Source organism: Telopea speciosissima, chromosome 7, assembly GCF_018873765.1.
Source record: "Telopea speciosissima isolate NSW1024214 ecotype Mountain lineage chromosome 7, Tspe_v1, whole genome shotgun sequence".
Classification (NCBI taxonomy): Eukaryota; Viridiplantae; Streptophyta; class Magnoliopsida; order Proteales; family Proteaceae; genus Telopea; species Telopea speciosissima.
This window is the reverse complement of record NC_057922.1, coordinates 31,664,450-31,952,807: the sequence shown is the minus strand read 5'-3', so window position 1 is coordinate 31,952,807 and position 288,358 is coordinate 31,664,450. Positions and strand designations below refer to the sequence as shown.

Here is a 288,358-nt window from a genome sequence, read left to right as displayed (position 1 = left end):
CACGTGGCTCTTCCTTGTTTTTTTTAATAAAAAAAAAAAAAGTTGAAAAGGCCATTCGTGTCGTGGTTCGTGGGTGGTTAAGAACGTTACGAGGAGCTATTTTTTCCTGGGCCTTACAGTCTCGGAAGCATTTTAGAAATCCGCGCTGGGAGTTCAGACGCACGCGTGCATTTATTTTTCCGTACTGAAAGTTAAAAGAGTGTGCGTGGGGTGGGGGTTGTGTTACTGTTGTCCCTTGGGGTCCCAATCGCCAAAGTTTTGTTTTGGGAGAAAAGAATGGTTTTAGTAGTGCATGTGCATCGCATCGATGCATAGGCAGGGGTGGTGGTTCATGATGATTGATGAGTATGCTTTTGTATTATTATACTTTTGCTTGTAAGACATTGTAATCATCTTTGATGAGAGTAGAGTGGGAGTGTGAATAAATATCGTGGCTGTTTGATTTTGACAATTTTGCGTTACTTGAAAGGAACTCTTACTTTGGGCATTCAGTTTCATCTTCCTTCCAAGACATTCCAACTTTTAAGTCTCTTGTTTACCAAAAAATAACGTCAAGCCTTCTCGAATGCAAATAAAGCTGGTGATCCTGATGATCATCACTCCACTTCTTATATTTGAATTTTTTTTTTTTTTTAAATAGTCTTATCGACTAAGGTTTTAAGAAGCAACCTACTGTATCCAAGAGCAACATTGAAGCAGAATATCAAAGTCTTTCTTTCGTCGGTGCTGATTTGGGTTGGATGCAATCTCTTTACGAGATTTTGATCTTTTTATTCGATCTCCACCTACTTTGTTCTATGTAATTTGTTTGCCACTTATCTTGTTGCGAATCCGGTTTGCCACACTCGTACCTGTTACATAGAAATTGAATATCAATTTATTCGTGAACAAATTATTCGTGGTCAACTTCTTGTTCGTTTTGTTTCAAGTTAAGACTAGCTCGCAAAAATTTTAACCAAGGCCTAGTCCGCCCTTCAGTCTCAGTTAATTTCTTCAATCCATATTGAATGTTGCTTCCTCCCCCCCCCCCCCCCACTCAGCTTTGGAGGGGGGGGGGGGGTTGATAAAGGTTATATATAGTATAGGAATGTAGAGGTCCATTTTGTTTATTCTTTTCCATGTATCTTACTTCATCCGATCTTTGTCCTGAAAACCCTTAAATGGTATTAAAACACAGATTTCAAGCCGATTCAAACGAATCCAGACTGATTTCCATCTGATCTGAATCGAAATCGGCACAGACTGTTCTGGATCCCAATCCCATATTTTTAAACGAAAAAATTACATAGATCTACTAGATAAGAAAAAATATTACAAAACAAGTAGGTTTGACTTACTTTCTTATAAACCTACTTGTTTTGTAATACTTTTTCTTACCTAGTAGATAGATATAGGAAATTGTTCAGTTTTTAAACACAGATGTGGAGAGTCGTTGCTTTAACTATCCATTATAGCTTAGCCCCTTCATATCATATCAGATTATCTCATAGCAGAGCTTAGCTTCTTCATATCATATCAGAATTATCAGAGAGAGAGAGAGAGAGAGAGAGAGAGAGAGAGAGAGAGAGAGAGAGAGCATTGCTAGATTGTATGACTGTGGTAGCACTGGGTCCCCAACACCACCTTTAATATATAAAACCATGTTCCTATAGAACCAAAGCTGAGATAGTGAGAGGGAGAGTCATTATTATCATCTAATTAAAACTTCTTAAACTTCTTCCACGGGTGGGAGACAATCATTATTCAAAATTACTCCTGGGTGCTTCATGACAAAGCTTCATTTAGTTTTAATAAGAGATTAAGAGTACTAACATTTGACCTTTCTATTGGAAGTACTAAGTATGATTACCTTAACAAATACAAGTCAAAAGTGTATAATTAATTAGTCTAAAGAATATGATCATCATGTACGATTCTCATAGTGAATTTGTGGCTCCCAACTTCCGAGTCCCGACTAAGTACGATTTCATGAATAGATTTAAGGAAAAGTTTTTTGTCGTGTAGGGGAAAGAGAGAATCTCTTCATCCATAGTGATGTGATGTTATGAGTGGACTTGTCACGCCCCCATCCCAACAAGGGATAAAATACATTATAAGGGGTGACTAGGACAACGCTTGTCATCCTACTAAGCTGCCAGGATCACTGACACAGTGTCCCAACGCACAGTCATAACTAATATTAAAATAATATAATATCAGAGTGCGGAAAGGGAGATATTACATTCCAAATGATCAGTAGTTTTGCGGAAGCGTATAAAATCAATAGTTACAAGATGAACAAAGCCTAGATGATAAATACTGTAGTTAATCCATTTTTCATTACCATCTAATAATGATTAACAAGGGTATAACAGTAAATATTTTTACATGGGCCTACGCCCTAAAATAAACAAAAGGGGAACAAGTCCCTAGAATTCTCACGGCCCGTAAGCGCAATCGTCACAAGGACACCCGTTGCCATGTTCCTCTAACACAGCTTCCGGCTCCTCCGTACCTGCATCATAATCTAAAAATTGTGTACACGAGGGGGTTAGCTCTCCACTGAGCCAGTGAGGGGATGGGGATGCACAAACACACAATTCACATAGTCCAATGATGCATGCATATGTTAAGTAATTTTTTCACCTAACATCACAACTAAGTCAATGGCATATGCTACTGTGACAACTCGGGAGACACTGTGGGTCACTTAACTTATCGCCACAATGAAACCTCAATTGTCACCTGGGACCTACGCCGATCGAAGCCTCCAAGACCACTCAGTGGCGGACCCCTCATAACCAATACTACCATGATCGGCCTCTCCCACCTCCACGAATCCGTTGTCGATTACCTAACACCTAAACCCCTGTTGGTAAGGGTCGTAGCATAAGGGTGTAACATCCTAGCCACAGCTACATGCAAGTCCTATCGTCCCGAGAGGTAATCCGGGCGCATCAACTTTTCATCTGGTTTAGTGCCCGGTTACCAGCACGGCACGGCGCATACAGTTCAACATGACATTCAACATAATTTCTTCATAAATGTATATAGTGTTCGGGGTTCCGGCACCGATACCCACCGGCACCGAGACCCATCAAGGTACAACATTACCAATCAACACCATAACATTCATATATAAAAATATGCAATATGCGCAAGCATGCTTAATAATTTATAATGATGACATAATATACAATGCAATAATAATATCAAGCCCAAACAACCAAACCCACTCACAATGTATATGCCAAGCACCAAGATTATAAGTTGTCGCCTCGATCAAGCAATAAGCCACAAGATGAATATATTAACCTAAACAAAGAGTGAAATAAGGTTAAACGAGCGAAGGGAAAGGATCCCCAAAAGGTCTCCCATAATCACTTAGTATAAGGTTTCAGAAACAAAGTGGTTGCAGGAGTGGTTTCATGCCCAAATTCTGCAACCACATGTAAATCCTAGGAAACCGGGGGTTCGGGACAGTTTTAGTCAAGGTCGGATGCAGATGTGGTTTCAGAAAACTGAAACCGAGTGTAAATCCGAGCTTCACAGGGGCTCAGGACAATTTTAGTCAAGGTCGGATGCAGATGTGGTTTCAGAAAACTGAAACCGAGTGTAAATCCGAGCTTCACAGGGGCTCAGGACAATTATAGTCAAGGTCGGATGCAGATGTGGTTTCAGAAAACTAAAACCGAGTGTAAATCCGAGCTTCACAGGGGCTCGGGACAATTTTAGTCAAGGTCGGATGCGGATGTGGTTTCGAAAACGAAACCGAGTGTAAATCCGAAGCTTCACAGGGGCCTTCTCGGGAAGGTAATTTGGGGTGGTTTCTTGCAGTGCCAAACCACATATAAATCCTAGCTAACCAGGGGCTTAGGAAGGTCTCTGCCAAGGGTGGTTGCAGGTGTGGTTTCTCAGGTCTGAAACCACATGTAAAACCACATACCTGCAGAATCGAAAATTGAAAGGTTTCTTGCTAGGGATTCATTTTCCAAGGGGTTTAAAGGTAGGGAGGCTTCAAGAAAGCTTCCTCATAGGTCCACTAGGGTTCTAAGACTTCATTAGGTCCATGTAATCCCATGGATTTAAGAGGGAAAACAAAGAGAACCTAAATTAGGACATAATAGGGTAGAAACCTTAAATTTCTTAAATGGAAAGAGATTACTTAGGCTTAGGGCTTGTAATGGAGTGAAATAACTCCACTATAGTGTAGGTTTAGAGGTTCCATCGATTCCTTGGGTTCCAAGAGAACCCTAGGTCGAATTTCTCCCATTTTCCAAACCTCAAAACTCAAAATAGATGAAGAGATGTTGGTTTCAATGGCTTACCTTCCCCAATGTAGAAAAGCTCCACGTAGAGGGCTTCACAAGGTGAGGTTCCAAGCCTTCAACCAAGCTTTTCCATTCCTCCTTCTCCTTTTCTCCTTCCTTCTTTCTTCTTTCCTTCTTTCTTCTTTCTTCTTTCTCCTTTCTCTCCTCTTTCTCTCCTCCACGATTTAGGTTGGATGGGAGAAGAAATGAAAATGAATGCTTCTCCCCCCCCCTTTTGTCTTATTTATAGAAAATGGGCTTGGGTCCTTTAAGTTAAATGGGTCAAAAATTAAATGGATGGATCCAAGATAAATGGGTCATTAGGCCAAATGGATAGTTTAAGTTAAATGGGTCAAGAGGGCTTAATGGGTTGACCCATGGTCTTATTTAGGGTAAAGGAATGGGTTAACCCATCTTTGGGTCAAATAGAGTTAAATGGGCCTGCCCACAACCTTAATTAGGGAAAAGCCCATTCTTAGATGGGTTCATAAGAGATGGGTATAAGTCCCCAATGTACTTCCTAAAGGTACGTGGGACCTGAACTTAAATTATTCCCTTCTCTCATGAAATAGCTCGAGCGGTTCAAGCCCGGACCCGCACTTCGAGGTTACCAAGGGAAGAATAATTAATAAGACTTGAGACTAGAACTTACTTTTCCATTGCCATAGTGTGTCAATGGTAAGCCCGTATCATGGTCAATAATTTGTAACTGGGTTTGACCACCAGTGAGAACAGCTCACCAGCACGTGGCAGTGATAACCACACGTCACGGGGAAGAAATAATAATTAATTATGATCCGGGGTGCGGGTATAACATCCTCCCCACCTTACAAGAAATTTCGTCCCCGAAATTTGAGGCAGCTAGGGTCTCAAGTGAGAAGGGCTGTTGGATAACAACATCCCAAGTCACCCACATCTTGAACTAAGTCAAAGGTCGGGTCAAGATGAGGCAGTGCCTACGTGGCACAGCAAGTCAGGTTCCACAATTCTCTTTTCCTTACAGGGTCACATTACCACAGGGGTGTGGTTCACAATAACCCTAGAAAAACAGGGTTCCAACTACTAAGTTAAGTCTCAAGGAACAGAGTTCCCTAAATCTTCCAGATCAGGTGATACCATTCTAGCCTTCACTACTCTGGTCAGTCTTGGGTTACAGGATTTAACCTGTCCATGTCCCAACATAGGGTTCACATTCTAAAGGCTTTCACATCTGGTTGTCTCATTACCTAACCCAACTTTAGAATGATTTGGAATATTGATGGAATCTCCTATTGTTGACTCCCAAGACGGAGGGAACGCATTTGGTGATCCATTACCCCATTCATATCTGTCGTTGGAGAAGGTCTTGTTACATCCTTCAGTTTCAGCTTTCACAACCTTTAAACCTACTACACAGTTATCCCACAGGGAAGAGTCCACATCAGTCCTCTTTCGAGAACCAACAACCATTACTAGCTTTTGTCCAAGTCAACTCTTCAAGCAGTCTTCATAATTTAACCTATCCGGTCATTAAATTCATTCTTCATTACCCTAAGGTTTGGTCAACCAAGGTCAGGGCTCCAGCTAGTTTCACAGTAAGGTCGAGGTAAGTCATACTTGTAGTACCAGAGAATCACTCTAGTCACACAAGTCCAAGGTTCTAAGGTATATCTATATATATTTATCACACCAATATGTAGGCATAGATTCAATAATTACATTCAAATCCCTATGGACATATCTGTCATCTAGGTCAATCCACCAGAACTAGAAGTTCTCAGGTACGGTTCACTAAGTCTTTTTTTTATTTTTTATTTTTTTTTTATTTTTTTTTTTATTTTTTTGGAAAGTCAAATCACGGTGTAGGACTTTCTCTATGAGTCTAAACAAGGTTTGGATGGACCAAGTAAAGTTCAAATAGAGTCGTCACTAGCTTGAGGTGTTATGAATGACTTCCAAATACACGTGACCTTCATGGCTTACTCAAATAAACCAGTCTATTACTTTCCTTTCCTACGCACCCCATTGAGGGTCTCTACCTGTATAGGTTTAGGTTTCCCTATCCATAAGGTCTGGGTCTTTAAATTCACCGGGTCTAAGGTCTTTATCCTCAAAGGTAACTCTTCTCCTTTTATGTAAGAGAGGAGTCACAACGGTTACCAATGCCTGCTAGTTCTTATTAGCTGGCCTGGTCGGGTAAAAGTCCTAACCTCTTTCAATTCAAGGTACTGACTAGACTTAGGTGGTTCCCACAAATGGGTCACACAACGGGGTGTCCGATCTAGGGTATAGGCACATAATCATCACATATAAGTGTAGTCAAAGGTCTCCAAAACAAGCTAAAAATCCTAAAAGAAATCGGGTGGACTCACGAGCGGTGTCAGTACTCTGGATCCGTTCGTGGCTCCTCTGCGAAAATAGGGAGAGCAGACTAACAGGCGGATGTGGAATGCGAATCCGTTCGTTTGTCCAATCTCAAAAGTCTCAATGGCCGAGAGGGTTTAAGTCAAACGGATTTATGGACGAATGCATGAGTGTGGATCCGTTCGTTGATCCGCACAGATTTATAATGATAATTTCAAGTTTTATGCGGAGCGGATTCACGATAAGTGGATTCGCTCGTTCGTTCATTTGCAGAAATTTAACATAACAGAGCCGCGAGTTTTAAAACTCACTTTTGGCTCCAAAGAAAGGAACATAACCGCAGGGAGAAAAAGCTCTATAGGGACTTCCGTTCAAGCTTCCCTCGGGTGGTTTTCTTGTAATCTTAAGCCTCAAGGTTTAACTCTCACTTGTTCAAGATATGGCTTTCTTCCCATTTCTACTTTCTCTTTTCTTAGATTTGGGATGAATCATCTCAAGTTGTGATCATGTCTTGATTTTGCTTGTAATCCCATAGCCATGTACACCAAATCCATACCAAAATTGATTGGCCAAAACTAGGGTTTTTGGGTGTAATCAAGTCCTATTTGATCGATGGCACTAAGTTGTTGGATCCTTGTTTGATTATTGCACCTTTTATAAATTTCAAGTCTTTGCAAGTATTTTAGAGATTGTTGCTAGGTTTATCATATATAGTTGAATTTTACTTGGATTATGTTCAAGTTTTGGTTGTAGTAAAGTCCTCAATTCACAGTATTTTGGGAAAACTCTCCAAGTTCAAATCTAATTCTTTTACATGCCATAAATTCTCATAGAAAATTATCACATTGTCTTATCTTCAAGCATATTCTCTTGTACACATGATTGTTGATAAAATCCTTAAAATCTTTTCTCTTTTCCTCAAATAAATAATTCTTGTCTCTTGTTGAGGTATTTTCATCCAGCAATTTGCTTGGTTGGCATTGGTTAGAATGTAAAGTAGCCAAAAGTACATGTTGTTCACATTGATCTCATTATTCACATCCACACATTAGGAATGTCACATGAATTTTACATGTGCATTGATCTTATTCATTTCTCTTCACTCCAAACATCTTCCTATGGTTATCATGTCTCATTTCCCTTATATGCTCTTGTCACAATACCATTTTCACATCTTGTATACATTTCACTTCTATACTTTTATTTGTCAAGCATAAAGTTTAAGTTACCGGGGTAAGATATGCCACAAGAGGGGCGAGGGAAACATCAAATAGAGGTAATAAAAGCCTAACATAGGTTGGTTCATCAAGACAGGACAAGAAAATCCTTTCTGGCTTGGGCGGTTTTAGGTGTGGTTTCAGTAAGTTGCAACCACAGGTAAATCCGAGCTTCACAAAACCAATTTTGTTCTCAGAAATTTGTGGATTCTCAATGGGTTTCACAAAATTGAATCCGCGGGTGAAACCACATGGCCCAAAAATTAAAATTTTAAAACCCGCAACTTAGGGGTTTATTTCCCTCCTTCGAAACACAATCCTAATACATTTGAAGAACCAAAAGCCGTGATCGTTCTTGCTCTCTCTTCCCTCGGTGGATTTTAGTGCTCCCAATTACTCCTCAACAACATCCAATCGCATTCGGGTAAGATCTCTCTCTCTCCCATTGATTTCTCTCAAGGAGAAATCCCAAAATCGATTTCAGGTTTATAAAACTTGGGGTTTTTGTTTCCTTTTGCTTGGTAGGTTACTCACAACCTAATCTTAACCATTTTCTCATCATAAGCAACCTATACAAGGGCTTGCATACAATCTTGGCATCTAACTCAAGGATTTAGGTTGGATTTTGGAAAAACCAAAACCTACTCGAATTTTTCTCTTCTCTTTTGCCATGTATGAATCGGTCTTACTAGATAGGGCTTAGTTTACATCCTTTGAGTGGTCACAAGCCAACTTTACTTGTTTCTCAAGATTCAAACTTCCAATCACAAAATCTGAAATTTCTTTTTGAAGCCCAAGGCATACTCCATGATCGAACAAGTCTACTTCTTGGTTGAACTTACTACTTTGTATAAAATATCATGTCCTAGGCATAATATGACCATGAATCTTCATTATTTATCATGTCCTTCACATAATGGCCATGCCTTTCCTTTTTTTTTTCCAACTTCTTAGATCACAATTGGATAAAATCAAAATTTTTTTTAGCCTAAGAATCCTGCTGAAATTTAATTTGCTTTGGAAGGAAAATCAAGGGCTAGGTTTTGAACTTCACAACCTTACATTGATCATCTACTTAGGCCTTAGCATTCAAGGTACAAATTTGCTATCAATCTTGGCTTTTAGCTGCAGGTTAAAATAATCAATGGCTCCAAGCACATGGCGTGCATGCGTGGAACAAGTTGCGCCAACTGTCCTAGATCCACTATGGTTTCAAAAGATAGAGGACCAAGAGCTTTACCAAGACTACTGCCGCTTCAAAAATATAGTGGAAGGGCGGGATGTAATGTTGGATGATCTCAAAGCTTACATGGTGGGGCAGAGATTCGAGGCATTGGGGTGGACCAACATTCTCAACCTTCCTGAACCATACTACCTGAAACTCATTCGCCATTTCTATGCAAATCTGGATACCGAGAACCTGGGCACACAAAACTATCGGGTTGTTTCATGTGTCAAGGGGGTTCCTATAGCCTTCGTTGCAGCACAGTTAGCCGGCGTTATCAATGTGTCCATTGGAGGAGCAAGGACCTATTGTTCACTTAGAAGGAATCCCTTTACCTTAATCAAGTGGGAGGTATTGACATTCTGACGACCATAAGGCAGCTGAACCTACGAGTGGTGGATGGCTTCGATGAGGTCACGAAGCAACTCTCCAACCAGACTTGGCGCCTAGAGGTATCGAGAGAGGGGTAGGTGACATCGACACCTTTCTTGGTCGCGGTGGTGGCGGTGATGCAAATGACTAGCCCAGCTTTCTCTCAACAAATTGAAGTTATCCCGGATCAGTTCTTCTAGTTCTTATCTTAGGATGACCAATTTGGAACTTTTTAAAAATGGTAGGCTTGTATATTTAATCTGAGATGAACAGAATCAAATGTTTTGAGTTGGAACAGATGAGATCTTGCATTTTGAGTTGGGAAAGACACAATTATGCCGAAGCAGAGAATCTGGAACAATCATGGTGTTAGATTAGTATCTTTTGATTGAGCAGGATAGAATCATATGTCTTTGTTGGAATAGATGAAATCATGAATGTTGAAATGGGAAGGATATGATCGCCTCCCAAGAAGATTTGGAACGATTGAATATTTGTACTTAATCTTATATGTATCTCTATGTATTTGCTTACTTCTTTCTTGTTTAAATCATTATTGATAATTATGCTTGGTTATAATTGGTTCATCATTGTTTATGAATTTTAACATATAGTTACTCATTTATGACCTACTTAAGGCTCAACCAAGCAATTTCAAAGTTGTAGCTTAACAGCCTATGGTTCAAGTCCTAAGTGCCATGTTGCCTATTATCTTCTAAGTTTTTGTTTCACCACAACCAGTCTTCTCCTATGTCTGCACACAATCATTTATGTTCTTGAAGATTTTTAGTTTAGAACCTAATTGTGGAGAGTAAATCAAGAGTCCGCGAGACTGTGGTTGATGCAGAGCATCATTGCTCTGATACCACTCTGTCACGCCCCCATCCCAACAAGGGATAAAATACATTATAAGGGGTGACTAGGACAACGCTTGTCATCCTACTAAGCTGCCAAGATCACTGACACAGTGTCCCAACGCACAGTCATAACTAATATTAAAATAATATAATATCAGAGTGCGGAAAGGGAGATATTACATTCCAAATGATCAGTAGTTTTGCGGAAGCGTATAAAATCAATAGTTACAAGATGATCAAAGCCTAGATGATAAATACTTGTAGTTAATCCATTTTTCATTACCATCTAATAATGATTAACAAGGGTATAACAAGAATGTTTTTACATGGGCCTACGCCTAAAATAAACAAAAGGGGAACAAGTCCCTAGAATTCTCACGGCCGTAGGCGCAATCGTCACAAGGACACCGTTGCCATGTTCCTCTAACACGCCTTCGGCTCCTCCGTACCGCATCATAATCTAAAAATTGTGTACACGAGGGGTTAGCTCTCCACCGAGCCAGTGAGGGGATGGGGATATACAAACACACAATTCACATAGTCTAATGATGCATGCATATGTTAAGTAATTTTTCCACCTAACATCACAACTAAGTCAATGGCATATGCTACTGTGACAACTCGGGAGACACTGTGGGTCACTTAACTTATCGCCACAATGAAACCTCAATTGTCACCTGGGACCTACGCCGATCGAAGCCTCCAAGACCACTCAGTGGCAGACCCCTCATAACCAATACTACCATGACTGGCCTCTCCCACCTCCACAGAATCCGGTGTACTGATTACCCAACACCTAAACCCCTGTTGGTAAGGGTCGTAGCATAAGGGTGTAACATCCTAGCCACAGCTACATGCAAGTCCTATCGTCCCGAGAGGTAATCCGGCGCATCAACTTTTCATCCGGTTTAGTGCCCGGTTACAAGACGGCACGGCGCATAATTCAACATGACATTCAACATAATTTCTTCATAAATGTATATAGTGTTCGGTTCCAACCGATACCCACCGCACCGAGACCCATCAAGGTACAACATTACCAATCAACACCATAACATTCATATATAAAAATATGCAATATGCGCAAGCATGCTTAATAATTTATAATGATGACATAATATACAATGCAATAATAATATCAAGCCCAAACAACCAAACCCACTCACAATGTATATGCCAAGCACCAAGATTATAAGTTGTCGCCTCGATCAAGCAATAAGCCACAAGATGAATATATTAACCTAAACAAAGAGTGAAATAAGGTTAAACGAGCGAAGGGAAAGGATCCCCAAAAGGTCTCCCATAATCACTTAGTATAAGGTTTCAGAAACAAAGTGGTTGCAGGAGTGGTTTCATGCCCAAATTCTGCAACCACATGTAAATCCTAGGAAACCGGGGGTTCGGGACAGCTTTAGTCAAGGTCGGATGCAGATGTGGTTTCAGAAAACTGAAATCGAGTGTAAATCCGAGCTTCACAGGGGCTCAGGACAATTTTAGTCAAGGTCGGATGCAGATGTGGTTTCAGAAAATCGAAACCGAGTGTAAATCCGAGCTTCACAGGGGCTCAGGACAATTTTAGTCAAGGTCGGATGCAGATGTGGTTTCAGAAAACTGAAACCGAGTGTAAATCCGAGCTTCACAGGGGCTCAGGACAATTTTAGTCAAGGTCGGATGCAGATGTGGTTTCAGAAAACTGAAACCGAGTGTAAATCCGAGCTTCACAGGGGCCTTCTCGGGAAGGTAATTTCAGGGTGGTTTCTTGCAGGTCTGAAACCACATATAAATCCTAGCTAACCAGGGGCTTAGGAAGGTCTCTGCCAAGGGTGGTTGCAGGTGTGGTTTCTCAGGTCTGAAACCACATGTAAAACCACATACCTGCAGAAACGAAAATTGAAGGGTTTCTTACTAGGGATTCATTTTTCAAGGGGTTTAAAGGTAGGGAGGCTTCAAGAAAGCTTCCTCCTAGGTCCATTAGGGTTCTAAGACTTCATTAGGTCCATGTAATCCCATGGATTTAAGAGGAAAAACAAAGAGAACCTAAATTAGGACATAATAGGGTAGAAACCTTAAATTTCTTAAATGGAAAGAGATTACTTAGGCTTAGGGCTTGTAATGGAGTGAAATAACTCCACTATAGTGTAGGTTTAGAGGTTCCATCGATTTCTTGGGTTCCAAGAGAACCCTAGGTCGAATTTCTCCCATTTCCCAAACCTCAAAACTCAAAATAGATGAAGAGATGTTGGTTTCAATGGCTTACCTTCCCCAATGTAGAAAAGCTCCACGTAGAGGGCTTCACAAGGTGAGGTTCCAAGCCTTCAACCAAGCTTTTCCATTCCTCCTTCTCCTTTTCTCCTTCCTTCTTTCTTCTTTCCTTCTTTCTTCTTTTTTCTTTCTCCTTTCTCTCCTCTTTCTCTCCTCCACGATTTAGGTTGGATGGGAGAAGAAATGAAAATGAATGCTTCTCCCCCCCCCTTTTGTCTTATTTATAGAAAATGGGCTTGGGTCCTTTAAGTTAAATGGGTCAAAAATTAAATGGGTGGATCCAAGATAAATGGGTCATTAGGCCAAATGGATAGTTTAAGTTAAATGGGTCAAGAGGGCTTAATGGGTTGACCCATGGTCTTATTTAGGGTAAAGGAATGGGTTAACCCATCTTTGGGTCAAATAGAGTTAAATGGGCCTGCCCACAACCTTAATTAGGGAAAAGCCCATTCTTAGATGGGTTCATAAGAGATGGGTATAAGTCCCCAATGTACTTCCTAAAGGTACATGGGACCCGAACTTAAATTATTCCCTTCTCTCATGAAATAGCTCGAGCGGTTCAAGCCCGGACCCGCACTTTGAGGTTACCAAGGGAAGAATAATTAATAAGACTTGAGGCTAGAACTTACTTTTCCATTGCCATGGTGTGTCAATGATAAGCCCGTATCATGGTCAATAATTTGTAACTGGGTTTGACCACCAATGAGAACAGCTCACCAGCACGTGGCAGTGATAACCACACGTCACGGGGAAGAAATAATAATTAATTATGATCCGGGATGCGGGTATAACAGGACTACTAGAACATTAAGTTTTATCATTAATTCTTTCAACGGGTGATTGTACTCTGGACGAGTCATATGATTTTGAGATGGACCACTAAATTGGAGTATATGAGAAACTTAGAGAGTATTCGAACACTCTAGTCAAGGAGGGAAGGGAGGGTGCATTTATGACATAAATGTGAAATAGGATAGTCGATCCCTTGTCCTGTGACCTCCTGGGGGCATGCACTCTATTGGCAAGCCACCGATCAATTGAGCAAGCAATTGCTCACAATCAAATCAATCCCAATTAATATAACGTAAAATTGTGTAATTGTAAAATGAAGGGTCCAAAGGGGTTAGGTTCAAGGATTTAAAGACATGGATTGAGGGCCACCAATGCTGATCGGATCCTGATCCTGATCCATCTGATCCTATTCCATCAAAATTGACTCTTTGTGCTATCGATGAGAAGTAGGGATCAGCCAATAAAAATTGCCAAAATTGTGAAAAGTTTGTATGAATCTATAAAATCATAATTGATTTGTGATGTCTAAATAAATATTCTCTTTTTATTTTCCCAACTTTTCTCCCTTTTTCTACAAAATAAAAATAATAAATAAATATTTTGGAGGTGTTTTTAAATAAATGTAGTTTATGATTAGCATACATGACTATATATTAAGTTTTTTTTTTTTTTTTTTTTTTTTTTAATGAAACCAAATAAACATACTATTAAACATTAGGGGGTACAGTACTTAGAGTATAAGCATTCTTTGCCAAGTTTTTGGCAATGGCCATACATAGGCTATTAGTAGTAAACCTAAACTGTACATGTTGAGCTCTATCCGAAATAGTGAGGAAACTGTGAAACAAGGTCCAAGGCCATTGGCATTTGGTGGGAGATGGAAGGGATTGGGTGAGCCATTCATTATCACACCAAACTTCTTTAATCTCCAACCCAATGCAGGCAGCATGGTCCAACCGCATACAGAGAGCAAAACAATAGTTAACCAAGTCATCAGTAAATCGTATTTTTCCTGCATCAAAAAACCTAAACGTGCCAGACACCAAAATGAGATAGAAACACCCAGAAAATAACTCACATGGAAAATAACTCATTGCTTTCAGAAAACAAATAGTGTGGCCAACTCTCTTGCAAAGAAAAGTGCAGCTATGCAATTGTCTTTTAATTGTTCTAGGCTTCCTCCCATTGGTCACCATAATTATATTTAGGATCTCCAGGAGAGATCTAGATTTTGGTTTGTAACTTGCTTTTTTCAGATTGGTTTATTTAAATTTGTAAAAAAATAAATCTTGTAATTTTGGTCTTAAGAATTTGATTATAGCAATACCGAAGTGGATCCTTCAGGATATTTAAGATTGTCTTGTTCTGTGTTGATGCCATTGCCAAAGGTGGAGTTCATGGATCTGTAATTATTTTTATTTTATTGTTTTTTTGAAAATTTATTATGTATTTTTTAAATTTAATAATATATTTTTACTCAAAAAAAAATTTAATAATATATTTTTTTTTACTGTATTTAAAAGGGAGTGTGGCTCCTACACCTGCACAAGAGCTAATCAATGTTTGCCATTTGGTTCAATTCATGAGAGGCAGAATCGTGATTTTACTAAGAGGGGAAGAGAGAGACAGACACGAATCCGGATCAACTACCCACATGGTGACGGGTAGGGACAGATCTGACCCCTCCATGGGGCATGGATCCCATATCCTAGAGACAGGTCCCACACCCCCATGGAGGGTTCAAATCAGTCCCCACCAGTCCCCATGTGGGTAGTAGATCTGAACTCACCAAGTGGGTGCTAGTGCAGGAGCTACACTCCCAAACAGAGAAAAAAAAGTGATTCACCCAAGTCACAATTATTATGTGGATTATGTTGAGGGCAAATCGAGTTGAGAAAACTAGGTTTTCAGCAATGGGCCAAAGGATTCGATTAGAACAGCTATAAATAAGAAAGCGAACTGTCGGTGGTACCTTATTTTGTTATTTTTTTCGTTTTTTCTATTTTGGGGGTGGGGGATGGTGGAGCGTGGAGGTGACGGTGGCGGTGGCGGAGCTAAAGTATTTGAACCGGTGAAATGAGAGCGACGTGAAGGCATCACCTTCCATTGCTAAAGACGATGAATTAAGCTTTTGAGTGGCGATATGAGAACAAAATTAACGTTAAAAATTGGAACGTCAATCGCATTCTTTTGATTGGGTTTTATGTGTAGTGTGAGTGTGTGTTGAGGGACAAATAACCCAATCAATCAAAAGAGATTGCGACTCACCCATGACCCACCCGAGTCAATTTCGAGTCTCCGACACAACAGAGAAGCCAAACGTACCCCTATCGTATTCACACTCACTCTCGGAAACACCGACCGACGTTCTGTTCTGTGGTCCGGCCTGGACGGTGTTGAACCGCACAGATTTTATCCACAAAATGTTATTCCTTAGAATATTCTCGCTTTCCCTGGACTGGACCATTTATCCGACACAGCCTAATCTACTCGTTGTCTCGTTCAATGTGAGTGGTTACAACTTTAGAACCCCAACAGTACAGTGGGTCCCTATGTAGAACCGGACTATTTCAACACCGCATCTGATTCTTGAGGATATTTTTGGTCGACTGTTCTTTTTGTTATCAATGTCGCTATATTACCCGGTCTAAATCCTTATTAGGATAAGTATAAATTTATATTGTATCCAATAAATATCTAATTTGATTATCTTCTGGGAAATCATTGGGTGTTTCCTATCGGCGTAGGTTACATCCTGTTGCAGTGAGATCCGAACTGTTGGTCTCTTGGCTGACCTGTCTTACATAAGAGAACAACACAAGACAAAGGAGTGCCGGCCTAAACCGGTTAAAATGCTCCGATGTCTAAGTTAGATCTCTGCAACAGATTAAAACTCAAATCCAAAGAATAAGAAGTGAGAGACCCCTCTACCTGGGATAGACGTTGTTATTTATAGGATTGAGATGGTAGATCGATATGTGATTTTCGGGATCGGAGATGATAGGGAACGTTCCATATAATAGTAGGTGTCGCTTCTGAGGAGTGACACTTGTCGATCTGAGAGTCACATGGATGGTGTGACCTTAACTAGACTTGTACTCTGTTCAGGTTAGCTCTCTATATGAATTTATTTTTTTGTTGCACAAGTCTTCGGGTTCGTTCGACGTGTTTGCTGATCATGTATGACATGACATCGTATGTTGGCTGGGGATTTTTATTCGCTGCTGTACTGACATGCTCCATTTTGCTGCTATACATACTTATATGCTTGACACCTGTTGGAGTTTTTCAACATAATGATGTTGCGAATAGTCCCACATCGGAAACGTAAAAGTGAATATTTGGGTATATTTAATAAAGCTCTATCTATTGTTTAAGTTAATAAACAAGGTGGATGCTACGGTGTGTGTGCGAGGACTTTCGTCCGAACGTGCACGCGTGGCGTGGGCTGTAGAGGCATTAGTGGGGCACACACTTAGCACTTTGTTCGCTTCGAGCAAGACATGATCTGGACCATTCCTTTTGATTTAGTGGTCCGATTTGAATCTGGATAAGATCAATGTATACAGTTGATCAACAGTTATGATTGTTTTTTTTTTTTTTTTACGGTTTAGATCGTACAGTTACAATCTAAAGGACCAGATTCAAATTTGATCTACAATTATGACTGTTATGTGTTTGGATGGTTTAGATCGTACAGTTACGATCTAACGGACCAGATTCAAAGATGGAAGAATCCATCTGTTGGGAACAAGTGCCAAGTGGCTTATTAATATCCAGAGGTATTTCAAATTTTAAAATATATCCAAAACGTTCTCTTCTTCTCCTCATTCTCAAAAGTGGTCTTGTAGGGAATCTGTTTTGCTGCAGGAACAGATTTCTCTGCTTCTGGCTTTTGTGCTTCTCGAAAGGCTTTCTGGAATTGTTCTTGGCTTCGTTCATGCAAAATGTAGCGATAATCAACATAGTTTGAGGCTTCACTGTATCCTGGGAGACAATTCGTCTGCAACCTATTTTCATTTGGAAGTAGGGACGAATTTCATCTTAAGGACAGCGATTCTGTAACGCGCCTTGAAGTTTCAAGCCAATTCCTATTCTAATAACACGTGTACTGACATAATCCAACAGCCATAAAACAGCTAAGTAAAATTTTGCTTTTTCTTGTTTTCATTTTTGCTTTTAACGCTTTTTTATTTTGCTTTTTCATTTTTTGATTTTCACATTTCCCTCTCATTCTCTCTCCCCCTTTCACGAAACCTTCCTTCGTTTCTCTCTGGTCTCCGACCACTCTGAAGAATCTCCGTCGGTGGAGCATCTTTGAAACACAATTCTAGCTTTTCTGCTTGGATAAGTTGAGAGAATAAAAGGCAAGAACTTGTAATGCTCTGCTCTGCCATTCTTCCTTTTATGGTGAGGCTGTGCCGCTCTTCTAGGGTGGGTTTTTAGAAATAGAAAAAACCAAGAACAGCAAAGAAAAACTCAAAACAGAAAGGGATCGAACAGTGGAAGAGTGAAGAATGAAGACAAAATTTAACAGCCTAACCATGAGGGTCATGGGAAGCTCCCTATCATCAATCTCCATCTGACCCTCTCTCTGTCTCTCTCTCTCTCTCTCCATCTCCTTAACATCTATCTTCTTTCTCTCTATTTCATGTCTCGATCCAATACTGAAGAACACCTTATCAATCCTTATGGCTCTCCCTCTCTCTCTCTCTCTCTCCATCTCCTTAACATCTATCTTCTTTCTCTCTATTTCATGTCTCGATCCAATATTCAAGAACACCTTATCAATCCTTATAGCTCTCTCTCTTTCTCCATCTCCTTAACATCTGTCTTCTTTCTCTCTATTTCATGTCTCGATCCAATACTCAAGAACACCTTATCAATCCTTATGGCTCTCTCTCTCTCTCTCTCTCTCTCTCTCTCTCTCTCTCTCTCTCTCTCTGGGGCTAAGAGGGTTTATTGTGATTACTTTTGTTGTTTTTGGAGTGTTTTGTGATCTTGATGGTCTTATGGAATGATAGATGGTGATGAAATCTTTCAAGAGAGCCCACAAGATAGATGGAATGACTCATGGTGTTTATTTAATGGAATCAATGTCTTTTTGGATATCTATGCACTAAAAGCATTCAAGGCCTCAATCCAACCAAATTCCATCTCTCCCTGGTCATGCCTCGGCTCCTGAAACTTCTCCTTCGATCCTTGCTCTCTCCCTTGCCGCACCCACTTCAATTGCGGCATCTCTTGCAGTCCCAATCTGTTGGAGCAGATTTGTTCAAACCAAAATCCACTATTGGAGCAGATCTGATCTCAATCGCAAACCAGATTTGTCGTTCTCAAGAGATAGACGAAAGCTGCCTTGAAGACGGAAGAGGTCAGACCAGAGATTCTTCAGACTGTCGCGCTCACGGCGAAGACTTTAGCTCTTCACATTACAGGTGCTCCATCACCGGCGGAGATTCTTCAGTGGCCGGAGACCACAGAGAAACGAAGGCGGTTTCATGAAAGGGGAGAAAAAATGAGAGGGAAAGGTCTCATGAAAGGGGAGAGAGAAGAGAGAGAAAGGTAAAAATAAAAAAGTGAAAATAAAAAATAAAAGAACTGAAAATTAAAAAGCAAAAGCGAAAACAAGAAAAAGCAAATTTTTATTTAGCTGCTTTATGGCCGTTGGGTTATGTCAGTACATGTGTCAAGCATCTAAGTATGTACAGCAGCAAAATGGAGCATGTCAGTACAGCAACAGATAAAAATCCTATTGGTTGGTGGATGTGTGAGTTGTCCGAGTGAACTAGGTCGACTCCTAGTGTCACGCCCCCATCCCAGACAATGAATATTATACATTATAAGGGGTGACTAGGACGACGCGTGTCATCCTACTAAGCTGCCAAGATCACTGACACAGTGTCCCAACGCACAGTCATAACCAATATTAAAACAATATAATATCAGAGTGCGGAAAGGGGAATATTACATTCCAAAAGATCAGTAGTTTTACGGAAGCGTATAAAATCAAATAGTTACAAGATGTTCAAAGGCTAAATGATAAATACTATAATTAATACATTTTTCATGATCATCTAATAACTATCAACAAGGGTATAACAGTAAATGTTTATACATGGGTTTTAAGCCCTAAAATAACAAAAGGGAAACAAGTCCCAAGTATCCTTACGCCGTAGGCGCAATCGTCACAAGGACATCCGTCGCCATGTTCCTCAAACACAGCTTCCGGCTCCTCCGTACCTGCATCATAATCTAAAAAAAATGTGTACACGAGGGGGTCAGCTCCACTGAGCCAGTGAGGGGATGGGGATGCACAAATACGCAATTCACATAGTCCAATGATGCATGCACGTGTTAATTCCATTTTTATTCCATCTATCACACAACTAAGTCAGAGGTAAATGCTACTGTGACAATTCGGGAAACACTGTGGGTCACTTCCATGCATCACCACAATGAGGCCTCAACTGCCACCCGGGAGCCTACGCCGGGTAATGCCACCAAAATATTCCAATGGCAGACCCCAATATAACCATCACTACCATGACTGACTCTCTCTCACACCACAGAATCCGGGCTCTGGTTATCCAACACCTAAACCCCTATTGGCAAGGGTCGTAGCATAAGGGTGCAAAGTCCTAGCCGCAGATATACTACATGCAAGCCCTATCGTCCCGAGAGGTAATCTGGGCACATCAACTTTTCATCTGGTTTAGTGTCCGGTTATCAGCACGGCACGGCACATACAGTTCAATATGAATTCAATCAACATATTATGTATATAGTCTGGGGTTCCAGCACCGACATTCACCGACACCGTAACCCAATAAGAAAAGGAAAACAACAACAACATCAATGTATCAAATCTAATAATAAGTATGCAAAATGCACAAGCATGCTTTATAAGATATACTACTAGCATGATATATGTATATTTAATGATAGCAAGTCCAAACAAGACCAAACCCACTCACATATAAGTTATGTTCCGATGTTATGAGTTGTCGCCGCAATTAAGTAACACGTCCCAAGACGAAAACTTTAAACCTAAATAAAGAGTGAGAATAGGGTTAATTAAGTAAAGGGACGGATCTCCAAAAAGTCTCTCATAATCACTTTAAGTACAAGGTTTCAGAAGTAGAGTGGTTGCAGGAGTGGTCTCATGCCCAATTTCTGAAACCACAGGTAAATCCTAGAAAACCAGGGGCTCAGGAATGTCTCTGCCAAGTGCGGTTGCACAAGTGGTTTCTCGTAGGTCTTGAAACCATATGTAAAACCACATACCTGCAGAATCAAAATTTGAAAGGTTTCTCACCAGGGGTTCCTTTCCCAAGGGGTTTAAAGGTAGGGAGGCTTCAAGAAAGCTTCCTCCTAGGTCCAATAGGGTTCTAAGACCTCATTAGGTCCATGTAATCCCAAGGATTTAAGAGGGAAAAGCAAGGAGAACCTAATTTAGGACATAATAAGGTAGAAACCCTAAATCTCTCAAATAGAATAAGATTGCTAGTCTTAGAGCTTGTAATGGAGTGAAATAACTCCACCTTAGCCTAGGCTTAGAGGTTTCATCGATTTCTTGGGTTCCAAGATAACCTTAGGTCAAGTCTCTCCCATTTTTCCAAACCTTAAAACCCAAAAATAGAAAAAGTGAAGTGGGATTTAATGGCTTACCTACCCCAAGAAAGAAGAGCTCCACGTTGAGGCTCCAAGAAGTGAGATCTTCAAGCCTCCAAGACCACTTCTCCACCCTTCTTCCTCCTTTTTCTCCTTCCTTCTTTTCCTCTCCTTTCTTCTTTCTTTCTCTTCTTTCCCTTCTTCCCACGCTTTTGGTTGGAGGAGAAGTAATGAGAATGAATGCTTCTCCCCCCCTTTTGTGTTATTTATAGAAAATGGGCCTTGGGACCTTTAAGTTAAATGGGTCGACCCATTGGTTTTCATTAGAAAAGAACCCAATAAGGATGGGTCCAATTGGTTGGGCAAGAAATAGAATAAAACCCATTTTTTGATCCCACAAGTCAAATGGGTCAAATAGGTTGAATGGATCGATCCAAGTTAAATGGGTAAAGAGGGCTTAATGGGTTGACCCATTAGTTCTATTTGGGTAAGAGAAAGGAATACCCAACCTTGGGTCAAATAGAGTTAAATAGACTCTTAGGTTAAATTGCCACTTAAGCCCAATGGACCTCTTAAGCTAATGGGTCTGCCCACTAGTTATAATTAGGAAAGAACCTAATTAAAAGATGAGCTCACATGATATGGGTATAATTGCTCTTCACATGTTTCCCCAAGGCAAGTGGGACCCATAAATAAAATTTTTCCAACTCAATTAAAATAGCCCGGGAGGTCCAAACCTTAACCCGCACTTCGAGGGCATCGAGGAAAAGGATAAATAAATAAAATTAAGGGCTAGAACTTACTATTTTCTTGTCATGGTTTGTCCCCCATGACCCCGAATAGTTTCCTCCATAGGCAAACCCATACTGTGGTCAGTAATTTTGTAGCTAGGTTTGACCACCAGTGAGAACAGCTCACCAGCATACGTGGCAGTGATAACTACACGTCGTAGGGAAGAAATAATAATTAATTATGATCCGGGGTGTGGGTATAACACCTAGCCTTGGACTCCCGGTCGACTTGGTAATCGGTATTAGAATGATTCGTTCGCATGTAAACCTGATATTCGATCTAAGTGCCTGGTATGGCGTGACTTGGTTCGACCATGGCTTATATGGTTCAGTCCGGGTCGGATAGTTGACTTGACCATTCATCCGACCTGCAAGGTATCGTTTGGAGATTGGTTGGACACAACATGGTTCATCACATCCCAAACAGGAAACACTCCCCCTATATTTATGTGGGGATTGAGTTTCCTACGAGGCTGCTTAGCATACATTAGCGCTTCCCTGTGTTTATCTCTCTCCTACCATAATAGGAGGCAGATATATCATTTCATAGGAGTGAGGAGAGAGATAGATATAGAGAGACACTAGCGTACACTATGTAGCTTCACAACGATTTTTTTTTCATTTATATGAGAGAATATTTCTTGTCCAGGGGCATTTAAGTTGTTTGATAGAGAGAGCCATACACATCTATTGCCAGTCAGGCTTGGCCTGGATTCTTAGGCCGCTCCAGCCCATGTCACAGACACCCATTCCAGTGATATCCACCCTTGTAGGAGTCAACATATAAGATTGGCAGAAGAAACAAAAATTGAAGTTTGATTTATATGGTTTTGGGATAAACCCATTCGAAGAATGTAAACATATTTGCATGATGAAGGCAAGAGGTCAGATTCATGGTCAATTTAAACCCAAGATCAACCCTAAAATTTCTTGAAACATGATTAAACTTGCAACTGACTTGTTCAACAATTTAAGTTAAATTCTGGAGAACATCGAGTGAGCTGGGCCTTAGTTATAAACCCATCATCAATTTCCCAACAAACACACCCAGCTGGAGTTGCACCCCTACAGAGCATTCTGCCAAAAAAAATTTGGGGGAGTGGGGGATTAAAGGTTTTCCACACTGCCGATGTAGGGGGAATCTCCCACACTATACCAATTAGCATGCGAGAATCAGTTTTGCCAATAAGGGCCCACTAGGTCAGGACAAGAGAGAATGTTAGTTATGTGACAAGGTGTGGGAAAGAATCCCCACACTGTCGGCATGGGTTTTTTTTTTTTGGCTTTTTATATTGCCATTTTAACTTACTCTTGTTTTTTTTTTTTTTCTTTGGAGGGGGGCGGGGACGAAATTATGTTGCTACACTTGTAATAGGGATGTTCCTGCTACAGGGTTGGCAGCCAAGGAAATGGGATCTTAAAGAATATTTTAGAAAATACTAAAACCTAGGAGGGTATTTATGAACCCAAAGAGGAAGTGAATATTTTAATCTTACATTTTTTTTCCTATTCTTTCCTCTCATTATTTTTTTTAAATCACTAAAAAAAAATCCCAACAATCTCTTCTCAAATTAAGCATCAATTTGGTTAACATCTATCACAATCCATTTTCAACTTTGAAATCAAAAGTGGTTAAACAAACAAAGAGTGCCAACTCAGCTTATTAATTAAAGCTACATATATAGGATACTTTGATGATGACATACCTTGCTAAGCTTAAAATGTAAATAGAAACCCCAGAACACCCCCTCCCCTTTCCTTTCCTCTACCCTAAACAAGAATACTATACTTTAGAAATTAAGAGCAACCCAGGTACACACCACCACATCATCATTAATTAATTATCCGGATCGACCAGGACACGAATATGTGACTTTGCATTCATCACCAACTGAAACCGTGTAGGAGTGCTTAGGTGCCTGAAGGAATAGAGGCAAATGAAACAATACCTCACACACACACACATTATCCACTTCCTTCAACCACCTGCAACAATCCACTTCTACTTCCATGTGGTGGTGGTGGTGCTCGTGCTGGTGGTGATGCTGGTGTGAGTGCTCCACTTGCCCATGTCGACCTCCATGTCCATGTCCATGCTCACGCTCATGCTCATGCTCATGCTCGAGCTCCGGTTGATGTGGAATATGATAACGGAATGGAAGTAAGGAACAAGCATGACTGACCAGTGCAAACTGGGACATGCACAGTGGCTTCGACATTATTTTGGGTATCACTACTATAAATACTGTAATGAACATCAACATTAATACTCCACTACTACTTTTCATCCTCTCCAACCTAGCTTCTTAATCTCTCTCTCTCTCTCTCTTCACTCTCTAATGAGAAATGAGGAACTAGGCTTTTGGGGTTGTTCTCCTATATATATATACTCCTGCGTTTGTAGTTTCCTTTGGTTTTCTTGTTGTGAAAGGTGATGAAGAGAAGCCTTAAATTCCGCTTTGGATTTAAAGGGCGTGAGTTGCTCATTCAATTAGTGTGAGGTGGTTATCAGCTTTGGTAGGTGATAAACTAAGTTGCCACTCATGTATTTCACCACCATTCTTGGCTTGGTTGATATGACCTACTGACCAACCACCTACTTTAAAAACTTGTTTATAGAGATGTAAACGGATAGTCGAAAAATCAAATTCAATTCGGATCTATATCCATATCCGGTTAGAGGGTATCTGTATCCAAATTCAAATTATTTGATAAAAAAAAATCTATCATATTCGATTAGATATCAAAAAATGTTAAAGAATTAAAAAAACTAATGATCTTGGGGGTTCTTGAAGATTCGACAGGTTCTAGAAATGAGAAAAAGAGCTAAGAAAACTTGAGACATGGTTCGTCCCAAAATGAGATTGAGGACCCTAAGGATCTTCCCAAAGTGAGGAAGGTTAAAAATCCTAAAAGCAAGACCACCCCCCCCCCCCCCCCAAGGATCCCTTCCAAAGAGAGATTGATGATCCATTACACACTTTCCTAACAACTAAAATTTTAAGCAATGGCAAGACCTTAGTAATCCCATTCCCAAATAAGGAACCATTTTTATTAATAGTAGATTGGTCAAGGAGAGTGGAGTTAGGGTAGTATTTAGCCTTAATTACTCTTCGACCATAAGTCTTGAGGATGAGTCAATAATTTCCAAACTGATTTAACCAAAAGAGCTTTATTATGAACATTACAATTTCTAAACCCTAATACACCCAAAATTTTAGGTAGAGTACACAAAAAATTCCAAGAGACTAAAAAGAACATCCTTTGTAATCATCATGCGAGCCTTTTCAGAATTTTGAATTGATAGAATCTAACCGGCCGGTTATGCATAGTAACCGGGAAATAAAAACATGACATCCAATAGGTAAGGAGTGAGTTAAGCACAAACTTAAACAAATCATATCTACCAGAATGGGGTAGAAGGGGAAGACTTACTTGTGTGTGTGTGTGTCTATATCCAAATGATGTTATAGTGCACTTGAGAGAGTGATTATGTCTCGTATGTAGAGGCCATGACAAGCAAACGGAGAAGTGAGTTGATTCAGATTGAAACTTGGTAGAGGCGAATTCCCGCCCCCACTCCCCCCCACCCCCCCAACCTTTTTTTTTTTTTTTTTTTTGCATAGAAAGGAGGATGAGGAGGTGGTCCCACATATGTGATTAAAAATGAAAGAATTTAATAAAAATTGTAAAAAGAATAAAAAAAAAAAAGGAGAGAATATGAATTGACGTTGAGGTACTTTTGGAAGTTCAGTTTTGTTTTCATATAAGGCTGCATGAATAATAAATAACTTTGGGAATTAAATAAATCTTTTCAAAATTAAAACTTGTATATGTAAAACAAATTTTAAACTTACTCATCTTGAAATTCATTTTCTTGGCTAGCGGGTGACAATTTCTCCTTTAATTAAAGGATCATCCATATGGGGTAACATACTACGCATAGGAGGGAGAAATACCAGTGTGGGTTCCACTGTTTATTATGTGAAGAGGGTATAAAGGAATTTGAAAAAGACCACCATTTAAAAGTGGATGTGTAATTTGATAACTGAAACTCATTTTTGTAAATTTCTCTACTTTATTTGATGTTAGTATTGAGAAGTTCTTGCGAATCAAGCACGTAGGTCCCAACGTCCAAACAAATATACCCTGATGGATTTTCATCCTCTCTAGTGTGGTGCACTGCACTGCCTAGTGCACCACACGTCCACACTTAAGAATCCAACTATAAAAACATGGGCAGTGGCATCTTTAAATCTTCTCAAGTATTGGGTGGACGGTTGAATTCTTAACTGGGGGCAATGCACTGCACTTGAGAGGATAAATTTCCTAACTTGATACCTAAGTATCACCTGATGGTTCTCCTTACACTCTTCCGATCATGGTTTGAGGAATCAGTATTGGATCGATCAATTCGTATTAGCATCAGTGGAGACCAATGCTGATTCTTGGCTGATCCTTTATTGGTAGATCGGTATCTATAAGGGTCCTAATTTTTATTTTTATTTTTGGAAGAAAACAGGGGTAAACCTGACCGGTCCGTATCGGTATCGGCATCCCGAGTACTAAAATCCTGCCTCCGATCCTTCCCGATGTCATCACTTCCAAGTTCCAAGCCGTATACCTTAATCGATTCCAAAAATCTCGATTGCGGAAACCCTCACTCCGAGAATCAGAATTAATACGACTTCAGGAATTTCGGCTTCTGCTCAAGTGAATTAATGTTCGGTTCTTCACAGCTTCCGCTGTTGCTCGAACTCTGTTTCGTCAGTTGAGGGCGAGAAACCTCGCTCGACAAGAATCTTCATAGAAGGTATATTACCATTCACTTATCTTCGTTCATTTTTGGTAATCAAATTCCACCGAAAAAACTTTTCTTGATTGTTAGTTCCAATTTTTCTTCAAGCTGAATATAATGAGAAACATATCCTTTGAGGTTAAGCGTGCCATGTTTCATTTCATTTTTCAATTGTTAATTTCCTGATTCTGATGGAAGTTGGTACCCTTTCCCTAAATTTAAACTCTCAAAATACCAGACGGAATGCGCTCTTGAAGATGGAAGCTGTATCTCAAGATCTTGCTTTGTTTAATTATGTCAGGAATTGCAATTTGCGTAATCTGTTAGTCATGCTATGAACGAAAATGTTGGTGATTCTTTAAAATATGTTGAGACTTTACCCTAACACTGCCCAGATGGTTTTGTACTTTGTACATTCGTTTCCACTTGAGGACAACTTTTTGTTCTAATTGTTAACTATGCTTACCTGTTAAAGTCTGTGATTGTTGATACCAGACTCCTGAACAAATCCTAAATCCTAGGACTGTCTGTACCTGCTAAACTACAGTACATTGCACTTAGTTGCTTGCCTGTATAAGTGTATTAGTCATTTCTCTATATTGAACCTTTGAAGAGTTCTGAATTATGATGAAAGCCCAAAAATCCGGGGGGGGGGGGGGGGTGTTACATTCCATCTAGCTCCGGAGTCATCAACCTCAATTTTCTTCCAATATTATTAGTTTACAGCTTGAAGATTGTTTTTTTAAGCTTTGTGTGTTGATTTTATGGGATTTTGAAAGCGTTGGAGACTTCTTATGCTCAACACCTTCTGTTATCTCGATGAGAACCACGTTTGGTTGGATGGTATGCTAACTAGGCTTTTTATCCTTAATGGTATTTCTGAAATATGGATTTGGTTTTGGACAATCAATTGTATTTACTAACTTCTTATCTATGAGGTTATCCATGCTACAGCTCTTTGGAAAGTTTAGTTTGCCCTTAAGTGAGAGAGAGAGTTTGTTATAAAGCCCATATTTATTACCATGTCATTGAAGAAAAAGAAGCAAATGCTTCAACTACTTGGAGCCCACTTGATAACCTCACGAGAAACAGTTTCTGGTGTTTTCCATTCTGAGAAACGGAAAAACACCAAAAACCGCTTGATAATGAAGTGTTTTTGGAAACATAAATCAAAATTTATACTCCCTGGAAGACTTTTGACAGAACATGTTGGATCCAACATGTTCTGTTGTTTCTCAGCACAAGTTGTAAAAGTGTGCCCGATAAAAACACCACTCTTCACGTTACACACCTCTCACCTCACACTCGACGGTTTGGGAGGAACATGTGCAACGCCTCTTCTTCAACCTGCAACTCTACCTTGGAGGTAAGCTCTAACCCTTATGGAAACCCTCTCTTTCTCTCACTCTACCTCTTCTTCTCTCTATCTCTCGCTCGCTCTCTCCACGAATGAGATCTGGTTAAGGGAAACCCTAAGAACCATGGGTTATGTGTGCATCCATTGGAGTGAACTGAAACCCATAGTTCTTAGGGTTTCCCTGAACCAGATTGATGTTTCTCCATCGTTCCCCTCTATTTGGGAACTCGATTAGCGATGGTAGATCCATATATTCAAAACCCGTGGCTGTCTCTCATTATTTCTCTTTGTCGCTCTCTCTCGCTCACTCACTTTTTGTTGCCCATTCCTTGTTTCGTCCTGAAGAAGACGATAATGGCAGTAGCAGAATAAGATAAGGCCTGAGGAACAGCGTCGAATCCCCTCGAGAAAACATGGAAATGGGACCAAATTCATAGAGGGCGAAAAGAAAAAAGAATCTCAACTCTGCAGAATTGATAAAGAAGGGAGATGGTTATTGGGTACCTCTTTGGCAACATCTGCAGAATTGATAACAACCATCTTCGAGGCTCCGGTCTTAATCGAGTAAATCGATCCATAAATCTCAGCCCACTTAGCGAACGTCTGGTGTGGCTTTTTCTCCTTCAGCTGCAGCAAATTCCCGATCAAAGGTACCCCTGGAACCTCTGCATGCAAGGATTCCCCAAAAACATCTACTCAGACAATCTCCAAACAAGAATAGAGATGAAAGAAAGAAAGAAGAAAAAAATAAAATTAACCCAGTACCAGGCGGAGATGGCTTTAAGGGAGAAGGGCAGTTCTTATGAAAGAGAAATCTTCCGATGTAGAACAAGACATAATCAAAATTCATTCTCTCTCTCTCTCTCTCTCTCTCGTTTTGCTGAAGAGATAACAAGGTACATTTCAGAACCTTTTTTTGTTTCCATTTCTGATCTTTAATGACCCCTCTTTCCTTGTTTTCTAGTTCAAATTCATAGATTTTTAGTGCTCTGTTTGCTGCTGTTGTTGTTTTCTAGTTCAAATTCATAGATATAATGAACTTGTTCTTATTGTTTAAATCCCTCTTTGTTGATTGATGATGATGTTGTGTGTGTATGTTTGTTTGTTTTTATTACATTCAATTGATGATGTGTTGTCAATGTGAATTTGTACTTTGTTTAATGAAATTATTTTGTCCTACAAAAAAGAAAAAGAAAAATTATTGAAGGACACACTGACATATGACAGAGAGAGAGAGATTGGATTCTATGTAAACTGACTTGTGAGGTTGTGAAATGTGGTGCAATGGCTTTTGGAGGAAAGCAATGGACATCACCCTTAAGGGTTGATATGGACAACATTTTCATATAGTTTAAGAACCAACAAACAACTTGATAGACAGCAGAGGCAAGGGGACTTCTCCAAGGGGTCCAAGAATCAATTACTAGAAGATTAGACATATTCTGGTCTATAGGTAAACTGGTTCCAAAAAAGGTTGAACCATAAACAATGAACAAAAGCCCCACAATTGCTGAGAGAACATGAAGTGAGAGGCCCCTCCATTATTCCTTTTATCCTCCATCTCTTCCACTCGATCTCTCCTCCTTCCCTCTTTCTCTGTTTTGTTTTCTACGACCAGACAGAGCAACCGAGCCTTGTCTGAGTGTTGTTTTTCACTCCTAAATGTCCCACAAGTGCTGTCTAAGATGAACCTTTGAGGTTTCAGTCCCACCACTGGACCCGACATTCGAAGGTAATATCTCCCCAGTCCTTCAAGTGCTGATGTCTTTCCTGATTCATTTGATTTTTTGGTTATAAACCCTATCCCTGGACCTGTGGCTGAGGTGTATAGGCAGCTGCCGATTGTCTGATTGGGGCTAGGTTGTCTGTTGATTATTGGGGAAGAATCTAAGGGCTGAAACACCTATTTTACCTGCTGCTAGTATCCCTACATATCCTGAAATCAAACCTGAAATCAATATCTCTCAATCAGCCATCAGCCCTGAAAAAAATGTATAATATTAGCTAATCCTTATACTTATGATTGTACATTAAAAATTAATATTCAATATGGAGACAAATCCTTATACTTCTCTCTCTCTCTCTTGAAAACATTAACTATTTGGTTCTTATGCAAACACAGATGCAGGATGAGATGAAGGAAAAGCCTCCAACAAAGGCGCAAATGGCAGAGGAGAAGTTGAGAATGATGAGGAGAAGCTGAGCTTTCCTAATGGACTCTGTTGAGATCAAATTGGAATTTATATTTTTATATGAGACTATTATTATTATTACTGTTATAATTAAGCTTTTTTACTTATGGTTTAGTATGAACTGGTTAGCTATTACAGCTATACTGAATGTAAATATTTTGGAGTCTGTAGAGCCCAGGAAGGGAATTAGAAACGAAGAAGGGTCATTAGTGGTCTGTTTTAGATGATCACTTTGCTCTTTTTTCATTTCGTTAGTATTTTTAGCTTCTTGTCCTCTACTACTCCTAGCTAGTAGATTCTATTATGGTTCTTTCAAATCTGGTTTTCATTTTTAAGGAGATAGAATTATTAAGTAAGAGTAAGTGATAAACGACTAGTTAAAAAAATGGATCAAATTTGCATAAATTTTTAGGTGATGGTATTCCAATTTGAACTTTGAGGTTGGCATCAGAAAGGAACCAGAATCTAGCTGCTACTGAAATTTTCTTAACAAACAATAGCTAAGTTATTGGTGACTGATGCTTAGGTTAAAAACAAATTGATTTGCAAGGATTTAGGGCTTGGACGTGTGATCAGTCGTTATTGTTAATCCAACTTGGGCAGTCAAACCTGTTCTACTTGTGCTTTGAGGGGGATCAGCAAGTCAACTGGGATGGGGGTGATTGAGGATGAATGCAGCATTTGAACTCCAATTTGTTGCTTCATGTAGTAAATAAGCACCAGTAATATGAGCTTATATACGGGTGTCAATGGACCGGGCTTGGCCTTAACCCTAGGCCAACCCTGGCAGCCTTAACCTAAACCCAAGTCCAGCCTGACCCTGCCACGGCCAAGCATAATTTCAACCTAGCTCGATCCTGGCAGGGTTTTCCCAAGCCTGGCCCAGCCCTGGTTGGCCCTCAATAGTGAACAGCCCACTTAACAAAGGTCCAGTCCACTTAACAAAGCCTATATTTTACCAAAAAAAAAAACAAAGCCTATATTTATTAAGTGCATTAGCCTCAAAATGTACTAGTGGATTATTAAGTGCATATAGGGTCTGGCTCGCCCTACCAGGGCCAAGGCCTCAAATCAGCCGGCCCAGCCCTATTCGGGCTTAGGGTGGGTTAGGGCCAGGTTGGGATGATTGGGTTTTTTTGACTAATTCAAAGATATTTTGTTTGATCGAATTTCTCTTCACCTGCCAAAAAAAAAGACCATTTTTATTGCAGTTGGATGGGACTCTTTGAACACTCTATGGGGAAGTTTTAGATTAGAACCCCATTTGAGCATATTTGGTATTTTGATTTGTTGTAGACTTTTATTGGACCAAAAAACTTGTAATTACGATGTTTATTTTAACCTTTAAAAATACTAAAATTTTCTAATTATTGGTAATAGTACATGTTCCAGAAAACAGATTTTATCAAGCACCTGTGGTGTTCCAATTGTCTTCTGGAAACGTTTCTAGTACAGGTTTACCAAGCAGGTCAAAAACAGTTTCTCAGCACAGAAACGGAAAAAACTGTTTTGATGTTTCTCAGCACAGTTTCAGCACAGAAACAACAGTAAGGTTATCAAGCAGGCACTTGATCTCTTCCATATTTATTTCAATTTGGATAGGCCAATTGTTATTCCATTATCGGTCCACCTATGGAGATGGAATGATAATTGTGTATATTCTAAACATAAAAGAGAAAAGGAGAAGAGGAGAAGAGGAAAATGGTTCCCAATGAGAAATCACTGTAGAAGAGGAAGAAGAAACTTCTGGAGATGGAGAAGGTGAAACTCACTGGAATGGACGAAGAAACTTCCAGTTTCAGGTTCATAATGGGGTTTCAGGTTTCATGGAGCAAGTTTCAGCTTTTTCTGGAGATTTCTCCGGAAGATTAAAGGGTGGAGGGAGGGATGGAGTTGCTGACATGTTGATGTTTTATTGATGGACAGGGAATTGGTGAAAACAGCCCCACCATATATATTTTGTGCTCTATTTGACATCCATTGTATATTCTCACTTTATATCTTATATTGGGACTGTGTAAGTGGAACCTAGTTTTTTCTCTTTATTTGTCATGGAGTTTGTGTTGTTAAATAATTTAACTGATTTGATTGACTACCAGGGTATTATGGTTGAGAAATGAGAGACCTTGCAGAAAACTTTCCTGTTTGCCCTTTAAAATTGTTAGAATAAATAGGGGCAATACATAAAGGAACAATCCTTGGTGTAAGAATCGACTGCAAAATACTGAGATTAAAATGTAAATTGTAAACGGCTGCTCATGGGGGGGGATTGGAATTGCTGGTTGTAAATGGTGGATCTGCAGGATAATAAGATTAGAAATCATAGATCTAGTCTGCTCTAATCAGCTCTAATCAACTAAAAGAAATGAAGAAGAGTGCCTTGATTTTGAGATGCTGCTAAGGGATTTTCTGAGTAGGTCTCAGGATTGAAGGCAAATCTTTTTTAATATTATTGTTGGAATGTTATGGAAGATGGTTAAACCTTGCAAGTTACTCACATCATCGACCACTTATTTCTCAGAGAAAGAACAATACACATGCTGATGAAGTGGTCAAAAACCTGGATAGGCAGTCCTTAATTCCTTTTATTCCTTTCATCTTATAAAATGATTAAATTCCTTCTGAGAATCAAAATATTCAAATTGCTGATGGCAAAAATTTATTAAAAAATTCAACCAGAGAATAGAAAAAAGTAGTTGCTAAATCCATTTCAACATGTTCTGCTATTTACTGATACTATTTATTGGTTCTTTCTTACTTGTAATGCTCATGCTATTTAATGTCATGCAATTTGCTTTCCTACTTAGACCCGACTTTAATACGTAGTTGCACTTAATTACTGTATATCTTCCAAGGTACTGCTCTGCACTCTTAACATTGCTGAAATTACTATGTCTCAAGCGTTCAGCATAACTGGTGCAGTACACTAACCATCAACATGTGAAAAATTTTGACCACAAATTTTTGGACAGATTTAGATTTGAATGAATTTTAATTGAGTTGTTGGCTGTTGTGAGAGCACAAACCAGGTTCAACTAGTGATCTTCTCTTTCTCCCATATTGGGTTTCCTCTCCTAATCCTTCATCTTCAGGTCTGTTTCTCTCTATTACTTTCTGGTATACTAAATCTTCTTATTCTTATACAACTCCTCCATTGGTCTCTTCTCCCGTCCCTACTACCTTCTTATTATTTCTGTTTCTTTTATTGGTGTTACTCTGTTCTGGTGTGAGATCTCGGTAATATCTCGATTTTTTGAAAAATCGAGACGAGATGCTAGGCAAAATGAGAAGATTGCATTGTCTCGCCAAGATCTCCGGTCGAGATCGATTCATTGTCAAAATAATTGTTAATCGCTTGTAAAGTCATCTAAACAAGCTAGTCACAACCCTTCTCAATCAACTTTTATTAAAGGTAAACACTTGTTGGACAATGTGTTTTTTGTGCCATAAACTTTTAGTCTTTTCATTTTCTTCGCTGGGTGGTAGTTTGCATCATTAATGCCTCATTCAATGTATTGATTAATGGTGAGCAGTGCCAAACATTTCTTGGTAAGAGTGGTTTGAGACAGGGATGTCCTCTTTTGCAATACTTATTTCTCTTGGTTCTCTAATATTTTTCAGACAGGTTGGACTTGGCAGCAAAGGAATGGAAGATTAAAACACATCAATGTTGCAACTCTCCCCTTATCACTCACTTATGTTTCGTTGATGATGTATTCATTTTTTCTAGTGCAGACATTGATACTGTCACCAACCTCATGAAGATATTGTTAAGTTTTCACACTGGCAGGGGTCCATTTTAATCCGGCCAAGTCTAAGGTATTCTTCTCTAATACAGATTAACAGTTTAAGGATTCTATTTGTAACATTCTCAACATTGAGAAGGGCTGTCTTCCTATCAAGTATCTAGGGTTGCCTCTAAACTCTTGCAAATTGAGTAGCATGGATTGTAATCCATTAGTTACTAAGATCTCCAACAAAACTGGGCTCTTGGAAATGTAAGAACCTATCCTTTGCAGGGTGCGGAGCTGATAAAATTGGTCTTATATGGGATCATCCTTTTTTGATTTAGTGTCTTTCTGATTCCAAAAGAGGTTCAACGCAACATTGAAAGAAAGGTATCTAAATTCTTATGGTGTGGAGACTTGGATAAAGGAGTATATAAGGTGGCATGACATTTTGTTTGCAAACCAAGGAAAAATCTGTACTTGTCTGGAGTTTGGAAGGCTTTTGAATGCTTGAAAATTCGGGCTCCAGAACATGGTACCAAAGCAGGGAACAAGCCTAGTGACTCAAGTGATCAAGCTTTAATTCAGCTCATCGATCTATCACATCTGGGCTGAAAGAAATCATAGAATTATTTTGAGGTAATTAAAGCAATTCGATCAAGCATCTCAAATTTGAACTATTATGAATGATGTTAGAATTAAATTTCAGCACGACACAAAAATACTACAGATAGCTCATTGTGTGTGCCTTCCCTTACTGAGCACAATTCTTCTTTGATCTACGTCGTGTCCCTGTGTTGAGAGGTTTCACACACCTTTTCCATTGTTCAAAGCAATGTGACTAAATAACCGCATAGAGAGATACGAGACTATGGTTTGGTTGGATGTTTACTTTCGAGAATTAAGATTTCAGGACATTTGTACTTGTTGGATGTTGAATTTCTCAGCTTTCCAGTTTGATGGCTGGATGTAACGAAATTAACCTCAATCAGGCCAAGATAATTAGCGGATTTGAATTTATCTGCTTTCCTTTGTGATCAATCTTTAGCGAATGGGACTTGGAAAGTAGCCGGGTTTTGAAGTATATTTGGGTTTTTATTTTTTGGGATATGTTCATTCTTCACAAAATTCTTTCTTAATTGAGTTGCAGGGTAGATATGATGGCAAAAGACAGGATTTTGATTGAGACAACAGAAACATTAAATGCAACTATATGATTGATACGTGGCCACAAATCCAACAAAGACAGGATTCAGTTTTAACAACCATGATATCTCGAGATTAGAATCTCAAACTCACAAGAAATACACCTAGGCCTCTCTAGAAAAGCATTTTATCCACTTTCCTCCATTCCTCGAAATTATGCTTACATCATTTTTGGTCTTATAAATAGTAAGGGAGGGATACAAGGTAGACATTCCGAATACTGTATTCCATTCTCATGCTTTTTTGCTCTTTCGGTTCCCCCATCATATCTAACTGTTGTTGTTCGAAATAATGACGTAAGCATCAGAGAGTCTCCCAACGGATCCAGCACCGGTTCACTTTGATCTCTCTTTTGTCATCTCTTTGTGTGTAGGTGACCTCATCCGGTGACAACACAGTTTTTCCCCGCAACAGGTATTAACCGGTTAACCAGTTCTGTCTGATTTCTATTCTAAAACATGTTAACCAATTTGTTCTATACTAAAATATTACACTCCAATCAATTTCTAAGACTATAATCAACCAATTAATATTGATCCCAATTTTTAATCAGTCCATTCCTGTCCAATTCTCAATTCCAATTCCAAATTGACACACCTATAAGTAGGGTGGTTTTGTTCAGTTTGGTGTGGTTTGGATACAATGGTTCAAAGCATTGCTTCTTTGTTTTTTGAGTAAATTCCTTTTATCTACTTGGCCTTGGCCTTAATTTTGAAGGGCATTACATGATCAGCTTTCAACCCTCCCCAAAGTAGATTTTTTTTTAATTTCCCACGATCTGTTCATCAACTGTGATGTGATCTTATGATTAGAGTTTTGGGCATGTGAGATTTTTGTTTTATTTTTACATATATGTAATTTTTTATTTTTTTTTGGGGAGATAACAATAATGAAACTATAATATTGAAAGAAAGAATAGGAGATCCTGCCTGAAAAGAAAGCAGGGTTTATAAGGAAATGGGGTGGAGCTAACCACAAGACTTTAGACCTAAAAACAGAGAGCAACTAACTGTGATTTCCTATTAAGAGAATGAGAAACAAATAGAAATCTAACATGAACAAAAGAATGACTAAGAAATAAAAAATAGAGAAAAAGCACTTTTTTTTTAGGTAAGTGTGCTTTCCTTTCAAGAGAATGAGAAACAAATAGAAACCTAACATGAACAAAAGAATGACTAAGAAATAAAATGCGAGGAAAAGGGAGAGTTTAAGGAACCAACTAAAGATTTAGAGATCTAGAGTCATAAAATACAATCAACTACTCTAACTTTAAACTACGCCCAAGTAATAAAGTTTCTTGTTGACTACCTATTGTAACTCTTACAAAAATGTTTGCTTAACTTCAATCCAAAAGTTAGATGTTATGATTTAATATATGGGATTGAAATCTTGTCTGGCTACGTAGCATACGTTAGCGTCTCCATGTGTCTCACGGTTTTAGTAATCGGTATTGGAATCGGTCTCTGCCAATATCAATTTGAATCACCCTAAATTGGTCCAAATCAAACCGATTTACCTCCTATTTTTCTTTTAAAAAATCAGATTTTTTTTTCCTTTTTCACCCTTAGTCCATACCAATCCATTGATTCGAGATTACCCGAGATGCAATATCACGATTTGTTGATTCCGATATGAATTGCTCAATTTGGGCAATCTGATGCCGATTCCTCAAACCATGTTGTCTCTATCTCTTCTCCCAAAATTAGGGAGAAGGAAGGGGGGGGTTGGCATGTCATTTCATAAGAGAAAGGAACGGGAGACACATGGAGGTACTAGAGTACACTAGGCATATATTTTTTCTTCCACGTAGCCTGGCAGCAATATTTTCCCCATATATATTCTCTCTTTGAGGGCGAGGCGGGTCTTGGTGCAACGACAAAGTTGTTCCATTGTGACCAAGTGGTCACAGGTTCAAATTTAGAAAAGGTTGTGTATGTTATGACCCTCCCCAAGGCTTAGACTCCGCAATGACGGGAGCCTCGTGCACTGGATACGCTCTTTTAATATTCTCTTCACCATATATGCACGTGGTCCTCTCCAATTACAGAAATATCCTTGTACGAGTGCAACCTGGCATTTTTCTTCACGTTTCACACTCTCCATTGGTCCACTTGTCACCTGACGTGGATGAATAATCTCGTACAATGGTTGTTACGTTGTGACTGAGATTTGGACAATTGTGTATAAATATCGGCATTTTGGTGTAATCTCTCGTGTCTCTCTGTCTCTGTTCTCTTCCCTGTTTGTCGTACCAGAAATAATTAATAAAAAACAAAACCTACGATTTCTTCCCGTCAGGCTAGTTTTCAAGTTCATTTATTCTTCAGTAATTTTTCGTTTTAATCTCTTCCAATTGTTCTTCTTCTGCTAAATCGAAGGAAGCAAAGTGATGTTTCTCATTAATATCTTGGCCATAGCTCGGATTACGGGGAGAGATTTCGTTCTACAAAAGGATGACATCACCTTTGGATCGTTTCAGTGGTTCCTTTACGCAGGAATTTCATGCTTTTTTGTGCTATTCGCTGGGATCATGTCTGGTCTCACACTTGGTTTGATGTCCCTTGGTCTCGTTGATCTTGAAATCCTTCAGAGGAGCGGAACCTCTGCGGAGAAGAAACAAGCTGGTAAGTGGTACCTTTCTTTTTTTTTTTCCATGATCTGTTTCGTTCGCTTTCCTTTTTTTCTTTTCTGGCTCTGATAGAGGGAAATGCAATACTATTAGCAGATAGTTTGACTCCGTTAGGTGTCCTGTTAGTCTGTGGTTATGGTTTGGTTATGCTTTGCAATTAGGCTCAGAAAAGAGAAGATTAGATGATGGATTGGTTCTTTTTGTTTGGAAAGTCTAGAAATTGGTAAATAGGTGTTCGCAATTGAGTTAATAGTCGTCGCGGTATGTGATAACATTTATTTTTTTGTCATTGGTAGAGCTGCTCTGTGCATTACAAAGTTGGATTATCGTTTTTGGTCTTTCAGGATCTGTAGCTTAGAGATCGTTGACTAAGGGTTTTTTTTTTTTTTTTCCTTTTTAAATCCTGCGGTTTCCCCCCTTTCTGTGTTTGTTCTTTTTCATTTTATTCCTCCTCCTGAAACGTTAGTGTCTGAATCTACGCAATGCTGATTTTGACTGCCTATTTGAGTTTGGAATCTGGACTTTGTTGCAGCGTACGGTCTTTTTGTAGATCGATATTTTCCTTCTTTTTCTTGGTCTGGCACCATTTCTTTCATTAATGGCTCTACACCAAATTGTTCGAATTGAAATTATCTGGTGTCTCTTACATTTGTCTTTCTAGTAAATTTGAAGGCATGCTAAGGTCTAAGGAAGAACTCAAAAATATGCAATCCATAAATTTCATTATGACATAAGTGTGTTAGGAAAAAGGAAAGATATTTAAACTTGTTTGTTCGAGCAGGAGGTCACCAGTATATCATTGATAAAGTTTACTTTCCACTTGATTATGAAGAAATAATCTTGAATCTATAAATATAAATAATGTTTCTGAAATGCTTGTATGTAAATAATCTGGAAGTTTCTACCGAAAAAAATAAATCTGGAAGTGGTAAATGGTGGTGTTGACATGCAGTGCAGAAAAAACCATTCGTACTGATTGGTCCACGCAAAAATTCTCATGGATGTTAAGTAACTGAAGAAATTGGATATATTGATGGATCTGTGAACATGTGATCTTTTTTGGATTCCTGGTTTTTTTGGTCTTGATGAGATGATCTAAAAAGGATGTACCCAGTACACGAGGCTCCTGCCACTGTGGGGTCTGGGGAGGGTCATAACGTACGTTGCACCAAGGCCCTCCCTCCCTTGATGAGATGATCTATATTATGTAATTTCTTAAAAAGATGTTTCCACTATATAATGTACAAGATGCTGAGTCATTTCAGTCTGTTGTACTTGCAGAGCACTTCTTTGATTGATTCCTGAGTCAAGTAGATCTATCCCAGACCTCAACATTGATTATGTTATATTCATTTAGTTGTACTACTGGAGAAAGTGTCAGGCTGTGCTGTATCATATTCTGGATTTTGTTATTTTTTCGTATCCTACTACTATAATTGTGATACTGGATAACCCAGAAATTTTTGTGTTAGGATTGAAAAACTGAAGTTCCATTCTCTCGCATACTATGAACAGTGCAACATGTAGGGGATCAGCTGCTTTCAAGCTGATTGCAAGTCCCAGAAGAAATAAAAGAGAACAAGAACGAACAATGGCTGCAATGGGAAGCTTCATTTCTGGTTCAATAATAACAGCAGAGAATATTATCCTCTATGCAAAATACTCTTTTAATGGCATAAGAAACTTCTACCTATAACTGAAGTTTTAATTTTTTTTTTATTGAGGATAACAGTGATGGCGGTATACAAATGTATACAAAATAAGTAAAACACGTATATAAGTATTATATTCCATCCACAATACGCTGAATTTTTTTGACTGAATGTATAAATTTTAATATGTAAGAAGCGTCCATCTGTTGTTATGAACATGTATCTCTTCCATTTTCACCCTCCAAAAAAAATTGTGATACGAAGAGCTATTGTAGTGAATTCTGATACGAGGGCACTGCTTGATATTTTGAGTTTTAGCTCAAAAGTCTCAAATGTAAAAATGGGTCTTGAAAATGTCTGTGTTATAGTGTGTGTATGTATCGGTTGGAGGTCCATGGGAATCAATATGTAGATAAAAGGAACCCTAGTCTATCATTATGTCACCATCAACATCAACTAGGGCTTTATGTAGGTATTATGCAGCATAAGGTGCTGCAACCCTTGAATCCTTAGATCTTCAAACCAGAATTTGGTGTTGGAGTGGATTATTTATGGCGCTTTGACCGCGTAAGATATTTAGTACCTAAGAAACCAGAATACAAGAAGAAGAGAGAAGAGGAAGAAGATGGTGAAGTCGAGATATGGAGGAAGAAGAGGATGTGTGACAGATAGATTAGATCTGTCACCAGCTCCTGTATTTATATTAATGAGACCAAATCATAACAGCAATAGGAAACCTTATTACAATAGGAAAGTCTAATCTAATTACACTAGGAAACTGAAACCTACTTAGATAAGAGAACCATCCCTCAGTGTAGAGGTCCATGGACCCCCATAGACATCCAACCGATACATACACACACTCTAACAGTCTGAAAAGTTTTGGAGTTTGTTCTGTCTTATTATGGTTGTTGCTGTTATGTTTTTGCCAATATATTTACAGTATCAGGAGACACTTTGTCTTAAAAGCATTGACTTGTATCCTGCTCAACATTTGATACTCCAAGCCATATTTTCCATTTAGGAAGTTCCTTATTGTGAAGTTAGTCCATTACTTTTTCTGATAGACATATTTTATGAAGTTATAAAATTGGCTGTTGTTATGTTTGTGGCTCATTTTTTATTTTGCATGTTCATTTTTCAGCTGCTATCCTTCCAGTTGTTCAAAAGCAACACCAGCTCCTCGTAACTTTGCTTCTATGCAATGCTTGCGCCATGGAGGTAACTGAGCACCTGGAATTTCCCCTTCTAATGATTTGTTAATGATTTAGTTTTGATTTTATATATTAGAAAATATGTTCTTATCATTAAGGTCTAGCATGCTACTTCACTTTCTGATTTTTTGGAAATGTGGTGCATGCAATCATGTGCCATTTCACTCATATTTTACTGATTAAAATAGTTAGCCCACTATTTCAGGTTGTAAGGACTACCTGTGTAAAGGAGGGAAAAATCTTGCATTGTCTACATCTGCAGGGATAAAATGAGAAAAACGTGAAATGTGCATCGTAAGGTGCTACTAACCCCCTCCAAAAAAAAAAAAAAAAAACTGGACAGAGACAGAACTTGTAAGGGAGATAAGCACAGCTCTTTAAGAATAATAATACGTTAAAAAGTGTTGTTGAATGTATAAACGTTAAACCTAAAACTGCAAGTTACATTCTGTGTCATTGTCTGAACCTTATGGCAATTATTTGTAATCTGTAATTACAAATACACCTTCCTCCTTTCTGGTAATCCAATCTTACTGCATATCCAGGAAATGGTTATTCTGTTTAAGATGGGAGCTTGTTTTAAAAGGCTCTTTAACGACCTTGGAGAAGTTCCTGTGGAGCATACCTGTTTTATTCCTCGTAATTATATTTCATAATGAACTGAACTTATTTTTTCCATCATGATTCAGCATTTTAACATATAGTGGTTTATGTTGTTACTACCTGCAGGCCCTTCCTATATATTTGGATAAGATATTCCATCCATTTGTTGCTATTGTGCTATCAGTAACTTTTGTTCTAGCTTTTGGGGAGGTATGCCACATTTCCTTGCTCTCTGTGCTCCAACAATAATGTAGAAGAAGTTCAAGTAAGAAAAATTAAAAAGTTTTCCTTAATTGGAAATGAAATATTCTTTTCTTGCACTGTTTTTCAGGTTATTCCACAAGCAATATGCACAAGATATGGACTCGCTGTAGGTGCAAATTTTGTATGGCTTGTGCGTATTCTGATGATAGTGTGCTATCCTATTTCTTATCCTATTGGGAAGGTAATCTCCAATCTAGTTATTTGAGTTTTTTTGCAGTCGTTGGGTTTCACTAGCTATAACAAGGGTCAGGTATCATAGGTGAAGAAGAAATTTATCTTCTAGAACCTCCATTTTCAGCCCCATCTATGGTAAATTCAGATTCGGAAATAATGTGGAACATGAAGGATTTGGGTTTATTTTGATTTGCCAGTTTGAAAGAAGTCGTGAAATTGGGTCAGAAAAGCGGACAACAGCAAAAAATTGGAGAATAGATATTAAAATGCTTACATTGCAAAAATGAATGACCAAAGAGTAGGTCCTGTTTAAATTTTTTTTTAAAATTGAGGTTTTGTAATTATTCTGAATTTTTCAGGCTAAATTATTCGTGAAATCCAAATTAATCCCAAATCCTTCAGACTAATTAAAATTCAAACTGAATTATTCTCCTCGTGTCTGGACTTTGTCTGGGCTATTCACGAATTTACTAGCTATGTTCCCCTTCTTCATTTGCGGGTGCTTAATAGATGTTGCATGATGCATCTGTTACCTGCTGTTTGGTTTTTATGCCTGACGTCTACACACCTCTGTCTCAACTGTAACTCTGATGCTTTACTTGATACCTCCACATCGCTTAAGTTAGAAATGTTGTCTTTGGGATATGGATATCTACCAGCTGCTAATCTATGTATACTGTAACTCATAATTTGGTTATCTGTTCTCAGGTTTTGGATTGCGTACTGGGACATAATGAAGCACTGTTTAGGAGGGCTCAATTGAAAGCCCTTGTTTCTATTCACAGCCAGGAGGTAGGCTTATTTAGAATTACAAGTGCTGGACATGTGTTAAAACTATCTCATGGTAATATCATACAGATGTGTCGAGGAATGCTAGCGATACTGAAGTATGCGTCAAGCTTCTTGGTTCTCTTTGTACCATACCTGTATTCTCTTTAATTATTTCTTCCTTTCACCTATTATAGGCTGGCAAAGGAGGTGAGCTGACTCATGATGAGACAACTATTATCAGTGGAGCTCTAGATTTAACTGAAAAGGTATATATTGCATTGAGACAGGGGGTGTCGGTGGCTTCATTTCAGGATTTTCATGTTTGCATGCAAAAGTTTGTATAAACCTACCATATTTGCAAATAGTGTATCTTAAATTCACAATAGACATTATGCTTGTATATGATTAATTTGTACTTTCAAGTTAGAAATTAATTATAGCAATTTATCCCTTCTCTTCTTGTGCCTGTTTTGGTATGCTAATAACATTTCCAATGCTTACTTTATGTGCATACTTATCAATGTATTTAAGCATATGTTAGATATGCTTACTTCAGTTATAGTTGCTTGAATCTCTATTCTAGTCACCTTCATGTAAAGATTTGCAACTAGGTATACTTACATTTATGGTACAGTGTCTTAAGGTAGGCTGGAATTTGTCATATCCATGCCTCAGGCTGAGGGGGAGTATTGTGTGGGTATTTCATTCATTAATGTTTTGGGATCTGTGTCTGTATTTGTGGCTCTTTTATTTCATTTACAGGATTGCAGTTGTCAGGTTTACTCATCTTATAAACAATCAAACAGTGTGAGGAGAGCTTAATTGTTCTCATTATACTTCTCTTTCTTCTTTTCTTCCCTCCCCATCTTATCTCTCTTTTAAACAGTGTGGCCTTCATTTTCATAATTTGTCAATCTAGTACTGCATGAATGAACCGACACAAACAAGTTGAGGGCTACAAAATCAAGTAGAAGTTGAAATTGGGCTGGTTTGTGCACCTTATGTGAGAACCAGTTATCAGCCTGCACTCTTAACCGGTTATCTATGCCAAAGCTTATTACTATTACTATCGATGGTTGTTATTTCAATGGATTAGTAAGTTTGAGTTGGTTTTGACCTATTGTTCCCCTCAAAATGCTTAGGTCTGCAACTTTGACACGTTATCTTTTTTGAAACTCATCTGTCAATTTTCTGAACAGACTGCTGAGGAGGCTATGACGCCAATTGAATCAACATTTTCTTTGGATGTCAATTCAAAATTAGACTGGTGAGTTTTCCTCGAGATTTTTTCACTATTTTTATTGTTAATTTATCTTGGCTGCAATAGAAGCAAAGGAAATTCCCCTCTACTGTTATTGAATTGTAAAACATATTCTTTCCATTAAATACATTTGTTGTTGCTGAAGTCTCAGTCACCAGTAAGAGTTTCCTCTTGAGGTCAATTCAGTCAGTGCCACAGAAGTTGGTGGGATTTTTTTGGCATTGGGGATATGTTGGGAAGATAAATTCCTCAGAGATCTTAACTGTGTATTCTTTGTCTCTGTTTCACATGGAAATCTTACAAAATTTTAAATAAAGTGGACATACACATTACACACCTTAAAGGTTAGACAACTCGAGCATTATATTCATGTAATTATCATTATCATGTAATTCACTTTATGCCTTTGTGGCTTTTGGAGTTGGGATGTAGTATGGAACTCAATCTCATGGATGACTAGATTATGGTATTCTAGGGTCACATGAAGTGTCCAGAAGCAGGGGATTAAAAGGAAAGATGCAGTAATGGGGTTCTTTAGTTCTTTTTTAGATGTTTTATATTTTTGTTGGTTTCAGGGAAGCAATTGGAAAAATTCTAGCTCGAGGCCATAGTAGGGTTCCTGTCTATTCTGGAAATCCGAGAAACATTATTGGACTCCTACTGGTGGGTTTAAGGATCTAAACCTTATCTCCAGACTCATAACTATTTGTACAGAAAATTAGCTGAGTTTAGATTTGATCTCTCTCTCTCTCTCTCTAACTTTTTGGTGTCAGGTGAAAAGTCTTCTGACAGTACGGGCTGAAACGGAGACCCCAGTCAGTGCTGTTTCCATTAGAAGGATTCCACGGTATGCTTAGTGAATAATTTACCTTTTCTTTTCTGAACTTTTACTTTGAAGTATAGAATGTTCATAGGTGCAATGTTCCCAGGGTTCCTGCAGATATGCCTCTTTATGATATCCTGAACGAGTTTCAAAAAGGAAGCAGTCACATGGCAGCTGTTGTGAAGGCTAAAGGGAAAAGTAAAAATCCCCCACCTGTTGGTGATGGAGAACAACGTGAAGAAAACAAATCCATTGGCGGGGAGTCCAAATTAACTACTCCTTTGCTCAATAAGCAGGATGAAAAATCAGAAAGCATAGTTGTTGACATCGAAAAGGCTCCTCTAAGGTCAGTGAAGATAAACAGGCAGCAAAAAGATGCATCAACCAACGGATTGCCCCGCCTGTCAGAGGATATTGAAGATGGAGAAGTCATTGGAATCATCACCCTGGAGGATGTATTTGAAGAACTTCTTCAAGTAATTCACATAGATCTCCCATTCCCCAACTACATGTCTTTCGTATGTAGATGCATGCTCATTGATCTGGAACATCTGGTGGATTTGTCACCTCTCAGCCAGTATCTAGGCCAAATGTTTGCTCACCAAATATTTCTGACCTTCTTCTCAAGTCCACATTTGATCAGATAGTAATCTGTAGGAAAAGGTCCATGGCTTATCTCTCAGTGTCATATAAGAGGTGTCACATCAATGAGATGCTCTCAGTTGATGATCATTTAGAAGGGCATATTATGTTAGAAGGGGGTAGTTCCAGTCTGGTGACCAGGCCCATATGCAGTCTTCTCATTCTTTTTTCTTTTCCTCCTTTGTTTAAGGGGGGGAGGGGGATCCCAATAATTGAATTCATTAATTTCCTTCTTTGATGCAGGAGGAGATTGTAGATGAAACTGATGAATATGTTGATGTACATAAAAGGTAACATACAATAGATCATTCCAGGAATTATTTACTTGCATGAAAGTTATGATCACATTAGTACAGAAACTAGACTCATGCATAATATTTGTTGTCTAGGATACGTGTGGCTGCAGCAGCTGCTGCTTCATCAGTGGCACGGGCCCCATCGACTCGGAGATTAACTGGTCACAAGGGAGCAGTATGTAACACTTATCTATTTTGTTGCTCGTCTGTTGATTATTATCAGCCTAGTAGCATAAATGAAGAGGGAAAATGTTTGATGTCTTCCGTTTTTCGTAAAGTAATGAACAAGAAAAAGGAGCAGTGGTGGTGGAAAAGCAACAAGCTTCATCACTCACCACTTACAGACAGTCTAGGATTATACCGATATACTAATGCTAATAAATATAAGAGGAACAGCAAAGCACTATCATTTATTTGGTCACCAAGAAAGTGTCATTTCTCAAACTATAAAAGTTTTCTTGTGATACCTATTCTTTTCCGGCTTAATTAATGGAGGATTTATTTTGGGTTTATAGGATATTACTAATTTTTAAAATCATAAAAATGTCATTATTGTCAAGTTACAATTTTCATATAACCCATATTTATGGGATAAAGCTACTCTTTGAGTTTTTTATTTTTGCTTCTTTGCATGTGTTGTATTGACTCAATTGCAACTGAAATGGAGCTTTACTGATCATAGTGATCTCGGAATCTTATTCCTTCCTTTGTTCTTAACTGGAGAAATTCTTCTGCAAACTCTTCATGTGGGGAGATATTGGGAGAGAAAGATAAGAGAGATTTGTTTGTCTTCCTTTTCAAAGTAGGCTTTATGCATTCATGCATTCACTTATTTCCTTTTTCCTACTGTCTGGTGTATGGAATTCCAAGTAAAAGGGTGCTTTAGTGAATACACCTAATCTAGTTGCTTTAGATTTCAAGGAGACAATGGTTTATTTTTTACTTTCTTTAGATGTGTAAATAGAATAGGCTGAAGTGTCCTAATGACAGTTTCTGTTGTCAAAACTTTCAAAAGCTCTAAGGGATAAGAGCTCTCAAATAAAACCAAATTCCTTCCCCCCAAATAAAATATATGAGGAAACAAACTGTTTTAAATGCTTTCCCTGAAACTATGACGAGAAAAAAGTGGGGAAATGTGTGCCTATGTCCATCTTGAAACTAGCCATAGGATGTCAGCATTCACTAAGTACCACATTGAAAGCTCACCCTGTCCCTATTCTACTGAATGAGCATTATTTAGTATGCAGACCCACTCATTTGTTGACATGATAATAGTATTACTTAGGTTGAGATTTGGGGAAATGAATCTGAATTGCAAAACCACTTTCGGGGTCTTTATTTTATTTTTCTGGGATCAAAATAGTATTTCTGATGCAAGCAAAGCATTCTTATCTGTCAACATCTGCTGTCCATGGAGTACAATTGCAGTGGGTGAGACAGAATAGCCGTATATAACAATTTCCAAGCAGATATAACCACCATCCTAATCCTAAAATTGATATATTGTTAGTTCACCATAAAAATGGACTTCTCTGTGAGATTGAAACATTAACTGTTTCTGTAGCTTGTAGGTGACTCCCTCATCACATTTGCCACCTAAATCGTAAATGGGAGAACATACATGAAGTTTATTTTGTTGTGTTTCTTGGTGTATTAACACATGAGATCAGTCTGCTCAGGAAAACCTTTCCAGAAATGCCATTTTATTTTTCTTTTAACAAAATGAAAATTATGTGTGAGTGTTGCTTTTATTGGTCTATAAATGAGTACTTTGTTAGCATCATGACTTTGTAGTAGTCACTGAAAGCTCATTTATTCTTTTTCAGGGAGGCCAAGCTAAGCAAGGACAAACACCAAAGAAATCAACAGAGGATGATCCAAACTCAACAAAATTACAAGGGAGTCTTGGGGAGCCTCTTGTTGTGAGCAAACGATGATTATGTAACACAGTTAGAGTTAGCGTCTGCTTGGGTAAGGACATCTCAAAGAGGTGAAATCAGTTGTCTTCTCCATACTGAGAGAGCTACTGTAATTTATTGTAAAACGATGGACAAAATTCTTATGCACATAATTTTTGTTAATTTTATCTTCTTGGTTTTCTCAATGTTTGGAACCTTGAGATCTGGAAATGAGAGTTATTTATTTGGTTTGGTTTTAGGGATCACATCAATTTGGACATCCTGATCTTTATGCTTCTTCTGGTTGGATGTTTACTTGTGAAGAACCAATAGTATGATAGAAAATAGTAACCTTTTAGAAAGAGGTTATAAAGTGTAGGAAAATATTTCTATGAAAAAGGATAACAAATCTAATTGAGAAAATGTTGAATATTTTAATTAATATATTTTATAAGTTTCTAAGTTAGTTGCATAATAATTATTTGACATTGGTTTAAAAGTTTCCATTTTCTTGTACCTAAATGCTTCATAGAAAGAAATTGTTATTCCTTTCCTCCACTTGGAAAGGTTCATTCCAAGTCACAAGAGCAATATTTTTTTCTTTTTTTCTTTTCTTGATGATAGATTTTATCTTATGGTAATGCAATGCAAGAGGTATATTTTTAATAACACCATCACTGAACTCAAATGATTTCTTGCAATTTAACAAGAGCCTCTTGCAGCATTACAAAACAATCCCCAAAAAAAAAATCAAAACAAGAGGCACAGGGTGGGGGAGGAGAGGGAAGGTCTGACTATTTAGGGCTGTTTTGGTATAATTTCTATTTCAGTTTTATGGGTGATCGTTTGATTTTTGCACCCTATTTCAGTGAAATAGAAGTGGGTGAGTCATGAGCCTTAGCGCAATGGGATACTCTTTTATTTTATTGAAATAGAAATCAAATTTCGATATTCTGAAATAGGTGAGAAGTTACTTCAATGTCAAAATTGAAATTGCATTCACTCTCTTTTTAATGAGCACATGGCTAATTTAATGGGCAAAGCAATAATTTCATGTTAAAAACATAACAATGCCTGTTTTCTTCTTCTTCTCCTTCTCCTGGTGAGACCATCACCCTGCCACTCTTTCCCAAATTAAAAAAAAAAAAAGGAGAATTTATTCTTAAAAATTGAACTACAAAATAGGCTTATTATTCTTGAAATATTTCAGATTGATGCATCCAAAAATTTCTATTTCTTGAACAAAAATCTATATGTTGACTATTTCATGAAAATGGATCTGAAATTGAAATCAAAATCATACCAAATTAACCCTTAGTGTCACAGTAAGCTTGTTCTACGGAAGTTCCAAAAAGCAGGACCAAAAGCCAAACAGCCTCAGGACCAGGTTGGAACTGTTTATAATTAAACTTGGCTAAACTCACTAATCCTTTTGACATGTTCCCAACAACAAAAAATCTCTCTCTCACTCTCTCTCTCTCTCTCTCTCTCTCTCTGAAATCAAAATCATACCAAATTAACCCCTAGTGACACAGTAAGCTTGTTCTATTGAAGTTCCAGAAAGCAGGACCAAAAGCCAAACAATCTCAAGACTAGGTTGGAACTGTTTATAATTAAGCTCAGCTAAACTCACTAATCCTTTTGACTTGTTCCCAACAACAGAAAATCTTTCTCTCTCTTTCTATCATATCCCCAAGCCATGATTAATGAGAAATTTTAAATTCCTACCTTAGTAGGAATATAAATGAGTCTTACACTTATGATTAAATAACCATAGAAAAATATATTTACTATGTATTTTCTTGTTTATTTGAGGTGTATTATTATTATTTTATTCAGAATCATATTTTTGCAACTAAGATTTATCAACTCCTGAATTTGAAAGTTCTGTCTATTTTAATTCTTTGATTATTGAATAAATGAATTATTTTATTTTATAATTTCCTTTAATTCTCATATTATATTCATGCTTTAACAAAAGTTTTGTTGTTAGTTATTCAAATATATTTGACTCTTTTCAAATATCATTATGACATGTGGTAATGTTAAATTAGATTGAAAATAAATCCGTGAACTAACCTAGCAAAAAATGCATGAACTATTAACTCAACCAACCAATTTAAAAGGACAAATGATCCTAATCTCGATTAGCTATATTTCAATTTTCATAAACTGTCATCACGACTAATTTTCTGTTTTTGTATTTTTTTTTACCATGTAAAGTTGTCGGTTAACATGATGGACAGAGATCAATCAATTCAAGGTAAACAATTGAAGGATCTAAGACGTCGATCAACTGGCTTTGTCTCTGTTCGTGTGGCTGAAACTTCTTACCTCACTTTTGCTCTCTTTACTCCCTTTCCCGTGTCGGGCCCTAACGAGCCCCCTTAATTTCTATCTGTCAGTAGAACACCATTGTGCGTTAGTGATCTACGACCAACCTTTTCTTGTTGCTGATCGTAGACTAGTCTCTCCTGGTGGTCGAGCTGACTTACCACTGGCACCCCTGTTGAGTTTTGGTTTTCTTGCTGGGGTGCGTGTTAGCCCTTAAAAGGTTTAGAGTGCAAAGCAACCTGACATGTTGTTGCCCTGATTCATGGCGTCAATTACTTGCACCTTAGATCTCGTGACTCAACCTGTAGATGGCTATACCCCCACCTTAAGGCTAATAATGGCTTGCTCGACATTGCGGAAGCCTTTCGGCCGGTATTGAATTTGCTATGCCAGTTGGAATAGAAGGAGTACTAAAGCAAAGATTGCATTCACTCAATTACCTAATTCAAATGAGTTCCCTCGCTTGTTGCAACTCCAACCAGGGGATAGAGACTACTTCATGCGCTCTTCCTAGTCTGTCAATCTTTCTTGGGCATGGAGGCTGGTCGTTTTTTTTTTTCTTTTTTAAATAGAATATCACATTGATTCTTTTAAGAACAAACTCTACTTGGGCTCAAGCTCAAAGAAAGAGTGGATTCCATGTGAATGCCTGGAGGACCTTGGACATGATCCGGTCTCATGGAATAGATTTGCCACAAATCGAATTTAAAACTCAAAGTTCTCCTCATGTGGTTCTCTTCTTGATATTTGAGCAGTGGATCTTAGGTCCACTTATTCAAAATAAATAACCTTGTCTAGCACTCTAGCCTATCACAGGCAGAACGAAGGCCCACCTAAAGCACGTGACCTAGATTGGCCTGCTTAGAAGCACCATTCACATTCCTTATTAATTGTTTGCTACAAAAAAGAAATTAAAAAAAAAAAACCAAAAAAGCAATCTTACCTAGAAGAAATGTGGAGCCCAGCTAGTCAACTAAACCCTTGTTGTGGTTTGTTCATTCACCGTATTCGATCAAATGGGATGGTACAATTAAATGTTTTTTTTTTTAGAGTAAAAGCATTTTTTTTGTTTAAAGCTTATTAAGGATTGTAGATATTTATTTAAATTCAAAATACATTAATTTGATAATCTCAATAAATTAAATGCTTTTTTTTATTTTTATAAACAATTAAATGATAGATTACACACTATTGACTTCTTGATTTCAGATAGCAAACCCACAAACCACGTTAAGACTTTTAAGAAATTGATGGATCACAAGCGTCTCAAACCTTTCCATTTCTGATATGTTGCTTATGTAGACATCAACCTTTGGTATATCACAGACACACAATGCACAACTATTATAGTACAGACCTCTCAATTTTGGAGACAAATCAACTATTGGAGATTCTTATTGCACAAACAACCAACGATATTCCATACAAGAATCTCAAATGATGATCACGTTCAACACACATACAATATGAATGTGCACAGTTACGAAATCACATTGCACATCAAACAAGAGATGATTGTTTGATTAGTTCTTGCAATCAAGTATGCGTTATATCAAACTTATCTAACGCAAGGAAAGCTTGCAGGGGGAATTCTTCAGAGGCTTTCTTCAACAAACTAGTGAAGGTGCAATTCTCCATTGCTACTCAATTAAAGAGACTAAACATATCATACAGAGTGAGTTGAGATGAGAATGATAGGCTTGGGTGGAGATGAAAGGGAAGCCTTATAGAGTGGGGAATCTAGTTCAGTTGTTGCTGAGAGACGCTAAGATTGGGAGGAGGAGGAGGATGCACTTGGGAAGTTGCAGCATTATAAAATGCAGTGGACCATATATGGACATATGACAGAGACATCATCACCTCTTCTTTGATTACAAGAAGAGGCTTTCAGCAGTGATTGTTCGATTTGGGATCTCTAGTTCAATCCAACATCAAATGTTCTTCCATATTAAATTTCATGCCTTGAATTTTCTAGTTCTTTTTAGATTAGTTATTGAGTACCATTGCATTGTTCAATATTAACATCTATATTCTCTTTGGTTTTACTCGGAATTTCTAGAATGACTCTAATAACATTGCGAAGTAACAAACTACTTTGGATGTTGAGATTGATTCATCTTTTGTTATGAGTTAGCTATCAAGCTCTCTACTCAGTCTTCTTGAGCCTTTTCCTTTAAAAGCAAATCAAAATTCTTATTCAATCTATGTATTTTTCATAACTATTCGACCAATGAATTGTTCAATGAAATGTTGAAATGCATTCTAAAACCATAATAGAGGATTCTGATCCTGATACACAAATAATATTCTCATTCTCAGTTAAAATATATTCTATAATGCATTCTTAGAATGAGAATGCATACCAAACATAGCCTAACGTTAACGTTCACTCCTTCTAGTACCGAATCATAATGCTCCCACAATTTACGCGCTTATTTTATTGGGGAGAAGCCTTTCCAAATCTCACCGTCTTATAATAAAGGCATTTGCTTGGTCTATGACTCCTCGTACGTAGAAAGTTCCATTACGGCGGTCTCTTTCTTCGAGGCGAAGACTACAAAAACAATTGCGCTCAAGGGTTAATACCTCGCCAAAACCTCTCTGCCTCTCACACTTGTTCCAACACATTCTTCTTCTTCTTTCCGAGTAACCAGAGCGAAAGCTTGCTTGCTAAGGTTTGTTGGTTTTCTGTTATCTTCTTTCAGGGTTTCTTTTTTTTCTCCAATTATCTACAAGAACTAGAGTATCATTTTAATTTTGAGATTCGACGTTTGGTATACCTTTTTTTTCATTTCTGCCTACCGATAATTTTTCTTTTTTTTTCTCAAAATTTTCTCGCCGCCTTCTTAGTGGATTGATAGGTTAAAACTCAGCGAATTTTGGTTATAACTTGAGCTGATTGATTCTTTTTTTTGGGGGGAGGGGGGAGGGTGTATGAGTTGGTTTAGTTTCGATATTCCAGGTCAGGAGATTTCTATGATGGAATATTATAGTGATTATTCTCTACAACGTTTGGAAATTTAAGGGTTTTGGCAGTCGCAAACCTCCTGCTAATTCCTTTTTTTTTATTATTCCTTTGCCGAATTATGGAACCATTAATCGTGCAAAACTTTGTGCAGAATTAATTGCTTTCTTCAATGGGTTTCAATTTAGTCTTTCGATCTCTACAAGAGGTCTTTCCGCAGGTATCGGTTGATCTAGAACATAATATGTTTTATTGCCTACTTTTGTTCGTCTCTCAGCTCTGTTCCGTGAAATTGTGCGATACTTATTGAATTTTTTAGTCATTACTCTTTTTTTTTATTATTATTTAGGGTTAATATTTTGATGTTTGATATTAAATGCATGAACCAATTATGAGCTTGATTAAATACATGAACAAATTATGACCCTGGTGTGCCATAGAACTCTATACTATATCTTCCATTGCTCCGTTAAAATTGTCCAGACTTCATTTCAGTTGCTTCATTACATGCAACCAGAAAATTAATTTATCTATCTGTTTGGGTGCATGTGTGTGTGTTTGTGTGTGTGTGTGTGTGCTGATTCCAAGTGTGACAACCTGAACCCGGATAGGGTAAAAGGCACTGCCCTCGCGGACACTGATCAAGTTATCACTTATATTTCATACATTAACAACAGCTCCCATACATATAACATATGCAGCGGAAGACTTTTAAAAGAGTTGAGTTTATACTACTGGATTAAAACAAACATAATATTGGTGACTTACATCATAAAACTGTGTATTCAAAAGTTATTACAATTCCATCACTACTTAAATCATCCTATAGTCCCTATATACACAAAAAGTATAAAGAACAGTCCTCTTCGGCTACTCAGCCCTATCCCTAAGGTTCAAGCACCCTGGGCACTCACAAACCCCAATGTCTGGAGCTGTACCCCAATGTTTGGAGCTGTACATAACTACCATCCAGCCTCATCATCTATAAAATCAACATGTAAATGGGGTGAGATAAAAGCCTAGTGAGGTGAATGATGCTAAGTACATAATCATACTTATAGAGTTACAATATATCTTAACAGTTATAAACATCATTTCTGGAAGCAAAGCTAAGTATGGTCATCTTAGTGTCCTGCCACTATACACAATAATCTGAGGTTCTGTCGGCCACCCACAATTGTCTATTCTACTCCTTAATCTGGTCACTGAAGCACTGGGGAGGAACGATGTGAATGTGATCGATGATTCCCCTAGATACACCATTTACTCCCTTGTTCTAGTCACCATAGCATTGGGGAGGACCATGCAGTAGTAAATCACCCATATAAATATATGTCTCAGTCTCTTGTTAGGGGTCTACTCCTTGTTCAAGTCACCGAAGCATTGGGAGGACTATAACTAGTCGTATTACATATTACGTATTTACACCTTCCCTCATCCAATACCTATTCCCTTACTGGAAAAGGATGGCAGTCACAAAGGGTTCTACTTTCTTTATTACTTTAATTTATTTTCATTTAGACGTACCACATCACATTCATTTCATTTATAAATGTTCATAATTTGCATTCATTTATTCTTTTCTGATTTCATTCGTGGCATCACAACCTATAATATAACATTTTCAATCAGCATGTCTTATAATATAAATCATTTCATTTAATAAATACATAACAGTATACATTTCTTTATATAATACATTCATTCATAAGCTACTGTACAATTATCACGTACCAAAAAACTTGTTCCGTTCACTTACTCTTTATATCATGCTTCATCCAATGTTCAACCTATAGCATTACAGGACATGTTTCCGAATACACATCATGTAATGCATAACCATGTTTTCTTCACATAACTTGCATAGTTCTCACGGCTCACGACATTTGCCGTCTAGGCCAACCCAAGCGTTGAAGAGGGTCCAAAATCAAGGCGACACCAACTAGACGCCCGAGTCGACCAAGGCGTCTGGACTCCTAGGCGATGCCTGTACAACTATGATAACTTGTACAAGTATACTAATCAGTCATACAATTATACAGCATTGCTTAGATGTTCCCCTCACATAGCTCATAAATTATATTTCTTACAATCAATAACCTGTGACAATACAATATATGATTCCTCACGTTTGCAATCACTTGGGTAATACTTCTACACTTGATGAACTTCTTGTGTATATCTAAGCACTCCTTTGAGAAATTGTAGAAGCCCTTCAATTTCCTGTTCCAATTTTCATGTAGATCAAAACATGAAGAAGAAGAGGCCAAAACATTGTTCACGTGAACAGTATCATGGCCCTTATTTTGGCTTGGTGAGAATATTACTAGAAGATCATGGGGGCAAAATAGTCTTTTATTTATTAGTAATTCAAGTCTTTAAGTGGGAGGTATAATTGTCTCTTTGGGGCTAAGTATCTAAAGGCTACTTGCTAGAATCGATGAAGCCATATTGAGAGGTGGGGACCACCAAAAAAGAGAATCGGCAGCAATATTTTATCACATAAAAAGTGGGGTCCACAAGAGAAGGAGCCGGCTAGAAGTATTAGAAGATCCCTTAAAGATTTAAAGACCTTATTTAGTTGCTATTTATGAGTCAATCCTAGTTACTATTTTCTTAGTTTCTATTATTATGTTAAGTTTCTATTTCTTTGTTACTTGAGGTGCAAGTATGGCCCTCTATATACTGTAAAGGCTTTTAGAAGCCTCCCCACTATTTGAATAGTTGAAAGAAAAATCGATTTGAAGCAAAAGATTCTCTTGTCCAATTGCTGTGACATGAAGGGATGTTAGGAGCCTGGCTGTAAGAGCCATATCCCATTATCCCCCTTCTTCTCCCCCTTCTTCTCTTCTATTGCAATCGATCCTTTGTGTTGCTGATTCCTCTGTGATCAATACAAGTGCTGCGAAGAATCCTTTGAAGACTGCTGCTGCTGCTGTCCCTGCAAGGTGTATTATTGCTGCAACTCCTGAACTCCATAACTTCACAACCCACCACCAGGACCTGCTGGGTTTTGGAGCACAGAATCACACCACCTACTACTCCACTTGATCCCAGTTGACGCAGGTGCACTGCCTTGGATCGATCCAAACCCATTTGGGTATCCATGTGAAGATGCACTGGGTTCATGTGTTTCTTAGGTTCAGTAGGATATTTAATTTCTTAGGGTTTTTTATTAGTTGGGATTTTATCTTGTAGTTTTTTATTTTAAATAGACTACTTAGTGGTAGAGTCCTTTCCATACTTTTGTTTTAATAGGCTAATTAATAGTAAGCAATTAGGAGTTTATTTTCTGGGTTTTATAAATAGAGATGTAACCCAATGATTGAAGCAGATTTGAATGAATGAAAAATTTTGGTTTTGTTACCAGTTTGGTACTATTACTAATCAGGTTGTGTGACCATCTCTTATCCCCTCCCCTGATATCTCATCTTTCTCTCATCTTCACTTCCCAGTAACCATTCTCTATTCTTCTCCTTCTCCTCCTCTCCTTTTATTTCTGTTTGCAGCGAAGGATGGCCTCCCTGTGCGACCTAACCCTAGGAAACTTTCCCCCTTTGTCACCTTTTGAAGTGTGGTTTCACCCTCACCCAGATCTGAACTTTTAACCTACCGCCAGAACCTTCTATTTTTATTCCCCTATCATAACTCCACTTCCTTCCATCAGAATCACATCAAATTTCCGGCAGAGCTTCCTCTCAACAAGGCTTCCACTTGATCCAGACTTGAGCCCAAACTGATGGCTGGTTTGACCTGCAGGGCTTAACCTTCTAATTTTGTGTTGCTTCCATATCTCCCAACTCCACCACCAGAATTGAGTGAGATTTTCAGCAGAGTTTCTTCCCCATACAAGCACCATTCGATCCAAGTTTGGTTACCTTCTCACGGCTGGTTTGGTTTGAAACCCTAACTTTCTAATTCTGTCCTTTGTTACTATTTTACTTTGTGGGTTTATTTGGGGCTAGGTTAACCCTAATCTACTCTTACATTAAATTTTCTTTCAGTCCACCTTTTATTCAAGAGTCCAACCTACAAATTATTTCCTAACAGCAGTGATTTCCTTTGAAATTAGTTCTACTTCCATTACAAACCGCTATAAGAAATCAATTACTAGAATTACATGGTAGCTTCAACACTTACCTGTACTAACCTCTCCAATACTTCTCCTACTACTACAATTCCTCCTATGGTTAAGTAGAATTCCAGCAGCAGCTGCTGCCCATACCAAGTCAAGCGTGTGCGTCTCCTTAGCCTCAGAAAATCAGTAGCACCCTTACAATCAAGCTAGAAATTCCTCTTTAATTCAAGATTTCTCTGACCCAATAGTCCAATTCTCTTCAATTGTTCTTCAGTTCATGACTTCAGTAACATAACATCTGGATCCCCTTGTAAACAATGAGTAATTCTATCAATTACCATGAAAATGAAATTCAATTAAGTAAAAGAGCATGAAATGTAGCTCACATATCTACCTCTATCTACCTAGTTTCTCTTTTTTTTTTCCCTTCAATTTATTCTTTAACTTCTTTTTCCTATGGCTTAGAAATCCAGCCCACCAAAACCAACAAGTCCTTTTCTTCTCCTTCCTTCTCGAATTACCTTTCCTAATCCTCATCTACTTCACCTTCTTCTCCTCTTGATTCGGCATCACCCTGCAGCAGCAACAATTCAAGCTTACTACACTCTCCAAAAGTCCCAAACGTGTGACTAGCCGGCCCTGTCCCACTATGAAAATTCAGCTCATAGTCTAACTTAGGCAGTACAAAAATCTAACTAATGTAAGACTAGAATACTAGTCCCAAATAACCCACAAAAAATTAAAATAGTAACAAATGACAGAATTAGAAAGTTAGGATTTCAAACCAGCCATGAGAAAGTAAACAAACTTGGATCGATTGATGCTTGTATGGAGTAGAAGCACTGCTGAAAGTCTCACTTGATTCTGATGGTTGAATTGGAAAATATGGCAGCAACACAAAATAGAAACTAAATTTTGCATGCCAAATCAGACACCAGTTGGGGCTCTAGTTTGGATCGAGAGTAGGGCCAATTGAGGGAAGGTTTTGCTGCAATTATGGTGAGTTTTTTATGGATGGAAGTGAAGTTATGAAGGTGGAATGAAAATAGAAGGTTTGTGAATATGGAGGATTCCAGCCAGTAGAATGGGGTAGAAGTGTGGATCGAATGGAGAGGATGAAGGAGTGGTGTTGTGCGTCAAAACCCAGCAGAGTTCGATGGAGGAATGTGGAGATATGCAGCCTTGAAGTTGGCAGCAAAACCCAGGACAGAACTGAATCCGCAGGGTATGTGCAGCCTCTGTTCTATTGGATCAGCAGCAACAGCAACAGTAATCTGGAGTGTTGGAGTGATGACAGCAGCCTTCGGATGGTCTTCACACTGGTTGCAACAATCTCAAAGATCACAGCACACAAGGTGATATGGAGATTCGGCTCTCTCAGCCCTAGGGGGTTTGGCTCTCACCAACCAGGACTCTCAGCCCTTCATCCACACAATAGGACAATATAACTTTGCACAAAAGGCATATCTTCACTCATCATAATTGCTGGTTGGGGGGTCTCTAACGGCATTACATATTTATGGGCAGCTATGCTTGCCTTACAAGTAAGAGAAAATTAGAAACTTGCAAGAAAAGGAAACAAACTAAAAATACGAACTTAAGGAAAATAGAAACTTCTAAATAAAAAGCTAAGCCTACTTTCTAAATCTGATATTAGAAACTAAAGATCTAAGGTTGCTTAATATACAACCACAAAATTTCTAAGATAATAATTCTAAAAATAGAAACTAAACTAAACTATTAATTCCCCACGCATAGACAAAATTGACTCTTCTAAACAAGTCTTCACACGATCTGGTATTGGGCCCCACAGGATCTTCTAATAATATTCCAATTAATTTATTATAAACACATACATGTAATGTATATATACGGTAAAGGTTGCTACATTGTGACCAAGTGGTCATGGGTTCGAGTCTTGAAACAGCCTCTTTGTGAAAGCAAGGGTAAGGCTGCGTACATTATGACCCTCCCAAAAACCCAGAGGCTGGAGCCTCGTGCACAGGGTACGCCCTTTTTTTATAAACACATACAAAATAATAATATAAAATAAAATATTCCATCATGTATAAATAATAATAAAATAACCCTATGTATATAACTTATAATAAGCATTGTCACACACAATAAATAGCATTCAAATATTCCAAATGACATTTAAATATTATAAAACAATTCAAAAGGCTAAAATATTAACAGAAGGCGGAAGCTGTCGTTACCTGGGCAGTTTGAATGGACAGAAAGAAGCTCCTTGAAGTTGAACAGTGGGCTTGAGTTCCTTGTTGTTTTTGTTAATTCGTTCGCCGATGGGGCTAGAGAAAATCCCAGTTTCGAATCGCACTAAGCCCAAGTAGAGTTAACGAGAGTCGCCTTGGTCCATGAAGGAAACACTCAAACTACTAAAATATTAATAAATATTCCAAATCAATCATAAAATATCAAAATAGAAATGTGGGGTATTACACCAGGGACACTGTTGTTTAATGGACAATCCATGTTGTGAAGTGAATGAACTCTTTTTATTTCCCATTCCTGTTTTTTGGTTGGGGAGAGGGAGATCACTCCTCCCCCCCTCCCCCCCCCGCCAAAAAAAAAAAAAAAAAAAAACTTCTCTTTTGTTTTTTTGTTTTTTACCTCTAGTGCAGGTTGAAGGTCTGATCTATCTCAAGGAGATAAAGGAAGGTAGATAAAGGGCCTGATATCGTGTTTTAACATTGTAGCTATCCTATTATTTTTGGCAGTTTTTAGGCTTTTCTTGTATGTACTTTTTAGGTTTTTTGTAAACCTTTTACTTTGTTTTTTTTCTTTCTTTAATATATTTTTTTTATTTTTTATCAATGTCTATTGATAAAAAAAAAACTCTTCTTTTCTCAGGTTGATATACGACTGCTAAAGGCTGTTGCTATTGAACACTCCAAGGATGTTGATGCTGCAGTGGAGTGTATTCTTTTTGAGGTTCTTCCTTCTCTCCCCTGCTCATCTGAGTCACATCATATTCCCTCTGATAGTCAGGATGTTAAACATTTGATTGTTGGAGAAGGTAATGGTTTTTCAAAAATCTTAATAGCTTGAATTGAAGTATTGAAGTAGTAATGGTTGTTTTATTTATTTATTAATTTGATGGTCCTCAGCCTGTGTGTTGTTATTGTGTCGATTCCTTTTACTTTCTGTTGATGAGTACTTGTGTATTGGATAAATAGTTGAAACAGAGGAGCCAGAGCTTCGAAGGGTAGTTGAAGGAGCAAGTGCAGGTTCAACCTCAAATTCAGGATATGTTGTTGGTGAAGATGGTAATTATATGACCGATACAACTGATGCTCCTTATGATGGTTCAAAATGTCTGAGTGCAGAGCCTATTGGTTCTTCAATTTTAAGTCTTCATGGTGGAAGTGATGATGACTTGCAAACAAACACACATGGACTTAGGAGCGCATTGTTGGATCAGCCTTCAGATCACTTATTTTTTAATACTGAAACTGAAGAATTGATCTCTTCGGAAAAAAATCAAAACGTCAGTGTCATAGGGGGGTCAGATCAGGGTTCACTTGTGGGATATGGATCTTTAATACAGGAAGATTGTTTCACTGACTGCTGTAATGATGTTTCGTCTTTTAACATCAAAGATTTGAATGAGTTGGTAGGTTGTGATAGTTCGACAATTTGTGGAGAGAACCATCAAGACCAATCATGCTTAGCTGCTGATTCATTGGAAGTGGAAAACATGCTGGCTACAAGTCAACTTATTCCATCATCTCAAGACGAAACATCATATTCTACAGACTGTGGGTCTTTGTCAGCAAAGGTTGGTGATACTATTTGTGACTTTGAGAAGCCAGATCCAAGAAGTCCATCAGGGAATGTTTCTGCAGAAGATATCTTTGACACTGAAGTAGGTCATGTTGAAAATGTGTCTTCATCAATAGCTATAGTGTCACATTCTAGTCAAATTTGTACCATTGATCTTCTCGAAGAGAGTATGGTAGAAGCCAAAAATAACAAGGTAATACTGAATTCAAAAACTCTTTGATTCTTACAACTTTCGTTTTATGTTTCTTTCTTTACCTTTCTAATGATCAAAGATTTGTTTTTTGTAAGTTTTCATTGTAGAATTATGATTGGAATCTCATGAGTTTATTCTCAGTTAAATAATAATTGAAATGTCATGAGGTGCATTTAGAGTTATGTTTGGTGTATGCAACTTGATTTTTTATTTTTATTTTTGGGGAGTGGTGTGGGGTTCATAGTCAAGTTGCTCTGTGTAGATTGGATCTAATTTTGCTTCATTTTATTTCTGGGTTTTTTAAGAGGGTGGGCCTTGGTGCAATGGTAAGATTGCTCCATTGTAAGTATATTACATCTTTGCATTGGTTTTTTTTTGACTTCACTAGGTGTTCAATTTATATAATCCCCCTTGAAGGTCTGCTTAATGGCAAACATATAATTTATTATGCCAATTTTAGCTACTTTATGCATGGCAGGAAGAACAGTTTGTAATATTCATTTAAAAAAATGGTGCAGAAAACTTTGTTCTTGGCAATGCAGTCCGTTATCAACAAGATGAAAGAATTGGAATTTCAAGAAGAAGCTGCAGAACAAGCCAAAAGGGAAGCTGCCATGTGTGGTCCGGATATTCTTACCAAGGTGGAAGACCTTAGACAGATACTGCAACATGCAAAGCAAACGAATGATATGGTAGTGATCTATTCTCGTAATTTTTCTTGATTCAATGGCAAAAAGAGTTTTACTCATGGGAAGAAAAACTTAATTCTTTCTGGTTTTTTGCAGCATTCAGGAGAAGTTTATGGAGAGAAGGCTATTCTAGCGACTGAAGTGAGGGAGCTTCAATCCCGTATCCAGAATTTGTCTGAAGACAGAGATAAATCTTTGACAATTCTTAAAGAGGTGCTTTCCAGTGACATTTAGTTCATTGATATTTTGGTTTAACTTTTGCTTGACATTACTAAACTTTGATTTGAAATTCTCACATTTACATTCGGAGTCCATCTTGCTTGAGGAGTTAAAATTGAAATAAGGGGTTCAAAGAATCTGTTTTGAAGTTTTCTTTCCCTTTTTATTTTCTCTTAAACTCAGTTTTGAAGGTTTATTTTTCTCTCCCCTGAAGTCAGCTTTGAAGTCTTGTTTGACTGATGTATTTTTTTAAGTTCTGTGGTCATGGGTTGAGTCTGGGAACTGCCTCTCTGTGAAATCAGGGGTAAGATTATGCACCTCCCTAGACTCCGCAGTGGCTGGAGCCTCGTGCACTGGGTACTCCCTTTTCAGCAGTCATCAATTTAGCGCATTTTTCATGCAATAGGTTCATGTACAATTTTACATTCTAAAATCTGGCATTTAATTCTGGTTGCTTATCTGAAGTTGTTGATAAACAAAAGTCCTTATGAAGACATTAGCAACACTGCTAGTTCTTTTCCTTACTTGGTATGACGCTTCTTTGGCAGATGAGGCAAACTCTTGAAATTAGACTAGCTGCAGCAGAAGAGGAGATAAAAATGGCCAAGCAAGAGAAGCTAGAAAAGGAAAAGTTAGCAAGAGTGGATCTTGCAGAGCAAGAGCTAGCTATGGAGAGGGTGGTTGAAGAATCCAAAAGACTACAGCAACAAGCAGAGGAGAACTCCAAGGTAAACAGTTACTCCAAATGGGACTGTATTTCATTTCCTCTTGAGAATACAAAATAATGAACATATTCTTTAATTTAATCTTCTTGTTCTGTCTTGCTGCAGTTACGGGACTTTCTCATGGACCGTGGTCATGTTGTTGATATATTACAGTTAAGTCCTCAAATCTGTAATTCTTTTTGAAAGCCTTGCTCTCTTTTTTTGGGGGGTGGTAGGGGGAGCTCACCATGGCTGGTTGGGTGTAGGTGCGAAGCCTGACCGGCAGTCATTGATCCATGGGTGGATTCTTAAACACCAATTAATAGGTCCCTTCTATGGTAGACTGCTGTTCAAACCTACAACCAAGTGATGTATCTGACCGTCTGATCAATTCATTTCTGTTAGCTAGAAGACAAAATACTCTAGCTCCCTAGTAAAGGACAATCTGTCGGATTTTCAGTGATCCTTTTTAGCAGGGCCCTACTTGGCTTGTCCAAATTTCATTGATACATCACTGTTGATGTCCATTACTCTATTTGGTCCCCCCATTCATCTGTTTCCTCTTGTGTATGGCATGTCATTGATCCCATTTGCTACTCCTGTCCGTGCATCTGTGTTCCTGTGGTGAAGGGCCTTTAGGGAAGAAGGGAATACTGGGGAGAATTAGAGGAGCAGGGAGAGAGAGAACAATCACACAAGGAGGGGAGAAGGATCACACAATACCAAAGCCACACTCATAAACAAGAAGAAATTACCAACTACCAACTAAGCTATCTCACGAAAGGAAATTTCCAAAGAAAAAACCTACGTAATCTACCCATTCAAATAAAATAAGTTAAAAAGTTGCATCCTAAGTAAACTAAACTACCAACCCTTTCCAGACCAGAAAACTGGTTGAGGACTGGTTCTTGGCTTAGACTTCCAAAGTGGGTCATACAGGTAATGTAGTCCTAGATTTGAATAGTCAAACTAGGAGCCAAATAACCAGGATTTGATCTGAACAGTAATTCGAGTAGGTCAAAATAGGTGTTTTTGGTTAAATTAGGGTTAGGGTTTAATGGATTCTAGGGTTTGATGGTAGGGTTAGGGTAAGTTGATGTAGGGGAGTCTTCCAGTGAAGGTTCTGTTAAACTTTAACAAGCCTAGGGTGGGTAATCAGAATCGGCACCAGGTTTTGGGGTTAGGGTTAGGGTTTTTTGAAAAGAGAAAACTGATGATTTCTAGGGTTTGAGTGGGATGCTTGGGCTGCAACTTGGATCGAGTTCTCCAATGGGGCAGTGGAGTATTCGATCCATAGATGGGCTTGTTTTGATGACTAATGGTCTGTGTAGTAATTGGGTTATGGGAAGAAGTTTAGGTATGGATGGAATGCTAGGGTTTGGTGGTTTAGAGGATCAGAAGAAGAATGGATGGGGTTTGGGTTGATTCAAACTTACTAGTTGTTGAAGCGGTACTTGGGCAGCAGCTTGTTTGAATGAAAGTTCCTTGAAAAAACAGAACTTGAACCAGAACTTGAATTTAACAGCAATGGAGAACAAAGAGAGCTTGAACGAACCACCCGGGCTTCACACCGCAAGGTGTTAATTGGATCAAACTCCAATCCCACCAGCCCTGATCAAACTCGAGACAAAAATCTTCAATGGAGAAAAAGAGCAGAAAAAAGTTTTCATTAAATAGACTCCTACACTAGAAAGGAATGGCCTAACCCAATCCTTAACCTATTAAGTAACCCAAATTGAAATACTGAAGGAAATAGACTCAAAATATGGCTGGACTTATAGAGTCCTAATCCAGCCCAACTTACATGACAATTAAATAAGTTGTCACATGATCACTTAAGTGACACATGACCACTAATTATATAACAAAAAAAAAAAACTAAGGAATTAAAACAGCCAATAATGTATGCAACCCTATTACCCATACTTTAGGTCCATAAAAGTGACCTACTACATTGAAAACCCATGGGATCAAAGGCCCAACATGTATATAACCCAACCCTAGACTTAATCCCAAGAAAAGATGGCTCAGTTTAGTGATAAATCTGCATCAACCGGTCCAGCCAGGCCAAGGCAACTGCACCATCCTGTTTTCCTCTCTTGACATCCCTTTATCATTTAATCCACAAATGCACCACCATGGTACTATATAGTCTCTTAGCAAACCATTTATTTGTTTCAGACCAATCTCCTTGAGTGTTACCTTGGGATGACCAGCACCAAGTACTAATTACTCTCTGGTCTATGTCACAATTCTTGGACATTTGACCAGTGTGCAACCTTAAACATTATCAAGCCCTTCACCAAGTACTTTGTTAAGTAACTGATGTTCAATAAAATCTTTGCTAGGTGCCATTTAAAACTTTTGACATGCCATTTATCATGTAGAACACAGTCAACACACACAGCATGGACCTTGAGACGTATATAACATGTGAAGTGTAACGTTGTGCGGAGCCTCTAGCATGTATAATGTGTGAAGATCGCTTTCTTCCACTTGTCTTCTTGATTCTGTTGTATTATTTATGGGTAGTAGTTACCCATGTAACAATGGAAGGTGATGCTTCCAAAAATCACAAGACAAATCTCAACCATCCATTTTACATTTTCTTTTGATCTAAACCATCCGTTCCCACCCAGGGTAGGGAGAGTGCACAGTAATGCCTAGAAAAGACTATTATCAGTTTGTCATATTCTAAGAAACTGCTCCCAGTATATGATCAATGGTGGGTGCAGTCGGAAGCATTTGTTGTTAGTCCCCCTCCCTCTTGTTACAGATTTATGAATGAATATTTTAGAATATTTTAACTACCATGAAAATTGTAGAAATGAAATTGCTGCTGAAAATTGAGGTTTTATTTTTGGTGTCAGAGGAGAAATTGCTGTTATCTGCCAGGATGTGAAATTGCTCAAAGAACAGTTTGACGAACATGTCCCTATCAGCAAGTCCTTATCCTCAAGTCAGACAAGTTGTATTTTGGCTTCTTCAAGCTCATCCATTAAGAACCTGGGATTTGATCAGGTTCCTGAAAATGTCAAGACATCTGAGGCCATGGACACTACATGGTCAGCACCCTCAGTTGTAGACCAGGTGCAGAAGAGCAGCTCTGAAGAGAAGACAAGCGCAGCACCCTCAGTTGTTTCAGGTGATGCCAAGATCCCCCCTTTGGACGATGAATGGGAATTATTTGATGTTGAGGTCGAATTAAGCTGAATCACTAATTCTGATAAAGCGAGTCGGAGTTTTGTTCAAGTCAATAGGATAAAGTAGTGTCTTGATGCAGTGTGCTCGGCTTTTCTGAATATTGATATTTGAGGTTCATGAATATAAATCTAGTTATAGGTTTTGGGTTGTTTTAAGTGACAGGACCAGGAGAAGTCTATTGGAGACGATTGATGTTTGAGTTTCATGAATATAAATCTAGTTATAGGTTTTGGGTTGTTTTAAGTGCCAGGACCAGGAGAAGTCTATTGGAGACGAATTCTTTGGTTTTTATTAGTAATCAGGCACGTGAAACCTGATCTGTACTAAAAAGATAAAATAGTGGAATTGTTAATATACATACAGGTATAAAACATTTTCTTTTACTGCTTTTATTACGAATTTTGTTGCTTGTATCTACCCGCAAGATAAAAAAATGTAACCCTTGGTCAAAATTGAATTGTCCATGAATCTACCTTGCCGTCAACTCTCTGGCCAAGTCATTTACTGTGATGGACACTCAACGGCATGGTTCTTGGAAGGCCTTAGGGTCCCATAACCTTCTCAGGTAGAGATGATAGATATGCCTGGTATCATTACTTGAGTCCTCGTTGTTAAGACTCAAAGGCAAGGTAAACAGAATTCCGATAGTCCAATTCTTTTTCATGGGTTTATAAGACTTCTTACCTGATGGATCGAATTGTTAGGTGTGCCAGTCTTCCAGGATTTAGTTTGTGGTTAATGCTAAGTAGGGGTGCAAGTTTGGCCTGAGCCCGCCCTGAGGTCGGGTCAGGCTTAGGAATTTCCATCCCTCTCAGGGCTGGGTCGAGGTTGAGGCCTCGGCCTGAACCCGGCCCGTGCCAACCTTACTCTGTCTTCTTCTTCCCAGCTTGGACAGCCCATCCATCTCCCTTTCCCAGCCTGCCCAACCCATTCATCTCCATTTCCCAGGTTTGCTAGCCCATGCATCTCCCTTCCTCTCCCCCCCCCCAGCCCATGGTCAGGGCCAATCAGGTTCAGCCCGGCATGACCCTGAGAGTGGATCAGGGTTTGAGTTTTTTATCCTTTAGTCAGGGCCATGTCGGGCCTCTGGGCCCAGATAAGGGGACTCAGAGTTGGGCTGGGGTTTTAAAAGGCACGTCCCAACCCGACTCTGTTGCAGACCTAATGCTAAGAGGAGACAACTTCCACAAGAACAGTTCCCTTGTTCATCATGTTGGCCCCTAAGCTCGATAGTCCCATGAACATCTGCTTCCAACTCTAGCCTGTCCATATCTCTATCTCTGATTCTACCACTGATTCCATGCTCGATGGCCCTGTCCTTTTCCTTCCTTTGTATAACAATCAAAGCTTCCATTAGTAAGGATTTGATGATCTACTATGGACATCCTTTGTATTTTGTTTGCATAATTGCTAGGGGAATGAGAGTTAATGGTTGCAACATTTGGTTAAAAGATATTTAAATCCCTAAGCCATCTTTTAATATTGCTCAAAATATGAAATGGAACTGCAGGCCTTGATTCTCATGGCGAATGGACATGATATAAACAAGTGGCAATCTGTTTCAGTGTGCGCATCACATAGCACATATCTATCATTAATTGGGAAGAACTGTGATGGAACAAAATTGTTTGGAATCATGTCAAATATTATTCTCCATTCGAAGATCTTGAATTTACGACGCAAACAAAGTCTCCACAAATTTTAGCTTATTTCCACCATTTGCCCCACCATTTATTAGGATTTTTTCTTGGTTTTTCAATGATTCCTGCTTTAATCCATACGTTCTTTATTACTCTTCAAACTTGTAAAACTTTTTAATATCTTTATAATAAGACATTGTTACATTTGGATGGTTTAAAAGTTTCCCCTTGAATGGTTGATACTGCAGCCATGTCCACTAATCTTGGGGCTATGCCCTAACTACCAAATGGAAGGAATGAAGGGTTTGATAGATAGACTTTTGGATGCAAGCATGAGGAACTCTGCTCTCTGCTTTTGTAACAATGTGATTTTGTTGTAAAACCCCATGATGTGGCCTGTGGGTGAAGCAATAGAAACTACAGTACAAAAGGTCATTGATATGCTTACTGAATCTGGTCGCAAGTCTTTCCCATGGTGTGGGAGAAGTGCATAGGAGTTTTGTTCCCAATGTTGTGAAAGCTTGTAGCACAACGGCGAGTAGGAATTGTTGGAACTCAGTTAGAACTCATCAAGTTACATTAGGCTACTCACATCTAATGCAAAATCCTTGTTTTCGCGTGGAATCCAAGCAATCTCTTCTTTCACGTGAAAATATGAGTATACGACCCTTGGTAGTGTTGTTGTGCCATAGAATTTAGTCTCACTTTTGCTGTGCCTACGCCATGAAATGTGCATATAAGCGGCAGTCAACCTTTATATGAAATGACGGGTTCTGGGTCTGAAAATGGGCCGTAGAAACAAAACCAGGTGGGCTGGAATTTGGTTGCACCATATTCTGATACACTCATGACGCGTTTTAAGCCATGCAACGAACCTTGTCCAATATCTTGGCATGTGGGACCCACCGTGGACTGTGGCACTTCAAGTGTGTCACTTGCGATAAAGTTAAGCTTATCTACCATCGAGGGTGCTACACTGCACAGCTGAAAACTAAGGCACCATCAGTGTTTCAGGTAGTACAGAACCTGAGTGTTTGTGAGGATTGCCACAAGGTGACAGAGACTATCAACAAACTTACAAGCAGGAGATCATTGTCAGGGACTAAGTTCGGTTCCAAAGATTCATCGACAAAACCTGTTCCTGCAGGAATTACTAGCGATTGTGAACCACCACCACCCACCCAACCCCCCCCCCCCCCCCCTCTCTTTTGAATTACAGTTGAATGCTATTGCAAATGTAGATTCAGATAGATCTATATGAACCAGGATCCCATTGGTTTTTCCCCATCCCCCAGATTCGATCCATTGCAAGTAATTTGAATCCTCGACAGAATTATCCTCAAGCTATGAAAAATTACTTGATTTGAATCTTCAACATTTCAAAGGAAGGACAAAAGCAGATAGAATGTTGTGGAACATCTGAAGAACTTGGTTTAAGCACATATCAAGGGCGGACCTCGATTGTGGAAATTATGATAGACTTGTAATGAATAATGGGAAGTGGAAGTGAGAAAAATTCCGATAGTTCATGTTAGGCTAATAGGCTGTGATAAAATATAGATGTTTTCATACCTGATATATCCAATTAAGTTAGATGTTCTCATAAAAGGAGAGGAGGGTTTAATAGTTGTAATTCTAAATCCAATTCTTTGCATCAAATATAGTGGTTTTACCGTCGTATGACTGCATTTGTGAATCAAATAGCAGGTTGGATTAATTGGCATTCTCTGAGTTTCTTCTTAGAGAACTCTGAAGCTGATTTACTAGCTGACAATAGTATTGGCTTGAATTTGTTTTGGGGTTGATCTTCTTCTTCTTCTTCTTCTTCCCATACTGCTGTGTAACCAAAACAGAGTCAAGCTTCTCTCATACTTCAGTAACTGTAGCATTAGTCAGGCTAAAGTGTTCATTTCAATTAAATGTGATTTGCAGGTTTTATCTTGATGACAGCTTATTAGCCACCCTCCCCCCTGACCTGAAAATATTCCCTTTTTTTTTAAAAAAAAATTCACTCAGAGATGTTCCTTTGGAACTATGACCAGTTACCAAAACAGCCAATTTCCATCCCCATCATATTTCTGAACAAAAGTTCTCCATAAAGATCCTAGTGAGAAAGCTAACAAGCTTACTAACTATGATGATGTGGCCAAAATCTATCTATCAGCTTATCAGTCACCCAAACCCATCTCATAAATGTTCTTTTTCAACAGTGGAGAGGTTACTCCAAAAGTTGGACAGTTTTAATGGCCATGGACAGTTTAAACTGAACCAATCTTTTGTGGCTTTTGAACAAGACTTTTCCATCAAGATTCCTGGGGGGAAAGCAAAAAATGGAGTTAGAATCTAGAGTTTGGCACAAGATTGTTTATAATGTTTTCTGGCCCCTTAGATGTATTCCTTTAGGTATCACCTTAGAGTAAGGCCCACTTACAGAGATAGATCTACTGATTTACCTCCTTGTTTGATTCTTAAAACACTTGATGCAGATAGTGTAACCTGTGCCAACGTAACAATGATATAATTCACACCAGTCATCTTCGATGACAAAGAGCGCTTTTCGTTATTAGTTGTTACCTTACCTTGTTTAGTGAAATTGGTAGTGTTTAAGAAAAGGAGAAGAAGAAGAGGAAGAGGAGATGAGCTCTGAATACTCTTATAAAATGCATCACCCATTGATGTGTACATGGATTCACATACTTTCTCAAAAGTAACAAATACACTTGATGGAATGAACTATATAATTTCTACAGATACTTCAGAAAGAAAAACCAATTAAAACAATAAACAGAGAGTAAAGTCTTGAATCATGAACTCAATGTTGTGACAGAAGCGCCATCTAATTGAGCTTGGTAATAATCTAGCTTCTTGTCTACAACTGCTCACCAAGAGCTCTCTTGCTTGCCATCTTCTGCTGCTTTCTTTACACACAAGCGCGAAGCTTTATAAAGAGATTGAAATCTCATCTTCCCAGGCGTATAAGTGCGAATTCCGTTCCCTACAGATGATAATTTTATTCCCTTGGGTTTACCAGGCAAAAGATGCCCACAAGGTGAGATTTTTGGCAGTCCAAGAACCTTTACAAAACATACTTTTTCCAACCTTGGAATTGCATGGAGGTGTGAAGGGAGATGAACAATGAAATCTCCATACTCATCTGTCTTTCCCCTAGCCCAGATTGATTTCCTCATTTTCCTTCCAATTTTGCATGTAATGGCCACCCTTGCTCCTGCAAAAGTTTTATTAAATCCTTTTGTTATGATCCAGCTTACTAGTTGTAGTTCAATTCAATTGTATAGTCTTCATTTGGGTTTCATTTAATTAGTTTCATATATGTTTTGTTAGCTAGAATAATATCATTCCATAACAAAAACTACATATATATGATGTTTACAATGATAGAACAAAAAACATACCTGAGATGGGCCATGATCTAGTTTCAGTTTTTCCATCTAAACAAGCATCACATAGAAGTGAACCAGCCACTAGTACAGATGAGAGTCTCTCCTCCCCATATCCAGCCATATCTACCAAGCTGTTACGAGTGTACCTTTCCAATAATGGATGCTCTCGTGCAGCAGTTGAAGGTTCCATGGCTATGCTGATGATCAGAAAAACTACAAGATTCATAGTAATACTAATACAACCACCAAGCCTGTTCATTCTGTCTCTATCTCTCTCTCTCTCCCTCTCTCCCTCCTCTCTTTCTATCTCTTTCTGTTTCAAAGCCTGAAGGGAAAAGTTGAGCTTGACAATGGAAAACTGGAAATCCAGGGAGGATGATTTATAAGAAAACAATTTATTTATCTCTCTTTGAATTACAGTTAGCATTTATCAAGAAAAAAAAAATGAATTACAGTTAGCCGTTTACCAAAATAGATTACAATTAGACCTTAAATTTCAAAGTTGCCTAAGCTTTGTGCAGGTAAAATTACCAAAAGGCCAATATATAATGAATTTGTTTTTGCCAATTTATCAAAAATAAAGAAAAAGGATTAAGGTTTCATTCACGGTGATGTGATATTATGATTGAACTCTACTTCATCATTAACTCTCACCCCATTTATATGAAGTCAAAAATACCCTTCTCCCATCCAATCTGAGAGTCAGATCCCATGGTTGAAGATATTCTCTCTCCACCATTGATGAAAAGAAACTTGGTCCAAAAAAAGGAAAGTGGTTTCCCAAGCTGGCTAGTATGGGGAGGAATCTGCTGCAACACCAATGGCTGCCATGATAAGGGTATCATTCACATGGAACCTGTATACTTAGAGCAAGAGAGACTTAATAATAAAAAGAAGGGAAGCAGTTTTTTGTACGGGAGTGTGGCCTACGCTAGCGCACATTCTCATGTGTCTATCTCTCTCTTCCTTAAAATAAAGAGATAAAGGTATCTTTTCACATGGGAAGAAGAAAGATAGATTCATGGGAGTGCTGGCATAGGCCACACCCAAGACAAAGAATTTTTTCCCTATAAAGAAATTAAAGATAGGAGCGATATTTTAAAAGGGGCTTTGACTTCCCATTTACAAGGGCAGTGACGTAAATTTCTATGTGGTGTATCATGTATGCGTCCACAGTTGAAACAAGCCCCAAAGTGGGAGGTTAGCTACTTTTTAACTTGCATCCTTAACCGAGGTGGAGGGGAAGACTGTAGAGTCTTGAGGTTGGCCGCCTACTACTACTAATTTTGTCTTCCCAAACAATCTTCTCTCCTTCTCTCCCTCTCTCCCTCTCAACATTTTCAAGCCTTCCCTCAACTATATCTTCCTATACCATTAAAAGCAACCTTTGTACACACGTCTCAACAATAAATCCATCAATGGAATTGAATGGGCATCCATAGCCACCATTATTATTGGTAGACTTACACTAGCTACTATCATATATCACCATTTGGATGGGTAGGTGATTTGGAAGATCACCTAAAGCTAAAAATCTATATAGAACTAGAAAAAAGCTTCCTTCTTTTTGTTTTTTTATAATCTATTTCTCATTCAACGATTACTGCTGTTGTTTCGATTCCTTTTATAATATTCCACTCAAAGTCAAAACTTTTGCCCTTTTCTTCTATACTATTACAAACTCAGACCTCTCTCTCTCTCTCTCTCTCTCTCTGTTAAGATGTTGTGCTCTGTTTCACCTAATAAGCCGGCAGATCAGTAGTAGTCGCGCCACCGCAGGAGCATAAGTGTGCACTTCCAAATGATATAAAGCCGGGCTCGCCGCTTCCGTATATGCCTTGAGCACCGCTGCCATGACCTAAGTCTTGGGTTACTCTGGGAGAGTGAATGTTGTGACATGTTGAAGAAGTAGAGAAAGAGGGTATGATCAGCTTTAGGGAACTTAATTTCGTAAGAGTTGTTATCAGTTTGTAAGTGGAAGATATGTTGCAAAATTGCACCGGAGAGATTCCTGGAGTACTTGGGCCGTCTTTTATATTGAGGCATAGAAGCTATGTGGGAGACAAGATGTGGTGGATGATAATTGATGGCACAGTACTGGGGTTGGGACTGCTTTGTTCCTCCTGGCCTTCACTGTAGTATGACAAGACTCACCTACTGGCTTTGTCTCTTTCTGTGCCCACCCCTACTGATAAGGACCTGTCATCGACCTACTCATACTGTGCACACCACCATCAGTGGTGTCACATTCATGCAATTACCCAATTGTGCATAGACCATTAAGAATTCTTAGTGTAAACACCAGTGTCCACGACAGAGTATAAAGTACTGTGAGCAATCTTGTTTAAAAAAACGTGAACCCAAAACGATGCAGAAAAAGATGGAAATTGCAAATCAACAATTACATAATCCAACACAAGGATTTACGTGGTTCTATTGAAAATTGTCTAAGTTTACGGTGAGATGAGATCTATTTTTAATGGAGAATAGGGTTACAGCTATTCGTGCTCTCACGTCTCTCTCAAATTGGTTACAAAGAAAAAAAACCTTGTTACAAATTTATAGTGGAACCTTATACAAGAAATTTACCAAAATACCCATGGAGTTGCCAGTAAAAAAAACTTCTAGGGAGCTACCACCTTGAACCCCCGCATGGAGCTGCCAGTAATATAAATTAACACGCAAGGTGAGCCGATTACACTAGGCCTCAAGGCCTTTGGCCTCTTAATTAACTTCCCTTTGGAATCAGCCAACTTATGCAAGCGAAACGTAAACCGAACTAGGTATAACCTGATTCGGGCGCCCACTCGTAGGAGGGCAGCCGCACAAAGCACAACCTACATGGGGAGGTCAGCCACTTTAAGTGGCCTATCCTCCTGTGTCCTACTCCTACTAGGATACTACGAGGGGGAAGGGGGATCTATAAATATATACGTATCATCAGCCCCCCCACCTCCACCCCAAACCCTAAGTTGATGTATTTCTCTCTCTCTCTCTCTCTCTCACTCTCATTGCTTTCCAAGTTATTATTGTGTTCTCTGTGTGATTCCATCAATTCCCAAGGATTTGTGGTGGGGAGAAACCTAACATGATTGTATGCGAAGATGTTATTCAAGTGGTACTCGTAACCATTACCTATACAATAGTAACACCCTAATGATATGATTTGTTTAACATGATAGAACACGAGACATCAAACCCCTCCTGTTATTGGTGAAGCTTGATCTCAGTCTAGAAAGTGTTGTGGTGATTCTTCGGTGGGTCATTTCTCCTTCAAAACGTGCCAGAATGACCAAAAAGTGCATACTTCAATGCCCTGTTGGCGCTGACTCTTATAGAGCTCATCGAGAGCTTCAATTTGATATGTGTTTCGACCTATTTCGGCTCAATTCCGACTGGGTGGATTACAAGGGGCAGTTTTGTACTTTCTGGATTAGGGTTTTCCTATAAAATGTTGTTAATTCTTTTAGAGATATGTGAGAGGGTTTTGTACTTTGCTTCACAGATTAGTGGATCCGTATTATCGCTCGGCCATGGACGTAGCCCTCTTTCTTGGGGGGTGAACCACGCAAATCTTGTCTTGTGTGTGTGTTTCTCTTTCTCTTTGCATTTTTTTCTGCAAATCACCATTCTGGGCGTTGTTTTCTTAACACCCCCAACATCTTTCTCATCTTATGTTCAACCAAGACTCGGTTGTACCCGTATTGTGTCCTGTGATGAACACTTTCAGATGTTTGTTACCGTCTGTTTTGTGGACTTCGTTATGGGTACTTCCGTTTGATTCAGTAACTTTGATGCCATTTGTTGAAGCCAACCACTTCACTGTCAATAGATAAATAGTAGATTGTTAGAAGATCAGTGAGGTCATAAAACATGAAACAGTAGCTGTGAGTTGTGATATTAGCGAAGAGAAGAAATTATGATAGGTGTGTATATAACGCTTTAAAGGAGTGATTTACAAGGGCTGCATTTCCTTCTTCCATTTCTAAGTTTTTTTTGTTTTACTTTAGAATCAAATCCAAACAGATAAGTGAACCAATTCATACTAGTAGAATTGTTGAAAGATTTTAGGATTTCAAAAGAGTACTTGTGCCAACACAGGAGCATAGAGATGCGCACCCTCATAATGTAGAGCTTCCCTCTTTGTTGTCTCACCATTTTCTTCCACTTTGAAAAAACATTTCCCATACTTCAAATTGGGCCTCTCCACCTCCTCCCCTCCTCCTCCTACTACTAACTAAACTTGATCAAACGAGGCCAAATTTATCGATATCCAAGATGAGGAATCTACTGTTCAATAAGACCCAGTTACAGGCATTGTAATCTAAAACAGAGGGATCTACTGTACGCTGAGAATGCGGCTTATCGCATGCACTATGTCCCTCTAAAATCCAAGAGGAAAGGCATGTCTACCAGCCACTGATCAATGGCCCATGACAAACCAGCTCCAAGTCACTAGCAATCACTTTAATCTTGGTATAGTTTGCAACTGTAGTCACAGAGTCACCACCTCATCGTTCCTTTCCTCTAGGATTCTCATCACTTCTTTAGAAATCACAATAGCCTCTCATGACCTCTAACGTGATCTCTGTGAGACACGCTAATACAGCTAATGCAGGATGATTTTAGATGGGCCATATGAGTTTTATCTCCAGTGACAAGCATATATAGTCTATGCCATCAAGGTGGGATAACCACAGAAGAGACTGAGGCAGACAGATCATTTCATACAACCATCAGAATGTTTTGTTCTGCCCTTACTGAATGATTCATGAACTAACAAAACATAAAAATCCAAACCTGTGGATCTTCTTTGCTTCTGCAAGTTGTGTTAGTACAAAGGGGAGGAAAGCAACCTCATGCATGGAAATCTCTTGCTTTTATGATTCTCTTGGAAGTGATTAGCTCTCCTTGTATTGTGTGTGTTCCACACTTCCAGTTGGTCACATCGTATAATAGATCATCCTCACACGTGTAATTTCATGTGGATATGGGAGGGAAGAGAGAGTGACTGACTAATGAACAGCATTAACATTTCTAACAATCCTACCCACCCACAAAAGGAAGCTTAGAACCCTATCCAGATAATAATGATTATCATCTTGGTGATAGGTCCATCTTTTAAATTAAGGGAGCTCGAAATGGGAGCATACATGATAGATCTGAAATTGGGAAATCGTAAGGTTGCTTGACATGTTAATAGTTTGCTTTGCTAGCTACCAAGTTTTTCATGTATATCATACCAAAAGAGCACCTCACTTTTTGGGGATACAACCATTACATTGTTAGATCTGGAAGCTTTAAGTACAGACTAGAACAGCAATACAACACATAGCGCTGCAAATTAACTAGTACAATATACTACCTATATCAGCTTGAAGATAAACCCAACCACCTACCCATAAGGAACGTTTGGGGCATTGGATGGCACAGATATAGACCAGAGATATGTTTATACCTGAGAGGTATGAGCAAATTACCAGAGACTATCACAATGAACTTCATCAAACCTTTTTTGTCTTAGAAACAAAGGGTCTGCCACCTTGGAACTCAAAACATCTTAACAAAAACAACAATAAAGACCGAACGCAAGGTATTACATACATAAAGGCTACAAATAGGTAAATACATCGATGTCATTCTGCATTTCTCATTTGCTATCTAGTATCTAACTCATTGTACACCGGACTTGGCTGTAAAGTCTCATTCAAACCCCAGCACTTTATTAATGTCTTGCTGCATTCATAGAATCAGAGTACGAAGATCCGTTTAACACTTAAAAAAAGCATTCTCGCAAGCACACAAACAAATGCAGAGAGAACACAGCCTACCTCGATGGACAATGGGGCAGTTGTAGGTGCATATCGGTTGACAACATGGCCTTCTTTATCCACTAGGAATTTGGTGAAGTTCCATTTGATCCTTGACCCAAATGTTCCTCCAGGTTTACTAGCCTTCAGGAATTTGTAGACTGGTGTTGTTTCTGGACCATTCACACAAACCTAACAGAACAGAAAGCTGAGCATTAATATTCAATTTCCATGTAAAATTCTAATTAGGTTGAACTTTTATCATATGATAATAAACGTGTCTTCTGAATCAGCCTGGACAGTCATATGCATTGTGTATCTAAATCTTGTATGGTGGGCTGAATTTAGATAAATGCAAAACCTCATGTATCTTCAACTACATATGCAAAGAATTAACCTAGGCAAAATCAAATGAAATGCAGGCACATGATTTCCCTCCTTGGCAAAGCAATGAGACTACAAGAAAGCCTCTATAGTGCAAAAACACTTAACCTGTTTCTTCCTTGCCATGGTACCTCTAACAAGAATTATGGTCATTTTGCTTGACAATCCTTTATACCACGCAGAGATGAGTCACGTATCCTGTCATGGAAGGGATTAAGAAGCCAAAAACAGTATTGTTATGATCCCAGGCTTCCAATCTGGTGATTATCCTCTAACCTACACAGCCTTGCCCAGATAACCAAAATGAAGACTATGAATACCGTAGCAAATGTGTCCAATCAAGGAATATTTCTATCATATACAATATTAGTTGAGATCATGAAATCGCAACTGAGAAAACATCATATTGAGCTTCTTCCATTTCCCTCAAGTGGTGAAAAATACCAATGATGCATAAAAGCTACAATCCTTATGGTTGTAGCCTGACATGAAGGGGAGCATTTATCCTGTTGGCTTCAATTTGCAAACAAAGGAGGATGGCCTGGAGAGCAGATGGAAAGATGGAATAATACTGGAATTTTAAGATACACTATTTCTTGTTTCAGACTGAATATCTTTACTGCTACCTATATCTCAAATCAGCACACTAAATTAGCAACTTCTAGGTTCTTACCATGCCATGTTGTTACCTTGATCATGGACATAAAAATTCAAGCCTGGACATCAATAAAGAAGGTATTGCACCAAAATGGTTCAAACACTTCAATTTGGTTTGATAGGTGGCACCAACAGTCTTTTTAATAGGTCAGTCAAAGACTCCAACAAGACTTGGGTTTGTTGACTGGATATGAGATTAGTACTCAACTCAACTAAGCCTACCAGTTTAGTGCTATATCCATAAACATTTTCAGCATTATACCCTACCAGTTTGTTTTTGACAGACTGCATCGGAATATGCTCATTGAGTGTTTCTCTTATCTCAAACAAACAGGCCCATGTACCACTATATTTAACCTGCTCCCTTATGATCAAGGTTAGGAGTGTTTCCCTGATGGACTCTAAATCTGGTGGTGAGTGGTGACCAAGCCCCCAGTATTAAAACTAAGTCCCACATAATTTTATATAAAATATTGCTCCAAAATAATAGGCTCAGGGTCAGAAATTAGCCACAAAAGCATGAAGGAGAAAAGCCCTTCCATTTCAGCTACGAGTTGGTTGGATGTGCTACATTTCTGGTCTACTAATTTTGCCCCTTACGATTACCAAAAAAAAAAAATTTTGCCCCTTACCATCCATTATAATTTTGCAAGAGTGATGTGGACCCATTTCCTTTCTCTCTAAAGTTGTTTGGGCTTTTCTGCACCGATGCTAGCTCCTTACTGTGGTTATGACATCTTGTACCCTTGGGAAGAGAGGAAAGCTTCTCTGAAGATGCATCTTACCAGTGGGTATGTAGAACATTCGGGAGGAGCAGAAGAACAGAGTGTCTAGTGGGGGTTAGGTAGGATGAACCCAAGGTTCAGACAAAACACCTCTCTTACAAGATCCCAAGCAAACTCAAATCAAAAGGTCAACAAAAGTCAACCTTCTCAGATGAAGGTCAAACTGTAGAAATCACTCACAAATAAATAGAAGAGATAATCTTTAAGAGAGCAGTGATCTAAAGGTTAGACTAAAACTAACTGAAGAATAGTCAAATCTGAAAATGAAAATCCAGGAAATAGGAGATTTCTAATTAATCAAAATCTCAGAGTCAGATCAACCAATAAGGCTGGTAGAGTGTCACTCTTAGTAGGATAAAGCAATCCCCAAAATACGATTCAAAACTAAGGGTCAGATTTAAAGTAATCAAAGGAACTTCAAACAGAACATAAACAGGAGATTTTTAATAGCAGCACATCAGAGAGTCAGATCCTCTCCAAACCCTGATCGAAGGAATCTATTGGGAAGACCTTGAATGCCCCAAACCTTTCCTCAAATCTGATGGGTAGATCCAACTCAGGTGGATTATGAAATCAGGAAGAAAATTGGAACTAAAACAGGGTAGCCGCAAGTTAAGAAATCAAGGATTCTCTGATGAAATTCAATACCAACAGAGAACTTAAGAATACCAGTGAAATAGTAAGGACTGAATTACTTGAATCACGGAACGATCAAGCACAGAAGTAGCAATCGATGAGAGATTCAAACAGTACCTTTATCTGCAGTAAGAACAGAGTATAAGAAAATTAAGATTAATAGCTATGGTTTCCCACCAAGAGGATCTCAGTCTCACTGTCCGAGGCCTCTCACCATGACTGAATCGCACTGAACTCATAAGAAATCTTCAACTTTATCATCAAATCGTATTTGAGCCTTGGCTCTTACAAGATTTATATAGAAAACTAAATCAGAATCCTAATCTGACCAGGAAAATTCAAATCCTATTGCTAATAACAGAACATATTTTAAAAGGAAACATAGAAAGAAAAGGAATCCTTCTCACGCAAGGTGAGGGAAGTCTTATTTAATTAAACAACTTGAATTAAATAAAGACTATCTAACTAAGCCCACAAATTGGCTGGACTCAGCCCCTATCGAGCTGGGCCTGGCTCTTCTTCTTCTTGCGGGAGTATGTGATATACTCCTTCCCTGCATCAGTGTCCAGGGATTGTTTTAGACATTTGAAGTAGGAGGTTACTGAGTGCTCATCATGCACAGAGCAGCAATGTGAGCCTCTCCAGTAGACAACTTTAGACTTCAGAGTGCTAATTTCTACTACATGTAGATACAGAGGGAAGAGGTTATTAGATCAGCCCCTAATACTCTTGATGTAGAGACATGTAGTGCAGCAGTGGGATACACATACACCCCAACCCCAAAAAGAAGAATTCGATGGGAGCTCACTAATAGAAGGCTTTCATGGAAGTTTCAGGATCACACAGGTGATGATGTTTGATATTAACTGACCCTATAAGTGTCATGGACTAGGTAACTGATGAATTTGAAGCCTCAATGCTTGGATTGAAGCAATCTCCTTCCCTCGAGAAGTCTCATCTGAACATATAAAATGGTTATATTGCAGTTATCAAAGATGTCATCAGGATGGGACTTCCCATGGAGATATTTTCACCTAATTGGGGATACTAGACCTCTTATACCATCTAGGAATATCTCATTCCTCAGTAGAGTTAAAGCAAGGAATCTCAGGCTGATGAACTTGCTAGAATATTATAAATACATAGAGGGCTACTTTGTTTGATACAGTATGCCTTTTTTTTTCTGGAGTGACTGCATTTGTTTTTTCCCCCTTTGCTGTTTTGTACCCTTTAATAAGGTTTAAACTTTATCACTATGCTTTCTTTTTTTATCTTTTTATTTTTTTGAGTGATTGTGTCATGTCATGCAGTTTTTAACAACATTTTCCATACCACAACCTTCTTAAATGGTTCACTGCCAAGAGAATAGTTCAGAAGCAAGATATAATACATCAAAGAGAATTATCAAACTCTCTAACAGTGGATTTTGTCATAGATGCACAGACACATTAGACAATCGATTTCTGGAATGTAACTGCACTAAATTCATCTGTAATGTTGTGTGGTCTCCAAGGTATGAAGAAATATAAGCAGCAAAGAGAAGCTTAATTGGATTTTCTGCTTTTATGGATCTGCTTTTGTTCAATCAAGATAGGTTTCTTCAGTACAATCACAAAGCCATTGAGAAGTTTGGACCGCATATGTCTGAAGAAAAGTTATGCCCAGCTGAGGATGTTATCAACCAGAAAGCAAGGGATACCAGATTTCACAAGGGGTTCAAAGCCTAAAGTCATGATCTCAATATAATTTCACCACTTTTAATTTCCAGACAGTTGCTTTACTCTATTCCTCTTTGTGACAAATTTATGAGCAATAAAACCAAAATGAAGAGACTAACACTGTTTGGTCAGAGTTTAATTCAATAAAAATTAGAACATCATCAATGGTTGAATCCATAACCTACCTTTTGGAAAACTGGATACTCAGCCTTGTATCTTGTACAAGCAAAAGTCTCTGCTTCGAGGCCTGTGCCAGGCTCTTGATACAAGAATTGATTGCATGGAAATGCCAATATCTCCAAACCTGAAATTCAACCGGTAAACTCCTTCAACTAGATACAGAAAATAATAACTTGGAAAACATGAAAACTAATTGTTCATTTCTGGACCTGATTTAAATAACTCACTACCTATAAAGATACCTGAAACATTAAAAAGAAATCCACATCTCAACCTAAGGAAAAAATTAGTTTTGCTACTCATGAGATTGTATTAAATCGACTTTATATAAATTGGATTTTCAAGTAATCAAAATATTTTTTATGCCCCTGCAGAGATTGTTTCAATTAAAGGAAATTGTCATGACCTCATGGGAAGATTTTCATTGGCACATCACAACTAGAGTTCTTATTTGAAAAAAGAGTGAGTAAATACGATTCGTTCAAGAGTCCCTTCATTTCCTGAAATTGGAAAAAAAAAATTCTGGGAACAGAGAAAGATGAAGAAGTTAAACAACAACAATCTGACCTTTGTCCTTGTATTTAGTGTAGAGTTCTGTCAACTCTGTATAATTGCTGTCTGTAAGACCACTGTTCCACAGAAGCAAAGATAAGGCAATTGAGGAGGTGTTTTATACAAGTTTGAACTCAAAATTGATAAGGGCATTCCCATATAAAATATAAAGAAAGAGCAAAAGAATACCATTTGGAAGCAACATTAACAACAAGGAGAACCTTCCCTTTGTACATATTAAGATCAACATCCTTACCTCTGCTATCCTGTGCCCATAGAAAACAGGGGGAAAAAGGAAATTTATAAAAAAAAATCCAACCCACAGGGATAAGCAGGAAGAATGAAAGAAAGACAGAGACGCATTGAGAATGGGGTTCTGACTTTACCTGGACTGTGAATTCATGGATGCAATGTTCCTGAATCGATTGAGAAGAACCCATCAGACTCTGTTCTTTATACGTTTTTCTTCTGCCTTTCCTTTTCCCTCTCTCAACTGGGTCTTTGGATTTTTTTTTATTTCTAACAACTTATTTCAGGTAGATTTTCTATGATTCTATCTGAATCCTATATGAAATATCTATCAGAAAATGAGAAATTGAGGAAGACAATCAACCTGTGAATCATGAGTCTTGAGGGGTTGGAACGATATCGTTCTCAATTCAGTGTTCCTCCAGATCATCCATGACAGAACGCGTACGTAAGGGACACGCGTCTCCTGACAGGGTTTAAGTGTTTAACAAATCGGAATCGGATCGGTTGCATCGCCGATTCGAATTGGAATAGGCAGTGACCGATCCAGTTGAATCCTGTCGATTTCCATGGATTCTGATCACTTTCTGGCTGACTCCAATCGATTCTATCCGATTCAATTCCCGATTCCGTGTTTGGAAACGTTGGTCTCCTTCCCTAATTTTAACTAGGCGATCTAGGTTCCGGTTTACTAAATATCCACCCAATATTTATCTTAACGCAACTAACCAAATTGACTTTGGGTATTACAAAAAGAGTCAAAACAGTACTCATCCCTCTTCGTTTTCCTCAGCCGCTTCATTTCCCTCTTTCGTTTTTACCCTAACAAACCGTTGCAACCCTCATCGGTTGTCTTCAGTGACAACGAGTTATCTCTCCAACAGATTAACGGCATTGATCCCTCTCTCTGGTAACTTATTTGAGTTCATTCACAAAACTGTTTCACATCATAGCTTACGACATGAATAGATAAACAATGGTTGAAATTGAAACTTGGAAGCAGAGTCGTCCAAGGCTTCTTGGAATTTCAAAATTCTAATATTTTTGAAAAAAGAAAGAAAGGGAAACTTCCAAATTTATTCCAACAATTTTGTACGTTCGGCCCTACACAGTCCCCTGTTCTTCCCTCCCCTTCCAATTCAAGCGCCCAGTTTGCAGAGAAATGAATGAGGTAGGGAAACGAAGGAAGAAAAACTCGGATGGAATATAGTCTATGGTGCAATACTGAAAGATGAACAATGGCTTCACTTGGAAAGTTTTGGGTAGAAAGTCCCACTTTTCCTTTGTCTTTCACTTTCTGTTTCACCACGAAATCTTCAAATAAGCACATCTACAGGCGGGCCGGACTTGAAGTGTTTACAGAAGTAGAAAATGTATCAGGGGAAGACTGACCGTTTATGGATTTCTGCTAGTTGAGGCACCCAGCATTGATTCTGAGAGCGTAACTTCATAGCTTTTTGCTGTTTCTCTCTTTCCTTACTTGGATTTCTTGTCGAAAATGTATCAGGGGAAGACTGACCGTTTATGGATTTCTGCTAGTTGAGGCACCCACCATTGATTCTGAGAGCGTAACTTCATAGCTTTTTGCTGTTTCTCTCTTTCCTTACTTGGGTTTCTTGTACTTCAGCACCAAATCGAAGTATGCTCCAAAGCCCACACTCTTTCCTTACTTGGGTTTCGTTTTGCAAAGGTAAAATGAAAGAGGGAAACGAAGAGTATGATGAAGACGAAGAAGGGGGTGGGGGGTAAAAATGTCTACAAAGGTTGGAAGGGAGGGAGGAGTACTGTTTTGACTGATTTTGTAAAACCCAAAGTCCATTTGGTTAGTTGAGTTAAGATAAAGATTGACTGGATACTTTTGTAAACCAGAATCTAAATCTAGCTAATCTGGTAATTTTCCCTTTTTTTTCTTTCTTTTATTTTTTTTTTTTTTTTTTTTTTGGGGGGGGTTGGGGGGTGGGGCGGGGAAGGAGCTTTTATATATATAAAGAATCAGAGAACAAAATAAGATTACATTCTTTGGTATTTCCTTCCTCTGGAGTCTTCCCCAACAAGGTGGGAAAGAGTTGAAGGAAGACAATTTGCACTAAGATGGACTTCCTGGTCCGAACGTATGAAACTCACTAGGATATCCACACAAGAATTAACTTCTATAACAACGTGAGCAAAAGTGCAGCAGGTAAACTCTTCAGTAAGAGACTGAATGTCATCCAATAATCCCAAATAGTGCCAAGGAGGTTTGAAGGACCCCTTAATCAAATGGATGGCGCAAAAGGAATCCAACCGAATGTGAACACGGGGAAGCTTGAGTGAACTAGCCTTATAAAGACCGCACCGGACAACCCCCAGCTCCAGGCGTAGGATGTTGGCGTCGCTAGACCCTTCAGCCATAGCAAAAATAACTATTCCCATCGAATCACGAGCCATGGCACCATACCCTCCACGATCATCATTCACCGAACCATCACAATTGATGGCAATGCAGCCAGAAGGGGGGCGAAGCCAATAGTGGAGAGATGGACACCTGATCGTGAACTCCACCTTGATGTCCCACCGAAAAAAGAAATCTCTAGTAACACTATTATCAGGGATTCTAGCCGTGATTCCCGAAAACCAAGCTCTAGTATCCCAAAGAATCTGATGCAGTATTTTTTCAGAAGCCATCTCCTTATGATAAAAAAACCCTTCTGTTCCTTTCACTCCAAATGCGATAGACCATGGCATTGAAGCTGAATCTACGAACACTATTAAGAACAGAATCCTCAGTGAAGTGTCTATAGGCCCAGTTCACCTCATCGTGCCAAGAAGGGAGGGAGCTACAAGAGAAACCATTCAAGAGAAGAATCCTCTACCAAATGTTTTTGGAAAACTGACACTGGAAGAAGAGATTATTTAAAGTCTCATTTTCAATCTTGCCCAAGGGACAGGTGATCTCTTTAGTTAAACCCCAGGCCAGAAGTCTACTCTTGGTGGTGAGTTGCCCCAAAATAGCGAGCCAAACAATAAAAGAGAAGCGAGGTTGGGAGGATAGGAACCAAATCAGCTTACTCCACGGAACCGAGCTTCTTCGAGATCTAATTTTATCCCACGTAGTCTTGAGAGAAAAAAGACCATTCGGGTTCCCAGTCCAAACAACCAAATCAGAGGTTAACCTTCCATGAATTCTAGTATTAGAAATCTCCAACCATCTGCTACGAAGAATCGGATCAGACACATCTTCATCCCACCGCTCCCCATCAACAATTAAAGATCCAACGGAATCATAAATGTTCCGGCTCAAAGCCTCTGAAATAAGCATACCAGGTTTACAGATGGGGCCATTGGGAAGCCAGAGATCGAACTAGAGATTGGAGTCACGGCCAAACTGGATTAGGTACCTTATGTTGGGCATGGTAACCGATATGAGCTGAAGGATGGCCTTGAAGGACTGCGAGCAATGTACAAGAGAAGGAACCGACCATATACTATGTCTTTTCAGCCACCGATGTCTAACAAATTGAACCCAAGCAATGTCGTTGTTTGCAGCAATGTTCCAAACTTGGCGCATATGCTTTTAACTATTGGTAACAGAATACGTCAGCTATATGGTGCTTACACCCAACCAACATAGGAAGGGTCATGGTTCGTAATATCGGTATGGGGATCGGATTGTTTTCTTGGATTGGATCTGTTGGATCAGATCGGAATCGCCCAGAATCGAGCCAGACTTTTTCTTTCTTTTTATAAAACTTTTTTTTTTACCTTTATACCCATGTCCATATAGGTGTATTGGATCGGTCTCGGCTGATACCGATCCGATCCGGCCAGAGTTGGCCAATCTGATCCAAGATTAGGAACCATGGGAAGGGCGAAACGACCCCTGAAATGAAAAATCCTGTGTCTAGCGCAGGGCCATGCAGCCTGGTAGCGATCCCCTTGCTTTAACTATATTTCTTTTCTAATTCCCTCATTAAATTTAGGGAAAAAGAACGTTGTTTAGCCGTATGGCTTTGGACACAAGAGCGTGTGAAATTATTGCCCCACCCATATTGTTGCCCCTACACCATTGACCCCCACTGGTGCAGGAGCCACGCTGCTTGGCAGTGATCCCCTTCCTTAATTATACTTCTTATCTGATTCCCTTAGGGAAAAAAAACATTGTCTGGCCGTATGGCTCCGTAGGAGCACATAAAATTATCGCTCCATCCCCAGTGAAATTTTTTTTTTTAAAAAAAAAAAAGCCACCATGTTAATGCCCCTACATGTGCTCTCATTGACCCTTCGCCCTAGTCCAAGGTTTATGCAACCAAGCAGCAACTTCTTGCCCTTAAATTTAACTTTCACGTCCCCCTTCTTCCCTTACTTTTTTAAAATACCTAGATTATCCCTCAATGCCTCAATGGCATATTTTCGCTATTTTTTCACTTCACTTATAAATTGATCTTCTAGGTACGTATTGCATATGTATTTATACTATATTATCCTCACCAAAAAAACTTACCTCTTTAATATATATATATATATATATATTAACATTCGCATGGACATCCTCAATTATATAATACACATTCTCTTAAAATTTTCACCTAATTAGTGTACTAATTAATGTATCAAATTATTCTAATATATTTACACTTTTTTGGTAAATTAAGTATGTAGATAGAAAACGTGCCATAAAATTGATCAATTTGCATCATAGACGTTACATGTGATACTTTATTAAATTGATAATGGTCATTTAGAGGTTGGAATTATTTTTTTTCAAAAACATGGGAGAAAAGACAGATATTGGTTATAGGCATTTTAGGAGAATCAGAAAATAAGTGTTCATAGGGGAATTTGGATAAATATTGGTTAATTTTAAGGGATTAAAAAAATCCCTATCTATTTTTTTCTATGTTTTTTCCCCTATGTTTTTCAAGGTTTTTTTTTGGAGAGATAAACAAGTTATCACATGGAACTTATCATACAAAAATATCTCAATCTCCTTTTTTTCAAAAAAAAAAAAAACCAAAAATATCTCAAGATTTTCAGCATAATTATGAGGATGGCAATGGTGACATAGGTTGCCATTCATCAGCATGTTAGTTACTCTTACCAGTGAAATATTTTGAAAGGAAAATGGAGATGCAGAAAAACATGCTTTTAATCTTCTAACTAGACAACCAAATTGTCTTACCACTTAAAAAGCTATTTTATTCTCCAAAAGTGAAACAACAAAAACTTTATTTAATCATATATATATATATATATATGGGAGAGGGTTTCTACCAAAAAAAATGGGAGAGGGTTCTTGAAAGGACACGTGGTCCCTGAATCATCAATAGTGATGGGATTTCTACCGTTCTTGGGGATTGGGTACGGGTGGTAATTTATGCCTCTTTGTGTCTGGATGCAAGGGTCACACTGCTTTTCAAGATTCTTTTTCACACATTCACATAGTTTGTTTCCTTCCTTCTATTTGGTCATCTAAGCGAGAAGATGTCGTAGAGAAAAGGATGTCGTAATCATTTTCATCTTTTGGTTTTGATGAGAGAGTTTTATTTGTGTGTGGAAGGTTTCTTCTAATGGCAGTACGAAATCTCCTGAACACTACTCGGTGTGTGTGTTGAGGGTTTCCTATAAGGGCAGTGTAAAGAATCCCATGCACACAATTCCAATGAGAAATTGAAAAATGGTACCATAGATAATGGGTCTACATGATCAAAATAGGACTGGGAATATCTGTGTCTGTGTATCTTACTACCTTTTTTTTTTTTGTGAATAAAATATATTACCAAACCCCAGGAGGGGGCCGGAAAAAGGAGATAATATACAAGGGAAGAGAGGGGGGGAGAAACAAACCAACCTACGCAGAGGTGGAAGAAAAAAGAGAGGGCAAGTCAAGGCCCCAAAAGAGAGCAATATGCCTATTCCTAGGGATGTCCCCGACAGCACGAACATGAGCACGGCTGAGCTTGGAAGAGACTTCAAAGGAGATGGCTTTCCAAATCAGATCAAAAGATCGAGAGTTGGAAGTCCATCTCCTAATATTACGCTCCATCCAAATGTGATGAATAGCAGCTCCAAAAACCAACTTTCCAATGGTGTCACAAATTGAGGACCCTGAGAAGGATTTAGCCACCCAAAGCCATTCTCTATCGAAGTGAAGGGGTCTCCTGTTGCGGTGCCAGATGGTGGAGAGGGCTTCTTTCCAAATAATAGAGGTAAAGGGGCAGTCAAAGAAGAGATGGGGAATGTCCTCAAGACCATTTCAGCAAAGGGAGCAGGCAGGGGAAGCAGGGATGTGATGGTGAATGAGGAAGGCTTGGGTTGGAAGGCACAGGCGAAGGGATCTCTAGGTAGTGATACTGTGGCGGGGTATGTGGCATTTGAACCAAACTAGGTTGTGCCAGGGTACAGTGGGGGTGGTGGATCTGACAAAGTTCCAGGCTGAGCTGGTACTCAAGAGGCCATTGGGGGAGGGCAACCAAAGGATTCTATCGTCATGGGGGGGGGGGGTGGGGGGAGGGGGGAGAGCAAGCCAAATTCGAGAGACAATGGAGGGATTGAGAGAAGGGGGGAGACCCAGGAGCTAGAAGAGATGAGACAGGAAAGGGGGGCATTTTTTGGGAGACCTGAAGAGTAGATCGTCCTAGGACCTAGAACACAAAAAAGGATACCAAGGGTGTGCCAAGGGTCGAGCCAGAGGGATGTGGAAGATCCTCGAGCAATGGAGGAAGAGATACCACGGAGGCCAAGGGAGCGAAGGGCAATAATCTTTCTCCAGATCCAGGAGGCATCAAAAGGGGTGGGGACAGTCCAGCTAGAGTCGGACTTGAGGAGGTAAGAGTAGACCTAGTATGTGTGAAGGGTATAAGGAATATGTACAAGTGCAGCGTAGCAATCTTAAATTTTTTGAGGAAAAGATTTTTTGAGATATTAATGATATGACCATGTTGGCCTCATCCAACGCACATCTCGTAGTTAGTTATCCCATAACAAAAGGGATAAAGAGAGAAAATAAAATGATTCTCGTATTTTGGAAAGATGAATGTAACAACACATTCCTATAGTCAAGGTCGAGTCCATTAGGTAATCTATCTTACTGTTATTTTCCATCAGACCTTTTACATGCTTAGAATCTTCCAAACTTACATCCCAACGAAATATAGGTAGAGTTAATCCGATTGGAAAGTAAGGAAAATAAATTGAAATCAGTTTTAAAGAAAGAAAGAAAAGGATCATGTACCTCTATTTGTCAATTCAAACCCATATCATCAATTGGTGCAAAATTGGACATAGGCATCAAAAGAAACCCTCCCACCCTAAAAAAATAACAAAGGCAAGAGATTGGTGCCTGGTAATGTAGCCCTGCACTCGTGCGGAGACAATGAGAGCATGGCAAGGACATCAATATAGATGGGTTTTTTACTATTTAATAGAGGTAAGATGGTGATTCACCAACCCTATATCTAAAAACAGGATCCACACAACCAATTAGCGTTCTTTTTCTCAAATAATAAATGCACTTTTTTAATCATGATTGTACAACTATCTTGAACTCTTATTAAATACAGTAATCATACTTTTCAAATAAAATCTTTATTTCAACCTTAAAAACAAAGAATTTGGTTGATAAATATAATGAAATTTAATAAGCACATTTGAGATATTTTAAATTTAGTGGCTCAATCATGTTAGGTAGTAATCACAACAGAAAAAAGGACACCACTGGTACTGCAGAGGATTTTAATTCGTGCCCTTACGCTCTTCTCTCTCCTCATTTAATAAAATATTCCCTCCCCCCCCCCCCCCCTTCCCCCACTTCAAAATATATGAATCTACACCCACTAAAAACTCTTGGGCAGTGTATCGATCCTTTCCCAGTGCAAAAATTGCCATTTTAATTTTGATTTGATCACTTACCTTCACTCCATTGCAACTACAAAGAGTCGAGTAAACAACTGAACCACATCGATCTTTTAGTCAAATCTTTGCCCACTACATCTGCTTCAACTGCACACAAATAATCCTCGCATGTAAATACGCTTGAGGCAATAACCTTGAATTTGAAGCAAATGCACTAAAGCTCTGTATAGAGACGGCCCCCATTGATATGATACCAGTTGAGAGGGCCATCTTCTCCCTCTTTACCGGTGCAAAAAGAAGTAACCATCCGAATCTCGCCGAGACAAGGTGAGGGAGAGGACAACGAGTGCAAACCGATAAATACAGGTGTGATTCCTATCATAATTGATTGTACTTCTATGGGCACAGCATTCCAGCAAAGATGGCTAGCTGCAAGAAAGTGAACAAGCAACCAAAGACAAGCAGAGTCCACAATCTACAGTAACCACCTTGATGAGTAACCATGGCTTAATTTGTCAAGAGCAGATACGAAGGGACAACACTCTTCATACTCTTTGCAGAAAATAGTTTCAAAGCCGACTGTACCTTGTGAAGAATATCAGAACAGATATAAATAGAAACAAGAATTCTCCAAAACTCCCTACTAAAAGAAATTATGTATAAGAAATCCTTACAAAAGATGCAGAACATCAATATGCAAAAATTGGCTTATAAACTGAAAAATAAAAACAAAAAATGTAGATGAGGTTCCTACGAAGGGCCTAAAAAACTAATTACATTTAAATATCAGAGGATTGAGACAATGAGTCAATGACAGCCTAAAGTTAATGTACAAACTCTCCACAATGACTGACTTTTTTTCTTCTGCTTTTGCAGAAACCAGGGTAAAATACATATGTACAATGAGGTAGGTTGAACATGCCATCCATCAGTATTGTATCCTCTCCGCAAGAACTCTAAGCAGAAAGGAAACAAGATCTCCCATAAAGAATTGCCTCAAATGTTTTAACAAAGCCGCAGTGTCCAGATCAAAAATGGATCACACCTACAATTACAAGACATTGTCAGAAAATTTATTAAAAGATACCCAATATCAAATAAATGGAATCATGACATTGACATACCACTACTTCTAGTTCCCTGGGGATGACCATCTTGGTCTCCAGATGTTTTGAGCTGCAAAACCAGGAATGATTATAAGCCTTAAACATGAAGTAAGCTTCTGCCAATGTGATGAAAACGCTGGCACGATAATTATCTCAGTACATAATCCAAACACATTGATATGACACTTGGGAGCAAAAATTTTAGATCATGGAATTCTATTTAGAATCGGATATGCTTTGCGAATTACAAAAAAAAAAATAGAGGATTTTCCCTTCACTTATTTGTGTGTGTTTTTCTTTTTATCTTTTTCTTTTTTTCATTTTTTTTTTTTTGGGTTGGGGAGGAGGGGGAATGAGACAAATTTAAATGGACAAATCACCTAAATCAATTCCAGTACATGTACCTTCCGGAGGTCTAACAGAAGGTGTAGAATGTCTATAGTTCAGTGCTCTGGGAGGGAAAGCCCACCCACTGTTTGGGATCCTTGCAGGTTCACGTGGTGGCCCATAGTAGGAAGAGACAGTTGTATATGACCCCTCAGCTTTATCAAAATAAGCAGAGCCTAGGTAAAGGAAAGGAAGGAAATCATTAACAGTGGGCCATAAGGGCATAAATATAATATGAAATGAAAACAGACCCCCTGTAATCTTCAAAAGAGTGAATCTGTTACCGGAGTGACCAGGCGCAGAAAGTCTGCCTCCATCACCAATCTCATGTGAGGCTAATTTCACTGTATCTCGACCAGCAAAGAAGTCTCCATTTATATCTTGAATAACCTGAAATTTCTTGGTGAATGAAGAGCAAGACGACTCCCTCCAAGAGTGTGAATTCTGACTTCCCTGAACATAGGAAAACTGATTTGACGACATGGGCTGTGGGGGCAGTAGACGGTAAGCCTTGTTATCCATTGGTGCACCATTTGTCTGTGGAACAATATTCGCAGGATGAACAGTTGATGGATGAGAGCCAGGAAGATCATGGGAACCAGAAGAGGAGCTAGGTTTGTGCATCGAGATGGGAAGATCACTATATCTGGGAGTAAAGTAAGGCACCGACTCCAACGTCATCCCGTTGCTGCCACTTTGCTGAGCAACAGATTGTTGGAAGTGGTTTTGAATGTTCTGGTCATGTACATCATAGCAAGAAGCAAAAATTAGATCAAGATTATTATGATACTTCCATACCATCTCTGACCAAAAGAGAAGGAACACAATAAACTTAAAATTGCTATTTATGAACAAAAAATCAGCATAAGAGTCTGCATGAAATTCTTACATGCGCACCGCTGTAATGGCTGGAATCACCACTATCAGTAATGGCCCGAGGAATGGCCAATGGAGGGTGGTGGGGAGGTGGAAGAGGAGCCACAGGTGGTGGGGAAGTCGGCAGAGGGGGTGGAGTTGGTGGCACATCTTCAGGAAGTGGAGGGGCAAAGGGCAAGGGAATATGCTGATCCAATTGACAATGTGAAGTCCGTATGGCATCAACTCCTGCACCTTTATGGATGGAATTCAATTCAACTTCACAACATGGAGCCACATCTTCCATTTCAAGCTCACCATCAACATCTTCCAAAATATGTCGATGCTTGTCATTAAGAGATGTGGAGGCTGTTTCCCGCTCTAAAGGGACTGCAGGCTCATGTTCAGGAGTAACAGCTTCAAAGTTTTTCTCATCAGAATCACTCCCTTCCTCTTCGTTTTTTAGCATCTGTGGCATGTTAAAACCCGGCAACTGAAAGCTAGTATTGCTGAGAAACAAAATAGAACCCAGTAAGAGGTACAATTGCTATTCACACACAAGAGGTATGATAACAATAACAAAATCCATCTAGTGGGACTAATACAAGAAAAATCGAGAAAACACACAAACCTTCCATACTCATCAACAAGCATTCCCTCCATTTCTCGGATAGGATCATTTAAAGCCCTCTCAGATCTTGATGGCCGACGAGCAAAGACACTAGTAACAGATGCATCAGCGATAGAATCAAGTTCTCGCATATGGTAGCGAATAATGGATTCTGGTAGTGTTTTCCGTTCAAGCCAAAGTCTCAATACCTTAACAACAGAAGTAAAAGGAGTAAACACTTAAGTTTACTCAATAAACTTTAAAAAAAAAACAAAGAACCATCAGGTCAATATCACTTGCCTTCATACATTGCTTGCGGTTTTCCCTTGCAGAATTTCCAGGAGGAGCAGCTGCTGACAAAAGACGTGAAAGCGCTGCTTGAACTGCTGAAAGGTATACATCTCCAACAACACCTGGAAATATTAAAGTAAGTTATACTTATCTATAAACACAAACTCTCTTGAAAATATAAAGATTCTTAGGTGTAAACATCCATCCATGGGTTTGCATCAGTGCAGGTGTCCCTCTGGCTGTTTATTAGCATTCAAAGTGTGTTCCTACTTTACAAGATGGCAATGCAAATACCTTTCTGGCCACGAGAACACTGGGTAATAGAATCCACCAGGAAAAACAGGTCCACTCTTCTGTGTAAGCTTGATTCGCTTTCCAAATTTCGTGCAAGAATATCCACCACCTATGTAAACAAATTATATACAAAATACAGAAGAAGATTTAGTGTACACATACTCACTTGTTTTCATGCAATCACGACAATGCAATAAGAATCTACTGCAAAAGGAGTAAGTTAAGCAATTTCCTTTAAAGATACTCCACACTAAAGTAGTCAATCTAGGAACTGATTGCATGGCCCCAATTATCAGATTAAAAAGTAATTTAGAAATCATGGAGGAAATTTTGCATTGGTGTTTGTGGGGCAAATTGGTAAATGCAATTCCTTCAACTGGCTAATGAAATCGACGAATGGCTTGGCTGACAAGTTACCTGAAGCGGGTGGTTGGGACAGCCTTTCTAGGTGGAACCTTATCCTAACGAGTAATCTGTTTTGGTCTCATTTGTTCCTTGTTCTTTTGTATTATTAAGTCTTTATGCATTTTTTACTCCTTTAAACACCTAAAATATTCTCTACAATGGAGGGTTGGTAGCCACAGGAGTCACAATATGGCCAAAGTTTATACTCCCCAACCCCCCCCCCCAAAAAAAGGAGAGAATAAATCCTGCAGTGCCAGATATAAATTTTGAATCAAAGCAGAGTACGGCTACCTGAAATCAATGAACCAAACCAGAAATGTACACATGAAGACCTCCAATACTAAAATTTTATCCATTGAGAGAAGCAGTCACGGAATGGCTCATGAAAATCTTGACAATAAAAGCACTAAGGAACATTATACAGACAACAATGAGACAAGTAAATTAATAGGGACATGAGCTAACCTCAAAGGCAATGCCATATTTTGCACAGTCTATTGCAAGGCGTGTTGCTCGACCAATACTCTCCTTTGTTCTTGACAATGTTTCAAGCATAAGCTCAAAAGATTTCCGTGCGGCATTTGCTTCAGCATGGACACTCCATTTACCAAAGGATTTCTGCCTAGACACTGTTGATTCAAATTTGCCTTTTCCTTCCACATCTAACAAATGCTCAGTTTTTTTATGGTGTGGAAGAACATCAGGACTCCCAGCACTGTTACATATATCAATCCTATTATTCAAAGCATGAACATGAGAACTCGAGGTCTTGGAAGGTGATACTTGCTCAGCAGACTCAAACCTATTACTTGGAGACGAAATTGAGACAGCATCACCAATGACCTTATTGTCCAAAGGATGATCAGAAAGAGAAAATGATCTAGATAAGTGTCTCTTAGCCTGGGCAGCAGCAATTAAAACTTTCATTGGCGTTGAACATGGAGAAGCATCTAAACCCTCCTGTGTTTGTTTATGTCTAACTACTTGCGCAGCCTCACACCTATAACAGCATTTTAAAACAAATTTCCATATTGAGACTTTTAATTCAAAGAGAGAACAGCAAATATTTATAATACATACATATATATATATATATATAACTAACTTAAATAACATTATCAGATTAGTTGTTAAAAGACATAGGAGTTTCGGAAAAAAATCCATCATATATATATACCAAAAAACTTACATGTCATTATTGCTGTTGTTCCCATATGTTGGAGATTTAAGAGATTTCATTTCCTCACCACAAACACAAGGAGCAGAGAGAAGCACATCGGTGCCATTCAGAGCTGAGAAATTGCCCACTTCTTTAGCCTCGGAGATGGAATCTTGTTCCTGATGAATACTACAATTCTCATTACCTGCATTATCTGCATGAGGACAACCCTCCCCCCCTAAGGTATAATCAAAGCACTTTTTGCCTGTGTCTACAATCATATTTTTGTCTTCTTCCATGGAAGATGAAGGCCGATCCAATTTAGGCACAAGGCTGTCCTGCTTCTCATCAAAGTTAGACGAACAAGGTTGTGAACTTCTAACATCAACATCCGGTTTCACAATTTCAGTATCAACAGATGAATCTTCAAGATCTTTGGAATTTTCAACGTTCAAACCCTCACCGAACAATTCATGGGCATCGTCCCCTTGTCTTGAGCTAGTGGAACTACTCACAATATGGTCACAAGCTTTCATATCTAAATACTCCATCTGTCCCTCGTTAATTGGTGAAGTAAAGCTGGCAGCACACCTGGATGTATCACTAAAGTTCATATTTTGTCTTTCCAAGGCATTCTGTACTTCATTACCTCCAGGAAAATGGCAAGGACTCAAATCAGATGAGCTGCTAGAAAGCATTTTTGTGGTCTCTGGAGCTTCACTTCCTGCTTGATCATCTTCAGCTGCATTGGCAGACATAGCTTCCAGAGCCCGATGAAGACGTTTAGATGGAGGTAAAGCAGCTTCACCATCCAACGACCCACCACACCATTGATATTTCTTAGCTTTCCAAAATGTAATTCCATTTTCTGTACTATGGGAGCAATTTTTCAAAGGTGACGAATCACTATGGGAGCGATTTTTCAAAGGTGATGAATTACTCATTGCTCCCTTTGCCTCCAACGAGGTTTTACCAACAGAACAATTATCATAACAAACAGTGGATGCGGAAACCTGCTCTGAATTATTAACAAGAACCTCCTTAGTAGGTTTCCTTTCTGTGTTCATGGGGTTTTCATGCTCTATCTCATTTTTCGATGTCTTAAGAACAAAATCACCCTCTGAGGGCTTCTCTTCTGTGTGCATGGAATTAACAAGCTCCTCCTCTCTAGATGGTTTACCCATTCGAACCCTAGCTCTCTTTAATAAAGGTAGGTGTTCATCCCCATCACCTTTACCGGACCTCTCATCTAACTTCTCACAAGGAGAATTTTGTACAGTTATAATTATGCCAGCCCCAACACTTGCCTCTTTGTCAGGTCTAGGAGTACATTCTGCTGCATCCTGAATAACTCGCTTTCTATTTGGTTTTCTTCTCTTCTTAAGGACAACTGTGTTACTCTGGAGATCAAGCCTTTCATTCAACTCCACGGCTCTCTCCAGACATCCAAGAGTCTCATGTTGTTCAACTTTGCAGCTGGATTCCAATGTGCTTCCTTCATTCAAGCTAATTATATCAGAGTTAGTTGCAACTACCTCAGAACCGTTGTCCTCACTACTACCATTAGAAGCTAAAGCTGCAAAACGAAGTAGTGAATCTACATCCTGCCGAACAGAGGGATCCAGTGATTTTCTCATCCGTTTCTTTGTCGAGGGTTCATCCAAACTAGAAGTATGGGCTAGAAATTCAGCAGTCTTGCTACAACCATTTAATGGCCTGATAAAACTTTGAAATTTGCAAGGATCAACCTTCAATGAACTTCTAGACCTTCGAATCGATGGTGCCCTCCTCTGCACAAAACATCCTTGAAGTTGTGTTTCTCTTAATCTTTTTCTCAAAGCAGTATTAGTCTCCAAACTTGTTTCTCGAAGGTTAGTAAGAAACAGTGAATTTTCCATACGCTCCTCAGATACTGTCTCCATACCCTGCAGTTCAGTTATATCCATTGTAGAAACAGGAACAACAATGGGATTGCATGACTCATTGCTATCCTTAGAAGCATTTAAAGACTCCGAATGAGAATTGGACATCATCATAGGGTTCTGTGTCTGGCCATTCATCCATGATTTCCCACCAGAACCCTCTGAATTCCCAGTGTTTGACACAGTACCTTCATCACCTGAGTTGAACTCGACATCTTGGTCCTGCTTCTTTGCCTTCTCATAGCTATCGATAATCTCCTCTACTGCACGAACAAAGTCAGCCCCCTTACCCTGACGTTTAATTAGCAAGGAATTTTTTTTCTCTTCTGTAAATGCTTCAACATCGGCAGGATTGCAAAAAGCACTGTAAAACATAACCCAAATTAGAATACAACTTTGATGGAACCCACAACCGAAAAAGGGAATTTACAGAATTCAACTCCAAAGAATATGATATACCTGATAAAGTTTACATAAAGATAGACAACATGTAAACAATTTTTTATATAAATACCATTATGAAGTATATATTCCCTTTTTTTTTCCAACTGTAAATGATATTATGTACATGTAAGGGATTTTATAAGCTTACATGGTCAGCCAATGTAATTCTGCCAGAAGAAGGATGATGTGGCAATTCCAACATTATAGAAAGGACAATGCCCGGATTGGCCATGTCTAATTCCAAACTCAAATTCAATCAAATAACCTTCTATGTATGTCCATTACCATGCATTTTTAGCCATCCATGTATAGGCATGGACCCTCCCGTAGTCCTTGATGTAGATCCCATGACTGACCGGAAGAAGAAGAAGAAGAACCAAGGCCCATCGAACTAGCTCCAGATGGACCAGAACTGGATCACATCGAGCCAGCCCAGCAGTTCTAGATGGGCAAAGAAAAAGAGGCCAAAACACTGTTCATGTGAACAGTGTCATAGCCCATATTTGCCTTGTGTGGGGATGTTTTTTAGAAGATCTTGTGGGCCCATCAAGGGGAGAAAGATTCTCTCCTAATGCTGCCATAGTTTAGTTTCTATTTTAAGTTTTAGAAAGTATATGAGGAAGCTTCTAATTCTAGTTTGTTTCCATTTTTGTTTCCTTGCTTGTTTAGAAGGTTGGACTATAAAGCCTAATAGTTTCTAATTTTAGTTAGGATTTAGGAGTTTCTATTTTCCTAAGGTTCTATTTTAGATTAGTTCTTACTTTGGAAAGTTTCTATTCCACTGTAAGCTTGCCTAAGCTATTAAAAGGCATCACATCTTAATGAAAGAACAGAATTTGAGAAAAGAATCTTCATGCCAATTTAGCCATCGAGTATGGGAGTTCCTCCTTTGCTGCAACAGCTGAGATAGCTGTCGGTGAAAGGCCCAGGCTGAGAGAACCATTCCTCCTACCACCCCCCCCCTTTCTATTTTCTATCTTCTTCTCCTACCTCTTCCCGATCTCCACTGCAGCTGTTAGCTTGTGACTGCAACAAACTACTGTGAAGATAACCCTTTGAATCTTCTTGCTTGTTTCTTGTGCTTTAGGACTGTTAAAGATGTGACATATCTATTTATCCATTGTCAGTTCACTTTTGAAGAATAAGGATGTATTCCAGAAAGGGTACAACTGAGCAACTGGGTCTAAGTAATGGCATGGTGCAAACCCGGGTTCAAACAAACCTGTTTGGGTTCGCTTTGGGCCCACCCAAATGCATAATAACCAATTGTAGGAAGATAATGGCAATCTCATAATATTTCAGAGTTTGTAAAGGGGAGTGGTAGAGCTGTAAGTAATTTATAATCAGAACTTTCAAGGGTCTCTTGGGTATATAGAACAAAAGGAACATATAAGGATTTAGGACTTATTTATCAAGGGTAAATTAGGAAGTAAAAGGCATTAGAGAAAAGGGAGGGGCACTATTGACAACTAAATAAATAAGACCTTAAAAATATACCGAGTGGATAGGGGAAAGAGGGGTTGTCTTCTACCTCCTGCCGTGAACCAGTAGGGAGAAGTCCACCAAATGCAAGAGCAATAACTCAATCTAAAATCCTTCGATGGGTCAAGTTTCGTGAGAGGAGTCACCACTCAAAGTAATGTGGTACTGAAATTGAAAGAACAAAACAGTACCAAGACAGGACCTTTTCACAAAGAATAGTTTCCGGATTAAAGAGAACTCACAGATAAAAAAAATTAGATGGTGGGATGAGTCTAAGAGCCCTATCAAGTTCAGCATTTAGGAAGGGGAATGGCTGCTGGAACTGGAAGTCTGAAATCAATCCAACAGTTAGATCAGGAAATATAGAGTATTCCTAGTAGCAAAAGAATTGTAAAACAATAATTTAACCAGGGAATTCAGACATCAGAAATTGGGGTTTGATGTTTGAACTACCAAGTACCAATCGATTCAGCATATAAATCTTATATCAATAAATAAAATAGAATAATAAATCAGATTCAATAACAGTATATCAGGGTAGGGTATACACAGTAGCTTAAAAAGAAACAGGCAGAATTGAAAAACAGGGATAATTACAGATCCGCATGTCAGAATCTTGCCAAGATTGAATCGAGTTCTTTTGGATTGAAGAACATTAGGTCAAAATATGGACAGATTCTAATGGCTGGATTCTTCTATTCAGAATTCATGCAAAAAACAAAGCCTCATATATGAATCCTGGGTAGAACAAAAGTCGCAGAAAATTTCAGAACTCAACTTACTTGTTGAGAATAATAAGCAGTAGAATCGATAAATCCAGCAATAAAACAATCCACACAGGCTTCACACTGCAAGGTGTTCGATTGGATCAGACACCAACCTACCTTGACCATAACAAGGGGTTTCTTATAGGAACCTAATCCAATCCTTAACTAATAAGGTAACCTAAACTAAAAAGAAAAGGCCTAACCCAATCCTTAACTAATAAGGTAACCTAAACTAACTCGGAAACCGACATAAAACAGGGCTGGACTTATAGGAACCTAATCCAGCCTAACTAAAACACTTAATACCAAGTAAAATAAAGAAATAAAATAACTTAACTAATCCTGTATGCTTAGCCTCTACCCACGTTATAGGCCCATTACAATGAAAACCCATTGGACTAATGGCCCAACACAAAAATAACCCAACCCTAGGCTTACTTCCACAAAAATAAGTCCACTTAGGTGATCTATCTGCATCACAAAGCCCTATTCAAGACAATTAGTAGCAGATCAAAAAATAGGTATGAGAGTAGGTAAGCTCCTTGAAATTACCCCAGGCGAAAAACTCAAAACAAGCTCTGGTTGCAGATCATGTTTCTCATGGCAAGGAAGGGTTGCCCTCAGGAGGAAAACTGTTACCCAAAATATCAGAACCAACCGATGGGGCATCAGGTAGAACAAAATCAAAATATAGGGCTGTAGTACTGCCCAGCAAGGAAGAACAGTAGAGTGATATTCGACTGTTCAAGAAAAGGATTCAGACGGGAGGCATAAGTCAGACTAGAAGGCATAGTTCAAAAGCTATCAACGAAATCTCGGCGAGATCTCAAGCTCCTCGAGACGAGATAACATACGAGACACAAAACATGCAGAGTCTTGAATAACTCGACCGAAATTTTGAATATTTCAAGAATCTCGGAGAAATCTCGAATATTTCGAAAATCTCGACCTCCTCACATAAAGTCATAGTATTGTCATGTTGGGACTTGAGAGTTGAGATGTGGAAGACTAGGGTAGTAAGGTGTCTATGACTCATGTATTATTCATTGCACTTGGATTGGGTGTCTATGTAATATGCATTGTGAACACTTCACTGTATCTTGTGGATTGTAATGGAAACTTTAAGTCTTTAATCCATTATTGCATAATTACTTCTTTTACTTGCCAATTATGTCTCATAGCACTCAAACAATGTGTAGAATAGGCAATATTACATTAAGGGTTCAATGATTACTGCCAACCAAGGGTGCAAATCCAAAACACCAAATTGGGTGCTTTTATTTTGCAATTTGAAGATTTAAATATGTGTATTAAGCCTAAAACAAGCTTCCTTTAAAGTTTTGGAGCCGACTATGGCCATTTGCCCACCGAAACATCATACTGAAACAAAACAAAAAAAATATACACCAACTCGCCGAGATCTCTGTCGTCTCGACCTGGTAGAGGCACCAAGTCGAGACGAGTTTTGAACCTTGCTAGAAAGATGGGAGAAGAATACAAGTGCAGAAACAAAAATAACAGTTGGAAAAAAAGAAAGCTAAGAAGAAGGAAGAATAAGGGAGAAAAAAGGATGGAAAAGAAGAATGTCATGGCTGGTCAGTCATGATTTCTCACACCATAGTAGCAACTCAAATAACTCTTCCAATCCATCCAATTCTGTTCTCTCCATTGTATTACATGAATATAAACAAAACGTGCTTACATAATAATAGAAACCCAACTAACATGGAAAGTAAACAATCCAGAAAATATCCCAAATAAAGAAACAATGAAAAATAATTCCTACATAATCTACCCACTCAAATAAGATAAAATAAAAGAAAGATTACATTTTATGTCAACCAAGGATTGAGATCTCAGTTTCGGACCTGGTTTGGGTCAGGCCCGGACCGAGACCCTGGGCCTCCGTGGGTTTCGTTTCGGCAAGGCCCAAAACCAAGACAACTCGGAGATTTCGGTCATTTTCAACCAAGAATTAGTTCCATGATGTCAACTACCAACTCCCTTTAGAACATAAAACTGTGTTGGGCCTGTTGCATCTTGGCATGGGTCTCCAAAGTGGGTCACTCCAATCAAACATGCTAAGGCAACTGTGTCATGCCAAAGACAGAGGATTGCTTTGGTGATGGAAGGGTCAGAGACAGGATGGTGGGAGTAATCAGCTGAGGAATTTAATGTGGACCACAACTTTGAGGAATGTTTGTATGGACAGTAATGGCAGAACCCTTGAAATCAACCATGAACATGCACTAATGGTGGCTCAAAAGGCCATTCTGTGGGCTTCAGTATGTAGAGCTTTCACGCATTTAGGAACAAAAAATACCAGGAGTAACTGATACTCTTTCATAAGCATCAAATACATCATACAAAGGCTGCTATTTGGTCATTGTAAAGTGTAGTATGGCCATTTGACCCCCCCCCACACACAAAAAAGACGATCGCAATAAGTTATTACATCCCATAAACATACTTAATACAAAAAGACAAGCAAATTACATAGTTGGAACACATAAATAAAATAATCTCATCAATAATCTAGTATCACTTATAGAATTTTTATACGATATAAAAACAATGTAACAAATCTAAATTTTTGTTTTTCGTTTGGGGGAAGGTGGGGAAGCTGTCTAAGGAGTTTAATCAGGCCCAACACGCAAAGTGATTTGGCCAGGGCAGAGCCACTATCTTTGCAAATAGGTTTGGAGGGCGCAATAAAAAGAGAGTAGTTTGATAGCTATGGTGGAAGGAAATTCTAACAATCATATTTTGGATGTCTCCTAATAAGGATGGCCAACGGAGATTTGCCCAAGTCATTAGACACCTAAAGTTCCTCTCTTCACAACTTAACTGCACGTCCCATCGGAAGCCAAGGGCTGCGAATGACATGGCAGATCTTCACCAAGTCATTGGACAAATAAAGTTCCTCACTTCACAACTTAACCGCACGTCCCAGAGTAATTGATAGACTGAACTGGTGTTATGGGATCCTTTCCACTGATATATGCTTTAAGACAGCTTTTTTCATGTATTTTTCATTCTTTCTTTGGAATGTTGTAGAAACAGGAAAAAAAAGGCTTTGCCTCGTTGAGAGCCTATACATCTTTCTATCTATTACAATAAAATTGCTGTTATCCACCCTCCCAACTCCCAAGTCGGCAACAACAACAACTCAGCCTTATTCCAACTAAATGGGGTAAGCTACATGGATCCTTGCCCTCCAATCAGCTCTATTTGAGGTCATACTTGATACAAGACCTAAGCTATGCATGTCTTTCCTCGCCACTTCTCCTAAGGTCATTTTAGGTATGCCCCTGGCTCTTCTAGTTCCTAAATCGGAATCAAATCACTCCTCTGTACTGGAACATCCAAAGGCCTCAGATGAACACGGCCATGACACCTCAAACGACTTTCTCGTAGCTTATCATGAATTAGAGCTACTCCCAAATCAGCTCTAATATGATCATTCCTTACTTTATCTTTCCTAGTTATGCCATACATCCATCTCAACATCTTCATCTCCGCTACACTGAGTTTATCTATATGATGCTTCTTAACTACCCAACATTTCGCACCATACATCATACCCGGTCATATGACTGTCCCATAAAATTTCCCTTTAAGTTTTAAAGGAATATGCCGATCACACAAATACTCTGGTTGAACATCTCCATTTCATCCATCCAATTTTAATTCTCTATAAAATATCATCCTCTATACCGCCTTCTTTATTTATGATTGAGCCTAGATACTTAAAATAATCACTTTGTGGAATATCCCTATCATCAATTTTAACCAACTCATTATCCGTCCTAGTGTAATCAAAGTCACACACCGTATACTCTGCCTTCGTTCTACTTATCTTAAAACCTTTTGATTCCAAGGTTGATCCAACTCCAACTTAGTGTTAATTCTTGCTTTTGTCTCACCCACTAGAACAATATCATCAATCACTAAGGAACCCCATCTTGAATGTCTCTGGTTAAATTGTCCATGATAAGTGCAAACAAATAAGGGCTTAAAACTAATCCTTGATGTAACCCAATTGTAATTGGGAATTCACTACCTTGGCCGCCCACTATTCTTACACTTGTCACTGCACCATCATACATATCCTTAATTATGTCCACATATTTACTTGAAACACTTCATTTCTCTAGTACTTGCAAGATTAACTCTCTAAGGACTCCGTCACAAGCTTTTTCGAGGTCAAGGAAGACCATATGGAGATCCTTCTTATAATCTTTAAAACTTTCCCGAGTCTCCCAGGTAAATAGCTTTTGTCGTGGATCTTCCTGTCATAAAACCAAATTGGTTCTCCGTAAAACTCATTAGTTTTATGCCTCTATAATTATTGCAACTCTGAATATCACCTTTATTTTTGTAAATCAGAACCATGATGCTTCTCCTCCATTCATCTGGCATTTTCCTTGTGCTCATAATCTTATTAAACAACTTGATTAGCCAAGATAGACCACAGATTCCTAAGCTCTTCCACACTTCTATTAGGAGCTCGACTGGGCCTTGTGCCTTGCCTACTTCCATCCTCCTTAAAGCTTCTTTTACTTTAAACACCCTAATTTTTCATATATATTTATGACATGTGGTGTCTTGATGGTTAATGCAATATTCTAGAACACTATTACTCGAAGTGTCTTCATTTAGTAGGCTACAGAAATAACATCCCCATCTCTTCTTAACGCCCGCATCCATTATTAGTACTTTATTATCTTCACTTTTAATACATCTTACATGGCCAAGATATCTACTCTTCCTTTTCCTCACTTTAGCTATCGATATTTCCCCTTCCTTTGTGCTCAGATTGTTACAAAGATCTTCATATTTCTTCGCCCTTGCTTTCCCACAATCCTCTTAGCTTCATTTTTGGTTTGGTAAATTTATACCTTCGTAGATTCTCTACATCCTTAGTCCTTTGCCATGTCTTAAAACTAGCTTTCTTAATCTTAATGGTTGCTTGAACCTCATTCACCTAGGACATCTTTACCAACCTTCTTAAGACAAATAGTCATCTCATTCCACATCGTATTAGTGTCTCCCTCAAAGTCCCACTTTTCTTGTTTGACCACTTCATCAGTAAATGATTTCACAAAGTGTCTCCTTTTAAGCTTCACCACCTTATCCTAAGGCAAATAAGCTCATCTTTCTTACAATTATGTGTAGTGAGGCACATATCCATAACCACTAAGGGCCTCTTTGGTATCACTTTTCATTTTCATTTTGGCCTATTTACAAAAAAATCATTACTAAAAGCTATTTTGATTAAAAAAAATTTGAAAAACTGTTTGGTAAATACTAAACACAAAAGATTGTAGAATGAAAAATGAGTTTGGTAACTACCTATGTGTAAATAATTATCACAATAGTTAGGTGAAGAAATTCTCCCATCACCCATCTTCTTTCCCAAATCAACTCGAAACTGTGTCCCAAGATGAATTGCAGGTCTTTTGATAGCTACAGAAGCAGGTTGAAATGAAAGAGTTTTAGAGACTATGCTTACAAAGGATGCAACAAAACCACTCCCATTAGAACCAACGGCCGCAGTGGTAGGCGGGTCAGGCGGGCGAATTCTCCCTGGAAGAGGGAGTATCAGACATAGCAACGAGAGTTCAGAAGCTTGAGCGGGGACGATTGGAGCTACCAAAACTTTACCAGATCCAGATCTGGATTTTTTGTTTTTTTCCGTTTCCGTTTCAGTTGTGACTGAGATGTGATCCAGATCTGGATTTTTGTTCCCCTCCCTTCTCTGTGAACCTTCATAGCAGCCACACACCAGTCACTACGGGGTAACGGGGGCCATCAAAATCAAAGCAATAACTCGTCAAACTCTATTTTCATTCCTGGTACTTTTATCTTTCTGTTGACATGGAAGCATGGACGTGGATAACCCAATTTGAAAGATGAATGCTTATGATCGATGCACTCTATTCAGACCCTGATTAGAATCCAAAAGAATTATACCACCAATGTCTTTTAACTTGCTCAGTTCCATTTTGCAGGAATCACCTCCGCTGAATTAAGTGAAGGATCAAAATCAGAAAAACCCATTTGCTGAAAGCCATGGTTCATTCTCTCTCTCTCTCTCTCTCTCTCTCTCTCTCCAAGCTCCAAGAAATCCGAAGAGAGTTGCAACTCCGGCATCCCTAGAAAGGCTTCTTTTAGACTTAAGTTTGATTTTATACAAATTGTCTGCAGAGCAAACTAAAATTGGTTTTTTCACAGCCTAGCCTCCGCAATCTCTTCATTAAACCAAGAGAGAAGACTCTACCCTCCCTCTTCTGGTTCTTAAGATCGACTGGAATCAGAATTGGCCGATGAATAAGGTTTTTTAAGCTGATTTCTATCCACAGGGAGATGGTTCGTTACCACCACAAACGCCATCCGATGAGAAGAAAAAAGCCGGCAAGAGAAGATGACGGGATCGAAAAGGTGGCGATGAACGACGCCGGAAAAGTCACCGGCAAGAGATCGTTTTCCAGCACTGCCCCCTCGCTCGCCCAACAAAGTAGACAGATCATTTCCCTCTTTTCACCGAAGAAGAAGAAGAAAAAGAAGGACGAGGAGGAGAAGAAGGAAGAGTGTTTCTAAAATCAAAACAAAATGTCTATTTTACTCACTTATTCTGCCTTATGAGCACGTGCTCATTACTTGAGCGAAAAAACGATGGAAAATGGTTTTTGGCCATAATCCATAATGGACTCGAGTCCATTATCATTTTGGGGGTGTTTTCAATTATTTTGATGTTTTGTAAATAGAAATAGGGTCCATAAATTGTACCAAACACCTGTACAAACGTTTGTGTCAAAAAATGAAAATGAAAAGTAATACCAAAGAGGCCCTAATCTATGTTGTGTGGTTAGGCTCTCCCCTCGTATAACCTTACAATCCTTACATAACAATCTATCGGACCTTCAAGTTAAGAAGAAATCTATTTGGCTACTACGATGTCCACTTTTGAAGGTAACTAAAAGCTCGTCTCTCATTTCAAAGTGTTTACAATAGATAAATCATAATCCACATCCAAATCTAAAATTGAGATCCCCTCCATATTCCTCTCTCCAAAACCATATCCTCCATGTACACCTAGTCGCCTCTACGCTCTTTCCCAACATGTCCATTCAATTCATGAATCATATTTTTCCGAAGCTAATTGAATTTGCATGTCATGACCATGCCACATTGCAACACCAACACTCATAACCACATATATGATCTCAAATAAGATGTCCATTTCAGAAAACATTTCCAGCCTAAAACCTAATAAAAAAAGTTTTTGAACCTTTTGAGTTCTGGCATGCTGCTGTTCGGTAAATTGATTAGTTATTTTGCTAAATTTTACTCCAAAAAACTATAATGGACATGTAGCCAATCAAACATCCACAGTCAATTTTGCTCTCCATGGTTCTCTCAGTTGTTTGTTCTTTGTTCCATGGCTTATGTGCCTGATTAGGCAATATCACAATTAATTCTACAAGAACTAGAACATGGAACTAAATTTTGGTTTTCGAAACTTTCCGAGACAAAACCTAAAATCAATACTGGATCATACCAGGGTTTGACCATATTTCGGTGGTTTCAACCAGTTTCGACAAGCACAATTTTGACCCAAAAATACTGAATTTTGACCAAATTTCAACCAGGCCATGCCATTTTGAGTTTGGTCAGAAAAAATACCAGGTTTCAGTCAAAAACGGGGAAATCTCGATTTCGGCCAGGTTCGAAACCGAGATTTAGAACCTTGAGCTAAAATAAGCTATACCAAGCATGGCAGAGTATCACTGTAGGATCAATTGGTTTCACCAACTCCCCCCTCCCGACTTCTTAATGTAATAGTCATCCAGCTTCACTGGACAGAGATGTCATCAAGATCAACATTCAAACCACCCCCCACCCTATGTCATCCAGCCAAGAAAATAAAGAAAATCCAGTGATTGGATGACATATTACCATCTTCCAAACTAAAGAGTCAAAGTGCATGCTAATTTCTTAGTTAGTATAATTGGCTTCTGTAGTTGAGGCTAAGATATAAATCAGTCCGGAACCGGGTATTCGGTTGGGTTTCGGTTCGGTTCGGTTCGGTTCCAGGGTGGTGCATTTGATCCAAAACCGAACAGAGTCCCGTGTCAGTTCTGAAAATCTAAACTCAAACCAAACCTAGTAGGTTCAGTATCTATTCATTTCTGACACGGTTTGGTTCCGGTTCCTGTACTCGTTTTATACTATATATAAATATATTATACTATTATATAGTAGTATTATAATAAATATTAATAATATGTATTATAATGTATTAACATATTAAAATATATTAATATACTAGTATATTGGTGCCCAAATTCGGTTCGGTTTCAGTTCCAACCATCGGTTCATATGCTGGAACCAGAACTGAAGCGAATTCGGTTCCTGTATCCAAGGTCCGGATTGTAACCAAATTCTATTCGGTTTTGTTTGGTTTATTCGATCCAGTTCCGGTTTTCGGTTCCTATTCGACTTTGACACCCTTAATTGAGGCTACATTTGCCCAGTAAAACCCACATAAAAGATGAATTTTCAGGTAAAACCAATAGAGTAAAAGTGATTGTACCTGAATTTTTTCCCCTATACATGGTTTTTTACAGCAACAGATGTAGCCAAAAAAAAAAAAAGAAGCAAATGAACAAAACAATGCTAACTATGAAGAGTACAAAGCAGAAAAATAGCATCAGCTTGCTCCAGCTCATAATAGCCAGCCTAAAACAAGCTGCAGAGTATTGAGCAAGAAATGAAGTAGGAGGGGCATTGACTTGCACATCAATGAGAGTAATTAGATTACTAAGGACATAGAAAGCATCCATGATGTGGGGAAGATTCCAGAAAAAGCCTTAGGTTCAACACTTCTTGATTGAAACGCCATACTAAAAATGGATCTATAGCTTACAGAACATAAACTATAACAAAAAGGAAAGATGAAGAAAATGTATACTAACGTTTTGAGCTCCATAGATGCCACAACAATGTCTCAAATAGCAAGTTAGCAACCTGTTTTATTATTTTTCATCAATAAGCATGCTCAAGTTAAAAAGCTATTAACTCCATTTAACCAATCTAAAACAATTGTGACACATCAACCGAAATTTTACTAGTAAACCGATTGCAACATCCATTAATCAAACAACAAACAAATTAAATATAAATCCTTCAAGGTAACAAAGTATTTTACAACTCACATTTGTTTGGTCCCAAAGAAGTAAACAAGCACTTTCTTCCAGTCCGTTGAATAGCCCCATTTTGCCGGTTCACTTACCTGCCATCATTAATCAATTTCTTAGAGAAAACAAACTAAGCAGCTATGATCATGAAACACTGTTTATTTCATTGGGGGACGAGGTGGTAGATTAGAACATGGAAGATTGGAAGTAATAGTAAGATTTCCTCTTAGAGAGAAATAACGCTAAAATTCTTCTCTAATTACGTTCACCAAATATTGTGTTGGTTCAGAATCTAGAAAAGAAAAACAAAAAATCGGTTGACAAGTCCATCATGCAGGGGAAAGCAACCATTGTGACAAGCACTGTAACTGTAAAATACAAAAAGAAGGGATTTACCGGATACTAAGATCATATGAAAACCAAATAAAATAAAATAAAAGATTAACGATAATAGCCACATAGAAACGTTAGACCGTCCTATTGATATAAAGAAATAGTAATTAGTGATTCATAGAATTGCAGTATTATCCCTTATGTTGTATAAAACTGCGTAAGCAAACAATCAAATGATGTGAAAGAATAACCTGGAAATAGGTTTCCAGAAAAAAAAGGAAAGAAACTTGCCCATTAAACTATACGATACTTAGATACGTACCGTCGCAGGCCAGGCAGGAAAGCCTTTCACCTTGGCGAGGACAAGATCCCCAACTTTCCACTGCCGTCGAGCGGCGGCTGCGGAAGATTTGCCTCTTCTGCGACTGGGCGCCATGAACAAAGGAATTTCAGAGCCTTAAGATTATAAGAGTCGTGAAGATTCTAGATTAAGAGGGACTAACCTATTTGAGGACTGGGTTATTGAGGTAAAGCCGAAATTGCTCGCCTCTCTGCAGAGAAAGGGAGCTTTTTCGAACTGGTTAGGTTTTTGAGCAGACGAAAAGGAGAATGGATTTGCAGGCATTGAATCAATCACGAGATTGAGAGAGACGGTTCTTAATGTGCTTGTTAACGAAATCTTTATTTCTGTGGGGAAGGAGAGATGTTGGGGAAGAACCCTAAAACTGTGAGAGTTATGGTTTTATGTTCTCCTCCTACCCTTTCCTCTCCGCATATACGGATATGCATTGGACCCTCTGTAGGCTAACGTGCGCCGATGGCTTACGAGCTAACCTTTGAACAACTTGTAGGTTGGCAGTTTTAGCCTGGCCCATCTGGCGACTCGGAGTCCAGCCAACTTGAACCAGGCCCGAATAATACGGGGCCGTTATCCGAGTTGACCAGTTAGGACTTAGGAGTTGAATTTTTGGTTCTTCACATAATAACTACTGCAATGATGCATAATTGCATGTTAAAGATGAAACTGTGGGTCATATTAATCAAATTACTTATAACTCAAGCAGAGGGTCACCTTTACTGTTGTATAAGCACTGTTCTTTTTTTTTTTTTTTTTTTTTTTTTTTTTTTTTTTTTTTTTTTACCCAAAAAAAAAAAGGAAACACTGTTTTTTTTCTTTAATTAAGAAAAAATGGAATTGGATTTAATTTTGGAAATTGTTTGTTTTATTTTCGCACCATATTTCAATGAAATTCTGAACTGACTGAAGAATTATTTTCAATCTTATAATTAAAATTGATTTCACTCGTGCTCTATTATGACCACATGGTTAATTTGATGGAAAAAAACAGTATTTTCATATTAAAAATAAAACATCACCCTTCTTCTCCTGATGGTCTCACCATCACCTAGTCATCGTTGCTGCCATCACCTCCCTTCCCAGCCCCGCCCCATCCCCACCACCATCCTCTCCCAACAAAATATAGAGACGTTACTCTCGGAAATTGAACTATCAAATGAATTTCTTATTCTTGAAATATTTAAAATTAATGCCACCAAAACGATTTCAAATAAATTTCTTATTTTTTAAATATTTCAAATTGATGCCACCAAAATTATTTCAATTTCTTGACCGAAACTTTATTTGTTGACTGTTTCATGAAATCAATCCGGAATTCAAATCGGCTAGGTTCTTCCATCAATCTTCTGGCCCTTGCAACACTCCTTGTTCTGTAAATTGGTCGTTGGTTGATCTGTTCCGACCCTGGACATGCGAGAGCCCAACCCTCGAGCAATGAATAGAAATCATACCAAATCTGACCTTAGCCAATTCGAATTGGAATCAGCCGAACCCAAACTCGATTCTTGTCGATCCGAAGTGAGGGTAATGTGGAACAAATGCATAGAGTTGATCCAAATCATTATTGGAAAACCATATTTTGACTTGGGCGAATCACCCGAGAAAATGTCCAAAAAAATATATATATGGAAATCATGATCATGGGATGTGAAGATTCACCCGTATAAAAAATAGATAAGACTCGAAACAAGTGATACAGAATCACCATGGAATCGTTGGTTTTGACCGAATCGTGAGAAAATCTCCGATTTCGATCAAAGGACTCAAAACAATACAATTCATCTTCAGCGAGACTCCTCAATTTTGGAAACTCAAGCATGATTCTTTGTGTTCCTTTCAAGCTCTGACGTTTTGCATTCCCTTCCATAACAAATAATTCTCAGGAGTCAAGAGAGCTAGGTTGGAAGTTTTGGAACAAACCCTAACTCTCTTAATCCCGAACTGTAAAACCCTCATCTTCTTCTCCTTGACGAGTTGGTGTCTCCTGCCACAAGGCTATAGACCCCTAACTAGCTGCTTCTCTTGATCACACCAAGAAAACTCACTCTCTCTCTCTCTTTTTAAAATGACCTGAAGAAGCTCCAATTCTTCTTATTATTCTCCTCCGCATTTTCTCATTTGGCAATTGTGACGCTTCCGTCTTCTTGTCCAACAAACCCACAAACCACCTAGTTGTTATCTGAATTTTTATGATTTTGATTATTTTATGCATTTAATATATATAAATATAAAAAAATAGAAAAAAACATGACTCGCCCTGATCAAGTTTGACCACGCCGACTCACCAGATTTTTGATAGGATAAGAGGAGTCAAAACTTAGTTTTCCAACAATTATCCAAATTGTGCACTTTGCCCAATCTGGGTGATTTCTTTATAAACAGAGGTCACAGCTGGAAAAAGGGGCAAAGGCAAGGGGAATGCAAGGGAGAGGATGGAAATTAGTGGCAAGGTGGGGAGAAGAGGAGGGAGAGTGAAATGGAACAAGATAGAAAGAGCGGTGTTTGCGTTTGTGCGGGTGAGGATGAAGCTCACAAGCAGGTTTCAGAATTGGAGGTGCAGTTATGTCGTGGGATAGAGAGAGAGAAAGAGAGAGACGTTTCAAAAGTGATATTTGGGATACCTTGTGATTTGTGAATTGATTTTGTTCACTTAATGATATTTTCAATTTTACTCTTCCACCTCATCCTCTACCTCCTGCTTTTTTTTTGGGGGGGGGGGGGGGTTGTAAATCCTCTACCTCCTGCTCACCTTCGGAAAATTATCACCTACAGTTCTCTAGTACCTCTAATAAGAGGGGGGTGGACCCCACCTAGGCAGAGTGTTCAGACAGGGGGTGGAATGGTCATTTCACCACCCTTGTTAGGAAATTGTAGGAACCGTACCGGGCAGGGCACCGTAGGCGATAAAGATCCCACCCTTCGCCCCCCACCTCCATTTGCAGCCAGCAACACTCCATCGTGTTGACGCCACTCCTCCCTCTCCCGCTCACTCTCACCTTTTCTACCATCTCAGATGTGGGGCCCATTGACACAATCACCATCCCATGACTGTGGAACTCGGATTCGGGTACTCTGTAGCTGACACAGTGTGTAGCACACCATCCGATGGCCTTGTATGCTCGGGCACGCAGCCCAACACACAGGCAAGGTGTTGGGCTACGTGCCCAAGCACACAGGGTCGTTGGATGTGCGCTACACACTATGTCGCGCGATAGGAGCTGCCCAAGCACACAGGGCCGTTGGATGTGCGCTACACACTGTGTCGCGCGACAGGAGCCCAACGCGTGGAACTCACATTGAGCAATATTCAATACACAATTATTGTGCATCTATATATATGGTGTCAAGTCTCCATACGTATCGAGACAAGAATATAAATTGATAAGCTATACAATTGATACACAAAATGTTTATGTACACAATTGTATCAAACCAATATGGATCGATACAATATCGATACCAACCGAAACACTCATTACACAAGCTGCCAAAACCCAAAAATCCCAAAGATCTCATCTACACTCAAAAGTAAAACAAGAGAAGTGATTAAATAAACAAAAATTTGCACCTGCCAATGAAATTTTGAATCACATATTTTGTTATAATTATTTTTTTATAACTTATTAGTAGATTTAATATTGCACTTGCCAATGAAAATTTAAATTATTTAGATTCCATGAAGATAGGTATAAGTTGACGCTATTTTGATATCCAGCATTTTATTATTTATTATCTGTTATCTATAATGTAAAATGCTTAAAAATTATAGTTTTGCTTGTATCAATAGCATATCCATACATGTTTATCAAATCGTATATAGAGCCCTCTTAGGCATCGTTTGTTTAGAGGAGAAAGTGGGGTGGGATTCTTGGGAAGAAGAGACCCACATGTTGGTGGAATTTTGTTAGGATGAAAATATTGAGGTAAAATTACTTTTCCCATGAAGAGTAACTAAAATCCCACCAATTTGGTTGGACTTTTAATAACAAAGGAGTTGGATTTTAAAGTGTTACATCAGCAGACAAAACAATTAATGATATCCCCTAAGCTTTTATAAATTCACCACAAAAAATTAATCAAACAAAATTGGGGTGGGTTTTTTAAGTACATCATTTTCCCACCCTTTCTAAGTCCCCTCTAAACAAACGGGACCTTAGCATCTCTCCAATACATCTCCGAGAAACTTCCTCCGACATATTGCACAATTATGATACTTGGGAAAATAATCCTCCAATTCCCTAAAGTTGTGCAGTGTGGCAATGCTAAGTGGAGACATTGACACCTGGCAGCTCGGACATCCAACGGTCCGAGCTCAACATAAGTTAATGAGCGCGAACCATTGAATGTCCAAACAGCCACGTGTCAACATCTTCACCTAACACTATTGCACTGTACAACTTTAGGGAATTGGAGAGGATTAAAATCCTGATACTTGACACATTGTTTGTATATGTTAATCTCATTCTAATAGTTCCAATAAAAAAACTATAATTACATAATTGAACCGGGCATTGGGATTCCCATTTGGAAACTACGACAAACGTAGACTTATTAGAATAGTTAGATAAAAATAATGGACCAAGTTTCCTTAAGCCACGATAAATGGGAATCCATTCATCGGACTTCAGATGCACGCGAGAAGGTATTGTGAGGGGATTTTGGGAAACATACTAAAACCCTATAATGGCATGGTGAACCTTCACCATGCGGTGAAAAAAAACTTTATCCAAAAACAATCATACCAAAAGAGTTTTCTCTTGACTATTTCACCTAGTTTTGCCACATGGATGGAGAATGTTGCAGATCCAATCATATAATATCAAGGAAATAATGCTTACCCAAACAAAAACAAAAAAAAGGCCATGTTTAAAATTTCAAAGTCAAATCTAATCATACTCCTTCACATGTGTAATATATTCCCATTGAATTTTAATCATCTCTTGTATAAAAAATTTCCATTGGATTTCAATTTTTTTTAATTATATAGCTAACTCCATTTGAAAAGAAACTTGACAAGTGAATGGGAGACCTTGATCTACTTATATTATTATTATTATTATTATTTTGGTAAACATTTATCCACAACAATTCAACTCAGTGGACATATGACATGATAGAAGTAAGTATACCATCAAAGAAACCTATCTTGACCCTCTTGACATGTCGTCTAAAAATAGAAAGAAAAAAAAAAAAAAAAAAAAACAGGGCCAATATTGGGTAAACCAGCACCTCTGTGTCTGTCACCCTATTTCTGTGCCTCACATGAAATGATATATTGATATTGTATTGTTACATCTCATTGATGTGTTGTGTGCTCTTCTATGCAGTTGCTCTGAAAAATCCCAAGCCAACCATAATGTTATATCCTTTTTGTATTTATCTACAACATATATAAAAAGAGAGAGAAATAGGCACACCACTCGTGTACAATAAATTAATGAGTGGCACCAGTGGGGAAGTGGGGTGTGGTATTATACAGGAGCGGTAGAAGTCATTTCAAAAGGGGAAGAAAGAAATAGAAACAGTGGAAGCTAGCTTATACTACTATTTTCTCATAAAAAAAAAATCTGAATGAACTTACAAAGCTAAAAAGGCAATGCTTGGATCAGATGACCAAAACCTTTTGACCAAAGATTTTTCACTACACTTTTAGGCGGGAATCTCATGATATACATTGATTCCGTGAATTAGAGGTGCATGTGAAGATTTATACGAGATAAGGTTTAAAATGGCAATTATACCCATGCCCCATTGTTTATGCCCCTTATTGTTTGTTAGGGCATTGTTTGACATTTACTTTTAGATTGAGGTTTCCCTAAGTTATGGTGAAGGGGAATCCCTTAATCGTAGTTTTTGGATGGGTGAAAAAGAATATTGTACAACAATTGGGAATATGTTCGATTGTTCGTAAAGAGAGGATGTTTTTGAAACCTAGAACAGTGGCTGACCCCTTCCGACATCATGAAAGAAAACTCTCTTACTTTTTCCCTATGAATTATGACATTTATCGACTTAAGACAAGTTCATAATGATATCCCAACCTTACTTCATTCGTGGAGCCTACTTTGATCAGCTTAAAAATTATAGTATGTGCACATTTAACAATTTTTTGGAGCTTAGGGTATAATTTTTTCTGATTCTGGTGACTTGAACCCTAAAAACAAAGTACAAAGTGGGTGATTTGAATCGACAAGAATAAAAATTGGCTGGGTCCAAGTTTCTCATCTAGCGGAATCGATCCCAAGAACTCTAGAAACAGCTCTATCAAACCTGATTTGGAAATGGCCGAGCTAGTCTGAATTCCCATTTTTTATGTTGCGCAAACAAGTGTGTCATGGCTACACAAAAAACTTCAGTAAATATCTAGAAATGTATACATGAAAAATAATAAATAGAAAAATGTTCTCTATGTAGGGGGGGGGGGGGGCGCACAGTGGGGGCAAAATAATCGTCCCACCACCCACGAAAGGTGGAAATTCTGACCTCTTAAAGGGTCTCCCATAACAAATTGATGGAAGAAAGTCCTCTCTGAGAGAGTGTATGCCCACGCCCAAACACAGAAGGGGAATAAATGACCGATCCCACCTCCTTGGAAGACAGAAATCCCACCTCATGATGCTAATGCACGTATTCTCCCACAGAGGACAACGACCTTAAAAATTGAATTGTCAATTGGGGACGAAATAATTTTTTTCCTCCAAAAAAAAAAAAAAAGAGGGGGGGAGGGTATTGATGCAGCGGATCCATCTACCGGTTTCTGGCCTTGGGGTTCAGGTCCGCTTGCACACTGACTGCTCTTTACAGGAACTCGAACATGATCCTTCAAGAACCTCCACAAGAATTTTCAAATCCATTAACTTACAAGCCAAGTTCCCAGTACCTTTGCATCTCAGATACTGGATTGGCTTCTCAAGAAACCTGTCAACAATCTCTTTACTCATCATCTCGGCCACATGTTTATCCTCATTTGAAATCGCTCCCTTCGTCCTGCAAATGAACTTCTCTACCTCCAAAACTCTAATCCTCTCCACCGCTCTCTCTAACCTTTCCATTAACACCTTAAGATCATGATTCAGTGCTTCTTCATCCAAAAGCCCATAAGGAGGAACACCGATCAATGCAAGTGAAGGACCAGAGACCGACGGAACTGGTTTACCAGTTAATTGTTTTTGGCTAGTAATGGAATTTGTGAAGCGAGTACCTGAAACTGCAAGGATTGTTGGTACTTGAACTTCTTTACTATTTGCAGCGACCAAACTGGCGTTGCAGGGTGAGATCCTTGGGTGCGAAATTGAGGATGACATGACCGTTTCTTTCTTCTCGTTGGATCTTACTATTCTCAGAGAGGAGGAGATATAAGGAAGATAGATTGCCAAGGCCCAATCAGTTTTTTACTCCCGAATCGAAGAGACAAAGAAGGCAGAAGATTCATAATTTCGTATTAAAAACAGGAAGGCTTTTCCAGTTTTAATAGTGCCGTTCTAGGAACTGCTTGGGGAGCGGGCCGTGCCGTGCCGTGCCGTGTCGTGGCTCGTTGGTCCTTGAAGGGCCGGCAGCTGACCTATTTGACCACCGGTTAACGCGCTTTGAATTGGTTTTGGTCCACGACCACGAGTTGCAATGTTCTTCTGCCAAAAAGGAAATTGTCTTTAGGGAAAATTTTGGTAATAATGCATTTTTGGGTAATACGGCTATGTTTGGAAATTAGAATGATTTTCACATGTAAAGTTTGGGTTTATAGGCTGTGTTTGTTATGCATTTCTTGAAATGTTCTTTAAGTTGATTTCGCATTCTTGGATGATAAAAACACAGTCTTAGCTAAATTCTAATCAATTGTACAAGGAAAACCATTTTCATATTCCTCGTTTAATGTACACTATTTCATGGGAATGTTTTTTTTGTTTTTTAACTTATTTAATTTAGGGAAAAAGAAAGCTATTTGAACGCGTGGCTCTTGTGCATAGACACAAGAATGCGAAAAATCACTACTCCACCCCTATGAAATAAAAACACTCATCCATATCGATGCCCTTGCACGTGGTCTCATTGACCCCTGAGCTGATGCAAGAGTTATACGACCACACAACAATCACTTGCCCTTTATTTTATTTCCTCCCCCCTGAAATTGTGGTCTTGAGTATATTGTCTTGCGCATTGCCATGTGGCGTGGGAGCATGGTTTGAGGTATCGATATCGGATCGCTCGTATCAAGTGATCTGTATCAATATCTCTAGCCACCAATCATAATACTTTGCTGGTATTGTATCAATGAAACGGTACAAAGCAGAAGTAAAACTGTAAAAAAATCCATTTTTTTAGGAAAACGAGGGCAAATTTGACCGATATGGATTGATCTGTTGTGATCTGTATCGATATAGTATCGGTTTTGAAGGCATGCTTGCAATAAGTATATTTTTCACCATATCACTCCAAATCCTATGAGTGTATCATCCTTCATTCGAAAATGGATTGCTAATTTAAAGATCCTCAGTTTTGATTACCCTACACCTAGTTCCTTGGTGAACATGTTTTGTTACCCTTGTTTATGCTTGCTCTACCATCTTTGGATATTCCTTTATAATTTCTCATTGTTAATTTGACCCTTTTCTCTGCTGCTAAGCGTGGATGGGCTGCTGTGCAACTATCTCAAAGTAACTATGTGTGGGGTATATATGGAACAGAGAAAGCAGGACTTACAAATCAAGGGACTTCAAGAGGGACCACAAGAGTGCACTGAAGAATGGGATACTTGGCCCTTGAGGTTTCGGGGGTTTAGCTGTGAAGATCATGAGTTTTGGTTTTTTCGAAATTTACACTGGCATTGGTAAGCAAACCTAGGGTGTCAAATGGTCGGTTTGGCCTGGTTTCGGTCAAGTTAAATCGGTTTTTAATCTGAGAATGAGTGAGACTAAAACCAAACTGTTAAGGAACCTTGGATTTTGGTCGGTTTTGATCCGGTATATTTTTTATTTATTTCGATTTTTTGGTATCGGATTAATTTCAATTTAGATCAGTTTATTTTTGGGGTTGAACCACAATGAATTCTGACATTCACAACCTGTAGTGAGGAAAGATTCGGTAAAAACTCTTTAAGTCGTCTTCCCAAGTTAAACAACTAAACAACTAGAAATAGAACAATTGATTTGATGTGTTCATGTTGTAATCAGAACAATGAAAACTAAATTGAACTGGGAAGATAACTACTATTGAATCAATGGATAAATAAAGTTTGTAACGAAATTATTATTACAAATCAAAACATTGTTTATCATTGTGAGGAGAAGGTAACTAATAGTGAAATCAATGGATAACTAATCCATGAAAAGATAATTAATATTGAAATACAAAAAAACATGAACCCTATTCATAACCTCATACTCATTGATTTGTAACAATTCCCCCTACAATTAGAAATCTTCTCACTACTATCGAAATCAATGGATAATCAATTCACAAATTCATAATTTCATATTCAAATATTTGTTATATGTTTCATTCGGTTCGATTTTCGGTTTGGATATTGATTGATTTGGTACAATCTGGTTTTCAATCGATCCCAGCATACCCCAATTGAAAACCAATCCAATAAAGATCGATTTGATTCAGTTCAGATTTCTCCGATTGATTTCGACCAATTTTATCGATTCGTGTTAAGATTTGACACCCACAAGAAAACCCTTTCCCAATAAATTCAATCAATTCCAAACACACCATGGCATGGGAATTGGTCACATATAAGCATGGTTTTAGTGCACGACATTGGAACGGGTTTCGGCAACATGTAAAATCGATACGATACCAATATGGTATCGGCCTGGATCGATTGTATTGCAGAAAATTATCCCTGAAATTTCTTAAAAAATAAGTTTTTTGATCATTTTACCCCTTATCTGTACTACCGGTATGGTATCGATATAGTATCGATATTAGTGACAAGTAAAATAGATGCGTATCACCCGATACAGACGATACAATACCGATACTTAAAACCATGGACTCAAAATATCGGGCGAGAGAGAGAGAGAGAGAAAGAGAAAGAGAAAGAGGATTATTTCTGTAAGGATGCAGTGGGAAAGGATCCACCTATGATTCTAGCCCACTCTCGTTCTAGAATCCATCCAAGGCAAACGTCCAGAATCTAAAAATTTTGCATCAATTATGAATGTTGGGCATAATTCTACGGGTGTCTGTCTGTCCCTTAGAAGTCGGCGACGCTATGGCCCTCCAAAAATTATTGTGAATAAGAAACAATAATTTAGAATTGGAATCCGAATCAAGCATAGCATAGGCACGTAATCACTATCGCTTAAATGTAATCCTATGAACTCCCAATAAACCAATCCCTACTGATATTCATGGATCGCATTATAATTTTTTTGTGCTTCCACTTACGTGAGAAGTTTATGGAAAACCATGTTCCTTCCATAGGTGGTGGGTTCACGCAACCAATACCCGTGTGCCATGTGTTATCATATGGGCAATTAAATATTGACTAAGTCACATGTTAGAGTTTTGATTGCACCATTAAATATAATTTTGATCAATAATAAAGTACATCAGAACCCTATCCAAATGGGAAGTGCTAGTACCACCACGGTTTCAAAAATGGGGATCAGATCGGTTGAATCAATTGATTTGGATTATAATCAGTCATGGCTACTGATTTTGCTAATTCCCGTCAATTTATATCAGTTATTGATCGAAACCAATTCGGGTTGAAATTGAATTCAACACTGATTGATTCAATCCTTAATTCCATGTGTTAAAATGTTGGCTAACACTAAATATTGGCATACCCAATGCCTGGGAGGGTCATAATATACACAGCCTAACCTTAACTTTCGCAAAGAAACTATTTTCAGACTTGAATTCGTGACCATTTGGTAGCATCGAGTAGCACTTAAAGGCTTTGCCCGGGCAATTTTCACATGCAAATGCAAGAAGCCTATAACTATATAAGAAAATGGTTCTTTGATCCCCATGGAGGACACACAAGGTTACAAAAATAGGAATCAAGATCCAGTTTGGGGTATAGCCGATTTTGTTTCAATTCCCTTATTGTTTGGTTTTCTGCCCGGTTTGGTTGTCCAATTCCTCTCATAGGGAGGTGAAAATGATGACTTAACCTCACTCAGGCAAGGGGTAGAACTTCATTTCCGACCCCCTATGAGAGGAATCGGACAATTGTACCAGATAGAGATCTAGAAAGGATAATGATCCGATGAAGGAGATGATGCAAATGACACTTCCATGCAGGACAAAAGAGGGACGATACAAATGCGGCTCAGATACAATTGCGGGTAGAAGAAGACGATAGATAGTATGATACACATGCATGTAAGTGGATCCACCTACCCCTTGGGGTCACCCGCACAGAGTGTCATGGTTTTCATAGGCCTTCGTCTTTCGTTATCCATGTGAGTTGCGGGTCTACATGGGCCCGGGATTTGCTAGCTCTACCTAAGGATGGGCCAGTTTTGGTCGGGTCATGTACTAATAATGGATGGCTCTTATTGTGCCTGCTTATCCTTCTAGAGAGAGAGAGAGGAGATATTCAACTAAGTGACAAGTGATGGCAGCAGACCAGTGGATACTGTTTCATTGGTGTAGTAAAGTCCTTTTCCATGTGATTTTTTCCCCTTTAGATGAAACTTTAGCATATGTTTGGGCCAATTAAGTCCAACAAGCCCAACAACTCTTGAAAAGGAGGCGAAATGACCATCCCATCTACCGTGAAATAAAAAATTCCACCCTTATTGGATGCCCTGCACACGTTCTTATTGACACCCCACATTGGTGAGGGGACCATGCAACCTGAGAGTGACCCCCCTCCTCTTTTTCTTATTCAACTTGTTAGGGCAATACGGATGCAAAAATCTCATTTAATTCTCTAATCCTTAGTTCTAGGGCTGCAATAGGGTTGGGTTGGGCCGGGTTTTTTAAAACCCCAGGCCAACCCTGAGTCCCTTTAGCTGGGCCCAGGCTTGGCCTGGAAAATCCAACCCTGACTCACCTTCAGGTCGGGCCGGCTGTCCCTGATTGGCCCTGATCAAGGAGTGGGGGAAGGGAGAGATGCATGGACTGGATTGAGTTGGGAAGAAAATTATCAATTTTAAATAAAAAGAACACTACAATAAAATATATCATTACTTATTATCTTCATATATAATATATTATATAATAAAATATGTGTGACATTTAAAGTTATATATATATATATATATAGTATATCAATAAATCTTATATAGTATAACTTAAAAAAGGAGGGCAAAAGATTGAATTGAATACCTAGGGAGAGTGAAGTACCATTCCATAGCTTGACCAGTAAGGCTCCTTGGGAATAATCTTATCATCAGACTATTAAACAGGGTTGGGCTGGCTGGGCCGGGCTTAGCTTGAGGCCTCAATCCTAACCCGACCCAACCTGACTTAGGGCCAGAAATATCCAGCCCTGGCCTGCACTTAGGACCAAGTATCTCAACCCAAACCCTGTTCAGGCTCAGGACCGGCCAGGGCAGGTTCGGGCCGACACGACCAAACTTGTACCCCTACTTAGTTCCTTACTACATTTTTTTCTTAGAGTTAAGAATATACATTTGCCTCTACTTGAACACCCATTATTACCATATTAATAAGTCTACAGATCAGGTTGAGCTGTTTACCGAACAAAAAAAAGAAGATCAGGTTGAGCTCATCAGGTTATTTGTTTTCAGATTGGGCAATTCCAATTCACTCAATATTGGTTGATATGCTGTGACCATAAAAAAAACAAAACAAAAAAAAGTAAAATTTTTTTTTTTTGTAATAATGTTTTGTGTAACTCAGTTAAAATCTTATTATATTTGGTAATTATATTTTTAATATGTAATTTCTTATTTTCATTTTCAATTCCAAAAAGATTTAGTTGCAAATTAAAGTAAAATTTAAAAACCAGATTTAGAAAGATTCTTGAATTAATCACACAAATTAATTTTCCTTCTCAAACCAAAGGGATTTGGTTGCAGATTAAAGCAAAATTAAAAAACCAGATTAAGATTTTTTTTTTGTGGTTAATTACACAATCATGCTAGACAATGCTTATAAGAGTTTCCGTTTTAACTTTGATTTAATTTTAATTCCCTTCCATTTATTTCCCTTACAACAACATGAATATATAACAAAATCCTTCACACGTATTAGCCATGTTCCCTATTTAATTTTATAGGATAAGATGTAAAGAAACAATAAAGAACTTGACAATCTTGTGACCATGTATTTGATTATGGAATCATTGGATTGAAGGATTAAACTTTATCGATTTTAATGTATAATTAACAAGTAGACAAATACCAAAATAAATAAATAAAGACCCGTCCCATTTATTAAATAGTTTCAAAACTATTTATTTTGGATAATCAACATGTTTCAAAATCGGATCCGGTCCCAAGAAGCTAATCCTAGATCTGTTCCGTCGATTAAATATTTCAAAAATTAGGGTCTAATTCTATTTAATAATGAAATGGTTCGGTTCAAAATATATATATATATATTTTAAATGACTTTGGGCACCTATAAACACTTATTTTTTTCTTTGTTATTAAGACATAAACCTTATAAGATAACTGTCAAGTTTAATTAGGATTAAATATGCATCTTAGTAATAAAGAAGGCCAGCTCATAAGAATGAAATATTTTGATTTTTTGAATAAAAGGTGATTTAAAATTACTTAAATTAGGGTTTAGACATTAGATTAGAATCCAATGAAGGTTATGGCATGAGATTAAAAACAGAAATTAATGTTATAGAAGAGAAAGGAATAAACGTGCAATCGTATTATGTGGCTGACTGGACAGAGCGAGCGTTAATGCTTCCATTACTTTGAGCAAAACCAAACGAGATCATGGCAAATCAGAAATATAAGAAAGAGGATAAGGGTAATATTGGTATTACACGATTCAAATTTTTTTTTTTTTGGGTCTTTTAGTTGAAGCCAAAAAGTTGCCAAACAACGTAAAACGAAAACATTACAAACTGGCCAGCTTAGCGAAGTAAGGAAGGAACCGCATGAAGGAAACAATGAACTTATGAGAACGGTTCCTATTTTCACGCTCGTTGCCGCCACTCCCACCATTTTTATTTCTCTCCCTCTCGCACGCGTAAGGGCAACACAATAATAATGAGGAGAAGAGAAAAACCCTAAAATCTTTCCATTGTGTTCGCAAGAGACGAGGTTTTAAAACGAATGTCTTTTCTTCTCGAATTGCATTTTATGAACAGAACGTCTCTTGCTGTGTCCGATTGAATGAAAAACCAACATTCCTCAGGTATTTTTTTTTTCCGCTTATCTTCTTTTAATTGATTTTCGTTTCATATTATTCAATCTCCATTTAATTTTCATTTCCAATATTTTTATGTGTTTTGGTTGAATTCAGCTGCAATTTCAGTAGAATGCAGAGGAGCAATCTTGAGGATATAATTACCTTCTCATTTACTCTGTGTTAGAAACTTAGAACAATATTTACTTGGTCTTATGTTACGTCAACAAGATTATGGTGTTAAGAGTTATTCCTCTAATTTGTAAATTTGAAAATGTAGCACCTGAAATGAACTTATTTCTTTGGGTTTTTTCTTGAAAGTTCCACCACTATGATTGAAGGTTTTATGCTAATATACATGGGTGCACAAGAATAAGTAATCAGATAGAAAGAATCATTAAATTGTTTTGATTGGTTAAAATACTCATTCATCTTTTGGGGTATTGGTTGCAGGATTCTCTTGAGCTTCCATTCAAGCTTCTTTCTATTTGCACGGTTATGTCAAACTATTAGTTGGCTCTCTATACAGCTTGACTACTTGAGTCAATCGGGTATGCTAGCAATGGATCATGCAGTTCCATGGAGAATCTTGTAGTGCTGATTTCTTTATCTTAAATTTAAGTAATCACCTGGAATCTTTAAGTGTTAAAGTGAGAAGTCAAGTCAAACAACTTCAGATGAGGACCTGAGTTTGTCATCCTCGGGTCATTCTAGTCCTCGGAACCAAATTACTTAAACTTAAGTAGCAGAAGTAAAATTAAATCAAATTAATTGAAAATCAAGTAGCAGAAGTAAAATAAACACTTAAATAGATAAATATAAATAAAAAAGTTCAAACTTGGCTAGCTAGGTGACAAAGGAAACTAAACGATGTGGGGACCCAACTGGTAGAATGCATAGATGACACTTGAATTTAGAACAATTTCAAAATGGAAGGCCAAGCTCTCATTCATACATCATAGCTACAAGTTCACAGAACTTTCTTAAAACATTAGAAAATCAGTCAAAGAACGCATTACTCATAACCGGTGGAGTATGCTATATTACTATCCTAGTCCCAACTGATAAATTTCAGAACACTGTTCATAATAAAAGAAGAGATACTTTAGAAATCAAGGGTACAGAAGTACAAGCCTATTGGACCGGATCATGTTCAAGGTTGTAAAAAGAAGAGTTTTTTTCCCCTCATAAATACTATGTAAACTTTGATATTTGCCTTTATTCTATATGTAATTGTATTCATTCAGATCTGCTGGATGTGGTTAACCATTTTGCTTAATTCTCAAAACTTTCAGGCAATATTCGAGGGAACAAATGGCTAGCATTCAGGACATTGGTTTTTCAGCAGCTATTAATCTTCTGTCTGCATTTTCATTTCTTATTGCATTTGCCATATTACGTCTTCAACCATTCAATGATAGGGTGTACTTTCCAAAATGGTATCTCAAGGGAATAAGAAGCAGCCCAACACATTCTGGAACTTTTGTGAACAAATTTGTCAACTTGGACTTCAGAACGTATATTAAGTTTTTGAATTGGATGCCAGAAGCACTGAAAATGCCAGAACTAGAGCTTATTGATCATGCTGGACTTGATTCTGCTGTATATATTAGGATTTATCTTCTTGGGTGAGTTTGGAGGGTGCAATTTCTCATATGGACTTCATTTTCATTAAATTAGTTTAGTTATCCTTGGCTTTCCTAAGCATCTATAAATTACTTTTCATCTTTTTTTTCTTTCACCAGATTAGGCTTTTGGAAATAAGTTCGCCTGTCTGTGACTACCTAGTAGTTCATAGAAAAGTTTTCCGGTTCTTTAAACAGATGTTTAGCTTCTTCTGACAAAACCTGTTAATTTTTCTAGAAACCTACAACATCATCAAAACCAACAGGACAGCATGGAAACAGCCGGTTTTTATAACTTTAGTTTTTGACAAAACACTCACACTTGCAGGAATATAGGCTTTCATCTTGATCATTGTTTCTTGGTTCTTATTTTTGTTTTAAATGGGTCATCTAATGCAAAGCCTGTCTTATGCAGCTTGAAAATATTCATCCCTCTAACCATGCTTTCTTTTGCCGTCTTGGTGCCTGTAAATTTGACTGATGGAAAGTTAGAGAGAAGCAAGGGTATAATATTCAGTGACATTGACAAACTTTCAATTTCCAATGTTTCACCTGGATCACAAAGGTGGGACATTTTCTTTTCCCTCGGTTCTTTTCTACTTAGTGGTGCTTTTAATCTTTTCAGGCTCTTCTCATTCATGTTTATGGTTTAAAAGATGCTATCAATTATCATTCTTCCTGCTGGAAAAGCCGGGGTTTATGCATGAAGTATCTAAATTCAAGATATAATTCTGTTTCTCTTGGTAGATAATTCAGCCATAGCAAAATCTTAAGTCCATATATTTTCTCTATCTATACTATTTTGCATGCCCGCCCTTATGAAACTGACTGAAAATAGCAAAGAGTTGGCTGGGTACTAAAAAATTTCTCGATAGACAATGCATTAAATGTTCTGCAAAATTGATGTGCTTGAGCCTGTACCTTAGGATGTTACTCAGACTGTTAACGGTGGTTAACAGTGTCATACTGTCATCCAATGCTTGCAATACTTTGGTACTAATGATGGCTTTGCTATATCTCCTTGATTGTACCGGTTGTTGAATTTTAGCACTAATCGGAGTTATTCTTATTTAATGCCTCATTTTTCTTTTTGGCAGGAATGTCTTAACAGTTGCTTATCTTTATTGGGCCTTTGTAGCCATTGTGGTATTGTAGCTTTGTAGTTACCACAAAGACTAGAGGAGGCTTGCAGGCAAGGACCTAGTTATTGGCTACATGTGCCTAGGTTATTGATTAGAATGGTGCTAACGAGCTCTATTGCTCAGTTATGATACAAGGATTACCACCCTTCTGCCCAATTTTTATTTTTGGATGAATAAAAAATATATTAACGAAGCACAAAGAAACTTCTGCCCCCCCCCCCCCCCCAAAAAAAAAAAAAAAAAAAAAGGGGGGGGGGGAAGAACAAAGAAGAAAACAAGGAGAAAGCTCCAAACAAAACAACGGACTAACCTACAGCTTAGTTAAGCTAAAGGGAGACACGACTCATGAGAAGATGAGCTCTCCCCCCCCTTCCCCCCTTCCTTCACCTCCGACCACCCTCTCTCCCACCACCATCTCTTCCACCACCCTCTCCATCACCACCTCTATCACTCCTGCCACCACCATCTCCACCACCACCATTCCCGCCACCACCATCTCTAGCACCATTCCCACCACCTCCATCTCCACCACCACTTCCTCTTCCCCCGCTGGTCCTAAATCTTGGTCCTCCCTTTTCTCACAGCCACCTCCTTCCTCTAGCTCTGGGCTCTCCCTCCACTATGTCAACCCTCTTCCGATGATGGCTCATTCTTTTCTATCTGCCCCAACAACCTCCTCACTCCATAAATCTCTAAATGGCAAATGTGCTTGGTAGGCCACTTTTTTGGCTCCAGGCCCTCTTTCAACACAGTCAAAGCCTCACTCTCTAAGCAATGGAAAGCTCAAGGATCCTTAGAGCTCTTCCTCCTCGACAACGGTGTTTTCCTCTTCAAGTTCTTCTCTGAGGAAGCAAAGGCTCGCACGCTGAGTGGTGTTCCTTGGCTTGTTGGCACCATACCAGTCTTCCTCTGCCAGTGGGACCCCAACCTTCAGCTCCATAAGGTCGACCTCAGCTCCAGTCCCTTGTGGATTGCCCTTCTAGGTCTCCCTCTTCACTACTGGAGCCAAGAATGCCTTAGTCAAATTGGTTCGGTCATCGGCTATCCCCTTTATTCCGGCGCTCGCACTATGATTATGAAGATGGATAGGCTCACCTTTGCAAGGATTGAGCAACCAGCCAAGTACGATTGGCTCCCTCCGCATTGCATTCATTGTAAAGTGTTCGACCATCATTCTTGCAGCTGTTCTGGCAAGGCTCCTCTCCCCTCCGCTACTATTGACACCCCCGTTGCTGGCCTAGCAACCTTGGCTTCTTCAAGGGACCTGGATGCTCCATCTACTTTGATCACCAGCTCTGCAAGTTCTCAGTCTGCGCCGTCTTCTTTAATCACAAGCTCAGGGGATCCCTCGGTTCCTGCTTCTTCGCCTTCAGACAGATTTCCTGGCTCTGTTAGGTACCCTGCCCCTCCTCAGCTGTCTGGCCTCTCCAGACCTCCCAGCAGAGGAAGGGTGACATCTCGCCACCGCCACAAAGGTTGCCGCCGCGAACAACCGGCCTCTGGTTCTCCTCCGGGCAGAAAGGCCCCCTCGTTCCCCTTGCCTGAGACACCACTGTCTCCTTGTGATGCTGCAGTTTCTCTGGCTTCGACTGCTCCCCAGGCAGCTTCTTCTCTCCTTGGACCTCATCGGTCAACCTCTTCAACTTTTTCGAGTAGCGTTGCTCCCATTGGTCCGTTAGTGCCTCAGGAGACTGAAGCTTCCCCAGCTAGTGCCACGGAATCCCTGCAGATCAGATCGCCTTGTCGCTCCTGGATTCTAAGCAACGTTTGTTTCTCCAAAAGAGGCTCTAAAGTCTTAGCCAGTTTTACACCTTACCTGGCTGCTTCGATGAAAAGGCCCCTACCTTCACTGGCTTCCTCTGGCGCAGCCGGATAGGGTTCAGTCCCAATCAGCTACCAGAAGCCTCTCTCTTGCTTTGCGCCATACTCTTGCGCAAGGTTAGCTATCCGAAACCCCCCCTTTTCATGTTTCCTCTACTTCTGTTCCCTTTTGCCCCCAACCCTATACCCTTTCTAGCAGATGATCCTCTTTATCGTTCTCTAGATCCCACCTACCCCCTCTTTAACCCAACCCTACCCCTCGCCTCGATAACCTCCCAAACCCTGATCCATCTAACCATCAACAACCTTTGCCGAACAAACCCCTTCCCTCTCTTAACCTGGCCCAACCTTCCACCGAACCGGTCCCATCTTTCTTTACCTATAACCTTCCCATAATAATCCCACCGGCCCACTTATTCACTATCCATCACCCAAACCCTGACCCTACCTTTTTTCCCCCCTTACCCATTCAACTTCCGTTGACCACCTTAACCTTCTTGACTCCACCTCTCCTCCACCCCTTGGTTCTAACACCCTTACTTCCCAAACCTTATCCGCTGTGGGTCCCCTGCCCCCTCTTGGGTCCGGCCAGTTCCCCTCCTCCCCTCTCCTCTTGGGTTCCCCCTGTGGGTTTGTTAGCCCTTTTGCTACTTCCGTCATTGCCTTTTTCCGTTGGAGGTACCAGAGTGTTCCCCCGAAGAAATCGTTGCCCTTCTCCTTTTGGTTCTCCATGTCAGCTGGTTTCTTTTGGAATGTCAGGGGTCTCAATTCCCTGGCTAAACATCAGGTCATCAAATCCCTAATCAAGTCCTCTCACTTAGGGGTGTCAACCGGTTGGTGTCGGCCGGTCTCGGTCAGGCTTAATCGGGCACCACCAGCTTAAGATGTTGCACTGTTCCCGACCGATTATGGAGTCAGGCCTTCAAACGCTGGGCATGGACACGACACCATTCGGTTGGTCGGTTGCCGGGCCATTATCGGGCGTAAGGATGGAGATCTGGCAACGCTTTTCCAGGCCATAATTGGGCTTTAAGGATGGAGATGCTAGCGGGGCTTTTCCTGTTCTTCGTGGTCTCCTTAATGTTGATCTGTGAGATGAATAAATTCCAATATTCATCTCATAGATCAACACAAGATTTCCATAGACGGTGAGTTCCAGACATGAAGCTTTTGGTATTTTGTCAATAGAGAAATAGAGAGGAAAAAGAAAAAAAATAAAAAATAAAAAAATCAAACCTTTAACAACAGCTGAGGCTGCGCCCTTGAGAGACAGACGAGATCCATGGCAAGAGAGGGGAAGGTTTCAGGAAGGAAAAGTGAAATGAGAAATTCTGATTTCTTTGGTTTTAAGTAAAAACCATATGGAAGCCTCGACGATAAGCTCACGAAACGAACTATGCTTCTAGGATTACATTTTGAGGAGCTTGGCTTGAAGATGTTGAAACTGCTGCGGCTGATCTTTTCGGAGACTTTCAGAGTTTCGAACCATTCGGTGGAGAAGAAAAAAAATAAGGTTTGTGAAGTAATGGGTTAATATTTTGTGTCACTTCAATCGGTAGAAGTCGCCATTGATTATATAAATATGTCAGTGAAATCATTAATTTGATCAGTCCATTAGCCATTATATTTATATATATATATATATTATAGATCATGCCAACAGAGTTTAATTTCTTATATTGAAAAAATCAATTGAAACTGCTGCGGCTGATCTTTTCGGAAACTTTCAGAGTTTCGAACCATTCGGTGGCGAAGAAACAAAATAGGGTTTGTGAAGTAATGGATTAATATTTTAATATTTTATGTCACTTCAATCGGTAGAAGTCACCATTGATTATATAAATATGTCAGTGAAATCATTATTTTGATCAGTCCATTAGCCATTATATTTATATATATATATATATATATATATATATATTATATCGTGCCAACAGAGTATAATTTCTTATATTAAAAAAATCAATTCGATGACAAGTCTAGGTTTCGGTCAGTCGGCCGGTCTCCCATTCTGCACTGGGAACAACTGATTAATAATCGGTCGATCTTGAAGCCCGGCATGTTTATAAAAAGTCGTGTCGGTCACGGTTTTTCATCGATCGGTATCGGCCGGTTCTACCGGTGCGGGTCTGTAATTGACACCCCTACTCTCACTCATCCTTTTGCGCCCTTCTTGAAACTTGTGTCCTCCAGGACAATGCTACTCGCATTGCTGCCTCCTTAGCCCCATCCTGGTCCTTCATCTCCAACTACAACCATTCTCCTAATGGCCGCATCTGGGTCCTCTGGGACCCCTCTAAACTCCACATTTCCATTTCTCATTCCTCCCCCCAGCTCCTTCACCTCTATATTTCCCTCCCTAACTCCTCCTTTTCTTTCTTCCTTACGGTGGTTTATGCCTTCACCTCTTATCAATGAAGCTTGGCTCTCTTCCTTCCCTCACTCCCATGCTAATTTTCTCCTCCAGGGTTTGTCTGATCAAAACCCTTGCCATTTTTCTTATTCAACAATATTCCTCCTTCGGTCCCAAGCCTTTCTCATTTGTTTGACATGTGGACTTCCCATCATCTCTATCTCCCCACCATCCTTTCAGCCTGGAGCTCTCCCGTCTAATGCCCCTCCCTCCCCCCTTATTGCATTTTCCAAAAAGGTTCGTCTCACCAAATCCGCCCTCAAAAGCTGGAACTCTTCCACCTTTGGTATTATCCCCTCCCGCGTCTCCTCTTGTCGATCCGACCTTGCCTCTGTCCAATCCCGCATCCAATCAGATCCTCGCAACCCTTTGCTGGCCGAGGAAGAGAAAAAGCTTTCTGAGGAGCTCTTTCCTCTCCTCCCAAGAAGAAAGCTTTCTCTGCCAGAAATCCCGCATCAAGTGGCTTGGGCTAGGAGACTCTAACTCGGCTTACTTTCACTGCTCTTTAAAAGCCAGGTTGAACTCTAACTCCATCACCTTGCTCATTGCCTGGGACGGGTCCCCGCTTTCCTCTGTCCTTGACATTAAGTCTAAAGTTGTTTCCTTTTTCTCCTCTCTCTTCAACCCTCCCCTCCCCCCTGACCTCATTAATAAATTTGCTCCCCCTCCCTGGCTGCCTATCTTCTTGCCATCCCTTCTAATGATGAAATCACCAAGGCTATTCTGTCCCACAAATCCAACAAGGCTCCTGGCCCTGATGGCTTTAGTATGGGATTCTTCTCCAGCTGTTAGGACTCTATTAAAGAAGATCTCATTAGAGCTATCCGTAGCTTCTTCTTTAACCCCAGCCAGCTTGCCCAGATCAATTAGACTTTTCTTTGCCTCATCCCTAAAAAAGATGGAGCTTCCTCTTTGTCTGACTTCAGGCCTATCTCTCTTTGCAATATTCTTTACAAGTTAATTTCTAAGATCCTTGCTAACAGACTCCAACTTGTCATCCCCTCCCTGGTAAGCCCCAACCAATTGGCCTTCATTTCTGGCAGAAGCATTGCGGACAGTATCATTCTTTGCTTCGACATTGTACGGGGTTTTGACCGCAAATCCCACTCGCCCGCTGCCCTTATGAAGATTGACCTCCACAAAGCCTTTGATTCCCTTCGTTGGGACTTCATCGGCGACGTGCTTTCTCAGATGGGCTTCCCCCCGCCTTTATCCGTTGGATTCATGCTTGTATCTCCACCCCCTCCTTCTCTGTCATTGTCAATGGTTCCCCCGTTGGCTTTTTTCGCTCCAGCGTCGGTATTCGCCAAGGCTGTCCCCTTTCCCCTTTTCTCTTCTCCCTTGCACTGGAGGTCCTCTCCAGGAGCATTAAGCCAAAATTGACCTTCACCTTATCTCCCCCATCCCCAAATGCAAGAACCTCAACCTCACCCACCTTGCTTTTGCGGATGATCTGATGATCATCTCCAAAGCTTCCCCCTCCTCTATCTCAACCATCATGTCTTCCCTTCACCTCTTTGAGGATCTCTCTGGCCTTCGTATCAACCTCCTTAAATCCAAGCTCTTTCTCTCTGGTAGCATCTTTGACTTTGACATAGATGATGAGCACATTTATGTGTGAAATCTTAGGGCATAAATCATATATTTTACCACATTGGACAGAGTTACTCGGTGTTTTCTTGTGCTTTTCAGGTTTTAGGTGAATTCTTGAGAAAATGGAAGAGATGATGCTAAAGAAATGTTTTTAAGTTGTTTAAAGGTGTTAATGGCTTGAATGTGTAGCCCATCGAGTCAGCTTCGTAACGGTTCAAACGGCACTTGATTCCGATTTGAAACGAAGAAGTTACGGCCGTTTCCGTAACGAAGCGTGAAAATGGTCTATAGGGGTTTATTTGCAATTATTGACAGTCGGCCGGAGATAAAGTCAAGCGAAAGTTCGGATTCTAGGGGCCTTAACGCAATAACCAGAAGTTATATTTCCTGTACCCGCAAGATTCCATGTGGAGGGCTCTAGACAGTCCAACTTCAACTTGAGATATCTTGGGCTCCCGAACTGCAAATTGGACGAAATTTGGGTCTATTTTGGGTGATTTTTCGTAAGGAACACAGTGGTGAGGCCTATATAAGCACCCCATGCTCCACGTTTTCTGAAAGACAGAATGGGTATTTTATTTATTCTTGAAGGAATCCTAGTCATCACCCTTACTCTCTCTCTCCTCCAACTTCTCAAGGGCACTTCTGGAATTCTACTTGGGATAGACTTATTTTGAAAGACATTCTCACCTATGGAAAGTTGAAAAATCAAAGATGCTTTGATTTTATTGCTTGGAGAAGATATCTACAAAGAAAAGGAAGCACTTGTTAGAATTGGAAGTTTACTTTTCTAGAAATAGAAGGTCTATGTAAATAATCTTCTCTTCTTCTTCTTTCTATTTTTTTCCCTTTTTCTTAGGATTCAAGGCATTGTAAAAGAGGAAGGAGAAGAGAATATTCTCTTTTCTTAGGGAATATTTCTCCTATACTTCCCTCTTCTCTCTTCTCTTCTCTTCCCCCTATAAATACCCCTTGCCCTTTGGGTTGTAAGAAGTTAGTAGTTTTAGTTCAGTTTTTAGTTAGTTTCTAGTTCAATTTTAATTCAGTTTTTTAGTGTAATTTTTATTTCATTCACTTAGTGAAATTTTCTCTTCTTTTCCTATTTTTGGCTTAAGTTCTTAGTTTTGATTTCAAGTTCTTAGTTTTGATTTCATAAGTCTAGTTTAATGGTTGTAATAGTTTTAGTTTAAAGCTTCCTAGTCTAAGTTCCTATGTTGATGACAAGACATGGAGATTTAGAAGAGGAAGCCATGGTGAGTTTATTCAAGTATTCAAGCACATCAAGGTATCTCATTCTCTAAACCCTTAATCTCATTCTCCCTTTCCTCTATCTCTCTCTATCTTCTTCTTCTTCTCCCTCTATTTCTTTTATTTTTTTTTATATGGTTGTGGTATGTGGATGCACTTTTATTCCCTTATTTCTTTTTATGTGATTATGAAGTGTGGCTGCGTTTTTATTATTCCTTTCAATTCGCTTTAGTTTGATAAGTTAGATGTTCATGCGTATAGGTTAGATGCTCATGCGTTAGGACGCCAATTTAATCCCTTAATTTTGTTAGATGCTTATGAGTTAGGATGCATTAATTTTCATTAGTTTAATTAGTTTAATTTAACATTTTAATTTGGTCCACTTTGCATTACTTTTAAGTTAATTAAATAGAGTGGCGTATATCTCCTCGTGTTCGACCCGTAGCTACGATTGACCCGTACGCTTGCGGTATTATTTTAACTCAAACAAGTTTTTGGCGCCGTTGCCGGGGAGATTATTGACCACTTTATTTTTTTTATTTTTAAGTAATTCGAAGTGCTTTAGTTTCTTCTCTTTCTCCTCTTTCTTTTTTTTAAAAAAAAAAAAATTTTGAAAACCTCCTCTTGTTTCTTTTTTGTTTCAATAGTGTGCGCCCAATCTAAAGTCCTTCATATGCCCAAACCCAACCAATCTTGGTGCCCCTTGATTCGTTGGGTGGTTTGGATTGGCATGTGACTTATCTTTGGAGGTGACCACTCTTGATAACAAGAAAGCGACATAGTGAGAGCGTTGGAAACATAAACGTATAGTAGTCCTCCACCCTACATCAGAATCCATTTGGAGTCGCCCGTAGGTGGCTCGTGAAGACTATACGGGTTCCCTTGCTGTCAACCTATATGGCAACCTTACAGCTTTGGAACCATTGTTTCAATTTCTGAGGGATAGATGCACTATCTACCTTGGGCTCCCTCTTATTTTTAGTATTTTTTTTTTCTAGTCTTTTATTTTTCTTTAAATTTTTTTTTATGGGAGACCTCAATTTGGGATAGGTGGTTAATTTAGAATAATGGGAGATACACTTCCAAATAAGACTTTGGGGGAAAGATGGACCTATGCTAAGGCAACCATGATTTTGGAGGAAATGTTTAAACAGGTTAGGGAAGCCAAAAGTAGTGAGAAAGAGAACAATTTTGCACCACCCCAGTACAATTTTGCTCCCCAACCCAACTATGGGCTTTCGGAAAATTTTGATTGGTCACTTCCCCAGACAATCCATGTTATGGAAGGATGCCCTAATCTTTATGGGGGTAGCTATGGTGATGAGAATGTGAGTCCTCAATTTCAATACAATTCTTTTGGCACTTCCAATCAGGGGTGGAGTGATCATCCCGATTTTTTGTGGGATCAATGGAATAACCAAGCTGGACCACCCAATTTCCAATATCATGGTCAGTTTGGTCCTCCAATGCCCAACCCTCCATTAAATCTCAATGGGCCACCTCTCCTTGAACCATATCACCAACCCCTTGAGTTTCAGAACATGGGTGAGGAGGCCAGACTGAATGAGCTTGAGAAATACATAGACCGTCTCACAACAAGCCAAAATACTATGGAAAAGCAACTCTCTCAACTGATCACCATGGTACAAGAGGAGGAAACGGGTACATTACCTAGTCAGCCTGAACCGCCCCATCCCCAGTTTAATGATATTGAAAGTCCACCACCCCAATTTGAGGTTAATGAGAGTCACTCCCAACAAGATGCTTTTCATGACAATTTATTTGTTGAGATTGAGTCTCCTAAAGATATTAGTGAAGCGAGGTTTGATGAGCTACCTGAGGAAGTCCACCTTTTGCCTGAAATTTCTGATTTTAGTGAGCCTAGTGAATTTATTGATTTAGAATCAGATTTTCATGATAACATAGAAAGCCAGGAAATTCGATCTCCCCCTCTCTCTTTGGAAAACTTAGATAATTGTCATTTTGAGGATTTCATTGTCTCACATGTTGATTTGTCCAAACCTCCTAGGTTTGACGATTTTATTGAGGAGGACAATGTTAGTCATAATGCCTTTCAAGCATATTTCCATGATCCTTATTTGGCAAACCAAGTTATGCAAAGAGCGGATAGTTGTATTGCCAGGATTGATTTGAGTAAACCTCCAATTTTTTATGATTATTTAGATGAGGTTATTCATAATTCTTTTTATGCTTATTGTGATCCGTTTTTGATTGGTTTTTCAAAGAATGATAGGTGTTCTACATTGCAAACGGGAGAGGAGGGACGAATTTATGGCCTGAGTTTTAATGCCTTCATTTTCCACTGTCCCATGAGGATAGATTTTTCTATTGAATATTTCTCGATTGTTCTTAACTTCCATATTATTTCTCGCTTTACTAAAATTCATGGTCGAGTGTTTTGGTCTAAGTGTTTCTCCATTTATGGCCATGGATTGAGATTTCATTGCTGCTCCTAGCACTTTTTGTAGAGCTCATGACTCTTCATGATTCTCTTTGTTGATTATATCCGGTAAGCCCCTTCATCTCCTCCCTTGACCTTATTCTTTCTTTTATGCATGCATTGAGGACACTGCATGAATTAAGTGTGGGGGGGATGTTGGGCTTAATTGGTGAATTTTGATTGTGACAATAGTTTGGTTTTGTGCATATGTCTCTTTGATTGCAAAGCGAGAGAAAGAGGGAATTAGGTATCCTAGCATATGAAATAATAAAAAATCCCTTTTCAAGGACGGTAATTGGTTTGTATCCGGTGAGAGGGATTGAATTGAAAAATATGAGCGTTATTTCATTTGATGGCTAGATTTCTCTATGTGTTTTATGGACCCTTTGATCTTTTGGCTAGTAGTTGAGACCAATTTGTTTGTGGCAAGGCAAGGCATGAAAGTGGAAGTGAATGGAAAAAAGAAAAAGAAAAAAAAACAAAGAATAGAAAAGAAAGTGGAATTCCATGGGACTAGACAGGGCACTGTGCCTCATGAAGCAGGGTGACTTGATCGAAATTCCTTGGAAGGAAACTCAAAAAAAAAAAAACTCTTGCATCAATGTCTCAATGTCTTATGGATATATGCAAAAAGCGAAGCTACCAAGTATTTGGGTGTCTGGTGTATGCTCCACCATGTCATTCAGAGAACAGTAGTGGAGTAGAAATCGAGTTTGTGGTTGAGAAAAAAACTTTTGCCTTAATGCCTGAAAAAAAAAGAAGTATGGTCAACATTACTCAATGCCTAAGTCTTTGGTTCCATCGATCTTGTGGGGGGTTTACTTGAAGGTGAGTAGTGTTCAGAAAATATGAGGAGATCCCTTGAACTTGATGCATGCTTGTTACTTGAATTGATGTGGGGTAATAAAATTCAAGTGTGGGGGAACCTTGGGCTCCTTGATCTTTAATTGAGCACTTTTTTGGATTATGTGCACTGTCCTACTTATGCCATGATTAAAATTTACATCATTCATTTACAATTGAATTTTGCGTGTATATTCACTGCAAACACTCACGAGACACAACTCGTCCACTAAGGGTAACCTAGGGGTTTAAAGGCTTGTTGCACATGCTAAGTGCAACCGTGATTCCTACGAAAGTGAGTTAGGATTTTCTACATTCTATGTTAGTTTTTGTTTTTGCTTTACTTGAGGACAAGTAACGTTCAAGTGTGGGGGAATCTGATGAGCACATTTATGTGTGAAATCTTAGGGCATAAATCATATATTTTACCACATTGGACAGAGTTACTCGGTGTTTTCTTGTGCTTTTCAGGTTTTAGGTGAATTCTTGAGAAAATGGAAGAGATGATGCTAAAGAAATGTTTTTAAGTTGTTTAAAGGTGTTAATGGCTTGAATGTGTAGCCCATCGAGTCAGCTTCGTAACGGTTCAAACGGCACTTGATTCCGATTTGAAACGAAGAAGTTACGGCCGTTTCCGTAACGAAGCGTGAAAATGGTCTATAGGGGTTTATTTGCAATTATTGACAGTCGGCCGGAGATAAAGTCAAGCGAAAGTTCGGATTCTAGGGGCCTTAACGCAATAACCAGAAGTTATATTTCCTGTACCCGCAAGATTCCATGTGGAGGGCTCTGGACAGTCCAACTTCAACTTGAGATATCTTGGGCTCCCGAACTGCAAATTGGACGAAATTTGGGTCTATTTTGGGTGATTTTTCGTAAGGAACACAGTGGTGAGGCCTATATAAGCACCCCATGCTCCACGTTTTCTGAAGGACAGAATGGGTATTTTATTTATTCTTGAAGGAATCCTAGTCATCACCCTTACTCTCTCTCTCCTCCAACTTCTCAAGGGCACTTCTGGAATTCTACTTGGGATAGACTTATTTTGAAAGACATTCTCACCTATGGAAAGTTGAAAAATCAAAGATGCTTTGATTTTATTGCTTGGAGAAGATATCTACAAAGAAAAGGAAGCACTTGTTAGAATTGGAAGTTTACTTTTCTAGAAATAGAAGGTCTATGTAAATAATCTTCTCTTCTTCTTCTTTCTATTTTTTTCTTTTTTCTTAGGATTCAAGGCATTGTAAAAGAGGAAGGAGAAGAGAATATTCTCTTTTCTTAGGGAATATTTCTCCTATACTTCCCTCTTCTCTCTTCTCTTCTCTTCCCCCTATAAATACCCCTTGCCCTTTGGGTTGTAAGAAGTTAGTAGTTTTAGTTCAGTTTTTAGTTAGTTTCTAGTTCAATTTTAATTCAGTTTTTTAGTGTAATTTTTATTTCATTCACTTAGTGAAATTTTCTCTTCTTTTCCTATTTTTGGCTTAAGTTCTTAGTTTTGATTTCAAGTTCTTAGTTTTGATTTCATAAGTCTAGTTTAATGGTTGTAATAGTTTTAGTTTAAAGCTTCCTAGTCTAAGTTCCTATGTTGATGACAAGACATGGAGATTTAGAAGAGGAAGCCATGGTGAGTTTATTCAAGTATTCAAGCACATCAAGGTATCTCATTCTCTAAACCCTTAATCTCATTCTCCCTTTCCTCTATCTCTCTCTATCTTCTTCTTCTTCTCCCTCTATTTCTTTTATTTTTTTTTTATATGGTTGTGGTATGTGGATGCACTTTTATTCCCTTATTTCTTTTTATGTGATTATGAAGTGTGGCTGCGTTTTTATTATTCCTTTCAATTCGCTTTAGTTTGATAAGTTAGATGTTCATGCGTATAGGTTAGATGCTCATGCGTTAGGACGCCAATTTAATCCCTTAATTTTGTTAGATGCTTATGAGTTAGGATGCATTAATTTTCATTAGTTTAATTAGTTTAATTTAACATTTTAATTTGGTCCACTTTGCATTACTTTTAAGTTAATTAAATAGAGTGGCGTATATCTCCTCGTGTTCGACCCGTAGCTACGATTGACCCGTACGCTTGCGGTATTATTTTAACTCAAACAATAGACTACCTCCTGCGCCTGACTGGCTTTTCCCTTGGGTCCCTCCCAATGAAATACCTGGGCTTCCCCGTCATCCCCGCTCGTCTCTCTAATCACCACTGTACCCCCATGCTTGACAATATCCGCAAGCGTCTCCAGCTCTGGAAAGGCAAACTCCTCTCATATGCTGGTAGGCTTGAATGCATTAAATCGGTTCTCCAATCTTCTTACATTTTTTGGTGCGGAATTTTTTCCCTTCCAAAAGCTACCATCAAAGCCATGGAAAACCTCTTCTGCGCTTTCCTTTGGAAAGGGAAGGAAACCTCCAAATTCCTCCATCCTTTAAGCTGAAAGTCCATTTGCCTCCCCAGATCAGAGGGAGACCTGGGCATCCGTCGTATCCGCGACTCCAACAATGCGGGTATTCTGAAGCTTATTTGGAAAATCTCCTCTAAGCATGACTCCATTTGGGTTCATTGGGTTTACTCCTACTTGCTTAAAATTGACTCCATTTGGACCGTCTCCTTCCCCTCGGATTCCTCCTGGGTCTAGCGCAAGATTCTCCTCCTTCGTCCCCTTACGCTTAGAGCCACTTCCTCTTCTATCTCCTTCTGGCTTGACCCCTGGCATCCCCTTGGGATCCTCTATCATTTCTTTGGGGCCAGATCAGTTTATTCCTCTGGCATTCCAAAACTCGCCCCCCTTTCCTCCATTATCTCTCAAGGTTCTTGGTCCCCCCCGCCTCTCCCAAATTTGGCCTTCCCTCCCCCCAACCCACGCGGATAAGGTTATTTGGCTTCCCTCTTCTAACGGCCTTTTTAGCTTCAAATCAGCCTGGAATTTTGTTAGACCTCCTGCCCCTACCGTCCTTTGGCACAAACTCGTTTGGTTCAAAGGTCACATCCCTCGCCATAGTTTCATTACCTGGAGAACCCTCAGTCTCTACCTTCCCACCAAGCCTTCCTCCTTCACCATAGAATTACTGTCCCCCCTTCTTGTATCTTCTGTTGGAACGGTTTCGAAGACATAAACCACCTCTTCTTTGCTTGCCCCTTTTCATCTACCATTTGGAAAAAAGCCCTTTCGTTTATTTGGCCTCGCTGCAGGATACCCCTCCCCTTTGCTAGAGAGTGGCTCTGGCTGGTCATGACTTTCCCTGGATGTTCTATCTGTGACACTGTTGGTAAGCTAGTGTTTGGTGCCGCCCTTTACCACATTTGGATGGAGAGGAACCTTAGGAGATGGACCTCCAACTCTCAGTCTTTTGATATGATTTGGAAAGCCATCTTCTTTGATGTCTCCTCGAAGCTCAGTTTTCTCCCCCATAGGTCCATTATTGACTCCCCAAGGAATAGGCATATTGTTACTTCCTGGGGCTTAGATGTATCTATTTTATGGCCCCATTCCCCCCTTAACTAGGTCTGGGGTTTGTTTTGGTCCCCCCCCCCCTTTTTCTTCCTTTCTTATTGTTTATTCCCCCTCCCCCCCTTTTTTCCCCCCGCCCCCCTCGGGCTTTGGTAATACAATTTTTATTTACCCAAAAAAAAAAAAAAAAAAGAGCTGAAGGGAGACCATCTAAACAAGAACAAAGGACATAATCAAACCCAAACAACCAATCACCTATATGTAAAATTGACCTTCTTCCCATTAGGATTATAAGGAGGAATGGGAGGGATCATCCAGTTCTTGCTATGATTCTTAGAAGCTAAGGAAAGACTCTCCTGATCCAAAAAGGCATAAGTAGATTCAAATACTCCCCTACCATTGACGTCAAAAGCCCTATCATGCGCATTAGGGGGAGTGGTCACCACTTCCCCATTTCGGATTATCAATTGGAACATCCTGTACCAACTCGGATTGATTCCCCATAGAACACGTATTAGAGATACCTTCATCCATAGGGACCACAAGGGAAGCAGAGGTAGTGTTTCCAACAACCTTGCCTCCTCTAAAAGCCAACGAATTGCCACCTGCACCTTGTTTTTTTCCCTTTATTACCCTTTCTTTTCTTTCCCTTAGAAGAAATCTGATCAATGACACCACAATGCCACCTTCTTCAATTAGAGGGCCTTCCTCCATAATGGGATCCACCCTTAAGTCAACAAACAGCTTAATCCTCTCAGGATCGTTCACTTGAAACACATCCTTAGGCCCAGGCCTACCAGTAGGAGTGGGGTCGAGCATAGTTGAAATAATATGACTGTTGGGAGCTTCCATTTCATTCAACTTATTCACTTGAAACACATCCTTAGGACCAAGCCCACCAGTAGGAGTGGGTTCCAGCATAGTTGAAATAATATTACCGTTGGGAGCTTCCATTTTATTCAACTCAGATTCAAAGTTGAGGGCATCAGACCGGTTCCTATTGGAGGCCAGGTTGAGAGTAACAGAAGGAGCATGTTCAGGCCTGGGAGCAACAGAAGGCAGAGAGGCCTGGAATGAGGGGGGTGCAGATCTGCAGGATCAGCAGCAGGAGAGGTAACACTGAAGTGGGAAACCTCAAGAAAAGTGCTCAAAGCAGAGGGCTGAGGGACCTTGGGCGACGAGGAAGGGTCACTCCCCAGGTTTGATTCTTGCACTCCTACCTGCACCGTTGAAGGAAGGATCCCGTCGGCATGGTTTCTTTCAGACACATCAGAAGCAGACCTCGAGCTTAAACCATTTCTTCGTTCTATAGTTGGCCAGCGAACTTGGTTAGAAGGTTGGGGAGTAGCCTTGGTACAAGAGACCGCAGTGTGCCCGAAAACCTTGCACAAATTGCAAACAGGAGGTTTCCAATTATAACGGACCTCTTGCGAGAAAGAAATACCTGCGTTGTCTTCAACTACGATTGTCTCCGGAAGATCATCTCCTGCATAAATTTTAATACTCAAATGGGCAAAGGCTAGGTGGTCCTGAAGTTTAGTTCTCCTATCCGAGCACAAAGGCCTCCCAATCACCGAGCCCATGGTGCTCAACCCAGTTTCACCCCGCAAATGAAAGGGAAGACCTGGCAGAGATATCCAAATAGGTGTTAGGATCGACACACGACGGACAGAAGCGCAACCAAGAGGAAGAAACACAAGCAAACAAAAAACAACACACAAGATTTACGTGGTTTAGCAAAAACCTGCCTACATCCACGGAGAGATCCTTTGTTCTTCACTAAGAGAAAAAATACAGTACAATCATGGTTTAAGCTTAATCCCAAAACCCAAAGCCAAATCCCTTGTGCACCCTCTCTCAGTAAACCCTATAACAATCCACTCTCTCACACCTCACATCTTGCATGTCCCTTGCTTGTCCCTATATCTCTCTTCCCATTTTAAACCCCCTCAAAATATATAGAGATACAAAGCTTGGCGTGCAAGCATCCTTTCCTTGCATCCCACTCAACCCAGCTTGACCATCAAGCTAACCATGAGAGTCCCAATGCAATAAATGCAAGCCAAAACCCAACAACTCATATGAGTCTCCATGCAATCAATGCGAGTCAAAACCCAACAATGGGGAGGGATTATACATCGATCTGCTTCAACTGAAGGTTTTTCTCCCATTGCTGAAGGATAATAGGTTTCCTAGCCACAAACCAAAGACCTTGTTCCAGCACCCTGGCCATGTCTGAATCATCATAGAATTTGAAAATGAATATCCCATTTTCAAGAACAAAAGAATCTACAGCTCCTTTGGTCTTCCAAAGTGTCTTAGGCGTATCTTTCACCAAATGAAATGGAGGTCTTTTCCCAATGAAATGACCCACGAGAGTGCATCGCCATTTACGGACTTCATCTTCCAACTCTGAAGAGTTCAGTTTAGCAATTTAATCTCCCCTTCACGAGCTGGAGGAGCAAAGTACAGAGAGTGCCCCTCACTCCCATCAGTTGGAGTTTCGAACAAGGAGCTCCAGGTAGCATTCACTGGAGGAGGGGGTGAACCAGAAGGAGAAGAACTCAAGGAAGGCTTATCCAACTCACTAGAAGGCATACTATAGCTTAACTATCTGTCAGTCGACTTCTGGCTATTTTGTTCCTAGAACTAGCTGACAAGTATTTTGGGTCCCCATGACCAAATCCTTGAGATTGGGTCAGCAAAAAAATTTAGGTTCTGACTCACGAAAAAGAGGATGCATGACATATTTTAAGTTTCAATTTTGACTCAACAGCAAACTTGCTGAAGTATCCTAAGCTGCTGCTGTTACGAGATCTGCTCAGAAATTCTCTTACTTCTAGAGTTTTAGCTTCAAACCAACTTACTAGTCATTCTCTCCGGTAAACAGTTACTTACATACGTCTTTATATCGGTTAAAATGTATAATTACTCAAGTTCTTTCCTTGTTCCTACATATTCTATATATATTTGGAACCTAAAAGTTGGTATTCCATCATCAGCTACTTTGCATTTTCTCTAAACAACGAACATATCAACACTGAAATGTTGGATTACTCCAAGCGAAGTAAGAAAATAGATTACTGTCAAGACTGCTTGCCTACTTCTTTCTGCTAGTAGGCATGATTAGAATGTTGGGGATACCTAATTCTCTCTCTCTCTTCCTTTGTCTGTGACTCTGTTTCGATAAGTCAAAGAACTTATCAAGTAGCAGAGGAAACCCCCTGAAAGGCCTACTATACCATATAAGGACAACAACAGCTGTACAAAGGCCACCAAAGCTGAGTGCCAAGCAAAAATAGACCTCCACTCAGAACGTACAATGGGCCCTTGACCCTCTAAATTGTTAACCGAAAGGAAGAAAGTTCTGATGCAGGTAGAGTATAGGATGCTTGTGGGAAATAGTCCCCGATTGGTGAGGCTCTAAAGACAGACCAAAAATTCTATACTGGAATTAGGTTTGACCTGTGGATTCAGACCTGGAAAATAGGTCTGGGTTAGCTAGTAATGACTATAAGGCCCTGTTTGTTTAGAGGGGTTTATGAGGTGGGAGAGTTGTGGGATTACTGATGGAGGTCCCATGTGTTTGGAAAAGTAAAGAGTTGATGGATTACTGTAGCATTCCTTGGGAAAGTTGCAAAATCCCATGTATTTCTTGGAACTTTGTAAAGCCGAGGGGTGGGAAAATTATGGGATTTGCAATGGCATGTCAGCAGATAATGGTAATGATTATGTTCCCTCCATTATCTCAGCATTCCCACCCCCTTGCAAACAAACAGCTTGGGATGGGATTGTTGCAATGCCATGTCAGCATTTTACCACAACTTTCCCACCCCTTGCAAACTATTCTGCTAAACAAACGGGGCCTAACAGAAAACAAGGCTCCTTAGAAAAGATAAAACTGAATCGAAAGAAGAGAGAAAGGGAAATTTGTTCACTATGAACAGTTACAAATCTTGACCATCAAACCATGGGATGTATAGATTTATTTTCTATCATCCAAAATTATAACCATGATCCATTCACTGGAAATAATCAGATTACAACAATATATATAGACCACAACTTCGACTTCGCCCTATTCTAATAAAAAGCTGGTTTTAGACTCTAGGACTCAAATTTGACTCAACTATGACCCTTTTAAGAGTTAAGACTAATTAGATAAAGACTAAATAAACCTAACTCAAATAACAACTATAACCCCTTTGATGTGAGAAAGAGGATCCAGCTGAATTAAATTTCTTCAAAACTCTCTTTTCCCAACTACAAAGTACAAATTGATTAGACTGCCCATCTGGGCTTCTTATAGTTAGGTCATCATGTTAAAAAAAAGCCACAATTATAACACCCTTTTAATTTAAGAAACAATACAATACAACCAACCCATACCACATCATTATGGTTCCTCATTATTAAAAACCAGATCTAACTTGGCCTTCGTAGATATCAATGCACATAAGTCCTTTTCAGGGATGCTCCTGCTTCAGTTTCCTTAGCTCCAACTCCAATAGTGGCACTGTGATTTAAGAGTCACTTTCTTGAATGCACCATATAAGTGTAGCAAGATCAACTGTCATAATCTCTGGCTTCTTGAATACAAAGCATGTGTATCCAGCTAGCCATGGACCTGAGGACAGCTCTCTCAGCATGACCTAACACTTGCCTGTCTCTTTTAGTATTATATCCATCCATACCTAGAAAGTGAACGAACATTAAGAAGACATGTGATTGGAGTGCATTGAACCTGTAAGCTTTACGCGTTTGCTTGCCCCATTTGATAATTTTAAATTTACTGTCTTGCGATTGAAGTTCTTCCTTTGTCATAGTGGTCATATTCATGTGGTTTTTGATATCTATCATTCCTGGAAAGGGGAGTCCAAAGGTTTCAGTTTTGCCACTTATATAACGGGTAGCATTTTTATGATCCATTAGGGGTGGATAAGTTGGATACCATAATGCTTCATTATTTCATTTCACAAGAAGATATTCATGTTGTGGTTCCCTTGCAGGTTTTGGGCACATATGGTGATGTTTTATGTCTTTACATTTTGGACATGCTACACTCTCTATAAAGAATACCAGATAGTAGCTTTTATGAGGTTACATTTTCTTGCATCCGAACAACGTCGTCCAGATCAGTTTACTGTGAGTCAATTTCAGAATTTGAGACTTATTTTGCAATCTATCTCAAATTTCACACATGTCTTATTATTTCTGGATCAACAATCACCTTGGCATAAATCTGCTTCACACCATGATAAGGAAATTTTGAATTTCAAAATTTTTTTTTAATTGTTGGAATTACATTTTTCACTTCTTTGTAGTTTTATGTCTTATGGAATAATTAATGCATATCATACAACAATAATGACAAATATTACCCATTTGCTGATATAAGTTATCTCAAATTGCTGAATGTGTCCTGACAGAGGAAAACCTTCTTGACTGGATCCTGTTTTATTTGGTGCTTGAAGCGATATGTGCTTAATAAATCACCACTAATGGTCATTAACTTTTTTCTTAAATTAAAAAATTGCTATGGCTATTCTATTGAACAGAATCACAAACTAGGAGAAGATTGTGGTCCTTCTCTTGTTGATGCGGGAAAATTCCAAAGACTTGTGGGGAAGCTTATCTATCTTTCTATGACACGCCCAGATATCTCTTATGTAGTGGGAGTTGTGAGCCAATTCATGCATGCCCCCAAGAGTGGCCACTTGGATGTTGTGTATCGCATTCTCAGATATTTGAAGTCCTCTCCAGGGAAAGGACTGTTGTATGCAAGACACAGTCACTTGAGAGTGGAAGGTTTCACTGATGCTGATTGGGTTGGATCCATTACAGACAGGAGATCCACCTGAGGTTATTGTACCTTTGTGGGAGGTAACTTGGTCACAATCACCAAGGCCCTTGCAGTTAGATTTTTGGTTTAGTTAGAAGAGGAGAACAAGATGAGAGGAAGGAGAAGAGATGAGAGGAAGAAGGAGACAAGGAGAAACAATAGAGAGTATTTCGGTTGAATGTCTTGTGTGTAGGAGAGACTTCTCCACACTCTATATTACTTGAATAAAACTAATAACTTATTACATCCATCTCCCTAGGGAGGTAAAAGGTAAAAAGAGACAAATAAGATAAACTACATAATAAGGCAACTAGTCCACAGTCTAGTTCCCAAACTACCCCTGTTACATATCTACCAACAACTTTAACACTCCCCCTCAAGCTGGAGAATATATATCATGCATTCCCAGCTTGCTTAGGAGAGAACTAAACTGAGGAGAGGCAAGGGCCTTGGTGAGGATGTCTGCCAACTGATCACCAGTCTGCACAAAAGGAGTACAAATGCAGCCAGAGTCTATCTTCTCCTTGATGAAGTGTCTATCAACCTCAATATGCTTAGTTCGGTTATGCTGAACAGGGTTGTGGGCAATACTGATGGCAGCCTTGTTGTCACAATAGTCTCATAGGGCCTTCAGTGTCAAATCCTAGTTCCTGAACAAGTCTTTTCAACCATATGAGTTCACACACTCCATGAGCCATAGCTCTAAATTCTGCCTCTGCACTGGATCTGGCTACAACATGCTGTTTTTTGCTCCTCCATGTAACCAAATTACCTCCCACAAAGGTACAATAGCCGGTAGTAGATCTCCTGTCTGTAACAGAGCCGGCTCAATCTGCATCAGTGGTTGTGTCTTGCATACAACAGTCCTTTCCTTGGGGAAGACTTCAAATACCTAAGAATGCGATACATGGCATCCAAATAGCCACTCTTGGGAGCATGCATGAATTGGCTCACCACTCCCACTGTATAGGAGATATCTGGGCGTGTCATAGCAAGATAGATAAGCTTCCCAACCAGCCTTTGGTACTTTCCCGCATCAACAAGTGGAGGACCACAATCTTCTCCTAGTTTGTGCTTCTGCTCAATAGGAGAATTTGCTAGTTTGCAGCCCAACATCCCTGTCTCTGTCAATAAATCAAGAACAAACTTCCGTTGACATATGTTGATTCCTTTCTTGGTTCTTGATACTTCAATTCCTAAGAAGGACTTCAAGGGGCCCAGATCTTTGATTTCAAACTGTTGTGCCAAGTATCTTTTCAGTGTACCTATCTCAGTTATATCATCTCCTATGACCACAATATCATCAACATAAACAATAAGGGCTGTGATGGTACCATTGCCCCGCTTAGTAAAGAGAGTGTGATCAGCTTGGCTTTGAGAATATCCATTCTTCAAACCATGCCTTTGGTGACTGTTTGAGACCATATAGTGCCTTCTTGAGGAGGCACACTTTCCCATCAGCTGAAGGCATCTTGAAGCCTGATGGGGGTTGCATGTATACTTCCTCTTCCAAGTCACCATGGAGAAAGGCATTCTTCATATCTAATTGATATAATGGCCAATCTTTGTTGGCAGCCAGTGATAAAAGAACTCTTATATAGTTATGCTTAGCCACAGGAGCGAATGTCTCCTGATAGTCAATCCCATAGACTTGACTGTACCCCTTGGCAACCAACCTTGCCTTGTATCTCTCCACAGTACCATCAGATTTGTACTTGATTGTATAGACCCATCTGCATCCAACTGGGACACGTCCCTTAGGAAGATCCACCAACTGCCAAGTATCATTTTTCTCAAGAGCCATCATCTCCTCAGACATAGCTTGTCTCCACTTTGGGTCAAGCATAGCATCATTGACATTCTTGGGAATAGAAGCTGTAGAGAGAGCAGTAATAATGGCAATACTTGTAGGAGAAAGAGCATCATAGGAAACAAACTGGGCTATAGGATTAGTACAAGCTCTTTTCCCCTTTCTAACAGCAATAGGAAGGTCTAAATCACATGGAGGAGAAGGGATGTCACCTGACTGAGAAGTATGGACCTCAAGATGTGGATCTGGATCCAAAGAGGACTCTTGGTAGGTCTTCTTTCTTTCATTATGCAAGCCTTCACCTCTCTTGTAGGTAATGTGGTAATCCTTCTCCTTATCAGTACCACTATCAATAACTAAATCTGTATTCACATTCACATCCATAGCCCTGTGCTTTCCAATGTCAAGTGTAAAGGGAGAGATGGGTAGAGGATGAAGGAAATCAGTAACCTATTCACTTCCACAATTCTCCCCCTGAAGAGGATGCTGAGAAGGGGCAAAGAAAGGAACAGATTCAAGGACGGTGACATCCTTGGAAATAAGACACCGACGAGAAGAATGATGATAACACTTGTAACCCTTGGTAGTAGAAGAGTACCTAAGGAAGAGACATTTGAGGGCTTTGGGATCAAGTTTAGTACGTTCAGATTTGTTTACATGCACATAACAAACACACCCAAAGACTTTAGGAGGAAGAGAGAAAGCAGAAGCCTTGGGAGAGATGTCCAAGGGAGATTTGAAAGCAAGAAGTTTGGTAGGCATGCGATTGATGAGAAAGGAGGCAGTGAGGAGAGCAGCAGACCAAAAGGTCTTGGGGACATGCATGCCAAACAAGAGACTATGGGTGACTTTCAATAAATGGCGATTCTTCCTCTCAGCAACCCCATTTTGTTGGGGGGGGTGTCAACACACGCTAGCTGATGGAGAATGCCATTATCAGTAAAGAAGGTTTGGAGGCCACCAAACATGTATTCCCCCCTTTATTAGATCGAACAATTTTGATCCGAGTGTCAAATTGAGTAAGAATCATCTAAGAAAAGGTTTTAAATGCATCACAAACATCACTTTTATGCTTCATAAGAACAGTCCAAGTAGCACGAGAAAAATCATCAAAGAAGGACAAGAAGTAACGATAGCCAAATAAAGAAGTAGTAGGGGAAGGTCACCAAACATCAGTGTGCATAATATGAAAAGGAGCAGTAGTTCTATTACCATGATATGGATAAGAGGAACGACAATGTTTGGCAAACATACACGGTTCACATTGAAAAACGTGAGAAGAAGCAACAGAAGAAAATAAGTGAGGCAATTGTTTCCTCATTACAATAAAAGATGGATGGCCAAGTCGACGATGCCATAACATAACAGACTCCACAGAACTACTATCAGTACGGCCACACACATAAGACTGAGTTGTGGGCAAAAAAGGGTTAAAAAGATAAAGATCTTGCTCTTCACGTCTACTACCAATAATCCTCTTCGTCACCAAATCCTGAAAAAGACAGTGAGAAGGGAAAAATGTGATGCAACAATTCAAAGATTTTGTCAAGTGACTCACAGATAAAAGGTTAACTGTAAGGTTAGGAACATGAAGAACTGAAGTAAGAGAAATAGATGAGGTGACAGGAATACTACCCTTACCAGATATGGAGGATAGGGAGCCATCAGCTATCCTAATCTTATCCTTACCAGAGCAAATGGTATAGGAATCATAATTATGGGACGTACCAGTCATATGGTCAGTGGCACCAGAATCAATGACCCAAGACTGGGCTGCAGTAGAGGCTGAAGTAGAGACCTGTAAAGCTGAGGATGATGAGGAGCTGGCTACAGAAGGTGTAGAGGATGTGCTAAGCTGTGACATGACCCGGCGAACCACTGTTTCCATAAAGGTGGAGTCATCCTGTATAGCATCTGCCTCAGTCATCACAGAGTGAGCTCGAGCTCCCCCTCTACGACTACCACGACCACGTGTGCCAGGAGGACGGCCATGAAGAGACCAACACCTATCTTTGGTGTGTCCAGTTCTCCCACAATGATCACATTTAAACCGATCCTGACCAACTCCACTGGCACCAACTGTCTCCACTGTATTGGCTACCTCTCGGGTAGGCCCCGGGCCTCTACCACCTCTGCGGGTGTCTCTGGAAGAACTGAAGTTGAGGCTGACCTCTCAAGAGAGGATACCGAAGCTGGTTCCATAGCAACACGCCGAGTCTCCTTACTCTGTAAGTAACTACAGACCTCACTAAGAGATGGAAAGGGAGACCGGCCTAAGATCTGAAGCTTGATGGGCTCATAGTCAGGGTTCAGGCCACCAAGTAAAGTGAAGACACGCTCCTTTTCTAGAGTTTGATATACCTTAGCCTCATCCTCTGGGTCCTTCAAGTGGAGATCCCTGTAGTGGTCATATTCTTCCAAAAGGCCAAGAAAGGCATTGTAGTACTCAGAAATTGTCCTATCACCCTGCCTCATGGAGTTAATCTTTTGGTGAAGCTGATAGACCTTGGCAGAGTCACCCACTTTATCAAAAGTTTGTGAAACACTATCCCAGATTGCCTTGGCAGTCTCCTTTCTTATAAACCTTCGTCCAATCTCAGGAGTCATAGAGAAGATCAGCCATGTCATGACTGTAGAATTGTCGGCCTCCCATTGGTCATAGGTAGGTGAACCAGGCTTTGGAGCTGTAATAGTGCCTGTAATGTACCCCAGTTTCCGTTTGCTTTTCAGTGAAAGCCTCACAGAGTGTGACCAGTCCAAATAGTTGGTACCATCAAGCTTCACAAAGGAGATCTGTGTAGGTGTGCTCTCAGAAACAACTGGAGGAGCTGTGGGAGGGGGCTGTGAAGTAGCCGAACCAAGCTCAGATGTAGGTGTATCAGCCATCTTATATGGGAAGAAATACTTGACCATAAAACAGAGAACAAACAGCAGTTGGGGAGTACACACTCAACCCAAAAATAGAAAAGTCCAACACCAAACTGGAATTCCAGCAAGGAGGAACCAGAGAAAAATGGGCAGAACTTCACCCTAACACTGTCCAAGAAGGGGAATCCACTCAAGTCCTCAACTAGAGGTGTCCATAATCATCCCACAAGCAATAAGAAAGTCCATATTACACAAAAAAGCAAAGCACAAGCAACTAGCAGCAGTCTCTGTTTTACCTGGGCAGAACAGATGTTCACAAAACTGAGCTATGCTCAAAAGAACTCAGCAACCAGCAAGAGAGGACACAAGAGGCATGAAGAAGACCCAAAAACGATCTCAGTGGGCTGCTCCATGGTCCAAATACTTGCTGAAATGTAGGCAAAACATGGACTGCAACAGAGAACTGGCGGAAGCCCTAGCTGAGTCTTGGTTGTCTTCAAAACTCCATAGGAACTTCAGAGCTGCTCAAATAACTTCATCCACCATTGAAGCAGGTTGTGTAGGACTCAGATACGATCTTAAAGAGCTACTCCATGATTCAAACACAGCCCGAGAGAAGGCCATACAAGGCCTGCAGCAGGAACCTGGCGGAAAACCTAGATCAGGCTGGGTGAGCTCTAAAACTTCATAAGGGCTTCAATGTAGCTCAAGAAGCAGCATCAATCACTTAAATAGGTTGAAAAGAACCTATTTCAGACTCCTTCACAAGCAGTTTACATAAGAGCCTCTGCCTTGGAATCCCTTATCTTCTCGGATTCCAAAGAGAGGAAAAAATAAGGAACAAGGAGGATGGATACGACTCTCAAACCCTTAGCTTTGATACCAAGTTAGATTTTAGGTTTAGTTAGAAGAGGAGAACAAGATGAGAGGAAGGAGAAGAGATGAGAGGAAGAAGGAGACAAGGAGAAACAATAGAGAGTATTTCGGTTGAATGTTTTGTGTGTAGGAGAGACTTCTCCACACTCTATATTACTTGAATAGAACTAATAACTTATTACATCCATCTCCCCAGGGAGGTAAGAGGTAAAAAGAGATAAATAAGATAAACCACATAATAAGGCAACTAGTTCACAGTCTAGTTCCCAAACTACCCCTGTTACATATCTACTAACAACTTTAACACTTGCTTCTCCTCAGTTTAGTATTCTCCTAAGCAAGCTGGGAATGCATGATATATATTCTCCAGCTTGAGGGGGAGTGTTAGAAGTCATGTAAGAAGGGTAGTTTAGGTACTAGTCTTATTACTAGTTGCCTTATTATGTAATTCTGTATTTTCTTCTTTTTTATCTTTTACTTCCCTAGGGAGCTGTATGTAATAGCCTTATCTTTATTAGTGAAGTAATATAGGTGTGGAGAGATATCTCTCACACACAACTCTCTCTACCGAAATACCTCTTCTTCCTTCCTTCTTCTTCTCCTCTTGCTTCTTCAACCTCTTTGTTAGCTATATGGCCAGGGGGTATTCTGGTCCTCTTTCTTTTGTTATTTTATTTATTTCGTACATGTGGTTTAGTCCCATATTGCTAATGTACAATTGTTTCATTCTTCATTATGATTATAAATAAAGATGTGCTTGGGATGACTAAATCATCCAAGCATTCATTCTCTAATCCTATTCTGTTAACATGGTATCAGAGCAGAATTCGAATTAGGGACCCCCCCTTCTCTTCCTTTCTCGATTTCAGCCTTCTCCCCTCTCATTCGCAAGTTTTTTTCTTCTCCTTTCCCCTTGTTCTTCATTCACCCCTATTAGGACAGCGCTGATGAGGTGATCAATAGATCCAGTGGCTGCCCTCCATTACCTCATTCTATGATCAAGTTATTTGATCGATAGGGACAATTTCAGCTCCAGTTGCTGCCTGCGATATTTGAAGATTCTGTTTTTTGTGGACTGCTCTCACTCCCTTCCAAGGAAGCAATCTACATCATTGAAGACTCAAGAACTGCAGCAGTATTTACTATTCTGGATTAGTTCCTATCTCCACCAAGTTTGAAGACATCCTAGGTCGATTATTCTTCCACCAAATCAGGGTTTTTTCAAAACCCTGAGCATTATCAATCTAGGGTTTGCAGGTTCTTGTTGCGGCTGATATTTGGCAGAGTGATTCAGCATTACTAGAGCACCACTCGATCCTAGTTTCAGCTCCATCTGCTGAGATTTTGCTCTTCTTCTTCCCTACATCGATCTCATCAATTTCAGGGTTTTTTCCAAAACCCTGTAAAAATCGATCTAAGGGATTTACTTGGCTACTGTTGCTGATTTTTGGAGATCATTGTTCTACCACTACCAGCAGGCTCTCCTCCAATTTTCAGCCCTTAACTTGGAGGATTTCTTGGGTTTTTCTTCACAACAGCCCCCTTCTGCGATTTGGGCTTCTCTACTGTCTTCTTGGGTGACTCTGTAGATTCGACTGCTACTTCTGTTGGTGATGGAACCAGCAAGCCAGATTGTCACACTTTTTCTCCAAATCCAATCAAGTTAGATGGCAGTAATTATTTGCTTTGGTCTAGGTCTGCATCCTTTGCCATTGCTGGCAGTGGCCTTACGGGTCATATTCGGGGCACTACTGTTATGCCCACTGAGGTTGGAGCTGCTCAAGACAAGTGGCTTGCCAACAATGGAGTTCTTATGTCCTACCTAATTGGTTCTATAACTATAGATCTGCAGCACAATTTTCTTCTCCTTGACACAGCCTCGGAAATTTGGGCTGCTTGCAAGGAAACTTACGGACAGCTTGGCAATGATGCCCAGGTTTATGAACTCAGGAAGAAGGTCCTTCACACTACTCAGGGGGAGTTGACAGTCTCTAAGTATTATGCTACTTTGCGCAGCCTTTGGCAGCAACTGGACAACTTTTCTGACTTTTACCCAAGTATAGCTGCTGATATTACTTCTTACAAACAACATATGGACAAGATCAGAGTATATGATTTTTTGGCAGGTTTGAATGTCGAGTATGATCAGATTCGGGTTCAGGTGTTGGGTCATAAGCCATTTCCCACACTTGAACAGTCCTATGCCCTGGTCTCCTCTGAAGAAAACCGTAGGGCTGCCATGTTGCACCCTCCTATTACTGACAGATCGGCACTCTAGGCTGCTACCCCTGCCACTCCTGCACCTAGTGGCACTGCTTCTCTTGGTGATTCTACTACTGGGTCTATTGTTTGTGAGTACTGTCACAAACCTTACCACACCAAGGAGAAGTACTGGAAACTTCATGGGAAACCGGCTGACTGTGAAGCTAAAAGGGCTGCCAAGACCAAGACAAAGACTAAAATCAAGGCCCATCAGACTGAGACTGTTACTGCGGCCCCTGCTACTGAACCTGGTCTATCCCAGGATGATCTATAGGCACTCCTTCGTATGCTGAGGTCTTCCACTGCTGCTGCCTCTACTACATCAACTACTGCCAATTCTTCTGCTACTTCAGGTTCCCACTTTGCCCGGTCAGGTATTCCATTTGGGGGTCATTGTGCTTCTGTAGCTTCACATCCTTGGATCATAGATTCTGGGGCTACAAATCATATGACCAGTTCCTCTGGTTTGTTTCATAGATATTCTCCCACTTCTGGGAAAGACAAGGTTAAGGTAGCTGATAGTTCCATTTCTTCTATATCTGGAAAAGGAATCATCAACTACACTTCCTCTCTTCCATTAACTTCTGTTTTGCATATTCCTAATTTTACTACTAACCTTCTTTCCATTAGTAGTATTATTTTTTATCTTAACTGCAAAGTCACTTTCTTCCCTTCTCATTGTGTGTGATCTGGACTCTGGGAAGACGATTGGATTTGGTAAAGTGCACGGTGGGCTATACTTGCTTGATGATGGTTACTTCTCTCTACCGCTATTGCCTTCTCCACTACACCAAAACTTCATGGTCTCTTTTGAACTCTACCAGTGGCACTCTAGGTTAGGTCACCCCCCTTTAGGAATTTTAGCACATTTATTTCCTAGTTTGGTCACCCTTCGTACTAAGGATGATTTTTTTTGTGAGGCGTGTGTTCTGGCCAAACAGACACGTTCAAATTATCCTATTTTAAGTAAAAGGAGTTCTTCTTGCTTTCAATTAGTGCACTCTGATGTTTGGGGCCCTAATCGTAAACCCTCTATTTCTGGTCATCGGTGGTTTGTCTCTTTCATTGATTGTCATTCTAGGCACACATGGGTGTATCTTTTGCACACCAAAAATCAGGTTTTTTCATGTTTTCAGCACTTTCATAAAATGGTCCAAACTCAATTCTAGGCTACTCTCAAAATATTGAGAAGTGATAATGGGACAGAGTATAAAGAATCACAATTTTAAAAATATTTAGCTGACTATGGAATCATTCATCAAACTAGTTGTGTTGATACCCCTGCCCAGAATGGTGTGGTAGAAAGGAAAAATCGCCACTTGTTAGAAATGGCCAGAGCTTTGATGTTTGCGAAAAATGTCCCATCTCAATATTGGGGGGATGCGGTTCTTACGGCGGCCTATCTCATCAATAGGCTGCCCTCTAGGGTACTTAACTCTCGTAGCCCCTCTGATATTTTGATTGGTAATTCCTCCTTTATTGTGCCTCCCAAGGTGTTTGGTTGTGTGTGTTATGTTAGAGATACCAAATCTCTAGGCAAACTTGAACCTTGGGGGCTCCGTTGTATTTTCTTGGGTTATTCTCCAACCCAGAAAGGCTATAAATGCTACCATTGTCACACCCCGGCCCGGTTATTAAGGGCCAAGTGTGGCGGGATATCTCTCGACATCCAACCAATCCCCAAGGATCACAAGTGCAGTACCCTATTCACAATCATCGCTCACGATACGCATAGAGGCAGCGGAAACAATTTAATTAATAGAGATAACATCATTAGTAAGAGAAGTCTAAATGATATTTCATTTATATAAATGATAAGGCTTGTGATACAACTATACAGTTCTCAAAGGTAGCACAGAGTAAAAGTATACAATAAACTATTCTATAAATATATAAAGCATTTATAAAGCATAAATGAGTGGGGAGGTAGCCTGGACTATCAGGCCAAGATCAAGAGGTTGCCCAATCATCACGTACGCACGAAGTATCGTGCACTTCAAACTCCAGCGCCGTAAATCCAACATTAGAAGTAACTAAATAAGGATATCCACAGGGGTGAGCTCTCAACTGAGCCCAGTAAGGGGGGTACAAGCATACAAACACAATAAATCCATGATGCATGTATAAACTAACATGTTCCTAAAGACGATACTAAGTCTCATGGGTATAAGTACTACTACTAGTGGTAGATGCTAACCTCGGTCCCGGAACTAACCTTTCGGTCACCCGAGCGAAACCATTCTACCACGCTGAGGACCCGCCGTTCCGGAACTAACACATCGGACCCCGACAGACCCCCAAATGACCAACCCCTGCTTTTATTCCCACAATGGAATTAGGGACCCGCTAACATGGGACAGAAGATGGCATCCCGAACTAACACATCGGTCTCCGTGGGTTGTCCAACACCTTTCCCCCTGTTGGTAAGGGGCGCAGTACTGGGTAATGAATATCAACCTAGCCCAGTGCAGTCTAAACATGATGAGGCAAGCATGATCTGAGTTATAAATTACCGAATTCCATCATCATAAATTCACATCATACAAATAATCAATGCAAATGCAATGTAGTATGTCTTTGTGTAACCTATTTTACATGCAGTCTAATGCAGTAAATAAAAGCTAGAAAACTACATGCTCCAGGTATAGAGGTAATGATGTATGAGCATGGCATTCAACATAAAGTTGAAATTAATGTGATAAACACGCAGGAAATTAAGGTCGAATCCCCTTACCTGTAATTGTAGCTAGCCTAGGTGAATAAACTCCAATAGGCAGGCAAGAACAGACTAAGACAATCCTAAATATGAGACAAGAATATTATAGATTAGTTATAGAAGGAATCCTAGGTCAGTTACCCACCAACAATCCAACAAACCGACTAGAAAACAGTAGAAACAACCCTAAACAACATACCAAACACCATGCAATAGGTTCTGGGATGGTCCAAGGTCAAGTCCCAAGGGGTATAGGTCATAAGGGCACAAAAATAGGAGAGCCGGATGCGAGACTTCCAGGGAGCCGTCAACCGCCTCTCCGGCTCGCAACAAGATCCGGTCGGTGTCCGAATTTGGGGTTTTGCTTGATTGGCAGATCTTTGCATGTATGGCCCAAATTAGGAGTTTTAACATTAATTCAAGGTGGGTCAATCTATTTTGGGTTCCAATTTCATACTTAGTTAGTTAATTTAGGAATTTCTTCAATTAAACCTAAATTTCTTAGCTAGGGTTCATGGACTAGTTACTGGGAGCAGAAATTGGGCTTATTAGAGGTACTGCCATGGAGATTCAGGCATAACTGAACCTAGATGGCAGCAGGACAGCATTATAAATAGTAAAATCTATAAAAGTCGAGCTCAAATTAGAGCTTTAATGGCAGGTATTTACTTGGACAGCACCTAGGCTATACTAGGATGAACTTAGGGGAGATTTAGAGCAGTTTTAGAAGAAATTTAGAGGAAAAGAAGGTAATTACAGCAAGGGATTCACTAAGGCTTACCTGAAACTGTAATTGCAGCCTTCTAATGGAAGCTTTAAGCCCGAAATTAGGTGCAAGAGATAAGCCTTCAAGAACAGCCTCTAATCCCTCTTCTTCTCTTCTCTTTTCCCTTTTCTTTCTTCCTTCTCCAAGCTGGAACGATTCTGGTTCCTCTTCTCTTTGTTGGTGAATAATGAATAGTATAAAGAGGGTTATATTTATAGAAACTTAAGCACTAAGGGGCAGAATGGTCATTTGATCATAAATTATTTCTAAAATTGATTCTTTTGTATTTATTACCTTATTCCAGCTACAGAATGATGTCATGCGACATCAGGGATGATCCGGATACGGTAATCGCCTGGAATTACATTCCCCATCGGGAATCGGGTCCCAAGAGACAATTTTACTAAAATACCCTTCTAACCCTATTTGTCGTACAAAACGTTATATAAATATATTTTAAATTATACTTGCATTGAGTTTAATTAAGGGGGAGGTCCTGCAGCCTATCCAGCCAGCAGACCCGACACAGGTAGCTCTGGTGCGGGGTCCCTCAAGGTAAAAATTACTATTCTGCCCCTAATACACTAATTAATTAAAAATACAACATATATACATATAAAATGGGGTTCTTACCTGAGATTCGGCTTAAGACAGAGAGAGGCTTCGCAGGCCATCAATCCAGCATGCCACGCTTATGTGTTGTCTTCATTAGACGCCTCGGACTCATTTAAGGCCACGGTAGTTGGGTGATCGAATGCCTTCTGAGATAGGTCTGAATTTCTTAATCAAGACGGCCCACAAATTAGAGGCTAGTATGGGCAAAGTTGAACCAGAACTTGAAATCACACAGATTCCAAAAGTTCAAATTTATTATGAAATTTGACCGGGTTTCACAACCATCCCCCTTTCCGCCATACCGTGGTTAGTATGAATGTTATTTTCCATGAGTCCCTTTCTTATTATTCTTCGCTACCTCTTCAGGGGGAGAGTGCTGGTGAAGATGTGGCTTTCGAAATTCCTTTACCTGAGGTGCCTCTGGCTGCTGCCCAGCCATCTTTACCACCATCGGCTGCTGTCCAGCCCCCTTTAGCACCCACGGCTGTTGCCAAGCCCTTTTTGGATGCTGCCCATCCTACTTTGGAGACTGCCCAACAACCTCTGGTTGTTCCTCCCTCATCTAATGGGAATCCTTTACAGGGGGAGACCATAGAAAATAGTGTTGTTAATATTCCTATTCAGGGGGAGCTGACTCCAGTCCAGAGAGCTATTGGTGAATTTCAGAAGAGAATTGACAACTCCAACATGATCACCTATATATGGGGCAGATCCACTAGAGGGCAGTTGCATCCCACTGTAGCACCAGTACCCATCCAATTGCCTGCTCTAGACACAGATCCTACATCTCCTGGTAATCCATCTCCTTCTGACTTACCTATTGCACTTCGCAAAGGTACTAGGACTTGCACTTTACATCCCATATCTCATTTTGTTTCTTATAACTCTCTTTCTCCTTCTTTTCATGCATTTGTATCTTCTCTTTCCTCTATCTCGATTCCTAGAAAGTGGCAGGAAGCATCTACAGATGGAAAGTGGAAGGCAGCAATGTTGGAAGAAATTAGAGCACTACACAAAAATAATACGTGGGATCTTATGGCTCTTCCTCCAGGAAAAAAACCAGTGGGATGTAGATGGGTCTTCGTGGTTAAACAAAAAGCTGATGGGTCGGTGGATAGGTATAAGGCACGTCTGGTTGCAAAGGGGTTTACTCAGACTTATGGAGTTGACTATCAGGAGACCTTTGCACCAGTGGCAAAGCTCAACACTGTCAGGGTGTTATTATCTTGTGCTGCGAATCTTGGGTGGGATCTTCAGCAGTTAGATGTAAAAAATGCCTTCCTCCATGAAGAGCTTGAGGAGGAGGTATATATGGACATTCCACCAGGTTTTTCTGATGACAGGACTAAAGGCAGGGTTTATAAATTGAAGCGTGCCCTTTATGGTTTGAAGCAGTCACCTAGGGCCTGGTTTGGCAGATTTCATAAGGCTATGATTTCAGCAGGTTACAAGCAGAGCAATGCTGATCACACTTTGTTTATCAGACGGCTTGGTAACAAGGTTACTCTTCTCATAGTCTATGTGGATGATATTGTGGTCACGGGTAATGATGATGCTGCAATCAGGGATTTGAAAATTCTTCTTGGCCGTGAGTTTGAGGTCAAAGATCTTGGTCCCCTAAAATATTTTCTAGGGATAGAAGTTGCTCGATCTTCAAAGGGCATCTTTCTTTCTCAAAGAAAATATGTCCTTGATCTATTGACTGAGACAGGGCTACTTGGCTGTCATCCTTCAGATACTCCTATGGAAGCTACGACAAAACTTAGGGAGAAAGAGGGTGAGCCTGTTGACAAGGGTGCTTATCAGCGGTTAGTGGGCAAACTAATCTACCTTTCTCACACATGCCCTGATATTGCAGTTGCTGTAAGTTTGGTGAGTCAGTTTATGCATGAATCCCTATTCCTCTCATATGGATGTAGTCCGTTGTATTTTGAGGTATTTGAAGTCTGCTCCGGGAAAGGGAATCCTTCTATCTCCTAATGGTCACTTGAAGATTGAAGCCTATACTGATGTCGATTGGGCTGGTTCTCCTAACAGGAAATCTATCTCTGGCTACTGTTCCTTTGTGGTTGGGAACCTTGTCACATGGCGTAGCAAAAAGCAGAATATTGTGGCAAGGTCTAGTGCTGAAGCCGAGTTCCACGCAATGGCACAAGGAATTTGTGAACTTCTGTGGCTGAGAGGATTATTGCAGGATATTGGTGTTGTTGTCCATCTTCTTATGATGCTTTATTGTGACAATAAAGCCGCTATTAGCATTGCTCATAACCCTGTCCAGCATGAGCGTACTAAACACTTGGAGGTTGACCGTCATTTCATCAAGGAGAAGCTTGAAGCCGGCCTCATTTGTGTTCCCTTTGTGAAGTTTACTGATCAACTTGCTGATGTGTTCACTAAGGGGCTGAGTAGCAAGCTGTTTCATCCTATCTTAGTCAAGTTGGGCATGCATGATATATATGCACCAACTTGAGGGGGAGTGTTAGCTATATGGCCAGAATACCGTGGGGGTATTCTGATCCTCTTTCTTTTGTTATTTTATTTATTTCGTACATGTGGTTTAGTCCCACATTGCTAATGTACAATTGTTTCATTCTTCATTATGATTATAAATAAAGATGTGCTTGGGATTACTAAATCATCCAAGCATTCATTCTCTAATCCTATTCTGTTAACACTCTTCTACTTCCCTCACTAACAGCCGTAATCTGAAACTCAACTGGGGGTACATGAAAAGTTGACGCTTGACCTTGGTTTGCTCTCTTTTCTTCTATATACACTACTTTTTCTTTCCCTTTGGCTTGATATGGGATTCTTCCATTGTAGCCAAGTCCTTCTTTGTCTTGAGGTATCTTTTGTGGTGTCCTACGAACAACATCTAAGGATTTAACCTTTGGTGAAGGTGAGGTAGGCCGACGTCAATTTCTCATTTTCCTCTTCAAGTTTAATAATGTGAGCATGCAATTCATCTACCTTATTATGTAGAGAGATAACTTCTCTTTCAAGATTAGTATTGCTTATTTCTAGTCGTCGACTAGCTTCATACAATACTTCAAATCCTCTTTCAATATCATTCTTATCAATGTCATCTGTGTCTAAATCATTACTTGCATCACTATATTTAGAGGCTGAAATATAACCAAAGGTTACCTCATCATTATCTTCCTCTCTTTCTTCAATATTTTCCATAAGTGCTAGAATGCTTTTCTCCTCATCGGATTCTTTTTCTTCATCATTAGATTCCTAAGTGGTTTCAACAACATAGGCTTTCTTCTTTTCTTGCAGTTTAGGACATTCGGTTTTAAAGTGACCTGGCTTTCTACATTCAAAGCATACTTGTTGTTAGTGGAAAGAGTTTTGTCCTTTGAGGAAGTTTTACCTTTTTGTTCTGTTGAGGAGTGTCCTTTGATGAATGATCTTCCTCCTTTTCTCTTGAGGAAATTTTGAAACTTTTTAGTTATCAAAGACATCTCCTTATTAGAAAATGTGATGTTATCCTCCTCTTCACTTTCGTCATCAGACATATTTGTCGCTTTGAGTGCAATGACCTTCTTTCTAGGTTCCTTTGTTTCTACATACTTCTCATCTTCATTTAATTCAACTTCATGAGTTAGTAGAGAACCAAGTAATTCATCCATACTCACCTTGTCGAGATCCTTGGCCTCCTTGATTGCAGTTACCTTTGGTTTCCACTTTGGGGGCAACGATCTAAGGATCTTCCGCACATTCTCGGATTTGGTGTATACTTTACCTAAGCCCTTCAACTTGTTTATGATGTTAGTAAATCACATAAACACATCATAAACCACATAAACATGTTAGAAATATTCTCATTTTCTAAGATCTTAACAGTTCATACTCATGCACTAACTAGTCAATTTTGGATTCTTTGATTTGTGAGGTTCCTTCATACGTCAGTATAAGTGTGTCCCAAATTTCTTTGGCTGTTTCACACTTTGCGATCGTGTTAAATTCCCCCTCACTTAGTGCATATTGTAAAAAGATGATTGCGTTAAAATTATATTGAGTCTTATCTTTTTCCAAGAGAGTCAATTCATATGTTTCCTTAGGTATGATCATACCTTCCACATCCTTTGTGAATGTATATGGTCCATGTTCTATAACATGCCATATATCCAGGTTATGAGTACAGGTGAGGTTTCTAAACCATATTTTCCAATAAGGAGAGTTGTCTCCATTGAATGTCTAGAGACATTCAGTCCCTCTAGGTTATTAGCCGGAAATGAGCTCATGGATCTTTAACTCAATAGTTTGAGGTCCTGCTCTGATACCAAGTGTTGGATATCCTAGGGAGAGTGAATAGGTTATCTTAGTGGAATATGCCCCTTTTTATGATTTTATTTAATTTACTCATGATAAGAAACAATAGGCAATATAAAAATAAACAAAAGAGACAAGAGCATTTATACTTTATAGTGGTTCAACTCTTTCAAGTGTCTACATCCACTCTTCTCAACCTTGAGAGAATTCCACTAACTTTTTCCATTTCAGTACAATAGGTGGGGAAAACACCTTTACAACTCTTTTAACCAGGATAAGAGGATCCTATAATCTTTTAAGGATAAGAGAATCCCTTACACAAACCTAAGTACAGTCTAGGCAAGTGAAAATACAACCTTGCTCATCTAGAATCTACCCAACTCAAGAGCAAGAGACAAAATGAATCAAATAAAGAGATAGTGTTCCCTAGACAAGGAGTGTGCCAGTTACTCAGAATAATGATATGCAATATGAGTGTAGGAATAGTTGACCTTTAAGAGCTCTCCTTAAGATATGAACTTTAATAGAGCAAGGTCTGGAACAAGGAAGTCAAACTATAATGATTAGTGAAAGAACTCATTCACTTCAATAATGGCATAAAGAGCTCCGAACTGAATTTTTCACCTCACAATAAAGTGTTATTTTATTTTGGACTTTAGTGATGATGAAAAGGTCTGACATGTCTGGTATTTATAGGCATTAATTAATGCTCAAAAGACATGTGTCAAAATAGCTCAAACGGCTAGTTTTTGGCTCTACCGCTCTACCACTGGCTTGAACCGGTCAACAGCTGAATATAACCGTTGGGACTAAGGCTTGCCTGCCAGTCGATGTCAGGTCGACCACTAGATCGACCAGTGGGTGTGGGGCGACCGGTTTGGGCTACCAGTTGGAACCGGTAGACCTTCTGTTTGTACCGGTCTATCGGTGGTCTGTCTTGTTAAGAATAGTAGTCAGGGGTATATTTGTATATAACCACATCTTTTATATGTTCTTTATGACATTTGTATAAGGCCAGGTGATGCAGATTCATCACCAAATAGGGCTTGTTTCATTGGGAATAAGTCTAGGGTTGGGTTACATACATGTTGGGCCTTTGATCCCATGGGTTTCTAATGTAATAGGCCACTTTTATGGGCCTAAAATATGGGTAAATAGGTTGCATACGGGATTAGCTCCCATACTTAGTTTTATTTCCATACTTAGCTTTTTATTTGGTGTTTTAAATTGAACCAGTTCAACCAATGGTTCAATTTAAGTGATTTTATTAGTTTTTCTTTTAGTTGTTTAGTTGGGCTGGATTATGACTCTATTTTGAGTCTATTTCAGTTTCCTAGTCAGTTTAAGCTAGCTAATAGGTTAGGGATAGGATTAGGCCTTTCCTTTGTAGTGTCTAAGTCTATTTTTGAGTCTTCTATATAAGTTTGTAAGGGAGGCCAGCATTGAACACGAATTTGATTAATGAAAAATCTTTTGTTTTGCTGCCATAGCTGCTACTGCTATTTGTGAGTGTATATCCTTGTGGATCTCAAGGTGGATAGGGTTGGTGGACTCCTGCGACTCCTTGCATCGTGAAGATCAGGAGGTTTTCTCACAATTGCTCAAGCTGCTGTTGTTGGGGATCTCTTCAAACCAGTAAGCTACTTTAATTTCAGTTATTCCCTTCTACTTCTCATCCTCTAACCTAGACCTACCCTCATTCCATCGATCCCAATCAGATCATTAAACCAGCCTTCCATCCCTCTCCATTAAACCTGCAACAAGTAAGATGTTCTGCAACTATTCTTCTTCCTTCTAGAAGGTCACATACAAGGTGATTTTTGAGATCTACCAAACCAGCCATCCGATTGAACTCAGATTTTCACCATACCTCTATTAACCCTAATTTGGGAAGTGATTCAAATTTGACCTAATTCCTATGGCCTAATTTGAATATATTCTCATATTTCCCATTCTGCCCCTGCCACCATTAAAGCACAGTGTCAGACCTTCAACCATACTCGATTCTGATTTCATGCTCAGAATAAATAGTTGATTTCATGACATGGTAATTCTGAAATTAGTAACCTAATCATATCTCTTAACCACTGTTAGCAAAAACGCGTTTAAAACTTCGTTTTAAACACGTTCCCGTTTTTTACCGTTTTAAACCCGTTTTGCCGTATGCTTCCCAAACATACGGTAAAAAAGGGCAAACGGCAAGCATTCCCGTTTTAAACGCGTTTAAAACACGTTTAAAACACGTTCCTGTTTTTTTGGCGTTTTTTAAGACCTTGGACTTAACTGACCATATCTCTCTCTCCCGAACTCTGATCGGCTTGATTCTTTCACCGCCGTAAAGATGACTCCAAGGACTACATTTTTCATGGTATCGCCTTGAACTCAAAATCAATGCATGGATACCGGAAATAGAAGCATGTATTTCAAATAACAATTCCTCAATTTATATGAGAATAGTGGCGTTTTTTTGGTTCCCTTTTTTTGAAATATAAACGTTTAAAACCCGTACAGTCCGTTTTCCGTTTTTTACCGTTCTCTGTTTTTTTGACCGTTTTATTTGACCGTTCGTTTGTAATTTTTTACCGTTTAAAACCCATACCATAGAACTCCATTTTATTACCGTTCCCCTTTTTGCTAACTATGCTCTTAACCCTAGTTCCATTACCCTTTTACCATAATACCCTCCATAACTTCAAATCTGTCCATCAGTTTCAAACCAAACTTTCAGCATACATCCCTTACATCGTTATTGACACTCGATCCAAGTTTCATCAGACCCCCACCATCCTAAACCCTAAAATCCCCTTCTCCTACTTCCATAAGGAATTGTCTCAAATAACCTTATCTTAGTATCCAACTCATCTAACCTACTTCCATTCACTCAAACATCATAAAACCTATACCATTAGACTTCCCTACACCTGCCTATCATTACCATATAAGACAACCCTAACCTAAACCTAACTTTAACCCTAATTTTGACCTAAAACCTTAATTTTGCCTCCATTGAACCAGCAGTTCTATAGATCCTAGTTGAACTGGCTCCTAGTAGGTCTCCTACCTATCTAGGACTACATTACCAGGGGCCTCTGTGTAATTATCTATTCTTTTCAATATAAACTAGTTTGTCTCTAGTTTGAGACACAACTCTTATAACTCAAAAATCGTGTTTGCTCTCTTGGAGTTTTTCTCTCTTCTTCGTCTACTCTAAAACCTAACATGGTATCAGAGCATATTGTTCCTGGAGTTTGAAGGTGATAGAAGGCTAAGAGTTGGTTTCTTCTCTTGGTTATTGTTGGAGTTTGAAGAAAAACCTAGGGTATCTTCACAGATCTGTTTCTCCCTTGTTTGGAATTCAAATGGAGAGCAACCAAGTGCTCTAGTTTTGTTTGGAAGTCCTCCTTCTTCCCATTGTGTCATCTCAAGTCTCTTGGAAGCATCTAAGGGGCAGAAGTGCTTTTCGGCCAACATTGTTCTGCCAGTTTTTCTGCCAGCCTGTGTGCTTGATTGGAAATAGCTCTTCAATAGAGCTTTGTTTGGGAAATTTTTTGGGCTACTCAGTCTCGGTTTTTGGTAAGGAAGGTTTCTCCTTTTTACTCCGCTGCTGTTTGATGACCGTGTGAGGTTCTACAAGCCTTCTCAAGTTTTTTTGTCATTGTTTTTCCCTATATTTGCCTGCTGTTTTTGAGACGAAGTTCTTTTGCTTGAGGGGCTGTTGTTTGGACCTTCCAAGTGTTTGATTTAAGGTCAAGATGAGTGATGAAACTGTTGAAACAGCCTTGCCTTCACCTTTGATGGGTGACAAAAATGTTGAAACAGTCTTACCTCCACCTATTTCATATGAGAACCTAAATATCCAACTTCCCATTGTCAAGCTTGACAACAACAATTACTTGGATTGGTCACGGTCTATGAAGCTGATTCTTTGGAGTCGAGGGAAGTTGGGGTACATATGTGGGAGCTTTAAGACTCCCCCCTCTACTGATCCAGGGTACTCCAAATGGGAAACCGAAAACTCCCTTGTGATGACTTGGCTTATTTTTTCGATGAAACCAGAGATTGGAAGAAGGTTTATGAGCAAGGAGACTGCCAAAGACATTTGGGATAGTGTTGCTCGTATTTTTGATAGAGTGGGAGACTCTACAAAGGTATATCAACTCCTCCAACAGATTGTTAGCTTGCGACAGGGTGATAAAGGTATCTCTGAATACTATAGTCTTGTTGTGGGGCTTTGGGAGGAGTATGACCACTACAGAGATCTCCAGTTATGTCCTGTTGATGAGCCCAAAGTACATCAGTTGTTTGAGAAGGAGAGGGTCTTGTTCCTTCTTGGAGGTCTTAACCCTGACTTTAAACCTTTAAGGGTGCAGATCCTTGGCCGACCGAGTCTTCCCTCACTGGAGGAGGTGTGTGGTTATCTACAGAGTGAGGAGACCCGTAGAGGTGCTATGGAGACCACTCCCACTGTTGAGCGCTCTGCTCTTGTTTCTTCTATTCCTCAAGACCGTACTCCCCCCACTAAGGGAGCTGGCAAGGGGAGATTCTCCTGTGACTATTGTGGCAAGCCTGGGCACAAGAAAGATTTTTGCTGGGATCTTCACGGGAAACCACCCTCTGTTTCATCTGGGGATAGAAAGGACAAAAGAAGAATGGGCCGAGGGCCCATGTTGGAGTTCATGAGTCTGATTCATCCTCTCTCTCTAAGGAGGACATAGCTGCATTTCGCCGGATTGTAGCCCACATGGATGGTTCCTCCTCTGCTACTACCACTACTTCGCTGCTCTATAGGTCTCTACCTCCGCTGGCACCACTCCCTGGGTCGTTGACTCCGGTGCCACTGATCATATGACTGGTAGGTCTCAGCTTTATGATTCCTATTCTGTTTGTTCTGGGAAAGACAAGGTAAAAATTGCTGATGGTTCCCTCTCTTCCATTTCTGGTAAAGGAGATGTCCAGGTTACTCCATTTATACCTTTGAAGTTTGTCTTGTAAGATTTCCATAAAGGTGGGCTAGCATAGTCCCACTTTTGTCTTTCATGTTCCAAACTTTGCTACTAATCTCCTTTCAGTTAGCCAATTGACTAAATCTTTGAACTGCTTTGTCACTTTCTTTCCTACCCATTGTCTCTTTTAGGATTTGGTGACGAAGAGGGTGATTGGCAGTGGACGTGAAGTAGATGGCTTATATGTTTTGGACACATGTGTCTCCCCTGTTGTGACAACTCAATCTTATGTGTGGGCAAGATGGCGGACGGACACAGGAAGATATTTTGCTTTGGCATCGTCGTTTGGGACACCCTTCCTTTTCTATTACAAGGAAACTGTTGCCACATTTATTTACCTCTTTTCCTGTCAATCATGTTTTTCATTGTGAACCTTGTCTTTTTGCAAAAAGTTGTAAGATAGTTTATCCATCCACTGGTAATAGATCTATTTCACTTTTTCACATTGTTCACACTGATGTTTGGGGACCTTCTCCCATTACTTCTTTGCGTGGCTTCCGCTACTTTGTCTCTTTTATTGATTACTTTTCTCGAGTTACTTGGGTTTACCTATTGAAACAAAAGAGTGATGTCTATGCTGCGTTTAAAAGTTTTTATGAGTTGGTGTACACCCAGTTTCAAACTCGTATTCAAATTGTCCGTTCTAATAAAGGTGGGGAGTATATGTATGGTGGTTTGGAAACCTTTTTTTTAGACCATGGCATTATCCATCAGGTGGCCTGTGTTGATACCCCACAACAAAACGGGGTTGTTGAAAGAAAAAACCGCCACCTTCTGGAAGTAGCTCAGTCTCTTTGGTTTACAATGCATGTTCCAAAAACCTTTTGGTCTGATGCCTTACTCACTGCTGTATTTCTTATTAATCATATGCCCTCCAGTGTCTTGAACTTCAAGGTTCCTCTTGATGTCTTACCCTCCCTTTCTTCTTCTTTCTCTCTTCCACCAAAGGTGTTTGGTTGCATTTGCTATGTACATATTAGCAAATCTGCCCGCACTAAATTGGATCCTAAGGCCCTGAAGTGCCTCTTTCTTGGGCATTCCTCTACCTCTAAAGGATACAAATGTTATCATCTTCCTACCCGTCGGTGGCTTCTCTCAAAAGATGTCCATTTTTTTGAAACCATACTGTATTTTCAGTCACCTCTTCAGGGGGAGTGTTCATCCCTTGGTGGTGAGGTTGAAGAGGTTCTTGCGTTTGTTCCCTTTCTTTCTTCCTCTCTTGTTCCTATTCCTCCTTTTCAGATTGACAAGGGAAAGAAAAGTTCTGTGGATACTGTTGTTGAGGGGGGGAGCCTCCTAGTGTACAGGTGAACGGAGAATAGGGGGAGCTGCTGGTGTATACAAAGAAGACCAGCCACAATCCTTCTTCATAGCTTCCCATAAAGAAGACCTGCCAAAATCCTCCTTCGTCTCCATCCATTGAGACAGGTATACCTTCCTCTACTTCTCCATCCTCAGACCTAGATCTTCCCATTATTCTTCGCAAGGGAACATGGGCATGTACTAATCCTATTGCCAAGTTTGTTTCCTATGATTCTATCTCACCTACAGGTGTTGCCTTCACTGTAGCTATCTCCTAGATATCTATTCCTAAGAATGTAGCAGAGGCTATGGCTGACCCAAAATGGAGAGAAGCAATGAATACAGAGATGGTGGCTCTTGAGAAGAATCACACTTGGGATCTTGTTGAACTCCCAAAAGGGAGAATTCTTGTTGGATGCAGATGGGTATTCACAGTCAAGTTCAAATCTAATGGTATTGTGGAGAGGTATAAGGCAAGACTTGTTGCTAAGGGTTATACACAGGTGTATGACATTGATTATCAGGAGACCTTTGCTCCAGTGACCAAGCATAATTCCATTCGTGTACTTCTCTCAGTGGCTGCAAATCTTGATTGGCCATGGTACCAGCTTGATGTAAAGAATGCATTCTTACATGGGGACTTAGAAGAAGAGGTCTATATGCACTTTCCTCCTGGGTTCAAGCATCCTGGTGGCAATGGAAAAGTGTGTTGTCTTAGGAAGGCTCTTTATGGACTTAAACAGTCTCCTAAGGCTTGGTTTGAGAGGTTTAGACAAGCTATCTTACAGAATGGGTACACTTAAAGTCAAGCCGATCACACCTTGTTTACACAAAGGAGGGACAACACTATTACAGCTCTCATTGTATAGGTTGATGACATTGTAGTCACCGGAAACAATGAGGCTGAAATCTCAAAGCTTAAACTTTACTTAGCTCGACAGTTTGAGATCAAAGATCTCGGTCCATTGAAGTATTTTCTAGGGATTGAAGTTTCAAGATCCAAGCAAGGAATCAATGTTTGCCAAAGGAAGTTTGTCCTTGATCTACTTACAGAGACAGGCTACTTAGGGTGCAAACCAGTCTCCTCCCCTATTGATCAGAATCACAAACTAGGGGAAGATTGTGGTGAACCTCTTGTGGATGCTGAAAAATATCAGAGATTGGTAGGCAAGCTAATCTATCTTTCCTTTACCCGACCTAACATAACCTATGCTGTTGGAGTGGTAAGTCAGTTTATGCATGCACCCAAGATGGGACATCTTGATGCAGTTTACAGGATCCTCAGATATTTGAAGTCATGCCCTGGAAAAGGTCTTCTCTTCTCTAGAAATGGTCACTTAAGGATTGAAGCATACACTGATGCTGACTGGGCTGGATCTATTTCTGATAGAAAATCCTCCTCTGGATACTGTACCTTTATTGGTGGAAATTTGGTCACCTGGAGAAGTAAGAAGCAACCTATGGTGGCTAGGTCGAGTGCAGAGACAGAGTTTAGAGCCATGGCTCACGGAGTGTGTGAAATCTTATGGTTGAAGAAACTTGTCCAAGAATTGGGATTTGAGACTGTTAAACCTATGAGCTTATATTGTGATAACAAGGCAGCCATAAGTATTACCCACAACCCAGTTCAACATGACAGGACAAAGCATGTTGAGGTTGACAGACATTTTATCAAGGAGAAGATAGAATCAAAAACCATTTGCACTCCTTTTGTGAAGACAAATGAACAAGTGGCCGACATCTTCATCAAAGGACTTAGCTCTTATCACTTTGGTTGCTTGTTGGACAAGCTGGGCATGTATGACATATAGCACCCAGCTTGGGGGGGGAGTGTTAAGAATAGTAGTCATAGGTATATTTGTATATAACCACATCTTTTATATGTTCTTTATGACATTTGTATAAGGCCAGGGGCCTCTGTATAATTATCTGTTCTTTTCAATATAAACTAGTTTGTCTCTAGTTTGAGACACAACTCTCATAACCCAAAAATCGTGTTTGCTCTCTTGGAGTTTTTCTCTCTTCTTCTTCTACTCTAAAACCTAACATGTCTTTGTCTTTGTTAGGAACTTGACTGACTCTTATCCCAACATATGTTAAGGTCTCTAAGGCCTATATAAACACCTCCTAAGGTCTCTAAATGTATATGCATGAATGAAATGCAATTTTATGTGATACATCATGCAAAGTGTTCCTATGTGATCTAAGTGTACGCGAACAGCTTTGTACACATGGGTGTCTTGGGTCTTCACTTGAATCTTCTTAGGTGATGTTCTTCAACCTTCAAACTTCTTTCAATCTTTATTTGTTATTTTGAAGTTTTAGCATCTATGACTTTGCCTTGTGAATCATGGGTCTTCACTTGAATCTTCTTAGGTCTTGAGCTCTCACAAAGTGTTAGTATGGTCATGTGTTTGTTACCATCAAAACTATTATAAGGGATTAGATATGAGAGTGTATTTTCCAACAAAACCTGCAAGAGAAAAGGAAATGCGAGAGAGAGAAGAGAGATTGCAAGAGAGGGAGAGAAAGGGAGATTCGTGAGTAGGTCGATTTAGACCCACACGCCTCTTAGTTATACATTCATATATAGAAGCAAGATGGTTATATTCTTCTTTACCAAAAACATGGTTATATAATTATATTATGGCTTAACTGTCAAAAAAGTGTTACTGTGTCTTAGAATGCTTCTGTCTCCACATTTGTGGAAAGAAAACATGCTGGAAAGTGATGGATGCCAAACAATTTGAGTCATTATAGAATGAATTGATGTGAGTCATTATAGAATGAATTGACGTGACTTTTAAAGTTACAACAAATAAGCAAAACTATTGGTTCATGTGGGTAAGCATCGGCAGATGGAGTAAAACACCATCCGGTTTTCAATATACATTAGGATAGGATGCCAGACTATATGACTCATTGGTAGGTAGTTAAAATGACATTCCACATGGCTGTGATTCTCTAATTACATAATTTGGGAAGTGTATTGGTACACGCTATTCAACATTGACACATTGAGACAAGCCCCACTATTGTTGGCAGAGACCTCATAATGTATTCAATAAAAGAGCAGCCCAGTGCACGAGGCTCCAGCTACTGGCAGGGTCTGGGAGGGGCAAATGTACGCAGCCTTACCCCCTGCTTCGCAGAGGAGGCTGTTTCCAAGTTTTGAACCCCCTATTCATAGTGTATTCAATGAACTTTATTATTATGCTTATGTAAAGTAAGAGCTTGTTATACACCACTTAGTCTTGAAACTCTTGCACACATCTCCTGTTTCTCTCTCTTCTCGCAGCTTCCTTCGCCTACATTGGGTTTTCTTAGCTTTTCTGGATGTAAAATGGCCCCCAATTGTTTTTTTTCCAATCTACAAGTTAATCCAAATTATTTTGGGCATAAATTCAGTTTTCCAAATTTAAATTGTGAGCATTGAAAAAACTACTTAAGTATAAAATAATTTTATATTTTAATACATAACAGGTTTCACAATGCATTTTAAATTGTAAGCATACAAGCCAACTTCCACTCCTTCCCAAACAGAATCCCATACTTTCTGGGAAGGCAGTAGAGAATCATATGATGCAATTTCCTCTTTCTTAGCCCACATAATGCAATAATTAGGAGTATCCATGCCCCTCAAGATTTTCTTTCCCGTCCCATGTAATGTGATAGTTAGGAATAACTTTGCCCCTAGAGATTAAGTGGTTGATAGTAAGAATTTTACCCAAAGTTGATGTCCTTCCAAAAAAAAAAAAAAAAAAAAACCTTGGAAGGTACACCTTCACCCAAACAGATTTAGTAGGTAAGTTGTAATTCAATCATCTACCAAAATTTAAGGTGGGATTTCCCCAAAAATATTCCATTCGCTTCAAGAGCCCAAACACTTCTACCCAGAGACTGGAGAAATCTGAGTAGTGCAAAGCATACTGACCAGGCTAACAACAGATTAAATTTACCAGTCATTAAGAGCTCCATGCAAGGAGATGTGCCGGGTGGCTTATGAAGAGTAGCTCACATCATCAGCAACACAAGCCTGTCAGTTAATGCCAATACTGTATGTAACAGGGAGTTCTTTTTAATGCAATCTGAAAACCCAGATTAAGGATCTCAGATGCAAGTAGGCCCAATAGTCAAATCTGTAATCAAATCTGAGATAAAGGAAGCAACTGCGTTGTCAAGGGAAGAAATAAGATTGATGGAAGGGCAGGGAAGAGAGATGAGATCGATATTCTTGGGAGAAAGAAGAAAGAAGAAAGAAGAAAGAAGAAGAGAATAGAAGAGAAGAGAAGAGAAGGAATCAGATTTGGGACACCAATCCCGCATGCACTGCTCAACAGCACTAAAACTCTTTAAAAAAACTCGTATTCTTTACTCAAATCATCTCTAATTGATAGGGGATGTATTACATATATATAGACCTTCTAAAATTCCTAATTTGACTTATAAAAGGAACTCCTAATCACTCTAATACACTCAGTAAAGTAAATAAACTCAAAACAGAATTCTATCTAGCTATTAAGTATCCTAATCAAACTCAAACACTCAATTTAACTACTAATCCTGTGTACTAACACTATCCCCATTTTATAGGCTTATAAATTAGGCCCATTACATCAATAAACCCAAAAATAAGAAGCCGAAGGACTATAGAACCCAACCATGGACCAAAATAAAGTTTTATGACCCAATTGGACAATCTTAACTTAATCACTTTTAGAAGAGTATTTTTCCAAGCACCGATATTTAGTCCAAAATCCCAGTCCATTGCAACAACCCACATTGTACTTAACATACTCTTTATATGTGAGAAAATGCATCGTAATACTCTTCCATATACTTTCACCTCGTATCTCATGTATAGTTGTCAAAGTGTTGCCTATGCGATAAGGCATGCCTTGATGCCCAAGGTGGCCAGTCACCTTATGTTTCAAGGTGTCCATAAAATGGGCTTAGGATATGAAAAAATGCGGGGAATGTTGAAAATACACTAGAAATGTGATGCTCAACTTTGGTGCCTTGGCCTTGCTTAGGTGCTGTGGTGCCTTAGCCTGGGATCGGCTCACCTTGGTGCCATGACAACTATGACCTCTCCTGACCTATTTGATATATATAAAAAAAAACCATTTTCTTATTCAAGACATTGCTTTTATCTTATCTTTGTAATCTGTGCGTGATAATACATCATCAATAATGATTGGTTATTTGTGTTGATGAGTTGAAGTGTGGCTCTACATATTTTATTTTTCTCTTTGTTTGAAATTCATAATGACTAATATTTTTGGCTTACATCTTGATTATTAAGGCCTTGAAATTTTTATTTTTTCTGGATTCATTATGCACTGAATAGACCACTTTTCTTACTTGGGGTTCTTAGTTTTATCTTTTCTTTCGATTAATTTTAAGGTCTTGGACAGGTCCTGGTGAGAAATGTCCCTCCAGATCCTGATGAGTCGGTGAGCGAGCATGTTGAACATTTCTTTTGTGTAAATCATCCTGATCATTATCTCACCCATCAGGTTTGTACAAAATACAGAAAGTTCAATTGTTATCTTTGAGATGGGCAAAGGGATAAATTACAGGCAGGAACAATTAACAATTTTGGATGAGCTGTGCAACAAAATGCCACAATCTTAAGTACTTCCGGTTTCCTTTTAGAGTTTAAATTCCAGTGTTTTGGGTGGAGTTTTCATTTCCTATTTGTCATGGGAATTAGATGGAGCAGATAACAGAACTCACTTATATGATGTCTGTTTGATCCACCTAATCCAACATAAATCATATCTTTTCTACCAGTTTGGATTCTCAATCATTCAAACAGAGCCCTAGCGGAGTCATATTTGGAAGGACAAATGTTTTGCAATTTTTATATTTGATATTGTTGGAGTTCCATTTATTCAAAATCAACCTACCATGACTTTATTATCTTCACCTGTAGGTTGTATATAATGCAAACGAGCTAGAAAAATTAGTGGCAGAAAAGAAGAACTTGCAAAACCGCCTTAACTACTACCAAAATAAATATGACAGAAATCCCACAAAAAAACCAGTGACAAAGGTAATTTTCTTACTTGGGAGAACCCCCTTCCTATTTTTCCTTTCTTTTGGAACCATATGTTTTTTCCCCCTCGAAATGGTTCTCTTTGCTCTTCGTTTATTATTTAAGTCATTAGTTCATCATCTCATACAAGTACTCCCCATTTATAGACAGGTTTTTGGGGCCTTTGGGGTGATAAAGTGGATGCAATTGACTTCTATAATACAAAGATTGAAGAGGCGGCAAAAGAAGTAAGTCTTAGTTTTACGCTGACACGTTGAGTTTTTCTTCTTCTTTATTTTTTTTGGTTAGTAATAAATCTGTTGATGGTTCTGTTTATTAATGATTCAAAGAAGTGTAAATGAGTTTCTTCCAGCCTTTGTTTATCTTCTGAAAGGCCACAACTGAAGCATTAATTTATTGTCCAGGAAGCCATAGAAAGGGAAAAGGTCATAAGTGATCCTAAGGCTATAATGCCTGCAGCATTTGTCTCATTCAGAACCCGATGGGGGGCTGCTGTCTGTGCTCAAACCCAACAAACACGTAATCCAACAATTTGGTTGACAGAGTGGGCTCCTGAACCACGTGATGTTTATTGGACTAATCTCGCAATACCATTTGTTGAACTCACTATACGGAGATTGATTATGGCTGTTGCACTTTTTTTTCTTACATTCTTCTTTATGATCCCTATTGCATTTGTTCAATCCCTAGCCAACATTGAGGGGATTGAGAGGGTTGCGCCTTTCTTAAAGAACATAATAGAAAAGTAAGTTTACTCATTAAATTTTCTCTCTAATACGTTTTCCTTGTTTTGGTCTCATAAGCTTGTTCTGCCATGATTTTAAATGTTTTTATCGCTTGATGTTTATTAGTCGAAATTTCCTTCAGCTATTAGGGATTTTATGTTATAAGATGGCATTCGGTGAACCAAAATACTTGTATGTAAAAAATGGATATGACATCCTATCTACAGGGTAAATGACTACTTGACTTTCTGATAACTTTATATAGGTAATATTTGCACCACAAGGGCTGAGTAGAAACCTCCATGATCACGCACAAGTTGAAATATGTTTGATTCTTCAAGTTTACTTGATAAAGAAGAATCAAGATATATAACTGCGAACTACCTCATCAATCACCATTCTTAAGAAGTGTTGGATGTCAAATCATGATTTCATATTTGTCCAGCACATCTGAAGCATATAGTGGAAATTGTGTATAAATAACTCACAAAGAACTCTAGATATCAAACATTAATTTGAATGTTGAGATAAAAATGATGAAACGATAATTGTCTAAATAGGCATATATCATCTACTGATGCAGTGCACAAGCAAGGTAAAAATTACCCAGTTCTGTCCTAATGGAATCTACTACTAGATTGGTGATATTTTGGGCTTTATAAACAATAATAAAATCATTATTTTCACCCAAGAAAATAAATAACAAAGGAAGTTGTTGGTAGAATCGTGGGCTAGAAAAGAGAGAATAATTGCTTGTATTAATTGATAGGTAAGCCCCTCTATTTATAATAGAGGAGAAAGTTACAAGAGACTAAAATAGGCGATGTGGGACTAAAACCCACATAGTCGACTTACACTTGATAACATAAAAACTGCCCCAAAAGTACCAGAATACCCCCACGGTATTCTGGAGTACATATTCCAGCACTCCCCCTCAAGCTGGATTATACAAAGAATTAAAGAAAGAAAATCCAGCTTGAACTAAAGAAAAAAGAACTCCATAATAATGCTAACACTCCCCCTCAAGTTGGTGCATACAAGGTACTAATGCCCAACTTGAACAAAAAGGGAAAAAATAAGTTGTAGCAGAATCCAGCTTCAAGACGAACGTAGCTCCCAAATAAACTTTCAAGAACTTGAAAAAATAGATCTTCAAAACTTGGGCAGACGTGATCAGCAATCCGGGACCCGAATGTCTTCCAAAAATGGTAGCTTTTACCAATCTTCTATTGCTGTCCAGTGATGAATCTCTGAATGATAATCTTGAAGATAAGTAACTAGGTTAGCGAGCAGATGAATCAAGCAGCAGAAAAGATCAAGCAGCGGAAAAAATCAACCCAACTGTAGAACCTCATATAGGCAGGCAATCACCAAACATCTTTAATACTTTAATACCAATCTCCCCCTTACGGCAAACTCACCCCAATAACAAAGTAGATACCCATTGACAATGGTGAAAACTCTGATTTTCTATGTTTTGCACCAAGTGTTTCTGCAAGTTCTGCTTTCTGCAATGGCTGCAGTATACTGTACATAATCCCCCCTCACGTGTAGTACACGTGGACATAACAGAGATGATGTAAGTGATAGGGCAAAAATATAATATTCCAGAATCTTCCAAAAGGTGCCAAGGGTAATGGAAAGAGAAGAAATGGCAATTTAGAGAATACCATAAACTTCCAAGGTGGTTATGGGTATATGCCAAAGGTATGGTTTGGGAGGTGGTGAAATGAAAAGAAGCAGTGGGATAATGAACCATGGACAAAGCAACACAGTAATTTACAACATTCTTTCAATCGATTAAACTAATTCCAAAACACCAATCTCCAATGATCAGATCTGAATTAAAAAAAACAGGTCTAATTTGTAGAAGGAGAAGGTACCATTCTGTAAAAACTTGATCGATTTTCACACAAGGAAGTACTAGTGTGCAAAATTCCAAACTATAAATTCCCACATGCTAAATAGAACTGACGAAGATATTTGGACAGCAATGGATGTAAGAAGCTTCAACAAAAAACTTGGATCAGATCTGAATTTGTGAACAAAGCTAGGATCAAGCTCTCAAAGGGAGCCGGATATGAACCAGAAAGGCTTCACATAACTGAATAGGTTCGTAGTTGCGACCAATAACCTTAGAACACACTGTTGTAATCCCAAACAAGCTGATCTCCAGGGTAGTAGATACGAGTCTTCAATAATGAAAGAAATTCGATCTCCAATAGTAGGATACTCAGTCTCAAAAATAGGGCAGCAGTAGTCCACATAAAGGCAGCAGTAACATGTCAACCAGTCATGCTTACAGAAGCCAATCAATAAAACCAGCAATATATGTAGTAAAGCTCAATAGAACCAGCAAATATAAGATAAAGAACCCGAAAGATCCATAGGTAGTTGAAGCAGCCAGCCACATAGGAACAAGTAAAAAAAATAGGTTGATAATTGGAGAAATCGAGCCATAAGAATGAACCTGAATTTTTGCCAAAAAGAACTGATGAATGTTGTAGAAATATGGGTTGAATATTCCTCTGATGGTTATAAAACTCTCCTAAAAAAATCAGCAAGAGTGGACTGCCCTAACCCTTAGATCGATTATAGTCAGGGTTTTGTAAAAAAACCCTGAAAGTGAAGATCAATTGTAGGGAAGGGGGCTTCAACAAAAGTGATGATGACTTGTCAAAGGTGATGTCTTCTAGTAATAGATGCTGACCACAACTGCGGGAATGGATCTCCAGTTCGAATAACCAATCTCCTTGGTGATTGAGAGTTAATCTTCAAGTGGGAGAAACACAAAAAATTGCAGGAAAAATAGGGCAGCAGCTATCTTGGGTAATATAACTTCTTCAAGCCATGAATAGTTGAAGTAGAATGTCCCTCTTGATGGTAGAAACACTTCCAAAAAACTCCAACAACAGCAATCAACCCTAACCCTAAAATCGATATATGTCAGGGTTTTGTACAACCCTGAAAAGGAGGATCGATTGGGGTTAGGGGTCTTCAAACACTTGGAAAGAGGCTAAGACTGAGGTCGAGTGGTCCGTGTAGTTGGAGTAATCATCCCTCCAAAAATCAGCAAAAACTGAAACCTGTAACCCTCATGTCGATTTGAGTCAGGGTTTTAACAGGTACCCAAAAATAGCAGGTTGAGAAGGTTTTGCTGTAAAAAAAATCTAGCCATCAGAAAGTGTCCAAACTTAGGTCGATTAAGGCTTGTAGTAGTAGGGAATCACCCCTAAAAAATCAGCTGCATCTGAAAAGGGAAACCCCAAAATCAATTGGAGTCAGGGTTTTGAAAAAAACCCTGACAAGTTGAGATCGATTTGGGTATGGAGGCTGGAAAAGTTAATAAAAGATGGAGAGAAAGAAAGAAAGGGAAGGAAGACTATGGAATAGGGTAGAAGAGTGCTAGAAAAGGCTGCATAGGGGGCTCCAACAATGGAGGATCAGTCTTCATTAGGTAGAAATTAGATCTCCAAAAATTCTGGACAGCTCCAATATCGCAGGTATGGTTCCAGCAGATTTCGAACAGAATTTTTTTAGTAAAAAAAGGTAGAAAGGGAGGGGGGCAGCAACTAAATCATTGATATACTGTGTTTACCTCATTAGTGCTGCCCCTTTGCAAGATTGAGAGGAAGAAGAACAGAAGAAGGAGAAGCCGAGAAAGGGAGAAGTCGATTGAAGAGATGGATTAGGGTTTTCTTTCTCTTTTTCAGACCTAGATCAACCTGGCTCTGATACCATGTTGGTAGAATCGTGGGCTAGAAAAGAGAGAAAGAGAGAATAATTGCTTGTATTAATTGATAGGTAAGCCCCTCTATTTATAATAGAGGGGAAAGTTACAAGAGACTAAAATAGCCAATGTGGGACTAAAACCCACATAGCCGACTTGCACTTAATAACATAAAAACTACCCCAAAAGGACCAGAATACCCCCACGGAATTCTGGAGTACATATTCCAACAGAAGTGATGCAGATTTATCACCAACTTGGGCTTGTTTTATTAGGAATAAGTCTCGAGTTGGGTTATATACATGTTGGGCCTTTGATCCCATGGGTTTTCTATGTAATAGGCCACTTTTATGGGCCTAAAGTTGGGGTACATGAGTTACATACGAGATTAGGCCTATACTTAGTTTATTTTCATGTTTTTAATGTTTTAAATTGAACCGGTCCAAAGCTGGTTTGAACCATTAGTTCAATTTAAGTGATTTTTATTAGTTTTTCTTTTAGTTGTTTAGATGGGCTGGATTAGGACTCTATTTTGAATCTATTTCAGTTTCCTAGTAAGTTTAAGTTACCTAGTAGGTTAAGGAATGGGTTAGGCCTTTCCTTTTTAGTCTAAGAGTCTAATTTTGAGTCTTTTATATAAGGTTGTAAGGGGGTCAAGTATTGAACACGAATTTGATTAATAAAAATAGCTTTTGCTTGCTGCCATTGCTGCTGCTGCCCTGCTCTGTTGAGTGTTGCCTTGTGACTTTGTGAGTCATATCAAGGTAAAGGGACTGGTGGATCTTCAGTTGACTCCTTGCGTCTTGTAGACCGGGAGGATCTGTTATAAGGGATTGGTGGACCTCCAATCGACTCCTTGCATCTTGTAGATCGGGAGAATCTGTTTCTAGTTGTCTTCAAGCTTCTGCCATTGAAGACCTGCAACTCCAAGCAAGTGTTTAGCATTATTCATCATTCCCCCTTCTTCTCCTAACCCTCTACAACCTACCCTACCACCCCCCTTCTATTTTATTTGAATTCCCTAAACCCTAATTCACTTAAATCTTACTACCTTCCTCATCCACCATTAAAACCATAGATCCATTAGAACCTTAAAACCTGCAACTATTATTCTTCCTTTCTAGAAGGTCACATGCAAGGTGATTTTCGCGAGAATTCTGCCCAGCCAAATCTAACCGTTAGAACCTGCTAAAATTTTGATCGAATCTTCCTCAAACCCTAAGAGAGACTTGATCCAAATTTCAGTACCATCCACCTAACCGATTGTCTGAAATTATACTTTTACCCCTCCTATCTCTACTAGGAAACCTCCATAACTCCAGATTTAACCATCTGATTTAGCTGTAACTTTCAGCAAATATTCCTCTCCACCCTACCCACACTCGACCTAAATATTAAGCCTATTCAACCACCTGATTTCCTACCCTAGATTCCATCATCTTCCACCTTTTAAAACCCTAGCTCTAACTGCTGGCCAAATCCATCTAACCTATTTCTACCCATCCAAAACTCATAAAACCTAGTTCATTAGACTCCCCTAAACCTGCCTTGCTTTACCATATAAGATTCACCCCCATTACCCTAAACGTAGCCCTAATTTTGATCTAAATCCACAAATCTGCCCCCATCGATCTAGCAGCTTACAGATCCTGGTTGTGTTGGCTCCTAGTAGATCTTCTATCTCTCTAGGACTACATTAGGAAGAGGATAGAGTTTACTAATTTTGGGGCAAGAAGAGTTAAATCAAATCACAAATCATGTCACATCTCTTTAGGTTGAATTTTGATGCCCAAAACAAAGGAATTTGAAGTAGTGATTGTAGATCTTTCAAAGAGTTTTTCAATGATTTATAAATCTTTGAAAATAAATATGGGTCAAGGAATTATGGCCAAAATACATTGATAGTATCTTAGGAATTTTTCTATTCATCTGATTTTGATAAGGTCGAAAGGCCTAGATTTCTTTGGATTTTTCTTTCTGTTTAAGCTTGTAAGGGATTGGAGAATTGTTTGATTGAATTAATTATGAGAGAGAGCTTCTTATTGTCCCTTGAAGTGCACCCTTTTTGTCTATCTCATTGTCCAACATAAATCTTTTCATAAGGAACTGCAACCATTAGGTTGTGGGTTCCAAACATGGAAACAGTCTCTCTGCGAAGCGAGGTTAAGGCTGCGTACATTTTCCCCCCCGGACCCTGTCGTAGTGGGAGCCTCGTGCACTAGGACGCTTTTTTTTAAAAATTGTATACAATGAATGTTGTTGAAACAAGTGATGGACGAATTCTAGAGCTTTGTCAGATTCAAGTTAAGAGAAAAGCATAGAAAGTTGTTAGATATATGGGCCAGAATACCGTGGGGGTATTCTGGACCTTTTTCCCTTTGTTAGTTTATTTGTTTTGTATGTGGTTTAGTCCCACATTGCTCATGTACATAATTTTACTGTTTTATTGCTCTTATAAATAAAGAGGTGCTTGGGATGGAATTAATCATCCAAGCCTTACCCTAAGTTCAAGTCTCTCTACATGGTATCAGAGCAGATTTCGAACTAGGGACTGTTCCCCCCCTTCGATTTCAGTTTTTTTTTTCTCTCTCTCTCTCTCTCTCTCCTCTCCCTTGTTTTCCATCCCCATATAGGGCAGCACTGATGAGGTGATCATGCGATCCAGCTGCTGCCCCCATTACCTCAGTTATGCTTTATAATTCTGCTTGATAGGAACCAGCCAATTCCTGCCTGCGATATCTGGAGCTTCAGTTTTTTTGGAGATTGCTTCTACTTCAGTTACAAGGAATCAACTCCTCCTTTTGAAGACCACAACCTGCAGCAGAATTTTCTTCTTATTGGCTCAAGTTCTTATCTCACAGCTTTGCTCACAGATTACAAGACCTCCTAAGATCGATTTTCACAAAACAGGGTTTTTTTCAAAACCCTGACAATTGTCGATCTAGGAGTTTGTGCACTCTTTTGTTTCTGATTTTTTGAAGGCTGATTCTCCACTTATAAGGCACCACTCGACTGCAATTTGGGCTTCATCAGTTCAGTTTTTCTTGAAGACCTCCCTGACATCGATTCTCCACCATCATAGGGTTTTTTCAAAACCCTGACACCTATTGATCTTAGGGCTGCTGCTGCTACTTTGAATCTGATTTTTTGCAGGTGTTTTCCTCCATTATAGAGGCTCCCTCGACTTCTGTTTCAGTCCATTCACTGCAGTTTTTTGGCCCCTTGGTTCCTTCATCGATTTCAGTAATTCAGGATTTCTTCAAAACCTTGACAAAATCGATCAGGGATTTTTACTTGGTTGCTGGTTCTGTTTTTTGGAGACTTATTTCAGGGGCTTCACCTCCATATTTCAGCTTATAACTTGAAGGAATTATTGGACTTCTCTACTGCTGGTATGGGTGATTCTTCCAATTTTACAGCCACCTCGGATCATGATGGCCACAGCAAGACAGATTACCACAGTTTTCCACCCAACCCTATTAAACTTGATGGCTCAAATTACCTCCTATGGTCCAGATCTGCCTCCTTTGCCATTGCTGGCCATGGTCTCACCAGCCATATTAATGGCACTAGTGTTATGCCCACTGAACAAGGACCTGCTCAGGAAAAGTGGCTTGCCAATAATGGTGTTCTTATGTCTTACCTGATAGGCTCTATGACTTTGGATTTACAGCATAACTTCCTTCTTCTGGACACTGAACAAGGACCTGCTCAGGAAAAGTGGCTTGCCAATAATGGTGTTCTCATGTCTTACCTGATAGGCTCTATGACTTCGGATTTACAGCATAACTTCCTTCTTTTGGACACTGAACAAGGACCTGCTCAGGAAAAGTGGCTTGCCAATAATGGTGTTCTCATGTCTTACCTGATAGGCTCTATGACTTCGGATTTACAGCATAACTTCCTTCTTTTGGACACTGCCTCCCAGATTTGGGCTGCTTGCAAGGAAACTTATGGGCAGTTTGGCAATGATGCCCAAGTATATAAACTTCGGAAGAAGGTCCTTCACACCACTCAGGGAGAACTTTCAGTCTCGAAATATTATGCTACTCTATGCAGTCTGTGGCAACAGTTGGACCACTTCTCTGATTTTCACCCTACTACAGTGATTGATATTGCTTCCTACAAGAAGCATGTGGACAAGATCAGAGTATATGATTTTTTGGCTGGCTTAAATGTGGAGTATGATCAGATCCGTGTTCAGGTGTTGGGCCATAAGCCTTTTCCCACACTTGAACAATCTTATGCCTTGGTGTCCTTTGAGGAGAACCGTAGGGCTGCTATGTTGCACCCTCCTATTACTGACAGATAAACTCTTATGGCTGTTGCCCCTGCCACTCCTGCTCCTAGTGGTACTGCTTCTCTTGGTGATTCTACTATAGGGACTGTTGTGTGTGAGCACTGTCACAAACCCTATCACACCAAAGAGAAGTGCTGGAAACTTCATGGGAAACTGGCTGATTTGAAGCTAAAAGGGCTGCCAAGACCAAGAATAAGATAAAGACTAAGGCCCATCAGACTGAGACTATTACTGCAGCCCCTACTACTGACACTGGTCTATCCCAAGATGATCCCAGGATGATCTACAGGCATTCATACGTGTGCTAAGGTCTTCCGCTGCTGTTGCCTCTACTACATCAGCCCCTGCCAGTTCTTCTGCTCGTTTAGGTTCACACTTTGCCGGGTCAGGTATTCCATTTAGAGGTCATTGTGCTTCTGTAGCTTCCCATCCTTGGATCATAGATTCTAGAGCTACAGATCATAGGACCGGTTCCTCTAGTTTGTTTCATAGATATTCTCCCACTTCTGGGAAAGACAAGGTCAAGGTGGCTTATGGTTCCCTTTCTTCCATATCTGGAACAGGAATCATCAACTGCACTTCCTCTCTTCCCTTGTCTTCTGTTTTGGACATTCCGAACTTTACTACTAACCTTCTTTCCATTAGTAGTATTACCCGTGATCTTAACTGCAAAGTCACCTTCTTTCCTTCTCATTGTGTGTTTCAGGATCTGGAATCTGGGAAGACGATTAGATTGGGTAAAGTGCACGGTGGGCTGTATCTGCTTGATGATGGTCTCTTCTGAACTCTACCAATGGCACTCTAGGTTAGGTCACCCCCCTTTAGGAATTTTAGCTCATTTATTTCCTAGTTTGGTCACCCTTCGTACTAAGGATGATTTTTTTTGTAAGGCTTGTGTTCTGGCCAAACAGACAAGTTCAACTTATCCACTTTCAAATAAAAGGAGTTCTTCTTGTTTTCAATTGGTGCATTCTGATGTTTGGGGCCCTAGTCGTAAAACATCTATTTCTGGTCATCGTTGGTTTGTCTCTTTCATTGATTGTCATTCTAGAAACACCTGGGTGTATCTTTTGCACACAAAAAATCAGTTTTTTTTAGGTTTTCAACACTTTCACAAAATGGTCCTAACTCAGTTCCAGGCTACTCTCAAAATATTGAGAAGTGATAATGGAACCGAGTATACAGAATCCTATTTTCAAAAATATTTGGCTGATCATGGCATCATTCATCAAACTAGTTGTGTTGATACCCCTGCCCAGAATGGTGTGGCAGAAAGGAAAAATAACCACTTGTTAGAGATGGCCAGGGCTTTGATGTTTGCATGGAATGTCCCATCCCAATATCGGGGGGATGCGGTTCTCACTGCGGCCTATCTCATCAATAGGCTGCCCTCTCGGGTTCTTAACTCCCATAGCCCCTCTGATATTTTAATGGGTAATTCCTCATTTATTATGCCTCCCAAGGTGTTTGGTTGTGTGTGTTATGCTAGAGATACCAAATCTCCAGGCAAACTTGAACCTCGAGGGCTCCGTTGTATTTTCTTGGGTTATTCTCCAACCTAGAAAGGTTATAAATGTTACCATCCACCTTCTCGCCGTACCATGGTTAGTATGGATGTTATTTTTCATGAGTCCCTTTCTTATTATTCTTCGCACCTCTTCAGGGGGAGAGTTCTAGTGAAGATGTGCCTTTTGAGATTCCTTTGGCTGCTGCCCAGCCTCCTTTACCACCCACGGTGGCTGTCCAGCCTTCTTTACCACCCACGGCTGCTCCCACTGCTGCCCAACCTCTTTTGGATGCTGACCATCCTACTTTGGTTAATACCCAACGTCCTCTGGTTGTTCCTCCCTCACCTGATGGGAATCCTTTATAGGGGGAGACCATAGAAAATAGTGTTGTTAATGTTCCTATCCAGGGGGAGCTAACTCTAGTTCAGAGAACTATTGGTGAATTTCAGAAGAGAATTGACAACTCCAACATACTCACATGTACTAGGGGCAGATCCAACAGAGGGCAGCTGCAACCCACTGTAGCACCAGTACCCATCCAATTGCCGGCTCCAAACCTGGATCCTACATCTCTTGGTAATCCCTCTTCTTCCGACCTACCTATTGCTCATCGCAAAGGTACTAGGACTTGCACTTTACATCCCATATCTCGTTTTGTTTCTTATAGCTCTCTTTCTCCCTCTTTTCGTGCTTTTGTATCTTTTCTTTCCTCTATCTCGATTCCTAAAAATTGGCAGGAAGCATCTACAGATGGAAAGTGGAAGGCAGCAATGTCAGAAGAAATGAGAGCACTACATAAAAATAATACGTGGGAACTTATGGCTCTTCCTCCAGGGAAAAAACCAGTGGGATGTAGATGGATCTTCGTGGTCAAACAGAAGGCTGATGGTTCAGTGGATAGGTATAAGGCACGCCTGGTTGCAAAGGGGTTCACTCAGACTTATGGAGTAGACTATCAGGAGACCTTTGCACCAGTGGCAAAGCTCAACACCATCAGGGTGTTATTATCTTGTGCTGCAAATTTTGGGTGGGATCTTCAACAGTTAGATGTGAAGAATGCCTTCCTCTATGGGGAGCTTGAGGAAGAGGTATATACGGACATTCCACCAGGCTTCTCTGATGACAGGACTAGGGGCAAGGTCTGTAAATTGAAGCGTGCTCTTTATGGGTTGAAGCAGTCACCTAGGGCCTGGTTTGGCAGATTTCATATGGCTATGATTTCAGCAAGTTACAAACAGAGTAATGTTGATCACACTTTGTTTATCAGACGAGTTGGTGACAAGGTTACTCTTCTCATAGTCTATGTGGATGATATTGTGGTCATTGGTAATGATGGTGCTGCAATAAGGGATTTAAAGCTTCTCCTTAGCCGTGAGTGGGAGGTCAAAGATCTTGGCCCTCTAAAATATTTTCTAGGGATAGAAGTTGCTCGCTCTTCAAAAGGCATCTTTCTTTCCCAAAGGAAATATGTCCTTGATCTATTGACTGAGACAGGGCTGCTAGGTTGTCATCCTTCAGATACTCCTATGGAAGCTACTACAAAACTTAGGGAGAAAAAGGGTGAGCCGGTTGACAAGGGTGGTTATCAACGGTTAGTGGGCAAACTAATCTACCTTTCCCACACACGACCTGACATAGCAGTTGTTGTAAGTTTGGTGAGCTAGTTCATGCATGATCCCTATTCCTCTCATATGGATGCAGTCCGTCATATTTTGAGATATTTGAAGTCTACTCCAGGAAAAGGGAATCCTCCTATCTCCCAATGATCATCTCAAGGTTGAAGCTTATACTGATGCCGATTGGGCTGGTTCTACTGACAAGAAATCTATCTTTGGCTATTGTTCCTTTGTGGGTGGGAACCTTGTCACATGGCGTAGCAAAAAGCAGAATGTTGTGGCAAGGTCCAGTACTGAAGCCGAGTTTCGTGCAATGGCCCAAGGCATTTGTGAACTTCTATGGCTTAGAGGATTATTGCAGGATATCGGTGTTGATGTCCATCTTCCCATGATGCTTTATTGTGACAATAAGGCTGCCATTAGCATTGCCCATAACCTTGTCCAGCATGATCGCACTAAACACGTGGAGGTTGACAGATATTTCATCAAGGAAAAGCTTGAAGTTGGCCTCATTTGTGTTCCCTTTGTGAAGTCTACTGATCAACTGGCTGATGTGTTCACTAAGGGACCGAGTAGCAAGCTGTTTCATCCTATCTTAGTCAAGTTGGGCATGCATGATATATATGCTCCAACTTGAGGGGGAGTGTTAGATATATGGGCCAGAATACCGTGGGGTATTCTGGACCTTTTTCCCTTTGTTAGTTTATTTGTTTTATATGTGGTTTAGTCCCACGTTGCTCATGTACATAATTTTACTGTTTTATTACTCTTATAAATAAAGAGGTGCTTGGGATGGAATTAATCATCCAAGCCTTACCCTAAGTTCAAGTCTCTCTACAAAAGTTATAGGATGTAATGTCCCCAAATTTGGACAGGGTATATAAGGTACTGCCCTCATGGGCATTGGTCAGAAACCACCATTCACATTTGTATAATAACCTCTCCCATACATCACATCCATACACAATGGAAAACTTAACAACACTTGGAGCTGGATTTAAGGTTTACACATTATATATACATCTACTGGTGGCAAATACTAAAGTTCAACATAGTTATCAAAAGTTATATTACATCAAAAGATTGTATTATCACATTTTTTTTCCAAACATCATAAGTTCTCATTATATGTCTCTAAGATTAGTGCACCCCTGTAATCACAACCTATAGAGTCTAGAGCTATGCACACCTCTCCTTTGAACTCATCATCTAAAAAAGAAGATTTATTACAGGGATAAGCTAACAGCTCAGTGAGGAAAACATAATACAATACAAACAAATGTTCATGTGCTTCAATAATAGTGTACAAATACAATGTTTTACTGTTATGTCAGGTCTTAACCAATATTATGAAATACCAATAGTACACTATATAGAAGAGGTTAGCCTAGCCTTATGTCAATAAATCAACTCCCAGGAGAGGAATGACACAGCTTGTACTCGTAATCTCGTATCACATACATGATTTTACCGAGTCCTTACCTCGTCCACATACAGGATTTACTGAGTCCTTAACTCGCTCTCGTATCACATATATGATTTTATCGAGTCCTTAGCTCGTCCGCATACATGATTTTACTGAGTCCGTAGCTCATAAGAAACCTCATCCAGTACATAACCCCCTACAAGAAAGGGACGGTATTCATAGAGTCATGTTCGCATAGTACTACTATTGTCAATCTCATTCACTTGATTCACATATCTCGTCCACTTGTTCACATAATTCGTACTCTTGTTCACATATCTCATACACAAATTTATATTTCTCATCCACATGCTCACATTTCTTGTACTCAAACATATACTCATACAACTTGTCATATAAAACCTTAACATATACTTAACATCATATCATTTTAAATGTGTCATATCAAATATTTCAATAAACCTCATATAGCAACACACATACAATTCTCTAAAAAACGGGTGTACCCAGTGTACAAGGCTCTCGCCAGTACGGGTCTAGGGAGGGTCATAATGTACGCAACCTTACCCTTGCTTTCACAGAGAGGCTGTTTCCAGACTCGAACCCGTAACCACTTGGTCACAATGGAGCAACCATTACCGTTGCACCAAGGCCCGCCTCTACACATACAATTCTCTCACATTCATTAATCATGCATACAAGTCAAACATTCAATAATCCTTATCATGCCTATACACTATATTACACATCATAAAACACAAAGCCATGTTCATACATTTCAATATACATCATATATAAATACTAGTACAATTCCCTCACCTTGCTTGTTATAATGATTCACATATTCAATCTGTTTATCGTAGCACCTAAGTCTCTCAGGTCCTAAAATATCAAGCCAAAGTATCATGTCAATACATCTTATAATCATATAATACCTACCATAGTACATATTAATACACCTAATTATTGGGGACGAATGCACAACCACGAGGAAGAACCCAAGCAAACAATCACACACAAGGCAAGAAATTTATTGTGGTTTGGGAAGATTTCCTACATCCACCCGAGAGAACCAGAGATTTTTCACTATTTCCTGATAAACTCTCTACACCACTCTCCACCTCACAAAGTGTTACCCTTTGCTTGTTACTAGGGTTTTCCACATAGAGATGATAAATAGGGAAACCCAAAAACCCTAATCCCCACATAATTACAATTCTACCGCTGTACATGTAATTGACCCAAAATCCGTCCCAATTACAAATACAGACCAATTACAATTATGTGGACCCCCATAATACAAGATACACCCAACCGCAACAATCTCCACCTTGGCTTGGATTCTGCAAACCACCCTGAAGAAGACCAATGTTGATGTCGACTCTACAAACTCCGCCTTTGTCTCTACCTTTCTCCCATGTCCAAATTGGCATGACCCACACCCCCACCCGGGGTGTCATTGCTTGACCGCCATACCCAAACCAGCATGGCCTATACGGCTACACCCCCACCCGGGGTATCCCTAACAGCTCATTGTCGTCGCACGATGTGATGTGGCTCCACCTCTCCTACCGCTGCAGCTTGCTCTAAGAGACACCCGCTTCTTTCTAGACTTCCACTTGTTCATCGCCTAAACCACCTGCAGCCTCTTTCCTCCACATGTACCTCTTGCCTCAGTTCCTACAGGAGCTCCACTTGTTTCAACACTCCCTGCAAGCCTGTACCTTTCCCAATCACTCGTCCCTGCATCACAACCATGGCCCCTCTTGAAACCCTGAGAACTCCACCTTCAGATGAGCATCTGAAAGCTCTTGAATCCAATGTTCCCAGTGAAATCAGATTCTTCCTTAGATCCGACACATGTCTAACCCCAGTTAAAGTTCGCATAACCCCATTAAACATGCGAATCCGTATAGTCCCAATTCCGACGACCTTGCTTTCCGCATTATTTTCCATTTTGACAGTACCAATCTCACATGCATACTATGTAGCAAACTGATCCCTTACTGAACACATATGAAATGAACAATCGAAATCTAAAATCCAATTTGAAGTATCCATACCTGATGATGTAGTGAGAAGAATATCTCCATCATCACTCCAAGACTCTTCCACGATACTAGCAGTGGATGATTTACCTTCCTTCTCCTCCTCCTCTTTTCTATCCTCCTTATATCTTGGACAATTCTTCTTTATATGACCTTCTTCCTCACAATAATAACATTTTATTTTGCGGCCCTTAGACTCGACCCTTGTACTTGTTGAACTCCTCCAGTCTCTCACTTGATTTGCCTCTTCCCTAACCACCACCTACAACCAAGGCACTACCCTCCTCTGGCGCCCCCTCACTGTTATTTTTTCCGTCGTGTCTCATTCATCAACAAAGAAGCAATAACCTCGTTAAGTTTGAGAGTATCCTTACCAAACAGTAGTGTAGTCACAATGTGATCAAATAAATGAGGTAGTGACGCCAACAGGAGAAGTGCCTTGTCCTTCTCTTCGATCTTCACAGCAAGAGCCAACAATTCCGTCAATATCCTGTTGAACTCATCCAAGTGCACCTCAAACTTCGCTCCCTCTAACAACCGAAGGCCATATAGTTGTTTCTTAAAAAACAACCGATTTGTCAACGACCTGGATTTGTACCTGTTATCCAACTTTGCCCAGACTTCCTCTTGATCTGCCAACCCGATGACCTCACGAGGAGTGTTATCCGTAAGATACAACTGGGTCGTACTGTTTGCTAAATCCCTCAACTCTTGCCTACTCAAAGTCCATCTTCTCTGGCTTATCTGATTTCTTCCTGAGAGCCTTGATTGTCCCTTCCCACGTAAGAATATTTTTCACCCGTTGTTGCCACAAGGTGAAATCATAATAGCCATTGAAGTTTTCAATGGAGAAGCTTGAACTCTTCACCGCCATTCGATTTGCCTGATCTATGACTTCTGTACCTACCATCAACTTGAACAAACCGTATTACTGTTGATCTCTGCAAGAACCCACAAGATCTATACTAACGGAGCGTAATCTACCCGATCCGTCACTTCCACTGAGTCTGGAACACCGAAAAACCTTAAGAACCCTAACCTCTGTACCACACCCTCTGTACAAAATCATAATTCCTGTACAGAGCAAAACCTGTACGGTATTGACTCAGCAAAAAACTTTTTCTTTTCACCAAACTCCTTTTCCTTCCACTACGATCCAAATTTTCTTTCCTCACGATTCCAAAATCTAAACTTAGAAACGTAACTTGAAATCCCGAAATCGTAATTTGGAATTGTACCTTCTTCCTTTCCTTGCACAACGTTGTTTCTTGGATCTTCATGTACCACTTGCGATAATCCACCGAACCCCGCTCTGATACCACTTGTTGGGGACAAATGCGCAACTATGAGGAAGAACCCAAGCAAACAATCACACACAACGCAAGGAATTTATTGTGGTTTGACAAGATTGCCTGCATCCATCCGAGAGAACCATAGATTTTCCACTATTTCTTGAAAAACTCTCTACATTACTCTCCACCTCACAAAGTGTTTCCCTTTTCTTGTTACTAGGGTTTTCCACACAAAGACAATATATAGGGAAACCCAAAACCCTAATCCCCACATAATTACAATTCTACCGTTGTACATGTAATTGATCCAAAACCCGTCCCAATTACAAATACAGAAACAATTATGTGGACCTGCAGAATACAAGACACACCCAACCCCAACACTTACATTATTATATTATAAAATATTATGCTACTCAATAAAATAATATAAAATCACCAAGAACACCTAATATCCAATAAAATATTCATGACCTGCTTGCGGGGTGTTACATAGGAAGCTCCCGTAAATGCATGAATTGTTGGTCCCTAACTAGCAAAAACTGCTCTTACTTGCTACCCTAGTCCTAAATTAGTTGTATAAGTACAAGCTCCTAAATCCATTATCAATTTTATGAGTTGGAACTTGGTTATTGAAAAAATTGTTTGGAGAAGCGATAGATATCTCTAGCAACTCGGTTATTGAAACATTTTTCTCATAGAAGTCAGATTTAATTCAACATAAACAAGCAAAGTCAACCTTATATTTCTGTACAGTAGCCTCTTGCATTCTCATCCAACAAATGGGTAAAAAGAAGCTAATATCTGATGTTCCTTGTTCTCATTGTGCAAATTATTCACTGGAGGATATGTAAAATATTTTCAAATCAACACTAGTCTTTTTAAAGTGATTGGAAAATGTTATTGCAGGAAAGTCGTCAAGTCTTTAATTCAAGGTTTTCTTCCTGGAATTGCTCTGAAGATATTCCTTATTATTCTCCCAACAATACTGATGACTATGTCCAAGATAGAAGGTTTCACATCACTATCATCCCTGGAGTGGAGATCAGCTGGAAAGTATCACCTATTCATACTTGTCAACGTGTTTCTTGGGAGTATAATCACTGGTGCAGCATTTGAACAGCTCAACAGCTTTATCAATCAGTCCGCAACTGAGTATGTTGCTTGTTTGCATCTTTCAGGAAGATAGGTTTAGCTTAAACATTATTTAGTTGTCTATGAAATTTTAGACACTATTTTATTTTTTTGATAAATGACGTTAATATTTCTTTCTTGTAAACAAACATGATCTATAAGTTTAGGTTAGTTGGGCTGAATATTTTTGCCTTGATCATCATCTAGCATCTGCACCTTAATAAATGGAAAAGAAAAAGAAAAAGGACTACTCCAGTACTCCCCATGCTTGCTAACATGCTTTGATAGCAAACGTTCTCTTGTATCTTTCTTGTACTCTTCATCAAATTTTGTTGGAGTATTATAATTACTCTGTTATCATGAGTCATGGTTTGGTTAACTTATGACCTAGTGGCTAGTGGATTATAATTAATCAAGTATTGGTTAGGACATCTGGTAAGCAGTTCAGGGCTGTCAATTTGTTTAATTAATTCTTATAGGTCAAGTGGGCCAGGCTTGGTTTATCTTTGAACTTGTGAGAAAATGAAGTTGGTTAGCTCATAGTCATTGACCAAGTCTTAGGGTTGGGCCTGGGTCTAATCATCTTTGTCATCATGGTCTAGGTTGGGCCTGGGCAAGAATGGGACCCAGCTTAACCCAGTCCTTTAACATCTTCAGGCATCCAGGAAGGCCTTCTTATGACATTTTAATATTCTTTCACAGGATCCCAAAAACAGTGGGAGTAACAATCCCAATGAAAGCAACATTTTTTATTACTTATATAATGGTTGACGGTTGGTCTGGCATTGCTGCGGAGATATTTAGAATGGTTCCACTGATTATGTTCCACCTAAAGAATGCATTCTTAGTTAAGACAGAGCAGGACAGGGAGGAGGCTATGGATGCTGGGAGCATAAATTTTGCTTCATCGGAACCTCGAATACAGCTATACTTCTTGCTGGGTCTTGTCTATTCAGCAGTGACACCTATCCTTCTACCTTTCATTGTCGTCTTCTTTGGTCTATCTTATGTTGTTTTTCGTCATCAGGTATGTTATCGATGGAAATAATTGCTATCAATTATAACTTCTACAATTTCTGAGGGAGTATCTCATATAATTAGCTTTGGTCACTGTTAAGTTTTTGAGTATTATTGAACTTGTTCTTTATGTTTCCAATAACTGCCCGACATAGACCTATTTCTTTTCATATCAACAAGAACTGAGGCTGTGTTTTAATTTATGGCTTTAGATAGAAGTGACTTATGTTTAACAATTTGTATGTTTGATAGAGTTCAAATCTCATTGACAAGCAGATGTATATCCTCTTGTATCTAAACATAAGCCAGATGTTCCTAGAAGTCACTGTATTGTAACAAATATTATTTGTTGTGTATGTTGGAATGCAGCTGAAATTAGCATATGAATATAGACTGGCACACAATTTCTAAACCATCATGCATTGCTACAAATTGATGTCTAGTCAATAATCTGCATTTAGCATTAGAGGATTCATAACTCCAGCAACAATTTAACACAAAGCGGGAAGAGTATCACTGGATTCCTATATGATATCCATATCCCCATTGCAGATATCCCTTCCAGGAGATTTTTTAGTCCAAATAGTCTAAGAACCATTTGAATGATGCTTACCATTGAATTCCACTATCACATTTTATGGTGCGAAAACCATGAGCGCAAATGAGAAAAAATTCAAAGCAAATGCTTGAGATAATTTTTTTTTCTTCTAGTTTTTGACTAGAAGATTTCATAGATGCAACCCTACTGCTGATCACTTGAATATTGACATGCTCAGCACACTATATGCCAGTGATACATCATCCTTACATCCTGCTGGTTCATAATGCACTTGGCTACAATTTTGCCATCCAGATTCAGATGTTTAATTTTGCTGCTATCTAGACTTACCAAACATCCAGTGGGCAGGTAGCATATTCCTTTTTACATTGATATCTAGTTGGCTAAAGTCATTCTGTTCATTGCATAAAATCTTTAAAGCCTTCAAGTTTGTAACAGCCAACAAATTATTTTTTATGAGCACTTATGTGACCAGATCATGCCAACTTTGATAAACTGTGAAGTGTAAACCTATTCTTGAATCTTCTTTTTCCATTTCACGGAGTAAATTAATTTCATAATTTTTTTATTTTCTGAAAGAGTTTAGAAAAAAAAAAAATTCCGAATTTCTAGTGGAGAGATCAGACATCTATTCATAAATCATAACATCAACCCACACAATATTTTGTTTGGATTAACACCTTTTGTTTAAAAAGCGTTTTAAAAGAAACCATTGAATTTTTTCGTTACATTAAAGGGGATGGATATGTAAAAAAATTCAAATAGTATAAACATTATATACAAAATTATTGTCAAAATTTTGCAAAACTTGATTTATACTTGTGAATATTACTGTTGAGAAATAAAACTTATTCAGTTCTACCTTAAAGCTTGGATTTATAAGTTTGGATTTTGAATCTTCAATGTGATTCTAATGTTTTTGTATTGTTATTACTACTATCAACCCTAAAACCACTTGTTTTGTGGAAGCTATGATGTGGGATTGATAAAAAGACCCAAAAAAACTTCTAAGAAATATGTAAACATAAGATTTTAAGTGGTTCAGCCCCAACTTACGACCAAATGATGGTAGATACCCTATATTTTGCCACTTTCTTTCTGTAAAAAACTCTCTCCAACCCTTACACTGGGTGAAACATTCACATAATATCTGGCTTCAGGCCTATTTATATATATTTTTTATACCATTAATATTAGGAAGATAAAAAACTCCTTTGAGCCTCCCACTTTAATATGTTTATCAAAGCAGCACATCCTCATTGTGCCATTGGAGTGGATTAGATAGATAGTAAATGGTTTGGGTTAGCTACGTGTCAAATTTACAACTTAATTCAATCAAATATCCTCCCGTGTACTGGTATGCATCCCCATTTATGTACATGTGACCTTGGGGTCTACCTATCCACAAAATTTGGGTTCCATCCAATCTATCACGTGGCAGCTATTCAGGCTGCGGTCTGAAAAGTTTTACTCAGCTATTTAGGAAAAGTGCCAAATATTACAAGTTACTTCTTTTTCATAACAAAAATCCAGAAACAATGGTTATACTAGTGATAGAAAGAGACAATATCTCCATGATTCAGTTGTCAAAATCCTAGGTCCTAAAAATTTCCATGACCATCTCCCGGCAGCGGTGAAGAAACAACATATAAACAAAACTAATGTCTCTGAGAAGAGGATGTTAATATGGATGAGTGGTAAAACTAAAAAAAGATAAAATAAGGAAAAATATATCAGAGGTAATTTAAGTGTGGCTCTGATACATGGTAAGTTGAGAGAAAGTCATTTGAGTTGGTATGCGCATGCAATGAAGACTTCTGAATCCACTGGTAAAGAGTGATGTTATTTAGACCGGTGGAGCCAAAAGATCAAGGGCAGACCTAAAATGATTTTGAGAGAGTTGGTGGGAAAAGAAATATGGCAGGCATGAAGTAGGATTGACGACAAGCATAGGCTTGAATAGAGTTGATAGAAAAACAGGATCATTGTAGCTGATCTCATTTAGCTGGGATAAGCCTCAGTTAAGTTGACTTGAATTTTATTTTCCTAGTGAAACAGCTATACTTGTGCACCAGAAAATTTTCTCAAAATTATGTTATATAATTATATAAAATTATAAATAGGGCTCAACTGTTACCCAATATGTTTTATTATATCATTTGTAAGGATTTATATTTTTTAATCCATTGAAGTTATTTAGGTTTATTTGTAGAAATTATATATTTTTTTATAGATATTATGTCTGTCTGTCTGTCTTCTATTATTTTATAGGTAAAATGGTATCAGTTGAGCTTAAGCTAAATAAACATGTATGAAATGGCAGAAGTTTCTATTTTTCTGCCTTCTTTGATCTTTATCCAAATTCCATTCTGATACTCTGACATTTAATGGATTTGAATGTGAAACTACCTATATTTGCTTCATATTAAGTCGGTTTATAGCCCTATTGTGGGGTATGGAAAATCAACAATAAAGACTGAACTGACAAATGGCAAAAGAAAAATAAGAAGAAAGGGAGAAGAATTGGAAACTAAAAGAATTACTCATATAGGACCGCAGGAATCAATTCCTAGAAGTGAAAGCATCAATCCTGCGAAGGATTTGAGAGAGCTCTCAAAATCTGGTGCAGGACACTGATGGCATGTCTTGTGTTCGAGACTTCATAGACCCCCCCCCTCCCGGCGGAAAAAAGAGGAATAAAAACCAAGGGAGAGGTTGGACATGCGACCAGCTTTCGGTGAGCTAGCGGCATGCACCAATCACAGGAGGGCAAGGGGGTCTTTTCCAAAGGGAGAGGAGGGAGAGGAGAGATGATGACACATGTTGGGCTGCGTGCCTAGCCTTTTCCCAAAATCCAATTACAATACTTGAATTTTATGTTATTCAAAAACTAACAAATTTAATTCTTGGACTAAACCCAAATAACATTTAGGACCTCTTAATACCATTTTTGGGCACAACTAATGATTCATAGTGGACCCAATAATGTAATAAAACTTTTGCTATTATTTAATTTTCCGCAAAATAATACTGAAAATACTCCTGCATAATCGAAATTGGAGAAATTGAATCACTCAAAAAGGACAAGCTGGATGGATACTCCACAACAAGTCAACTGCCCTCCCTCCGCCCACTCCCAGGATGGTTTCATCTCATCTTGATGTCATGTTGTTCAGTCAGCCAAAGCATCTACTAATTAGGGCCCTGTTTTTCAATTTTCCGTACCTAATTAAGAACCTGGGCCAGATTAAACTCTTGTAAAAATTTAGTATCTGCCTGTATCATTTCCATTAAGACACATAGAAGATAACTGTCTCCCTTCTTTTTTTTCGATAGATTATCTGCCTCTCCTCTCCTTGAGACACCTCATCACCCCACTTTGACCTAGGGTTTCCCTTAATCTTCAATGTAAACCTTACATCTTCTGATTGCAGTTTCAGAATCATCCTTAATGTGCTCCAGTTAACCATGATCGGAAACCTGAATGCCCGGCACTAACCTCCCTAGTATGCGGCATAAACCAACTGAACACCCTTTCAGCAGATCTATCAACTACCATTGTTGATCCTCCAGATATTGCTGCATCCCAACCTTGCTATCATCAACATTGACACAATCCAGACCAATCCAATCATGGATTTACCATGTTGCCAAGAGCCCCCCTATATATAACTTCAACAAACTTTGACAATGTTGCTTGACCAGCAAGCACCTTCAAATTGAACCATAATCTTCTTAATACAAAGTGTAAAACCACCAGACCTCTCTTTCATAACTTCATTGAAATTCATAACAGTTGTTAGAAACCTTGCTGTAATACCTAATGTCACAACCCAATCCAACCTGGCCAGATCGATAGTTTTTGGGCCTTGATTTGCACAATCCAAATTATTCTTTTGATGGAAGGAACTGTCAGAAGTTAATAAATGATGGTAAAAGAAGAATCAAAAGATAATGTTCTCTTACTATCCATACAATATCCCCAAGTACCAATATCTGTATACCATAAAAAATTATCACACGGGCATGTTAAAGTGTATGGGTACCAAAGAACTGTTCCTTGTAGTCTTGTACTGTTTGCTCATTTTTCCCAATAAAGTTTGTGCAATAAATATTTTCCTTCAAAGTCTTCACAATTTTTTGGGTGAAACCTTACTGACAGCTTTGTATTTCTTGGTTTAAGATTATCAATGTGTATGACCAAAAATATGAGAGTGCGGCAGCATTCTGGCCAGATGTGCATCGGCGTATAATTATTGGGATGATAATATCACAACTTCTAGTGATGGGATTGATGAGCACGAAAGGTGCCAAGTATTCAACACAATTGCTCATTGTCCTTCCTATATTGACCATTTGGTTCCATCTATTCTGCAAAGGTCGTTTTGAATCAGCATTTAAGAAATTCCCTTTACAGGTTCGTTGTTAATCCTTTTCTCATTAAAAAGGTCTTTGATACTTACTCATCACCACCTACAGGTCAAACTACATTGTGTACTTGCTTTGATTGATGGACAGTGATAAAGGTGCACTGGAACTGGTGGTGTCATCACATTTTGCTGTATATTATAGAAGTAAAGAAGATTACACACTAGTCATCTCTCTCTATTTAAGGAACTTGGTGTTCCAGCACCTAAAGATACCCATTTGAGAAACCTTAAGCTTTGTGAGGCACACCATAGGATAGATAATAGAATGATGGATACTTTTCTTTTTTGGTTCTCATTGAAGGAGATACTGATAAAGGTTAGAGGTGTGGGTTTGTGTCAGTAGTGGACTTCGTAGAAGCAAGAGAAACAGAATTTAAGAGATGTTTCTGTGTGAGGCACATCATGGGATTACACCCATAAGATGATATATCCTGTAACAATTGTGCTTTCATTCTATAATGATGTTTGTTTTTGGTTTTTAAATCTTTGGTCACAGGAGGCAATGGTGAAAGATACATTGGAGAGGGCTACTGAACCGAATTTTAGTCCGAGAAGCTACCTGGAAGATGCATATGTACACCCAGTGTTCAAAGGAAGTGAGTTTGAGAGACCTGCAGCCATTGACGAAGAAGAGAACAACCCATTGGTGGCAACGAAAAGAAATTCTCGTAAAAGCACACCCGGTGACAGTAAACATGGTTCCGAAATCGGTTCTGAAGTCGGTACATAAAAGACTGCAGAGACTGGTGGTGCTTATATTCCCATGTTATTTTTTCACGTTAATAGTGTTGGCTTAAGTCGGACCATTTTTATTTTTAGTTTGGAAAAAGTACTACAAATCAAAAGTCCCCATCTACAATTACAAATTTTGGTTACGAAATTCTTAAGGATGCATCGACACTGGAGTTGGAGAACCAGGATCAAGATCTCATCCCTGGCATTGGTAAAACAAAAGCTGGTACAGCAGTGGAGAATCCACTATTGTTAATGATACTTGATAGATGAGTTGGGCTCAGACCAGTGATTTAAAAACAGTATCGAATGGGCCGAATTGGGCCATGCTAAATTGGAATCGGTTAATCTGGATTCCGGCCGATCGGGATTGGATTGATCCCAAATGAATGGGTTGTTTCTAACATCTATAGGTCGATTCTAGGGTTTTCCGAGCCGATTTGGATTGTACCAATCCCAATTGAATCGGTAGTTCCTAATATTTGCAGCCCGATTCAAGGGTTTTCCAGGCTGATTCCAGCCAATTAGGATGATCTGGATTCTTAAACCTTGGCTTAGACTAATGGTTTTCTCCATGAGCCCTGCCTCCAGTGCTCCGAGATTGGGCCGAATTAATTAAGTGGGCTGGACTAGGGCCACCAGTACATATTAGCATATTACATTGCCAAATAAATATTGAATGAGGGATCTGTACTCCCTCCCCAAACCGGAAAAAAAAAAGAAGGGAAATGTCTATAGGATGTTAGGGTCAGCCATCGTAAGGAATTCGGCTTTATTCCAGCTGTGGCGGGAGCTGGAGAGAATCCAGTCCAGCCAAAATAGGGGTGTTTGGGTCATTTCATAGGTGCCCCCACTCCCCCCCCCTAATAAAATGATCAAACTCCCCTGTTTTGACTAGGCTGGATCCTCAGCTCCCACCACGACTGGGGGAAAACCAGGTTCCCATCGAAAGGGCCTGCCAATTATTACCTCAGTAGATATATACGGGACCACATGGTAAATAAGGAGAGAGAATTTGTGAGGTGCATTTTCCTAAATATTGAGAAGGGGACCGAGGAGGAAAGGTAATGAATAAAAATTCTTTGGGAAGCAGTTTTCTGTACGGGAGTGTGGTCTATGCCAGCACTCCCATGTGTCTATCTCTCTCATACTTAAAACAAGGGGACAAAGGTGTCTTTTCACATGCGGAGGAAAGAAATAGACTCATGGGAGTGCTGGCGTAGGCCACACTCCCGGACAAAGACCTTTTTCCCAAATTCTTTATAGTGCTTAATCTTGGGGTACCTTTGTAGTTCAACTCTGTGAACTTGACACATGAAAGATGCTTCATCCAACAATGCGAGCTCGAACATAAAGGCAAAAGTAACTATCCATCCATGGGCCACCTAACAGTCTCCCTGGTTTTCATCTAGAGAGATAAACAAGAAAAAAAAGAGAAGGGGTTGTGGGCCATGACTAGTTCGACATTTAACATTTTAACTGTTAAGTTTGCAATTTGTCAGTCGATCGTGCGGTAAAAATTTCAAATGGAAGAAACGTATGAAGTTTCCCATAGGCAACTGTACCATGGTAGCGGAACCATTTGAATAACAAAAACAAGTAACCAGAAACCCTCTCGGACACTCAATCACTCTATACTCTTCTATCCTAAATCCCTAATTCCCAAGGCTGAAGAAATCCTCCAATTGGTTTGGTTGTGCGCTTCATACTCTGTAGAAGAGAGAGAGAGAGAGAGGAAAGGATGTCGTGCTTGGCTTCTTGCTGTGCAGCCGCTACTTGCGGTTTCTGCACTTCAGTTGCATCTGGGATCTCGAGACGGTCCGCCAGACTCGCTTATTGTGGTATATTTGGTGCTTCCCTCATTTTCTCATGGATTGTCAGGGAGGTTGCAGCTCCTATCTTGCAGAAGATCCCATGTGAGTTTTCTTTCTTCACTCTTCACTTTTCTCTCAATCTGGTTTTGCTTCTTTAGCTTTGTTTTTGGATCTTTGAAGCCTTGTGACTGAGCTCTTGAAAGGACAAATCTTTTATTATTGTTTTATTTTTTTTTTTTGGCATCTTTTCTTCTTTGTAATTTCCCGGTGAAAATCCCATCAAATGTTTATCCTGTACGGTCTTTGAGATCTTTTCTCCGTGTAGTTTCTCTTGTTCTGTTTTGGTTCGGTGATGTTGAAGTCCAGTTTTGATGATGGGGTGTACTCTGGGGGAAATGTGGATGCTCTATAGCTTTTGTATCAATCTGGGTAATGCTGAGTTTTGAGTGTCATGGATCTGACATAGGTAGAGTCGGCTGTAGTCTGAACCTCTGCAACCTCCTTGGAGTCTCTCAGCTAAGTTAAATTTTGATGGCCCATGTTTTGAGAAAGAGTGGTTTTTATTTTATCTTTCACACTGGCTTCTAGTAGTTTGATGGAGTGAGTCTTCCAGAGAAACCTAGAACTGACCTGCTTTGATATTTTACCATTTATGTTTGTTTATTTCATCTTTAAAAAAAAATAAATTGAAATCAGTATTGATGTTGAAATTTCCATCAGGTCCGACCTCAAATATTTTTGCCTCCTCATTCAGCTCTTAACATATTCTGTTTACTTTTTCCTTTTAATTAATGAATCATGGTCATTTGAAAAGTATATAATTTGAAAATTGTTCCCATCTCAAAGGGAATATCCAACTGACGTAGAATCCTTTGATTTGAGGGTTTTTTTTTTTTAAAAAAAAAATGAAGATTCAATACTTTCTTTTCTGATAGTTGATGCCAATATCTTTAAACGTCACATGGACTTTTGGTTGGGTTTCCCTTTCCAATCTCATCTTTGATAGAGTAATTCTGAGACTTATTGAAGTTTCTGTGAACATCCACTTTGATTGAGCATCTCTGTGGTTTCAATCTATAGCAATATACTTGTTACAGCCACACATTTATATGTCAATTTCCTGAATTTGTTTGCTTCAAAGCTCCACTATAGCATAAGCTAGTTGCTTTGCCTACCATCAATGTGACCTAACAAAATTAGTCTTACGGTTTTATATCCTGTTTATACTCATTGGGTTACCTGATTCTCCTTGTTTCCTACAGAGAACCCAGCAAATTCAGTGGGCAAATCTCCTCCTAGGTTGCAAGGGTTTTCTCCTGCTTTCCAATTTTGGTTTACTTTGCTTTTGATAGATTGATGGCAGCTCTTCAGCCTTCACTTACAGTTCAATCACGCCATCCAAATCCTGGAGTCATCAACCTAGCAAGGTTGACAATTGTCTCCTGTTATTATGATCAAAGGAAAAGGATCCACAATGTAAAGAAAACTGAGATGGGAAAATTCCATTTCAATAGAGAAGGTTTTAGAGATTTAACTGGGAATATTCGACGGGATCTTGATGTCAAAATCTTTGCTGCGGCAAAGATTTCTGTTGATGAAATAGGAACAAGCTTGGTAAGTAGAGTTGAATTGGAGAAGGAGTCAACTTATTCATTTAGGACGGAAATTGGTGGTCTGGTTAAGGTATATGTTGGCAGAAAAAATATGAAATATGTAGTTTATATTGAAGTTTCATCTTTGCCACAGTGGAGTATTGAGGATAATTTGGTACTAAGTTGGGGCTTGTTGAGGTCTGAAACCAGGTTCAATACCAATGAAACGCCATTCAAGCAGAAAACCTTGGGCAGGTATGCCTTACATCTGGAATTCAATTCAAATGAAGCTCCCTTTTATCTCTCTTTTATGCTACACTCATCTGATGGCGGTTCAAGTAACATAAGCATAAGAAGCCATAGGAAGAAAAATTTTTGTGTGCCTGTTGGATTCAGTTCAGGGTATCCTGCACCATTGGGCATCTCCTTTTCGAATGATGGATCAGTCAATTTTGCCCTTTTTTCAAGGAATGCAGAAAGCGTAGTCTTGTGCCTGCATGATGAGATGACGAATCAATCATCTTTAGAGATTGATCTGGATCCGTACATTAATCAAACGGGTGATATTTGGCATGTCTCAATGGAAAGTGTTGGACAATATGCGAGCTATGGTTACAGATGCCGGGGAACTACTATTGGGAGTGGAGGAGATGGACAAGTTCTCTTGGACCCTTATGCTAAAATTCTCAGAAACTTCTTTCCTGATCAATCTGGATCCTTTTCACTTCTGAAATGTCTTGGGGACTTATGCACAGTGCCTGCTTTTGACTGGGCTGGTGATGCTCACCCCCATCTGCAAATGGAGAAACTAGTTGTTTACCGATTGAATGTGAGGCGCTTTACTGAGGACCAGTCCAGTCAGCTACCTGCTGATGTTGCAGGGACTTTTTCTGGCATAGTTGAGAAGTTAAACCATTTGAAAGGTCTTGGTGTCAATGCAATCTTAATGGAGCCCATATTTCCTTTTGATGAACAGAAGGGACCATATTTCCCTTACCATTTCTTTTCACCTATGAGTTTATATGGGCCAACTCACGATGCAATATCCACTATTAATGGCTTAAAGGAGATGGTCAAGAAATTGCATGCCGATGGCATAGAGATTTTGTTAGAAGTTGTTTTCACCCATACTGCAGAAACCAGAGATTCCTCTCGCGAAATGATAACACTCGGAGGGATTGATAACTCATCCTATTATGTTTCTGATGGAGATGTTGAATCAAAAACTAGAAATACCTTGAATTGCAACTATCCCATTGTCCAGCAAATGATTTTGGATAGTCTTCGGCATTGGGTGACTGAGTTTCATATTGATGGTTTTGTTTTTATGAATGCATCATCTCTCTTGAAAGGGTCAAACGGTGAATACTTATCTCGGCCTTCTTTAGTCGAGGCCATAGCATTTGATCCACTACTCTCTAGAAGTAAAATTATAGCAGACTGCTGGGACCCACACGACATGGTGTCCAAAGAAATACATTTCCCTCATTGGAACAGATGGGCAGAAATGAATACCCGATTTTGTAATGATGTAAGAAAATTTTTTATGGGTGAAGGCCTTCTTAGTGACCTTGCAACACGGCTTTGTGGGAGTGGGGACACTTTTTCTGATGGGCGAGGTCCTGCATTCTCTTTTAATTTTATTGCAAGGAACTCTGGACTTCCTCTTGTAGACTTGGTCAGTTTCAGTAGCAGTGAGCTCTCATCAGAATTAAGTTGGAACTGTGGAGAAGAAGGTCAAACAAATAAAACTATTGTCCTTGAAAAACGGCTTAAACAGATCCGAAATTTTATTTTCATATTGTTCATATCACTTGGTGTTCCTGTCCTTAATATGGGAGATGAATGTGGCCAATCTGCTGGTGGTTCCCCATCATATGGTGACAGGAAATCTTTTGATTGGGATGCTCTTAAAACAGGTTTCGGTGTTCAAACAACAAAGTTTATCAGATTCCTGAGTTCGCTGAGAATGAGAAGAAGTGATCTTCTTCAAAAGAGGAGCTTCAAGAAAAAGGATAATATTGACTGGCATGGAAGTCACCAATCTCCACCAAGATGGGAAGACCCATCAAGCGAATTCCTAGCCATGACTTTAAAGGTTGACAGAGATAATAGTCAGTTTAGCTCAAAATCTTCTCATATTGTTGGTGACTTGTTTATTGCCTTCAATTCCAGTGACCATCCAGAGATTATTAATTTACCTTCACCTACAGAAGGGATGGCATGGCTTCGTTTGGTTGACACTGCTCTTCCATATCCAGGATTTTTCTCTACAAGCGGCGACCCTGTCCTTGAACAGATGAAAGGATTAGTAGCTTATGAAATGAAACCTCATAGCTGTGTTCTGTTTGAAGCTTGGAGTTTAAGTGGCTGAGATTGTTCTTTCTCACTGATCTTTATTGTGGGTGTAAAAGTTTAAAGGGTCTTTTTGCTGTATCATGGACTAAGATGTCAATAAGAAGGCAATGCTGCTTTCAATCTTTGTTATGTATTAGGCTCTATCCTTCTGTAACTTCTTTTGCATTTCAATAAAACCTGGCTTTGTTATTTTTCTAAATGGGGACTTATAAAGGGGAGGAGGACAACTCTAATTCAAAATTCCCAACTAAATGGAGTAGCCACATGAATCCTGGATTAAGTTACCTGCTCTTGTTACCTATCTTCGTGAATTTGTGATATCAGCTTGCGGTCTGTGAAGAGCTTTTCACTTTACTTCTTGATTAGAGAAGCGCTTTTAACATTTATTTTGATAATTTTTTGGGAGAATTATTTATAGTATGAACCCAAATTTTCTTTTGGAAGAATTTGGAATGGTGCCTTCAAAGTAAACACTTCACTTGTGTATCAACTTGATCCTTTTTTGTTTACAGGGATAAACACCTCTGCTCACACTAAGGAATGGTTTCAAACAAATGCTATCCTTCGTGTCAGCTTGGGAAATTTCTTATTTTTTGCAACATTTGCCATTATAATGATTGGTGTGAAGGACCAGAATGATAGACGAGATTCATGGCACCATGGCGGATGGATTGTTAAGATTGTGGTGTGGGCCTTGCTCATCATCCTCATGTTTTTCCTTCCAAATGTCATCATCACAATTTATGGTCAGCTTCCTCTCTCTCTCCCTAAATTCAAATTAGGCTTCAGTATTGGTTTTTGTCTAGCTACTTTTCTCTTTTCAAATCCAAGCTTTATTATGTAAACATTTTCAACCCTTGATTTTTTTTCCGGTTAGATGTTCGCATTTGTAGGACTGTCTATTCATATCCATGTAGGGGAAGTAGTTAATGACAAAGGGGAGAAATGTCCTTTTGGCCCACAGAACATTCATGATACATTAGGGAGTTTTTAGGATGCAAAAAGAAAATCTAATCAAACTGAACTAGAGATCAACATTAGCTAAGATATCCTGACTGCTCTCAGATGGCACACATTCTGTGGGTCAAGACCTGCAATTTTTGTGTGTCCCACCAAGGAGTTTTTCTGGTAGAGATTGACTCAGTTATTGATCAAGAAAAGCTCCATGATGGGACCCACCATATGGTATGATGACCTTGTAGCCATTTTTTTTTACCTGACTTGTAATTCGTCTAATATCCATATATTTTCCTTCATTTGATATCAACCTCATGAAACTGATGTTTGGCCCCTTATTTCCAGCAACACTATCAAAATTTGGTTCGGGGCTGTTTTTGCTGGTTCAAGTGATTATACTGCTAGACTTCACACACTCATGGAATGATGCATGGGTAGAGAAAGATGAACAGAAATGGTTGGTACAAGTCCCTTCATGCTATCATCCTTGTTCTGATGTTATTCTGATGTTAATACTATTAATGGTACAACAGGTACGTGGCTTTACTTGCAGTATCAGTTGGGTGATACCTTGCTGCATTTATCTTCTCAGGAATTCTATTCATTTGGTTCAACCCCTCTGGTCATGACTGCAGCGTCAATGTTTTCTTCATTGTCATCACCATGATCCTTGCATTTGCATTTGCAATTATTGCATTGCATCCACAGGTAAGGAAACTGTCATAAAAATTTGCACAATATAAAAATAAATAAAACAAAAAAGGAGAAAATATGTGGTGGGATTTCCCTTGTATTTATGATGCTCTAGAGCTATGGGCTTAAGAACTAGAAAGGGATGCTCTAGAGCTATGGACTTAAGAACTTAAAAGGTGATTATGAGCTTTGAAACAGGTGAATGGTAGCCTCTTGCCTACTTCTGTAATTTCTGTATATTGTGCATATGTGTGCTACACTGGCCTTTCAAGTGAGCCTCGAGATTATGTCTGCAATGGCCTCCACAAGAACTCTAAAGCAGTGTCTACGGGTAGCCTCATTCTTGGGATGCTTACAACAGTACTCTCAGTCCTATACTCTGCTGCTCGTGCTGGATCATCTACGACCTTTCTGTCCCCACCATCCTCACCCAAATCAGGTATATGAACTGCATATGATCCTTTTTATCCATTTTAAATTCTATACCTGACACAATAGCAGCTGTTACTGACTGAAAATAAAAGGAAAAAAATTAAAGCTTCTTGAGAGAAACAGTTTACTTTTGTTCTTACTTCTTGTCAGTCTATATTCTAGATTTACTAGAGAAATAAAATCACAGATCATGTTAAAACCTCCTTAAATGTGCATGTTTTACCTCATTAGAGAGGGCATCCAAAGCACTCACTTATCATTCTATAAATTATTATCCTATAAATCAATGTCCAAAGGAAAGCCCATACTATGTCACTTATGAATTTGGCCTGCCAGCCAATGGACCACTTTTGGGACTACTTATAACCTGAGTTTGACTCACCATCATGGTTAAAATCTACTTCTCCCGGGACTTCCCAATTTTTACCATCCAGAAAATGTGATTCATCAAACAATTATGGTCTCTCTGGTTAGGCCATTTGATTTTTTGAGTTATCCACTGGTGGATCTCAGTTGCATGTAAGGTTTGTAAGTCGGTGAGATGTTAGTAGATACATCTTTTAGATCCACCAAACTGGAAGCTTAAAACATATTCTTTCCTGAAATGATGAAATTGATTGGAATCTTGAAATTTGGTCAAAAGGTCCTCTTTAATTCCTTTTATTGAGCCATCTAAAAGTTGTATCCAACTTCAGGTGCAAAGCAACCATTTCTTGAATCAGAAAAGTTGCAGGAAGGGAAAGGACACTGAAACCCAGCCAATTAGTTACTCTTATACATTCTTCCATCTGATTTTTGCTCTTGCTAGCATGTATTCGGGTATGCTTCTTACAGGGTGGACCAGCTCAACAGAAAGCTCAGAACTTATAGACGTTGGTTGGACATCGGTATGGATTCGGATTTGCACTGAGTGGATCACTGCAGCGCTCTATTTGTGGAGCCTTGTTGCTCCTCTGATCTTTCCTGACCGAGAATTCTAGGATATGTGTGTATATTCATTTACTATCCTTGATATCCTGTTTCACTTAGGCTGTAAATGTTTGCACCTATATGGGGCTTGGGTGGTTACCTAATGGCTGTTATACTATGATTTCTATCAAGTTCTAATTTTTTTTTTTTGATGAATCTGTAAAGTTCCACTTTATAGAAACATTAACACAAGAAATATCTAACATGAAACAGATGGAAAATTATCTGTTTCATTTCCCCAAGTGCCTCTCTAATAGAGGGGGGAGGGTGAACCCAACCCGGGTAGGGGTAGGGTGGTCATTTCTGCCCTCAATTTTAGGAACTTGGGGAAATGGAGCTGATAATGATCCGTCACAAAGCATATTATTGTTGCTTTACCTGCTCAATTGAAATATGATGCTACTGTTAATTCACTGTGCACTACACAATGTGTTTATGAGCATGTTTGATCTGGTGTCTGCAATGTAGATATTGGTTCCGGAGTATGCGTATATGGGTTTGATTGGTAGGGCAGTAGTAGGAAGGTCTGAAAACCTACCCATTCTCTGGTTCTCAAACTTCTGATGACGCTTGTGACCTGCACTTTGTTGGGACACTTTGTAACGTCCATGGCTCCATCCAAATGTCCGAGTTATGTTTTGTCTGCTATGAGATTTATCAAATTATCATTCATTTGAGTGGGTCTCGGGATGCACTTCAATAATTGTCATGGGGCAGTTCAGGTGAGGCTGAAAATTTGTAGGTAGATGAAGGTCATTTTCTCACCAGACAAATTTCAGTTCTAATTGAAATTTGACATATTACAAGTCTACATCATTTCCTAAACATCCAATAGTCATATTATCCATATAATTTTGTCACGTGACGAAAAACATAGAGCATGTGGGATACATCCAGGTGAGGGCATGAGCACACTCTGGCACACCTAAAGTCAGGAAAATTCCTTGGTGTGAACACCTTCTCTACCATACAATTGGCAAAACCCCCACTACAAAAACGTTCTAGTACCATGAAATACAAAGAACACCCTAACCTAATGATAAGAGTACCTAATTGTCGAAGGGTATTTAGCTTCTTAGACTAGGAAGGATCAGACAACTATCCAAGGTTTAAATAGTCAGATTGGAATCAGCAGAATCATCCGATTTGAATAAGAGTCGTGATCAACTCCAATGAATGAACCCTGAATGAACTTTTATGAGTTTTATCTTTCTTTTTGATCATTTTCCCCGTCTTTTGGTCAGTAAAATAGCAAAAAAGTCAATAAAACTTACTATTGTAGCCAGATGATCTATAGGACTTTTTATTCAAAAACTCAAAATCTATAGAATTCTTTGCCTCTTCCCTATTCCATTTTCTACGGTTCCGGCGAATTCTGACCAATTCTGATCTTATCCAATTGGAATAAATAGACATTGATCATGTGGATCATATATGTATCCCAAGGGAAGGGTTAATTGGAGATGCACGGATAATGCGCTCAAATTTGGAGGATGCAAGTGCAAGCAGAACATAAAAAAGTAAACCAGAGAAGAGACCGAAGTTTAGAGTGGTTCGGCAAGTATTTCCATCCACCACCCCCGTTTCAAGTTTTCCATTAAGGTATAGCTTTTCCTGATGCAAACCAAATCATTACAGTCCTGCTTATCCGGGTGGGGAATCACAATGAACTTCGTAGTTTCACGGGCTTATTACCAAACTACAGTCCCGCTCACCTGCTGGGACTCTCCCATCAGTTTACAGAGTGCCAAAGTGATCCATTTTAAGGCACTTGGAGCTTGGTTAGGATTACATAATATAACATAGGATTGTAGAAAAGTAGCTCTAATCCTATGTCTTCTGAAACTCAATCATGATCATATTTTCCTTCAATTTGCGTAACTTATTCCAAGTAATTTTGCTATTTGTCAACTTTGAATAACCATGTTTTAATGAAGCTTGTATGATGTGATCATGGGTTTCAAATATTTGGCATGGCTTTCATGAGCATCTTCATTGCTTGATCATCTGCAATTTGTTTGAGTTGTCTTGACTTACTTTCTTGAACTCTTTGTTTTCTTCTGCAAAGCGAGGGCAAGACTGTGTATGTTATATGACCCTCCCTGAACCCTGCAGTAGCAGGAGCTTCATGCACTGGGTACACACCCTTTTTTATATTGATATCTGAAGGGCAAGACCGACCCCATAGTATGGTTAAAAATCGTCCACCTTCCCAATCATCTTATGGTCATATCCCCATCCATGTGTGCGACATATCACGCTTGTGATTAATAAACCTAGCATCCTCAGGCGAGCTCAAAGGCCAGCTCCCAAAACCACTTAATTTGGACTTTTGCAAATATGAGGCTCAGTAAATTCCCAGTGCCACATAGATCATGTTAAGGATAAGGACAAGTCTGATCTTTACCTTTATTATAACCTCCCCTTTCCTGGTCTAAAGGACCTCAACGCAACCAACTGTTCTTTGTTCCACCTTACAAGAATGTAGTAGCACGCATGTCCTTGCTACCTGAATTATTCAACATAGTTCACAGTTTTGATCTTGATCATCACATACTAGTTATTTAATCAGGAAAAGTAGTTCACTATTTGATATTGAACATCAAATACTAGTTATTCAATCATCAGATATCTCCATACAAAAAATTTCCTTCAAAAAGGATAGTTTCTCAGGACCTGAACTACTAGAAGTTCAAAAAACCAAGGCTACAGACAAGCAACTACAGTACCACAGCCTCTCTGGTATCCTCATTCAAGAAAGGCGCCCCTTTTATGGATTCTACTTCTGGGAGCACTACTTCAATTGCAGAATCCTTACTCGCAATGCCAATTTTCCGCTACTTGTACACACAATATATGCCCATAACTTCGATTCCACGTGCATTGCCAACAGTAACATTCAACAAGGTTGGAGCATGGATCTACATCACAATGGGTAAAGTCTTGATGAAAAGAATGGTGGTATCATTTTAATGATCTATTCTTCCTGTCAGTACCCAGGTGGTCATAGCGTAATTGTGTTATTTTGACAATCATTTTCAGAAATTTTTTGTCTTTAGTGTAATTGTGTTATTTTGACAATAACTTTCATAACTTCCCCCCCCCCCCCCCCTCCTTTGGGATTTCTTAAAGTTGCCAAAAACTGAGCAGCTGCCATAATCAACACTATGACAGAACCATTCAAATCTGATATAGCAACAAGCTACAGAGGATGACCCAGTTAGAAGTTAGTGGTGAGGAAACTAAACAAGATGCATACTAAATATCTTTGGGGCATTAACTAATAAAACACCTTGTTAAGGTTCAGTCACATCAAAAGTACTTACAGCAGGCTACTTGAAGTATTTATAGTGGTCTCATGGGAGTGGGTAATCATTATTCTCCTCCCCCCCCCCCCTCCATAGATGGTAATAGCAACAGGAACCCTGGAAGTGGAAGGGGTATACGAAATCAGATTTGTGGTAGAAAATTCTGAATCCAGAATTTGATGGGGTGAATAAAGGGGAGCGCCTTTACTGCTAAGCAATTGTTGTCATGAATTTATGTAAAAATAAATTAATAAATAAGAACTGCTGCCGGGAACAAAACAAAGTGATGGAGGACACAAAAACCTGCCCTGGACTTCATTAAAGGAAAAAAAATGCTGAGTTAAGAGTAACTAAGGAAATATCTGGCTTGTTTCTATCAGCAAAGAAGTCAGGGCTGTCAACAAATGTCTGGCCCACTTCCATGATATGTTCTGCTGCAACAAAAGATTCTGAGGGAGCTCAAATGCAGTAAATGTTTTATACAATTCCTTGGGATTAGAATGACAGCCCATTTTGAAGCTGATCTGGGCAATTTATTTCAATTGCAAGGGGAAAGCAATTGATCAACATCATGAAGAACGGTTTTACAATGATTGAAGCCACTTGGGAGCAAAAGCAACAAAATTATTTTCTATAGCTTTTGACCCTGTAACAAGCAAGTTTTACCATGTCCTAAGTTGCTTACTAGATTTTGAACAACCTCTGAGTTGTTTTGAAAACAACAACAGGCATCAAACATCCAATGAAGTTGGTAATCTTATGGTGGTTTCTCCGAACGACCCCAAAGAATGAATAAAACAAGTGGGTGATTCAACTGAGTGGTTTTCACCAGTTTTTATGAGACTGGCCCATTTGCACTGAGCTTCTCAAAAATTTTGCTTTCTATTGGAGTTGAAGGACCTTCAACCTGGCTTTCCCTAATGTTAAGCAATGATAGATTTGGGTTAAGAAACAGTTGGTCTTTTGGTCCTATAATTCAATGATTTCAATGGGTTTTTACTTTGATTCTGACGACTACTTTCCATCTTTTTTGGGCTGATTGACATGCTTTGATCGATAAGTCATCTGAACCTTTACGTACAGCAACGTTTACTTCCAGCTATTCTTGGGCTCCTCTTGGGCCTTTCTAGTTGTTATTTTGGAAATTTTCTGCTATGGTAACCCAAACTAATAATGAAGATTATACTCTAGTACTGATATATAGACGGTTCATTATTGTATATGGATTGATTTGGAAATGAGAATTGAATTAAAAGGGGGGGGGGGGGGGGGGGAGGACAGTTGCTTTCCAGAATAACACAACTAATGGATTATTTAGGCCATGTATGAAATACACTAGTCCAACCCTATGATTCAGTACAAGGGTTCTTATCATTGTGCATTGGTCAAGGATGAGTAAACCATTCATACATAGGAGGTCCACTCTATGGTTTGCCTTCTAATCGACAAGACTAGGAAAGGACTAAATACAGAGCCACAGCCATAGAAGGCTTTAGGATCTAAAGGTTTCAACATAAGCCAAACTAAGACATAACTAAATGCACTACAAATCTAGTAAAGAAAAGAGAATATTCAAGGAAATATTTAAGGGCTCAGATTTGGCCCCTAATGTTTTCTTCGAAGATGTTTGATGACTCTCTCCCTCAACCGCAGGCGCCATCAGACATCAACCTTTTCAACATGCTGAGTACATGATTCCTATTAAACTGGAAAACACTTGAAGAAACACTTTATCGAGGGATTACGATCTAGAAAAAAAAGGCTGATTAGAGAAGCCAAAACAAAACTATAAGTTGGTGAAGACATTCTCCAAAGGAGATAGAAAGTCGAACTGAAGTGAAAAGGTCTAAACTAATAAAGGAATAGTCTAATTTAGTAGAACAGAATAACAGCTCTTAGTTTGATTATGTTGATCCATTAGCTTGATGCAATGCTCCTAGAGACTACAAATAAAGACTTTTTCTTATTCACTCCTAAATAGAGGAACTAATAGGCAGGACATCCAAGAGTTCCCAAGGAATGGAGTGTGTCAAAGAACTCGTACCAATTTTTCAGTTTAAATTTTGGCATATAAGATTATTGGGAAAAGAGGGGGGGGGGGGAGGAGGAGAGTGATGCTAAATTGCTAATGGTATTCATTCGGGAATTGTGGAGCATAAGCCCCCTTACCTTCCCATTCCTTTTCCTCTTTGTTTGTTATTCTCCAGTTTAATTAAGACAAAGTCCATTTTCCATAACTGGTTTTTGAAACAAATTGAATATACATTATTAAATCTCAATCAAAACTGGTAATTGGTTTGATGGCAATTGTAATAATGTCTAAAAAAAATTGTAACACAAAAAACTGATTGAATTACATCAATACCAATACAGAAATCTATCGACTCTAAAGAAAAAAAGAGGAAGAACCTGGACTTCAGCAACAAGTCTGAGTAAACCATTATTAGTCATCGTCTTTCTTCTTTGGCTTCCGGTAATTCTCTTCAATGTGCTTAGCCATAAAGATCCCTGTCTTGGCGAGCTTCTTTATGTTGGGAACATCATAATTCTGAGCAATGTACACTCCACACACAGTCCCAATCATGAAAACAAAACTGCTCTTGAATATCCCCATTTCATACAATTCCTCCTCAGCGACGACCTCTGAAACACAGATATCATCAGCTCCCACATTAAAATGGCAAGTGTCGACCTTACTAGATAACTAACAGTCATGCAAGTCTTAACAGTGTCATGATGTAATCAATCTTCTGGAATAGGTTGTTCAAACTTCATACTAATCGTGTTCGGTGCGGTTTCAACAAAAAATAGAAATCGAAAACTAACTTGATGGTTCGGTTCCATTAGATGCTCATTAAACCCTCTAAAGAGAAGTCCAGAAAAGCTGAAAACCAAGATTCTGGTTTCAGACAGAATTTAGGGCCGTTCGTTTCATTCCCTAGTCATAATCTTCAGCTAATCAAAAAAAAAAAAAAAAAGTTCAGGATGCCTGAGAAATCTCGGCGTACTGTACCCGTTACCTAACCTATCAAAATTTCTCAATAAATCCTCAAAGAAGAAGAAAAACTATCGAATTTCTCATAATCAGTGAAGCTGATAAGGGAGTGAGGGAGACAGGTTCGAAGACTCACCTTTTCACTTCGCCGGATAGCCCACTCGCCGTGGATTAGCCAAGTTTTAGACAGGTGGTGCTTTATGAGAGGCAGCATAGAATGAAAACCCAAAGACCAGGATCAGAAGCTTTTAAGATAAAAGGAAATTACGTAATCCCCTTATTTTGCCTAAAGTACTACTCAACCCGAATTTTCAAAAAATTGTAATTGTACATCCTGTCTATTTTTCAAAAAATACAAACTAACAGTCCGTTAGCCATAAACATTAAGTGATGACGTGCACTTTACTTTGAACATGAAATAACTCTTTTATCCTTTTACCCTATCCTTAACACAAACTGATCGTCTTCCCTTAATCTCACCACCCTGTCTCCGACGAAGAGGCGAACCAGCCATGTTCCTTTGTTCTGGCGCATTCTCTCACGCTAGATCTAAGCGGCCTAGAAGAAGTTTCGGCTTCTCTCCCATCACCGTATAGTATCTCTTCTCCACCATCTCCCTGTACTCTCCAGAGATCTGCTTCCTCAGCTTGTTGTACCCTTCCATGGAGTCCATGAGTTTCTTCCTGAGGCCACTCACCACAGATGTTCGTGTGCGATCAGAGGAGCTTCCAGGCCCACAGCCTGGTAGGCTTCGATTGGCTGCGTTGGCTTGTTGTAGGGCTTCGAATCTAACCTTGATGAGTTTGGCCTCTTTTTAGGGTTGTGGAGACATCGAAGTCCATGCGGGATCGGAGGTCTTTCACAGGTTTTGCTCTTCTCTCTTCTTTAATGGAGAGATTAGAAATCCGAAGAAGAAAAAGGAATTGAGCCAGGGGATAACAAGGAATCGAGCACTCCAGTAGCCATGGCTGCTACATCCCTGTGAACCCAAGTAATCCCGAACCCCAATAGCCATGACCGCATCTCCATCTTCTTCCCCATTTCTCGATTCTTCTTCCATCTTCTTCTTTGTTCAGCTTTCTTAAAAAAAAAAAAAATGGCTTGAGGGGGAAAGAGAGGTAAGAGAAGAGGGTTTGTTGTTGGTTCTTCAGTTTCACCATCATGCTCGGGTTTGATGTTATCAAAGCCCTTTCCTTCACGATTTCAGTGAAGAAATCAAAGTTGGAAATCATTCTGGGAAGTGGTGTTCGAATCGCATTTCGTCAGAGAATCTTGCTCTTCGATCAATAGAGTTCACTGGGGAATCGCTCTACAGACATTTTCCACTGGGAAATGAATAGAGTTCACTGGGGAATGCCGGTTCTGCTTTCGTCGGTGGGAGAGTGAGGGAAACTGAGAGGGGTCAGGGGGATAGGAGAGAGTTGCAGAACTGGAGAGGGAGAAGAAGGGCGGTAGCCGGACTGGGGGGAGGAGACTCAATCACATAAGGGTATAAGGGTCATTTCATGTCTAAAGGAGCGGGAGGCAACTCAAACACAAGAGGGTATGAGAGTCATTTCATGTCTAATGTATACTCCATGTCATCACTTAACGTTGAGTTGTTAACGAATGATCAATTTTGTAGTTTTTTATAAATAGGAGGGGTGTACATGTGTGATTTTTTAAACTTTGGGTTGAATAGTACTTTAGGCAAAGAACAGGGGGTTGTACGCGTAATTTTCCCTACAAAAAATCAAAAAAAGGGTTTCAATTATTGTCCGGCGTAGCGTATGCTCAACGTTATAATTATTGAATTTTCTAAGTGAAAGTGTGGGAAATATTCTTACCATTAGGGAAGCGGTGTTCGAATCAAAGTTGGAAATCATTCTGGGAAGCGGTGTTCGAATCAAAGTTTGTCAGAGAATCTTGCTCTTCAATCAATAGAGTTTACTGGGGAATCGCTCTACAGACGTTTTCCACTGGGGAATCAATAGAGTTCACTGATATGTGCAGGATACTATATTACCGGACTAAACCTCGCAGGATGGTTATATTTCGTTTTGATAGATGGCAAGATTAAGTTTTTTGATACAAGAACTATTCATCCTTGGGACGACCTTACAACACTTCTTTTTGCTATTTGTAAAGGTATTGATCACGCTGCTTGCATTGGGTTGAAGATTAAAGAAGTTTGGAGTGACAACCAGCTCATTTCAGATACTTTTCCATCTCCCACTAAAATGCCTATTGCCGTAGAATTTATTCAAAGACTTTTTATATATATCTGACTACACTCAAGATGTGAATTTTGTTAAGGATGGTAACCTCTTTTGTATAACTTTAGCTAGGAAAGAATGCTTGTCATAAAGACTATGTTCATATTTAACCTTTTATAATATTTTCTTTTCATCAAAAAAAAAAAAAATAGAGTTCACTAGGGAACGCCGGTAACGCTTTTGTCGGCGGGAGAGTGAGGGAAACTGAGAGGGGTCAAGGGGAAGAGGAGAGAGTTGCAAAACCGGAGAAGGAGAAGAAGGTCGGTTGCCAGAGTGGGGGGAGGAGACTCAATCACATAAGGGTATAAGAGTCATTTCATGTCTAAAGGAGCGGGAGGCGACTCAAACACATGAGGGTATAAGAGTCATTTCATGTCTAAAGTATACTCCATGTCATCACTTAACGTTGAGTTGTTAACGAATGGTCAATTTTGTAGTTTTTTATAAATAGGATGGGTGTACATGTGTGATTTTTGAAACTTTGGGTTGACTAGTACTTTAGGCAAAGAACAGGGGGTGAACGTGTAATTTTCCCAACAAAAAAATCAAAAAAAGGGTTTCAATTCCTGTCCAACGTAGCGGATGCTCAACGTTGTAATTATTGAATTTTCTAAGAGAAAGCGTGGGAAATGTTCTTACCATTAGGGAAGCGGTGTTCGAATCAAAGTTGGAAATCATTCTGGGAAGCGGTGTTCGATTTGCATTTCGTCAGAGAATCTTGCTCCTCGATCAATATAGTTCACTAGAGAATCGCTCTACAGACTTTTTCCATTGAGGAATCAATAGAGTTCACCGAGGAACGCCGGTTCTGCTTTCATCGACAGGAGAGTGAGGGAAACTGAGAGGGGTCAAGAGGAGAGAGTTGCAGAACCGGAGAGGGAGAAGAAGGTCAATTGCCAGAGTAGGGGGAGGAGACTCAGTCACATAAGGGTATAAGAGTCATTTCATGTCTAAAGGAGGGGGAGGTGACTCAGACACATGAGGGTATAAGAGTCATTTCATGTCTAAAGTATACTCCATGTCATCACTTAACGTTGAGTTGTTAACGAATGGTCAATTTTGTAGTTTTTTATAAATAGGAGGGGTGTACATGTGTGATTTTTGAAACTTTGGGTTGACTAGTACTTTAGGCAAAGAACAGGAGGTGTACGCGTAATTTTCCCAACAAAAAATCAAAAAAAGGGTTTCAATTCCTGTCCAGCATAACGTATGCTCAATGTTGTAATTATTGAATTTTCTAAGTGAAAGTGTGGGAAATGTTCTTACCATTAGGGAAGCGGTGTTTGAATCGCATTTCGTCAGAGAATCTTGCTCCTCGATCAATATAGTTCACTAGATAATCGCTCTACAGACATTTTCCACTGAGGAATCAATAGAGTTCACTGGGGAACGTCGGTTCTGCTTTCATCGACAGGAGAGTGAGGGAAACTGAGAGGGGTCAGGGGGAAGAGGAGAGAGTTGCAGAACCGGAGAGGGAGAAGAAGGTCAATTGCCAGAGTAGGGGGAGGAGACTCAGTCACGTAAGGGTATAAGAGTCATTTCATGTCTAAAGAAGGGGGAGGCGACTCAAACACATGAGGGTATAAGAGTCATTTCATGTCTAAAGTATATTCCATGTCATCACTTAACGTTGAGTTGTTAACGAATGGTCAATTTTGTAGTTTTTTATAAATAGGAGGGGTGTACATGTGTGATTTTTGAAACTTTGGGTTGAATAGTACTTTAGGCAAAGAACAGGGGTATATGCATAATTTTCCCTACAAAAAATAAAAAATAAGGGTTTCAATTCCTGTCCAGCGTAGCGCATGCTCAATGTTGTAATTATTGAATTTTCTAAGTGAAAGTGTGGGAAAATCATGCAGATCCCTGTTCTACCATTAGGGGGGGGGGGGGGAAGGGAGAGCATTTTGTGGCACAATCATGCAAATCAGGAGAGTCAATCCCTTGACCTCTTGGAGGCATGCGCTCCAACTGGCAAGCAACTGGCAAGCCACTAAAACAACCGACCAAGCGGTTGTTTGCAAGGCTCATCATTAATTCATATCGTTTATTGACAAAGGTTCAAAATTCTTTCTCGATCGAATTAGACCTTCAAATCCCATAGTTGAAGAGATTCTCTCTTTACCATCACTGAAGAAAATTTTTTTATCCATGATCTATTTATTCTACATGTTAGAATCACGAGTACGATTCAGTGAAAACGAATTGGAATCGTTGCAACCGATGGGAGAAACCATTCAAATCTCAAAACGAAACTTAGGGTTTCGATCGTTACCTGAAATTTCACAAGCGCAAAGCCTCCACGCGATCTTAGCCCTTTCGCAATGAGTCCCACGCACATGTCCAACTTTGCATTTCCTTGAATGCAAGCTCCTCCACAATCAATTGGGTTTTTGCCAAAACCCTAATCACAGACTAGTAGAGAAGGAAACTGGAGAAGATGGAAAACCTCAATAATATTATGAAAAGGTATGACAAGGTTTTCACACCATATCTATATATAATGCAAAACTCTAATGTGATGGGATAAATATCAAATTATTCTGGGTTTTCCTATTCATAATTGAATTCCTTTTCCAACAGTACATTCATAACGGAAAAGTAAAAAAAAAAATTTGTCCACCATTCTTAACAAAAATTACTGCACTACATAACAAAAGTTTCTAAGCTAACTTGGATGTGTTGTGGGAGATATTATCTTCTTCCGTAGCAACTTTAATTGTAACTTGATTGACTTGATTTCTTCATCTTCTTTTTCGTTGGGCGTGGAGTTCCAGAGGAAATTTTATTAATCAAAACCTATCGGGCAATAACTCAGCTACAATATTTTTTTAATAGTTCAGAGCCAGTAGATCACACTTATGTGATTTTATTGTGGATGACATAACGAACTTTTTCTGTAAGTAATTCTAGTTTCCTTTGTATCAGAACATAAAAGCTCTACTATAAATCTTTAATAGATAAACTATTTTTGAGTTTATTATTAAACTACGGAATTGATGCTCCCTTTGTAACCGAACATTATATGCCCTTAAATATAGTTGATTCTAGTTTTAATATATGGGTAAATAAAGTAAGGGAGAATGTTCTCTGTGCTGCGGCGCAGGCTGCGCCCAGACACATGGGCAGTTTGTGCAGGGGGCACAAGGTGGTCATTGCACCGACCCTCATGTGCCTGGGGCCTGGGCACAACCTGCGCTACAGCACAAAGAACAGCACCCCTAAAGTAATTTCACACTTTTAAGTATCAAGTTGTTTAAAAAGTTAAATCCATTTAGTTAAAGGGTAGAATAGGAACTACGTAGCCCTGGCTGCTAAATCCCAACCCAATATTGTTTGATCGAATAAACTTGCCGGAGCACTCCCTCCCCTTGGCCACCATGGATTCAGGTAACTTCCATGATCTCTGTTTGGCTGAGAATGTCGATCAAAGTTCATCTCTACTTAGATGATTTATTTCTTCTCCATGGAAGAAAAATAGAAGAAACAGCACCCAAATTATCGGTTGTTTCGATCACCTGACTGCCATTTCTTTTCCCATTCTCTGTTCCACTTTTCCAGAACTGGTAGTCTAGTTTCTACCTCAGAAGGTCCTCAAATCTCACCTAATTTAAGTTCACCGCTGAGGAGACTGAGTAGTATTTTGCTGAAGTAAACAAATATTTGAGTTGCTAATGCAATGAAACCACCAGTTCTTGTAATCTCAAATAAGGTTTTGTGGGTTCTCATCGTCCTTCCATTCTTGATAAATCGTCCAATGGACGTCTGAAATCCGAAGTAGCAATAGCATTAGCCCTCAAGAAAATGATGATACCCAGTCCAACGGTCGAGTATGAGAGAGACCATTGATGTGCCATAGTGGCTGCGATGTTAATAACGGTGAACCACCACTAGAAGAAACATGTAAAATACTAAAATCTTGAGGCCGCCCACGGTTAATTATATAAGCCGGGTGACATTGAGTGCTCGGATAGATACCCATTGAATCAGCCAAATTTATCTTCTTCTTCTTCTGCTTCTCTGATTATTTCTTTCTATTACTTAAAAAACAGAGATTTAGAAGAACGAAAACAGAAGAGTGGGGAGCAGGGACAAACTTAAGGCCCCAAGTAGATGCATAAATGGGAAAGGGGGATTTCAGTCTATTGATTTCCTCATCTTCCTTTTATTACATACCTTCTCTGCAAGTGCATATGACCATCAAAATGTCATATCAAATGAAGGATCGTGTAAGGATAACTTAAAAACATTTCTGGTAATTTGGTAGTATGACCAAAATTTTTAGGGAAATAAGCTACATTAATAATACTACGTGGATCATAGAATATTGAAATCTAAGTCATATGCACAACATTGTATATCAAATTACACGTGCTAACAGTCCCATGGTTTATACCACCCCTTCGGCAACTGATCCGATCCAGTCCAGTCCATCCTTCTATGAACGTGTGCAACCTAGCAACACTACTCCCTTTGATCCCTTGGAGAAGCCCCCCTGGTTTCAGCCTCTGTCTCACTTCCTGCCATACCAAAATCAAATCCAACAAATATAAACTAGAGAACACAAGACACCCACTCTGCCTCCTTACTTATTGGATCATAGGTGTACCCGTAAAAGCAATCAAGGTGCAGTCAGTGGTAGGCAAGTCTGTAATACTAGCAGTAAACAGAGAAGGAATAGGAGATCAAGAAAAAGATCTAGTGGAATCAGTAGTAACGGATAATTTAAGATCATCTAACCACCGAGAAATATTCTATAAAACAAGCAGACGATTGGGGAAACATGTAGAAAAGGCAACTTGGTTCCTATGGGACCCATATAAAACACAGGGAAATAAAAAAACAAACACTAAAACCCCAATGATGATCAAAGATTTGAACAAAGCGAAAGAAGAGAAGAGAACAAACTAAAACAGAATGCACTTGAGAACCGTTAATTTTGTAACCCCAAGATCCCTGCAGCCCAAACTCTCTTAGAGAATTCACAACATAGAAAAAGATGTCAGTGTCTCAAATTCTTTTTGACACAACACAAACATCCTTTATATTGATCCATTTTGAAAGACCCTTGTTAGGAAGACCATTATCCAAGAGTCTCCAGCCAAAAATCTTAAAACTTTGGACAAATATGAAGTTTCCAAAAGAATTTCCACCACTTAATGGAGTCCCTAGACCCCCTGCAGTCCAAACTGTCTAAGAGAATTTACAAGATAGAAAAAGATGTCATAGTGTCTGAGTTTTTTTTTTACACAAAACACAAACATCATTTTTATTGATCCTCTGGAGTCCCTATACAAATTCATTAATTGAGCCCTAACTTGCTCATCCCCACAAGCATTAGCAACAGTTTTGGTAGATAAATTCCTAGTTTATCTATAAGATTACTTACCCTTCTGAAATCAGAGTCAGCGTTACAGTGTTGATTAACTATAAGACCAGTTACCTTCTGAAACTAGATAACTCTATTCACATAATTGAAATCACTACAAGTAGGGATCCATGGATCATCCCAAATTCTACTGCAAGAGCCATCCCCTACACGCATTCAAAGCATTTTCTTTAATTTAGGTAAGATACTAACAATAGTATTCCAAATCCAAAATTCTCTTTTCGAAAGAACAGAGTTGTCCAGTAAAGAGTGATGAATAAAATATCCGGTCTTGAGACTAGCCGACAATGGACACAGATTATCACTCAACAGTCTCCATCCCAATTTGATCAATAAAGCGTTATTATGAGTTGAAGAATCCCCAAGGCCAAGGACCTCTGAACTTTTTAGGAGAGCAAACAACCAGCCAAGCAATCATGCAGGGTTTCTGTTCCTCTCTCCCACTCCATAAAAACAAGAATTAATAGAATCTAGCTTGCGGCAAATACTCAAAAATAATTAATGGAATCTAGCTTCCTAGTCTTGCTACACATCCATCTCAACATCCTCATCTCCACTACACTTAGTTTATCTATATAACGCTTCTTAATTGCCCAACATTCCACACCCTACATCATAGCAGGGCAAATGGCAGTCGTCCAATTACACCTCTCTACTTCATCCATCCTATTTTAATTATATGGAAAGCATCATCCTCTATATCACCTTCTTTATTTACAATAGAACCCAGATATCTAAAATAATCACTTTGAGGTATCTCCTTATCATCAATATTGACCACGTCTTTAATTGTCATAGTTTGGCTAAAGCTACACACCATATACTTTGTCTTTGTTCTACTTATCTTAAGACCTTTTGATTAGAAAGTTGATCTCCATAACTCTAGTGTTGATCCCTACTTTTGTCTCATCCACCAACAAAATATTATTAGCAAAAAACATACACCAAAGAATCACATCTCGTATGTCTCTAGTTAAATCATCCACGATAAGTGCAAACAAATAAGGGCTTAAGGCTGATCCTAATGTAGCCCAATAGTAATTGGGAACTCACTACCTTGACCCCTCACAATTCTTACTCTAGCCACCATACATATCTTTAATTATGTCCACATATTTACATGACACCCTTCTCTTCTCTAGTGTGTGCCAGATTAGTTTTCTAGGGACTTTGTCATAGGATTTTTCTAGGTCAATAAAGACCATATGGATCTTCCTGGCATAAATCCAAATTGTTCTCTGAAATAGTAGTTTCCTTTCTCAAGTAGGTTTCATTCATCGCATGCCTCATTAGTTGTATGCCTCTATGGTTATTGCAGCTCTGAATATCACCTTTATTTTTGTAAATCAGGACCACAATGCTTTTCCTCCATTCATTTGGCATTTTCTTTGTACTCATAATCTTGTTAAACAACTTGGTTAGCCATGTTAAACCACAAATTCCTAGGCACTTCTATTGGGACTCCATCTTGGCCTGGTGACTTGCCTACTTTCATCTTTCTCGAAGCTTCTTTTACTGCAAACACTCTAATTTTGCACATATATCTGCAACATTTGGTGTCTCGATGAGTAATGCAGCCCTCTGGGGCAATATTAATAGAAAAGTCTTAATTTAATAGGCTGTAGAAATACTCCTCACATCGCTTCTTTATGTCCTCACCTTTATTAGTACTCTACCATTTTCACTTTTAATAAATCTAACATGGTCGAAATCTCTACTCATCCTTTCCCTTACTTTAGCTATCTCAAGCTATGTTTTGTTGTCAAGAAAAGAAAAGAAAAAATTCAATTTTTTTTTTTAAATTTGAGGAGAGAGATAGACACAAACATCAATAATTGTGTCATCATAATTTCTATCGTTATGTATTTGTCTTTTCTTGACAACCAAATATAGCCTTATAGATAGCTTAGTCCCCTTCCTTTGTGTTCAAATTGTTATAAAGATCATCATATTTCCTCGCCCTTGATTGCCCACAATCTTCTAAGCTTCATTTATGGCAAATTTATATATTTTTAGATCTTCTACCTCATTAGTCCTTTGTCATGTCTTAAAACTAGCTTTCTTAGTCTTAATGGCTGCTTGGACCTCATCATCCCACCACCAAGTCTCCCTAAGGGCATGACGTTCACTTTCGATTCCCATAGTACCTCCTTAGCAACCTTCTTAATAGAGCACAAACATGATTCATAGTCACCAGTAAACCAGAAAATCATAATAAAAAACCATACACCACACCAAGTTAAACATATGCACTACGAGACCAATGTTACGGCGGATCAAACAAAGCAAAGTTTGTCAAAAAAAGCAAGGTGGTGATAGTTCAGTAAAGAAATGATATGCTGACCTATAAGGTCTGAAAACAAATCGAGAATAGCTTGATGGTCATAGCATCCTCCATAGTCGCATGACAAAAAAGAAAAGTGTCATCGGCAAAAAGAGAATATGAGAAATTTTAGGTGCTCTCCTAGGCATTTTAACACCTTTGAACATATTTAAATCCCTATAAACATTAAATTGTCTCGAATCGGGGGCAACTCATCTAGAAGCTCCTCAAGTACTAGATCTACAAAATCGGATAACAAGTCCTGAATGGGTTTAAGGAAGGTTAGCTCAGGTGGAGAACTGACGTCCTTAGTGACCAAGGCCAAGACGAAGCCGGTCTGTTTGCTGGTTTGTAGGAACTCTCGCTGAAGTAGTGCTAACATCTTAGTTCCACTCGACTCAACTTTCTCCAGCTTTCTTTCTTGCTTCTTCATTGGCTTGTTGTTGGCTTTAATATCTTGCCGTGAATTCTCTGTTGGATGTTTACTGGATTCAGCACAATGTGTTTGCTCTTAAATATGAAGATGCACTGGTTCTTCTTGCCTTCAACCAACACATTGTTATCATAGATCCACGGCCTACCAAGGAGAACGTCTCTCAACTGCATAGGTATGAAATCACAACAAACTTCCTTGTCGAAAGAACCCAACTTGAGCGGAACTGAGCACGTCTGATCGACTTTTAAAGCGTTAACATTTAGAAGAGAAAACATTAAGGATGTGGGTGCTTTTCTTCTTGAAGATTTGTTCTTTGGGCAAAAGAATGGGAGACTATCTTCACGCAACTGCCGCTGTTCATAATTACTTGTGCAATCTGGATCCGCAGGCCATTGAGAAACGGTGTCGCCTCCAGTCTTCACCCTATGATTCAGCAACCAAAATACAATTGACTACATGAATTTCGTAAGTTTCCATGCCCTCATCAATCTCAACCGGGTGCCTGTTCTTCATTATCTTCCTCTGTAGGGGAAGTCCTTCATTAACTTCAACCTACTCATCAGCCTCAAGGGTAGAAACGCTAGTATTAGCACTCTGTGCTACTCGAGGACAAAAAATGGCAAAATGCTTAGCTTATTGCAATGGTAGCACTTCATCTCTTGCTTGCATTCATAGGAGCTTTCCCTTTATAAACAGTTGTGTGGATGTTGTTTTGCCTTACTGTAAAGGATGGGGTTTTCGAGTAGGAACTGGGGGTTTGTTGTACTCCCAGCTTGATTTCCATATGGTCTAACGAGAATCTTCAGTAGGCCTCTCCAATGCCTTTTGATAGCAATCTTGAAGTTTGTAGACACTAGTTGTACCCATAGCTCTTCTAACATTTGGCCGTAGTCCAAGCCTCAAGCTTGTAACGTGACATTAGGTGTACGTCACTCTCTTAAACTCCTGTCCATGATAATAAATCATCAAATTTATCTATGTATCCAGCCACAGATAGTCCACCATGTCGTAGGAGGAAAACCAGCGTCATTGCCAAAGTAAGTTCACACATGATCCTCGAAAGCCCCTGATGCCTATGGCGTAGGAGTCCTCTGTGGGAACCTTCCCTAATATCGGTTAGTGTTCTGTAAAGAGTAACTGCCAGGTAATGTTCATCTCTATGGTCCTCTGAAGTGGGCTGATGTTGTGACATTGTGTCCACACGTTGCTTCAAGCAAACCATAGTCAGACAGACTCCATCAAATCAACAAGCTGTCTCATAAAATTCTGGTCTTCTCTTGACTCTTTAGGGTTAGAACCTGATGCAGCCATAGCTTTGATACCAAATTGGTGGGGTATAGGTAGACCAAACACAAGGGTTGAGATATGTCACCCCTTCTACAAGATCTCAAGAAAACCTAAAACCAGAAATTAGGTTATGTACGAAAGTCAAAGTCAACCTTAATGGATGGAGCTCAAATTCTGGTCACAAGTAGTAGGCTAATCCAAGGGTTAGATTTAGGTCAGGAATCAAAATAATAGAATCTGAAATTTAAAACCCAGAATTTAGGAGATCTCATGTCACAGTAGATCAGAGGTTCTGATTTACTCCAAGCCCCGGTCAAAGGGCCCTTTTGGATGGCCATTTAATACCCCAAAATCTGGCAGGGATCTAATGGATGGATTTCCCTTAGTGGCAGATCTTGACTCTGCCAAAATAGTCCCTAAAATAGGGTTGCTGCCAGGTATGTGATGAAGGGGATCTGCTGTAAGTTAATCTTCAATGATAAAACACTTAAGCAGGAACTTGAATAGACAATATTCCCACCCAATCTCAGATTAAATCAGTATCCAGAAAGCTTTATAAATAACAGATGAAACACCACTTCAGAAGGAAAACAGAGCATAGGAAGGGGGGATAGGATCTTTCATTTCCCACCAACAGGATTAGATCAGAATCTCTCTAATCACAGAGTTTCTCACTCCTCATTGTCTCTCAGCAGCATACCATCTCAGACATGAACTTCATTCAATAAAAAATCGTTGGCCAAAAGCCTTACATTCAATCTATTTAAAATAAAAGACTCCCTAGCTAAGTAAGACTTGCCTACCCAAACTTACATAGCAAAAAGGAAAATTAAAACAAAATGGAACTTAAAAGTAAACCCTGTACACTAGGTAAAGGTCTTGGACTGGATTAAAAGAACTTAAATAAAATAGAGCTAGCTAGCTCAAGGCCCAAGAGATGGGCAGGTAGAATAGGCCCACTAATGGGCTGAACATGGCCCATGTCGCCAAAAGGACAAAAAGGCTCCCCTGTTAAAACCATGGCCACTAAGTGGCCTGCTGTTTGCCTTTCTTCCTGCGGGAGTATGTGAGAAATTCCCCTGCATCACCAACCCAAAACCTAAACTCACTAGTTCAGCGATAAGCAACCTGCTCATCCTGGTTAGACACTAGAAAATCAGATCTTATTAGCAAGCCCTGACCAAACCTAAACTAAAAACACCAAATAGACTAACTAAAATTCACTCTAATCATTAAGCCAATAGTCTTAGCAATTCTTTCCTATCACAGATGGTTTCAAAAGGGAGAAAGCTGAAGTTTGATGTCAATATGTTATAGAAGTTCTGAGTGAAACTATTAGGAAGTATCCCTCATCCTGGTCAGGCACTAGAACATCAGATTTCATTAGCAAGCCCTGCCCAAACCTAAACTAAAAACACCAAATAAACTAACTGCAATGAACTTTAATCATGAAGCCAATAGTCTTGGCAATTTTATCATAGCACGGATTTCAAAAAGGAGGAAGCTGAAGCTTTATGTCAATATGTTATAGAAGATATGAGTTAATATATCAATACAAAGCTACCCTCAAAGCTAAAAGCTATGAATACGCTGTACTGCCTATAGAAGTATTGTATGTGAACTTCAGGAAATCCATGCTTACCAAAGCCCTAAGCTCAAACAAGCAAGGTTGACACATATCATTTTATCTCCATTTAAACAAAGAAAAACAATAAATATTAAGCGCCAATGGAAAGAGAAAACCTTGGTTCGCCTTTCTACAGATACCAATGAGATTAGATAAAAAAAAAACATAATTTTTTCGACAAAGGCAATTAAACAAAGACGTGCAAAAAAAAAAAAAAAAAACCATTAAAAGAGCACAAAGAATGAATCATGTTTGGATTTATCGAATTAAATCACCTTTAATCCATAATTGAGAGAGAGGAGTGAGGGAAATTCAACCCTAAATTTCCACAAACAGGAACCAAAGAAGAATAATAATCTTAACGAGATTTTATGGATCCACACAATACAGTTCAACGAAAAGATAAGATATATAAAAATTCCAAAACCCTAGAAAAATCAATCCTGATTCCTTACACACAAGACACAAAAATTACAACAACAGGACACCAAAATTACACCAAGAGGACTTCGAGATCCGGCCAGAAAGAGTGAAGAATTGCAGGAAAAGAACCACAGAGGAAAAAAAAAAACATAGCTCTGTACATCGGATTTTCGAAATTAACAACTGCGTCCTCTCGCAGCGAAAAAAACAAAAGAAGAACCGATTGAAGATACAAATTCAAGATCGAGGCGCACCTGTAATCTACACAAGCATCGAACACGGACGGCGGATGGGAATCGGATACTTGGATCCTCACCGCTTGCTATCGTAATCAACGACTTCGTTATCGGTAACAGATCTCGAGTGCTGAACGATTGAACGACCGATAGAGTTGATCCACTCCTCTTTCTCCTTGTCGGAATCGGCAATAAAGTACATGGTCTCTCTGCTGGTAGAGAGCTCGAAAGCGAACTGCTTGTTGAGAACATCTTCAGCACCTTTGACGGTGAGGCAATTACCAACAGGGATGACTCCTCGAGGCTTAGAGATACGCGTAACATATGAATCTTTGAACCAGAAGAGCTTGCCTTGTTTCAACACGAACCACCGCCGACGCCATGTCTTTATATACTCTCCTTGCTTTGTCAGCCACCCGGTGCGCTCCGGGTTCAACCAGAACTCCACACCAGCGTAATCGTCTGCTAACGGACCTGCACCTGTCACGGCTTGCCAGAGACTCGCCATCGCTAAACTCGAACTCGAAAGCAAAGCACAAGAAGCAGAAGCAGGTGTGAGAGACAGGACGGAAGAAGAGAAGGGAGTAAAACAAAACAAGGAGAGGATGAGCTGGTGATGGTAACTCTTTTCCCCTTATTTCAAATGCGTGAAACTGACGCAAAACTATTAATTAGTACGAAATAAATAGTGAGGCAAGGTCCTCAACTTGTCGTTGCTGGAGGGCCGAGGCCAAGAAACGATCCTCTTTTAGCTTATATTAGTTGACAAAAATACCCCTGGTTCTTTTTTTAATTCTCCTCGTATCGGAGAGAGTAGTACTGTAGTAGCTACGTATCCAATATACACTGCCTTCAAATGATACATCAAATTTTAGGCTGCGTTTGGTATGTATTTTAAGGAGATAACGTATTCTAAGAAATCATATCAAAAATAGCTTTAATCATCCACCCACTAAATTCACTATTTATTTAGCATATATTTGTCATCTTTTGTTTTTTTTCAAACTTAATATTTTGTGGTTTTGAGGCATCTCACCTTACAAAATTTTAACACTAAATCGTAATAAAAGAGAATGAACTATATAACTACAAGAAGAGCGTTCTATCCTAGAAAGTAGTAGGAAACATCCAACCATTGCCCCCCTATAAAGGAATCATTCTCTAGGGGCAAAGAGGTCATTTTAAAAGAGGGAAAGAGAGATAGACACAAGGTCTGGGAGTGTAGCTAGCGTACACTTCCAAACTAAGAACATTGTCCCATAATTGTATCTTGAAAGCGGTTGAAATCATATAATGAACTTTTTCAAATTAAGGTTGTATTTGGTATGATTAATGCATTTGTAGAATGCACATGATTATGCTTTTTTCAATAAAATTTTAAATTTTTTTTTTTTAAATTCAATAAGGGATGAATTTTTTTCTTTCTTCAGGGTAATTTTTTTGTTTTTTATAATAGGGAGGAGATCATTTGGAAATGAGAATTCCCACATTCCTAGACTTATGAAATAAATGGAGCTTAAAGTAAATAAAACAAATGCGATTTCAAGTATCAATTCTTTGACAATTTTAGACAGGATAATAGATCTTTGAAATTTCCTTTTTAATATAGTGCCTAATTTAGAGAATTGCAGTCATAAAAATAATCAAAATGAGTCTTAGACAAGACTTTCATATCTACTATTACCCTCTCCCCTCAAAAAAAAAAAACTTTCAAACAACTGTTACCCTCTCCTGTTGCATACTAATGACAAAGTGACCCCCCACCATTATAGACCCATAACAGAGGGGGTTAGTAGTGATAATGTGTTGTTGTCACGAAATATTTAGGACCAAAATGCCTTCGTCCAAAGTGATATATATATAATCTTCAAAGGGTTATACTCTTCCTCTTCACTTCCTCTTCACTTCACCAGTTGCAGCAAATCGGAGGAACAAGAACATCGTCGGAGGTGCTACAGCACCCATCCCCTCTTCTCAGTTGACTCTCTGGTTTCACTATCTCCATTGTCTCAAGTCACATTGCAATTTCTGGCGAAGTTAAGGTAATATATTCATGTCTTCTTCTCCTTATTTTCTCTCTTCGATTAGGGCATAACATCACAATGTTTTGCTTCACCGGAAGTGCATGTACCCTTTTGCTGTTTGCTGTGGATGAAATTACCCTGCCCAACATAAGCCCACAATGCCTAATTTTGTTATCCCTCATTTCCATATTCTCAGTTTCCCCTGCAATTTCCGATGAAGCCTCTGACCTAATTTCAAAGAACTCTTTGCATCCAAGAAATTTGGGTGATTTTCGGTGAAGCCTATGACCTATTTTTAGTACCCTATCTGGGTTATCATCCAATTTTCGATGAAACCTATGACCCAATTTGTCATGGTTTTTCAATTTGTTTAGATCAAATTTTATTGATCAAATCATCATGAGACAAAGGCTTGATGATAATGGCTGGATTGAAATGGTGGTCACATGACTACAGGGGAGGAGGGTTAAACATGAAATTACTAAATGGAATGATAATCTATGGCTTGTTCTCCTAGTATGTTTGCAGGTAAGATGTCATCTGGGAGTGTGAATACCGGCTGTGCAAGGTGGGTGAGGTTCCAAAACTTGGAATGTTATTGCCAGAAGAGATCTGCTGTGAGGATTTCAGAGTCAATGGACAACCCAGATAGGCTGTATTATATTTGTTTTGATAGAGACAATGGTGATTGCAGATTCTTCAAATGGGCAGTACCTATTGGTGAAACAAGCCAATCTGTGCATGCCATTGATGCACCAAACAATGAGGGTGAAATAGAGCAGCAGAGAAGTGAAGAGATCGGTAGTTTGAATATTAGATTGAATACTGTGGAGAAAACTGTAGCAAGAATGAAGATCACAAATCAAGTAGTAATAGTTCTGATTGTATTGTACTATATTTGGAATGTAGTGATTTAAGTTTGGGAATTTCAAAGTCATTTTGTTGAAGTCTATTTTGGTTAGTCTTGGGTTGTAATCATGGATGTTTTTTAATTTTGGGTTGTAATGATGGATATTAATTATGGTTGAATATTGTAGTGAAGTAGCATCTTGTGAACTGAATTTACCACACACAAACAACTGTGCTCTGTTTCTTCTCAATTAAATGGGTCTCCAACTCTGCAATTACAAATGAAAACATAAAAATAAGGTTCTTAAAATTCAAAATACTTGATTGAGAACCCAAATCTAGTCTTGGATCAATCTAATATATATCAAAACTTGAAGGTGATCCAATCCAACTCACAACTCACTTAATTAGTTGTGATGACAACGGTAGTTGCTTATTGTTTAGCTCCCCCCCCCCCCCCCCACTCCTTTTCTTAGAGGGGGTAAGGCTTAATCGAGTTGGGTGAAATTTGAGTTCTGTTGGTAAGAGGTCATCATGCAAGTATTTGTATAGATAAAGTCAATTGTTGTGTGGTGCTGGCAATGGACACAGCAGTGGTTTGATGGAGTCATAACCATACTCGTCCTAATGGTCTTCAAAGTAAGTGGCCATCTGTGCATGCCAAACAACCATCCAAACAACAATTCAAACATTGATTAATCCATACTTAATACATCATTCAATCATTGCACTTAATCCTTCAACAACCATTGTACTTAATCAAAAACCATTCAAACATTGTACTTGATCAAAAACCATTCAAACGTTGTACTTAATCAAACACCCATTGTACTTAAAAATGTTACAAACAACCCATGACCCTTCACCTTAATACCAGCCCAACTCTTCACCTACTAGACATACCAACTTCAGTAAAAGAAATCTCACTATCATGCATAACTACAGTATTCCTATTGTCAAATGTGACTCGGCTATGAGATGCACTAGTTGACCCAAGAATAGCAGTCTGACTGCTATCATGCTTCACAGTAGCACCACCCTTCTGAACATTCATGTCCCCATCACTTTGAAGATTTTTGGCACCATCCCTTTGAGGATTACTGAAGCCACTCCTTCTTATATTAGCTTTTGGTGGCCTAGTACTTGTAGTAGACATATCAGTAAGGGCAAAAACTGGATATGGTGCTTCAATCTCTAGTCTATTTCTTGCAGTATCACCCACAAACTGGATATGGTGTCCATTGATGGTAACCTGGTCAGTGTTGTTACCAACTTGGACATTGTATACATACATGTGGATACAATCCACCTGATAACCAAGCATGTCTACCATTTCCATCACATCTTTATCTGTCTTCACTACCATATCTTTCGTCTTGTCAGGTGTCATACATTTGACATTGAAGTGCAGAACAGTACTAAAAAATGAGTTATATATGTCAGATATCATATCTAGGTAATCATATCGGTCAACATTAATAATCTTTGCAAATATGCCTTGAAGATAGTGGTACTCGACTTCAGTCGTTGTCATTTTGAGGATTAGTGACTGTTTGGTTGCATGGTATATGGATTCCATAGAAAAGTGTGAGAAGCAACAATTAATCACATTAGTCAAGATCAGTCATTAAAATGCAAGTTTGACAAATTACATCTAAGTATCAAACTCAGGATTAATAGTATCAATATTATTAGATAAACTTCTCAACTAATACAAATTAAGAAACAATTACAAGATTATCCATTAAGTCAGATAAAATTTATATAAACTTCTTCACAGCACTAATGAGATAGGTTCCAAGTGCATTCCAAATTTAAACTAAGGATTTAAGTTTCAAGAAGGGAAGAAGTCAGGGCTATTATATGGAAAGAAGCATGAAAAAACCTAAATCTTTGCCTATTTTTAGAACCAAATTTGCAGCACCCCATTGAAGTTGGGTCACATACAAGAAAAATGCAATTTACACAATCAAACTACAACAAAGTTGGATCACATTCAAGAAAAATGCAATATACATAGTCAATTTACACTTTGAATTTGGGTGGTTTTAATGAGACAATCAGAAAAACTTGGTTTTCTAGGGTTTATATTTACAGGGATTCACACATAGATTATCAGACAATGATCTTCCTCTCACTTTCGGCAAGTGCAGAACAGTCCCAATCCCCAGTCCCAGTCCCTCTTCTTCCTCCGTTGGGGCAAGTGCAAAACAGTCCCTCTTCTTCCTCCCGCTTTCTGAAAATGTAAACGAAGAACCGGTACGGTAAGATCGTCGGTAAGAATGGGTTTTTTACACCGGTGGAATGAGAGTCGCCTGAGAAGGTGGTCTTCTTCCTACACCAATGCTCTGCTTTCTTCCTCTCGTTTTGTTGCAACCGAATGAAGATGACAGATTGAGAGTTAAGCAAGTGGTCTTTCACTCTGGACGAAGGGCATTTTGGTCCTAAATATTTTGTGACAACAACACATTATCACTACTAACCCCCTCCGTTACGGGTCTATAACGGTGGGGGTCACTTCATCATTAGTATGCAACAGGGGAGGGTAGCAGTTGTTTGAAAGTTTTTGGAGGGGTAATAGTAGATATGAAAGTTTTGGGGGTGGTAATTGTAAAAAACCCTTTCTTCCTTTAACGATAAAGGAATATTATCTAAAAGGACAAAGAACGCTAACTGTTGATCGGTATCACAGCACGACATGTATCTGTGTCCAGACATAATGGCGAACGAAATGTCCGGCACACCCCATGGAAAGGTGGAAAGGACCAAGGGTGTGCCGATCTTTCTTTATGCAGCTGTGTCTAGGCGTAGGTATATGCCAAGCTGCGAGACTAGTTAGCGTTCCTTTTCCCTTATCTAACTTAAGGTTCTTTTTGGGTTAATTGAGTAACAAAACACATGATTTTACTTTAAATAACCGTTTTGCATTGTTTTTACTTATGAAACAAATTGAGCCTAAAGTAAGAAAACCAGTGAAAAAAATTTTAACGACTTATTTAAAACCAAGTAAAAGAACCACATAGATGATCTTCATTCTTTTTTTTTTTTGGTAAAGAGGGCTTCTTCATTCATACTTCATAGGTAATCCAACCACCCCCCGCCCACTCCCCAAAAAAAATTAAAAAAAAAAAAAGAATGGTTTCTATGGGGGAGCATGGCCCATACTCCTAAACACAGAGGAGGGCAAAATGATCACCCCGTCTCCTTGAAAGGCGGAAATGCCCATCTTGTTGATGCTTCCACACATGCACGTGTCAAGCTTCCCTTTAAAAAAAATTGGGAAACTACATATTAGAATTTGATTTCTAACTAATAGATCTAGATACAGTATTTTAAAGGGTAAAGCTGTTTGTAACAGAAGTGGTTACAACAAAAATCATAACCAGTCTTTTATACCCTTTAAGAAAATGTTGTAAGTAGACTGAAGGTAAGGATATTCTTGTAATTTACTCTTATAATTTATAGACCAAGTCACCAAACTGGAATTTAAATTAGGGTAAATTACACGTCACCCCCTAGTTTTTGAAAAAAACTCATCCGTCCCCCTCTACAGTAACGGTGTTAGTCTGCTGTTAGTTATTGGTGTAAAAGGACTATTTTACCCTTGCACTAAAACATTTGAATTAAATATACAATACTATCTTTCAAAATCTATGTTTGGATGTCAAGGGTAGTTTAGGGATTTAAATTTATTTAACTAGCTGACATTATCACTTAACAACATAAAACTAACGGTACAGATTAATTTGTCATATTGGGGTCTATACCAGGGGGTGAATTGAGATTTTTCAAAAACCAGGTGATGACCTGAGTTGGTTTCGTTTGAAAACCAGGAGGTGACGTGTATTTTACCTTTACCAAAAAAAAAAATAACGTGTAATTTACCCTTTAAATAATCTGTTTCATCCTATTTAAAGGGTAGTGAAGTAATATCATCGAACATTCTTGCAGCGGTGAACAGGAAAGTTTGTTATTGGTCTACACCAAACCTCTTTCCCCTGCTAAATGAACATTTTTATGGAATCGCAGTCTGTTTAGGCGGTGGCAATAGCAGTAGCAGCACAGTTGCAAGGGACGTAGAGGGTGGTAGCCCCAATAAAGTCAACTTCTGATATCATTGATGGAGAAGACCAGTTATGGTTCTTGTTTGCTTGATCAATCGGCAAGATGGTAAGATCAGAGTCTAAATAAAATAGAATACAGAAACCACCTGAATATCAGAACCGAACAGTTTATACTCCTTAACTCTCATATACTGCTAAATTTGATTGGTAGAATGAAGATTGTCTTAAAGCAGGAAGTTGTAAACCTATAATCTCTTAGTCTTCTTCCAATTATGTGGTGTTGTAGAAAAGTCAGAACAAACCCATGGTGTCTTGGTGCTTTTCTCTCTGGCTACTCCTTTTTTTTTTGTCTTTCAAACTTTTGGGTAAGGGGAATTATCTCTTCTACTAGTGGCCAACATTTTCCCTATCGGTGTACAAGAGAGAGAGAGAGAGAGAGAGAGAGACCTAAAATGACTATTGGAGAAGTGGTAAGAAAGGATATGCAACATTTTCCCTATCGGTGTACGAGAGAGAGAGAGAGAGAGACCTAAAATGACTATTGGAGAAGTGGTAAGAAAGGATATGCTTATGATAGTGCTCGATCCTAGTATGACCACAGAAGCACAGATAGAGTTGTTTGGAAGTCAAGGACCCGTGCAGCCGACCCCTTCGTAGGGGGATGTTCCTGGGATGCTGCTTTAACTAATGCTTAGATTTTTTTCCTTTAGTAATTTTATTTTATTTACCCCTTTTATTTTTTTTCCCCCTTCTACTGTTCTTTTTTCTTTTATTGTCATGGTCTTTTCGGATCCATGTAGCCGACCCCATTTAGTTGGGATAAGGTTATGGTTGTTGTTGTTTGTTGTTGTACGAGAAAGAGAGAGAGAGAGATTTGATACTGCTACACTCGTTGCCTATGAACGAGCCCTGTGGATGCTATTATCATTGCCCATGTTAATGGTTGTAGGTGGTTATAGGGTGAGGAAGGAAGGTGGCGAGGGGGAGGAGCAAGAGGAGAGAGAGAGAGAGAGCCCACCGCCACTAAGACGTTTTTCTCTGCAATAGCTATCGGAGCTTAAGATGGAATTGTTGGATTTTTAATTGTTTTAAAATTAAAGATTCAAAATACGATTTTGTTGGAGGGTTGAGTTCTTTCCTAATAGACACCTAAATAGTCAATAGGTGCCTATTGGAAGACTTGTTTGAGTGGCTAACAAACAAGTCTTATGGGAAAAGACATGAGTTGGGACATATCTCTTGGAGAGATCCCTTAGTGGTGTCTCTTCCTCTCTTATATAAAGAGAGGAGGTCTTGCTCATTCTCTAACAATTGTTTTTTAAATACATTTTTTTCTTCCCCACCGTAGTCGGTCAGTATCGATGAATTAGTGAATATAGCCTTTAGACGCCCTTTATAATCACATTTGGAACTGCAACCTATGCGATTAGAGAGTTGTTTTATCTTGGGGGTATAGATGCATGGTCAACCCAGATTGCAGAATTGGGGCATCTAAAAATCTTAAGGAGAGCACCGTTTGATGCGACTCAACTCTACCATTTATTGTTCGGGTTACACAAAAGGACATGTATTGTTGATGCGGTGCGATACTATCTCCCATACCAATCAGATAAATCGTATATTTACTATTTGTTTATAGTATTTCTAGACTTATACTTGTTGCCCTGGATATTTTACTCTTACAATCTTAAAGTTTTTAAATAGTATAAGACAGTAGAATTGTTTGATTACTTGCAATTCTGGTTTCCTATTTGAGTCTCTATTATATACACTGAACACCGAAATCAAAACACATGTATTTGTGAAATTTGATTGTTCACAAAGAGGGTGCGGCGGTTGAAAGCACTGGTTTGTGGACTGGAGAGTACTCAAAAGAAAGAGGGAAACCAGTGAATTTTCAGGGCTAGAGATGGCGGTAGCATTAAGAATGATGTTTGGTTGCCAACCCAATCGATGTGCCTCTTAGATGCATTACAGTTCCATGAATTGATTTGAATGTGCAAGTGGCGTTTACATGTTAGTTTGCATGAATAGCGCGCATTTGGGTGTTGGTTTATACAAACCGGATACAAAGATCATATCATATTAGTAGTCATGCATATATGTTGTTAATTTGGTGGATAGTCATGATGGTTCACTCAAGTTGCATGATTGTATGTATACATATGTTTGTTTATTACTTCATGCATTCATCTTTAAACAAAGAGCTTTGTTTGTCCTCTTATTTGAACCATCATACCTTTTTAATAAATAGTTCTCTTAGTTTCATTGTGTTTCTGGTTTATTACGGATTGATTAAATGCCAGGAAGCCTAGCTTATTTCGTTTATTAGATATAAGTTAGAAACCTCTTGAAACAATAGAGGGAGAGGATGCGAGATACACATCTCTGGTTTGCACCGAGTATTTGGGAGTAGCCACTGTAGTTAATGTATTCTGTCCCAAATGATGTCATTGAAAGTTTGGGCAGTAGTTCTCCTTATGATTTCACTATCCATCATAGTATTTAAGATTCCTCGATCTCACAGGGAATGTTTACAGCAGCAATACATATCTTTTGTGGCCATTGAGGGTGATAGTTGAGGACTGTTCGTACCTCGTTTGGATCAGTTCGTGTACCAATCCTTGTGTTCTCGAGGGACTACCCACTGTTATACTATTCTCTCTTCTATTTTCGTTTGAATTTTAGAAGGTGAAAGAAATGTTTAGTATCTTTTAAATTTTGTAGTACGTATGATGAGTATGAGAGATGTTATTGGGTCCAATTGTAATCCGATATGCCCAATGCAGCCATATCTATTTGTTTGGTTTTTTATTTGGTTTGATCCAAATTATCTATTTATTGACCAATAAAGCCGTGTGACCAAATTGGTTGGCTTGGTCGGTTGTCCTTTGAGACAAATGGCATTGTTTGATACATATTGGTTGAATGCTTATTCTATCAATATTTGTGCATGGATTTATATATATATTTGCTTGGGAGCATAAGTTTTATTTGAATGCTATGCTATATTTGATATACAAGTAAAGTTGTATGGGCAAATTAGTATAGAAGTGTGGGGATCACAGTTTTTTCACAAGGACATTCTCATATTGTATTGGCTTATATCTCTGAATGTGATAAACCCAATATGTGGGGGGTTTTTATGAGAATGTGTATATTTACATGTTGAGTCTCTTTTAAGAGATATATAAAGCCAAGTAGAGTGATAATCTCTACTTGGAAATTGAATCTAATAGATTTGTTTAGATTCAGTTATGTAAATATTTGGAAGGTTACCTTGGTTCAAAGGTAGCATGTAAAAACATGTGTTGGTAGGGGTGATTCATAGAATCGGTAATATAAGCCTAAGTTATAGGTTCTACCATGATTTTATTTTTATGGTTTCGTAAGAAAGTCGGATCTGAAGCCATAAGGCTATGAATATAAATGATAGATATATGGTGATGACCAAAGCCAAATTGTGTCATGAAATACAAAGGGGATGGTCAATAGAGAAAAAAAAGACTAATATGTCTGGATTACATATATCTGGTGAGGCTAAGGAAAGTAGCGGTATCAGCTCAATATAGTCGGGACAAGAATGACTAATACTATTATATAGCCTCTGACAATTATTTTGGTATATATTTAAGAAATGAGTTTAAAGCCTGTGTCATAGGTCATGTGATGGACACCCAACCTATGTGAAGAGATTTAACTCCTGAATTAGGTTCAAAGGGTACAAACGAAGTCACCGGATGACCTGACTAGTACTACTAAAATTTACTCATTCTAGTTACATGGGAAAATAGTACCACCACAATGAAATGAGGATGAGTCAGATATTCTTAATCAAGCTAAATCCTACGAAATGTGGGGGTGTGTTAACTGTGGTGCACACTAGCTAACCTTAGTAGATGTAAGAGGTATGGTCGCCTACCGATAAGAGTTTTAAAGGTGAACTCTTTAAACATCCATGAGACCGAGATAGGGGACATGGCCAATTTTTTTTTAAAAAAAATATCCAATTTTTCATAAACGGGTTAAGTCATGTAAGGTCGACTGGTAGTATATGGACGGTGAGCTTGCCGGCTACGCCTATGAGGAAAGGTTCAAGAAGTCTGACTTCACCCGTACTCTGTAGCAAAGTTCATCAGACCTAGTGTAGGTTCAAGTCCGAAAGACACCTGCAACGATGTGTCCTTCTATATTTAATATATTTACTAATTCAGTGTTTTGTTTTCTCGGTATTTTGAATCTGTGGGGGATTGTTGGATTTTTAATTGTTTTAAAATTAAAGATTCAAAATACGATTTTGTTGGAGGGTTGAGTGCTTTCTTAATAGACACCTAAATAGTCAATAGGTGCCTATTGGAAGACTTGTTTGAGTGGCTAACAAACTAGCTTTATGGGAAAAGACATGAGTTGGGACATATCTCTTGGAGAGATCCCTTAGTGGTGTCTCTTCCTCTCTTATAAAGAGAGGAGGTCTTGCTCATTCTCTAACAATTGTTTTTGAAATACATTTTTTTCTTCCCCACCGTAGTCGGTCAGTGTCGATGAATTAGTGAATATAGCCTTTGGACACCCTTTGTAATCACATTTGGAACTGCAACCTATGTGATTAGAGAGTTGTTTTATCTTGGGGGTGTAGATGCATGGTCAACCCAGATTGCAAAATTGGGGCATCTAAAAACCTTAAGGAGACTTAACTCTACCATTTATTATTCGGGTTACACAAGAGGACGTATATTGTTGATGCGGTGCGATACTATCTGCCATACCAATCAGATAAGTCGTGTATTTACTATTTGTTTATAGTATTTCTAGTCTTATACTTGCTGCCCATGATATTTTACTCTTCAGGAATGGGTCCAACTTGATTCGATTGACCAAACTACCCATTAAATTTAGACCACTATCATGACATGATAGAAGGATGAGGGATCTTTGTGAAATTACAGTTTTAGATACATAAAATGAGTGACACATTTATGTACGGTTACAATGTCTGTTTCGCACCCTATTTTAAATATCAAATGCATCAAAATATTTCATAAACCATCATCTTTTGATATATATTTTTTTTAAGGGATACAAAGTTATTTTATTAAAAGGCAAAGATTTCATACCCGCCGTGTAAGCATGCATGGGCATGTCCCCTCTCACATGGAGTTGGAAAAGTCATAAACCCTCCACCCCTATTAAAGCCTCGAAATTCCCACCCGCTCACATGCATGGCTTGCACAGCTCTATATGAAAACTGTCTACCTTTATTAAATATTAAGTTAATGGGATTAGACAAGATACTCTATATGGACATTGGAGCTCTTGCATGATTCATAATTCCACCTTTTTCATAATAATAGATGTTAATTTTTATGGAAAAGGGTCTGTTTTTTTCATAATTCATTTGGAAAACAAGAAATTTTCTATTTTATTTATGGGAAAAAGAACATTGTCCAGGAGTGTGGCCTACGAGTCTATCTCTCTCCTCCCCATATGAAAAGACACCTCTACCCCCTTGTTTTGAGAAGAGAGATAGACACATGGGAGTGCTGGCATAGGCCACATTCCCGGACAGAAAACTGCTTCCCTTTATTTATTAAACATTGGTTTTTTCCAAAATTGCAAAATTGATTAGCCAATATCCGAAAATAAGCTACTTATGTAATTCCATTGAAGAAATAAAAAGCTGTCTTTACAAATTTTTTGACGTAATTTATCTTAAAGGGTGCATCATATTATCCCCAAGTAGGTGAAGTAAAAAAATTGTAATTTTACTTTCTTATCCATTGTCTTATTCCCAAAAGTTATTTAATATAATAATAATCTTGTCATTTTATATAGACAATGACAACTCTTGAAAATGACATAATGATAAGTCACTTGCAACTTATTTTGAAAACTCTTTTTCAGCTATAACTAAAATAACTTTTTGAAAATAATACAAGTGAAAAAATGTAAGATTACAATCTTGTTGTAATGTTACAACAAGATGTTTCCTATCTCTTTTTTTGGTAAAGACAAGACGTTTCCTATCTTAAATGCACTAAACTTATTCCAAAATGTTTGCATATACTTAATGTACTTTTTTAGAAATATTCAGGGATAAAAAATGTGTAACTAGAGAAACTCTTACATTTATCCAATGTATTGACGCATACCTTAATTTGGACTTATATCTCCATCCATGCACACTATAAATCTTTAGATTAACATCGCACTGTGTCTCAACACATCACTACTTAATTTCTTGGGGGTTACAAGATAAGAAATTTTTAAAAAATAAGTAAGTTTGATTTTGTTTTATACTTGTTATCTTATAGACCTAGGAAATTTCCCCATTTTTTTAAGAGGGTGTAGACACTAGGAAGCAAAGCATAGACAATAGGATTTTCTAGCAAAAAAATTAGGCTTATAAGAGCATCTCAACCTCCTAAATCTTCAAAGCATCCGCTATCCGGGAATTTAGCATACACTAGTACTCAATGAAACTAATTAGTCAATGACAATTAGTGTTTTAGGTTATATCTAACTCTAATTTAAAAATGCAATTAAAAATGGAATTGAGTTCTCTATCCAGTAGTGTAGCATACACTAGTACTCCCTTTTTCATCAAAAAAAACAAATACACTACTACTCCCTGAAACTACCTCTCTCCTCCCACAACAAAAGGCAGATATGTCATTTTATAAGAGAGAGGAGAGAGATGGACATAGGGAGAAGCTAGCATCCATTATGCTCTCTGACAGAGAACATCATCCCTTTAAAAATAATGGGTCTAGTGAAGTATTACACTTCACTATTTAATCCATGTACTAGAGAATCCCACATACATCTCAGGCCAAAATTTAATCCAAAATAAGCAAAGAAAGTTGTTCGAACTCCAAATCAAGTTTTAATAAAATTACCAAAATATCATCAAATGGAGATGAATATAAAATACAAAATGACATCTTTTATAATTTTAACTAGGGTAGTAGTTCTCTATCTGGGAGTGGGGCCTACGCCAACACTCCCATGTGTCTATCTCTCTCCTCCTCAAAACAAGGGGGACAGAGATGTCTTTTCACATGGGAAGGAGAGAGATAGACTCATGGGAGTGCTCGCGTAGGCCACACTCCCGGACAGAGAACTTTTTCCCTTTTAACTACTTCATCTACTCATTTTAAACTGAAACTGAAATTGTAACAATGAAATGCTTGTCTGGCCCACTATCATATGAACTAACCCATGTACTGCCATGTGGCAAATAGTGAAACGTTGTATACTTCAATAAGAAATCCCTGATCTATACCACCCAAAATCAACTCTACCTAGAGCTGAGATTGGGATGTATTAAACCCATGTTAGAGGTCAGCTTGGGGTTAGTCCATCAATGTTTTCACAAACAATGGTGTTTAATGTGAATCACTATTTTTTTACCAACTCCTCGGGAAAATATGTAAAAAGATACACCATAGAATTCTCTCTCAAAATGCAATGCACCCACGACTCAGTAGTCAGTACAGTTCACACATCTGAACCTAAAAAGATTTCGCATTATATAAAGAACAGAGCATAGTTATCTCTAGTCTCTATATTTGACTTCCTATCCCATGGTAACCCACAGAAAAAGCAGGGCCCCCCTCACCACCCAATCTAAACCCCAATTTCTATTTATCAACAAAGGTTGACTCTGCAAGATCAATGGCACAGGAAAGTCCAGCTGCTTTGTTCTCGCACTCTCTCTGCTCATCGTCGGGTACACTGTCAGCCACAATCCCGGCACCAGATTGAAGGTGGGCCACCCATTCCCGGCGTTTGTTCGCATCCTTGTATGAGTACATTGTGTCATAACGGGTTGCAGTAGGAAAAATGATGGTCCTGAGAGCAAGAGCGATGTCCATATCTCCAGCAAAGGAAATGCCTCCGAAACCACCACTATAAGGCCCGCGCCTAGTGGTTTCCAGCTGATCTATCAGTTCCATGGCCTTCACCTGTTTCACATTACAATACAAACAACATAAAACACCCTGCTGTGGTTATCCCAACACCATCCTTTATACTCTAATTGAAAACAAGCAACTCTCTCTTGATTCCATCAACAATTCAACTCCCATGTTTGACAACAACAAAAAAGGTGGAGTCGTGAAAGGGTTAATTTTATAACATGACAGGTTAATGATTCTCGTAAGTGAATCAATCAAAGAGGTAGATTGCTAAGTCAACCTAGCTTACCTATATTGCTAAGCACAATTGGAACCTATCAGATGAATCCCACCAAGGCAATCTTCTAATGAGAACATTCTCAGAAGAACACACAATCCATGTACGAGTTATAAAAGAAACCATGCCTTTCACCATAGAGAAGGATTTGAGGAGAGAGAAGATAATGTGAGAAACAAAGCAGGATTGACCATGTACTTAGCTTGTAGCATCATGCAACTGCTTGGTGCCACCACGCAACTAGTATGCTCAACTTCCCACATCATCAAACACCAGAAACACACAAGTTGGAAGATCATTTCTCATCCAATCCCCACCCCCATCCCCCCAAAATAAAACAAAATGGAGCTATACAACTTGCAATTCTAGAGCCCTTTGAGAGTTTTTTACCATTATTACAACCAGACAATTATATATGATCACAAAACAAGCAATTTCTGAATACCTTTGGTGCTCCACTCACTGTTCCAACAGGTAATGCTGCACGCAGTGCATCCCAGGAAGTGAGACCATCAAGTAATTCACCTGTAACCTGAAAGGAGCCAACAATTTCTCATTAAAGCCTTGAGCAAATGTGTAGTAAAACAAACTTCCACAGCAAATAGAACTTCTAAGAGAACGAGTTGGGTAAACCTTGAAATAGTAAGAATCAATTGAAAGGGATCCCCTAATTTCAATTAGAAATTCGTTGGGTCCTTTTGGGACTGTCTCTAAAATTGCGAATTTTTATTCATCTTATTACTATTTAATAACTCATAATCAGATTTTGGTAAATAAATATTTACTATTTGACAATTTAAAACATACTTTCCAAGAATTTAAATATTATTTAATGGATGAAAATGGAAAATTTGTACTTCTGATCCATGCATTAACTTCATTTTGAACTCATTTAATTTGAATGGGTATTTTCTCCATCACTAGAATTATTGGTCTGCGCTTCCTCCTACTGCTCCAACGTAGAGAGCTTTCTGAAGACTGTAAATCAATATACTGTGGCAAAGATTATGCATCAAGATCTTCATACAGCTGATGCAGTAAGTTGATTTTTATTTAGGTGAAGCATAACAGAGAAAATTACAACAGATACTGTCGGCAGAAGTCCTTACTGTAGAGCTAATGTGCATTACATGCGAGTACCGCTCAACATTCATAAGCTTCTCCACCTTAACAGAACCAGCTTTGGAGACCTGCGGTAATCATATCTATTAGATATAATCATTGCATATCAATAATTTCCATGAGACAGTGTTCAAATCTATGAACCCTATGAGAAAGTGTTCAAATCTATGAACCCATATGGTCATTATAGACTAATTTCTGACATTTTAGGATAACAGACAAAAAAATGAGCCTCACAGAAGTGGTAATGAAGCAAAACTCATGGGATTTAGAGGAGGGGAGGGGGGTGTAAAACCATCTGTGTCAATTGATTCCAACAGTCTTGTTAAGTTGCTGAAATCGGTCGTAGCCCTTATTTCCAATAGTGTAATATGAAACTCAGTCACGATCCAATTTAACAATAATTTTCTAAACCATCCTAATCAAATATTGCGATGGGTTTTACCCTCTATATTTCTTTATACAACTTAGTCATGTTCTAGTTTAAACATACTTCTGGACCATCTTAACCAAATACTACAATGAGTGTTACTGTATCTCCTTGTTAACTTTTACTTCACAAATAAGATCAGGGGGGCGGGGTGTAAAACCATCTGTGCCAATTGATTGCAACATTCTTGTTAAGTTGCTGAAATCGGTCATAGCCCTTATTTCCAATAGTGTAATATTAAACTCAGTCACGATCCAGTTTAACAATAATTTTCTAAACCAGCCTAATCAAATATTGCGATGGGTTTTACCCTCAATATTTCTTTATACAACTCAATCATGTTCTAGTTTAAACATACTTCTGGACCATCTTAACCAAATACTACAATGAGTGTTACTGTATCTCCTTGTTAACTTTTACTTCACAAATAAGATCATGATATTTTTTTATCATTGCGACCTCTCGGCACAATGGTAAGGTTGCTTCATTGCGACCTAGTGGTCTCGGGTCCAAGTCTGGAAACAGCCTCTCCATGATGCGGGGGTAAGGCTGCGTACATTATGAACCTCCCCGGACCCCGCTGTGGCGGGAGCCTGGAGCACTGGGTACACCCTTTTTAAATTTCTTGATCATTCTATTGCCCTAGCCCTGTACGTCGCCTGGTACTTCAATCAATACTTTCATGCGAGTAATCTGCAAGTACTGAGACATGTAGCATGAAAACCATTTCTTGAAGCAGTTCTATTCAATCCCTAGCCCTTAACCAGTTGGAGCACATCCTGTTTTCAGAAAATTTAACCATGTAGAGCAAAAGAAGAGAGGCTTGAAAATTTTGAGATGAGCATACCCCAACGATTCAAAGACCACTACCTCAATCGTGAAAACAGGAACATGTAATAAAGAAAAGCTAAAATGGTAAGACCTAAATGCTAAACCTGCAACACAGAACCCGCACCCATTCCTACCCACCGAAGGTGACAAAGAAAAAAAACTTATATAGGCATGAGCAAATTATCGTAAAGAGCAAAATCTTCTAACCCTATATGAATATTTCAAACCAATGAGAAAGCAAGGACAAACCTTTCCAACATCATTCCTTCCCAAATCAACTAGCATAATGTGCTCTGCACATTGCTTTTCATCATTAAGCAACTCCTTTTCCAACATCTCATCCTCCTTGTCTGTCTTCCCTCTTCTAATAGTCCCAGCAAGCGGTCGGTTAATAATCTTCCCCTGTTAATAATAACATGTTGAGTGTTATGCTAAAACATCAACTTTTGAAAAGAGAAATAGTACTTTTAATATCTTGACCCAAAATATTAAAAATTAATATGCAGGATGCAATTCAATTAATGGAAGATCAAAACCCTTTATCTATGAACTAACTCAAATCAAATTTCACAAAAATATCACAGCCACCCCCCCCCCCCCACCCCAAAGCATGGAAAGAAATTTCTAAGGCGACTAGTACTCAATTAAGAATCTCGAAATGCCTCAGTAGTTAGCATTATGGGGAAAAGATAAGACTAGTCACTTCATTGGTTTACCTTCTTCACACGAGTGAGAATTTCTGGGCTCGAAGCAACCAGAATACATCCTCTGGCCTAATTAGACAAACCAAATTAATATCAAAATCAATTTCACCATCAACCAAACTACTCAATAAGTACTAAGTCAAGAAGAATAACAAAAAACCTTCAGAGAAAAGTAGAATACCTGTAGATAAGCCATGTATGGACTTGGATTCACAACTCTCAGTGCTCTGTATACTTCAAATGGATCAGCAAATGTTCGGCGCTCAAAACGTTGACTTAATACTACTTGGAAAATATCCCCAGCAAGGATATGTTCTTTAGCTTTCAATACAGCTTTCTTGTATGCCTCTCTTGTCATGCTTGACATTTTCAACGAAGAACCAAAAAGGCGAGTGTATGAATTCATAGAACCTGCTGACAGCCTTGGTCTAACAGTTGACAACCAATCAAAAATACTGAAAGCAAACTGTCATGGAACCAATTGACGTATAGTACTGGATAAAGGACAATGGGATAACTTATTTACTCACGGGTCATTATTTTGTACTCTAGAGACTAAAAGTTCCAAGCGATTCATTCCATCAGTGTAAGCCTCATCAACTGAAGAGTACCGATCCAACCGCACCCAATGGATCACATATGCTTTCTGAGGGCAAAGAAAACAGCAAACAACCCCTTAATTAGACTAATATAAGAGAACCCTAACCTTTTTCTTTCTCCTCTCTGTTTTTTTGTTTTTTATTTTTGGAAGTATGCTTAGTGGACAAAGGTATGGCAATTTTCAGCAAAGCCCCAATATGAATATAATTCTATTCTAATGGAAAAACGAAGCACGAAAGGAGGGAGTGAGAGGGAAAGAAAGAGGCAATAATTGGTTTACACTTGTGGCCAAAAAAAAAGTTTGACTATGTCAACAAGTCTGGTAAGTATGTCCAACAAAGGTGCCCGACACAGCACATTCACCCAGATGGAATTCACTAGCTTTTCAGTGCCAAATATACATTAAAAATATGGATTTATTTTTTATCTTCCCACTAAAGAAATTTTTTTTTTTTTAAAAGGCAATAAAAGAGTGCCTACTTCACTAGAACTCAAAACTGTTAACCAGTCCAAAAGCTTAGCAAGGAGAAAAATGTAACAGATGTTTATGGGGTCAGAAACAAAAGTACCTTCTCCACATGATCAAACACTATAACATCATCATAGAGGCCCAGATGAACATCTGCAAGGTTTCTATCATCTTCAGGCGCACTTGAGAATGGAAGCTTTTTCTTCTCCACATACCGCACAGTATCATATGAGAAAAAACTCACCCATCCACCTGGTCATAATGGCATTGAATTATAATCTACAAGAACTTCTATTGACATTTTCATCAATTAGGATACGACTTGGACAATTTTGCATAGAACATATAACATGACAATGAAACTATTGACTGAACAATAACTCTCAAAGTAATTAAAAAGGCCATATTAACCATTTACCACAAAATGATTCTAAGCTGGCTTTTCTCTGTTTTCACTTTTCAGTTAACAGAAATTTATTTACCCTTATTCCCTCCCTCCCTCTTTTTGTGATGGAAATCTGGGAGCCAATCAGCTAAGATACACAAAAAATAGAAGAACAAGTGAGGAATTCGGTCATAAGGTTGTAGGCTTGTAGCCCCTGGTGAGTGTGAAGTTCACAGGAATACATTGAGAGGGGGAGGTGAATCAGTGTACTATAAAAATTTTCTACTGGCTGCAATCCCAAACTGATCCCTAACTGTAATTGACACAAGTGGCACTATCTACCGAGTAGTAGAACTGACCCCGTCTCACTGCACACACCATACTATCTCTGTAGGCACTGTAACACTACCACCTGTGTACACCACCGCCTGGAGCTGTCCAATTTTACCAACTACAGTTCGCAGACACTTCCGCCTTCAACCAAGAGCGGTCAGGCCTACAAAGAGATGTATGCCCATCCTGCAGAACAAGATTCACTTCTCTGTACACACAAGCAATCAAAACTCATAATTTACGTGGTTCGGCAGTGTGCCTACATCCACAGGGTAATGCCCAAATCTGGGCCTCATATATTACCCAATACTCAACACTAAATACAATTTTGACTGCTCCTACTCCTGCTTCTGACAGTGCCATAACACTGCCAAGGCTGCTCTGTCAAGCCCCAACTTGACAATTAATACAATATTTGAAATGAAAGTTCAAACCCCCATTACATCAAACACCTACTAGGCATATCTCAAAATGCACTCTAGTCAATAGAAAAGGGAGTTCGCAAACCTCGATTACTGCTGCCCAGGTAATCCCAATCTCCGGCGACGCTTTGATGCTTGAAAAACCACTCTGACAATGTCCCAACACCAAGCAATGAGTCACCAAAGCCCCAATTGAATAAAAACCATGAAACCCAGACTTCAGAGCTCCAAAACCTCCCAAAAGTGCTTCTATCACGTTCTACCACGAATTCTTAGCATATAGGAAAAAACTAGGGTCAATTTTGACCTAAAATGGCCAACATATGGCCATTTGAAGTTGGACCCTCAAGATGGCATCTCTTCAGGAGCATTCCTGTCCTTCTAAACAAAGCTCGTGACATTACTAAAGCTCACATTCAATCGGCTGCTACAGAGGCCATTGGATTGAGCTTCTAAAGGTGGGCTTGATTTGAGCCATTGGATCACAAGGCTAATGGAGATATCCAACCAATCGGCTAATCAATTAGAATCTTATGATGGACATGGACCATGGTATGCGGGAGATACACCCAATCTGAGGACCATAAGGACCTACCAAGCATCACCACTTGCTGCCGCTGGATTAGAATTGGAGTGGACGATCGAGATGAGCCAATAAGGAATCATTAAAGTACCAATTTTGCATGTGCTTATTAGCCAATAGAGATGATTCAGTATGATGCAGCCTATTGTCCAACATACAGTTGATTAAATGGGATGGTTCACATGGGAACCATTCCAGCCAATGCCTCCTCCTTTAGTGCCTCTAGACAAGGTACTAAAACTCGCAACTCGACCCCAACTCGACCCTGGGAAAAACCGAGATCTCGGTTGAGTTGGTGCATTTTTTTTTTCAACTTGAAACCTTAAGTTGGTGGGTTTTAGACCTAGTTTTGGTCTGAAACTTGGTATTCAGCCTATTTTAGGCCATTCAAACACAATGGCATTATCAGATTGTGCAAAAACAAAGTCCAAATAGGAGTTTTACTTCGGACCTTAAGTTGTTAGATGACGACATACTAAAATACCCTACTCTACACATAATTTAGTAATAGAAAGCAAGCAAAACATTCAATTAATAGCTAAACAACTTAAATAAGCATTAGAAATGTTAAAGTGATACATCAAACTGCTTAAAAATGTTACAAGTTACAACTATCATCACATAAACTGAGTTTGAATCAAGTATTCAGTCCGCAGTAGTGCCACATAGTCTTCCCATGACATAGTGTTGCTGCACTGTTGCATATAGTGCTCCACAGCAAACATATAAGAGTTGTCATCAGCATATGTCAAGTCCCCTATCCTAGGGTATAGTTGTTGCCATGAGGCGTGAGATCCACTGCTACTATCATATTGAGGCATGTATGGGTGTGGCTGGTTTGGGACTGGGAATATGGGCCCAAAACCTGACCCAATGTTTTGATTGTCCAACTCAAGTGTTGGCTGCCCAAATTGACCATAGCCACTATATTCAGAACAGGTGTTCTCCTGGCCATATTCATAGTCATGATGAGGGTGAGATGAAGGCCACGACTGACGTTCACTAGAAGTATCTATACTCATGCTTCCGAAACTTGTAAGCATGGTGGTCATACTCATGTGCAGCTGAATCTACTCTCCCGCAAGTTACAACTTCAAATCCAGAGCTAAAATGAGTCACAGCCTTCAAATGGGAAGAAAACAGTTTTGGACAAAACTCGATCGAGTTCTATCAAGTTAGGTGACTTTTAAAGAAGTAGATGGGTCGACCCGAGATCTCGACCGAGAAAGTGTAATTTTTCTACTCGTATATCAACTCGACTCGACTTCTCAAAAAAACAAGATCTTGTAAGTTCTCAAACTATGCCTCTAGATAAAAGTCATCAAATTCTATCCCCATTTCATTTCTTGGGGATATGATTACTCATCGAGAGCACCAATTCATGAGCCCTTACGTAGACATATAGACGAACACCTTTAGTGTGTTTCGACACTTGGTCATTATTGAGGATGAAACCTTATATGGCCTTAAGGCCCAGCCAAGACATCACCCATGCGCATGACCATGCACATGGCCCAGCCATGTTGCTGCTGCCCATCCAACTGGCTGCCGAGCATGCTTACCTATGGCAGCCATTGCTACCTCCATGTCTGCCAATGGTGCCACACACTATGCACTATGCCGACATGCCTTGTTGTCAATATAGCTACCACCTCACGCTGCCACTTAACTAATCCACTGCCACATCATCCATTGCCATGTGGCATGTATACATTACATGCTAACACACATCATACATGCATATGCATCTTATAAGTTCCTATCCATCATGCCATTATGTTATCATTCACTCATGCACCTCATTACCATCAACAGCTCTACACATGCATCCATGTCACCCACTTGACTCAATGCATGCATCCACATACATGCACATGGATCATTGCTATCATCCATGCATGTCACATGCAATATCATGCATACCATCATCAATCCACATGCCATACACATCCGGAACATGCTGTACACATCATCTGACATCATGCTGTTAACATGCCATACACATCCACAGCCATGCCAAACATATCCAGAACCATTCCCAGCACATCCCAGACCATGTCTGCCACATCAGCAGAGACTATACATCACCAACTGCCTGTAAGCACTGTCTGACATATCTGAACTTGTCAAAGCTCTCCAGACACTGTTTGCTACCTTTAATCACTGACAACTCATCACAACTGTTCCAACAATGACAACACAACCTCAGAAGTCAGAACTGCTTCAATTACCCATCAGAGTGAGTAAATTCTTAAGTCCAGCCATAGGTTTTTTGTATCATTCAATTTCTCCTTAGGTAGTATTAATTAGCGAGGTTTGTAAATATAAGAATAGGTCAATAGGCGATGCAAGAAAAGCACAAAAGGGCTAATTTTAAATAAAACAAGAGTTGGGTTGTTTTCTACACATATTGGGCTTTTGATCCAATGGGTTTTAATTGTAATGAGCTTCTTTAATAGGACTAAGTAGCGGGTATTAAGTAGGAAAACGAGATCTGTTTTAGGAGTTTAGGTTCTATTTCCTTATTTTATGTTTTTGAGTTTCTATTTTGAAACAAGAGAGCTTAGTCTTAGCTGATGTCGGTTTCTATTTCTATTGGAAATTAGCTCCTAGAATAGTTTCCAATTTCTGTCTAGCTTCTAGAGAGTTTCTAATTCTGTTAGAATTAGTAGTAATAGGTAGTAATAGCAACACAGGGGGTTTGGTTGGCTCAATAAATAGTTGTACCAGACCCTCTATTGGCCATGTTTTTAATGAACAAATATCTGGCTTTTTCACATACACTGTGGATTTGCAGTGTTTCTGCTAGGCTATTCTGGGTAGATTCCCAGGTCTGTTCCCTTCAATTCTCTGTTAATATTCTAAATCAATGCCTTTAAGTTTCTGTTAAGTGTTTAATCTGGTTCTACTGTCTGAATTTTATATCAAGCTTTCACTTTCTATTTTAAAATTTCCTGGGTTTTTCCAATAAATTTCACAGCTGTTTGGGTATTATCTAATTAAAATCAGATCTGTTTATCAATTTTGAACTCTCACTTCTGTCCTAAACTTAGATTTCATAATTCAATCTAAGCGTAGGGCATTGGTACTCTGCATCAGCAGGGCAACAAACGAAGAGTGAAAATTTGAATATTTTATTTATTTAAGCCGGATAATCAGAAAAATTGGGTCTTTTTTTATTTCTAATGAGATATAATCAGTTTAACTCATAATTTTATCAGTGATGAGTCAATGTATTAGTAGGAGGGCCAAGTGTTAAAGACTGATCCAAGAAAGTTTTTTCCTCATCCAATGAAAGAATTTTGAGTTGTATCTCATTTAGTGTGATACAGTGTAGATGTACTCATTTGATGGGCAGTGGGTGAATTCCTTCCCAACCCATGCTGGAGTACATGGTTCTAATTATCTTCTTGTTTTCACATACCCTACCAGTACCTGAACCATCAGACACCCAATCAAGCCCTTAAAATCCTTCAAGCATCCACAGTGAGATTTTATACTTTTTTTCCATTCTCCCTAAGCTGTTTGGTATTAGAAACCCTAACCAATTTCAAAATTCCCTCGAAAAACCTGCCAGACATATAAAAAGCATACACCTAGCAGCACCCGCAGAAAACTGGAAATCCATTCTAAGGTAACCAGTCATCAAATGTAATCCTATGATCATTCCTTTGAATTACTTGAAAATCCAAACCTTCTAGGTTAGTTTTCTTGAAACCCTAAAGAAATCTTATGTTAAATTACATTCCAACAACCAATCATCTAACCAAGGAACTTTCAGTTGACCCTTGACTAGAAGATAAAAAGCATACACCTAGCAGCACCCGCAGAAAACTGGAAAACCATTGTAAGGTAACCAGTCATCAAATGTAATCCTATGATCATTTCTTTGAATTACTTGAAAATCCAAACGTTCTAGGTTAGTTTTCTTGAAACCCTAAAGAAACCTTCTGTTAAATTACATTCCAACAACCAATCATCTAACCAAGGAACTTTCAGTTGACCCTTGTCTAGATGATAATAACACTGAGTCAATTTTTGCTCAATGGATTGTCATATAGTGCTACATCCTTCAGCTCTAGTACTATAATTACATAATATTAAATGAACCTGCATAATTATGCAAATAATCAGCTAGATTTGCAAGAGGCAGAGTATTTCTTTTAGTAAATCTTAATTATGCATACAAAACAACTCAATGTGAGCCTGTTGGTACCATTAACAGATTGTAGCTCCAGTCTTTATCCAGACACTAAAAAACCAGATAATGACACAATCAAACCAGCAAGTACTGTAGTTTGGGCCAATTAAACCTGACACAGCTAACCAAACATGTCCAACCTAAGACTGCTTCCCAACTAAACATGAAAAGCACAAATAACAAAAGGATCCCCAAGTCAAGAAAAACACCAGTCACATGCATTGGCAAAGGCTATATGATACAAATCTGATAGCAATCCAAAAGTACAAATTTGAGAATTTAGGTCCTGCAATTGAAGCAAGTCCCAAAACAAACATGGTCCACGTCATATTAGTGCGTACCCCATGCAATTCAAAAATTATAATCAATATGTGGATTATGTAAGATAAATTCTCCCGAAAGGATTTAAATTAAATCATGAATATTATTTTACCAGTAACCAGGAAAGAAATGGGTGATCTGAATCATAATTAGTCTGATCTTGCAATAGAGCTCCATTATGGGCTCAGTCGCCAAACATACCAGAAAATGCGTCTGGAAGCTCTTCAATCAGCTGCGGTTTCCAACTCTCCATGATTCTCCGAGGAATTACCATTGGATCCTCTACAAACTCCTCAGTCCTACACCCTTTCTCATGGTCCATAATTGTAACGAGATTCTCCTTTGCCACAATTTCCATTGTTGGCTGAGCTCCAACCACACTATAACGTCCCTAACAAAATTAATTGCAAACTGAATAAATTAATACGAAGAGAAGAAGTGTATTTATAACGAGGAATGGGGCTTACAACATTCGACGATCCAAAACCCTGCTCAACTGACTCAAACAAGAAGCTCGGAGCTTCACGATCATCTTCTTTAACCAAACAGCGATAAGCAAGCACAGGAGTCAAGTGGTCAGAGAATATGCAACGGTAAAGAGGAACTAAGTTTCCATCCTTGGAAGCTTCTATAAACTTCACCGCATCAGCATCGACTGCAAAGACAGAACCAGAAATCACATTAAAAAAAATAAATTGAATATTCTAGAGTTCTTCCAACACACAATCCCAAATAAAATTAGTATCTTGGAAAAAATATAATAGAGAAAGAGAGAGAGAGAGAGAGACCTAACGATGGAGCAGAAACTGCTGAGCATCTCAGCGTACGAAGACAAGAGCGGGAGCCAGACAAGGTAAGAATGCCTCTTGAGCTTCTGCCGCAAAAGGAACGAGCACTAACAGGAACAGCTGGAGATAAACGAGTAACTGATGGAACAAAACAGGGTGAAAGAGCCAGAGTTTCCATTCTCAAAGCATTTTTTAAAAACAAACAAGCTTCTGGTCACAAGGTCCAAATGTTGTGGCTGCTGTTGCGGTCACAGTTGATGCCCAAAATCTGATATTGTTGCTGTTGCCAGAAAGTTTCTGAATTGTATCATAATGTTTGGTTTGTCAATCTATGTTATTCTCAATGAATTTCAAACATCAGAAAAAGGGATTAAGAAACAGGAGACACACAACACAAACAAATAGGGCCCTCATACCATCCAAGGCACCTGAGCATAAGCTATTTAAAGTCAAAGACTCTTGGTTCCTTTGCTAAGCTATCCTTGCCATGCATTAGGATAATAAGATATTTAAGTAACTACATCAAATCATCCTTAGCTCCTCAGATAATTTGGATAATTAAATAACCAAGTTGCATGCATAGCTTATCACAGTAGCATGGGTTATTTACACCTTATGATCATTTTCTGAATCAGGGATTTAGACCTGGTTATAGTTTCATTAGCATGCATTAGACTAAATAGAAAAGAAAAGAAAAGTTAACATTGTAAGCAATTATACTCTTAAAACTCTTATCATCCAAATGACCTCCTCATAAACTGCCACAGTGGTAGGAAAGTCAAAATCACTATTTATCTAACCCAAAAAGGGGAGAAAGGGCTAAAATCAGTATCTGTATTGAAGGTAGAAATGGGATGCAAAAATCTTGCGCTTATGCTTCAATGGGGATATTCATCAATATGCATAGCAGTGAAATTATGTGTTTTGCATTTTATCAAGAAGTTGGTATTCAAGAAATCGAAGCAATAGACAATGAACAACCAAAATGGTGCTTGAAATAACTCTCTCTCTCTAAATAATATATATGAGACAAGTCCATGCAACAATCACCAGCCTCAAGCAGAAATCAAAATAATGTACCATGGCCCTTTCTCACACTTCCCAGGCCAGGGGATCTCGGAAATCCGCAGCTGAGATGGCTCACTAGTACAAGAAACATTCAAAGAGAAACAAAAATACAGAGATGGAGAAACATTGCATTATACTTCATCACAGAATAAACATACCTTGTTTAATAGAAAATGCTGAAGACCTAAGCTTGTCTTGCAAGAGTGGGATGAAAACAGAGCAAGCTAGAGAGAGAATCCGGTGAGGTGAGGTGAGGAAGAGGAAGAGGAATAGGAACAGGAAGAGCAGCTCTCTCTCTCTCTCTCCCTCTAGCCGACTCGGAGTGGTCTTCACGAGAGAAAGCGTTATAAACGCCTCCAACCCTGACCGTTCAAATTAAACAAAATCAACGCCCACTGTACAATTTAACACATACAGTGACTGGACCCTCTCACAGTCCAATCGAACCTCAGATAAAAACACCCAGTTTTATTGTTGTTTTACGGGAAGAGGCAGTACACATGTCAAGTGTGTCGGACCCATAGTTAGTAAAGTCGCGTATCATACGCGTATTATACGCGTTCCCGTATTTTTAAACGTATAATACTCCTGTCCCCGTATTTTCCCGTATTTTTATAAAAAAAAACGTGTTTTTTAAGCAAGCACATATTATACTCGAATAATACACGTATTATACGTTTTTTTATAAAAAAAAAATTATCCAAAAGATTAGAATTTAGGGAAACGATTTCACTTTCCCTTTCGTCCCTTTCGATTTGCGTTGAACATCCAACCGTAGCAGGCAAAAGTAGCCGCCCTCCATCTCCAATCATCCTCGCCATCTCTGTTCAACAAAGCGGCACTTAAGTCTTGTACTCTCCTCTTGTTTCTCTGGTCTTTCAACTTGCTCATGTCATTTTCAGACAATCTACATTCATTTCTTGTAGATTATTGATATTTTGGTATGTTAAATGATAATCTTAGAGATGTTATATAGCATATTATATTATTGTGTTTATTTTAGTTAATAAAATCATGATATTATTTTGTTTATTAGGTGGTGAATGCATGTTATATAATGAATATATGTCCGTTTTTTTTAAAGTATTATTGCCGTCTATGCCGTATTATATCCGTATTAAACGCGTACCGTATTATTACCGTATGCATTTTATGAAGCCGGATTTTTGAAAAGTATTATTACCGTCTAATCCGTTTAACTGCCGTACGTATCCGTTCCCGTTCAATTGCCGTTCCCGAACTTACTAACTAAGGTCGGACCATGCGATCAATCACACTGTCTGTGTCTCCACGTGACATTCTCTCTCGAGTCTAGTTCACGGGACATACGTGAGCATACGAGAACGGCTTCCAACTGTTCAGATGGAATCTATTTTATAAAACCTACATTGATGAATTCCATCTAAACAGCTAGGAGCCATTTTCGTACGCTCACGTACGTGAACGTGAGCCCAACTCGTCTCTCCTCTCCTGATGAATCTTGAGTCCTGACCTGTGGACCTGTGTGCTCCAAGAGAAATGCAAATCGAAATCTTATTAAGAATTGTTTCAGTTTCTAGTCATGGTTCCTAATTTCGGGTCGTTATTGGCCGGATTGGATCGGTATCGGTCATGATCAATTCTATCAAGGTATTGTGAATTGGTATCTGGATCGAATAACCGTTTTGGATCGGACGATACGATCCGATCCGATCCGATACGCGTGACTTATAGAGAAGAGTGTTAAAACCCTTTTTTTTCCCTTTGTAATCTTACCATTTTGATTGGAGAATTGATTAAAGAAATATTTTATTTCATTTAAATATTTATCTTCTTAAGGTAGTTAGGGTTTTAAAACCCAGATTTTCCAATTTTTCTTTTTCCTAAGCTTTTCACACAGTGATTTAGATTATTGGGAGCCTTAAATCCGTGAGATAGAAATTAAAACCTGGAGAACACAGTGAGAGATCGACACCTGGGAGACGTGACATCCAATGATGTTGAACTCGAAAAAAAAGGGGGGAAAATTTGATTCAATTAATCTCAAACATGTCATATTGTCCAGGTGTCGACCTCTCGACCCCAAATTGCATCGCACTCAGTGATCAAAGAATTTGGAGAAGATTTTAATCGTGAAAAATTGACATCAAGGACAATCTTCCTCTAACACCTAGAGGTATAGTCTATCAAATCAGCCACACAAAACACACGCCTAAGAGGAAAGCTAGAGATTCTCCCACTAGGGAGAGTAGGGTCCATAAACATGTTAGTCGTGCTTTCACCAAAAAAACGAAAAAAAAAAACACATGTTAATCGTGCAACCATCCCTATTGCCTTTTTTTTGTGTGTTATTTTCGGTATTCAACCATCCCTAATGCTAAGGCCTTTTCAAAGAAGTTCACGTTCTCTCAAAAGGTTGTGCCAAGCCAAAAACAACATTTCTTAGTAGAAAATCCGAAGATGGAGAATTAAGGATGTCAATTTAGGATCAAAAGTAGAAACCGAAACCCATCCAAATCGATAGGAACCGGAATCAAATCACCCAATACTATTGGTTTGGGCCGGTTATAGTCCGGGTCTCCCAATGGTTCTAGAACCGATAGCACATTTAGAACCCGATAACATCGGAACCATTGGAACTGAATGATATGTAAACAAATCTAAAACCCTAAAAGGCTTTAAACCCTAGTTTATTAATAGTATTACATTGTTTGGGACTTTTAAGTGGCACTCTTTTGTTGCTCTTTAAGTCATCAATAGGTAAGTTGAATTTGAAATGAAAATCGTGAATCCTTACAGAATTGTTTGGTTGCGCAAACCAAGTGGTGGTTGCGTTATTATTGGTGAGGAATCAATTGGTGGTGCACCAGTGGATCCATTGTCCTAATAGATTAACTGTTTGGTTACCCTGAGTCTGTTAGTTGAATCTTCTTGAAAAACTGTTTGGTTACCCTGAGTCTGTCAATTGGATTCAACTTGAATCTGTATGAAAAACTGTTTGGTTTCTCTGAGTCTATCAATTGGATTCAGTTTAAATTTGTATGAAAAACTGTTTGGTTTAGGCTATCTTTGGTATCATTTTTCTTTTTGATTTTTGTCAATTTAACATAAATCATTAATGAAAATCATTTTTTATCAAAACATAAAAATGGTTTGGTAACCAATAGACATAAAATGGTTTTTTTGAAGAAATTGGTTTGGTATCTCTATGTACAAAATGGTTTTTTGAAAAAAGGGATTAAGAGATGTTCCCTTCACCCACCTTCTTTATAACTCCTTCAGCTTCCCAAGCCCTTTGAATTAAATTGCAAAACATAAAAATCATATTCATGGATGAATGGATCAGAGATGGATTTGTACAGTAGAACATTGATAATGGAGTGAATAGAGACCTGAGATGAGGGATTTATGGGAATGGTGTTCTGCAGTTGTGGTGTTCATCTCTCTCCCTCCCTCTAATTTTTTTTTTCTCCACCATAAAATCACCCAACCCGTTTGTATCGCTTTTTTTATATTCAATTTTTCCTACTTCTTCTTCTTCTTCTTTGACCACCGTCCATCCATGGCTTCCAAAATTCCAATCTCAAGTCATTCTTTTTAAGGCTGGACAAATTAGGAAGAATCCGGATAAGAATCTTCATAACTCAAACAAAATGTTAGATTTCTTCACGTTGTAATACTGTTTATCCCATCTTGAATATAATTTCTCTCCAAATTTTTAGTTTTTTGTTTGAAAGAAAGAAAGAAAGAAAAACTTTTCTTTTCAGAACCCATTCTTTTCTTCTCTCTGGATGATGATCTGTTCCCAATTTTCAGATCGAGGTTTTCGTTGAGCGTTTCTTAATGGCAAATCTGGTTCATTTCTTAATGGCAATTCTGGTTTGTTCTCCTGGTAGCTCCATCTCAAGGAGCTTCTCATCTCCCCAATCATCTCTTCTCTGTCAATCTCTTTTTTCTTCATCAAAGTACAAAGGTCTGTTCTGTATAGGAAGGGAGAGGAAATCAGATGTTGGATGGGGGCGTGAGGAAGATACTGAGACAGGAAGAGAATGGATGGGGTATGGTGTGTGGGTGATACAGAGAAGGAGAGCGAGACTAAGGTTGCAGGTGCTGGAAAGAAGAAGTTTTTTGTTTTTTTTAAAGAAAGAAGATGAGGGAAGAACAAAAAGATGGAGTTGAATATTAAAAAAATAAAGAACAACAACAAAGCACAAGAATGCGTTTCCAGAGTGGGTTTTCGGTTTTGTATGAGCCACATGTCAATTCATTACCGTGCAAGGAGAGTCCTCTCCCTCCTCCTCGTATGAGTAGCTGAGCCGGATTGGGAGTAACAGATCTAGTCTCCGTTTTCTCTGCAACCCAGGAACGAAGCAGGATTAATAGACATGGTCTCTATTTTCTCTGCAATCCAAGAACGAAGGAGGAGAAATGAAAGGGGACAAGAAGAAGAAAATGGGAGGTTGGGGGTTGCAAGGGTTGATGCGGGAGAGGAAGATAGGAGATTTGTGGGGAAGGGAGAATGAATGGGGGGGGGGGGGTTGTAGGGGAAGGGGTGGGGAGCCGATGAGCACCCGATGAGCAGGGAATGGTTGCAGGGAAGAGGGTGAGAAGAAGATGAAGAAGAATAAGAAGAAGAGAGGGGGAATCGGGCTTGACTTTCTAATAACAAAACCAAATGATGTTTTTACCCCACTTTTGTGACATATAAGCACATATTCATTAACATTGAGCGAAAAAACTAGAACAAAAATAGCTTTTGGCCAAAACACAAAAATGGGTCAAGGGCCGTTTTTGGTTTTTGATTTTTTTCAATCTTTTTTAAATAGAAACATGTTTCATAAACGATACCAAACACAACCAAAAACGTTCTTTTAAGGCAAAAATCAAAAATAAAAACTATACCAAAAATAGCCTTAGATAGATCCTATCAACACATTGGCTATTATATAGCTAGAATATGAAACAATTATGAAGAAATTTGAATGCAACTAAAGTTTAAGCTTGAATTACAATGACAGTTAATAGAGTTCATATCCAATAACTATCCTTGTCATCTATTAGATGAATAAAATATAATTAAAAAAAATCATATAACATAAGAAGTGGTCTCAATATTCTGTAGCTAAAGGAGTTTGAGCCTTGGTGGATTCAAACCACCATACCTTTGGAACATGCTCATGTTCCAAGTGCTCTACCAATTTGAGCTAAAGACCCATTGAATAGAGGTTAGAATTTACAAAAACATGAAACCATCAAGCTTTATTGTGGGTGAAGTGTAAAGAAGCCATCATGGCTTGGAAATCTGAAAGTGACAACAATTTCAATATTTCTGTCTCACAAACATTCTCCCCTTGACTTCCTCAAATGGATCCTATTACAACCAATTCCTTTTCATAGATCCTTCCCACAGATCGCCAAAGACCCCCAAAATAGGAAGACTCCTAGAACAAAACTAAATATATTTTCTAACACTCTACCCCTCCATTACCTAACAAGTTCCCTATATTTATGCAATCCAGACTCCATTTTGAACTACGAAGAGGAACAAACTTACACATTTCTCCACAAAGAAAAGGTAAACTTTGAAGGTTTTGAGAAGATACCGTAGCTCTAAAGTTAAACCCAAGAAGCCTTAGAAACAGAGACCCAACAAAATTGCTTGGAGAACCACACATTCTTCTCCCAACCTACAAAAAAATTACCTTAACAAACATGATTGGTCTTAGTTTTGTTTTCTGATAGAAAGAAAGAAAAAATTTAAAAAGAAATAAAGAAAGGGGAAGAAAGAAACAAAGAAAGAGAAAAATAAGAACCTCTTCATATGGGTTCAAGTATGGAACTTGAGAACTTGGGTTGAAGCAGGAACTTGCAATCTTGGAGGAGGCATTGGATTTTCAGATAAATTAGGGTCATTTGATTGTTTGAAAGTGGATGGTTGTGATCTCAGTGCACTATTAGTGACCACCACATTGTTCTCCTCAGCCACACCAAATTTAACATATTTGTTACCTTCAAATTGCTTGAATGGCTTATAAACCTCGGGGGGATTGGTAGTTGGAAACTCATAGAGGAAATCAGAGAAGTCCTTTTCCAGAGAATTTTCAAGTGGGTATTGAATCCACGATGCCATATCATCTTCTTGAGTTAAATTACTTCAATTTCCAAAAGACCCATTTCCCTTGAGCATCAATTGATTAGTCTTTTGAACTTGTTTGGACTCATTAGCAATGAGACATGGTTTTTGTTTTAACATAAACAAGAAACACACACACACACAGTGCGTTGCCACTCACCCCATGGATTTCCTCTGCTGTCCCACAGGGAGGAGATCACCTTCCATATTCCAACTGGAGACACACTGATTCATGGGCCGGGAGACAGTAGTTACTCTGGAACAAGAAAAGATGAGTAAATGAAAAACCAGCTCAAATAAAGCAAGACCTCTCACACAGCAGGATCAAACAATGGTTCTCATGTGTTTTTTTTTTTTTCGTTTTGTTTGATTGCTTTCCTGAAAAAATGCATAGAAAAGGAAAGGTGAAGAAAAGGAAAAATGAATTAATGACTCTTTGAAAAATTATCTCCTCCAGTTTTCTCTGTCCAGCCCAGTTTCCCCAATGCCTATAATAAGGGGTTGGGGGGGGGGGAGGGGGGCGGAATGGGCCCCACCCAGGCAGAATGTTTAGGCAGAGGTAGAGTGATCATTGTGTCCCTCTTATTACAAGCATTGGGGAACTGGAGGGGACAAAGATCCATGAATCTTTTCCCTCACAATGTTGATCACTCGCCACCACGGGAGAAGGTTTCTAACTCAAAATAGAAAAAATCAATGACTCTCCGTCTCTCCATGATTGAAGTATCATATTCTCATTATCACAAGAAGTCTTTGAGGTTGAAGATTGGTAGTGACAAATTGCCAATATTGTAGGTGAAATCAATCGTGCAATAAGCCCCACTCAAAAAGAAATAAAAAAAATTACCTTTGTTTCAAGGAGAAAGAAAAATGTGTAATTTCAATTATACCCCTAGTATTCATATATAGATTGAAATATTTTGTCAAAATTATGCATCTCATGGCAAATTCTCCATTGATAAGATGAGGGACAAGAAACATTTTGTTGATGTAAGAGAGTGTTATGAATGGGCATGGCTGTGACGACCATGGACAAACATGGGATGGCCAAGTATCCTCCACCTCATACCCTTTTGGGGGAAGAGAGATAAGTGAGGAAACAAATGAATAATCGCAAATTAAATTAAGGTATAAGACTCACAAAAAATACACATTGACTCCATGATCATCCAATGGGGGAGATCATCCAATGGGGGAATTGGTTGAACCGCTGGTTTGAGTACGAATCTAAATTACGATTGAGGAGAAGTATTAGGCACCCTAGTTAGTCATGTTAAAAATGGTCTTTCAATTACTTGGTTAAACTAAGTATAATACATGCAAAATAACACAATGGAAGTAACATGCCTAAATATGAAAGATAGCAAATTGGGATATAACGAAATAATCATTGAGACATACCTACGAATTTTTTAATCAAAGTAACACTTTTTTCATGGACGATTTATAGACACGTCAAGAAACACGGAAAATTTCCTCTACAAATACAAGACCACTACGCCTAAAGGGATACTCATCATCATTAGAGTAGCCCCCAGTCACAAAATGAGGTGTTTACAATAACAACTAGAATTTCCAATGTAATATTTATATAAAATAAATAAATAAATAATGAGGAATCTTCTTATTTATATATGGGAATGTTATTTATGGATAGGCACTTAGTTATGCTATAAGGAAGCTCAAATGAGGCTAACTTTATGGATTAGATCCGAAATGTTCCTTGCCCACATATCAAGTTCTAATCCAATAATTTTAGCCAAAAAGATGCACGGGACCACCAAGGATATATGACCACATATAGAGAGGTAAATAGTTAACTTTGATGTTCAAATTTAACACGTGGCCTACCTAAATCACTCTCTAGATATTCAATAGTTAGAATTGCTCTGCTATTCTATGTGGAAGAACAAGGTGCACCTATCTAGCAAATATCTTCAATGGGCTGTGATCACTAAACCATTTGCCTTTATCTATGGTAACCATGCATATATAAAATTTTGAAAATTTTCTTGTAAACTTTTATTAATATAATAAAGGGTAGGGGATTGCTGCTAGATCACGTGGCCGCTGCACCCAGACACAAGGAGGGTGAAATGATCACCTCGCCCCCCCCCCGTTGAACCCACCCCTGTTGGATGCCTATGCACTTGTTCCCATTGGCCCCCACGCTGGCACAACATTCACATGACCTGACAACCTTCTTTTCCCTATAACTCATTAAAAACATGTAGTTTCATGGATGGTAATGGATTATACCATGTGTTAAATAGACCATAAGTGAAATTTTGTGGACAGATAGATCCCATGGCCCTTCGCTTACATTACAAATTTTTAACCCAAACACAATTGGTCAAGTCAAATTAAAGTTTTCAAAAAACCCCTAGACCATGGGAGGGTGCATGTGAATACATCACCAGATAGTTGAAAAAAAAATACAAAGGACAAGTGACAAAAGTAATGAGCCATCCAAATATTCATCTTCTAGACTATCATCCAAAAAAAAAAAAAACTTTATTTGACCATACAGAATTGACAATTCCCACCCCCCATAAAAGACCATAAAAGAAAGAGCATTTATAATAGAGAGAGGGTTTCATATAAGGGTGTCAATTGGGGCGGTTCCCGATATTTGGGACGGGACGGTATGGTACCAGTATCGGTACCAAAAGTGCCAATCTCAGTACCATCCCATTTAGTTAACGGGACTAAATCTAGATCCCAGTCCCGATTACTAGCGGGACGGGACGGTACCGATTCTTAAACGGTTCTAGGCACTGTAGAAAAAGGGAGAAGAAGTTTAATTTTTTCTAACAAGGGGGGTTTATTAGTGTTGTGGAATTTTTTAACTATCATGAAATCTAAGTTGTCTACTATTTTTTATAAAGCAATTTAAATTATGAAATCATAATTTTACTTCTTCAAACTCCCTAAGATCACATGTAATAAGCTTTTCATTTTTTTAAATCTAGAGAAGTCCTACAAAATGGAAGAATCCCGTGGTGTTTCCTCTTTGATTTTCCCAAACAAAGCTCTACTTATCACACATGTCACATGGTAATATGGTACAAAGTACGAAGTGCAAAAAAGAAGAACCTGATAGATATAATTGGGAGGGAGGAGGGAGGAAGGAGCAGCACTGTAGCAGATTCTGTGAGGAGAGACTTCAAGCTATGGCTATTGACCCTGTTGTTCCTCTTCGCATTCAAAAGGCAATTAGTGAAACCCTAATGAGTTGTAATTCTTATACCTTTTTTAAAAAATAAAAAAAAGATCTTATATATTCTTTCTTTTTAAACGGTACTAGTAGTTTCGGTATCATCCGGTACCTAATTGGTATTTCGGTACTGGCATCATTGGGAATCCCGTCTCAAAACCGTCCCGTCCCATTTATCATTCGGTACCAAAATCAGATACCAATACCGTCCCATTTACTAACGGGATGGTCCGGTACCGGTTTTTAGTGGGACGGTATTTGTCACACCCCCATCCCTGAACCACGGGGAATGCAACTGGAGCGTACCAATACGCTCTCTAACCACCAGAATCACTGATGCAGTACCCAAGACTAACTCATTCACAACGACAAATAATAGGTAAAAGGAAAGGATTAATATTAATAACATCAGAGTTAGCAGAAGCTAAGTGATAGCATATAAAATATTGTCTATTCAAATTTACCCCTTCATATCAATGGGTTCTAATCAGAATCTATGTATTATCACTGTATAATAAATACACTTATCAAGAAAGGAATAAAAGAATACACCTTTGAATCAGAAAATAGTTTATCAAAGTGTAACAAAAGATGGCCACCAGCCAAGAATCACTGTTCCCTCGTGGAACACATCTCACAGTAGCACTCTGGTCCATGATCCTCATACTCCGAAGTCCACCACTCTTCATGACCTTCATCAGGAGTCTTGAACTCCGTGCCGTCATGCTCGAATGTACCGCATCAACTAAAAATATGTTTCCTCGAGGAGTGAGCTCCAATCGAGCCCAATGAGTGGCTAAGCCACACAAGCATACACAATAATAATAATGAATGGGGTTGATCGCAAAACATACATGATGGACGGATACCAAGGTGTCCCATACCACCAAGGTAGACCGTACATCACATACAATTTACAATCATGCTACATGAATGAATGATGATGTATAGTTTTATTGTTATCCACCTAACACACAACTAAGTCAGGTATAGTACTATAGCAACACCTTAGGTAGCATCCCCGACATCGGTACCATAAACGGATGGTATACCGGCGATGACAAACCCGAGTCGCACTGAAGCCTGCTGTCGGTCTCCACCAAGAGATATACGCAAACCCCGAGTCAAATCCCGTCCTGGCGTTCGGCCCAAAATACGGTTGGCGCCGAACTTCCCGGTGGGTATACCCGAATAACGGTCGAACCCACGTTTGACCGACACCTAACCCCGTCGGTAAGGGTCATAGTACTGGGTAAACATTTATCCTAGCCAGCATTCACCTATTGTATGAGTGAGGTACGCATGTGCATAGGCCAGAGGCCGAGTCCATAGATACCGAAATACGGTCGGCCGGCTATCCTCTCGCCCCTCTAGCCCATACGTACGTATACAAGTACGAGATGTGAATACCGAAGGCAATCGGTCGGTCACCATCCCGTTTCCACCTAATGCAATGGACAACTCTAATGCAATTTCAAGTACGGCAATCTCAAGCCCAAGACCCACCGGCACTTGGATCCCGCTCGAAGCCCTAGATCTACATGCCATGAGTGAGTCCATATTATGGAATCCTCGGTCCAGCACCAACCGGCACCCGAGTCCCATAACTAAATCCAACACCATTCGCACCATAGTGCGAGAAAATAAATAATATCGCAAGACAAGAATGTAAAGTCCTATCAACATCTAAACATTTATATCATCCTATATCTTACTAATAATTATATATTATAGCACACATGCATGAATGACATTCGCAAGACATGACACACAAACATTCCATAAATTAAGACGTTTGCTTAACTCACTCACCTTGATTCTCAGTCAATCGTCAGTACGGAGCTCTTCAAATCGGCGTTCGATGCCAAGTACACTGTCCCACGTACTAATACGCCCCCAAGCCAGGTCAGTCAACCTAAAGAGAGTGTACAACGTGGGGAGAGATTAGTGCCTTAGGGCTAGAAGAGTTGGGCCCCATAAGTTATCAAACAAGGCTAAAATAGGGGACCGGCACATACAGCAAGGCTATATCATGTGCCTGTCCATGTGCCTGTCCATGTGCCTGTCCCTCTCGGACTTTCCCACCGGCAGATCTAGGTTCTCAGGGACTGGCACTTGCATGTGCCTGTCCATGTGCCTGTCCCTCTCGGACCTCACACCGGTAGATCTTTCTCAGGGACTGGCACTTGCATGTGCCTGTCCATGTGCCTGTCCCTCTCGGACTTCCCACCGGCAGATCTAGTTTCTCAGGGACTGGCACTTGCATGTGCCTGTCCATGTGCCAGTCTTACTGTTCATGCCATTCCGAGAATGGTTTTGCAGCCCCAAAGTCTTGGGCTAAAATGGGGTATTCTTAGGGGTTTTTAGGGGTCTCTTTGGCCATGAGAACAACCCCAACCAAGGTGCCATAGCACACACCCAACATGGGTTTGTAAACCCCATGATCGATTAGGTTTTCCTCCATTAAATACATATGGAAAGGAAACTCATGGGTTTGGGTATTGGGGTTTTGAAAGGGTCTTTAATCAATGTTATTTAACAACCCACAAACCACACCTCTATGGTCTTCCATGAGGGTTGGTGAAACCCATAAATGGAGGTGAATCCCCAACTTAGGGTTCATAAATGGAGAAAGGGTGAAAGGGGGTTCAAGGTAGGATTAGGTGTCTTTATAACTAAGCTTCAAAGATTAGCCATTAATGGCCTTTCCATTAGGGTAGATGAAGCACTCATGGCTCATAAGTCCAAACCCTAGGTCTATAAATTAGGAGGTGAGAGAGAGAGAGAGAGAGAGAGAGAGAGAGATGCTCACCAATGTAGGAGAGCAAGCTTGGGTTCCACCTCTCTTCCTTCTTCTTCTTCTACCTTTCGTTCCTTCTTCCTTCTTCTTCTTCTACCTTTCATTCCTTCTTCCTTCTTCTTCTTCTTTCTTTCTTTCTCTCCTTTCCTCTCCACGATTTAGGTTTTCTATTGTGAGGTGAATAGTGGATTGACCCCTATTTACCTCACTTTAGTCTTAAGTCATGTTTGGTTGTCTTAGGTCTTTAGGTCAATTTTAAGTTATTGGGCCCATTATACTACTAGGCCCATAATATGATTAGAATGAACATCAGGTCCTAAGCCCATTCTAGTATTTATACTCATGAGTTATTAGGATATTAACTTACTCCCAATCATCTGTAAGTGGGAACGGGTACACCGGGCGAGGGCCGGGCGGATCCTCGAAATAAGGAAATGCTAAGAATGCACCCTCGAAGATAAACTTTCCCCTACCTCTGTCGATGTACCTATCCTCGATGACTTCTCCAGAGTCACGGTCAACAATCTTGTGGGATGGCTTGAGTATCATGGTCCACAGTTCACAAGCGTACTCCGCTTCCGGTTCTACATAAAAGGTTCAAACCAGACCGGTGGTCAGACCGAGTTTTAAACTGGATTTTGGGCACGGATTTAACAGTATTGGGACGATTTCCTGTTCTAGTCCCAAATTGACACCCTTAGTTGCATATGATGCCAGAGTGCACTTTTGCACCAATAGGAGCGGGTGGTAATGAATCGTCCCATAGGGGTGAGCATTTACTAAGGAGTGAGGGTTTGGGATCCAGGGTGAGATGTGAGAGGGTGTGCATAAGAATTTGCACACTGGTGTCATTTTTTTTTTTTTTCTTCCTGACCATTCTTTTCCTTTGTGTTTTGTTGTGAAAATCTACTTCTCCTAGTGAGATTTTCTCTAGCTAAAATACCCCTTATACGAGAGCTGATTTCTTATCATCTTGGTATGAAGGAGAGGTTATTGGGGTGAACATGTTTTGGCTATATGTTAGTTGAGATTAATCATATGTCAACGAGTTAGGTGGCTGACATATGTTCTTTTTTAAACCTCTTGACTAAATTATTTATCATGCAAAAGATTTATTTGATTGGTGGTTCACTAATAATTGCAAGGAAAATATTATTTATAGCTTTTCATTTGACATATCCACATAGGAAGGGCTTCCTACAAAGCCCTAATATCTACTACGTGGAAGTTTAGATGAAGTCCAAATTTTGTGATCAGGTAGACCCCAATGTCCCCTGTTGACCTATCAAATTTCAGCTCAAACAAATTTACCAAGTAATAATATAAAGGTTAAAAAATCCAAAAGTGAGGAGAGTGCACAAAAATAGCCAAAGTGCCAATGGGCATGAATGTATATACACAAAGATGTATGCCAATACAAGGGAAGGGGTATTTAATTGAAGGGGAAATGATTCATGTCTAGGAGCGTAGCTTCCACTAGCATTCCCCTCACGCTTTCTCTTCCATGAAATGACCTCTATGCCCCTTGAAAGGATTCCTTTCCAAAGGCATTCATTAGGTTTCTCTTTTTTCTTTTTTTTTTGGTAAATTTCATTAGGTTTCTACCAGTGTAGGCTACACTCTTGGACATGCACTCTCCTTTAATTGAATTAGACTTTTGAACTTGACTAGTAATAAATCTAGAACACATTCTTTGTATCCAATTATAAGAATTATATTCATCTGCCCGCATGGAGTATAACCAATTTTGAGAATGACTGATTGTCCATTAAACTCATCTTAAAGTCCAATTTGATTTTCTCTAATTTTACCATGATTCTCTTAAAGTCCAATTTGATTTTTTTTAATTTTACCATGAATGGGCCTGAACTAGAACCTAATTTAATAAAGCTAATGAAGTACAATAGGCCCAAATAAAACCCTAAGGCCCTATTTGTTTAGAGGGGACTTAGGGGTTGGGAGAATTGGGATGGGAAAATGATGATGTGGCACTTCAAAATCCCACCCCAACCTTATTTTGTTATCCTCAGGTGGTGAACTTACAAAAGCTAAGGGAACATCATTGAATGTTTTGTCTACTAATGTGGCATTTCAAAATCCCACCCTGTCCTATCCAAAGTTCCACCATTTGGTGGTACTTTTTTTTTTTTTGATAAACGATCAATATATTATAAAAATGCAAATTATTACAATGTTCAAAGAAACAGGGGATTTTAGTACGATTAGTATACTGTACAAGAGATTTAAACCAATTTTTTAAAGTACTATTTTCCAAAGGCCGAAACAAAGCATCTTTGGCCCGATCCAAAATCTGTAGGAAATATATTAACACTTCAAAAGGCCAAGGAGAATGGGATGGAGTTGGAAGAAGTCCAGGTAGCACCTTGTTGGAGCACCAAAAAAACCATTGATGATTCCAGGTAACTGTAATTCTAATTCATGATTGTTTTTAATCAATCCTACAGCCAACAAAATGAATTTGCCATCTAACAAAATGCCATAAGCCCATCCATTGATGATTCCAGGTAACTGTAATTCTAATTCATGATTGTTTTTAATCAATCCTGCAGTCAACAAAATGAATTTGCCATCTAACAAAATGCCATAAGCCCATCCAAAGATCCTATGTCTTTGGAATCAAACCCTGCGCATAACAAAATAGGAAAATCTAGAATAGTAAATCAAGCTTAGTCAAAGCAGACATAGCTTCGTTAGTAGAAATCTTGATATCCAGATTAAATGAGGGGGAAACAATCTTAAGATCCGACATCCATTGTTCAATCTTTCTCAACACAATGAGAGGGTTGGGCTTGACAAAATTAAATAGACAATTGTTTCTACTATCCCAGATGAAATAGCAAGTAATAATAAAAACAGAAAAAAAAAAAGAAAAAAAAAAAAGAAAAAAAAAAAGAATAGGCTTATCAAGCTTGCAGCTTAAGAGGGTAGAAATGCATAAATGTCTCAAAGATGGAAATGAAAGGAATTCTGTCCTCAGACCCAAAGGACCAGCTACTTAGTTATGCCCAAATATGGTGGTATTTTGGTTACTATTCATAGGAAAAGTAATTTTACCTCAACATTTCCACCCAACAAAACCCTACCAACATTTGGGTCCTATCTTCCCAAGAATCCCAGCCCACCTTCCCCTTTAAAGGCTCTAAACAAACGGGGCCTAAGAGATCAGAGTTTAGTACACAATAGTGATATGTATCGGTCGTAGTAGATCGGATCTAACTATTTTGCCCCCTTAAAATCTCAATATAGGTTTTTAGACCATTTTGTCCTCCTCTGTTCTAATACCACCGATCCAATCCCAATACCTAAATGCATGCAGGAGATTGGGCTAAAATTAATGGCAAACCCAAATGAATTACATATAACTGACATTGCATAAACAACACATCCACATATATTGAGTGTTAGAAAATGGGGAAAATATTGACCCTTCCCTGTGTTCCCCATATTGTTAAGGTTTCTGATCTTATTGTTTTCCCTAATTAGCATTGGAACTTGTCTTTAATCAAGTCTATTTTCTCTATTTTAGAGGCTAGAGCTATTTCACAGATTTCTTTACCTATGTCTAGCAGAAGTGATACTTGGATGTGATCTTTTACCAAGAATGGTAAGTTTTCAATTGAATCTGCCTATTACACAGCTTTACATGCTAACTTGCCTGCTTCTACCTCGTCGGATGAGTTTTGGGGAATGATTTGGAAGCTCAACTTAATTCCTAAAATCAAATTGTTCCTTTGGTGTTTTGCATCTGATGCTCTGGCAGTTAAGCAACTTCTTTTCCAGCGGAAGCTTGCTTTTAGCTCAGCGTGTCCTTTATGCTTTGCTCCTGAGGAGTCGGTAGTGCATGCTTTGTTCCACTGTCCATTTGTGGCAGCTTGCTGGTTTGCTTCTCCGTTTCGTTTTAACTCTCATGATTTTAATGCTTCTACCTCGTCGGATGAGTTTTGGGGAATGATTTGGAAGCTCAACTTAATATCTAAAATAAAATTGTTCCTTTGGTGTTGTGCATCTGATGCTCTGGCAGTTAAGCAACTTCTTTTCCAGCAGAAGCTTGCTTTTAGCCCAGCGTGTCTTTTATGCTTTGCTCCTGAGGAATCGGTAGTGCATGCTTTGGCTATCTTTGAGTTTGCTGATCTAGATCTTTTTGGCACTATGGCTGCTTTTGATGTCTTGGTAGCGCAAAGCTATCTCCATGTGTCCAATGATTCATCTGTTATGCGTCAGGCCTTTTCTTCTACTCTTGCTGTTATTCCTCCATCACACTTTTCCATTTTCTCGGATGGTGCTTGAAATGCTCAGTTGTTGAGAGGGAGTAGGGGTGTAGTTCTTAAAGATGTTGATGGTGGCTTTATTGCAGCTTAGTGCAAGATGGGTTTTGCGTTTTCAGCTACGGCTGTTGAAGCTGAGGGTATCTGCGATGGGCTTCTTACGGCTTTGTGTTTGGAATTCTATTCCATTGTAGTGTTTTCTGACTACTTGTGGGTTGTTAATGCCTTAAGGGGCGAGTCTTCTTCTTTACATTGGGCTTCTAGAGTTTTAGTTGAGGATATTCTCTCTTTTTTCTTCTTTTGAGTCTGTAGTGTTTCACATATTCCTGGTTCCAGCAATGGAGAGGCCCATTCTCATGCAAATGGTCCCTTACTTTTGGGAAGTTCACGGTCTTGGTGGGGTACTCCCCCGTTGTTGTTTGATTATGTTGTACCTAGTGATAGGGTTTCCTCCTCTCTTTTCTCTTAAATAAAACATTCTTTGTCTTTGGCCCCCCCAAAAAAATGTGTTTTAAGTGGCAAATATTTAGGACCATTTGAGGAGCCTTATCCAAGGTTTTAGTTCTCAGTATTGGAAGGACCTTTATCTCCCCAGAGCAGCCTATCCGAACACACTGCTCGGGTGGGGTCCACCCCCCTCTATTAGAGGAATTTGGGGAAATAGAGCGGGCAGGAAATGGAGTAGATAAAAATACATATTGGAATGTGTATCAGTCAATTTCGAAATTAATACTGTATCCAGTATTTATTAGTTCGTAACAGCTGCGTGTGCATCCGACGTTTTTGCCTCAAAGATATCGATATGGTCAAGCCTTATGAAATTAATATGCACTGTATGTTCCTAACTCCACCTCAGGCATGTTCTCTCCTCCACTAATGGAGTGATTTCTTTTGCCTTTCCCCACTCAATTCTCCTCCTTCTCTCTACACTCCAACCTATGCTTTTGACGTCTGTTTGGCTATGGATCCACCACCACTGGTCCTACCACCCACTCGCCCTCCTACCAAAGCTACTCACTCGAAAATTCCACCACCCCCATTGGAACCATCATCAAACTCTGATGATGATATTTTTGAGAACGATGAGGTAACAGAAGAGCGACTAGGCCATTCTTGGGACCTGACTGTTGTAGGTTCAATCCTGCTTGGGAAACCATATCGTAAGCAGTCTGTAACAGAAGCTCTCATCTCAGTCTAGAACACGAAGTTTGAGGTCTCAGTTTCGTCATACAAGGACACGTATATGTTTCATTTTCAGCATGCCGTGGACTTACAAAAAGTTCTTGAAGAGGGGCCTTGGTCAATCGCTGGGAATCTTATTGTCCTTGAGAAATGGATTGCTTCCCGAAGCTGGAAATTTAACTCTACTGATTTTTTGATATAATTCCATGCGATTCTTGATGAGTTTCTGGACCTGGAGATTGCGGCAAAGCTTGGTCGAAAGATGGGTTCTCCCCTTAAGGTAATGACTATTAATGGGTTAAGAGGAGGACAACGCATGTATTATCTCTGTGCAAGAGTAACTCTGAATATTATGAAACCTCTGAGATCCTCCATTGTACTTAAATGGAGGGATGGAACGCAGTCCACTATTGAAGTTCGATATGAGTGGCTACCGCTAACATGCTTTCGATGTGGCTTATTGGGGCACGAAGAGCAGAGGTGCTCATCTTTATTTCAAAATGATGGCCATAGAAACGTGTCACCACATGGTCGTCGCCTTAGCCCTTCCATACGCTGCCCTGCACCTGATGCGAGGCTTATCAAGCAAGCTCTATCCAAGGTGATTATGGAATCGAAGCTATCACATCCTCAGAATTCTGGTCTGCCACCCTTAGCCGTACACGGTGCTGCTACGGTTGACTCAATCGAAGAAGGGGCCCGCCAATCACACTCATTAGGCGAGCCACATGGTGCACCATCCTCATCCACTGTCAGTCAGATCCACGATATTCATGCACTTCCGAATTCTGAGGTAACGTTTGGATATACAATTGTTGTTATACCCGCACCCCGGGAGTATAATTAATTATTAATTCTTCCCCGTGACGTGTAGTTATCACTGCCACGTATGCCGGTGAGTTGTTCTCACTGGTGGTCAAACCCAGCTATATTGACCATAGTACGAGGTTGCCTGTGGAAACTAGTCAGGACCATGGAGGTTGCCCCTTGACGTGTCAGGGGTAAGTAGTTGACCAAATTTTATTGTGTGCTTACTGCCCTCTCAAAGCCCTCGAAGTGTGGTCCAAAGGCCCTGACCTTTTATGGTGGGAACCACCTTCCTACTCGCATCGGATGCAAGGTTACTGGCTGCCTCCGACCCTGCATCCAATGCTGCTGACAAGGACTCTTGTGGGTGAGACCCTATGGCTAAGGTGCTATGGGTGTCCTGCCATGTTTGACCCTACCCAAATAGACCCTAGGTTACACTTATGAGGCCTTATCCAAACAGGCCATTAAAAGTGATTTTCTATATGAGAGAGAGGGGTAAGACTATTCCTTAGTCTTCCTTTTTCTTTTCTTTCCTTTCCTAACCTAATCGTGAAAAGGAGGAGAGCTTTGAAGAGAGGAGGCGGCAAGGAGGAGAAGAAGGAGAAGGAAGGGAAGAAGAAGAAGGAAATGGCTGCTGGGTTTGGAGCTTTAAAGAGGGCACATCTTGTGTATCTCAGACCAGGTAAGCCAAGTGCCCCTTTTCCCCCCTTTTTCTCTCTTTCCCCCTTGCTCGTTTGAGCTTGGGTGGTTCTTTGGTTGCAGCCCCAAGATGGGGATTTCTTTTTGAAACCCAAAGGGTTAGCTCGAGTCATGTGTAGTTTCCCCTTGTAGGATGCTTTCCTATTTTCATTACAATCCTATAAAGACCTCTATTTTGACCTCTTGCTGAATCTATTTGATTCTAAAGCTTCAACCACCAAAGAAAACCCCAAATCTGGATTTTTGAGCTTTTGATCCTTTAAACCCCCTTAAATCTTTGAATGTTGGGTGTTTCTAAGACCCAAATAGACTCCAAGACACCCCTCCCTTGTCCCTTGAGGCTTAGAGAACCAAATGGGACAACCCTGGGCTTTTAAAGACCTTGAAATCACACTTGGGTTGCATCGGAGGCAAGACTGCGTGAGTCCGATGTTTGCCTCCGATGTGTCCTGAGCCTGCAGGGAAGGTCGGAGGCAAGACTGCGTGAGTCCGATGTTTGCCTCCGATGTGTCCTGAGCCTGCAGGGAAGGTCGGAGGCAAGGTCGGAGGCAAGACTGCGTGAGTCCGATGTTTGCCTCCGATGTGGCCTAAGCCTGCAGGAAGGTCGGAGGCAAGGTCGGAGGCAAGCCTGCTGAGTCCGACGTTGCCTCCGATGCAGTTTTTAAGGCTTATAACTTATGTAAACTGTGGGGTTTCTCATTGAGGCCTCCCTTACACTCTCTCACACTCTTATTCACTTCCATAGGTGCCAACATATGTGCAATGGGGTGATTTTGAGTGGGAATCGCTGCGCTTATACAAATTTCATTTGAAGTAATTGGTGAGTGGGTTTTGGTGACTGTTTGAGCTTGTTTACTATTGCTTATTCATGCATTTATGAATTATATTATGACATTATCATTAAAGCATGATTGCATATTTGCATTTATTCTTATTCGATGATGATGATTTGGATGATATGGATTGTGTTGGGTTACGGTGCCGGGAAGTACTGGCACCGGAACCCCGGATACGATGGAATTGTATCTTGCATCTCATTCTTACTGTATGCGCCGTGTTGTCTTGGTACCGGGGTTAGAGGGAATGGGACGTTGACACACCCGGATGTACCTCTCAACACGATAGGATTCATGTAGTATATCTGTGGTTAGGCTCAGTTCCCTATGCTACGACCCTTACCAACAGGGGTTTAGGTGTTGGGTAGCCGAGCACCGCGCTGTGGAGAGTTAGAGAGGCCAAGCCAGGGGTAGTAATGGTTATCGGGGTCCCCTGCGGGTGGTGATGACTACGACGGCGCGGGCTCCATAGTAATAATTGAGGTTGCATTGTGGTGAGAATGGAAGGATCCACAATGTCTTCCCGAGTTATTGCGATAGCATATACCCATTGACTTAGCATTGTGTGTTAGGTGGTAAATGAATTAATAATAGCATGCACCATGGACTATTTGTGATTGTGTGATTGTGCATCCCCTTTTCTCTCTCACTAGCTCGGTGGAGCTAACCCCCGTGTACACATTCTTTTTAGATTTGGATGCAGATGATTACTGTGGAGCCAGAGACCGTGACTGAGGATCATGGCGATGGTTGCCCATGATGATTGTGCCTACGGGTTGTACTGTTACTTAGGATCGTTCCCGTTTTATTATTATTTTAGAGCATTGTGCTTTGTATAAACTTTTATGTTTTACCTTTTTGGTAGCTACTTGATGGTCATAGGAATTTTGTAACTATGTTACTTATTATCATTAGCCAATGAACATCTTATAATCATTTCATTTATGCTTTCGCAAACTCTGACCTGTCTTGGAATGTAATATTCCTTTGTCTTTCGTACTCTGATATTATTGTATTTTAATATTGGTTTATGACTGTGAGTTGGCCACTGCATCGAGATCCTGGCGGTGAGGTGGGATGATGCGTGTCACCCCAATCATACCCTGATATTGTATTCTATCCCTTGTCGGGATAGGGGTGTGACAACATGGTATCAGAGCCATGATGCTCTGCACCAACCACAGTCTTGCGGACTCTTGATTTACTCTCCACAATTAGGTTCTAAATTAAAAATCTTCAAGAACATAAATGATTGTGTGCAGACATAGGAGAAGACTGATTGTGATGAAACAAGGACTTAGAAGATAATAGATAACATGGAACTTAGGACTTGAACCATAGGCTGTTAAGCTACAACTATGTAATTGCTTGGTTGAGTCTTAAGTAGGTCATAGATGGGCAACTATATGTTAAAATTCATAAATAATAATGAATCAATTATAATCACCCACAATTATCAACAATGAATTAAACAAGAAAGAATTAAGTAAATACATAGAGATACATATAAGATTAATTACAAATATCCAATCGTTCCAAATCTTCTTCGGAGGCAATCATATCCTTCCCATTTCAACATTCATGATTTCATCTATTTCAACAAAAACATATGACTCCATCCTGCTCAATCAAGAGATACCAATCTAAACACCATAATTGTTCCAGATTCTCTGTTTGGACATAACTGTGCCTTTCCCAACTCAGAATGCAAGACCCCATTTGTTCCAATTCGAAACATTTGATTCTGGTTATCTCAGATTAAATATACAAGTCTACCATTTCTAAAAGTTCCCAGTTGTTCATCCTAAGACAAGAACTAGAAGAACTGATCCGGGATAACTTCAATTTGTTGAGAGAAAGTTGGGATAGTCATTTGCACCACCGCCACCATCGCGACCAAGAAAGGTGTTGATGTCATCTACCCCTCTCTCGATACCCTCTAGGCACCGAGTCTGGTCGAAGAGTTGCTTCGTGACCTCATCGAAGCCATCCACCACTCGCAGGTTCAGCCGCCTGATGGTCGTCAGAATGTCAATACCTCCCACCTGATGAAGGTATAGGGATTCCTTCTAGGTGAACAATAGGTCTTTGCTCCTCCAATGGACATGTTGATAACGCCGACCAACTGTGCTGCAGTGAAGGCTATAGGAACCCCCTTGACATATGAGACAACCCGATAATTTTGTATGTCCGGGTTCTCGGTGTCCAGATTTGTTTAGAAATGGCGAATGAGTTTCAAGTAGTATGGTTCAGGAAGGTTGAGAATGTTGGTCCACCTCAATGCCTCAAATCTCTGCCCCACCTTGTAAGCTTGAGATCATTCAACACTACATCCCACCCTTCCATTATATTTCTGAAGCGGAAGTAGTCTCGGTAAAGCTCTTGGTCCTCTATCTTTTGGAACCATAGTGGATCTAGGACAGTTGGTGCAATTTGTTCAACGCATGCACGTTGTGTTCTTGGAGCCATTGATTGTTTTAACCTGCAGCCAAAAGCCAAGTAGATAGCAAATTAATACCTTGAATGCTAAGGCCTAAGTAGATGATCAATGTAAGGTTATGGGGTTTAAAACCTAGCCTTTGATTCTTTTTTTCAAGGCAATTAAGTTACAGCAGGATTCTTAGGCTAGAAAATTCTGATTTTTTTTTATCAAATTGTGATCTAAGAAGTTGGAAAAAAAGGAAAGGCATGGCCATTATGTGAATGACATGATAAATAATGAAGATTCATGGTCATAATATGCCTAAAAAGTAATATTTTATACAAAATAGTGGGTTCAAGCAAGAAATAGGTTTATTCAATCATGGAGCATGCCTTGAACTTCAAAGAAAATTTTCAGATTTTGTGGTTGGAAGTTTGAATCTTGGGAAACAAGTAAATATGGTTTGTGACAACTCAGAGAATGTAAGCTAAGCCTTATCTAGTAAGACCGAATCAAATATGGCAAAAGAGAAGAGGAAAGATTCTAAGGATTTTATCAATAATCATGTATACAAGAAAATATGTTTGAAGATAAGACAATGTGATAATTTTCTATGAGATTTTATGGCATGTAAAAAGAATTAGATTTGAACTTGGAGAGTTTTCCCAAAATATTGTGAATTGAGGACTTTACCACAACCAAAACCTGAACATAATCCTAGTAAAATTCAACTAGACTTGACAAACATAGCAACAATCTCTAAAATACTTGCAAACACTTGAAAATTTATAAAAGATGCAATAATCAAACAAGGATCCAACAACTTAGTGCCATCGATCAAATAGGGCTTGATTTACACCAAAAAACCCTAGTTCCGGCCAATCGATTTTGGCATGGACTTGATGTACATGGCTATGGGATTACAAGCAAAATCAAGACATGATCACAACTTGAGATGATTCATCCCAAATCCAAGAAAGAGAAAGTAGGAATGAGAAGAAAGTCATATCATGAACAAGTAAGAGTTGAACCTTGAGGCTTAAGATTACAAGAAAACCACCTAAGGGGAGCTTGAACGAAAGTCCCTGTAGAGCTTTTTCTCCCTGAGGTTATGTCCTTTTCTTTGGAGCCAAAAATGAGTTTTAAAACTCGTGGCTCTGTTTTGTTAAAATTCTACGAACAGACGAGCGAACGGATCTACTTGTCGTGAATCTGCTCCGCACAAAACTCGAAATTATCATTTTAAAACTGTGCGGATCAACGAACAGATCCACACTCATGCATCCATTCGTAGATCCGTTTGACTTCAACTCTCTCTGTCTTTGAGACTTCTGAGACCGGACGAATGAACGGATTTGCATTCCACATCCGCCCGTTAATCCGCTCTACCTATTTTCACGGAGGAGTCACGAACGCACCCGGAATGCTGACGTCGCTTATGAGTCCACCCGATTTCTTTTAAGATTTTGAGCCTATTTTGGAGACCTTTTGAGCACACCTATATGTGATGATCATGTGCCTATACCCTAGATCGACCACCCCTGTTGTGTGACCCATTTGTGGGGACCACTTAAGTCTAGTTAATACCTTTAAATTGAAAGAGGTTAGGACTTGTACCCGACTGGGCCAGCTAATAAGAACTAGCAGGCATTGGTAACCGCTGTGACTCCTCTCTTACCTAAAAGGAGAAGAGTTACCCTTGAGGATGAAGATCCATAGACCCTATGAATGTAAGGACTCAAACCTTATGGATAGGGAAACTTAAATCTATGCGGGTAGAGACCCTTAATGGGGTGCGTAGAATCTAAACCTTATGGGTAGGTACTAAGAAAGGAAAGTAATAGGCTGGTTTGGGCTGGTCTATGTGATTGAGCCATGAAGGTCACGTGTATTTGGAAGTCACTCATAACACCTCAAGCTAGTGACGACTCTATTTGAACTTTACTTGGTCCATCCAAACCTTGTTTAGACTCATAGAGAAAGTCCTACACCGCGATTTGACTTTCCAAAGAAAGGACTTAGCGAGCCGTACCTGAGAACTTCTTGTTCTGGTGGATTGACCTAGATGACAGATATGTCCATAGGAATTTGAATATAATTGTTGAATTTATGCCTACATATTGGTGTGATATATATATATATAGTTATCCCTTAGAACCTTGGACTTGTGTTACTAGAGTGATTCTCTGGTACTATAAGTATGACTTACCTCGACCTTGCTGTGAAACTAGTTGGAGCCCTGACCTTGGTTGACCAAACCTTAGGGTAATGAATAATGAATTTAATGACCGAGTAGGTTAATTTATTGAGACCTGCTTGAAGAGTTGACTTGGACCAAAACTATTAAAGGGTTATTGGTTCTCGAAAGAGGACTGATGTGGACTCTTCCTTGTGGGATAACTGTGTAGTAGGTTTAAAGGTTGTGAAAGTTGAAACTGAAGGATGTAACAAGACCTTCTCCAACGACAGATATGAATGGGGTAATGGATCACCAAATGCGTTCCCTCCGTACTGGGAGTGAACAATAGGAGATTCCATCAATATTCCAAATCATTATAAAGTTGGGTTAGGTAATGAGACAACTAGATGTGAAAGCCTTCAGAATGTAAACCCTATGTTGGGTCATGGACAGGTTAAATCATGTAACCTAAGAATGACCAGAGTAGTGAAGGCTAGAGTGGTATCACCTGATCTGGAAGATCTAGGGAACCTTTGTTCCTTGAGACTTAACTTAGTAGTTGGAACCCTGTTTTCCTAGGGTTATTGTGAACCACACCCCTGTGGTAATGTGACCCTGTAAGAAAAAGCGAATTGTGGAACCTGACTTGCTGTGACATGTAGGCATTGCCTCATCTTGACCCGACCTTTGACTTAATTTAAGATGTGGGTGACTTGGGATGTTGTTATCCAACAGCCCTTATCACTTGAGACCCTAGCTGCCTCAAATTTCGGGGACGAAATTTCTTGTAAGGTGGGGAGAATGTTATACCTGCACCCCGGGAGTATAATTAATTATTAATTCTTCCCCGTGACGTGTAGTTATCACTGCCACGTATGCCGGTGAGTTGTTCTCACTGGTGGTCAAACCCAGCTATATTGACCATAGTACGAGGTTGCCTGTGGAAACTAGTCAGGACCATGGAGGTTGCCCCTTGACGTGTCAGGGGTAAGTAGTTGACCAAATTTTATTGTGTGCTTACTGCCCTCTCAAAGCCCTCGAAGTGTGGTCCAAAGGCCCGACCTTTTATGGTGGGAACCACCTTCCTACTCGCATCGGATGCAAGGTTCTGGTGCCTCCGACCACCCGCATCCAATGTCGCGACAAGGACTCTTGTGGGTGAGACCCTATGGCTAAGGTGCTATGGGTGTCTGCCATGTTTGACCCTACCCAAATAGACCCTAGGTTACACTTATGAGGCCTTATCCAAACAGGCCATTAAAAGTGATTTTCTATATGAGAGAGAGGGGTAAGACTATTCCTTAGTCTTTCTTTTTCTTTTCTTTCCTAACCTAATCGTGAAAAGGAGGAGAGCTTTGAAGAGAGGAGGCGGCAAGGAGGAGAAGAAGGAGAAGGAAGGGAAGAAGAAGAAGGAAATGGCTGCTGGGTTTGGAGCTTTAAAGAGGGCACATCTTGTGTATCTCAGACCAGGTAAGCCAAGTGCCCCTTTTCCCCCCTTTTTCTCTCTTTCCCCCTTGCTCGTTTGAGCTTGGGTGGTTCTTTGGTTGCAGCCCCAAGATGGGGATTTCTTTTTGAAACCCAAAGGGTTAGCTCGAGTCATGTGTAGTTTCCCCTTGTAGGATGCTTTCCTATTTTCATTACAATCCTATAAAGACCTCTATTTTGACCTCTTGCTGAATCTATTTGATTCTAAAGCTTCAACCACCAAAGAAAACCCCAAATCTGGATTTTTGAGCTTTTGATCCTTTAAACCCCCTTAAATCTTTGAATGTTGGGTGTTTCTAAGACCCAAATAGACTCCAAGACACCCCTCCCTTGTCCCTTGAGGCTTAGAGAACCAAATGGGACAACCCTGGGCTTTTAAAGACCTTGAAATCACACTTGGGTTGCATCGGAGGCAAGACTGCGTGAGTCCGATGTTTGCCTCCGATGTGTCCTGAGCCTGCAGGGAAGGTCGAAGGCAAGACTGCGTGAGTCCGATGTTTGCCTCCGATGTGTCCTGAGCCTGCAGGGAAGGTCGGAGGCAAGGTCGGAGGCAAGACTGCATGAGTCCGATGTTTGCCTCCGATGTGGCCTAAGCCTACAGGAAGGTCGGAGGCAAGGTCGGAGGCAAGCCTGCTGAGTCCGACGTTGCCTTCGATGCAGTTTTTAAGGCTTATAACTTATGTAAACTGTGGGATTTCTCATTGAGGCCTCCCCTACACTCTCTCACACTCTTATTCACTTCCATAGGTGCCAACATATGTGCAATGGGGTGATTTTGAGCGGGAATCGTTGTGCTTATACAAATTCCATTTGAAGTAATTGGTGAGTGGGTTTGGGTGACTGTTTGAGCTTGTTTACTATTGCTTATTCATGCATTTATGAATTATATTATGACATTATCATTAAAGCATGATTGCATATTTGCATTTATTCTTATTCGATGATGATGATTTGGATGATATGGATTGTGTTGGGTTACGGTGCCGGGAAGTACTGGCACCGGAACCCCGGATCGTGGAATTGTATCTTGCATCTCATTCTTACCGTATGCGCCGTGTTGTCTTGGTACCGGGGTTAGATGGAATGGGACGTTGACACACCCGGATGTACCTCTCAACACGATAGGATTCATGTAGTATATCTGTGGTTAGGCTCGGTTCCCTATGCTACGACCCTTACCAACAGGGGTTTAGGTGTTGGGTAGCGAGCACTGCTTGCTGTGGAGAGTTAGAGAGGCCAGGCCGGGGGTAGTAATGGTTATCGGGTCGCCTCTGGGTGGTGATGACTACGACCGGCGCGGGCTCCATAGTAATAATTGAGGTTGCATTGTGGTGAGAATGGAAGGATCCACAATGTCTTCCCGAGTTATTGCAGTAGCATATACCCATTGACTTAGCATTGTGTGTTAGGTGGTAAATGAATTAATAATAGCATGCACCATGGACTATTTGTGATTGTGTGATTGTGCATCCCCTTTTCTCTCTCACTAGCTCGGTGGAGCTAACCCCCGTGTACACATTCTTTTTAGATTTGGATGCAGATGATTACTGTGGAGCCAGAGACCGTGACTGAGGATCATGGCGATGGTTGCCCATGATGATTGTGCCTACGGGTTGTACTGTTACTTGGGATCGTTCCCGTTTTATTATTATTTTAGAGCATTGTGCTTTGTATAAACTTTTATGTTTTACCTTTTTGGTAGCTACTTGATGGTCATAGGAATTTTGTAACTATGTTACTTATTAGCATTAGCCAATGAACATCTTATAATCATTTCATTTACGCTTTCGCAAACTCTGACCTGTCTTGGAATGTAATATTCCTTTGTCTTTCGTACTCTGATATTATTGTATTTTAATATTGGTTTATGACTGTGAGTTGGCCACTGCATCGAGATCCTGGCGGTGAGGTGGGATGACGCGTGTCACCCCAATCATACCCTGATATTGTATTCTATCCCTTGTCGGGATAGGGGTGTGACAATTGTTGCCCCCGTAACTCCCTTTATCCCACTTCCTACCACCCTCCATAACCTCCCCTACCCCACTCCCCAGCAACCACAAGCAGTATTTCAAACCTCCACGACTTACAAGCATAACTCTTACCAAACCCGGAGCTGGTGCAAGCGGTTGTTAATCTCCTCCCATAAATATCCTTAACCAACTCCTCCCCCACTACCAAACAGTTATCCCATATCCCATGTCCACTACCGTTATCTATTGCACAACCATGCCCCCCACTCACTCCATGGCATCAACCACCCCAATAGTTATCTAATCCAACCCACCATCAGCTAAACCCGACCTGAGAACCTCATTCGCAAATTACGGCTGACCCATCTCTCTCCACTCACGACCTTCTCCCACCGTCAATCTCCAATCACGGCCCTAGCCCATCTCTCCACACTCACGGTTCTTTCCCACCATGACACACCCTAGCTGTTGCAGTCCTAACTCACACCCCTACTTCCAAACTTCCTCGTGTGAATACAATGGATCATGAGTATGAAGACATAATTATCGCTAAATCTTCTGAGCAGAACATTGATGCTAATGATGTTGGCTATTTTTTATCGCATCGCCCCGTGGTGGCTAGGGAAAAGCCACATGAGAGATCATGAAGATAATCCTTGGAATTGTCAAGGGTTGGGGAGACCCTTGTCAATCCGATCACTGCGTAATCTCCTCAAGATGGAAAAACTTGACATACTCTTTCTTATGGAAACTAAAGTGAAATGGCAGAAACTTGACAAAGTTCGGAAGGACTTCACTCTTCATAATTGTTATACGGTGGAACCAATACAAGCTTCTGGTGGACTAGCCCTTCTCTGGTCAGATAATTCCCAGCTTCGCAACTTGGTGACAGATGAACGTATAATTGATACAAAGGTAACCACATCGGGCATCCCTCCATTCTTCCTGTCTTTCATTTATGGAGAACCTCTCAGGACCAAACGACAAGAGGTGTGGGAAAGAATTACACTCTTGGGTTCAAATCGACTTGATGGTTGGGTATGTAAGGGAGATTTTAATCCTTACTTAGCTTAGCATGAGAAATCTGGGGGTGTATCAACAACCCAACGTGACTACACACAATTCAAAGATATGTTAGACTCATGTTGCCTCATGGGCCTGGGCTCTCACGGTCTATTCTATACCTGGAACAACAAGTGGGCTGGCGACGCCAATATTCGTATTAGGCTTGACAAGGCTTTCTCAAATACCCATTGGCGCCAGGACTACCCAGATGCTGCAGTGTTCACAAAGCTTGCGATAGGATCGGACCATGCTCCTCTTATTCTTGATTCTGAAGGAGGTAAGTCTAAAGGAACTTGTCCCTTTCGCTTTGAGGCGATGTAGCTCAGGCACCCAGATTGTCAGAATGCAGCACGGAGAAGATGAAACATTGCAACCTGTGGATCCCCACCGAAGATTATAACTCAGAAGCTTCAACACTCAAAGGCCATATTCAAATGTGAAACCGCAAGGTGTTCGACAACATTCAATCCAATATTCTCTCACTAAAAAAAGAGTTAGAACATGTTCGGAGTATGCTGCCATTGCTCTTTTCTCAACAGAAGGAACATGATACCTTAAAACTCTTGGATGTTGAGTTACAGAAGGAGGAAGACATGTGGAAGCAGAAATCGAGAGTGGATTGGCTACAAAGTGGGGACAAAAATACAAAATTCTTTCATTGCTCTACTCACTAGAGGCGCCAGAACAACAGTATTCTAAGGCTAAAGAAGTAGGATGGAAGATGGACGGAGACAACTGGTGAAGTCGATGCAGTTTTGCAAGACCACTTTCAGGACATCTACTCCTCTGAAGCAATTGACGATGAGGCACTAAACCAGGTTTTGAACTATATTCACCCTATTGTCACCAATGAAATTAATGATTTACTTTGTAAAACCCCAACGATGAATGAAGTTAGAGATGCCTTATTTGCTATGGCACCTCAAAAATCACTTGGGCCAGATGGATTTCCTCTTATTTTTTTCCAAAAAAGCTGGGACCTAGTCAAGGTTGATTTGTATGCCTTTGTGTTGGATTTCTTTTCTACTAGTCATATTCCAAAAGAGCTAAACAAGACCTTAGTTTGTCTTATTCCAAAGACAAAACACCTTGAATTGGCTGACCAATTTAGGCCCATTAATCTATGTAATGTGATTGTGAAAATTGCTACTAAGGTCATTGTAGATAGGTTGCGGGGAGTCCTTGATAATATTATATCTCCTTCCCAATTGACGTTCATACCAACTCGGCTAATAACTGATAATATCCTCATTGCACATGAGGTGTTTCATTACATCAAGAAAAAGAAGAAGGGCCGGTCAAAGCTTCTTCCTCTCAAGTTGGACGTGCATAAAGCATATGATCGTTTGGAGTGGAGGTTCGTTGAAGCAGTACTATCAAAACTTGGCTTTGATCATCAATGGGTGCAACTTGTACTAGAGTGTGTCAAATTAGTCTCCTACGGCTTGCTAATCAATAGCGCAAAAAAATGAGCCATTACACCCACATGTGGCATCAGACAGGGGGACCCCCTCTCACCATCTTTGTTCATTCTCTGCTCCCAAGCTTTGTCATCAGTCATCACTGCAGCAGAAAATAATGGCTAAATTCAAGGCATTAGAGTAAGAAACAGAGGACCAAAAATTACTCACTTATTCTTTGCTGATGATTGTTTGCTGTTTGATCAAGCAAATCTGTAGGAGATCACCTCAATTAAGGACTGCCTTGACATGTATTGTAAAGCTTTTGACCAGGAGATCAATATGCAGAAATCATCATTGACTTTCAGCCCGAATACCCATAGTAAATTCAAAAGGTGGTTTTTACAGGTGCTCAAAGTCCGGTATGGGGAGGGACCCTCCAAGTATTTAGGTCTCCCTAAAGAATTTGGGACAGCAAAATCTATCTTATTCAATGAGCTGAAAAGACAAAACTCTGAAGCACCTTCAAGGCTGGAAGCAGAATCTGCTCTCCCATGCTGGTAAGGAGGTACCATTGAAGTCCATTGCTTTTTCCATGTCTACCTTTGCAGGCTCACATTTCAAACTACCTGCCTCTTTCCACTAACAAGTCAGGAAAGCTACAACAAACTTTTACTGGGGGGATTCGTCAGAGAAGAACAAGTTGCACTAGGTGTCATGGACCCGTCTGTGTAGATCTAAACAGAAAGGGGGACTTGGTTTTAAAGATCCAAGGCTCTAACCAAGCTCTTCTCTCCAAACTGGCATGGTGGCTGTGGTCTTCACCTGACTCATATTGGGCAAAGACTATTAAGTCTATATACTACCCAAATACGGATTTCCTAAATGCAAAATTGGGAAATCAACCCTCATGGGCGTGGCGCAATGTTCTTGAAGGATGAAAGGTACTAAAGGCTGGGTTGTTGTGGTGCATTGGGAAGGGTGATCAGGTCAAGATTTGGGAGGACAAGTGGTTGCCATCTTCACCGAATTGGCAGGTTCGACAGGGAAAACCTCCTAATTGCCCAATATTTCTGGTTTCAGATTTAATTGATGAAGAAAATAGAAGATGGCAGACTGAGTTGATTGATGAATTTCTCCTCCAAGACAAGAAGGCAATAACTCAGATTCCATTGAGTTTGTTCTCATTGGAGAATGTTCTGGTTTGGGGAGGTGCTAAAAACGGGCTTTACTCGGCAAGGTCAGCCTATAATGTATTAGCGAATTAGCAACAAGAAGAAGAGTTGGCATCAGCATCAACCTCTCATTCCACTGTGGCACGTGGTGTACCTGATACGGTTTGGAGCGCATATGGGCGATAAGAGCCCTTCCTAAAGGCTTTCCTATGGAGGTGTTGCGCAAAGGGAGTTGCATCAGGAGAGGGACGCCAGCGTCGGCAGATTCCTATCGACCCTTCCTATCAGAGATGCAGTTATGAGAAGGAAACCATCGACCACATGCTCCTTGGCTGCCCCTTTGCCCGGGCTATGTGGTTCGGTAGCTCCCTTTCTTATACACCCCCTACAACTCAGGAACCTTTGTTACACCGTTGGCTACAAGGATGGGATCCTATCTTTAACTCAGACAAATACTTGGGCTGTGCATCTCTCTCTTTAGCGTTTTTGATCTGTTAGAACATTTGGAAGGCGCGAAATGACTTGTTGTTTAAATGGAAGACCTGGACACCAGAGGAAGTGATTGAGATTGCAAGACTTCATTGCAAGCAGTTTCTAGATGCAAACTTCCCATCGAGGCCCTCCCCTCTTGATCAATAGCCAATGGAGACTCCTTCAACAAAACACTCCTAGGAACCACTGCCCCCAAATTATGTGAAATTAAACTTTGATGCTTCTCTTCATCCTGACTTGGACAATGGTGGTATTGGTTTCCTAATTCGTGATGACCAGGGATGACCTCTATTAGCAGTATCAGATAAGGGCTCCTTCAATACACCGTTTATGGGAGAGACTATGAGTATTCGCATGTGGCTTCAACATGCAGCAACTGCTGGATTCAGAAGAATTTTCATTGAATCAGACAATGAGGAGGTCATACGGTGCCTATAGGATACTTGCCACCTTACCAACAATACTTGCAGTGTCTATTCTATGTGATATTAGGACTCTCTGTCAGTCTTTTGATGTATGCTCTTTCTCCTGTATTCCAAGGTGTGGCAATGCTATTGCTGATACCCTGGCACGGAAGGCTCTGTCAGTTGCTTGCTTGACAGTTTGGCCTGTTTACACTCCCTGGCTTCTTCTCCTTTGCAAAGGGGAAGTGCCGGGTGAATCAAGCATTTCTCATCAATAAATTTATGTTCTACCAAAAAAAAAGAGATATCGATACGGTCTCATATTTTAACTTTTTTTTTACCCTCTATCCACTGTATTATTGATCCAAACCCCAGCTTATCTATCAATGAAAATGCTTATCTCGGGCACATTAGAATATAATAAAGATGCTACTCCCACTAATAAGGCCCAGACCAACAAGAAATGTGTTTCATCATCATCATTTCAAAATATATGCCACTCTCACTAATAAGGCTCTTTGGATAAATTAGCATTTCTATTTTTACTATTTTTTTTCTTCATAGAAATAGCTATGAGAAATGAGTTTTGGTGTAGAATTGAAAATTGTT

General features: G+C 39.4%; 10 protein-coding genes and 1 pseudogene across 13 annotated transcripts; 5 read left to right on the top strand and 6 right to left on the bottom strand.

The window, feature by feature from the left end:
* Positions 1-37,372: 37,372 nt before the first annotated feature.
* On the top strand, positions 37,373-47,560 carry LOC122669802 (DUF21 domain-containing protein At4g14240-like). The gene is made up of 13 exons (XM_043866653.1): positions 37,373-37,667; positions 40,469-40,545; positions 41,268-41,351; positions 41,473-41,586; positions 42,288-42,371; positions 42,545-42,616; positions 43,550-43,617; positions 44,187-44,274; positions 44,385-44,458; positions 44,541-44,910; positions 45,320-45,366; positions 45,466-45,547; positions 47,199-47,560. Exons 1-13 carry the CDS (start codon positions 37,433-37,435, stop codon positions 47,307-47,309), a joined length of 1,506 nt encoding a protein of 501 aa, XP_043722588.1. The 5' UTR covers positions 37,373-37,432; the 3' UTR covers positions 47,310-47,560.
* Positions 47,561-52,657: 5,097 nt separating this feature from the next.
* On the top strand, positions 52,658-65,569 carry LOC122669781. Of its 2 annotated transcripts, XM_043866632.1 has the most exons (9): positions 52,658-52,789; positions 59,522-59,687; positions 59,857-60,647; positions 61,166-61,339; positions 61,433-61,549; positions 62,104-62,283; positions 62,386-62,432; positions 65,130-65,321; positions 65,390-65,547. In XM_043866632.1, exons 1-9 carry the CDS (start codon positions 52,742-52,744, stop codon positions 65,406-65,408), a joined length of 1,734 nt encoding a protein of 577 aa, XP_043722567.1. In that variant the 5' UTR covers positions 52,658-52,741; the 3' UTR covers positions 65,409-65,547. The 2 variants fall into 2 exon arrangements, with proteins under 2 accessions (XP_043722567.1, XP_043722566.1); XM_043866631.1 differs by having other exon boundaries at positions 65,130-65,569.
* Positions 65,570-69,723: 4,154 nt separating this feature from the next.
* LOC122666698 lies at positions 69,724-70,797 on the bottom strand. Its single transcript, XM_043862745.1, has 2 exons — positions 70,517-70,797; positions 69,724-70,329 (listed from the first exon to the last, which is right to left on the bottom strand). The coding sequence occupies exons 1-2, from the start codon at positions 70,761-70,763 to the stop codon at positions 69,983-69,985; spliced, it is 594 nt and encodes a 197-aa protein (XP_043718680.1). The 5' UTR covers positions 70,764-70,797; the 3' UTR covers positions 69,724-69,982.
* A 1,439-nt stretch (positions 70,798-72,236) lies between these two features.
* On the bottom strand, positions 72,237-72,442 carry LOC122666699 (small polypeptide DEVIL 14-like). The gene has a single exon (XM_043862746.1). It carries the CDS (start codon positions 72,401-72,403, stop codon positions 72,260-72,262), a length of 144 nt encoding a protein of 47 aa, XP_043718681.1. The 5' UTR covers positions 72,404-72,442; the 3' UTR covers positions 72,237-72,259.
* A 3,299-nt stretch (positions 72,443-75,741) lies between these two features.
* On the bottom strand, positions 75,742-109,319 carry LOC122668458 (protein HUA2-LIKE 3-like). Its single transcript, XM_043865021.1, has 18 exons — positions 108,886-109,319; positions 108,249-108,325; positions 94,443-96,698; positions 93,719-94,253; positions 92,849-92,957; positions 92,564-92,676; positions 92,285-92,472; positions 91,688-92,162; positions 91,083-91,533; positions 90,816-90,974; positions 84,587-84,760; positions 83,490-84,210; positions 81,613-81,745; positions 81,416-81,492; positions 81,242-81,303; positions 80,680-80,798; positions 76,336-76,506; positions 75,742-76,240 (listed from the first exon to the last, which is right to left on the bottom strand). Exons 1-18 carry the CDS (start codon positions 108,997-108,999, stop codon positions 76,208-76,210), a joined length of 5,967 nt encoding a protein of 1,988 aa, XP_043720956.1. The 5' UTR covers positions 109,000-109,319; the 3' UTR covers positions 75,742-76,207.
* Positions 109,320-123,576: 14,257 nt separating this feature from the next.
* LOC122666801 (CSC1-like protein At4g02900) lies at positions 123,577-198,865 on the top strand. The gene is made up of 12 exons (XM_043862873.1): positions 123,577-123,729; positions 124,512-124,844; positions 125,257-125,406; positions 144,825-144,960; positions 173,571-173,672; positions 174,092-174,211; positions 174,361-174,441; positions 174,619-174,959; positions 191,769-192,014; positions 192,696-193,020; positions 197,753-197,986; positions 198,496-198,865. Exons 2-12 carry the CDS (start codon positions 124,531-124,533, stop codon positions 198,727-198,729), a joined length of 2,283 nt encoding a protein of 760 aa, XP_043718808.1. The 5' UTR covers positions 123,577-123,729; positions 124,512-124,530; the 3' UTR covers positions 198,730-198,865.
* Positions 198,866-200,438: 1,573 nt separating this feature from the next.
* LOC122667745 lies at positions 200,439-207,609 on the top strand (annotated as a pseudogene).
* Positions 201,583-204,572, top strand: LOC122667744 (isoamylase 2, chloroplastic-like). The gene has a single exon (XM_043864148.1). The coding sequence runs from the start codon at positions 201,902-201,904 to the stop codon at positions 204,509-204,511; it is 2,610 nt and encodes an 869-aa protein (XP_043720083.1). The 5' UTR covers positions 201,583-201,901; the 3' UTR covers positions 204,512-204,572.
* A 5,486-nt stretch (positions 207,610-213,095) lies between the features above and the next one.
* LOC122667746 lies at positions 213,096-214,087 on the bottom strand. 3 transcript variants are annotated; one of them, XM_043864150.1, is made up of 2 exons: positions 213,986-214,087; positions 213,096-213,518 (listed from the first exon to the last, which is right to left on the bottom strand). In XM_043864150.1, exon 2 carries the CDS (start codon positions 213,466-213,468, stop codon positions 213,298-213,300), a length of 171 nt encoding a protein of 56 aa, XP_043720085.1. In that variant the 5' UTR covers positions 213,469-213,518; positions 213,986-214,087; the 3' UTR covers positions 213,096-213,297. The 3 variants fall into 3 exon arrangements, with proteins under 3 accessions (XP_043720085.1, XP_043720084.1, XP_043720086.1); XM_043864149.1 differs by having other exon boundaries at positions 213,096-213,497; positions 213,982-214,079; XM_043864151.1 differs by having other exon boundaries at positions 213,096-213,497; positions 213,986-214,075.
* Positions 214,088-227,887: 13,800 nt separating this feature from the next.
* LOC122667821 (pleckstrin homology domain-containing protein 1-like) lies at positions 227,888-228,333 on the bottom strand. The gene has a single exon (XM_043864264.1). The coding sequence runs from the start codon at positions 228,331-228,333 to the stop codon at positions 227,902-227,904; it is 432 nt and encodes a 143-aa protein (XP_043720199.1). The 3' UTR covers positions 227,888-227,901.
* Positions 228,334-242,149: 13,816 nt separating this feature from the next.
* On the bottom strand, positions 242,150-254,441 carry LOC122667820 (anthranilate synthase alpha subunit 1, chloroplastic-like). The gene is made up of 11 exons (XM_043864263.1): positions 254,145-254,441; positions 253,824-254,011; positions 253,558-253,747; positions 247,212-247,363; positions 246,573-246,688; positions 246,224-246,470; positions 246,055-246,111; positions 245,588-245,740; positions 244,065-244,145; positions 243,401-243,487; positions 242,150-242,726 (listed from the first exon to the last, which is right to left on the bottom strand). Exons 1-11 carry the CDS (start codon positions 254,320-254,322, stop codon positions 242,403-242,405), a joined length of 1,773 nt encoding a protein of 590 aa, XP_043720198.1. The 5' UTR covers positions 254,323-254,441; the 3' UTR covers positions 242,150-242,402.
* Between the last annotated feature and the right edge of the window lie 33,917 nt (positions 254,442-288,358).

Excerpts from the sequence above, each read along its gene's own strand:
- LOC122667746 (XM_043864149.1), bottom strand. The coding sequence starts at position 214,063 with ATGCTGCCTCTCATAAAGCACCACCTGTCTAAAACTTGGCTAATCCAC. Across the intron at positions 213,498-213,981 it reads CCGGCGAAGTGAAAAGGTGA|AGGTCGTCGCTGAGGAGGAA; the intron begins GTCTTCGAACCT and ends TCTGTGTTTCAG.
- LOC122667820 (XM_043864263.1), bottom strand. The coding sequence starts at position 254,322 with ATGGAAACTCTGGCTCTTTCACCCTGTTTTGTTCCATCAGTTACTCGT. Across the intron at positions 254,012-254,144 it reads AGTTTCTGCTCCATCGTTAG|TCGATGCTGATGCGGTGAAG; the intron begins GTCTCTCTCTCT and ends CTGTCTTTGCAG. Across the intron at positions 246,471-246,572 it reads AGAGTACAAAATAATGACCC|ACCAAGGCTGTCAGCAGGTT; the intron begins GTGAGTAAATAA and ends GTCAACTGTTAG.
- LOC122666699 (XM_043862746.1), bottom strand. The coding sequence starts at position 72,403 with ATGTCACAACATTCACTCTCCCAGAGTAACCCAAGACTTAGGTCATGG.
- LOC122668458 (XM_043865021.1), bottom strand. The coding sequence starts at position 108,999 with ATGGCGCCCAGTCGCAGAAGAGGCAAATCTTCCGCAGCCGCCGCTCGA. Across the intron at positions 96,699-108,248 it reads TTCTTTGGGACCAAACAAAT|TGCTTTTTGCAATCCTGCCG; the intron begins GTGAGTTGTAAA and ends TATGTTTTACAG. Across the intron at positions 76,507-80,679 it reads AGTATCCAGTTTTCCAAAAG|GTTTGTGTGAATGGTCCAGA; the intron begins GTAGGTTATGGA and ends CTGTTCTGTTAG.
- LOC122666801 (XM_043862873.1), top strand. The coding sequence starts at position 124,531 with ATGGCTAGCATTCAGGACATTGGTTTTTCAGCAGCTATTAATCTTCTG. Across the intron at positions 173,673-174,091 it reads ATCATTATCTCACCCATCAG|GTTGTATATAATGCAAACGA; the intron begins GTTTGTACAAAA and ends CTTCACCTGTAG. Across the intron at positions 197,987-198,495 it reads TTAAGAAATTCCCTTTACAG|GAGGCAATGGTGAAAGATAC; the intron begins GTTCGTTGTTAA and ends CTTTGGTCACAG.
- LOC122667821 (XM_043864264.1), bottom strand. The coding sequence starts at position 228,333 with ATGGCGAGTCTCTGGCAAGCCGTGACAGGTGCAGGTCCGTTAGCAGAC.
- LOC122666698 (XM_043862745.1), bottom strand. The coding sequence starts at position 70,763 with ATGAACAGGCTTGGTGGTTGTATTAGTATTACTATGAATCTTGTAGTT. Across the intron at positions 70,330-70,516 it reads TAGATCATGGCCCATCTCAG|GAGCAAGGGTGGCCATTACA; the intron begins GTATGTTTTTTG and ends AAACTTTTGCAG.
- LOC122669802 (XM_043866653.1), top strand. The coding sequence starts at position 37,433 with ATGTTTCTCATTAATATCTTGGCCATAGCTCGGATTACGGGGAGAGAT. Across the intron at positions 44,275-44,384 it reads ACATTATTGGACTCCTACTG|GTGAAAAGTCTTCTGACAGT; the intron begins GTGGGTTTAAGG and ends TTTTGGTGTCAG. Across the intron at positions 45,548-47,198 it reads TAACTGGTCACAAGGGAGCA|GGAGGCCAAGCTAAGCAAGG; the intron begins GTATGTAACACT and ends ATTCTTTTTCAG.
- LOC122667744 (XM_043864148.1), top strand. The coding sequence starts at position 201,902 with ATGGCAGCTCTTCAGCCTTCACTTACAGTTCAATCACGCCATCCAAAT.
- LOC122669781 (XM_043866631.1), top strand. The coding sequence starts at position 52,742 with ATGGGTTTCAATTTAGTCTTTCGATCTCTACAAGAGGTCTTTCCGCAG. Across the intron at positions 59,688-59,856 it reads ACATTTGATTGTTGGAGAAG|AGGAGCCAGAGCTTCGAAGG; the intron begins GTAATGGTTTTT and ends TAGTTGAAACAG. Across the intron at positions 61,550-62,103 it reads CTTTGACAATTCTTAAAGAG|ATGAGGCAAACTCTTGAAAT; the intron begins GTGCTTTCCAGT and ends CTTCTTTGGCAG.